Below are 210,142 nucleotides of genomic sequence, written 5' to 3' on the forward strand. Positions count from 1 at the left end.
ACGAAAGGTCTTGGGGGAAAAAATGCGTGCACACAAAATTCCTTACCAATACTTGGTAACATATTTATTGGTCCCATATTACGAACAGCATAATATTCACAACAGTACTTTATCTGAAGCACTAGAGGCGCTCTGTTCCTCGTCCATGCTGTCTATTTTGAACTTGAACTAGCTTTCGAAATCGAACTCGGAGCAGCGGGAAAGGAATTGTCTCTAAACAAGTGTGCGTGAGATTAGGCCCCGCCCTACCCGACAACATTCACAAGTTTAGGCTGCTTAAAACGTTTTTATTGCTGCCAATCAGAATCTCCCTCACAACTACAAATTAAGTACGCTACTTTAATCATTTATATATTTTACTTTATACTCATATTTAATTTGCGGGAGTGCAGCGTATCATCCCTCCCGCCCGCAACCGCAAGTGCACCTCATCATCCCGCCCGCTCCCGCAATGACCTTTAAAAATTTGTCCCGCGCCGCACTGTTTTGCGTCGGGACCCGCGGGAGTGCAGACCTCTAATAGGTACTTCTTTTGTCAGGTGCGTTCAAGTCCTCCTGGGAAGTTCGTATTTATGAGGTGGGAAGGTGTGTTTACAACGGCAGAGCGTTCAAGTAATTTTCATCGGAGTAAGATGGCGGCGTACTTTCTAATTAATTAATTAATTACACAAAAATGCAGCAAGGTTCTTAAACTCTACTTTAGAAAATGAAGAACAAGGAATATGCATCAGGTGCTTTTTAATTCATTTATAACGCCACTGTATACTTTATTGTTACATGTTATTGTTATATTATAATGCTATAGGCCTATATTGTGTAGGCAATTCGCTTACTTTGCTGTAAATAGAAAAGCCTGACAATAAAACTGCTAAATACCTTTAGGCCTAGTATTGTGGTATTCCGCCATGTTGTTCACTGACATGGCCCCAACTCGTAAAGATCGGGGCTTAAAGAAAATCCATAGCTTCCCACTCATATTTATAACATTATGGTGGCGTTAATGTGTGTTCAACTCGTAAAACGATTTTTCCGACCCGACTTGAATGCATACGCACTATCGGCACATCCGGGACCTTAACTGTCAATTTCGTCCCCGCCCCTTTTTAGGGGAAAACAAACTAAACTTCCCATCAGTGTTGCCAACTAAGCAATTTTGTTGCTAGATTTGGCAACTTTTTAGACTACCCTAGCAACTTTTTTTTCAAAAAGCACCTAGCAACAAATTTAGCAATTTTTTTATTTATTTGGCAACTTTTAGTAACTTTTGGAAAGTGACTCTAATCCAAACAACACACGTACAAGCTAGCTAAATAGACTGAGCGGTTCATTCATAATTCCTTAAGATCGCCGTGGAAATCGCTGTGAAAACCGAAAGACAAAATACAACGAGCGCATAGGCGGGGCTAAATTAAGGTCTATATAGACAGGCACAGAGACTGTGTGCGCAGCAGTAGCATGCATTTCACATTTTTGGTAAAATAATTTAAACACATTTCATGTGTAGTTTCACTGGTTAATAAGAAAATAGCCAACATAAAATGTAATTGTTCAATATCAATGCTTTATTTAAAAATAAAAATTGTTTGTATTACTTTTACAAATGCTGTATGTATGTGTATATCAGCTCTCTATATATATATATATATCTTTTACAAACAAATCTAAATTAGCATTTCAAATAATAACTATGTATTACATAATGGCGTAGTTTTGCGTTGCGATTAGGTAATGACGCCGTTTAGCATCTTTTAGCAACAAATCGATCTGCCTTCAGCAACTTTCCCTGAAAATTAGTTGGCAACAGTGCTTCCCATAGACTTCAATACAAAATAACGGAATAAACCAACGTCCGTACACAGCCGGCAGGCGTGAATAACTTAAGAAATCAGTAATATAAAACATGTGAAGTAATTATAGCTATGTCCACATTGCCTGCCATAGAGCGTGAACGATACATCAACAAACTTAATTTGGTCAATTTAAAAACATGTCCCTTATTCATTCTCCCAGAATCAAATTGGTGTAACAACCCCACCCAGTAGGGTTATATATTATAAGATATATTATAATGTTATAAGACATAATACATATACTTAAAGATGTTAACTTTAAAAAACGAAGTAAAATCATTCACTGGCTTACCATGGTTACTCGATGAGGTACGACTACGAGTAAATGTCCGGGTAAGACACCTCTGGCCACTGGGTTGGGTTGTTACACCAATTTGACGCTGGGAGAATGAAGGGACATGTTTTTAAATTGACCAAATTAAGTTGTTGATGCATCTTTCACGCTTAATGTCAGGCAGGGTGGACATATAATTATTTGACATCTTTAATCTTAGTGATTTCTTAAGTTATTAACGCCTGTCGGCTGTGTATACGGACACTGTTTTGTGATGCTATTTTGAATTGAACTCCAGTGTTTCCCCTACCATTGTTTTGGGGGGGCGCCCCGCCCCCCCAAAACGACCCCCCGCCCCCCCTAAAATGCTGACGAAATCCAGTCATAAAAAAGGAATTTAGTGTATAACGCGGAATTTCACGGAATTTGTAAATTTGAGGAAAAAATAGAAAGCAGTTCAGTACACTTGAAATCAAATCGCGATGTAGACTAGTGTGTGTGAATATTAAAACACAAAGACTATTTAAATACGAATCCTGCATGTTCTGTGTGAATGAATGGTGCCGCCGACGCGCAGTTTCATTTACCACACACACACACACACACACACACACTGAAGCACGTATGACGCTTGCGCTATTTTTTGGCCTATATGAAGACACAAACGCATGAACTTCCTCTCCAGGCTCTAGATCCACTCTGAAAGTCCCTTCGTAATAGGGTTGGGAACCGGTAGTGTTTTTGGTTCTGATGCGATGTGTGGACGAAGTGCTGGGAGCTTATCCTTTAATAGCGACGTCTCACCACATAAATATTAAAATTGTAATGAATGCACTGTCCCTCGCGCTATTCGTATAACAAGTTAAAAAAAATTGCGTCAGATATCAACGCAGAGAGAGAGAATAAGACAGTAGAGCTGCACCATTAATCTTTAAACGATCTCGATTCAAACACCCACGCGATCTTATTCCTAAATGAAAAAAACTTCACACCGGGACATTCAAATCTGTTTGCGCTGTCGCTGACATGAAACATCTAACGTTAGCTTTACTTTCTGTCTTTTCAACAACACAGTATCGATATTTCTGTGTTAAAAATATTCAAATGATCACAGAAGTACTGAGATAAAAGTTTATAGTTCGAGAATAAACACTGATGTTAAAACAGTTAATCACCTTTTGAAAGTCGCTTCAAATAACGAAAATTCGCTTCAGAATTTACAAAATGTATATAATGAGCGATTACATCATGAATGCCTTTTTTCAAAACGTGTTTTTGTCTTATCCTGAATCACTACGGTAAGGCTGTAATAAGCGTTTAGACTCAGACTACTTTACACTGGTCGGTTCGGCACTGCTGCGGAGTAGCCCAGTGCCTGCGTGACTCACTCGCGTCATTGACATAAACATAGAGAAGTAGCTCCGGCTACAATGTTCTTCCGCAAGACGCATGCATTTCTGTTTATTAACTGCTAGAGCACTTTAATCCAGTAAGGAAACAAGTGAAGTTTCACAGAAATCAATCATTCAAACCGATTTAAAAAATATTATGTTTCACCTGTCTGGATCTTACATGTGTGTTCAAGCATATTCTACCCCTTCTGAGAGGGTATTCCACTGCTGGATATACAATAAGATATAGGAGAGGTCCCAAATTATCCTTGAGAATGCAACATTTTTTATTTTCCTTCAGAAAAAAATATTGCTAAATAATATGTTGCATTTGTTGACATTGCCAGTCTGTTAAACTCATTTGACAAGTAGGGCCTATCAGAAATAAAACACAAAAAGGATTGTGTATTTTCCCCGTACTACTATTTGTATTAGTTTTAATATTTTTTATTGAATGGGAACCGGAACCGGAATCGTTTGGCGGAACCGGAATCGGAACCGAAAAATTTCTTACGATTCCCAACCATAGACAGTATGTTCCCAACCCTACTTCGTGATCATTTAACCGCTTCATTTGAGAACAACTATCATCATGACATAAACACACAGAAACTCAAAAGGTCTTCACGGCAACCCGTCAAAATAAAAGTTCGGTTTAACTTGACAGAAATATATTACTGTTGTACATTAGAATTTAGATATGTCCCAATGTAATAATACACTAACACTAATCCAAATAAATTATCATCAAAACTGAAATTTTTAAGGAATAATCCATGTTTTAATTTTAACAGTAAAGCTCATTGTGCAGCAAGTTATTTGACAAAAAGTTTATTTAATTTCACATGATTAAAATTGATGATAAATGATAAAATTTTTGTTTTATGTCTTCATTTTATTACCAGAAAAAACACAACACAGAATTAGTGTTAGTGTGAATTAGCGCAGAATTAATTAGTGTGACATTTTTTTTCATATATTTTAAAAAAAAAAGTATTGTTTAATGATTCATAATACATGATTTCAATTAATTAGACATGCTTTTTGATTGCAAAAAAATTACACCACGTATCCGTAACACGCCCGCTCCGCAACACTAGCAGTACACCCCCCCCCCCCCCCCCCCCCTAAAAAAGAATCCTAGGGGAAACACTGAACTCTATGGGAAGTCTTTTTATTTTCCCCCTAAAAGTGGCATGAATATGTTCAGAGACATTCTATGGCGTTGCGCCGGTTGTGGCCTTCTGTAGCCCCGCCCCCTTTCAGCGCTGCACTCGTTGTGTTGTCTTCCGGTTTGTATTTCCACAGCATGAAGGTAAGTTCTTACAGATTTATGAATGATGAAGATTTTAAAATCTTGCCATTCTAATGACATCGCTTCAAACATTACAATTCTCATGATAACTTTCGTTAACTTTAAAAATACGTAAATCCACTTCACCAGCTAATAAGCCTACTCTTCGACAGTGATGACAGATTGTAAAGATGGCTACGCTTGTTTCTCTGACGCATAAGGTCAATAAAACTGCAACGTCTGATGACCTTAGTGGCCTACAAATACAATACACTATACAATACACCTAACAGACTAACCCAATTCATGACTTTCAGGGGAAAGTCTCCCCGTTCATGACTCACAATTTTTTTTTATTTTTTTTTTTATAAAAGATAAGGGGCTTAGAATTAATACCCTTTGCCCTGCTTTAATGTCTCATATTTTGGGGTTAAGAAGAATCTATGAAACACGTCAGTGGATTGGTGTGTAGGGAGGTGAAACAGCCTCTAGATGGCGCCTGAGATCTCCTGATCTTTCATGCCAAACTCATATTGAAGTAGGCCTATGCGAGATCATGAGAGTTTGTTATCCTGTTCTCTAACTCACACAATCACCTTCATATAAATGAAGAACTGCTAATACTTCCAATTTTTTTGTTTTAAAGCACACTGAACTTGGCTGGATGTTACAAAATGGTTTCACATAGTCCCAGTACATGCACTGAAGTGATGTAAGCATTGGAGATTTTGTCCTTCTGAAGGGTCCCAACATTTGATCAGAGGTGCAAGAACTCGCAACAGCACAATACTGTAGTTTTAAATCAGAATTGATGATTTGAGCAGGAAAAACTAGTAAATAGATCCACTGTGTGTTCTTGAAGTTTTGTGTATTTTCTGCAGCAGTAAAAAAAACCTTGTGGGAGTTTCCGTCGACAGACTAACTGAGTTCTGATTAGATTAAAGATTAGGAAAAATAACTGGGACAGGAAGAGACCACCGCAAACTTCTGTGTGTCGTATTAAGGCTTTGAGGCAATCTGTGCAGATTGTGTGGTCAAGTGAATTGGGAAAACCTGAACATAGTTTTACAATATTATAACAAAATGATTCATGGCATATTTATGAGAATTGCTGCCTTACAGTGTCATGCAGGAATACAGTAAATAACATATTCTGAGTTTTCGTTTCAGAATTAATGACAAATAGTGTCCAGGATGACGAAGATTTATGAAAAATAAAGATTAAAACTTGATTTTTTTTATATTTAGAAAAGAAATATCTAAGATATAATGTCAAGAGGTGGACTCATAAAGTAAAAAATTATACCTTGAATACAGTAACATCTTAATCGACAGTTTCAAAGACATTTTCTGTTTATGATTTGTTTTCCTGACAATGTTATAGGAATACATAAAGGAAAACATGATATTTGTTCAAATAATTGGCTTTTGAAAATAAACCATTGTCATAAACAAATCAAAATAAAATGTTTTTTAAACAAGTTGCTGTCTTTGAGGGATAGTCTTGAATTTCTGATTTTTAATTCTTAATTAGGTAACACTTTACAATAAGGTTTCATTAGTTAAAGGTGGGGTATGTGATGTCATTGGAAAACGACCGGCATATTTTAGGCTTGTTCGACTTCATGCAGCTCTGCGCAGACCGATCGGTGGCTGACTTGAAGCAGTGCATGCCGGTTAGAAATTTTTTCCGACTTGATTTTTTTTTTTTTTTTATTAACTTCAATTTCAGAAAAGGGTACAAATCACAAATAAGTAATCAACATATACATATCAATATACAAAAATACAACACATAAAAAGAATACAATACAATTTTGCCAGGGGAAGCTTACGGACCATTACAAAGAGAAAGAAGACCATATGTTGACACTTTTAATTGCCTTTTTGTTGTTGGAACCAGAAATCAGATTAATATAATGTGCAACTTCGTGGAGAAACAGTACAAAATTAGGGGTTTTAGCGCTAAATTTGGACTTATGAATGTGAAATTTTGCCAAAAGAATTAATAAATTTATAATGAAGTACCTCTTATCTTTAGTTTGACTTTCATAAAAGCAAAACACAACATTCTTCCATAATAAGGCAAAGTCTTTATAAATATGGTCAATTATGAATCTGCTGAAATTTTGCCAAAATGTTCTGGTGTGTGAGCAATACCAAAAGAGATGCAAAACAGTTTCTGGGTGATCTTCACAAAAAGAACATTTTGTATTGATGTCTCTTTTAAATTTAACCATGTAATGATTAGCAGGGTAATATTTGTGAATTATTCTGAAAGATACTTCTTTTTTTGTCCGACTTGATGCAGCGCGACGCCACATGACTGTGACGTATGCCACATGACTGTGACGTATGCCACGTATGCCATTAAAGTAGCGCGAGAGCGATTCGAGAGCAGCCGCAGGATTCAGCCAGCGCAGAATCTTTTTTTTATTTTAAAAAGGGAGAAAAAATCATGAGGGTAAGACATCTTATATATCAATTAGTGTACACAAATCAAAGACATTACAATTTGAAATAGTTTTAATAGCTTTCTTATTTACTGAGGATGAAATAGTGTTCCAGCGCAGTTTCTCAAGAGAAGCTGCATGAGCTCTGATGACGACACAACTGTTCCACGATTGGCCGGATTCACCGCATGACAACGATCACATGTGTTTCGTGTTTATTCTCACACCTTTAGTTCCACTAAAACTCACAAATCATTTTTTATAACTATTTTCATGCAGTCACGATGTTATATTGTGTCTTGTTTATCAAAATAAAACTGATTAAAAACGTCGATTCCACTTCATTGATAGTAACTTTATTCTTGTTCAAACAGAAGCTGTATAAAGCAGTACATAATGTATTGAATGGAAATGTCTCTGAAACATCTGTGTATTTTGCAAATATTGCATTTATTTCACTTCAGCTTTGGTAAAGTACTGTATGCAAACACCACGTGAGCGGTCACACTACGAAAACCAGAAAGTGTCCGACTTCACGTCTCCGTTTGCAGCTCTTCTCCGCCTGCACGCGGCAACTCTCCCCGATCGGTTACATCCAGCCGCAGCCGATGTCCAACACACCTTCCGAAAATACACAATTAAAATGGTCCTACCTTCTTTCCTCCAACGGTGGCTCTGACTCCACCTATTTCGAAGAACATGGACGCGCAATCATGCACGAGCGAAAACTCAGATGCGCGAGAGATTGTAATGACGATTTACTACTAATCATGGAACCGGCTTAACTGACGAGATGCGCATGCGTCACGAGCTTTGAGTATGCGCACGAAGGGGGTCACGCGCGCTGGGGGAGGGGGTGCGGTACGACCGTTTGATTGACGAACTTACTGTCCAATGATTCCAGGTGGTCTTGGAAATGATTGGCTGGAGTTTTTCGAGTCCTGCCCGTTCCACGGATGATTAAATTGCTTAATTTTCATTTCAGTGCTTCTAAATCAGTGGCTGTAAGTGGGTTAGGAATTGGATTTCAAGTTATTTTGAAAAAATGGAGAATCACATACCCCACCTTTAACAACATGAACTAAGAATGAACAATACTTCTACAGCATTTATTAATCTTAGTTCATATTAATTTCAACATTTACTAATACATTATAAAAATCAAAGGTTGTATTTGTTAACATTAGTTAATCTAACATGAACAAACTATGAACAGCTGTATTTTTATTAACTAATATTAACAAAGATTAATAAATAATGTAAAATGTATTGTTAGTTCATGTTAGTTAATACATTAAACAATGTTAACTAATGAACCTTATTGTAAAGTATAACCCTTAATTCAGACACTTTAAGCACCACGATAAATACTGTACGTGAATTTCAATTCTGAAAATGAAAAATTGTTCATAGAAAAGGATTTGTACATTTAATCTATTTTCGGACACTGATAGATCTGGGCGAAGCTGAATTGACTCGTGTGAATCAAGGTGTGCTCTTCTTCTCTTGCTCTCTTCCTACTGGGAAACTTTCCAGTGACGTGATGATGATGACGCTTCAACGAGGGAAAGCTTTAAGGGCACAGATGGAAAATTATGAATCTCAACAAAAAAAAATCCCAGGACATTTACATAATTAAAAACTAGTATGAAACCTCTGTGAAAGGTGAAGTCAGACTAACATTATATCATTAAACAAATTGTTACACTTTGTTTCGAAGGTCCCCTTTAACACATTCTGTTGACTAGAAGTAGTTTCAACTATCGACTAACTCTCATTAGTATTATTGTTAGGGTTAATAAGTTAACATGTAGTTGCAAAGTTACTTATAGTCAGTAGAATATCTGTTAGAGAGCATCACAATAAAGTGCAAAAAGATATTAATAAATCAAAATATAGATTAGAAGATTTCAACATCAAAAATGTAAAGTTATTTAGTCATTCACGTTTAAAAGGCCCCAGTTGTTCTGCTATTTTCTACAGTAATTTCTCTTTAAATCAAGAGAAACATTATCTTTTCAATGCTTTTCCCATACATGCATCATATGTGGTGTCCATGCAAATCAATGGTGGTAAACTAACGCAATAACCGTTATTCTTCAGTTTCCTTTGGAGGGATTTCTGTATATTTCTCATTGGGTCACAGCATGTGCAATTCACACACTTAGTTCCCTTTAAAGTCGGCATGAACCAGAATCCACGACTTGTCTTCTCTATTGTGACGCGTATATCTGAGTGAAACAGCTTCTCGAAGGAGGAAAACCCTCAGGAATTGATTGGATCGCTGTCGTTTGCTGTTTGCTGCTATTGTTTCATGTGAGTGAGAGGTTCTTTAAAAATAATCATTTACACGGGATACATAATTTATAATAAATACTGCAATATTCTATGAAATAATATGCATGTTGATTCAGATTTCATGGTAACTTTAAAAGAACTAAAGCCGGGGTTTGAGGCACCGCAGGGTGTCGGGTCTTTAAAAATGTATTTCTACTTAGTTTCATATGTTCTTTTATTCATCACATAGTTGATTTGTGTAGTGTAGCCTTAAGAAATAGAAATCTACAGTATCTCTGTGTGGCACAGTGAATTCAGGGATTTAAAGTATTGAGTAAAGAATGCATACTCAATATAAAGTAAAGTAAAGAATGTCAAAGGATTTAAAGTATTGAGAAAGTAGGTCAGCACAAGATTAGCATAATATAAAGATGTTTGTTCATGTTATTAATCAAAGGTGTTAGTCAGTGTTACCGAGACATTTTGAATGTATTGAATATAAAGAATGAATGACCCTGGCAAGAAATGAAATGTCAGTCACTCTTTATTACACAATTTTTGATGGGAACTTCTGATCAAGTTCTCTTGAATGACATGCCCTCTAAACTTTACACCCACATCATCATCATGCACTATATTAATCTTTATGATTCGCCTAGCAAATTCTGCCTCGTCATTCTGCAAAACGGACGTCGTTTGTGTCTATCATAAAGTGTGAATTTTTGTTGTTGTTTTTTTAAACACAGATTATAAGCTAGCGGTCTTTATTCATCCTATATACATGTTTACCGTGGTACAGGTACTCAAACTCTTCAAGAACGAGTTCAAGTTTGTTATAGGTACACCAAGATTTTAGAGTAAACAATTGAAATGTGAATATTTGTATAATAGCCGCATTACATTCTCTTTCTAAGAGCACCTTCCAGTTTCACAGCCTTGCGCTTTGTAATATTGCACTAAACTGTCAATCTTTCCAGCTCACAGAAATATGCTCTGAAAGCGTTTCACTTACACGTTTCCATTAAGTTATGAAAACATTACTTCTGAATGTTCTATGAGTTTGCAAAATGTACAGTTTTTTTTCTTGGTTATGCAAAAGTTAAGGAAAAATTCCAGTTTATCATTCTTCAAACATCATTGGAATGTTACTTTAGAATGTTCCCTGAACATTCTGAAACAAGTAGTAGCCTAACATTTAAAAAGGAACGTACTAAAACATTTAAGAAAAAAATTGTAACACTTTACAATAAGGTTAACGTTAGTTAATTATATGAACTAACAATGAGCAATACATTTGTTATAGCATTTATTAATCTTTGTTAATGTTTGCTAATAAAAATACAGCTGTTCAGTGTTTGTTCATGTTAGTTGACAGTGCATTAACTAATGCTAACAAATACAACCTTTGATTTTAATAACGTATTAGTAAATGTTGAAAATAATATGAACTAAAATGAATGAATGCTGAAGAAGTATATCAATCTTAGTTCACGTTAACTAAGGTAGTTAACTAATGAATAACATTTTTGTGCTAACGTTTTGAGAACATTATTAACGATCAGAACTATGAACAAAAATTCAAGTAATGTTTCTAGAAGAAAGTTGATCATAACTTTGAGAGAATATTATTTCTGAAAATCTTCCCTATTGTCTGGGTTACTGTCAACCCTGTTACCTTTCTGAAGTCATGACATAATGTGGATGGCACAATGCCATAAATGAACACAAACATTATAGGCTACTTGTTTGGGTAGCACTTTATTTTGCTGTGTCCTTATTACATATGTTACATGTACTTACCATAGTAATAACAGTAAATTATGCATAATTACATGCTACTAACCCTCAACCAAATTCTAATCCTACCCAAACCCTATAGAAAGTAGGCTACACATAGTTGCTTAATATTACTGAAATATATAATTACACTGTAACAATGACACCTTAAAATAGCGTAACCCTTGTTTGGTTGAATTAATTTAAAAGTCACATTCAAATAAAAAATTCACGCAGAATAACACTTGTGTTAACCTATAAAGAGTCATATGACTAAAAATTCCTTTCTTGTAATGCACATTCATTCTTTACATTAAATGGAACTAGAACATACATGCGAGTAAAATGCACAGACTGGGACTTCCAGTGTTGTTATGTTTCCATATCTCACATAACTGCCAGCTATGGGTGTGGCGAATCAAACGTCGAGCTTTACGTCATCGACTCGCCCGTAACGTAAGCGTTCAGCGTCACTCGCGCACTGACTCCCCCTAGCGGACAACTCGAAGAGAAAACGCTTATAATGGGTTGTGAAAGTGGAAAGTACCTTATGGAAATCCCCTACTGGCTTTTATGTACTGGTATCAATCGGGGTATCTGAACTAGAACGTAGACTTTGCCGTGTTTTTGGACGCGTCTCAAGCGAGCAGTGAAATCCAGTGGATCTCTTAAAGCGCCATGGACTATTAAAGTGGACTGAGTGAAGTAACAGCAGAGCCAGAGCATCTTATGGGCTTTGTCGGTGGATACCGACATATTGAACAGGTAAGAGTTGTCCGATTCATCGCTGCCCGTTCCCTCGCCTCTCCAATGTCGCGTTTAGACTCTTTCCTAAAGCAAGCGAGCTTGATTTCTCCCATATTGTCTCACGCTCAAACGCCAGGCTGTCTTGTACGGACGGATACAGTCTTGAACACCACGGATTTTGACAGCCATTGTTTGCGAAGACGTCACTTATCAGCGATTAAGAACGTTTAACGGAGAAAACGTTCTATTGTTGCCATGGGGACATATAGCTTCCGTTCGAGTGTTACAGTGTTCCATTGTCTAACGGCTTCTGTCAAGGCAATTACGTAATTCGAGCGTCAGCAACTGATGATATAGGCTAATATATTCGCGTCGGTCTCTATTGTCCCCGTTGTGCTTTGTGTTTAATAAAACCGTGGATGTCGCTTTCCTCACGATTAATTCGCGAGAGGTATTTAAGGGAACTGTCTGAGTAAGTTGGCCCTAAAGAACCCGGCAGCAGAGACAAATAAATGGTGCCCTTGCAGTCAATGGCATTTTTGTCTCAACCCATCTATTATCGCCTGTTCTGATAGTTTTGGAAAATTGATTGTGGGGGCGGACTTATAAATATCTTCGCCTTTCACTCATCTGACCTCAAGAGCCCTTTACCATGAGACTGGAATACACCATTAGCTTTCAGGGGCCATCATCAGTCTTTCAGTTCTTCACCTTTTAGGGTGGAGGGAAATGAGGGGAAATTCTTGTTTGCTGCACATGGTCGTGGGTTGAGCGCTCCTGACAATGCTGTTGTTGTTTCATGTCTTCTTTCACAGTGATAGATTGGTTCCCCACTACAGATCACCATGTCTCAGGGCCAGAACTTCCTGCCCAAGTTCCTGTTCGTGAGTAACCTCCTGAAGGCCGTGAAAATCAGAGAGCGGGTTCCCAATGACGTGGTCAAGCCTTCGTCCAGCAGCGGCCTGATCCATCACCTGCGCAGTATGCATCGCTACACCCTGGAGATGATCCGCATGAGCCAGTTCCCGCAGGCCTTCCGCGAGGTCATCCAGGCGGCCATCTTGGACAGGGCCATGCAATGCTCTCTGGAACAGGAGAAGAGGTTGAACTGGTGCCGTGAGGTCAAGAAGCTGGTGCCGCTGAGAACCAACGGTAACTATGCTGTGATTTTATCAGCTTGAGCGCTAGTCACGTTTCCTTCCAATGAAACGGCGACATTAAAGTTACTTTTAAACCATTTGTATCGGTTTAGTTAATTAAACGTCAATGGTCCTATACTCTATGTAAATGCTCTATCATTCACTTCTTCTTGGGAAATGCTCAGTGTTGGGTATGTTACTCTAAAAAGTAATTAATTACTAGCTACCAATGCCAATCTTTAGTTACTGTACTAAAAAGTAGTGCATTACTTATCACTAATTACTTTCTAAATCCCAAATCAAGCTATCAACAACACACGGATAGACATGAAACTGCTTAAATTCTATAAAATAAATAATATAAAATTGCACAAAGTATTCAAAGGGATAAGGTTACATTAAAAACATATATTTTAAATCCACTTTTGTTTTAAATATAATAGTAAAAAAAAATAAAGAGTAATTCCTTACTTTACTTTTTCAAGGGAAAAGTAATACAATTAACAGTAATTAATTACTTAGTAATACATTACACCCAAAACAGGAAATGCTTCATAATATGGATGTTTTAAATAGTAATAGGCTGATATATATCGGCCAGACCAAATAATTAATCACTATTTATTTTCCTATTTTTTTGTCTGATAATCATATCTTCTTGGTCAGTTAACAAAAGTGGGTGACGCTTTTAATTTTACCGAGTCATTGTTACATGTTACATGCAGTTATTGTAATAGTAATAACTATAAATTATGCATAATTACATGCAACTAACCTTAGACCTAAATATAGTAAGTACAAGTAGCTAATTAATATTACTCGGTATTTAAATGTATAATTACAGCGTAACAAAGAAAACCTTAAAATAAAGTGTAACCCAAAAGTGATACTTCTCTTATAGTGTAAAAACTATTAAATTTATCACAGTGATTTTATATGCATCTCAAGTGCTGTTGTTATCAGAATTATAACATCTAAAGATATCGCATCTGCCATTAAAAAAGCTATATCATTAGAACACTTAAAAAAAAGCCAGTGCTTCATGGCAGACGGGAAAATCCTGCACTGTCTGTCACACGGATGTTTTTCCCCTCAGTTTGCTCTGAGGGGCCGTGCCGTGATGCTGGGCTCCAGCGAGTGTGTGTGTGTGTGTGTGTGTGTGACTGGTGTTTGGGTCAGGTCGCTCTGCTCTTCTCTTATGAGTAATGCTGCGAGGGAAACTTCTCTGTACTTGCCATTGTTGCTCCATTGTACAGTCACTATTTACAGTAACTGAAATTAGGTAAACAGAGACTACACACATCTCATGTACTCATTACGTTCATTACCATTACCATCAGTTTCATTATTTTATGCAGTTGTGATAGTAGATGTCATTTTGCCATGTCTGGTTCCTGATAGCTCATCGTTTATGTGTTCTGGTAAATTTCTTGCATTTAAAAAAAAAAATTCTGTACAGCACATATTTTTCCTCATAACGAAACTGGAATTTTCTGTTTTAAATCACACGGGATTATGAAATCGCTAGACTGGAACATGTTGTTTAAAACGGATTGCACTGATAAGACCCGTAATAGAATATAGTCTAGAGAGGAACTGGAATAAATGTAATGCTCAAATGTAACACCGCTAATAACGTAATACACAATGCAGCAGAAATGGCCATTTTAGGTGTGCTAGGCGTATGTTTCCTTCAAAACGTCTATCTGCATTTGTCTTCATTTTCTGTCCTGATGTGTTAGGAATATTTAAAAAAGCCCTTCCGCATGAGTAGAACAACTCCCTAGTTCCTGCATGAACGGTAGATTTTAGTCTGCTGTTGTATTTTACTGATTTATAAAGTGCGTCTTTGGGATTTCAAGTTTAGTCAAATAGTTTGATCAATAGTCTGGTGCTATTAAAGCAGAGGATATGTCTAAAGTTTGAGGTTGTATTTTGTACATTTACATGTATGCATTTATCCAAAGCAACTTACATTGCATTATTATTATTATTATTATTATTAGTTTTTGCATTCCTTAGGAATTGAATCATGACCTTGGCACCATTGCTGTACTGTTTGAGCTACAGGAATAAATTGTATTGATTACCATTAGTGTATATATATATATATATATATTATTTATTTATTTACTGTTAAACCCCATTGCAGTTATACAACATGAGTAACGAATGGACTAATTGATATTGATAATGAATGACTGCTGACAAGACAAAGATGTCTGAGGCAAAATTACAAAGCTTTAGTTTAAATAGTTTATGTGTACAATAATTACTCTGCCTCTGCTTGTGCATCTGATCGTATGACAGTAAAATCGGAGAATTGGACAATGTTATCATATTTACACAGTGCTTCAATCGTTTTCTTGAGGCCACACACTTCTCCTGTGACTATTATTGCTGAACGTGTTGAAAAGGATGTGGTTGTATAGCAGATGCTGTTTGTATCCAGGTTTTGTGTGTTCATTTTCTGTTCTTCATTGTGGGGTTGCTGTTTTGAATATGTAACTTCCCAAGTTACAAGTTTCACATAATTTACAGTAAACTGTTTAAATACAGTCAAGCTGAAAAATATGGTAAGCTACACTGCAAACTACTAACAAAAAGTAGCTAACTATGAAAGTATTTGAGGAGGGAATATCTTTATGTAACTCTAATGAATCAAACTTGAACAGAACACAATTTAACCAAAACGGTGATGAGCAGAAACATTACATTCAATAAGAAAAAAAGTTAATGGTTTATTGAGACCGAATGTGCAAGGACAAATTGGTAAATCTTCCATGATAGAAAGGCCAAGTTAATTAAAAACCGCAACTTGTTAAAGTCCCACTGTAGTCAGTAATTGTATCCCTAAAAACTCATCTTTGATCACTAAAATGACATAGGCCTATTTAAATGTTTTTCCTTGGATCCACTCGTTGACGATCACACGTTGATCTGATTGGTTACAAGGTAGTTTGTGACGTCAGAAACACCAGCGATTTCAAACCGTGTTTTTGAGACTGTCTTTGTTTCACTGCAGTTTTAAGCAGAAAATACTCAGCAATGCTGTCGACTTATGAATTTACACATGGTTTGTGTTAAAGCATATTAAAAACACCACATAAACAACATTAAAAGCTTGATTTTCACCACAGGGGAACTTTAACAATTTGTTACTGGAAAAACTCATTATTTTGAAAAGTGCTTCTGGAAAATGTGGTTAAGTTAGTTGTTGTTATAAGTTAGCAATACTATTTTCAGATAGTTGGAGTGTATTTTTTAATGGTGTAGTGTTATCAATTCAGATCAATTTCTTATGTTAATGAAAGTATGATTTAGAGATGATGTAGAATTTGTCGTTTTCTGTACCTAGTGTTGAAGGTCTACGGAAACTTACTCTTGTGTAACAAAAAAGAAAACACAGTACAAATAGTTTCCATATAAACCATAGACCAGTTAAAACCTCCCTCGACTTACTTTAGGAACATTTGGTCTTTTGTGTTGATAGCAGGTACAGACAAAAACCATGGCGTTGGACAATAGCACAAGTTAAAAGAACAGGAACTAGATCATATGTTCAGACTTCCCTTATCGGCCCTAGAGATGGCATGGGCACGGCACAGGCATTCCTGTACAACATCGGCCCTCCTCTCTGGAAAGTCCAGATGCTTTATATCATGGCTCTGGTGTCAAGAGGAGTCAAGGGAAAGAAAAAGTTGAAGTGAAGTCCTTACGGCGCTTAATCAGAGAATCACATACTAGGGAAATTCCTCACAGTTGTTTCACACAAGCTCGCGCGCACATGCAAATGCGAACGAATGCATTTGAGCACACATGTTGCACAACATCAGAAAGAACACATAGCCTAATCTAGGCCATGTACAAAGTTCTGCAGAGCATGCTTGTTTTTTTAGTGTTCAAGTTACTGAATGGTTAGGTTACAGTAAAGTTATTCATTTACAAAAGTAGCCTATATAAAGAGTTTTGTGACTGCAGAAAGTTCCCTATAGGTTGCCCGACATGGTCAAACTGCTGTTGGGTTTTATGAAGAGCTGATTTAATCGCTTTTGCAGAGATAAGGTCACATGTTCTGTTTTTAAATGCACACAGTTTGGATGAAACCGATATCTTTAAACTGCTTCAACAACTCTTGTGGAAATCCCCTGAATTGCTTTTATCTCATCCTTAATCTTGCGTCTTGACAAATCCAGCTGAACTAACCTTTAGGTGTAAAAGATATTGCTGTCAGTGTATGCAACAACAAAGCAAAGATTGTGTATATATATTTTTTTTTTAAATTGTAGCTATGTAACGCATGCCAACCGGTTGCTAAGGCTCTCTATGTTATGACAGTCTTGATGATTGTGAAAGTCCAAACGGGAACTGCAAGTTCCAAAGCCTTTTTGTTGATGCATGAATACCTCCTTTATGAACTTTTATGACCTGGTTTTTTTTTTTTTTTTTTTTTTTTTAAGTAAAGCCTGTCTGCAAACGTGATTATGTATGTGGAAGGTGACGCTATCCTTCAGGACATCCAATGTACAGTCAAACCAAAATTTATTCAGACAACTTCAAAATTTCTCACATTATCACAGTTTATTCGCTATAGTTTAGAAAATGGTAATAAAATACGACAAGAACTCAGTTGATATTTCACTGGTTTTGTCCGTCCTTCTGTTAGACTGTCTCTCAAATGAATTACGTTGAATATCTGTCAGCTGTTAAATTTAACTACACAATTAGATAATACCAAATTAGCTCAACCCATGCTTCATGTTGTTCAGACTGTGGTGTAAAAAGATCGCATTAGCAATTAAAGAAAAAACACTTCAGCAAAACATGATCAGCTCAAAGTGTCTGAATAATTTTTGGTCCCATATTTGTATAAATTTTACTGGTAGTCACTGTATGAAGAACTTTTGGTTATAATATGTCACAGTTTACTGTATTTTGCTCTCCTCACTTACATAAATGAACTATAGTGTCCTGCACCCACTAGTAAAAGAATATCAAAATGTATATCTGGTGTCTGAATAACTTTTGGTTTTCCTGTATAAAGGCAGACCTGCATGCTGCCATGTTTGCAGAAACTGAATGCCGATTTGTGATTAATTCCTCTGGAGCCTCAGGATAATAATGTCCTGATGGCACCACAAGAACATGCAAACAATAGACGTCATTCCACCGTCTCGGTTAACTATAAACCCAATATAGTCTGACTATGAGGAACCAACTTCTAGCCAAAATGACCTTGAATTTGGTTACATGTCGGTTTTGCCAAAATAACTTGCAAGATGTATGATATTCAAAGTAAACCGTGATTTGGTTTCATTTCCTCACTCATTTAATTTCTCTGTTATCTAATTGATGGTTGAGACCATTTTTTAGTAAATTTTTACTCACAGAGAGCCCAAATTTTGCCTTGTTTTAGCCTAGACATGAGGGCTGTGTTTGGACGGCTATTAGACGTCTTTTAAATGCAAAATTGCTTGCTGGGTTGTGACTGTCCAGAGATATAATCTGTGTTTGTGTGGTTTGGTTTAGGTGATGGGAACTGCCTGCTTCACGCAGCCTCTCAGTATCTTCTAGGGGTTCAGGACACAGACCTGGTGCTCAGAAAGGCTCTTTACGCAGTACTGAAGGAAACAGACACTAGTAACTTTAGGACACGCTTTCAAACAGAGCTTCTGCACTCGCAGGAGTTCACCCAGACTGGCCTGAGATACAGCACTTTGGTAAGCACTTCCACCTTCACTACGAACATGCAAAATTCTCCAAAACAGCCAGGCAAAAAAATCATAACATTGTCCTTTGGATTTGGACTCATGGATTTGGACTCATGGATATTTGCAATTTGTTTTGTTTCTCAGAACTGGGAGGAGGAATGGGTTAAGATTGTAGAAATGGCTTCTCCAGTGTCCAGCAGTAATGGCCTACAGTTTGACTCTTTAGAGGATATTCACATATTTGTGCTTACAAATATTCTACGGAGGCCAATTATTGTTATTGCAGGTACGTATCCGTAATACAGGAGCATTTCAATAGATTTGCACAAACACAAGTGCATCAACATGACCATAATATATGACTGATTTTAATTATTTTTTCTCAACAGACCAAGTACTTAGAAGTATGAAATCTGGTTCCTCTTTTTCACCCCTTAATGTGGGGGGGATATACCTGCCTTTGCATTGGCCTCCAGGAGAATGCTACAAATATCCCATAGTGCTTGGATATGACTCCCAGCACTTTGCACCCCTGATCACAATCAAAGATAGTGGCCCAGGTACGTCCCTAGACATTGCACTACTCTTGTTGCCTGAAAAAGTTTACGTTTTGTTCAAATTTTTTACTTAATCGTAATGGTAGAAAACTTGGTAAAGGTTTTGGCACTTGTTATGTGAACACACACACACAAAAAATCATGGACATGATTCGAAAAGGTTAAATGGTCCTGTAAAAAATAGTCACACTTGTGCTCCTCGCGGTCAAAAATGACAAACGAATGGGAGACAAATTGTATCTAGTGAAAACATTTGGTATTGCAGCCAAACAAATCTCACTGAAAGCTCATTTTTTTTGAGATATCAAGCTCAAATTTGGAACACAACTTGTTTAAATTAATGGCTTTGATTTTCTTGCAGTTCTAAGTAAAGTGTAATTTTGTTCATGTAAAAATTGAAAATAGTATTTTTGTGCAGTTTTCATAACTACACATAAAATTCTGTTCCTTTTTTAAACTTTTTTCACTTCAGCGATAATCTGCCAAGTGTCGTCTTTAAAAAGAGGTCAAACTTAAGTCTGTGCTCTAAAGCATTCAAGATTTACGACAGTTTAAGTTGGAAATGTAATTTTCAGGTCTTTGCTCAAAAAGTGTATAAATGGATTATAAATACTGCGTAAATATAATTTACTATTAAAAACATCCCCTAAAAATACAAAATATTAAATAAAAAACATTATCAAACTAAAACTAACTAATTGACGGGAATTTTTGATCAACCGTTGCTCTTAGTCGACCCAGTGTGTTTGAAGATTTGCTGTTTCTGACCCATTCAGAGATCCGTGCGGTGCCGTTAAAAAACCCGACACGGGGAGGCTTTGAGGAGCTTCGGTTGCACTTCCTGACAGAAAAGGAGCAGCAACAGAAGGAGAAGTTGCTAAAAGACTACCTAATGCTTATAGAAATCCCTGTCATTGGCCTGGGCTACGATCCCACACAGATTATCACTGCGGCCAGGTATGAGCTAAATACACTCTTTGTTGAAGTCTTGCTGTATGTTCCTCAGTGTAACCTCTAAAAAATGATGGCGCTTTGTCGTGTACCTTTTTGTATAACGGTTTTCTCCAGAGCGGCTATTAATGAACTAAATTAATACATTTTTTACAACAACAAAAAGAGACCTTACTTAATTTGGACTATGATGCTATTTTCTTCTAGAAACAAACTTTGTTGCGTTATTTTCCTGTTACCACTATGAAGCTGTTTTTAAACAATCTGTATCGTAAAAAGTGGTTTATAAATAAAGGTGACTTGACTTGACTTTAAAAAAAATCTTGAATCCATCCTCTATTAGACTTGATGAAGGCAACCTACCTGAGGATATGAACCTGATGGAGGACTACCTACAACTGGTAAACCATGAATATAAGCGCTGGCAAGAGGATAAGGAGTCATCATGGGCCCCCCAATCCCAGCGTCCCCCTCCCTTCTCAGTCTCCCAACTCTCTCTCATCGAGATCCGCTGCGCCACACCCCGATGCACCTTCTACGTCTCGGTGGACACTCAACCGCACTGTCACGAGTGCTTCGAGAAGCGGCAGGCGGGTCGGAAACCAGAGGCCATTTCCAGCTCAAATCAATCGTCATCCTCGGACCCGGAGAGCCGAGGGAGACTGGAGCGCTCAGCCCTCCCCAGCCCTCGTTCTGCTCCCCCTACGGCCCCAAGTCTAAGCCTTTACAGTGAGACTCATGCCATGAAGTGCAAGACCCCCGGATGCTTGTTCACACTCAGTGTGGAGCACGACGGGTTGTGTGAACGCTGCTTTACGGCGAGGCAAAACCGGCCCGCTGCCAACAGAGCGTCTCACGGATGGTGCCACGGTCAGTGGGCGCAAGGCGGCCGGGAACGAGAGAAGGAAACGGAGAGGGAAAGAGAACGAGAGCGAGAAAGGGACACAGAGAGATGCGTTATGTGTCGACAGGAGGTTTTTAGGATATTCAATGGTCTTTGCCCGCCCTGCATGCAGAGGACTGCTGTTTCCGAGAGAGGAGATGCCCAGCAAGAGGAGCCTTCAACTGAGGCCTCGGTGTGGGCAATGCATCGGGAGACCGAGCGCACGGGCACCACCGGACACACCTGGAAAACGCCGGCCGCCCGACCGTGTAAACGCTCCGGTTGCCAGTTCTTCGGGACGGCCGAGAAGCTTGGATTCTGCACTATATGTTATCTAGACTACCAGACAAATCACCGTAAGTGCAACTATTCACACTAAATTCTTGTAGTATCTCTCTGATGAACAAGGAAATATCATCTCTCAACTATAATCAGGGTTTGAAATTAACTTTTTCACTCACCGGCTAATTTGGTTACAACATTTTTATGTGACCTACAATGCCACATTTTTCTAAATGTCATAACCATTTGTTAACACACAAGTATTCATTACTTCAGTAAGCTCATTGTTTCTGCCTTAAATTATTACATTGTTTAAATTAATACATTTTTAGCTAACTGTGATTTGTATTTCTGTATGTACATTTCTGAAATACATAACTTAAGACACGTTAAATTGTAAACGATGTGTATTGTGAAAATAGCTCTACAAATAAATGTGAATCGAATTGAAATGTGAATTTCCGGCCATTCAGAACTTCTACTAGCCAAAAAAAAGAACAAATGTTCCAGATGAACTACGTCACAGCTTATATATATTCTGCGCAATACGCTGTATTTAAAATATCATGACGACTCACGAGTCGAGTATTTGCGCTAAATCTGAACAAATTTTGCCTACATGAACTTCCCCAGCAAAGTGAGTAAACATAATAAGTAACACGCTAAATTAGCTAGTGATTTGACAGCGTTACCCGCCACAGTTGATTATTACCCGCGGGTTGGCGGGTGTGAATTTTAAACCCTGATTATAAAGTCTCCACTTCCTTTTGGGTTCAGGAAGCAATTCATAGACATTGTGACGTCGACCACAAGAGCAAACGTGTGATTTTTGTCTGCACAGAGGCCACCCCTGCTATTGTCCAGCCCAGGCACACGTCCGAGGCGGGTTTCCAGAACTGTCCACGGTGCCGAGGTCAGGGATGCGGTGCCGAGGGAAAGGCCATGCTGGAGGGTTACTGCAACAAGTGCTTCGTGAAGGAGCAAAGCGCTAGACTCAACCAAGCTGCTAGCAGGGGCTCGAACTCCCCACCTCTTGTCACGGTAAGTGTCCTTATTTGCTGTTGTGGGGGAAGTTTGGTTCTGCTTAAGTGTTGAAGAACCGATAAAGCAACGAGCTGTGTTGTTTCTGTCCAGCGGGCCTCGAAACCACGTCCACCGCCAGCGCTCACCCAGGCTCAGTGTCGGCGCAGCGGTTGTAAGAACCTGTCCCCTGGTTGCACGGACCTGTGCCCGGACTGCATCAGCCGAGGCCAGCGAGAGGGTCGGCGTGCCCAGGCGCCCAAAGAGAAAAGCAAACAGCGCTGCAAGACGCAGGGCTGCGATCACTACGCCAATCAAGAGAAACAAGGCTACTGTAACGAATGTGACCACTTCAAGCAGATTTACCGAGGCTGACTAAACAGTTCAATGTCAAAAAGGGCCTCGTTCATCGTGCATTCTTGTGCATGCTGGCGAACACTCTTACACAAGGAACTTTGTGCCCAAAATCCTCCACCTGTCTTGGGCAGGGCCTAAAAAGCCCGGTGGTGCTGTAGAATTGGTGATTACCTCTCAACTGAAGTTTTGGTCATTTGTATCATGTGTGTGTATAGGACTTACGTGAGATGCTAGCATACAGAAACTTATGATACACAGTGACGTCTAGACACACACCTGTGGCGTCTGCTGTTTATATTGAACAGGGTAATTAATTGCAAACTTTCTTGAAAAATTGACGTGAGCATGTATAAGAATTGATCAGTTTAGAAACAAATTTGACCAAAGTTAATTTACTGAAAAGTGTCTAAGCCAATGTGCATCGCCACTGTGGACTGCAGAAAGCCAACAGGCCTTTTGGAAGTACAGGAATGAGACGTACAACAGGGTATGCAGAGACCACCGAAGGACAGCATTTGATAGTTTATTCATAAAATGTAGGTTAAGTGCCAATGAGAGCTCGCTAAGCAGAGTTCGAATTTCATTTCCTGCTGCACCATTTGATGTCTGCAAGCAGTATGAATCTGTTGCCTTTGAGAATGTTTTTGTTTACCATTGATCACTTTTTCGCAAGTTCTTCTTGCTCTTGAAACTATTTTTCACTTTTGCTTGCCTTGCTAAACTTCATATGACTTGGTCTGTTCTATTGAATGGATATGTTCATTTTTCTGTGGCTGAAAAATTCCTTAAGTGCAATGAAAACCAGATACTTGACACCTCCCCGATGAATAGAGCTGATGAAATTACAATAAGCTGAAGGGAATTGCCTTGCCAAAATAAGGACGTAAAAAAAACTTTAAGATGTCTGAAATCCCCGTTGGGATTAACAGCTAGGCGAAAACGAAACGAATCAGTCCAAACATAAACGAACCCAGGTAGGAAACGTCCGCTCCTAGATCTGTGAACTCCCTGTTTCTTGCTGTTCTTGCCCAGCCACATTCTTTTGGTTGCACTACTCTCCTTTAAACACACAATGCCTCAGTCTATTCTTTGCATATGTTTAGTATGCACAAACTGACATTCTCTATTTGAATATTTCCGAAATATCTGCAAAGACGTAAAGAGAAAAGATAGAGTTAGCTTCTGTGGCATCATTTATAAAGAAATAACTGTCCGTGTTAAACATTCCCATCTTTAAAGTCTAATATTGTGCAACCACATTTAGCTTTGTCTACTTGAGAATTAGTTTAATGTGGGCCTATACAGAAATGTGCTTTGGATAAATGATACACAGAAAATTTGCAGTCGAATCGTAAAAATTAAAGAGTGTCTACTCTTCAACTACTGGATCTGTTCAGTCAGTTCAGATCATCACAAACTTGCACAATACTTATTAATAAGCTGCTCTGGAATTAGGAATGGTACTCCTGACTTACTAGTGACATTCCAGTTATAGACCTAGACGAATATAGATGAAAAGATAGAAATTTTGTGCAACCTTTCATAGAGTATTGTATGAAAAGCCTTGTTTTTTGGTTTGTTTTGGTATTTATTCACAGCAAATATTATCTGTAATGTGTTTCAAGAATTATTTATATGTGGTCCTGGAATAAATTATTTTTAATAGAAAAACAAAAACCAGTTTCCTGTGTCTGTGTACTTTAATCTGCTTTTTTAGAGTTTGAAATACATGTTAAAACAAGAAGCACTATAAAGTGATTATTAAGCAGTGCATCAGTGTGTGACACACAACTGTATTGTATATTAATAAAGTAACATTGTTTTTGGTATTGTTAGCAAAACAACGTTACCATGCCAATGTCTTCCACTAAACAACTAGTCAGGAAACTGTGGTTGGCTGATTTCATGATGACCGCTACAGGCAGCACTATGAACAAGTGGATGATCGCAGTGCCAGATGAACAGGTTGAAATAATACACCAACAAAGTCACATAATGGCATGGGCTGAGCTGTGAGGATTACTGGCCAAAGAAAACAAACTTTGGCAGCTATCCAGAAATCATAGAACCATGTTACACAACTACTGTCCTCTTTCATTTCTCCACAATCACCTGAAAAAGTACTCAAGGCTGCTCAGGAAAAACTGCAGAATTGACCTTGTGAAAGCAGCCAAAGAGATTCCCAGGTGGAGGCAGTGCAGATGTCAGCCAAGAAAACCACTTAGAATGCAAAAAATCGAGTGACAATTGAGATCTCTACATAAGGGCTGCTGTCAACATCCAAAATATCAAAGTATAGGAAGGGAATGATTTCTAACAGGAGATATAGGGTGCTTCTCAATACTCAAATTGATGCTTCCTCGTTTCCTCGCTCCTCTGTCCTCCATCCTATGACCCGGAAACTGAACGAATTCAGCCATCTTTGAGGACATCTCAATTCTCTGATTGCACCACGAGGAACAAGGAGGATGCATAGGTGTATCCAATAGGGAAGTCTTTCTTGTCGAGAAATCTGACTGTCACATCTGTCACAATAATTTTAATTTTAATTTTACTTTTTCAGCTTAAATAAACCAAATATGACACATATATCAGCAGTCTATCTTGCTTTATATTTATTAATTTCTTAAATAACCACACTCTAACAACTTGAGGGCAGCTAATGATGCTTTGAAATGACACTCGAGTGATCAAGGATATTCCAATATACAATTAAGTTTTCCTTCCATTCCTCCGTCCTCATTTTCTTTCCTTGCAGCCTTCCCTTGCATCCTACAGGGGGTGAAGCTGAGAAGCGAGGACAGGAAACGAGAATGCACAAAGAATAAGAACTGAGACACACCCATAGCTCTGGCCCTGGTAATGGTGTGACCAACTGCAAGGGTTGAAACCGTGGTCCAAACCCAAAGCTGCAGCTGAGTCTGGGTGCCAAACACAACCACCCGAGTCTGAAACACAAGGTTATCCCTGAGGGAAAGCTCCCTTGGAAGTACTGCCAGAGGGTTCAGGAGTACAGAGAACTGTGGCTTTCCTGGCTGATCATTCGAGGATCCTCAAGGAGCACCTTCTTCTTGCACATGAAGGTTCTATGTAATGTCAAAGACTATAGAATAACAAAAGGTGTGTCACTCTTATTGTTTTGAATGGGGAAAAGTGCAAAGCTCAATATGGCAGAATAAGTCCCGCCTTCTAAATAAGTCATCACGTCACTGCAGCCGCTAGAAGCACCGGTTCCTATAGAAACAATCAGACGCACGCTTTCACTGCGCATTAGCTTGATCCAGCCTAAAAAAAATATTTTCTGTCATGATTCGAGCATTTAGAAACAAAATTTATGAGACATTTGTTGTCAGATTTCATTGGTGATTTCAAATATGAAATTTAATCATAAGTTTGGCAAATAGTTTTGGAGAATTTGATGTTTCCCAATTCAAAGAGATGGAAGCTGCACTTGCATGCCTGAGAGGCGTTTCAAAGATGGCCGCCGAGTGAAATGACTTGTCTTAAAGGGACTTTGGTAATGTTCCCCGCAATGGAGGCATCCACGCAAATAACCGCCACCTGATTGTATGAACCCAGAGGTACCATTCTCAACCAGTCATGGTATACACTAGGGTAAGAATCCTTCTTATGTAAGAAACCTAAGGTTCTTTGTGCCAACTTTATGGTTCAGGTGGAAAACTGTCAAGGTGTGTCAGACCTTGTTCATGGTAGTCTGCTAGGACTTGACTGAAAAGCATTGTTTGTAGTCCTGCCATTATTTCCGTGACTTTCCGTTACTCGGTCCCACTTGAACCGCAGTGGGAAGTGAACTCTAACAAGGACGCTAAAGATTGCACCAGCTAACCTCTGATGCTAGCATGCCTTTTGAGACCAGGGGAGTGAGGTTTACAAGCACAGCTCTGACCTTTGACCATTACACTCACACCCCTAAATGTCATTCCCATCCGGGTCACGGCACCAAATGTAACCAGTCCTACTTGACCCGCTCTACATGGGATTCGTACTGGGTGAAGACGGGCGCGCTAACAATGCTAGCATGCCTCTTGAGACCAGGGGAGTGAGGTTTACACGCACAGCTCTTACTTGCCTTCATCCGTTACACTCACCCCCCTAAACCTCACTCCCATCCGGGTCACGGCACCAAATGTGTGTTACTTGACCCGCTCCAAACAGGATTCGAAACGGGCGAGGCAGGCGCGGTTACAATGCTAGCGTTTTAACAATGCTAGCGGTTACAACGCTACACTTCTGATACACACTCTAAGAGGTTGACCAATCAGAGCAGACTGTGTTTTTCGGAAAGGTGGGCTTTAAAGAGACATGAACTAAACAGAGGGTGAAAGAGATGATGCAGTATGTACAGTATGAAAAAAATAATGTTTCCTGAACTATATATCATGTACATGTATTCTAGCAGACCCCAAAAGTAATATTATGAACTTGTAAATGAGCTTGGGTACTTTAAGTATAGCAGTGACTGGTGGGTAAATTTCACTTTCTACTTCCTGTGAAGTCATGTATCGATGTTCCCTTATTCCCTATGCCTTTTGCACTGAACATGTATGATTCCTTTAGATTGGAATCTCACTTCAGATGGTGAAATACCCTATGAAGTCCACTACAACCACAATATATAAATACTATAACAGGCTTCAGCTATCATAAAACAAAAAAAAATTCCACTAGTCTGTAACTCTGCGTCTTACCATCAAGAGGAACGAAACAGAAACATACGCTTATTTCCAAACTATTCTGATGCCAAGTGAGAATGATTTTAAAAAAAGAATGGCTGAAGCGTTGTGTGATTAAATAAGTCTCCATTTTGTGCTTCAACACTCAGTGTTGAGTTCATCATAAAAATCATATATTTTAGTACCTCTGCATTGATGGTATCATTTTTGACTGACTCTAAATATAGAGGCTGGTAAAACCTTGCATAAACCCAGGGTGAATTTTGTGCCATTAAACCGTGCTATTCCGTCACAGGAAGTTTTGTGGTTGTGGGTTACAACATCACTATCTTTGTCTTTTTTGACTGCTTAAAACTTTATTGCTCTTTCTAATAATGTGAGTCTGAAAGTCAACTTGCAGTCGTTTCAGTGGCCAACACTCAAATAGCTCGAGAAGTAGGCAACCCCCAAACCCCCTCACGAACTCTAGTGACTCACAGCTGGAAGGAAAGAGTGTATGAGAGAGGGAGGGGACATTTTGTGTGGGGAAGAGGTGACATTTCAGTGATGCGGGGGGAAGGGACCGCTTAAGTGTGGGCGGAAAGTTAACGCACAACCTGTAGTGTGGCTCTCTGAAAATAGCATGCATGCAAAGTGTCACGCTTGTAATAAAAAGTGCAGCCTACACATGCTGATTCTTTCATAACTTGAGCATTTTTGATACCGTGCAGTTCCAGGGCACTAAATGTTTCGGTCAGAAGAACATAAAATATTGTGATAGTGTCAGGGTTCTGTCACTTCTGTCTAGTCTATTTCTTGGTTTTGTGACAGAGCCCTGGCATTCCTGTTTTGTCTTGTCTGTGCCTTGTTTCATGTGCGTTCATGTCTCATTTTGTGTTAGCACATGGCTTGTGATTTGTTTTACTGGCCATGTGTTTGTGTTCAAGTCATGTTTGGTGTGAGCACATGGCTTGTCATGTGTTTCCTTGTGCCATGTGCTCTCCAGTCAATTGTCTAGCCCCTCCCATCTTGTTACCTGATTGTTGGTTCATTTGCCCCACCTGTCCTCCCTTGTTACCTGCTTTGTTTGCTTCCTATTTATTCTCCTTGTGTTTGCAGTCCTGTGCTGTTTCATTGTCGTATATATGTCTCATCTACATCGTGTGTTTCCCTCAAGTCAAGTCAAGTCAAGTCAAGTCAAGTCAAGTCAAGTCATCTCCCTCGGGGTATTTTATTTTTATTTTTTTATTATTAATAAAAGCTATTTCTTCTGCGTCTGAGTCCTGGCCTCATCTCCTCTACCCCAAACCCTGACAGATGCATTCGACAACAAAAGTCAGTATAGTTCTTGCCCTAAACCGAGAGTTGTTCTTGTTGTCCTAAACCGAGAGTTGTTCTTGTCCTAAACCGAGAGTTGTTCTTGTCCTAAACCGAGAGTTGTTCTTGTCCTAAACCGAGAGTTGTTCTTGTCCTAAACCGAGAGTTGTTATTGTTAGCTAAAACAAAAACTAAAAACATTTAAAACCTTCGTAGCTTAAAATATTTTTTTTTTTAAAACACCAATTTTTAAACATTTTTAAATTTGAAAACAGATTATAGCCTAAGTTAGAGCTGTACAATTAGGCTAATTGCTCAAACATGGCGATCAAGATTCAAAACCCCACGCGATCTCATTAATCCTTTGATTACGATCACAGCGAACCTGTTTTGGCTCTGCCGCTGATCCAGAGAGAGCAGTTGTCATGTCTAGGCATGAAAAGACACAATATTGCTAGTTCTGTGTTTCAAATCTCATATCATCACATAAATCCCGGGATAAAAGTTTAGGTTACACTTAACTTGGTTACACTTTTTTTTTTTAAATGTCATTGTTACAGTGTAATTAAGTACTGAGTAATATTAAGCAACTACATGTACTTATAGGGTTTGGGTAGGCAATGCATACAATTATGCATAATTTACTGTTATTACTATGGTAAGTACATGTAACATATGTAACAAGGACACTGTAAAATAAAGTATAACGAAAGTTTATAATATATATATAATATATACACTGATGTAAATACATGGTTTATATCCGTGTATAATATATACACGGATATAAACACTGATGTGAGGTTTTATAAGCACATTGTGCAGTCGGTTGTTTTTATCTGTGATGAAAACGCAATTAAACATGTCAAAATTGTGCAGATATAATATTTGGCCAGGCTGTCAAAAACAAGAGAGAACCAACAAAATATTAATAACTGATTATGCTGTAGTCAATGTTTGCTTTTTCCTTTGAGCTTTTTGGGGGGGTTTTTCACCTAAAAAATGTACATAGTAAAATAAAAGCTGTGGATAGTTTTCCTTTTTTGCCAAATAATTTTGTCAGATAAATACATTAACCCAGCTTAGTGATTTGTTCTTCTCTCATAACGAAAATATTTCAAAAATATAACATATTTTCACCATATTTTGATGGTTTAATCAAATTTGTTGGGTCATTAAAAACAAATTTCCCCTTCGGACATCACTTTTGGTCACTACTGTACAACAGACATATATACGATACTAATCATTCCCATAACTGTTGAATTGTGAATCTTAAGTGTGTTTGAGTAAGTGATAAAGAAACTGAACACAGAAAATCACCACGCAAGGAAAGAAAAAAAAAGGGAAAATTAAACAAAAACCAGGATGCTGGTGGATCCTACAGTATATTTTCTCATCTACTCATCTAACTAGCAGGAATGGAGAGGGAATTCCAAGTCTGTTCATTTATAATGGTGTAAATTTGACTCGATCTCATGAGTCATTTTTGTAGAACAGGAAAAGTTCCAAGATGATCTGTCACCTCGGGTGCATTCCAGGAAAGTTTCCTGAAGGCTGAAGCTCAAGGCCGTCAAAATGACAGAAAATCTACACCTGTTTTTTGTTATTGTTGTTACAAACTATTTTTACGTGTTATTTTAATACTCCACAGTAAACAATAATACTAATTTATCAATTTACTATGATATAATATACATACCTAAACACACACACACACACACACACACACATATATATATTTAATATATATATATACATACATGTGCTGGTCTTATAATTAGAATATCATCAAAAAGTTGATTTATTTCAGTAATTCCATTCAAAAAGTGAAATTTGGATATTATATTCATTCATTACACACAGACTGATATATTTCAAGTGTTCATTCCTTTTAATTTTGATGATTATAACTGACAACTAATGAAAACCCCAAAATCAGTATCTCAGAAAATTAGAATATTGTGAAAAGGTTCAATATTGAAGACACCTGGTGCCACACTCTAATCAGCTAATTAACTCAAAAATCCTGCAAAGGCCTTTAAATGGCCTCTCTCTAGTTCTGTAGGCTACACAATCATGGGGAAAACTGCTGACTTGACAGCTATCCATAAGACGACCATTGAAATCTTGCACAAGGAGGGCAAGACACAAAAGGTAATTGCTAAAGAGGCTGGCTGTTCACAGAGCTCTGTGTCCAAGCACATTAATAGAGAGGCGAAGGGAAGGAAAAGATGTGGTAGAAAAAAAGTGTACAATCAATAGGGATAACCGCACCTGGGCTCTCATAATACCTGAGCAGTGCAACAGACGGATCGACATGCCACGCCGCATTGCTGCAGTAATTCAGGCAAAAGGAGCCCCAACTAAGTATTGAGTGCCTTACATGCTCATACTTTTCATTTTCATACTTTTCAGTTGGCCAACATTTCTAAAAATCCTTTTTTTGTATTGGTCTTCAGTAATATTCTAATTTTCAGAGATACTGAATTTGGGATTTTCATTAGTTGTCAGTTTTAATCATCACAATTAAATGAAATAAACATTTGAAATATATCAGTCTTTGTGTAATGAATGAATATAATATCCAAGTTTCACTTTTTGATTGGAATTACTGAAATAAATCAACTTTTTGATGATATTCTAATTATATGACCAGCACCTGTATATATAAGTCATTGGTCTCTTTTGAGTAAAAAGCTTTGGTCTAGTAGTGTGATGTCAAATTCCGCAAACAAAACCGAAAGTTTCTCACGTGTTTAGCGGCCAAGAGCCTGATACTGGGAATAGGTGTGATTTGCATGATCACGTCATGTCGTGAGGCCTTTAGTGCCCTCAGTTCATGCGCTGACTCATTCTCTACCAGCAATCTATAGGATAGATCCCGTAAATTTCATCATCGTTGAGTAGTGATTTTAGCAGCCCCACAGGGGTTGCCCCCAAAACTACAGGCTTGAGTCGGAGTCGAGTCAGTTAAAGCATCGAGCTGAAGTGGGGGTGTGGACTCGAAGAAGCTATAGGAAACATTCAAGGGGAAATCACTTCTCAGGTGTTTTCTTTTTCTTTTGTAACTTTTCAGTAAGTTACTGTTTTGACTCATGATTCAAAAACCCACCACCCAACACGCTAAAAGGCTAGACAATGTTCAAAAGGCATAAATGGTAAAAATGCTTTGATTTCATAACAGGGGTGTGGATGGAATTACCTGGATGACAAAATTCTAAACATTCAAAACATTGTTTCATTGCATGGAATTGATACATATTGTGGAATGTGGCTCACTAGAACCTTTTAACCTGCTGTAACTCAAAATACAAACCTATTTTACTGGAATGGTTGTAAAATGATCATGCTCTGTTTGGAATAGGAGATCTCCAGACCCTTCAGTATAGCTCAGAAGATCATAAACGTCATTCATCACTCATTAGGGGTATGATTAGGTCAGAGCAACATATTACAAGAGTTTTAAAGCAAGATATTTTTAACACATACAGAAATTGGGTTAAAATTAAATGATCATTTATGAATGACATATCTCAAGCTCACTTAATTAATTTAGCCTATCTAAAATCTTTTTAAAATTCAGCTTCTCGATGTCGCTGTGGAGAGACAGGATGTGGCATAACGAGTTTGTTCTTCCTTTATCGCAGTGTGAAGAAGAGCTAAGATACACTCCAAGAGTGTGACCGGCCGATCTCACACTCATTTCCTCTGTGTTGGCAAAAGTCGTTTAATTCATTTTCCATTGACATTCATATCCTGTACTTTAAAAACACAGCAGTTTGCGTAAGTAAAGGGAAAATAAAAGAGGAGTGATGTTTGCTAGTCAACAGGTATAAAGAGGTGAGGTGACATCATTCATGGACAATAATCCAGACACAAAGAAAGATCTATGCAGATGTTTGTATATGATATGCTGCCATCTAGTGGTATTATGATAGATGTGTGCATAATACAGCTCAGTAAACTTTTTAAGTCTTAAGTCGTGTCTAACTCTAAAGAATGTAAAACTTCCATAATTTTGTCTTTTATTCTTAGAAATAGGAATAAGTCTCATGCATGAATGTTAATACATCTTTAAGGCATGATCCCCGGAGGTCGTAGCATTACACGGAGAGAGACTGAATGTGTTGGAACCAAGTAATGACGACATTGGAGTTGTTGACATTTCGTAGTGCATTTCCCCTCCTTTTATCTTTCTTTTTTACCTTTTCTTCACGTGTGGGGATTTTGAAGTCATGTAGGCTAATCTTTCAGGTGTCATCATTACTCCAGCAGGAGACGTCGAGTGACTGTTTTTATAAAGAATCATTTTCATTCAAACAAAAACAGCCTAACAATGAATCTGACTTTAAACACGAATGTTTTTTTTATTTACTTTAACCTCCTCAGACCTGGTGTCCACATACGTTGACATCACATTTTTGGTTGTGTGCAGCATAATACTTAATTCTGTGTAACTGGAACATGTTTTTCACAAACGAGGACACTTACACTGCCATCCTGTGGCGTCAGAAGATAATTTTTTTTAACATAAATAATTTAAAGATGGCGGTGAACACAGGTCACATGTCACGCAGCCACACCAGACCAAAACGTTCACAAGGTAAAAAATCTAATAACATTTCATCGTTGATTCTTGTTAAGTTATGCATAATAGTGTTGTATCATTAAAATGGCATGCACTTTTGACAAACTTTTGTAACAATAAAGATTTACTATGCTGCTAAAGTTGATGTCCACATATGTGGACAATGGGACTTAACTTCGTTGAAACTGTATAAGATGTTAGCAAAAAATGAAAATTTGTAGTTGTATTGAGCTTCGTGACGCACACTGGCTCACTCACTCGAGCGCACACACACGCACACCCAACGGGGCTTCAGTCACGTTCGCGCGCGCGCACACACACACACACACTCTCTCGCTCGCTCGCGATCACTTACACACACACACGCACTTGCTCACTCACTCGCGATCGCTTACACACACACACGCACTTGCTCACTCACTCGCGCACACACACACACACACACACACACACACACACACACGTGCTCTGTTACACAGGTTCAAACCTCCAGGGCCTCAATGGCTGAGACCCAGGCGAGAGTGCACTCTGGCTGGGGAGTGAGTTCAATCTCCACCGTGGTGGATCTCTGAAAAACATGAAAACATTGAGCGCGGCACACACACACACACACACACACACACACACACACACACACACACACACACACACATTCTCTCTCTCTTGCTCACTCGCTCGCGATCGCACACACACACTTGCTCACTCCATTCAGAGCTCAGAGCTCCATGCTACTCAGACCTCCCTGGCCAGCCAGGGAGGGTGGCCCGTACTGGGCCAGAGTCAGATTCGCCAGCCACCCCTGGAGCTCCGTCTGTAGCAAAGACGGTCCTAAAACGGACCTTCGGGATTTTGTAGAGGAGGTGGAGCAGCCTTCCTGGGAACGAATCAAGCGCAAATGCTCATGGCGGGTTTGACTCCGGAGTCAAGCTTTTAAAAATTACAAAGTCCAAAAAGTTGCGGTGGTCTCAAAGTTCGAGGGCCTTCAAGGCATTGACGCAAGCCTGAGAGAGTACAATCTGGCTGGTCTCCACCGTGGTGGAGCTCTGAAAATCAGAAAACCTCCAGGAAAAGACGGGCTGATTTTTCTGAAAAGAGCATCCCAGTCATGGCGCACCTCTCCTGGGCACGAATAAAGCCCATGGTGGGTTCAGGGGCAACAGTTACACAGTCTTTCCCACCGGTTAAGTGTGATCCACTGTTCCCACATATAAAAAGAACATTCCTAGTTTGGAGAAGCAGAAGTTTTGGAGTGTTACAAAAAAGAAAGCAAAATTTAAATTTTTTTGGGATATGTTTTTTATTTGGATATTATATATTATTATGGATATTATATTTTATTATTATATTTATTTTGTTTTTCCATATCAATGTTCAGAAGTTATACATGCAAAAATAACAACGAAAAATGTTCAGGCACAGTTCTCAGGCACAAAATAAAAGATGCACTTTGTTACACAATGGTGTCTTGATTTTTTTCTGTGAATACAGACCCAGTGTCCACATATTTGGACATCATTTTTTTCAAAAAGTGCTTCATGTTCAAAGATAATATCTGGTTATTATATCTATATGGTCCCCCCCCCCCCCCAAAAAAATCCGTGAAATTCCCTAAAATATCAGTGACACCATTAATCTGGTTGACGAGTGGTTATTCTCTCTAATAAAGTAAGGTTTTTTTTTATTATAACACCCTCACCGACACTCTCTCCATAAATATATCGTTATCAACACCTGCTATAATTATTTTAGTAGCACCATACCAGTAGATCAATGTAATAAAAACAAATATAGGCTACAATATAATGAAGGGCATGCATTTCATTAAAGCATTTTATTATATATTTGTAAAAATAGTTCACTAGCTCAAAGCACATTCATTTATATTCAGTATAGGTAAGATGGCCCAAATAAATGTACAAATATTTCAATTTATTTCCTATAATAACACATTGGCTGATCGATCATCATTCTGCATATAATAAACCGATATCTAAAAACAATTTTAAAGTAAATACACATTGTGCTTAAGGGGGGCATTTTCCCCCATGTTACCCTATACAATATATATATAAATATATATATATATATTGTTGTCCATTAGCAGGGCTTTTCAAACTTGGGTCTTCTAGAGCGGTTCTCAAACAACTTTTCAACATGTTTAAAAAATTATTTAAAATAAAAGTAAGACTAAAAAAGAGCTTCTTTAAAAAAAAAAAAAAATGATTAATTCACCCCCACACTTCTGAATTGTAAAATGTGATTATCTTTATTTTTAATTGGGTATAATCATTAGTAGAACTAATAATGTATTTATGTATATCCAAAATAATATATATTGAATTGACATCGAAGTCAAATCGCAAGCTTATAATTCGAATCATGAAGTTTGTGTTATTCCTACAATAAGCTGAACTGAAATTTGGCAGGCAGAATGTGAAGTCTGTGTGTGAGCTTGAGGAATGTGAACAGGAGACACGCATGGTGTCAGTTTGTTCTCTTTCTTTTGTTGTTGTGTCCTCAGTTAACCGGTCTACAGTTGACTTCAGGACTCCATGTGCCAGATGGTGCACTGTTTAGACAGTGACAGAGAAGTGAACAGACCGGGTGTGTCTCTTTCTGACTCATCTTCAGCAGAAAACACACTCCTTTGTCACTTTTAAGTTGTATTTACACTGTACTTTTGGCGTACTGTAAAGAACATTTCCAACTAATCAGAAATGAAGGTTATTGCTGCAAGCAACAGGGATTCATTTACACTAAAGGTGAAACAATAACCAGATTTGTCTGCTTATAGTATCCCAGTGGCAGGATTGATAACCCTATCCCAAATGATCCTCAAAACATGACACTCCTATACCTAAATATATATATATATATACACTTAGATAGACAAGAACAGCTTGTGATTTGTCTTGTTGTCTTTAGTTGTTTGATTAAAGTTATAGAGATGGCAGCAGGAATATTAGGCTGCCGATTAGGCTAACTATATTTGTAATGTAATTTTATTTATAAAGTGCAGTGTTATTTTACATTTGTTTAGTTTCTGAAATCTACTGAAAATCTTAAAACACTGTTTATTTAAATCGTATCTTTGTTCAGTTGTATCTATTTGTACAATTGCTAATTTGTTTGTTCTTTTTGATTACTGAATGTTTACTTGTCTTTAATAATGCTTGAAATGTATAGTTGTGTTTGCTATGGTATTTTAAATCCTTGTGTAAGTGTTCTTTAGCCTGATTATTTTTGTTCAAGGTATTCAGCTACAATGAAATGTTTTGCAAAAAGACTTGTGAATGATATATACATACATACACCCCCCCCCCCCCCCCCCCTCCTCCTTATTTGTGTCGAATATTCAGATTAGTTAAAATTCAAAGATACCCAACACTGGCTGCATAAACAGGCAGAACTAACTTTCATTTCTTTAAAAACATTTGATTGTCTTAATAATAATAATCCCTTTTATTGAAGATTAGTTTACAATTCATATCACAAACAACCACAAATGACAAAGTGAAAAATCTGAATCTAATAAAACACTTAAAAAACTACAATGTTGCATAGTTTACCAGCAAAGTATATTTTTTTATCTATTGATTTTCTTTTCTGCATACACACCAAGCTGAGTTAATTGAATTGAACAAGGCATAAACGCAGCAAGATCTACACAAATTCAAAGCAAAGCAAAGCATCAGGTTTCTGTTTATCCACTTGCTTACCTATTGTGCTGTAAAAATATCTGAAACTCTCCAAATACACTTTGACCAGCCAAACACAAAACACACATTCTTAGCTGACAGTAAGAGCACTTTAGGGAAGGCCGACATGGAATGACACATTAATAAACAAGTACAGGTGCATCGTAAAAATGCTTACTTAATGTTGATATGTAGAGATGTTCAAGAAATATACAAATCCATTACAGTTTTCATTTTACAGTGTAAAATTCAATAGAAATCAACCTACTTTCAATTACCTTCTCAGCTGTATTAATTTTATTACGTCTATAATTACAATGAATGACAATGTGATGGACAATGTAACTTTCTAAAATGTATAGAGAAAAGGTGTAGTTTCATGACCAATCTGTGCTGAATGACATTAAAAACAAAGCATCAAAACCCAATCGGTTAGTGAATGAATATGAATATGAAAATGAAAATAAAAGGTAATTGCATTAACCTGGAAGGTTAGTTTGGAGAAACGACCACAGTTTGGCTGCACATCACAGCCCTTATCAAAGTCAGAACTGTCCTAGGGTTGCTTTGGGGAAATGACAATGCTTTCGGAGATCTGTGAGCATTGAGCTTTAGTCTTGGGTGACTTAACATTGTCCTTTATGAGAGGTTTGGGGCTTTCAGGCAGAGTTGTAGATGTAATTTGGCTTCGTCATCCCGGCAAGCTCGTCTTCGTAGCGAGGAAGGCAGCAGAAGATGATCCCGCACCCGAGCATCACGATTGTAGCGCCCCAGCCAAAACCGTACGCCCACGTGTAGTTATAATAACCTTCATAGATCAGCTCGTTGAACATGATGGGGTAGATGATCAGAGCGATTATCTGCACGATTACTGTAAGGAGAGAAAGCATTGTCACTCAAATGCACTGCACAATTTTTAGACAAAAAAAATCTAAGTTCAGTTAAAGCGACCTAAAAAGTATGTGGACACTTAAGTCATACCATTTAAAAATGTTTAAATGTCATTATTTTTTGGGATGCACCAACATGAAAATTTTGTCCTGTACAGATAATTCTTTATATTTGAAAGCCGATATCGGATATATTGGTCAATATACATCTAATTTCAAATTTTTATATAATTTTTGATAGCCTTATTACAAAAACAAAAGTCGCACTATTAAAAGCCATGTTCCAAACAAACAATTATAATGATATATATATGCAGGCTATATGACAGACTTGTACTGCACATCTTGCACTTTACTGTATTTTCATTTTTTTTTAAGTGATTCCAATCATATTTCAAGAAATTCAAAACCATCATGGTGAACAGTGCACATCTGAAGGACATAATCCATCATTTATCAGCTTTAATATTTTCTTATCGGGCCGATAACGATAACATTAAAAATGAACATATATCGGCCGATACCGATATGGTGGCCGATATATCGTGCATCCCTAATTATTTGACTAAATACTAAAGCAGGTGGCATTTATTTGAAAGACGGACAGTACAAGCACACTTTTAGGCTTCAAATGATAAAACCTTGGTGTTTACAACCGTGACAATGAGCGCTTATCAGGATCAACCAAACGCTGGGTGTTCAAAAGTATGTGAAGTTCGTGGCACCATTTTTGCAGTAAACTTGCACAACGTTCTTGAAAGAATCATTTATTATTCAAGCACGCCGGTCTGTTATTGTGGGGACACCAACTTTATATTTTCACACCTGAACATGACGCGGAAACAAAACAAACTGCGACTGGTTGCTTTACATGTTAGTCAAACGTCTTCTTGGCCAATGAAAGCTGCGATGGAGTCCAGACCTTCTGCCATTAGTCTGAAGATCTGGATATATGAGACTAAACATTAACAGAAGACTACTGTTCATTTGATGAACTACACCTGTGGTTCCTCTGCTACGACACCTGTGTGTGACCTTGAGGGAACTGTTACAACCCCAAATTTAAAATCAAGGTGTGTATATTGATTGAACGGATTGACCCGTTGGTTAGATTGATCGGGTGTGTATCATTTATCGACTGGTAAGAACAGAAATAAGCTTGTCTGATTTACAGGCATTTAATATTCATAATTCAAGCATAGAACAGTTTGAGGAATGCAGGAAAGATGAGCTGATCGCCAGTCATGATCCAGGGGCCGTTTACACGACACTGTTTTCAGCTAAAAGCAGAAAACGTTGTGCGTTTTGGCCGTTCATTTAAAAGGCAATGCTGTTTTGGGGGCCTAAAAATGGTTACAAAGTGCACGTTTTTGAAAACAATATCATTATCCTCTATGTGTAAACTACAAAAATGGGAATTTGTGAAAACTAAGACATCATGCGCATGCATGTGACGTGTTCAGTCTATAGGAGCGTAGCGTTCCTTTTAAAAAGTGACATCGCCATCTACTGGCCTGACAGCAGAGTACAGCGCTTTTAGTCGTTTCGCGGATCCGTGTGAACGAGGATCGTTTCGACAATATTGTTGTCTGTACAACTGAAAAAAATGGCTAAATGCTCCAACAGGTTCTTGATATATATGCAATCTGTTCCTGCCCATAAACATGTTTAATCAGTAGCTTAAAGCACAACTCAATGAACCCATCATCAATGGGAAGGACGGGCGTAACTGAGTGTTGCAGAGACATGCGAGTGAAGCCAAGCCCTGTTTGGGTGTGTGGAAACTTTCACACAGGGCTGTGTCTGACGCTTCAAGCCACAAACCTGTAATCTAATCTAAAACTCAGAAATGAACTATTGCTCAAACAGCCAGTTCACACACGTTTCATTGTAAACGTTTAGTATCATTGAGATACTAATATATGTTTTTAATCAATATTTTCACAACAGCTATTATTTTTATATTTCCGTTTTAACGGTAATTTAAAGTTTTGATCATTTTGTTGTCTGTTTTTGTAATTTGTATTAGTTTCTGGGTTTTATTTTTAGTTTTTTTAGTACATCAACATAAATTACTTGAAAATGAGAAATGTTGCCTTGGCTTAGTTGAAATAAAATAAGTTATTAAATATTAAGTTCTCAGTTGACATCAAGTCAAAATAAAATAAGTTATTAAATATTAAGTTCTCAGTTGACATCAAGTTAAAATAAAATAAGTTATTAAATATTAAGTTCTCAGTTGACATCAATTTAAAATAAAATAAGTTATTAAATATTAAGTTTTCAGTTGACATCAAGTTAAAATAAAATAAGTTATTAAATATTAAGTTCTCAGTTGACATCAAGTTAGAGGGTTTTTTATGGTTTAGGTTTTAGTTAACTATTATAGTTTACTTGTTCATCTGAACAAGTGAACAAGTGTATAGTATGGGCGAGAGCGAGAGCCTGGTTTGTGATGGCAACACACTGACACTCGATCCCATGGCAACCGCAAAACAAAAGTCACGTAGTAGAGGGCGGAAAGACCGAAAACACCAATCCTTTACAAAGCAATGGTGTGTCTTTAAACTCTCCTCCCCTTAATGACGAGTTCTTACTTGTCTCAACTTATTTGGGATGATTTCTGCTCTGTATTGTTTTAAATTCTGACCTAAAGTAAACTCAGTATAGCAGAACCTGTAATGCTTTCGGTAAGTAACTTTGCAACTACATGTCAACTAACTCTCATTAGAGTATCAGTAGACTGTTTGGGTTAGCATGTAGTTGCAAAGTTAGTTATAGTCAGTAGATCTAGTAGATGTCTGTTATTGAGCATCAAAATAAAGAGTTAGCAGATATTAAGCAGAGAGTCTACTAATACTCTAATGACTGCTAGTTGACATGTAGTTGCAAAGTTACTTGAAGTTAGGAGACTGTCTAAAGTGGACTATCGAAATAAAGTGTTACAGACATTTCTCTGGTCCAGGTTATAATAGTATAAAATAAAATGCGAAAACAAAAATGTAAAATTAAGGCAACTTTTCTCATTTTCATTTAGTTTATCTTGAACTAAAAATAACTAAAAATAAGACGGAAAATAAAAATGAATTAAAAACTACATGGGTGTATTTAAAAAAATTAAAAATGGCAGAAACAGAAATGCAAACAACAATTTTAAATGAAACATCTAACTATTAATAAAAACTGTAGTAGTATCTCAAACACTGTTGCGTTCAGTTTTATACCGCCCAGCCCTACATCCACGTATTATCTTTGATCTTTAATATCTACAAACCATTCAATTCATCACAGACAAAGTGAAGGAAATGATCCTCCTGTTGAATTTCCTGGGAAAGAGACTCAAAACCCACATGGACTGGAGACGTGGAAAAAACAACTCATATTATGTCGAGTTTTGGCCGATATGAAGGTGTCTTCAGCCCTTATTCCTTGATTTCCAACAGACTAAATAGCAAAGAAAGTCTCTTACCAGCCAAAATAATCAGGCCTCCAATGACAAGCAGCAGGTCGATTCTGAGGCTACAGCAGAGAGCCACGACTGAGATGAAGAAGGCGATGATGAGGATGATGAGGCCTATGATCATCAGCGCAGCGACCGCCTGAGCCCATGCTGGAGGGACAACCACAACAACACTTTATTCAAATTCAAAATTGCTATATTGGCATGACTGCAAATAATACAAAATTGCCAAAGCTTGGAAAACATAATAATATTAATAATAATAGAAGAATAAAATATTATAACTTCACATAAATTTAAATAAACAGTGTAACAAATTAGAACATGTGTGAACTTTATGACAAGCTGCTTATTGGTTTCATTACGTTCACACTATTGGAAAACTGTACAAATGAAACAGCACAAAACCTATTAGCAGGCTAGGAGCTGGTTTTAACATTTTTAAAAACAAATTATACAAAGGCATCATGTGTTAAATGAGACATTGTTAATCTAAACAACTAAACAAAAGGAGAAACTCCTGTGTACCTCATCACTTTCTTTCAATTAATCAACATGAGGAAGTTTAAAGAAAACACACGAGGCGATGTTCAGTGCTAGGTTTAAAGTGGATGGTTACACATTAACAGACATACAGCAATGCTTAACTAGTTTCACTCTGAATCAGTTTCAGGACTTGTAGAGACAGCGCTTCACGCTCAATAGAGGAATGTGTTTTTGCTCCACGAATTCTGAGAATACAGTCACACCCCAGGAGGACGGGTGTGGTCGAGTTTGAGAAAAATTATGATTGATGCGACTTGTGTATTGTGGTCTGACTCCATATCTAGTCAACTCATCACTCTCTTTCATGACACTTGCATGACTTGAGCTTAAATAAATATGAAGTGCTAACCTACGAAGTGGATTAGTGCATCACAACATATAATATTCTCCATCTATGAATAATTTAGACGCATTGTTGTTCATGAAAAGGGTTGTGGCATGATATACCTACATCAAAATGCTCCATAAACAGTAATGGAGAGTCAGTTTATTGTCAGGCCTTAGTTTAGACATGCTATATTGGTAAAATAATGAAAATAACAAAAAAGTGGCAGGTTTTGCCTGGAGGTTTAAGCTGTCAACTTTCTCTTCTGATTTATTTAACTGGTTCAACTGGTTAAATGTGGCTCCATTTGCAAACTTTCTGAAGGTTACATTAATTATTTCCATTTGCCCAGAGAATAAAAAAATTATAAATGTTAATATTTTATAGGCTTTTATTTGTGATCAACTTAACTTATAAGAACGTTCCAGCCCAGCTAACAAATATAAATGTTCTAACAACGCTGTGCGAAAGATTCACATTAAGCTATGAAAACGTTTCATTTCTGAATGTTCAATGAACATTCAAAACATCCAGTGAAATGTTTTAAAAACTTTTTTCTTGGTTATGCAAACATTACAATGATAGTTCGGCCAAAAACTAAAACTCTGTCATCATTTACACACGCTTTAGTTGCCCCAAACCTGTATGAATTTCTTTCTTCAGCTGAACACTAAAGATATTTTTTAAAGTAAGGGAAACAAAACATTTGATGGGCCCCATTAACTTCCAACAGTATGGAGGAAAACAATAATATCAACCCATCAACTGTCTGGTTAGCGACATTCTTTCAAAATATCTTCACACAGAAATTCACACAGAACAACTAGAGCGTGAGTAAGCGATGACAGAATTTACATTTTTGGGTGAACTGTCCCTTTAAGGGAACATTCCATTTTATCACTCCGCAAACATTATGGAACGTTACATTCGATTGTTCTCTGAACGTTCTAAAACTAGTGAAATTTAAAAAAAAATGACAGACGAACGTCCAACTAAAAAAAAAACGTTCCACGAACGACATAAAATGTTTTAGTGCTAACGTTTTGAGAACATTATTAAAGGCCAGATAACTTTAAACACAAATTCTATTAAGTTACCGTAACTGGGAGAACATTCGTTCATAACTTTGAGAGAAAAGCTTTTGCACCGGTTTCATTTTATGGTGAACGCTTTTATTTGAACTGCACGTAAATGTCTAAAACTTGTTTAAACATCGATTAGAGGGACTTTAACTCAATACTTACAGAACTCCATGAGAGATTTACAGTCCCACTGGTCATTGCGGCCTCGACACTGGGTCCACATGCTGGCGTAGTGTGTTTTTGCGTCCTCGTCCTCGATCCATCCAGACGTCGCCGCGATGGCGATAATGTCGAAAATGATCGCAAACGCAAGAAGGATTGGCAGGATCCACCTGCATCTTGGATACTCGATTCCGCAACGAAACATTTTAGATAGCAGTGCTGTTTTGTGTCTCCTAACCGAATGTGAAGAAGCTCTCTGAAGGTTTTCGTGCCACTCTTTATCTGAAACTTTCCCTGAGCTCCACCCTAGTGAAACCTGATCTGGAGAGGCTTGACCTGTTTCAATGGATCCTCTCAGGGGTTGGCCTCAACGCACTGAAATGACACACACACGCAAAAACACACGCACACACACACGCACTACATCTGTCATGTTCTCTTTTTTAACATTGTAGGATTTCACTTTTTAATTGACAGTAAAGTTTTATAATACCTTAAAAGTTGTGCAGTTATTAAATAGCATCTCCATAGTGAATGAGCTCAGCTGTGCTGTATAGGCCTATATTAGCTAAGATTATTCTGAATTCACTCAGTAATTCACCTTTACAATGTCTTTTAACTATTTATAACATTAACAAATAATTAGAGCTAAAATCAATCCTAAATAACATCTATTGACATGTGACATCCCTGCATTTTACCATATTGGCCTATTTGTTGCCACAATGTAAAAATGAATTGTTTTTTTGTTGTTGTTTTTTACTGTAATGTGTTTAAATGACCTAATTTGCTTTTATTTTACAGTAAACCTCTTTAAAATGCAGTATTTTTAATGTAGAGAATACTGGGGTCTGTTTTATTGTTCTTTCTTTCCTTTTTTTAAGAAAGCAACGCTGTAAAGACCTTAATTACTCTTGCATGCAGGTTCTTAAGATATTAAGATTAATTTCTTCCCATGCGTTCTGGGATGATTTTCCATGTTTTTTTCTCTCTCTCACAAACTTCCCAACAGCTCAAACTCAGATCTAATTAAGTTTAATGTCACTTGACATGTTCTTCTATTGAATATGATTTTCATTTCATCATGATTTATGCAATCTTTTTGGAAGCTATCAAAAAGCCAGGTTTCAGTCATCATTAGAACAGAACACATTTTACACATAATGAGAAAACAAGCTTGGTCCATTAATCATGAAGGTCCAGACTTTAAAGCTCTTGATTCTACATTGTACTCGCACTTTTAAATATGTAGTTCTTGTAATTGTGGCAGTTGTTAAAGCTGTCAATCACAGGTGTTAATATAATGGTTCCTCAGTATTGCCAATGTATATCGTTTTCTATGGTTCTATACAACCTATAGTTTCTATAGCAGCAGCCTAGAAACTACATACTGTAGTACATGTGTTATTACAATAATATGTGATAAAATCTTGAAATGGCGGTCAAAAAGCCTTAATGTATGTGTGTGCACGTCAGTGTCAGTTTTAGATGATAGACGCTCGTTATAGCGTTGTATGCTGGCGAAATGCTATAGAATTAAAAAATGGGTTGCACATTTTTTCATTAGCAAATCTGATCACACCTTTGTTGCACGCTGGTGTTTCACGCACCGGGCTGCATTGATAGTTGTGTGTTTCTCATGAGGTCTGTCCACTTTGCTTTTGTCTCACAAGATATAGCTTTGCTGTCACAGTAAAAATGTAAATGTAATAATAGTTATTTTGAACATTATTAATAATTAGCATTTTAATACTATAGGTTTGTATAGCTATGTAATACATGTTAAAGCATAAACACATCAGAACACCAAAGGAAATTACGAGATCAGAAAACTTAATTGAAGGAAAGGTCATTAAATGGGTTAGGGTTGTTCATCTCTGAATAACCGTAAATTAATCTCTCGTTCAGGATGGCATTCTATTACATTAGTCATCAGTTTATGTCTGTAGTTATATTCTAAAATAAAGATGTTTAGTATTAACCTTTAAAAAAAACTATGTGATATTACTTTCCAGTTACTATCAGGAATAATTAACATATAGAAAGACAATATGTTCTTTCATTTTCAAACGATTCAGTCTCTGCAATTAAATAATCAATATTCAGTCAACCTCTATATTATAATCCGTCATATATTATTCAAATTCTGTACTGATATTTGCCCCTTTGTAACTTAATAACTTTTAAAAATAAAGGTTCTTTATTGGCATTGATGGTTCCATATAGAACCTTTAACATCCATAGAACCTTCCACACCTTCTTCTTTTAAGAAAAAAAAAACGCTAATTTAGAAGAACTGGTGGTTTCACATTATTTAGATGGTCCCTTTAACACATTCTGTTGACTGTTACTTATAGTCAGTAGAATATCTGTTGTTGAGCGTCAAAATAAAGTGTTAGCAGATATTAAGCAGAATCTACTAATACTCTATAACAGGGGTTCCCAAACTTTTCCATTCCAGGACCCACCTAGACAAGAATAATCTATCTCAAGACCCACCATAATAATTTAAAGCATGAATGTGGAGTGGGGTGGGAGGCGTTTAGAGCAGTTTTTTCCTTGTCATAGTATAAAAGACATATAAGTTTAATTGCAATACAAACTTATGGTACATTATCAAAAAAATGTAGAATTAAAATAGCAGCCTAATGGCTGTTGAAATAAAGTGAAGAATACTGAGTAGTTCTTGTCTGCTGCCTCAACTAATTTACCCAGACACAGAACAAATTTAATGAAATTAAAGATTAAGTAACCTTAATCTTAACCAAAGGTTTGATATAACAACAAATAATTTTAATTTTCTATATTATTTTATTTGACAGTAGGCCCATGACCTAGAATTTCAATACTTATATTTATACTGCAAGTGTTATTAAACTCATCACGTTGTTCAGCGCAGAAAACACTTTCGTCCTCGTGTGTGTACATGTGAAATACGATTTACATAAATATTTCCCTTTTGTTGGTAGGTATGGTAGGGAATGCAAACAACGCACTCTTACGAAGACCATATCTCTGAAAGACAACAGCGCTGTGTTGAACAGACGATGCGTTTTCCAAAAGCATGAATGCCTAAGTAGATCGTACCATTGCCACCAATGGTCTCTACAATCAACTTAGCTCACGATGATTTTGGGAAACGTAGCCCAGACCTGAATCAGCCTTTCGTGACATTTGAATTATCCGGTGCAAAGCGATCTCATGAAGAATGCAGAGCAGTGATTGGAGTAAACGATGTGTGTGTGTGTGTGTGTGTGTGTGTGGGTGTGTGTGTGTGTCTGTGTGTGTGTGTATGTGTGTTTGTGTCGGTGTGTCATTCATGAAACGTAAATTTTGCTGTGCTAACACAAAAACCTTAAATTCTCGGGACAGCAGCATGTGTCCAAATTTTAATCTTAACCGTTCGATTTAATCAGAAATGATCTTAAAACAGGGCTTTACTTGTAAAACGCCGAACTTACCCTTTAAATGCTCAAACTCTTTAAAGCACGATTGATTCTGATTGGCTGTCAATGTTTTTATCATTCATCAGATGGAAAAAATCGTTCTGAAAGTGATTCAACGATTTCTCTGTGCCGTTATCGTTATAGTTGTGGTGTGAACTGTTATTCTTTTATATATAGAACGATAATTACTATAGCCTATCTTTATGGTTATAGTTAACGGGCCTTTGATTCAGCTCTCCCTAAAATATACAGTCTGTGTAAAGACAGATTAACTGTGTGAATGAACAAACGTGACTGGCTTGTAAAACATTCTAACTATACAATCTTGCACATGCTTTCTTTTCTGAGACATTTACTATTGTGTAATAGGCTTAATTTGGTGATTTTTGCAGTGTGTGCATGAATCAAAGGGTGCGATTAAGTCCTGTAATCAGAATAATTCGATGGAAACCATAGGTCCGCCCTTCTCATACACCCCTGGAGAAAAGACAGCGCAGTCTGATTCCAGTGAATCATAAGTGACGAGTTTACGGGTGCATTGGAGGGTGTGGCTTTTCTCATTGCCAGCTGATGACAAACGGCTCTAGAGACATCAGCTAATTGACAGACTGTATGTTCAAGTGACTCAGGAAACATTAGCATTTGACAAACACACTCCTTGGACAGACCGGTTCTGAACGAGCACATGTGCCTGCGGGCAGGGCCGACCCGAGCGTGAGGCGGGGCCGGTGTGTGAGAGAAGCCCGTCTCCTCTCCTCCAGGTGTCCATCACACCCAATGCTGAACTACACTACATGTGCACATGACGAAATATGCTTGTTTTCATCTGTATTTACATTTATTCATTTAGCAGACGCTTTAATTTATCCAAAGCGACTTACAAATGAGAACAATAGAAGCAGTTAAACTAACAGTAGGACAACAATACGCAAGTGCTATAACCCCTCTCAGTTTAACTTTAGTGCATTTTTTTAATAGAATATAAGAGAAGAGAAGAGAAAGTGAAGAGAAAGTGTTAGTACTACTGAATCAAGTGCTGCCGAAAAAACAACATTTACCGTCGCCCACTGTGACGTTGTTGAACCAGGGAATCCGTGTGTCCACCACGACAAATGAGCCTCTTTGACTTTGTATGGGTGTTGTTTTCTTGGTGCCGACACGTAATTTTAATGCATTACGTGCCACCACCACGTAAAAAGGGGTTAAGGGGTCGTGTTCATTTCACGTATTTCTGTGAGATCAGCTTGCGAAAAAAGATACTTCTTTAGCAGTTTCTTGAAAGTGGCTACTGACTCAGAAGCTCTGGTTGAGTTGGGCAGATCATTCCACCAACAGGGAACAGTCATGGTAAAGGTCCGAGAAAGAGATTTTGTGCCTCTTTGAGATGGTACCACAAGACGACATTCGCTAGCAGAGCGCAAGTTTCTGGATGGCACGTAAGTCTGAAGTAATGAGTTTAGGTAAGAGGGAGCAGTGCGTGTTTTACCATTCGTTGTAAAACTGTGGACCTATATTTCCAACGTCTCACAACCGGACATTCTTCCAAAAACTACGATAAAAACCTGTTGGAAAGCTTATTTTGTAGCGATTTTTGCGTGAGCATATCAGTGAACACCCCAGACCACTCGGTGAGTTTCACGTCTTTGTAAACTAAAGCACGTGCTTTAGAAAGCACGTTTCAGCATAATAGGGTAAGTGCCGTCTAGTAGGAGTTGTTGGTAGGTCACGAGTCACTAATGACCTCCCAGCAAGCAATTTTGCATTTAAAAGACGCAGGAAGAACGCAGAACATTTTGGGAGAAAACGCAAAAGCATGGACATAATTTTCCCTCCCATCTCATATTTTTTTCCATTATACCATATCCCTTGTGTTTTGTGATTGGTTTTATATTTTTCCCCTCAGAAATGTGGAGAAATCTTGTTTGATCTTTTCATTTATGTCAGACTATAGGCTAATAATAAAAGGGCAAGTTAAAGTCGTTACAATGGAGATCTTTTAACTCTGGATAATATAAATAAAGATTTTATGATTATTTGGATTACTGGATTAATTACCTTGGATTAATGATTGTAATGTTAAAAGGGTTAATTCACCAAACATGAAAATACTGTCAGTAATCACTCTCCCTCATGTCGTACCAAACCCGTAAGACTTTCGTTCATTTCCTGAACACAAATGAAGATCTTTTTAATGAAATCTGAGAGATTTCTATCCCTCCATTGACAGCTATGCTACTAACATGTTGATACAAAAAAAAGTTAATAAAGAGATCATAAAACGAATCCATATGAATTGAGTGGTTTAGTCCAAATGTTCTGAAGAGACTCGATCGCTTTATATGATGAACACATTGAATTTAGGCTTTTATTCACATATAAACATTCATCAACTCACACATCTGTTGTGGTAAATGGAAGCTCAAGCATGTTTGCTTGATGTGCAAGAACCAATGAGGTTCATTCTCGTGTTACGCAGCACGTTTTTCGTTTCAGCAAGAACCAATAAGGTTAATTCTCGTGTTACGCAGCACATTTGATCTTCAGCAAGAACCAATGAGGTTCATTCTCGTGTTACGCAGCACATTTGATCTTCAGCAAGAACCAATGATGTTCATTCTCGTGTTACGCAGCACGTTTGAGCTTCAGCAAGAACCAATGAGGTTCATTCTCATGTTACGCAGCACATTTGAGCTTCAGCAAGAACCAATAAAGTTCATTCTCATGTTACGCAGCACGTTTGAGCTTCAGCAAGAACCAATAAAGTTCATTCTCATGTTACGCAGCACGTTTGAGCTTCAGCAAGAACCAATAAAGTTCATTCTCGTATTACGCAGCACGTTTGAGCTTCAGCAAGAACCAATGAGGTTCATTCTCATGTTACGCAGCACGTTTGAGCTTCAGCAAGAACCAATAAAGTTCATTCTCATGTTACGCAGCACGTTTGAGCTTCAGCAAGAACCAATAAAGTTCATTCTCATGTTACGCAGCACGTTTGAGCTTCAGCAAGAACCAATGAGGTTCATTCTCGTGTTACGCAGCACATTTGATCTTCAGCAAGAACCAATGAGGTTCATTCTCATGTTACGCAGCACATTTGATCTTCAGCAAGAACCAATGAGGTTCATTCTCGTGTTACGCAGCACATTTGATCTTCAGCAAGAACCAATGAGGTTCATTCTCGTGTTACGCAGCACGTTTGAGCTTCAGCAAGAACCAATGATGTTCATTCTCGTGTTACGCAGCACGTTTGAGCTTCAGCAAGAACCAATGAGGTTCATTCTCATGTTACGCAGCACGTTTGAGCTTCAGCAAGAACCAATAAAGTTCATTCTCATGTTACGCAGCACGTTTGAGCTTCAGCAAGAACCAATGAGGTTCATTCTCGTGTTACGCAGCACATTTGATCTTCAGCAAGAACCAATGAGGTTCATTCTCATGTTACGCAGCACATTTGATCTTCAGCAAGAACCAATGAGGTTCATTCTCGTGTTACGCAGCACATTTGATCTTCAGCAAGAACCAATGAGGTTCATTCTCGTGTTACGCAGCACGTTTGAGCTTCAGCAAGAACCAATGAGGTTCATTCTCGTGTTACGCAGCACGTTTGAGCTTCAGCAAGAACCAATAAAGTTCATTCTCATGTTACGCAGCACGTTTGAGCTTCAGCAAGAACCAATAAAGTTCATTCTCGTGTTACGCAGCACGTTTGAGCTTCAGCAAGAACCAATGAGGTTCATTCTCGTGTTACGCAGCACGTTTGAGCTTCAGCAAGAACCAATGAGGTTCATTCTCATGTTACGCAGCACATTTGATCTTCAGCAAGAACCAATGAGGTTCATTCTCGTGTTACGCAGCACATTTGAGCTTCAGCAAGAACCAATAAAGTTCATTCTCGTGTTACGCAGCACGTTTGAGCTTCAGCAAGAACCAATAAAGTTCATTCTCGTGTTACGCAGCACGTTTGAGCTTCAGCAAGAACCAATGAGGTTCATTCTCGTGTTACGCAGCACATTTGATCTTCAGCAAGAACCAATGAGGTTCATTCTCGTGTTACGCAGCACATTTGATCTTCAGCAAGAACCAATGAGGTTCATTCTCGTGTTACGCAGCACGTTTGAGCTTCAGCAAGAACCAATGAGGTTCATTCTCATGTTACGCAGCACATTTGATCTTCAGCAAGAACCAATGAGGTTCATTCTCGTGTTACGCAGCACATTTGATCTTCAGCAAGAACCAATGAGGTTCATTCTCGTGTTACGCAGCACGTTTGAGCTTCAGCAAGAACCAATGAGGTTCATTCTCATGTTACGCAGCACGTTTGAGCTTCAGCAAGAACCAATAAAGTTCATTCTCGTGTTACACAGCACGTTTCAGCTTCTGCAAGAACCAATGAGGTTCATTCTCGTGTTACGCAGCACGTTTTTCGTTTCAGCAAGAACCAATGAGGTTAATTCTCGTGTTACGCAGCACATTTGATCTTCAGCAAGAACCAATGAGGTTCATTCTCGTGTTACGCAGCACATTTGATCTTCAGCAAGAACCAATGAGGTTCATTCTCGTATTACGCAGCACGTTTGAGCTTCAGCAAGAACCAATGAGGTTCATTCTCGTGTTACGCAGCACGTTTGAGCTTCAGCAAGAACCAATAAAGTTCATTCTCGTGTTACACAGCACGTTTGTGTCACCAGAGATTGAAGCAGACGAGGTAGTAGGATCCATTTTCAGATTGACTTTATTTACACAGCTCAAACTGCACAGAAACAGGAAAAGGAAACCCAGCAAACAACATTAAGGACCCACAAAGGCTGAACTAGAAACACAAGCTTAAATACAAGGGTAAACGAGCTAACAAGATAACAAGAGGGTGTGGCTAATAGGAAACACCTGTGACAGACTAATAAACATAAAGGGGAGCTGCTAAACACGAAACAAGACAGAAACACAGAGTAGACTTGTGACATGCATGAAACACGACAGAAACACAGACTAGACTGTGACAAACATGAAACCAGACAGAAACACAGACTAGACTGTGACAAAAATGAAACCAGACAGAAACACAGACTAGCCTTGTGACATAACCTCCCCCTTAAAGAGCGGATCCCAGACGCTCTTCAGAATATAGTCCAGGGGTCTGCGTGAAGTTGGCCCCCCACTAAACACAAAATTTCATCAAAATAGGCTCAATCGTTTGTGCTCCGTTTGTGCTGTAAAAAGTTTTGTTTGTGCTGCTTCGGTTTTTTAGATATTAAAAATATATATTTTTAGGTCATTCTGAGGTCACTCAGCCCCCCACATGCTCCAAATTCACCCAAAATAGTCTCGTTCGTTTGTGCTGTAAAAAGTTTATTTTGTGCTATGTCGGGTTTTAAAATATTAATCATTGAAGGTTAGGTTGATGACGTCACTCAGCCCCCCCCCCCACCCAACACAAAATGTCATCTAAATAGGCTCAATCGTTTGTGCTGCTTTGTGCTGTAAAAAGTTTTGTTTGTGCTGCTTCGGTTTTTTAGATATTAAAAAAATATTTTTAGGTCATTCTGAGGTCACTCAGCCCCCCACATGCTCCAAATTCACCCAAAATAGTCTTGTTCGTTTGTGCTGTTTTGTGCTGTAAAAAGTTTATTTTGTGCTACGTCGGGTTTTAAAATATTAATCATTGAAGGTTAGGTCGATGACGTCACTCAGCCCCCCCACATGCTCCAATTTCACCCAAAATAGTCTCGTTCGTTTGTGCTTCGTTTGTGCTGGTAAAAGGTTAGTTTGTGCTGCGTCGGGTTTTAAAGTCGGCATGAAATCAAATTTGAAAGTCTTCTTTTTATATGTAATATTGTAGTCTTTATTATAAATGATTTATCTGTGCACTTTATTATTATTTTTTAATTCATGAACCCTTATAATCTTTAATCAAATACATTACCCTTCCCTCCCCCCTCAAAACGACCTCTCTTCTCTTTCGGTCACGAGGCATGGCGAAAGGGTGCGGCCCGAGCCGATGAGGGGGCGGCTATCGGTGCACCGCCTCTCAGAGAACCTGTCAGTCATCGCAGCCAGCAACTAGATTTAGATAAGATATATAGCCTACCATTCGGACACATCGAGATGCTCTCGAGGCTGAACTTGACTGATGACGTCATCAACATAACATTTAATGGTTAATATTTTAAAACCCGGCACAGCACAAAATGTACTTTTTAAGGCACAAAACAGCACAAACGAAGCACAAACGATTGCGTCTACTTTGGGTGAATTTGGAGCATGTGGGGGGCTGGTGACGTCATCGTCTATAATTCAATGTCTGATATTTTAAAACCGGACGCAGCACAAACAAACCTTTTACCGGCACAAACCAGCACAAACGAACGAGACTATTTTGGGTGAAATTGGATCACGTGGGGGGCTGAGTGACCTCAGAATGACCTAAAAATATTCTTTTAATATCTAAAAAACCGAAGCAGCACAAACAAAACTTTTTACAGCACAAACCAGCACACGGACCACAAACGATTGAGCCTATTCTGATGACATTTTGCGTTGTGTGGGGGGCCAACTTCACTCAGGTAGTCCAGGGTGGTGGTGAAAGGGAGGCGTTCTTGGGGATGTGGGAGGGCCAGGTCAATGGAGCGAACTGTGCGGGCGGCCAGGGCGGAGCATGCCGTATATGCGACCAGGGCGGACCAGCCAGCTCAGGGACAGACTCGAGTTCGCCCTCCTGGGCAGCCCTGGCGTGCTTCTGGACCAACTCGGGAGCGCCCACTGCGGCATGCTCAGGAACAGCCTCCTCCGCAGGGGGTTCAGGAACAGCCTCCTCCGCAGTGGGTTCAGGAACAGCCTCCTCCGCAGCGGGTTCAGGAACAGCCTCCTCCGCAGCGAGCTCAGGGACAGCTTCCTCCGCAGCGGGCTCAGGGACAGCTTCCTCCGCAGCGGGCTCAGGGACAGCTTCATGGACAGCTTCCTCCGCAGCGGGTTCAGGGACAGCTTCAGGGACAGCTTCCTCCGCAGCGGGTTAAGGGACAGCTTCAGGGACAGCTTCCTCCGCAGCGGGTTCAGGGACAGCGTCAGGGACAGCTTCCTCCGCAGCGGGCTCAGGGACAGCTTCCTCCGCAGCGAGCTCAGGGACAGCTTCAGGGACAGCTTCCTCCCCAGCGGGCTCAGGGACAGCTTCCTCCGCAGCGGGCTCAGGGACAGCTTCAGGGACAGCTTCCTCCGCAGCGGGCTCAGGGACAGCTTCAGGTACAGCTTCCTCCGCAGCGGGCTCAGGGACAGCTTCCTCCGCAGCGGGCTCAGGGACAGCTTCCTCCGCAGCGGGCTCAGGGACAGCTTCCTCCGCAGCGGGCTCAGGGACAGCTTTCTCCGCAGCGAGCTCAGGGACAGCTTCAGGGACAGCTTCCTCGACAGCGGGCTCAGGGACAGCTTCCTCCGCAGCGGGCTCAGGGACAGCTTCCTCCGCAGCGGGCTCAGGGACAGCTTCAGGGACAGCTTCCTCCGCAGTGGGCTCAGGGACAGCTTCCTCCGCAGCGGGCTCAGGGACAGCTTCAGGGACAGCTTCCTCCCCAGCGGGCTCAGGGACAGCTTCAGGGACAGCTTCCTCCGCAGCGGGCTCAGGGACAGTTTCAGGGACAGCTTCCCCCGCAGCGGGCTCAGGGACAGCTTCAGGGACAGCTTCCTGCCCAGCGGGCTCAGGAACAGCTTCAGGGACAGCTTCCCCCGCAGCGGGCTCAGGGACAGCTTCAGGGACAGCTTCAGGGACAGCTTCCTCCACAGCGGGCTCAGGGACAGCTTCCTCCGCAGCGGGCTCAGGGACAGCTTCCTCCGCAGCGGGCTCAGGGACATTTTCAGGGACAGCTTCCTCCGCAGCGGGCTTAGGGACAGCTTCAGGGACAGCTTCCTCCGCAGCGGGCTCAGGGACAGCTTCCTCCGCAGCGGGCTAAGGGACAGCTTCAGGGACAGCTTCCTCCGCAGCGGGCTCAGGGACAGCTTCAGGGGCAGCTTCCTCCGCAGCGGGCTCAGGGACAGCTTCCTCCGCAGCGGGGTCAGGGACAGCTTCCTCCGCAGCGAGCTCAGGGACAGCTTCAGGGACAGCTTCCTCCCCAGTGGGCTCAGGGACAGCTTCAGGGACAGCTTCCTCCGCAGCCGGCTCAGGGACAGCTTCAGGGACAGCTTCCTCCGCAGCGAGCTCAGGGACAGCTTCAGGGACAGCTTCCTCCCCAGTGGGCTCAGGGACAGCTTCAGGGACAGCTTCCTCAGCAGCGGGCTCAGGGACAGCTTCAGGGACAGCTTCCTCCGCAGCGGGCTCAGGGACAGCTTCCTCCGCAGCGGGCTCAGGGACAGCTTCCTCCGCAGCGGGCTCAGGGACAGCTTCCTCCGCAGCGGGCTCAGGGACAGCTTCAGGGACAGCTTCCTCGACAGCGGGCTCAGGGACAGCTTCCTCCGCAGCGGGCTCAGGGACAGCTTCCTCCGCAGCGGGCTCAGGGACAGCTTCAGGGACAGCTTCCTCCGCAGTGGGCTCAGGGACAGCTTCCTCCGCAGCGGGCTCAGGGACAGCTTCAGGGACAGCTTCCTCCCCAGCGGGCTCAGGGACAGCTTCAGGGACAGCTTCCTCCGCAGCGGGCTAAGGGACAGTTTCAGGGACAGCTTCCCCCGCAGCGGGCTCAGGGACAGCTTCAGGGACAGCTTCCTGCCCAGCGGGCTCAGGAACAGCTTCAGGGACAGCTTCCCCCGCAGCGGGCTCAGGGACAGCTTCAGGGACAGCTTCAGGGACAGCTTCAGGGACAGCTTCAGGGACAGCTTCCTCCACAGCGGGCTCAGGGACAGCTTCCTCCGCAGCGGGCTCTGGGACAGCTTCAGGGACAGCTTCCTCCGCAGCGGGCTTAGGGACAGCTTCAGGGACAGCTTCCTCTGCAGCGGGCTCAGGGACAGCTTCCTCTGCAGCGGGCTCAGGGACAGCTTCCTCCGCAGCGGGCTAAGGGACAGCTTCAGGGACAGCTTCCTCCGCAGCGGGCTCAGGGACAGCTTCAGGGACAGCTTCCTCCGCAGCGGGCTCAGGGACAGCTTCCTCCACAGCGGGGTCAGGGACAGCTTCCTCCGCAGCGAGCTCAGGGACAGCTTCAGGGACAGCTTCCTCCCCAGTGGGCTCAGGGACAGCTTCAGGGACAGCTTCCTCCGCAGCAGGCTCAGGGACAGCTTCAGGGACAGCTTCCTCCTCAGTGGGCTCAGGGACAGCTTCCTCCTCATGGAGCTCAGGGACAGCTTGAGGGAAAGCTTCCTCCCCAGCAGGCTCAGGGACAGCTTCCTCCGCAGCAGGCTCAGGGACAGCTTCAGGGACAGCTTCCTCCCCAGCGGGCTCAGGGACAGCTTCAGGGACAGCTTCCTCCCCAGTGGGCTCAGGGACAGCTTCAGGGACAGCTTCCCCCGCAGCGGGCTCAGGGACAGCTTCAGGGACAGCTTCCTGCCCAGCGGGCTCAGGAACAGCTTCAGGGACAGCTTCCCCCGCAGCGGGCTCAGGGACAGCTTCAGGGACAGCTTCAGGGACAGCTTCAGGGACAGCTTCAGGGACAGCTTCCTCCACAGCGGGCTCAGGGACAGCTTCCTCCGCAGCGGGCTCTGGGACAGCTTCAGGGACAGCTTCCTCCGCAGCGGGCTTAGGGACAGCTTCAGGGACAGCTTCCTCTGCAGCGGGCTCAGGGACAGCTTCCTCTGCAGCGGGCTCAGGGACAGCTTCCTCCGCAGCGGGCTAAGGGACAGCTTCAGGGACAGCTTCCTCCGCAGCGGGCTCAGGGACAGCTTCAGGGACAGCTTCCTCCGCAGCGGGCTCAGGGACAGCTTCCTCCACAGCGGGGTCAGGGACAGCTTCCTCCGCAGCGAGCTCAGGGACAGCTTCAGGGACAGCTTCCTCCCCAGTGGGCTCAGGGACAGCTTCAGGGACAGCTTCCTCCGCAGCAGGCTCAGGGACAGCTTCAGGGACAGCTTCCTCCTCAGTGGGCTCAGGGACAGCTTCCTCCTCATGGAGCTCAGGGACAGCTTGAGGGAAAGCTTCCTCCCCAGCAGGCTCAGGGACAGCTTCCTCCGCAGCAGGCTCAGGGACAGCTTCAGGGACAGCTTCCTCCCCAGCGGGCTCAGGGACAGCTTCAGGGACAGCTTCCTCCGCAGCGGGCTCAGGGACAGCTTCAGGGACAGCTTCCTCCGCAGCGGGCTCAGGGACAGCTTCCGGGACAGCTTCCTCCACAGTGGGCTCAGGGACAGCTTCCTCTGCAGCGGGCTCAGGGACAGCTTCAGGGACAGCTTCCTCCCCAGCGGGCTCAGGGACAGCTTCAGGGACAGCTTCCTCCGCAGCGGGCTCAGGGACAGCTTCCTCCGCAGCGGGCTCAGGGACAGCTTCCTCCGCAGCAGGCTAAGGGACAGCTTCCTCCGCAGAGGGCTTAGGGACAGCTTCAGGGACAGCTTCCTCCACAGCGGGCTCAGGGACAGCTTCCTCCGCAGCGGGCTCAGGGAAAGCTTCCGGGACAGCTTCCTCCGCAGCGGGCTCAGGGACAGCTTCAGGGACAGCTTCCTCCGCAGCTGGCTTAGGGACAGCTTCCTCCGCAGCGGGGTCAGGGACAGCTTCAGGGACAGCTTCTTCCGCAGCGAGCTCAGGGACAGCTTCAGGGACAGCTTCCTCCGCAGCGGGCTCAGGGACAGCTTCAGGGACAGATTCAGGGACGGCTTCAGGGACAGCTTCTTCCGCAGCGGGCTCAGGGACAGCTTCAGGGACAGCTTCCTCCGCAGTGGGCTCAGGGACAGCTTCCTCTGCAGCGGGCTCAGGGACAGCTTCAGGGACAGCTTCCTCCCCAGCGGGCTCAGGGACAGCTTCAGGGACAGCTTCCTCCGCAGCGGGCTCAGGGACAGCTTCAGGGACAGCTTCCCCCGCAGCGGGCTCAGGGATAGCTTCAGGGACAATTTCCTCCCCAGCGGGCTCAGGGACAGCTTCAGGGACAGCTTCAGGGACAGCTTCCTCCACAGCGGGCTCAGGGACAGCGTCAGGGACAGCTTCCTCCGCAGCGGGCTCAGGGACAGCTTCCTCCGCAGCGGGCTCAGGGACAGCTTCCTCCGCAGCGGGCTCAGGGACAGCTTCAGGGACAGCTTCCTCCGCAGAGGGCTTAGGGACAGCTTCAGGGACAGCTTCAGGGACAATTTCAGGGACAGCTTCCTCCGCAGCGGGCTCAGGGACAGTTTCCTCCGCAGCGGGCTCAGGGACAGCTTCCGGGACAGCTTCCTCCGCAGCGGGCTCAGGGACAGCTTCCTCCACAGCGGGGTCAGGGACAGCTTCAGGGACAGCTTCCTCCGCAGCGAGCTCAGGGACAGCTTCAGGGACAGCTTCCTCCGCAGCGGGCTAAGGGACAGCTTCAGGGACAGATTCAGGGACAGCTTCAGGGACAGCTTCCTCCGCAGCGGGCTAAGGGACAGCTTCAGGGACAGATTCAGGGACAGCTTCAGGGACAGCTTCCTCCGCAGCGGGCTCAGGGACAGCTTCCTCCGCAGCGAGCTCAGGGACAGCTTCAGCTTCCTCCGCAGCGGGCTCAGGGACAGCTTCAGGGACAGCTTCCTCCGCAGCGGGCTCAGGGACAGCTTTCTCCGCAGCGGGGTCAGGGGCAGCTTCAGGTACAGCTTCCTCCGCAGCGAGCTCAGGGACAGCTTCCTCCGCAGCGAGCTCAGGGAAAAAGACTGAACAAGACACACAGGCTGAGGCCCCGTTTACACAAAGGGAAAACGCAGATATTTCCCTGCAGTTTGGCCTCTCATTTACACGAACACCCCGTTTTTATCACAGAAAACGATTGTTTCTAAAAACACCGGCCAAAGTGGAGGTTTCTGAAAACGCCGGTTATGTGTTGCCGTGTCAAATGGGAGAAACGGGGTTTTAGGTTCTCTCTTGTCGATTCTGAGGATTCTGATTGGCTTGCATGGGTTTATCCTTCTCCCTACACTGCCGCCCATAGATTTGGCATAGTTATGATGGCGCTCGCGGCGTATTTATGCGGGTTGTGTGAACGATGTTGTTATTGAAAACGGGGGGGGGGGGGGGGGGGATATTCATTTTTCTAAATACCCGGCTATGTGTAAACGTAGCCTTAAATACAAGGGTAAACGAGCTAACAAGATAACAAGAGGGTGTGGCTAATAGGAAACACCTGTGACAGACTAATAAACATAACAGGGAGCTGCTAAACAGGAACATTTTTTCTCGCGCGTCCAAAAAAACAAAAAGCTATTTGCTTGATCTTCTGTGTTATGTTCGCTGATCAATGTTTATGTGAATAAAAGACTAAATTCACTCTGTTTATCGTATGAAGCAATCAAGTCTCTTCAGAAAATTTGGACTAAACCGCTCAATTCATATGGATTCGTTTTATGATCTCTTTCAACTTTTTGAAGCATCTAAGTGATAGTTGTGTAGTTGTCAATGGAGGGACAGAAATCTCTCAGATTTGATCAAAAAGATCTTCATTTGTTTTCTGAAGTTTAAACGAAAGCCTCACGGGTTTGGATCGACATGAGGGTGAGTAAATGACGACAGAACATTAATTGTTTGAGTGAACTTTATGCCTTTCATCATCTTCCATACATAATATTGTCACAAGATTGAGGGAATCCAGAGAAATCTCAATCTGTGTTGGGCAAGGCAGTAGACCTCTGTTGAAGATGCGTGACCTTTGAGCTCTCAGATGGCATTGCACAAGATCCCATCATGCTACTCCGTCAAATACAGCCACATGTGGTCAGGAGTAATTTGGAAAACTGTTTTCACTGAACACAGTATGACTCTGCATTAGAAATGCCACTTGAATCTCTGTTACGCAAAGGAGAAAGCTTTACATCAGTTCTATGTGGAGATGCTGGCGAGTTCTCTGGGCCTGAGCTCATCTCAGATGGTCTAGAAGAAAGTGGAAATGTGTGCTGTGGTCAGATGAGTCCATGTTTCAGCTTGTTTTTGGGAGAAAATGGACATTGAGTTCTCAGTCCCAAAGACGAAAGGGACCAACCAGACTTTCACCAGCGACAGATGCAAAAGCAAACATCTGTGCTGGTATTGAGGTGCATCATTGCAAACGGTTTGGGTAACTTGCATTATTGTGAAGGTACCATGGACATGGAGGCATATATTTGGATTGTACAGAGACATAAACTGCCATCAAGATGACATCTTTCCTGGGAAGCAAGACAATGCCAGGCCTCATTCTGCACATGCTAAAACTGAGTGGTTTCTAGACACTCTGCACCATAGAAGAGATGTTCCTGCCTGTTTACTGCAGTCCAGATATGTCTCTTATGGAAAATGTATGACCCATCATGAAAAGGAGAATCAGGCAACGATGACCACAGACTGTTGAGCGGCTGTCTTGTATCAGACAAGATTGGGCAAATATTCCACTAGCAAAACTCCAACAATTAGTATCCTCAACTCCCAAATGATTAAAAAGTGTAATTAAAAGGAAAGGTGAAGTGACACAGTGGTAAACATGTCTCTGTCCCAACTTTTTTGGGGTGTGTTGCAGCCATCAAAATCAAAATTTGTTCATATTTACAAAATACAATTATGTTGGTCAGTGAAAACATTGGAAAACTTTTCTTTGTACTTTTGTCAGTTAATTTTTTTTAAATAGAATTAACAAATCACAGATTCTTGATTTTAATGCATTTTAAAAAATGTCCCACCTTTTTCTGATTTGGGGTTGTAGTATTTTCATATTTTGTATAATTTTATTCTTAGAATTTGTACTACTATGTTTCTTGTTATATTTATATTTATATATGTGCACTGGAAGCTTCAGTACCAAGGACAATTCCTTGTGTGTGCAAGCAACTTGGCAATAAAGCTCTTTCTGATTCTGATAAAGGGTGCATATTTTTACCTTTTAAAAGGATACCGGCCCTGTGGCAGCTTTTGTACCTTTCTTTTTGAGAGTGTAAAAGATACAATTATATTTAGGTACAGTTTTTAATTTCGTTGTAATGTTTGCTTTGTTATTTAAGAAACAAAACACCTCATATGCAGTAGAACCTGCTTCTTTGTGCCGGTTTATATGAGTCATTCCTGTATATGAGTCATTCCACAAAACCGGTACGATTTAGACTTACACATTTTTTATTTTTTAACAACATGTATTTCTTTTCTGAACACCCCACAACATTAATGACATATTTAACTTCCAGAAAAACATATTTTCCCACCTCAGACATTAAATACTTTTTATTATTGGTAATTATTTTAAGATATGGGCGCTATTAGTCTTCAACCCCGTTATGGACAATATGGGAACTCTCTGAATATAATTATAAAATATATTTGTAATGAAATCAACATTTTCCTATTAGTCAGATGTCCCTCACACTAATTCAGTAATTGCAAATGTAAAATGTACACATCATTTCACACTTATGCTATACTAAAGCCTGAAATGGGCACTTTTTGTGACAGCAACCTCATCATTTTTGATCAAAGATGTGGCTTAACTTCAGAATTTGAATTAAAATCAGTATTCTTATGATTGCTCTGAACATTTTAAACTGAGTTCAACAAACAATAATTTACTTTTTCATAAACGTAAAAAAAAATCATAAAAATGTAGGTGGGACAGGGTTGAGACTAGGGTAACAGGGTTGAAGATGGTAACCGGGTTGAAGAAACAAATACAGCTTAACATATGAGTAGTTGTTTTTTTTACTCAAATTCACTGTAAGATTTTCTATAAGCACTGTATTTTATTATGTTACCAAGAAAAACAACAGATATTGCAATTGCAACTCAGTTTTATTAACCGGACTGAAGGAAAAACAACAATAACGTAGTATACATTAGAACATTATAAAATGACTGAATAGGTCATCAAAATAAAACCTATAACTTGTTTGCTTTTTTGATGTATGTGTGGGTGTGGGTGTGTGTGTGTGTGTGAGTGAGCGTGTTTGTGTGTGTGTTTTTTTTTACATGTGCGCATGCTTCGTGGCAAAGAAGTAACGCGGTTGAGTGTGACGGGGTTGTGATTTTTTGCTAAAAATGGCCACTGCTCTACATGTAGTGAATAACAGGAGAGCACATGGAATGCATGATATTAAGAAATCATGTATGCTTTTGAAATAACAAAGATCATTTTCACAAGTAATAGAATTCTATCTTTATTTGATGTAACGGGGTTGAGTCGTTGAGCTTGACAACCACAATATCACAATTCTAAATAAGTTATAGTTATAGTTATAAAAGTAGTTGGTAACTTGCCTGTGTCTGCACACAATGTTGTTCAGAAGACTTCTATGATGTCTCTTCCTGTTGTTGATGTCACATAAGGATCTGTTCATTATTTTTATGGGGGGAGAATGATGTGTGTAACTGGGTTGAGGGATTACTGAGGTATGGAACTAAATAATGTGATTTAAATGAATAATCATGAATTTATTTAAATAAATAAAAAACATTACCAGCAAAAAAGCACAGATAGATATTCATGGGAATGGAAAAATGTATGGACTTTTTTCTAATTTTATTATTCATATTCCAAGTACACTTTCATAGAAGGCCATGAGGGACATGACAAAATAGGTGGTGTCAACTGGAAAAACAAGATAATTTCTAATATAAAGATAAAATGTTTGTCATTATTTTTAAACTATATTAAGAGGAGACATTTCAATTGATACAAAAAGCTTTTAATAATAGATTTTGGGGACCCATTAGGTTAAATACACTTAAAAAGGTCAGAGGGACTCAAATCGTACCGGTTTCGTGGAATGACTCATTTACTCTATTTAATTAGTCTATAGCTATAAGTGGTTCTCTGTTTAGGGATTTTCCTTCACTGGGAATTCTCTAAATATACTGATATAAGCCCTATTAGTTACAATAGTTTTAATTATTGACTTTGTGAATATTGATATGTGTCTTTTGTTAGTTAATAATAACCCCGTTCACACCAACCAGTCCAGTTACTAGCCTAGGCCTACTTTTCTTGTCCCTTTGAACTTGAGCGCAATGAAAGACAGTGGGAACTTGTTTTACGTATTAACATATAACGTTAGGTTATAAACAACCGACTAAACATTTATAGTGAAAACATTTGGCATATGCTTCAATTTACACAACAGCGCCTGTAATCGAGACTAGCAGCAGACGGCGCTAGCTCTCTTGTGACTTCAAACTCTGTGACGTAAGCGCACAGGAAACAAGGACCTGTCAACTTCCGGTGGCCATATTGCGGTGATACAGCGAGTTTTGTGAGGGAGCTTCATCATGATTTCTTCTCAAGCTTATGGTGATAATGGAAAGATGAAGGATTATCACTACTCTGGTCCAGTGGAGCATAAATTCTCTCCTTATGCTTTCAACGGAGGGTAAGAAGGATTTTCTGTCTTGTCTTCATCTTCCTTACATGACGAACATGACAGTTCACTTCGTGCAGAAATCCTCTTACAAACTCTTTAAAAGTCTATTTACTGATTCCTGCTTCTGTTATTTTATCCATATATAAGCTTGGCCTTCTATAGTTAAATTCAGTCGTAATGGTAAATAATAAGTTGTTATGGAGGGAGTGCTTTTTTACTTTCACTATCATAACTGCAGCCTTTGACGGACAATAAAGGCAACTGATTTACACTTTCTCAAAGTCAAAAATATAAGTCAAAACTGCTGATATCTGCACTAATAATACGATATATATATTTCATGGTGTAGTGAAATTGCTGCCTAATTTCTGCAGATTAATTTCAGTGGCGAAATAAGAATTATTATTATGGGATATATACACACTCCCACATACAGATAGTGTTGGATACGTTTCTCTAAAAACCTAATTAATTAACTTTAGTATTAGCTACTTATCAACAGTGTAAGTAACAGTGTTCTAATTACTCTTTCTAAAATGTATCTATTGCATAAAACATCCCATATCAACCTCGACCAAATGAACAATTCAAGGATAGACATGAAACTGCAGCACTTTTAAATCTTTCAGATAAATAATATAAAATTGTATAAATTATTCTTGAACAGACCAAAGTATTTTAAAGGGATAGTTCATTCAAAAATTAATATTCTGTCATCATTTACTCAACCTTATGTCGATCCAAACCCGTAAGTCTTTCATTCATCTTTGAAACACAGATGAAGATCTTGTTAATGAAATCTGAGAGATTTCTGTCCCTCCATTGACACTCCGACTACGTCTACGCTTTAAGAAGATGACATAGGCTAATTTTCTTTTTTGGGTGAACTAACCCTTTAAAGGAAGAAAGTTAGTACATTAAAACACATTTTTTTCATCATCACAACATGATCAGATTTGAAAGTTTCATGTTAAATCCCCTATTGCTTTATAGAAAACGGTTCTATAGTCTATTTAGTATTTAGTGCAATTACATCAGAAGTAATTGAAATTAAATTACATTACTTTATCAAATGAAAAGTAACTAAACAACACACACACACACACACACACACACACACACACACACACACACACACACATATATATATATATATGCTTGTTCATTATATAAATTCTGAACAAAAAAAAGTTATGGACTGCATCTTTTATATATATATATATATATATATATATATATATATATATATATATATATATAATTATTATATTATTGTGTGTGAGTGTATATATATATATATATATATATATATATATAAAAGCTGCAGTCCATAACTTTTTTTTTCCCCCAGAATTTATATAATGAACAAGTACATCATGAATCCATTTTCCAAACCATTTTTTTGCTGTATCCTAAATCACTAAGGTACACCTATAAGTTATAGGCTATAACTATAATAAGTGTTTATTGGGATTATTTTAGACTGGTTTGGGTCGCACCGCTGCCCAGTGCCTGCGTGACTCGTCATAGACAGAGAGAAGGAGCTCCTCGAACAGTGTTCCTCCGCAAGACTCGTGCAGTTTTGTTTATTAACCGCTAGATCATCAAAAGTTACGGACTGCAGCTTTAAAGGGATACTTCCCCCAAAAATAAAAAATAGCCCATGATTTACTCATACTGAAGCCATCCTAGGTGTATATGACATTCTTATATTAATAAATGTCCTGGCTCTTCCAAGCTTTATAATGGCAGTGAATGGGTGTCTGTCTTTGGAAGTCCATCAAAGCGCATCGATCTGTGATAAAAGTGTTCGAAACGGCTCTGGCGGGTTAATAAAGGCCTTCTGAAGTGAAGCGATGCGTTCGTGTAAGAAAAATATCCATATTTAAGACTTTATCGACTAAAATAACTACCGTATTTTCCGGACTATAAGTCGCACTTTTTTTCATACCTTGGCTGGTCCTGCGACTTATAGTCAGGTGCGACTTATATATCAAAATTACCAAGATTTACTCGTCACAGGATCGCTGACGGCCCCAGATTATTATTTGCGAGTTTTTGATGTATTTGTGGTATGACGTGAATGCATCATTTGCCGAAATTGGGGGTGACATTACCATCTACAGCCACGAGAGAGCGCTCTATGCGCTCTAGACTACAGCTACACACTACACTTCAGTGATGTGGAATAAGATCGCGGGAGCTTGGTGAAATTGCTTTACCGATAACTGTTGGACTCGCTGTCTTATGTTTTTTTATTTTATTTTATCCTATTCAGCCTCTCAGGTATGTACTTTATGCTATTGTGTAGCTAACTGTTGATGTGTTACGTTAACAACATACCGGACACATATTCAGCCTGTTGTTCTTTGTGCTATTGTGTGTAGCTGAATAACTTAAATGCCTTCTGTTTTAATGAATTAAAGTCTGTTTAAATAACTTTTTCTTGGTCTTGGATTTTGTTAAATAAATTTCTAAATAAATGCGACTTATAGTCCAGTGCGACTTATATATGTTTTTTTCCTCGTCATGACGCATTTTTGGGCTGATGAGACTTATACTCCGGAGCGACTTATAGTCCGGAAAATACGGTAGCTTCCGGCAGACGGCCGTACGCAAGTCGACTCACACCAAAAGAGTAACACTTAAACTTGACGCACGACGTAATGACGGCAATTGACGATACAGTTTTAAAGCAGCACAATGCAGGAATTCCTTTTTTGTCAAACAGCGACCCCTAGAGTCGCTGTAGAGTACTTGTATTTAACGTTACTGTCGTAACTCACGCAGAGCGTGACAGTCTATGATCTGCACTCACGGCCTCTCCACTTTATAATAATAAAGTAGCCTACCGCGTTAGGCTTACCTGAGCCTAAATACCAGATGACATCAATAAAGTTACATCATGTACGTCGCATTATTTCATAACAATGTCCGTTATTATGATGTTGTTAGACATGATTATTGCAATTTATCATAATAGTTTGCAAATTGCACACATTTACACTATTTACAACGTGTAGGCTTATTTATGTCCTGATAATTGTGAGATATTGACAACTGTTCTCATGATAATCGCAGGAATCAACTTTAACAGTGAAAGCCTGACTGAGTGGGACTCTTGTCCGGTTCCTCGCGCTGTCAGATGCTCGTTACCTTTTTCTAGACTCTTCCGACCGCGATTTCTTCGTTTTTTTCTCCATTCTGACAACGCAGGTCCGATGTGTACTCGTGTCTGACTCCTCGCTCGGTCAGTCTGCCGTTTCCTCTTTCTCTGTTCCTCCGACAATGCTTTCCTAGCTTTCTGCTTCTTATTTGCCGGTTTAGCCATGACGATAGTAGTTCTTATAGCTAGCCGGATCTGGATAGGGGCGTGTATGCGTGTAATGTGTGCAGTGGCGTAAAGCAATTCGTTACATCGCGAGAGCTGAAATCACGGGATACTTCCGGCGGTCCGCCGGCCCAAAGTTGCAAGTACGTTTTTTCCACTCTCAGGCACCAGACGGGGGCGAGACGACCACCATTCAACCCGAAAAGAGTCATATAACCATACCAATAACTCTGAAGCTGTTCAGTTAAGCTAAAAAAACTGCATAGTGCTGCTTTAAATATGGATATTTTTCTGTACCTGTCTTTCCTCCTTACTATAAATGTTTAAAAGCTGTATGTTTCATGAATCTCTGCTCAGGACTGTGCTGGCGGTGGCTGGTGAAGACTTCGCTCTCGTGGCGTCAGACACGCGTTTGAGTGAGGGATACAGCATCCACAGCAGAGACTCCCCCAAATGCTACAAACTGTGAGTTATCACACCAATCATTCACACTTAATAAAATCTATATTAGCTTTTTGGTCATATTTAATGTATATATAATCTGGCACTTTAATTAAAGGTAATCGAGGAATGACGAATGCCATGTGGATACATCTGTAAACATCACATATTTGTATCAGTGTTTTGAATCTATTCTTTCAAATGTTTGGGACTGAGTTAATAAAGCATTTTAATAAATTTTTAATTTTAATAAAGCATCAAAATACAAATCAGCATTAAGTGTTGAACTAGTGGCAGTGATTGATTACACTTCCTTTAGGAAGCAAATATTGTAATAGTGAATATTCCTTTATCGTCACTGTCGTGCGGAAAACTCGCATCCCCAAAAATGCTACTTTTCAGGAAATATAAAAAAATATAAAAAAACGCTATTTATACAATAATTAAATACTGCATTGTGGCTTTATATGTGGTCAGACACTTGCATGTGGCATTATATTATGATCGATTTACCAAATCACTTCATTCATGGTAGAGGTGGGCGGAGCTATGAGGTTTGACTGACAGTTTGAGGATCCAATGGAGTTTTGAGGTTTAGTCATAAGCTCTTTTTAATTCTTTTCATTGGTTAAATATTTGCAAAACCCACAGACAGACTTAAAGGATGACCATTAGTAATGATTTATGCCTGACAGCGACAATATGTGATTGACTTCCAGTGCTTTGATTGAACTGTAACTGTATGGAGAATTTCAAGATAAAGATCAGATCTCTCGTTCATTCCCATACAGGACAGACACTACAGTGATTGGCTGCAGTGGTTTCCATGGCGACTGCTTGACGCTAACCAAAATCATTGAGGCGAGACTGAAGGTGCGTCTGACAAACACAACGTAGAAAGGAAAATGTCATCGTATCTTCTGGTCAGATCATGTTCAGTCAGCACTAACAGTATGCCACAGAAATGAATATGTTTTTATGTTTCTTTCCCTTATAGATGTACAAGCACTCCAATAATAAGGGCATGACCAGTGGAGCCATCGCAGCCATGCTGTCCACCATCCTGTACGGCAGGCGCTTCTTCCCTTACTACGTGTACAACATCATCGGGGGTCTCGATGAGGAGGGTGAGTGTGTGTGTGTGTGTGTGTGTGTGTGTGTGTGTGTGTGTGTGAGGCATGCCTGTACCAATTTGTCTTTCTCAGGCTCCGAAATGTGAGATTGAGTTTATTATACACTCTTTTATTGGGAACACTTTACAATAAGGTTCATTAGGTAACAACAATACTTCGACAGCATTTATTAATCTTAGTTAATATTAATTTCAACATTTACTAATACGTTATTAAAATCAAAGGTTGTATTTGTTAGCATTAGTTAATGCACTGTGAACTAACATGAACAAAACAATGAACAGCTGTATTTTTATTAACTAACATTAACAAATACAGTAACAAATGTATTGCTCATTATTAGTTCATGTTAGTTTATACATTAACTAATGTTAACTAATGAAACTTATTGTAAAGTGTTACTGTTTTTTTAAGGCAAGACACCTCAGGTGAATAGGGTAAAAAATGTATTAATAGATATCACCATAATATCTTATTCCTAAAGATTTCTAAACCGAAATCTGTGTATTGGATAAAGCCAGGATCAATTTGATTTAGTTCCAGTTAAAGGTTTTTATCTTATTTTTCAGAAAGTGCTGTCAACAGCCAGAAAACAAATACATTTTCACCATGTTTTTAGGAGTAAAATGTTCTATGAATCAGGTGAATGATATATGAATGAACCTCCAGAATACAGAGAGGAATAAAACTGTGAAGTTTAGTGTGTGTAAGTGCCGCTAAAGTGGAGATTTCTGACTCAAACTCACCGCCTTTAGAAATATGTACTGACATTGAAATTTACAAATAGATAGTGCAATAAAAAATATTACATAAAAGTGTATTTTGGATGTTTTACTTCCACTAGTCTGAAACATCACGTTATGAAAAGTCAAATTAAGCCAAAATCACAAAATTGGCCAGTGCATGAAAACCAACGCTTTGGCCTGAATAAACTGGATTGTCTTTCAATAGCCAGTCTGTTTTTTTCATTCCAGGTCGAGGTGCCGTTTATAGTTTTGATCCAGTTGGTTCTTACCAGAGAGACTCTTATAAAGCAGGAGGATCAGCGAGTGCGATGCTGCAGCCTCTTCTGGACAACCAGGTACGAGCGTTCAGGGAACGTTAGTTGAGTTTCCGTCCAGCTTATCTTCACAGAAAGAGAGGTGGGCCATGGAAATGAAGCAAGTACAGTGATGTGAATAAGTTAGCACACCCATGCTAAAGTTGACTAAAAAGAGGAATAAAAAATCATCTTTTGGAAATTGATCTTAATGCCTTAATTAGAAAAATGAGGAAAAATCCAACCTTTAAGGACACCAATTTTCTTTGTGAATGAATAATGTATCGTAAATAAATAAATGTTCTTCCTTAAAATACAGGTTGCGTAAGTCAGGACACCCCTATGTTAAATTCCCATAGAGTCAGGCAGATTTTTATTTTTAAAGGCCAGTTATTTCATGGATCCGGGATAATATGCATCCTGATAAAGTTCCCTTGGACTTTGGGGTTAAAATATCCCACATCATCACATTCCCTTCACCATACCTAGAGATCGGCATGGTGTTATTTCAGTTTGGCCAAAAGCTGGCATGATTTGCAGCATTGAGAGATGATCTTATGGAAAGTTCCCTATGCCGATATCTAGGTAAGGTGAAGGGAGAATCGATAAAATCGCTCAGCCTTAGGTGCTATAGGCTACGCCTGGTTTTATCTGTGTTTACCATGATCTAAATGCATGATACTGGATGACCAATGGTTAATTTTAATAACATTCAAACAGTCAGAATATTAGATTTTACCAAATAAAATTGAGGTGATTCAATTTTTTTTAACAGATGTTAGTTTTTTTAATGAACATAAATTTAACCTAGTAAATCTGCATCCAAACTCAAGCTAATACTACCGTCAACTCACTGTCAAATATGCGTTTCGAGACAAAACATGTAATATTAATATTGCAGCCCGCACTGCAGACTGTGCTGAAGATACGTGCCATCAAAGTCAGGCAACACAAACCTGTTTCAAGACTTGAAACAATATCCACCATTAGCACATGCAGAAACTAAGAAATTAATTTGTCTACTAAGATTATTTTGTTGAGGAAAAAATACGAATGTTTGAATGTTCAACCTGAGATTTGTGAAATGTTCTCCTGTTTGGCAAGTGTTTGTCATGATATGTTCTGACAACAAAGAGTAGTTTAAAACCACAATTAATGCTCTGGTTTCTACAACTTTCACTTAGGAGCAAAAATCTGCCTTTAAACTTGAAATAAATAAAAATTTGATCGTAATTATCGTGATCATTTTTTTTGGCCATATCGCCCAGCCCTAGTTATTCTTATAGCTCCATACCTGTATCTGTTATTCAATGGGGAAGTGTCAATAATAAATAATCTTACAACACCTAAATAGGTCATATCAAAAATCAAAGGAAAGAAATTCTAATTTTCCTCCCTTCAGTAAATAATTGTATCCCTTAAAACTCATCTTTGATCATCAAAATAACATATTTAAACAGGGTTTCCAACCCTCACGCATTTGGCGCGAGACACACACTTTCAGTCTCTGTCTCACACTCTCATTCACGCCAAATCGCCAACCCTGCTTTTGATATGAAACAAAGTCTCAGCTTTCAAATTTTGTACGTTTTAATATGAAATTCAAACAATAAATACCGTTTTGGCGCACTTGATGTGGCATAACAGATCGCTGTAGTGCCTCATTTAAGCCCAAGCCATTGAAAAGCAGTGAGCCTCATGCTTTGATCACATGGTTCATGAAGCTCTCATTAGTTCCAAACAAACCAGCGCTGTCAATATCTTTGAATAGCTTGAAGCAGGATACAGGTATTTGCAGAATTTTGGTAAGCATTACTGCATAGTGTGCATTGATTATAACGTCAAAGACATTAACAGTATCATTTTATTCTGGAGACTGATGGAGAGGCAATGTTAATGTTTTTCTTGAATAACTTCCTTACTTATTGGTCACACTCATACTCATGATCATACACATGAACTTTTTTTAATTAAAGAAATGTTTTACATTTTATTTCAATATTTATTTAATATTTTGAGGATATCTTTTGGTACTATATACTATTTGTGCAACAATGATGGTCCATTAATGACAATTAAAAAATATTTTTTTCTAATATTTTTTATTATTTATATTACAATTAGTGGTGTATTTAAGGTTAAAATGGAGAAAATGGTTTTAAATTAGGTAAATTAAAGTCATTTTGTGGCCAGAAAAATACCAATTTGCATTTGTAATGTCATGGTTTAGCCACTAGGTGCCTGTATGGCTCTTTAATAAATATACATGCATCTACTTGTCTAGTTGCTCAGAGTATTGCAGGTCACAAATGCTTGATTATCTTTAGGTTTTGCATTTGAATACATATTTAGACATGATCAAACACTAGATTTTTCAAATGATACATTAAAAAAGTTAATAACTTGCATCCTATTATATTTTAAAGATAATCTTAAGCACACACAAGTGAATATTAATGAATCCAAGAAAATACTGAATTTAACTAAAGAACAGTAGAATATAGTGCTAAAAAGGCAAACTGCATTCAACAAATTTTTTTTCCATATATATACAGTAGGCTATATACATGTGAATCGAGTGAATCAAGATCGAAAGATCGATCAAGCACAGAATGGGGAGGGAACAGCAAGACGATGACAACTCAGCGTTTTTTTTCAATAAAAACATGTCTGTAGAGTGTCCATATATACCTTCTACCCTCATGTTTGTCTTGCACAAACGGCAATAGTCGCTGAACATCGTCGTGTACACATAAATCTCTGACCCATCGTCTTCTTCCTCGTCTAATTTCTGTCGCTCTACATACGTCATCTGGTATAATTATTTGATAGACATTCGTAGCACCCAATAAACGGCTCTGGGCATTCGTAGACCACGCCTCGAATACGAGAGAATGAACATGTGGTTTCCAGACCCCCCCCAAAAAAAAAAACTCACTCCAATTTTTGAACTTAAAAGTTGTCAACCCTCATTTAAACTTAAACTTTTCCCCTAAAAAAAATAATAATTTCCTTATACCTCAATATAGCTTCAATGTAACTACAGCCATGAATATGCAAATTAGCCCCGCCTCCACTCAATCGCATCAGCTCGAACGATCTGATCCATTCGCTCAACTGCAGGAAACACCACAGAAAGACAAGTGGAAGAGTGAATTATACAGGCTCGTCTACAGGTCCATGTATCAGAATGGTAATGTGATTTTTGTATCCATCTCTACAACGTCAGACATATGACTGTAATTAATATGATTAGCTTTTGGTTTGACTAATTATCAAACGGCTAATAATGTGTTGCTAATGTTACACACCATGTTCCCGTTCGCATCTCAGAGTCAGACAGCTGACTTTAGAAATCAGCGTCCACAGAAACGCTTTTAACCTCATCGAGGGTTTAGTCAGTGGAGAAAAGCCCCGCCCACACCTTGATGGGATTGGTTACATGTTTGTGATGGTATGTAACCGGGGCAATTTCAAACAGACTGTCTGCACTCCAGTTTTAAGGAGAAAATATCTAGGCATCTATCTAGGTGAACCGAACGCGAACAATGGTGTAATGATTCAGCTCGACTCCCAAGACAAGACGATGCTCACCCGACTGGCCAATAGGAACGTTCCAATAGGAGAAAAGGTGGCCCCGCCCATGACACAATTTTCACCGCTAAAGCAAAATCCTGACACGAGAGCAAAAAATTGCATCGAGAGCAAAGAAAAGCGTTTTGAGAGAAACAATTTTTTTTCTTAGAGAAAATAATTTCACACTGATAGCAAAAATATATATTTGTGATTTTTTTTTCCAAGTATTTCGAGAGAGATTTTTTTTCTCAGAAATAATTTTAAAAAATTCAAATTTATATTTTTTTTATGTTCTATGAGAAAATACTTGCTCTCAAAACATTTTTTAGTCTCAAATATAATTTTTTGCTATTGGTATGAAAACTTTTTCTCAGATCATTTATTTTCTCGCATGTAATAAAGACACATTTCTACCTCCATAAAGGTGGGGCTAATTTGCATATTCATAAAAGGGTGTAAAGTAACATTCAAGTTATTTTGAGGCATGAATTATTTGAAATAAAATGAAGATCGTTTTCAGGACAATTCAGCATTTTTGCGTTTTCGTGGAATATTGAAATTGCATTTGTTTATATATCATGTCAGTATTTGGAAATTGTGTTTATTTGTCATGAACACTTTCCCGTTCCTTCTTGAAGGCTTAAACTATTTGCTCTTGCGCTCAGATCGGCTTCAAGAACATGGAGAATGTGGAGCAGCTCCCGCTGAGCCAGGAGAAGGCCGTCCAGCTGGTGAAGGACGTCTTCATCTCGGCCGCTGAGAGGGACGTCTACACGGGAGATGCTCTCAAGATCTGCATCATCACCAAGGAAGGCATTCGAGAAGAGATCGTGCCACTCAGGAAAGACTGAGACGCCAAAATTAGCCTGTTTTTCTTTTTCTCCTGTTGCATCCTTCAAATCTGCTGTTCTTTTTATATTCCTTCTCAAGAATAAATGCGTTAACAGTATCACTATTGTCTGTTTTTTCTTTTAATTCAGTGTTTTGTCTGTTTCAGAACTGCATTTATGGGAAATTCATGTTTGCATATATAGATAGTGCGCTGACCCACAGGAATGAACAACTGATTTCCATCTGTGCTTGTTTGTTTTTATGTTGAATTGATATTCAGCTGATATTTTAAGTCACTACTTAAACCTCATTATTTTACTCTCTGTTCTCACATCCATCCTGTGCTTTTTGCCATTGTATTATTTTTATGCTTTAAGATCACATAAACATTAGTTTTCAAGAAAGATATTGATTTAAACTCTTTAAGGAATTCAAAAAATTCTATTGCATGCAAGACCCTTTTATGGTGTAATAGATGTAAGTTTTAATAAGCTTTGTGATAGTGTAATGATACTTCATGGTTCTGTTGTGTCTTTGTAATTATCTTGCAAAAAAAAAAAAAGAGTAATGAACATCGATTGAGCTGAATTTATTTATTATCTTTTACCCAGTTTACAGATAAATGCATTATTTTGTTATTTATGAGTTCATTTTATTATTTTAAAAGACTGAACACTGAAGTATAGAAGCTTGTTTACGCCACGGAATAAGACAATTTAGAAGATTATTGTGACTTAATATCATGCAATTCTGACTTTATAACTCACAATTGCGAGTTTATATCTTACAATTTTTTAAAATTTTATTATGCAGTGGCGGAAACGAGCGTCCACACGAAGTGTCTCCAGCTGAAAAATATAGATTTGATCTGTCAGGGAAGAGAAAGATTCATGACCAGAATAAAGTGTTTAGAGAGGAGCATTTTAGTGACATCAGCCAAACAGAAAACACTGAGGAAAGACTGCGGAAACCTTCTTTCATCAAATTAAGACCAGGAATGTGTAATAAGAAAAGAAGTGTTTTTGATTTCAATTTGACTTCAGGTACTATGCAACATAGTTAAGATATGTAAATGAGAAACAAGCAGAACACAACGTATCTGATTTATTCGGGTGTTCCAGTTGTCAGTAGACATGTTCCCTCACTGAAATCCACACAAACAAAGTGAACATTCATCACAGGTGAACTGAAACTTCTTAAAGACAATCTATATATGGTATTTTTATCTTTACAATAAGAGCGTGACACTATCCATGAGAACAAAACATAATGCTTTGAGCCGCAGTTAAGACTAAAAATGTCACACGATTCTTGTACATTCATCAGAAAGAGCCAGTGCTGGAAGCGGTAGGTCAAAGGTCGGCTTTCGTCATGCATCGATGGGCTCGTCCTACAGTGGACGCTCTGAAAAGGCTGTGAAGCTCTTGACTCGTGCAAAAAACAGAGGCGTGTACATTTTGTCCACATCAAACGCAGTGACGACAGTCTCTCCAGTGGATCTGAGGGAGGAAAACCAGGTTATCGAGGGAATAATCACTGACTGTTCTGGATAGCAATCTTCTTCTTTTTAATGATTCGTACTTGATTGATTTTCTTATTTTCAAACAAAAAATTATATAAAAAAAATCATGTACTTGACACATAACAAAACCACTAAATCAAAAACGTACATAAAACAAAACAGTCAATAATTTGTAACAATATGAATAATGAATGAATGAGTAAAATAGTATGAAGTAAAAAAAACAACAAAGATGAAAAAAAATGTGGATGCAATCTTCTTAAAGTCAACAGGACCAGCAGGACACGACTGTTATGGGCCCAAAGACTAGACAGCACCAGCTCGTGTCACATGACCCGTCACATGACCCACGACACGGACAAAATTCTGACATACTATATCCAAAATGTTGCCTCTCTGAAATTGCCTACCCTTCCTTTAATCGAATTTTAATTATTTATTTTAATCAAACTTTTATTTATTTTAATTAATTTATTTACTTTTTTTTTTTCGTCACTGTTTTTCTCTAGACTTTTCCACTTTTGCCCCTATCGGCCCCCTGGGTGTCCCAGGACCCCTGCACTAATGCTTCATCATGGGTCTCAAGTCGCCTACTTATACTACGCCCTAAAAGTATGTACTCTTTTTGTGAAGAAAAAGTAGATACTTTTGAGTGTGTAGCAGAAGAGTAGATGAGCTTTGGGACCAACTATCCGGTCATACACCTGCGTCTTTAACGGTTGCTCTCAGTCTCATCCCGTCACGTAAACTGACCTGTCAATCATCTCAATCAACAATCAATCAATCATCTTGTCAAAGTTAAAATCCTGATCCAAATGGATCTTCATAAAAGTCCACGTTGTTATTGCAGATGAAATACAACACGGATAACATTAAATCATTTTTCTTTTATCATGTTAAACTTTGATTAGTCACTCAAACCTTTATCTAAACCTCTCACCTTTGCTGGCACATATCCGCCATGTTTTGTAGTTTTTTTAACACTTTTTACTCATGTTTGTAGTTCTTCCTCCAAATTGCAATGGATTGTGGGTAATATTAGCTGTTATAGTGAGCACTTTGAAAATCCACTGGAAATACTAGACCATCCGGGGAGTTCTGGCACACTCTTTTCAGCATACTATGCTATGGGACACACTTATTTCAATCTCACACACTGTTTAGGGTGGATAGTATGGACAGTGAGACGCAGGGCACGACACCTGTAGGTGATGTGGCAGGAATGGTGGATCCACACCAGCTTGTTGAAGCGCTGACGCCCCCCAGAGGACAGTTGCAGTCCCACATGAAACGAGCGCTCGGCTTCGGGAACTGGGTTCCGCCTGCAGAACCGGCTCCTCTGGTACTCGGACACCTTCTGCTGAGAAATCACAATATATTCAGTTTATAAAACGGTTCGTTCCAGTCCTTGATTCTGATTGGCCTGATAGCTGAATGCTCAATTCTGATAGCTGTGTTTTATTAACGATAAAAAACGGCTGTGACAGTTTCACCCAATGGTTCTGTGTATCACTACACAACACCCCTAGCAACGTAAACATATTCTTCTCATTGATATTGTTCATAGAAGCTTATAGAGTATTGTGAGAGATCGAGTAAGTAAGTCTACCTGCATTTACAGTAAATATAGCATTTTCCTTCAGGTCAGTCCTATATTCGTAATAAAAAATCAGTTTGAATGTCCGCTGCGATATCTAGTCTTTTTAACCGCTAAAGGGTTTTCCCGTGTCCTTGTCATTTATAAGTTGCGTCTTGCTCCTCCGAGTCCTTTCGATATAAAAGTCTTCTCTACTGACTGACTGATGGTCTCATATTGTCAAAACTGAAATTTCCTGGCTTTTTTCATTATAACAGAGGTCTAGGCTCTATTATACTACCATACAAGTTTCAGAACAGTCGTTCAGTAGCTGCGCCTTTTCACGAGCCGTTGTGACTTCGGTATAAATGTGATGTCAGATCTACTCAGTCTCCGCCTTCAGTCTCCACCCCCACCAATGGTGGGTCACTCAGAAAACAACAGGCCAATCAGAAGAGAGGCTCATGAATATTAAGTAGACAGGCCAAAATCGAGCTGTTCTTGGCAGAGCTCCAGAGAAAGGAGCTGTAAACATATATTGAGATGGTTTTAGGTACTTATACTGCAAATATATATTCTTAATGACATCAAAACCTAAAGTAAAACTTCAGAAAGTTGTACAAAGAGGCTAAGTAAAGAATAAATCATGGCCGAAGGGGTTACGTCGCTTCGCTTTGTACCTAACAACGCCCTTCAGCCGTGATTTATTCACGATACAGCACAGCCTCGAAGACCTTATTGCTTACGTATAGCGCTTTTCACAATATACATCGTCTCAAAGCAGCTTTACAGAAAATGCATGAGTCCACATTACAATTTAGAGTGATCTGTTATCAGAGGTGACTGTCTAATGTATTTCAGAAATGTACATATACAAATCACAGTTAGCGAAAAATGTAATAATTTAAGGCAGAAATAATGAGCAAATTGAAGTAATGAATACTTGTATGTTAACAAATGATTATGACATTTAGAAATCAGTCGGATTATTGCTGGTAAAACCGCAAACAAATAGAACAGCGCTGTTAAATGACAAACCAACCTCTTCTTTTCTCTTGGAGACGACAACATAAACTTTGGTTTGATTGTCTGTATCCTGGGACAGCCGATAATGGCCAAGCATGATGGAGTCCATCCTGTGGGAATCCAAGCATTTTAACCGTCACGTCACATGGACTAGAAATGTGCAGTTCAGATGTGTGTTATTCATGCGCATGACACGCACCTGGAGTTCTTGCTGCGCAGCCTTGGGACAACGACCAAAGGGTCCTCGGGGGTGGTCAACATCATCGCCTGACCGTCAGGGAAGAAGCGCAGGTACCTGGAAGATCAGGCCTCGTCAAAGCCTCATAACACTGAACACAACTGAACACTCAAGAGATACTGCACCCAGAACTGAAAAAATCTGTCATTTACTTCCAAACCGGCATGACATCCATTCTTCTGTGGAACATCAAAAGATGATATTTTGAGAAATGTCTCAGTGTCTCTCTCCCCTCCCCCCATACAAGGCAATCAATGGGCTCTAAAACTGTTTGGTTCCTGTGATGGATTTTTAATAGAGAAGATAGTAAACTGTCTTTTATAACTAACCGTGTTTCTGACTCTAAAACACTGCCTTTAGATTAACTAACCTTATGATGAACTTTTACCTGACTTCCCCTTTGGGTCTAATATTATGACTAACTCTTACCTGACTTTTCCTTTTAGCCATCCTAACCCTGAGTGTAAAAATAACAAATATGGGAAATGAAACTAGATAGAGGTTTAAACATGAAACCTTTTGGTTACCTGATAACAAGAGGGCTTGTCTATGAAGAACCAATCAAATTGTAGGGAAATTATGCAATGTTTCATGTCATTTTGCCATTCTCTTATTCTATAAAAACTATTGTATTCGTGTTTACTGGTGGGATTCTCAATGGAATTTGTCTGAGATCCTCCGGACGTGATTAAAGCTTCTTCTTGGGAGAGATTCTCTGAGAACTGCTCGAGTACTCTCCCGGCCGTGATTAAAGCATTTAAAGGACATTTGCTGAAGTCTGTCTGTTTGTGGAACAAGTTATTTAGCGAAACACTAAAGACCTTACTACCAAGTGATAGTGTGCGATAGGGGACGAGACGTCGTTCGAGTCTATGTGAGACTCTCAGGCGGGGTTAGATTGTTGTATTTAGCGAACACTAGAGACTTTACTACCAAGTGATAGTGTTCGATAGGTTCAGGTGTCAAGGACACTCGGTTCAAGTCAGGTGCGTAGGGGAAAAATCTACCACATTCCCAACATTTGTGTCACCAGAAGAAATGCAGAAATGCGCCATAGTCAAATCTGTCCCGCCACAGTTTCATAATGAACTGAAAACATTTAGAAAATTTCTCATAATAGCATAAACCTTGCATTTTGTGCCAGTCAAACTAAAATCGCGATATGGTTTAGTGTGCTCATCAAATTGCAAAAGGTTGCGATTTAATTAAATAAGTATTTAGCTTTCTAAACTTTCACAGTCGCATAATTTCGAACATTTCTGTGGACAGATGAGTACATATAGATTTGTAATGAGATGCATTTGTAAACCTGTCTTCACAGCAACTTATAAAGGTAATATCTGAACAAGCATAACAGGGGTACTTTAAGTTTGCTTTCAAAGCGCACCACATTATTGCATTTAACTTAAAAGGGGACCCAAGTCCACCACTCATAGTCTCAGAAAATCCTGTGGGGAAACCAGACTGTAAAAATATATGGACGCAGTGGCCGTGACGTCACCCATTGGTTCCTGAAGAGCATTTTTGAAGCCATAATTGGGCGGAGCCGGCCATCGCCATCTTGGCAGCGCGTCACTCCCGGGTAACCAAAAATGCACAGAATGTCGGGATTATCTGAGGTGACGTGACGCTGACAGACAGCAGACGGCAATCCAGCGGCAATCCACCTGTCACTCAAGTGGCCACACCCTTAATTATGCAGAACTTTAAGGATTCATTGAATTTAAACGGATGAGCTATAAAAATATTCACCCACCTCACAGTTGTCACGAAGGGCAAAATTAGCTATATAGGCCAAAACCACTTTTTGTACCAGGCTGTAAACCTAATATATTTCTGCTGTAAAGTTGGGTATTTTAACATGGGGTTTATGGGACTGACTCTCTTTAGCAGGCCGTCTCTAGTGGCCAGTCGATGAATTGCAGTTTAAGTCACTTTCGTGTCGGATACAAGAGAGAGGTTGCCGCTCGGGGGAAACACTGTAAATACATTCAGGTTTGAATGTACATGAGGGTGAGTAAATGCTGACAGATCTGTCATTTTCGAGAGGAGTATCCCATTAAAGCCCAGATCTCACCTGTAATACTCCACCTGGTGCCAAGCCCTGTAGAAGCCATCCAGAGACTCCTCCCCCTGGCGGATGTATGATGTTTTACTGATGTAAACACCTGGACGAACCACGGACGCTTATTAAACACTGTACGTGCAGCACATATTTAAAATAATTCAGACACCAGATATAATTTTTTTACTAGAGTGTGCAGGACACTATAGTTCATTTATGTAAGTGAGGAGAGCAAAATGAAGTAAACTGTGACATATTATACTAAAAATTCTTCATACAGCGACTACCAGTAACATTAATAAAAATGTGGGACCAAAAATTATTCAGACACTTTGACCTGATCATGTTTTGCTGAAGTGTTTTTTCTTTAATTGCTAATGCGACCTTTTTACACCACAGACTGAACAACATGAAGCATTGCTTGGTGATTGGTTGAGCTAAACTGGTATTATCTAATTGTGTAGTTAAATTTAACAGCTGACAGATATTCAACATAATTAATGTAAGAGACTCTAACAGAATGATGGACAAAACCAGTGAAATATCAACTGATCTGATAACTGAGTTCTTGTCAATATTTTATTACCATTTTGTAAACTATAGCGAATAAACTGTGATAATGTTGAGGATGTCTGAATTAATGTTGGTTTGACTGTACATAAACGCACACGTTTACCATCAAAGCGCACACGTGGCCTCTCCAAAAACATCTCTCTCCAGGATGAAAACGGCAGCATTTTGGTGCAGCTTCGCCCCCACACTCTCAAACAGGCAGAGCGCCAAATCTCAGGGTCCCTGTAGCAACACACACACACACACACACACACAATTCAATGGCAAACCAATAATTTTTTTCTGTTATGACTCTAAGCTGGTTTCCTCAGATGTTTGGTGAGTCTGTGAGCCCACCTTGCACAGATATAGAAACCCCTGCAAACCAATGAGAGCTGCTCTAAGGCTCGAAGGTCCAGGTCACATGACACCACCCAGCGGAAGATATACATGAGCACCTCGAAGGGCAGAGCTGTGGGCGTGAGAGAGACTGTCAGGGAAACAGGAACGCTCTGTAAAAGCAAACGGAGCAGGTCCAGTGTGAGTACCTGAGATGTGCACCTGTGACGTGTCTGTCTCCGGCTCGCACAGCTTCATGGTGTCGCAGCCCAGCGTCAGCTGCTGCTGGAAGTATGTCAGCAGGTCGTCGATCTCACGATCCTTCTCACTGTCCTCCAAGCTAGAGTGCATGAAGAGGTACTTGTGAAGAATTTTGCATGTAGAAAATGAAGGTAATTTGGTGCATTGTGCCATTATTTTTGTATGACCACAGATCACAATTCCACCAATTTACTGTAATCTAACCCTTATTATTGTAATTGATTTTTTTTTAATGTATTGCAGCAATGAGAATAATCAAGATCAGTCAGAATTACAAGAAAAAAAAAAACCTCATGAAGTACAACATTTGAATGCATTTACGTTCACTGCGATCCGTAGTGCTCAATTACGATTTATTGCTCAGACCTGATTTCTTTTGTATAGCTGTTCACATTGTTTTAAATGTGGCTAAAACCAGATTCCAGTGTGAACAGATCATAGTCCAGAACTGACCCAGATGCGCAAAAGAAAGATGTGTCATATGAAAGTGTAAACAGAAGACAATAAAGTAAGTGATTATGCGTTTATTTTTAGTGTGATCTGCCACAGAAGCCAGCAAATGTATTCAGACAATATAAAAAATAAAGACAAGGATATGAAAAAAATAATTTATGATGTTTTGCTTGTATATAGAGCTGTCACTGTAATACTGATGAGTTCTGACACATCACTGTCCTTTCAAAACTGTCTTGATAACTTCGGGTATGTAAAATCTTTGAAGCGACTCCCATGAGTGCAAAATTGAGATGAACGTTGATCTAGAGTCACATGGCTTCCGATATGACTGTTCAGAACGAGGTCGCATTGCAAAACATCTGATCGGATTCAGGACCACAAATGGAAGTGGCACAAATATAAATAAAACAGATCAGATTCCATGTGGTTTGTCACATGTGAGCAAAAAAAAAGTTCAGATTTGCGCCACATTTCCCTGCAGTCTCCATTTCACAAAATCTAATTTCTTTATGCAATTTTGTGTGTGTGTGTTTCTATACTGCAGATTCATAAATTTATGTTTGGATAAACAGGGTTCCCACACTTCCCGACCAATGAATTTCCATGACCTTTCCAGTCTCCTGTAACTACTGGATGCAGATTGTATTATTATTATTTTGATTCAAACCATTTAACTAACAAATCATTCAGACTGATTTGACCTATTGAAAAAATGATTTGCTCACCATTCAAACTATGCCTTGCATATAACTATGGCTTGCAAGCAAGCTTTACTATACATAAGGTTTACACAAAAGCATTATCTAAATATATATACATATTATAAATATTAAATATTTTACTGCAGAGCATGAGTAGAAAATGCGTATTAACCATAAGAAATTATAGTATTTATTTATTAATTAATAATTTTTTAGTAACACTTTACAATACAATCCCATTAGTTTTCATTGGTTAACGCATTGACTAACAATGAACAATAGATTTGTTTCAGTGTTTATTAAACTTTGTTAATGTTAGTTAATAACTGTTAATTGCTAGTTCATGTCAGTTCAGATCCATCAAATAACATTAACAGATACATCTTACGGTTTCAATAATTTATTAGTAAATGTTGACATTAATGAATGAATGCGGTAGAAGTATTGTTCATTGTTAATTAATGCAGTTAAAAAATATTGACAAATTAAACCTTATTTTTACTGTTACTATAAAATTTTTTTAAAAAATCCATGAATTTTACAAGGCTGGAAAACACTATTTTACAATTGTCCCACTATACATCCAAGTTTTCCATGACCATGAGCATATCATGTGATCCGAGCACTTACTAGCTCCCACTCCGGTCCGGATCAGGAGTTCTGCTGTAGTTGATCCGAAACTCAATGTCCGGGACCAGCAGCATCGCACTCTTATAGTACTTGATGGCTGCAAAACATAAACAGAGGAAACGTTAACCCTTCACTTCTTCATGGAATCCATTTTATAAACGTAATTGTCGAATCTAAATAAATAAATGAATGAAAACCTTCATAAACCGCTCCATTCTGCTCTTCCTCGACTGCCTTCAGGAACAGCTCTCGGGCCTGTGAAAGCACACATTCACAATCAGAGGTAAGGATTTAACTTTACACATCATCACTGTTTCTTCTCATAGCACACAGTATGAATATTCATGAGTTCACACCTTTTCCTCTTTAGCTATTTCTTGTCTCCTCTTCAGCTCAGCAGATTTGTGGAGGCTTCTCCTTCCTCCTGAGCTGGGCTGAAGCTCGGACATCCACTTGGCCCGAAAAGCACTGAGCTCCATCTGAAACATCACACATCAGCTACAGACACACTGAACAGGCACTGAGAGATTAGGCTCATGGGAAATTAAGGTTACCACACCTTCTAAACAAATGAGCTTTCATGGCTTCTTCTGTCATTCATGATTACAGGTTTTTTTCGACAATAAAAAGCCTTTCAAAACACATTTTACTTCCGTGATCAGGCAAGATTACTATGGAAGCTTGTTTCTGCAACAGAAAAAAAAATGAAAATTTTTTGCGCCTGTTATCTCACACTTGCAAGAAAAAAGTCTGAAATGCAAGATGTAAACAACTGCGAGTTCCTATCTCAGAATTGCGAGTCAATATCAGTCAGAATTCAGAATGGCTAGTTATAAACTCGCAATTGCATGATAAAAGTCAGAATTGCGAAATATAAAAAGTTATAAATTCGGAATTGCAAGAAAAAAGGCTGAATTACGAGATATAAATTCACGATTCCGAGAAAAAAGTTAGAATTGCGAGATTTAAACAATTGCGACTTTTTCTCTCAAGTTATACATTTTGAATTGAAAGAAAAAAAGTCTGAATTGCAAGATATAAATGCAGGATTGCGAGAAAAAAGTTAGAATTGCGAGACATAAACAATTGCGAGTTCGTATCTCAGAATTGCGAAATTTGATAAGTAAGAATTAAGAATTGCAAGATTATAAACTCGGAATTGCGAGAAAAAAGTCACAATTGCAAGATATAAAATAGAGCGAGTATTTATTTCAGAATTGCGAACTTAGTCGGAATTCACAATTGCGAGATATAAACTATGAATTGCGAGAAAAATAGTTAGAATAGCGAGATATAAACAATTGCAATTTTTTATCTCACAAGTGCAAGATATAAACTCTGAATTGTGAGAAAAAAAGTCTGAATTGCAATATAAACAATTGCGAGTTATGCCACTCGCAATTCTGAGATAGAAAATCACAACTGTTAATATCTCGCAATTCTGACCTTTTTTTTATTTCGTGGCGGAAACAAGCTTCCACAGATTCCAGAGTGAAACACGATTTTCAATGAGAGAAAAATAATAATAAAAAGTAAAGGGCAGGACTTTTATTTTATTGTTATATCAGGTATCAATCCTTGAATTCCATTGGCTTAAATGATTCACTGATATATTAAATGGTAAAATTAAATGATTGTACTTTGTTTAATGATTAGACATTAAACATGTCTATAAAACGACACAAAACGTTTTGAGATTTGTAGAATTTTTCCAAGTGAAGGCGCAGAATAATCAACAAGAAAAATGTAGGGCAGGACTTGGTTTTAGCCAATCACAACGAAGTATCCCGATGCAGAATGAGGAGAGATTGCTGGAGGGAGGGGGCTAAAAAGTAAGAGGGATTTGTGACATCATCCAAAAAAGGCAATCATTTCAAAGGTGGAGTTAAGTATTGTTTCATTAATTATTATCTTAGGAATAACATGCACCAACGAACTGTGCACAATAAAACCAGGAAACCAGTGTTTTAAGAAAGTAAACAGGGTAAATTTTAGTAACATGCTGACTGATATTTCCAAGTTTTTCAATATTAACCATAATGTAGGAATACTCTTAAAACGAATTCAATTTTAAGTATTTGATGAAAGCAATTTATTACATTAAATAAATGTAATCTGCAACTTTCTTTCATGTCTTAAAAAAAAGAGAGAGATCACTAACTTGAATATTAGTATCCTCTGAATTTTCATCTTCCACTTCTTCAACAGTGCCATCAGTATTTTGGTTGATTTCAGCCTAGAAATAACACATATTCAGCAACTTCAACTAATATATTATGTGAAGCAGGTACAATTTAAAAAGACGTGACGCAGATAAAAAAAAATTCAGCCACGTCCATGTTTGGTGTTAAAAATAAGACTGACCAATCAGAGACTAGTAGAAACTTGACAAGCATTAATCACCAGGATCAACAGATGTGAGAATCTATTGCATTACATTAAAAAAACAGTCGTCTATCAAACTATATTCTTATTCAGTGCATCAACATACAAGTCCAGTTGTTTCGTGATTTGTAGAACTTTGTAAACATGCATGAATAAATTAGACGATGTTTTAAATATATGGACATTGTGCATGATTGTTATTACATGCTATGCGTTTTAAGAATTATTTAAGACTGTCATCCAGTAAAAACAACTCAGATGTGTGTGACAGGACGATAATACGTCACGGCTGCTAACATGCTAATGTTAGCTACTGATTAGCAGTAGCTAATCTTAGAAACACAGCTTTTACTGACCATAACAGGTTATTTTGCGAGCTCTTTTAATGTCGCGTTTAAAGACGTGCTTTCAACGAATATTTTACAGATCACGATCAGAGAAGCGGACGACAGAGCGGGCAAATACGAGAGCTCGCCACACGGCAGCCATCATGACGAGTGAGTTGTGAGTGACAGCGCTCGCGGAGACACTGGAGCTGCGGGTACAAAACAACATCCGGTCTGCGGTTTAAAAATAAAAGTCTACCCTTCTGCCATAAAAAAACACATAAAATCGGCCACGTTGTATTTATTTATTTATTTTTGTCAAATTTAAATAAAATAAAAATCATTAATCTCAAATTATGTTTCATGTGCACAAAATTGACAAAGATCATGAAAAAACATACTTTAAGTTTTACTGTCAAATTTACCCTCTAGACGGAAATATGGAATGGCTCAGACCTCAATCTGTTAATGTTTTGTTTATTAAAGTCAGTATCTGGAACAAGAAAAAAAATGTAGGGCGGGACTTTTGTCCACGGGGAATTGATTGGATGGTTGTGCTGTGCTATTTGTCGATTTCATGTGATTGACAGGTTACCCCGCCCTCATGCCAGTAACCACATCATCAGAGAATTAAAGATTTCGATGCACATGAATTTTAATAAAATAATAATGTGCACGGATAAATCACTTATAACACTTATTGCAACATTACTTTAAAAAACAAGAATGGTCAATTTCAGATTTCATGGTGACTTTAAATTATACGGTTGTTATAAAATAAAATAAAAAGGCATAATCATTAATCAAGCTCCATATAATAAACATAAAACATCTAGTGCAGCATTTTTTCTTCTTCTGGACAGAAATAATAAAGTATACTATGGCGAGATATTACCATTACTATTATTCAGATATTGTTAAATTTGCTTGGGTATTCTTCCAATGGCAAATACTATCTTATATAATCCATATATTAATGCGCCTATATATTAATCAGATAGTGACGCTGCATTATTTCCCTCCACCAACGAAGGCGTGGCTTATGAATATTAATTACCAATCCTTCGTCATAGTAGCTTTAGTACCTTAATACGCGGACGGGAAGTAGCTGGACACCCACCTTACAAATCAGATGCTTTCTCTTGAATGCAGTTAAACCATTTAATTTGGTCGAAACAACATTTTCTTTATAGTTTTTGTGTCCCTAAACACCAGCGGCTTCCACGCATATAGTAACAACTGACGTGCAGTGTGACGTATCACTGTTGTTAAAGTGAATCATCTTTACTGTAGGGATGCTGAGCTTTAGGCAGGAGGCCTGAAACCATCGTTTCTACAGCATATCATTTATCCATCATCCTCCCGGCGCGATGGAGGAGATTCTTCGCAAGCTTCAGAAGGACGCGTCGGGCAGCAAACATAAAGCGATGCGGGACGCGTGCGGCGTCGCGCGCGGTAAGATGCACCTGAGTCTGTGAGCGATTATTACATGCGGGTTCAGAACAGATGGACGCGCGTTCAGCTTATTACAAATATTGTTTTAGAACAACATCATACAGTCAGAGCGAAAGTGTGCCCGGCTTTCACGGATGTTTATTTACTGCAACTGAATCCTCATAACAGCTGTTACAGGATGTCTTGTCAAATTGCACTTTTTTTTATTTAGAACAGCATGAAGAATGGGATGAAAACATGCGAATTGAAATAAAATGAAATAGTTTAATTTCCAGTGGGCACTCATGCAACGAGCCTATATAGGCATGCGACCTGTGTGCATTTAAATCATGTTTATGTGAATATTATAGTGTTGAATGGTTTGGCTTCAAACCTCGTTATTTTTAAAATGCATGCAGTCAAAAATGTAAAAAGTCCCATGTTAATAGTATGTTGTTGGACATGCACTATGAGTACTTTGGAATACCATGCAAATTCAGTAGAACGTGTTAATATGAATAGTGAATAGTGTATGTTGATAAAATGAAATTAGGATTTTTGTTTTAACCATAATTGAGGCATGGTAAAGCCACACTACTTTTAAATGTCGGTCTGTAAAGAAGCTTCTATGTTTTAATGGTTAATTTAATCTTTTAATGGCTACTTTATTTTTTTTTTAGCTGGTAATTAAGATATTATAGTTTTTTTGGTACATACACCCTTTGCTTTAGTATGATCCAGAAATTAATAAAATAACAGCAACATCATTACCATTTTTATTATTATTATTAGAATATTTAATGAAAATAACAGAAATTTAATTGTATTATTAATAATAAATTATAGCAAATATTCAAATTTATTGTAATCTTTAAAATAATAAACATTTAAAGTGTTGTAGATGTGAACCTATAGGCTCGTCCTAAGTTATTCTGTGTTCTTGTGATGTGTTTAACTAATAGGCTGTTTAGTAGATGGGCAAAGTCAGTAGTTGAAGATGATCTGGAGATTTATGCACTTAATTGACCTTTCAGTGTTTCAGCATTGTGTATCACACACTGTCAGTCATGCTGTGCCAACAAATGAGGGGCTAATTTTACAGGATCGATGAATAGCTCAGATGACAGCAAGGCCTGGTTTGGGATTTTATCATGAGTAATTTTATTTCACAATAACAAAATATTTCTCAATATAGTTATTTTTGCTTTAAATAAGGGGTTTATATCATCAAATATTTGATACCATTGAAAATTCTTGTCACCAATTTCAGTATCACAAGTAAACTGATACAAGCCTATATAAAATATTTTCATCACTTGAAATGAGAAATAGCGACTAGCCTACATAAATTGTATAAGGTAATCAAATGTATAAAAAACACTGCATAATCTTCACTGTGTAAATGATGTCTTATTAAAGTGAGACAAAGGTGATTCAGTCAAGAGCACTGAGAGATTTTCTCTGTTTTGTTGTTTGATTAACATTAATGACTCAGACGGCAGCAGGTTTATTAGGCTGCTGTCACTTTAAGACTGAATGCACTGATCCAATATACTGTTACACATGCGTTTCCTTTCCCTACTGTTTACCTTCACTTAAGACATAAATTACTGTTTACGAGGATAATTGCAAAGATGGGCATTTTGACACATTATTATGTGTATTTAAGTGGTCAACAAATTTCTAACGGCTAATAGAGTCTATCGGTGTATATATCGTCCCCCCCCCCCACACTTTAAATAGTTAGTAATGATGGGGGTTCAAAGAATGTTTATTCATATTGAAATTGTTAATTTGTTTTCTAATTTTATATACTTTCCCCCTAATTTTCCTTGCGGTTGTACAGAGACTCTTCAAGCTCAGAAAGGATCAGTTAAAATACCACCATCTAAACTCAGGCAAGTGTTTTGATTCCATATACCATATTTGTAATTGTCAGCATCTGTATTTTCTCAGATATACTTTCAAGGTCAAGGTTACTTTGTTGTCCCCGAGGGGCAATTATTTGTACAGCCAGCAGATAAACACAAGGCACAACACACAACACTACCACAAAGTATAAAACGCACATAATCTCCAAAAATACATAGAAAAAGTTAGTTATTTAGTACATTAAAACAGTCATGGCAATTTGTTTAATATCGATATCGAAGTCGGGATAAGAGAGTTTCTGTATCTATTTGACCTGCATCTGGGCATGGAGTACCTACGGCCTGAAGGGAGTAGCTTAAACTGGCAGGACAAAGGATGACTGGGGTCAGCTGCAATAGCTATAGCCTTCTTGGCCACTCTGTTGGAATAGATGTGGGAGAGGGAGGGGGGGGGGGGGGGGGGGGAGTTAATACCCGCAATCTTGCTACATGTTCTAACTATGCTCTCAAGTCGGGTTTTGTTCTTTGTAGACAAGGAACCAAACCAACAGATAAAACAAAAAGATAAAACATTTTCATCAGAGTGGAGTCAATGTTAAAATTCTTCAATCTACGGTATAAAAACACATGCGCTGCTGGGCTTTAGCACAAACAGCATCAGTGTGAGAATCAAAACATAGCTTACTGTCAATTGTTGTGCCAAGGTACTTGTATTCTTGTACTAACTCAATAGGTTGGCCATCAATGATGGTGAGGGGGAGAAATGGGCTCTGGTTCCTAAAATCAATAATTAGTTCTTTCGTTTTGGACACATTTATGTTTAAAAAGGAACACTTACACCACTCGTTAAAATCCTTCACTATTGGTCCATGATCAATCACATTTTCATTTAAAAGAGACACAATGACAGAATCATCTGCAAATCTTAAAATCTGTCTATCATCATAGTGTGAACGGCATTCATTTGTGTATAATAGAAAAAGAAGAGGAGAGAGGACACATCCTTGGGGGGAGCCAGTAGAAGATAAAGGTTTACCAGATAAACTTTTATCTTCTATATATACCTTTCTCACATAATCTTTATGATCCACACATAGTCCATAAAAGACAATGCACATTTATTAGGTTTTGCATTACATTCCCTGTTTTTAAATCTGTGCACTGTGAAAAGGCATTGCAAAAGTTCCTCAAAAGAAAACGTAAATTTGATCACAAATCGCTGCATTGGCTACCTGTGCATATTAGAATTGAGTTTAAAGTTCTTTTCTTTGTTTTTAAATTTCTGATTTAAGATTTAAAAACAGAATTTAAAACAGATTTCTGATTCTGACAAGCTATTTCTGAGCTACTCTGTCCATACAATCCCACACGAAACCTGAGGTCTGGTGATAAGAGACTTTTGTCTGTCCTTAGATCACGGTTAAGGCATAGAGGAGATCGAGTCTTGGCCACTGCCGGCTTTCCGGTTTACATCCGATCGGCACAGTCTTTAACTGTTTTTAAATCTTCTTTTAAAACCTACTTTTTTTCTTTAGCTCTTAATTCATTGTGAGCTTCTGTCATGAATGTGTGGTTTGCCCTTGTTTTGTTCAGCACTTTGGTCAGCCATGTTTGCTGTTTTTAAATGTGCTATATAAATAAGAACAAACTTGAAACTTGAAACATTGATAAAGTATTAAAATTACCAAATGCATAAGAATTGGGATTGCTTTCTTTTTTAGCTTCTTCTATTTTTATACATACAGCAGATGCTTTAATTCAAGTGTCTAACCAATGATCTCAGAATCATCAGAGGCTGACAGTGACTCTAGAAACTGCTTTACTCTTCATGAGTTTTATCTTTCATGTTCTGCGTTGTTAATTGTGAGCTGTGTCTGTGCAGAGAGAAGTGTTTATTCCCTCTTCGGTTGGCACTGGAGTCTAAAAACACTAAACTGGCTCAGACTGCCCTCACTGGGATGCAGGTGTGTGCATTACTCAACAACACTTCATGTTTTATAGACGTACGGATTTATTTAGGTACACTAAGATAAAGCAGTGCACAATATATTTGCTCTCTGATTTATTTAATGGTATTTGCTAAGCCAATGTTAGACTGAGTCATAACTCATTTTTTGATGTTTGTACTATGAACATGAATAGACCATATCTTTGGACGAGAATATACAGAATTTATGGTAAAAACAGAAGTTTTACAGATTGAACTTAAATTTATAGTAAAAAAAACAAAACAAGAATCTATATTTCATTAAAGGTGCAGTAAGCGATTTCTGAAAAACACTGTTGATATTTGAAATCAACCTAAACAACACCCCTCCCTTCATTGCTCCGCCCCCAAAATGCATGAACACGCAATGCAAGAGTGGATGTCTGTTTACCATAGGTGAAGCGAAGCAAAATAATGCTTTGTAAAAATAAGGCGAAGATGACGAACGAACGACAAGGAAGATTTTTTTTTTTTTTTAAATAGAGTACACAAGAGTAGAAACAAGCAAGAGTTCGTTGTTAGGCTCCAGGCAAACAACGGCACTCAAAACTGTCCTGTTATTATAGATAACATTACAGTAACAGCATATCTTGGTTCTGTGAGACGGCAAAAACTGTTACTCAAGTATGGAGCAGAAACAACACAAATTTGCTGACACAAATTGGCTCTCTCTCTCCTCCCACATCATGAGTGGCACGCCCCTACTGCTGATTGGCTCTCTCTCTCCTCCCACATCATGAGTGGCACGCCCCTACTGCTGATTGGCTCTCTCTCTCCTCCCACGTTATGAGTGACAAACCCCCTACTGCTGATTGGCTCTCTCTCTCTCCTCCCACATCATGAGTGGCACGCCCCTACTGCTGATTGGCTCTCTCTCTCCTCCCACGTTATGAGTGACACACCCCCTACTAATGATTGGCTCTCTCTCTCTCCTCCCACATCATGAGTGGACACACCCCCTTAATGCTGATTGTCTCTCTCTACCCCCACATTATGTGTGACCCCCCTCCTTCCTATTGCTGATTGGCTCTCTCTCTCTCTCTCTCCTCCCAAGTTATGAGTGACACACCCCCTACTGCTGATTGGCTCTCTCTCTCTCTCCTCCCACGTTATGAGTGACACACCCCCTACTGATGATTGGCTCTCTCTCTCTCTCCTCCCACATTATGTGTGACACACCCCCTACTGATGATTGGCTCTCTCTCCTCCCACATTATGTGTGACACACCCCCTACTGATGATTGGCTCTCTCTCTCTCTCTCTCTCTCTCTCCTCCCACGTTATGAGTGACACACCCCCTACTGCTGATTGGCTCTCTACCCCGACATCATGAGTGGACATGCCCCCTACTGCTGATTGGCTCTCTACCCCAACATCATGAGTGGACATGCCCCCTACTGCTGATTGGCTCTCTACCCCGACATCATGAGTGGACATGCCCCCTACTGCTGATTGGCTCTCTCTACCCCCACATCATGAGTGGACACGCCCCCTACTGCTCGATCTGATCCACCCTCAACAGTGTTTCTCCAAAATTACTTGCTGCACCTTAACTTAAATAATGTTAAAGGGACAGTTATCCCACAAATGAAAATTCTGTCGTCATTTACTCACCCTCATGTTGGTCCAAACCTGAATGAGTTTCTTTCTTCTGCTGAACACAAAAGAAGATGTTTTGAAGATTGTTGGTATCAAGATAGTTGATGGACCCCATTCACTTCGATAGTATTTTTTTCCTAAAAAAATCAAGATTGCAATCTTTTAATGATTAATCGTGCAGCTCTGTATATATGCACTGACAACCACCTTTTGTCCCCTATACACCAATGTTTTTTAGTGTGTAGTAGAGTAAGTGAACTTACCGTTAACCAATTATAAGGTTTTTACATTTTTACAGGTTTAAAAACTATGATAAATTTTACAGTTAATGCCTAGCAATGTGGTGGCAAGTTTTGCATGCAACCACTCACATCCTATATGCGCCAGAGAAACAAGGGCGCCGCCATCTTTGAAATATTGTCTTTGAACTTCCGTTTTTGCAGTCGCTCTGTATATTTCTATGGCATTGCTGTCCAGGACTAATTCGCTTTTGAAGTGGATTTACTTAATGTAAAGTTAACGAAAGTTATCATGAGGATTGTAACGTTTAAAGCAGACGTCTTAACAAATGTCAGTAGACAGGAAAGATTTTAAAACAAGCCGTTCATTTATAAATACGCAAGATCACTGTAAAAATACAGACCGGAAGACAAAAGAAATCGAGCACAGCGCTGAAAAGGGGCGTGGCTACATAAGGTCTATACGTTTATAATTCAGCTTACAGACATGGCAAAATGACCAGTGTTCGTTTTTTTTTATTTTTTATGTTGGCTCAGTCTTGCTTGTGTCTCTGTTGACAGAAGATCCTGTGTGGGGATTGCTTTGCTGCTGTGGAGAGCGAGGCACCCGAGAAGCAGCTTTTGAGTCAGATCCTGGAGGCCATCAGGGTGACGCCCGCCTTACATGAAGACCTGCAGGTGGAGGTCATGAAGGTGTGTGTTTCTCCGCTCCTTCACCAGCATCAGTGTGTGTGTGTGTGATTTGCAGCGTTGGGCATGTTTCCTTAAAAAAAAGTAATTTGTTAAAGTTACTAGTTACTTCTCACAAATAGTAATTGAGTTACATCATTATAAAAGTGTCAGGGATTATACTAAATATCAGGGAGAGTAACTATTGTGTTCCTTTAAAAAAAAAAAAAAAGGTCAAATAACTTGGATGCCCCCATTATTAAAAAAAAATGTTAAATAGAATACACTAAATAGAATAAATTATTATTATAAAACATTGTACACGAATCTACACTATTTTAATGTTGCTGTGGGACTATGTGAGAGATGCCTATTAAATTCAAAATATTATTGTAAATATTGTAATTACTATAGTGCAAAAATAAAACACAATAGATGGTTTAGAACTTTTAATAATTATTGCACAGACCAAAACTGGCCAACAAATAAGTCTAAAATTATGAACTATTATAAGACAGACACCCATTCACTCTCATTATCAAGCTTGGAAGAGCCAGGACATTTTTTTTATATAACTCTGATTGTATTCGTCTGAAAGAATAAAGTCATATACATCTAGGATGGTTTCAGGGTGAGGAAATTTTCATTTTTGGGTTCAGTGAGCTCAATTATTGTAACGCCACATTTTATTGTCAGTAACGGTAACGGCGTTGTAACGGGGGAAACAGTAATTCGTTTGATTACTCGTTACTGAAAAAAAAACAGTTAGTAACGCCGTTTATTTATAATGCCGTTTATTCCCATCACTGGTGATTTGGTCTGTGGAGAAAAGACTTTACCAAAATTGAGCTGTGGGAAAAACATTGCTTTGCTTCTGTCAGGCTTAATGAATTCAGTGTCAGCTCTGCACCTGTCGTGTAACTGGACAGATTTGCAGCATTACTGGCACACACACACACACTGCGTTTCTCATCTCCTGTTTCTAATACTGAAGTGTGGAATCATTGAACTGCTGTTATATTAAACAGCTAATGTTTTAAGTTCTCTGTGTTGTAGGTGCTGCTTTGTGTCACCTACTCCTCTACTTTTGAGATCAATGGACACAACATGTTGAGAATCGCTGAGGTGAGACATGCTTTATTAACGTTTGACTGACAGAATGAGACAGCGAATTGCAAATTGCTAATCTGACGTGAATCATTGAAGTTCTTTAAAGGCCGCTGCGGCCGCTGTGAAGATGTGAAGCTTTAATGAGGACGATACAGCAGATTGTCTACTCTTACACTTATATAGTGGCGTTCCACAAATCTCTTACATGCAATCCCTGAGAATGTGATGGCCTTCTATTGCCTTCATTTGACTTTTCTGTTCTCTGCTGAGATTTTTTTCTGTTATTTTAGGACCATAAAGAACCATATATATTGTATTATTTCAACATTTTCCTAGCAATTAGGCACATTGCCACTATTTTTCATTGCGATAATGCAAAAAAAAAAAAGTGATTACTTTAATTAGAAAAAACAACAACAACAATCTTATATTATTTATAATATATAAAATAATGTATTTATGCATCATGACAGTATTTATTGTACCACCTTTTTTGCTGATTTAAAGGGATAGTTGACCCAAAAATTATAGTTTTTACATCATTTATTCACCCTCATTCACCTTACATTCTCTCGTGCACCACAAAATAAGTTATTTTGAAATATGTCTCAGTGTTCTTTGTCCATAAAATGAAAGTCAATGGGGTCCAATGTCATTTTGACCCCACTGACTTTCATTGTATGGACATAAACATTTGAAATATTATTCAACATTTTTTGTGTGTGTATTTTGTCATACAGGTTTGTGAATAAATGACGACAGAACTTTTATTTTTTAATTACTTTTGAAGAACCTATTTTCTTTGTTTCCCTGAGAGTCAAAATAAGCTGAAAAAATGTGAGAATAAATTAAGCTGAGTCTGACCCGTCTGGTATCTGATTATGATTATGATTATCTCATTATGAAATCTGAATCACGGCTTTAAATCTTTGTGGCACTTCAGTGCACAGAGGTGAAGTATCTCTTTAATAGTGAAAACTGTTTCTACACCAATTTTGTTTCATTGTATAAAAAGATCACAGTCTCTTTGTCACATTTCTAACCTCATCATGCTGTGAGTGCACTTGTTGCTTCACAGCACGGTTTTTTCCCCACTAATTGTAATTTTAAGGGACATTTTAGAAATGAACCAAGCATGCAGATTTTATTTATTATGCTAATTTTAGTTGCATGAAAACTATCAGACAGTTGCATGCTAAGTGATGGGATCTCACACTGCTTGTCTGTGCAGACTGGTGTGTAACTGTATTATCTTGCCCCTGGCTGGCCATAAACGGCTCATAAAAGCACATCATCATGTGTAAATGTGTCTGGCAGTGGCAGACTGCTCTTATTTCACACAGGACTGTTGAGGAGCCCCGGGGAACAGCGAGGCTTGTGCAGTCATACAGCAGACCTGTGGTGTGTTTGAACACTGCATTTGATAACAGAATATCAAAGCATGTGTGTTAATTTTAATCCTCAGCTAGCTGTGCAATAAACGATTTTAATGCATGATGATAGTGCATTTAAATCATTGAATGCACAGCTAGCCGTGGATTATGCTGCTTATACCATGGTCATTTGCCAGAATTTAAGAAGGTAAAGCTGTTGTGACTGGAAGGGTTAAAATGGCAGTTATTTTCATGTCGCATATTGAGAAAATGTCAATGATTGTCAGAAGTACAAATACAACCGCCGTTTTTAAATCCTATCCAATGGTTAAAGGACAGGAGTAAACACAGTCACTAGTGGTTTGTGACGCTGTCAATCAAAATGTGAAGCGGTGATTCGTTCATGATTTCTGTCAGAAAAAAAAGGATAATTCGGTACATTAAATTTTAAATTGAACAGAATTTATCAACTTGTTGCTGCTGTGGTTGTTTTAATTCACATCCTTTCAAAAAAAATATGAAGGTTTTTGGTTTAATATATTCTTAATATAAAAGACTGTCAATGATCTAAATTCATATATTTTATTTGTTCATTATTTATTTTGTGTCAGTTGTGTTCACTTGTGTCGAGTCAGTTCACTAGTGTAACAGCGTAAGCTTCTGTTGTTGTACGTCACACGCATCACACACATGACCAGCGTCGGCCAATAGTGAGCCTACGTGTGACGTACTACAACAGAAGCCTACGCTATATCACTAGTGAACTGACTCGAGGCCCACAGAGAAGGAAATGAATAGTTGAAATAAAGTCGTTATTTTTGTTTGTTTTTGCGCTCAAAAAGTATTCTCGTCGCTTGATAAACTTAAGAATCAGCCACTGTAGTCACTTGGACTATTTTAACGATGTCTTTAATAACTTTTCGTTTCAATCCCTGAAGAAGCCTATGGAGGAGTGATCCAGCTCTCAGATTTCATCAAAAATATCTTAATTTGTGTTCGGAAGATGAACGAAGGTCTTACGGGGTTGGAACAACATGAGGGAGAGTAAATACTGACAGAATTTACATTTTTGGGTGAACTATCCCTTTAATATAGAACAGTGATTAAACTGACTGAAACTAACTGTGCATTCAACAGGTTTTTTTTATTGCACATATTCCAGCCAATCAGAATCGAGTATTCAGACAGACCATGGTATATAAAGAATAACATGAGATTACAACATAATAACACAATTGTAGGTAGTTTGTAAGGTATAAACAATAAAACCAAAGATATAACTACTGATCAAAGTAAAGAAAAATGCTATTTGTATTATTTATGCCAAACGTTAAAGGGTTAGTTCACCCAAAAATGAAAATTAAGTCATTAATTACTCACCCCCATGCTGTACCAACCCCGTAAGACCTTCGTTCATCTTCGGAACACAAATGAAGATATTTTTGATTAAATCTGAGAGGTGGATCACTGCTACATAGGCTGCCAGAGGGAATGAAACTTGACGGCCCAGAAAGTCATTAAAGAAAATGTTTAAATATTCCATGTGCCTACAGTGGCTCAACTATAAGTTTATCAAGCGACGAGACTACTTTTTTCCCGAAAAAAAAACATAAATAACGACTTTATTCGACCATTCCTTTTCTTCCTTGTGGGCCGGAGACGAGAGTTCAAGAGATTTTCACGACGCATGCGCGAGAACTGAGAAGAGGACGTTCTTCTTCTAATACTTCTTGTTCAGTTCTCGCGCATGCGTCGTGAAAATCTCTTGAACTCTCGTCTCCGGCCCACAAGGAAGAAAAGGAATGGTCGAATAAAGTCGTTATTTATGTTTTTTTTTCGGGAAAAAAGTAGTCTCGTCGCTTGATAAACTTATAGTTGAGCCACTGTAGGCACATGGAATATTTAAACATTTTCTTCAATGACTTTCTGGGCCGTCAAGTTTCATTCCCTCTGGCAGCCTATGTAGCAGTGATCCACCTCTCAGATTTAATCAAAAATATCTTCATTTGTGTTCCGAAGATGAACGAAGGTCTTACGGGGTTGGTACAGCATGGGGGTGAGTAATTAATGACTTAATTTTCATTTTTGGGTGAACTAACCCTTTAATGCCAAACATGTCCATAGTTAATGTGATAAACTACTCCTGTGGAACATCAACTAAAAAACACCATGACACCATTTGATTCATTGTCATCGCAAAATTGCTTAGAAATATGACATTAGTTGTGAGAAAAGGTCTAGGTGCATTTTTTTGATGGCACTTAGTTTGATATATTCTATTAGACTTGCAGACGTTTGTGTCCGAGTGTCCAAATATTATTTTGGGGCCACTAAATTAGTTGATTATTACCTATTCTTTTGACTGAGCGTTTTGATTATATATAAGGCATTTGTTTTTTAGTGACTGAGACACGTTGAAGGCCTTTCTCCTGACATCTCACTTCCATCATGAAACTAATGTTCCAACAGTGTGTCATTGGTTGCCATGGTTACAGGTAATAGTGGTCGCGGATGCCACGTCTTAGATCCTTTTTCCGTGACCAGGCGAGCCACACAACGGCAGATGCTCAGCTCAGTCTTCCTGTTTGCTTAATGGAAGATTCCATTTCAGAGTCGCTTTGTTGATCAGGATTAACAGAGACCTTTCCACATCATAAACACACGCTTGCAGCTGGGTTATTTTATTTTGTCGAGCAATCAATCAAAACCATGACATTCAATCAAAAATTGATCTTAAAAATCTATCTATCTATCTATCTATCTATCTATCTATCTATCTATCTATCTATCTATCTATCTATCTATCTATCTATCTATCTATCTATCTATCTATCTATCTATCTATCTATCTATCTATCTATCTATCTATCTATCTATCTATCTATCTATCTATCTATCTATCTATCTATCTATCTATCTATCTATCTATCTATCTATCTATCTATCTATCTATCTATCTATCTATCTATCTATCTATCTATCTTTCTTTCTTTCTTTCTTTCTTTCTTTCTTTCTTTCTTTCTTTCTTTCTTTCTTTCTTTCTTTCTTTCTTTCTTTCTTTCTTTCTTTCTTTCTTTCTTTCTTTCTTTCTTTCTTTCTTTCTTTCTTTCTTTCTTTCTTTCTTTCTTTCTTTCTTTCTTTCTTTCTTTCTTTCTTTCTTTCTTTCTTTCTTTCTTTCTTTCTTTCTTTCTTTCTTTCTTTCTTTCTTTCTTTCTTTCTTTCTTTCTTTCTTTCTTTCTTTCTTTCTTTCTTTCTTTCTTTCTTTCTTTCTTTCTTTCTTTCTTTCTTTCTTTCTTTCTTTCTTTCTTTCTTTCTTTCTTTCTTTCTTTCTTTCTTTCTTTCTTTCTTTCTTTCTTTCTTTCTTTCTTTCTTTCTTTCTTTCTTTCTTTCTTTCTTTCTTTCTTTCTTTCTTTCTTTCTTTCTTTCTTTCTTTCTTTCTTTCTTTCTTTCTTTCTTTCTTTCTTTCTTTCTTTCTTTCTTTCTTTCTTTCTTTCTTTCTTTTTCTTTCAGTACCCTTGGTTCTGAATTTTTCCTTTCTATTTCTTAAATTCAAGAAAATTCACCCTATCTAAATGTATTTCTAAATGCATGTTATAGAACTTCTTGTGAACAATTCATTTATCGAACGAATCGTTTTATTAAAAAAAAAAAAAAAACAATTGACCTATAAAAACCACCTCTTTCTCTCCCAAATTCCATTTTTTTCTATTAAAAGTTTTCTGGATTCCTATTTAATGGTTCAAATAAATTATAGTAAAAATTAAACGTAAATTTTAGGTGCCTGAAAAATTTTGTTTTCCATTCTCCTTTTCCTGAATTCTGTTTTAGTGGGTTAATTACATTTTGATAAAAAAACAATCATGTCTAATCAATTGAATAATATCGTAAATATTTTTACAATAATAAGGCCCTACATTTTTTATGATTTTTTATTTTTTTTGAAATTCTGTGTTGTACGTTTTTTATTTGTTCTGGGTTTATGTACGAATACAAATGTAAAACATTAACAATTTAATAAGTACTTTAAAATGTAATCAAATGAAAATGAACAAATTATATTTTTGGCAAACACATGCTGCACTACAAAGGTTTACTGTTAAAATTAATACATGGAAGGAAAATATAGTTTTAATAATGTTATTATTATTATTATTACTTTGAGAAGTAATATTTCACTGTACAATAGTAATATATGTCTGTCAGTTTCTTTTATTTTGATGGGTTGTAGTGAAGAGCATTTTCTGTGTGTATCTGGAGATTGTTTTCTCAAACGGACAATGACTCTCAGAGTGGCTCCGGAGCTGAAGTTCATGTGTTCCTGTCCTCATCCAGTGTGTGTTTGTGTGTTTGTGTGTTTGTGTGTGTGTGTGTGTGTGTGTGTGTTTGTTTGTGTGTTTGTGTGTGTGTGTGTGTGTGTGTGTGTGTGTGTGTGTGTGTGTGTGTGTGTGTGTGTGTGTGTGTGTGTGTGTGTGTGTGTGTGAGATATAGCAAGTGCCAAGTTCTTGGTTAAAAATGACTGAAGAGCACCAGAGGGATAATCACATTTGACGTGCAAAATATCTGTAGTGGTTTTAAACGGGAATGATGGTTCCTTTCATTGCCACAGCGGAACAGAGGCAGTTTGTCATGGTGGATATTAGAAGTTGCTCAATCTCTGTTGCATCTTTCTGTGTCTCCAGGTGTGTGTCGAGACGTACATATCAAGTTGTCATCAACGCAGTATCAACACAGCGGTCAGGGCCACTCTCAGCCAGATCCTCGGAGACCTCGCCCTACAACTACGCCACAGACAAGAAAACACAGTGAGTCACGTTTCACAGAGCTTTATCAATCACAAGCACATATCTATAATCTCTTATTACTCCATATGCTTGTGTGATTGGTCAGTGGTGGCATTCTGTAGTCAAATATTTTGGTAACACTTTACAATAAGTTCTCATTCGTTAACATTACAAACATGAACTTACAGTGAGCGATATACTGTATATATGTTAATCTTTGTTAATGTTGTTAATAAAACTTCTCAGGTAATGCATGTAACCGTGGTTCCCTGAGGATAGGGATACTGGTGTCTGAAGCATGTGTATAAACCATAGACTGTAAAAAAATAAGCCCAAAGTGGGCGGAGCCAGCCGTCGCCATCTTAGCAGCGCGTCACTCCCGGATAACCGAAAATGGAGTTAAAAAAGAGGCGGATTATCTGAGGTGACGTGACGCTGACAGACAGCAGACAATCGACTAGTAGTGACATCAGCGGCAATTCACCCGTCACTCAAGTGGCCACACCCTTAATTATGCAGAACTTTAAGGCTTAATAGAATTTAAACGGATGAGTTATAAAAATATTCACCCACCTCACAGTTGTCACGAAGGGCAAAATTAGCTATATAGGCCAAAACACCTTTTTGTACCAGGCTGTAAAAAAAAATTGTTCTGCTGTATAGTTGGGCATTTTAACAAGAGGAGTCTATGGGATTGACTCTCTTTTGCAGGCTGTCTCTAGTGGCCAGTTGATGAATTGCAGTTGTGACGGGTCTCCGGTTGTTCCCGCTGTTATCGACCGGTGGGTGTGGCTGGGAGACTCATCAAGGGAATGATGTACACCTGTGTAGGGTCATGAGTGATGTGCACCTGTATATAAGCTTAGCCTTTGAGAATGTTGAGCTGCTTCGGAGAGCTTCAGAGTTGTGAGATTTGTTTGCGCCCGTACATTTTTTTGTTTGGTTTCTGTTTGGTTGATTTATGTTTTCCTTTGCTACTTTGAGGTTGGCTCTGTCGGACATTTTGACATCGTTTGTCAGACAGAAATGGTAGTTATTTTGTAATCGATTTCCTGTTTTATAATTTTTTTCTATTTATGTTAATAAATATTGGTTACAACATGACCAACTTAACCATGTCCTCCTCCACTCATTTGTCACGGCTTTGAGCCGGTCGTGGCAAATATGGGGGCTCGTCCGGGATTTGATCTCGGGACCTCTCACACCCCAAGCGAGAATCATACCCCTAGACCAGGTTGCTGAAAAGTCACTACCGTGTTGGATACAAGAGAGAGACCAGAAGGCTGCCGCTCTGTTTAGACTCATGTTTCAGACACCAGTCATGCCGGAGTCATTCCCCATAGCACCCTCTAGGGGATGCAGTGCGAGTTACCTTTCGAAAGGGAAATACATTTGTTCAGTGTTTGTTCATGTGAGTTGACAGTGCATTAACTAATTATCAATCACAAAAATTGATTTAAAAAGTGTATTCGTAAATGTTAAAATTAACATTTAAGATATAAAATGCTGTAGAAGTAGAAGATTTGTTCATTTTTAGTTCATGTTAACAAAGGAAACCTTGCTGTAAAATGTTATCAATTTAAATTTTTTGTATAATGACCATCGTCTTGAACAATCATAGCTGAACTCAAATCAAGATTTATTTTTTGTTAAGTAGCCATGTAATAAGCTACTCTAATTTTTCATTTTTAGATTTCTCGAACATTTCTAGAATGTTAAGGACGATTTGATGTTTTGAAATTGGCATTTTTTAATGAGTCTGGTTGGATTTTTACAGGATTTTGATGGCGAGGAACGTTGCATACCTGTGCACCATTGCAAAGGTACACGTAATGAATAAGCCATGAACACATGCTTTCACTTGCCAAGTTTTCAACATGGCTCATCCGTCAAACCATCCGTTTAAAAATTTTCATGTTGCTGATAAACCACAACCATTTTCATTGCTCAACCTTTACTGATGATAACAGCTGCCAGTTAAAGTGTCACAGCTCTGTTCTGGTGTCTACATACAAAGGTTTTTCCTTTTTTACAAGTCATAGTCCTCATGAGTGTGTTGCTAAGATAATAACAGTTATCGAATGAACAAAAATACATCACAGGCACAGATATTGAGGTAATTAGACGATTTTTAACTTGATTAAACTGTTGTTATTGATACTTTTCAATATGTAATGATACAAGCAGCACATTGACTACTCTTAAATATATCCAAGTTTCATCTCTATAGTATTGTCCCTTGAGAAGATATACTAAAGTATTTGATGACATGTGAGGGGTGTACTCGCTTTCGTGAGATGCTGTATAAGAGCCATTTTAGTTTATTCCACCATGTTGAATGTAATATTATTATTATTATTGTTATTTTATTATTTATTTTAAACTGAGACTTGTATTGTCTTCCCTGTGAGGAATGCATGCAATGTTTTCTTAGAACTGGGCCAAATTAAAGGTGCAGTAAGCGATTTCTGTTGGGTTAAGGTTATATTGTTGTTGTTGCTATTTGAAATCATCAAAACAAACACGCCCCTTCCCATTATGAGTGGACACACCCCTATATTCATAGCTCCGCCCCATGTAACTCCCCCATTATGAGTGGACACACCCCAATATTCATAGCTCCGCCCCATGTAACCCCCCCATTATGAGTGGACACACCCCTATATTCATAGCTCCGCCCCATGTAACTCCCCCATTATGAGCGGACACACCCCTATATTCATAGCTCCGCCCCATGTAACTCCCCCATTATGAGTGGACACACCCCTATATTCATAGCTCCGCCCAATGTAACTCCCCCATTATGAGTGGACACACCCCTATCTTCATAGCTCCGCCCCCAGGTAACTCCCCCATTATGAGTGGACACACCCCTATCTTCATAGCTCCGCCCCCAGGAAACTCCCCCATTATGAGTGGACACACCGCTTACTGCTGATTGGCTACAAGTGTGTTTTAGTGCCAGGTCTGATCCACTTTCAACAGTGTGTCAGAAATCGCTTACTGCACCTTTAAGGTATCTTAGAAGACAGTGTACACTTATGTAGTCGGAAGTGTGCTGAAATACAAAGACAAAATGCAGTAGCTACACATTTTATCATGATTTGAATTTGGAGTCTTTTAGGCCATTATGTCCTATAAATGACGGGTTTGGCCATGAAGAATAGATGCCTTAAATTATTGTTTAGATTACTGCTCATTAGGTACAGATCTATAATGTTTTACGTAGGGCTGGGCGATAACACGGTATCGGTATTTATCGACGGTACACCATTGTCGGTAACCATATAAAAATGTTTCAATATAGTGCTCTATTTTCATTAAAATGCACGCGCATCGCCTGTAGATCCTTAGGACTTAAAGTTAAAGATGGTGCGACCACCACAACTTTGCCCAACATCAAATGGCAAACGTAATGAAAGCGGAGGGAAAACTGAGCAATTGGTAGTACCCAGAGTGCAGTCTGGACGATGGGGCGACGCGTGTCGCTCCGCTCCCCCCCAATTTAATTGGTTTATAATACAGCAATCTCATTGGTGTAGGTCGATTCAGGTCTGAGCATGCGCATTCCTTTATGTACGATTTTAGGAATGATTCGGTCGTATTGAAGAAATATTAAATGCAAACTTTAATCGTATCTTATCTTGGTAATGCACACATTTACATTGTGTTACATTTTATTTAAGTTCAAGAGTTTCCTTAACACTTACTTTTTAATCTTAATATAAGACATAAAGAAGATATTTTTGTTTAATTTTATTTAGTTTTTGACTGATAAACTAATATAATTTGTTGTTTGCCTTAATAATGTGGATAAATAAATACAAACAGTGGTTTAAATTCAAACTTTTCTACTTGTCTTTAAAAAAAAAAAACTTTATAAAAAATGTCAATAATTATTGATACCGAACGATATGAAACATTATATCGTGACAATTTTTTTAGCTATATCCCACAGCCCTAGTTTAACGTACATAGTTTGATCTATAATTAATATTCATAAAGTTTTTTGGAGTGCAGAAAGAAAAGGAAGATATAATTGGTTAACCTGTTATATTTTTTAATTGCTTACAGTTTTTATGTGGCAATTATTAGTTAGTTATGTAAATGTTTATGTATGTTTTCAGATGTCTCTCCTACTACTGATGCACTGTATGAAGATGTTGTGATGGTGCTCACTGCTTTCTGTGACAAACTGGAGTCTGTCTCAAAGTAAGCTTTACATGTTATTAACTTGTTGTAGTCATTATTAGTAGACTAGTATTGGTAACTATTATTAGAGGTGTTTGTTTAGATGTGAATCACTTTTACTATAGAGCTGAGCAAAATCTTAACACTAAGAATTAAACTTCTAAACGTGTGTCTAGTTAAGGAGAGGAGTGCTAATACTTTTCTAATCTGTTTTATGATTTTTGCCTGATGAAGAATAAAAGGGCATAAAAATCTCATTGACTTGCATTGAAGGCGGAGCATAAGCCATATCTACGGACCAGGGCTAGTACATGTATATAAATATTAGGGCCCGGATTTGCTTGATTTCTTTTCACTTCTAAGCAGTATTGACCGTTAAAAATTCAGTTACACAAACTCACAATTCAGCTTTTTTATTTAAACTGTTAATATATTCAGCAAAGCACATTCAAAATTCTCCAAAATTCAGCCAAACCTTCAACAAATCTCTGGCCAAAAATAACAGTAACATGAAGGTAACAGTTACAAGGTAGGATTGATGAATATTAAATTAAAGATTAAATGCAGACATGCTGCAGGGAGACAGAAACATTGAAACAACGATATGTGCCTGACAGAAAGCCAACACAATTACATTAAAACCACTTTTCCTAAAGTAAAAAATTCTTTATAACTACTTGCATACATCATTTATTCTTTCAAGCAGACATATTTATTTGTATGAATTAAATATAATTAATCCTTAAAGCTATTAACAAACAGTGAATGCTTCTCTCTTTTTCTTTTGTTGCTTGACCAATATTAAGGACACGGACCGCATTACGTTTATTACCCACTGTCACTTTAAGACGTCGGATCATGTCCAATGACATGCGGATCCGATACACTCACAACTGTTTAAGACATAACCGGCATAGTTTACGTGAATACTCTCCAAAACGGACATTTAGACATAATGTTGTGTGTATTTGTCTTTTTAGACACGAAAGAGAGCTCAATTCAGTACTCGCGCGCTGTAGGTCTATTGTGCATGGCTGCACGCTTCGGGCTGGGTGTGTGCGCACAGAAATCCGTACCGAATAGTGCTCTTTTTTGCATCATCACTCTTATTCAGATCGCCTGCTCTACTCATTCTCCCAGACGTTTACATTTTTTAACGTTTTATGAGACCGCTGGTTAGATCAGCACGTTACAGTATACAAATGGAACGTGAGGTCGTATGGTTACTATGCAACATGTTTATCAATGCCATTTGGCCACGGTTTAGGTAGAGACCTTTCTACATTTGTTGTTTTAAACTGAAAAATGAGAAGGAAGTAAAAAAAAAAGTTTATTTAATATGTCAACAAAATGTATGCAAATTCCGTTTTCATGTGTAAATTCCGTGATTCCGTCCGCGTTTTCCGCATCACGGAAATCATAGGGCCCTAAAATATTTATAATATAGCCAATGCTGGCTTTGAGCAAAGACTCAAAAATGTCATACTCTGTGTCAGAATATGCCTACTTCCTTACTATATAGTCGGTGAAAGTAATATGTCTGAATTTGACAGTTAAAAGTAGGCGAACGAAACCAACATGTTGGATGTAGTACACCCAGATTTCATTTATATTACATACATTCATACTATATAGAAATGCACTTTTTTAAATGGTAATAATGATATTTTTTCCTCATCTAATGTTGTACCTACTAGGACAGTATGCGATTTTGTATGTGTGCTAGTGTTTCATCAATGTGAGTAGAGAAATGTGTGTTGTTCTTCTTCAGTGAGAACCAGCTGCTGCAGTTATTGTACCTGGAGTGTATTCTGTCTATGCTGAGCAGCTGTCCTCCCACAATGCACCTGCATCGTAATTTCACTGACCTCGTCTGGTGAGACTTGTTTAAATCAAGCACTTTATCTAGTCCAACATAGCTTACGCATAAATACTACTTTTTTATTTTAAATATTTTATTAATTGCATTAAATTAACATCGATTGACAGCCCTCATAATCATACATTTTACCATACGATTGCAAGTGTGAATAGATGACTTTTTAATGTGTATGTTTTAATCTTACACTGTAATTGAAAAAAAAAAAAAAATTAATTAACTAACATTAATTCATTAAATTTTCAACTATCTGTACAGTATGTAAGTATTAAGGTCTGCATGAAAGGAAAGTTATGACGTATATAAGAAAGAAACGGCTTCTGGAATGAGAAAAAATGTGGGCGGGGCTTGATTTTGTCTGTGGGGAATTGATTGGATGGTTGTGGTTTGCTATTGGTGGATCTCATGTGAGTGACAGGTCATCATTAGAGAACAGAGATGTCTCTTCAAGAGGGAGGGGAATTTATTCTGATTAAAAATTATGAGGCTCATGAATTTTAAAAAAATGAATGTGCACTGATAAATCATAAATGCTAACATAATCCATAGTTTTTTTTTAGAATTGCCTATTTTGATTTCATGGTGACTTTAGTCAGCTAAACAATTATGTTCTAAAAGTATTCTCCACCATAATTTAATGGGAACCATGGTATTAGCAGGGTATATCCAAAAAATGGTATCGATATACAATACCCAATGTACTATATCCAATAAACACGTCTATTTTTTTTTGTAAACGTATAATCTCAATTTGTGTTACTTTGGTCTTACAAATTGATTATTATGATTCTGAGAGGAACATGGTGCAATTATACATCATCGGTGTGTCCTGTCTGTACACAGGAAGCAGTTGTGTCCAACTCTGGTGGTGATTATGGGAAACCCAGCGAGTGATAAGAGCATCACGTCCGCCCACGGTGGGCAATCTCAGGACTCCGACGCGGCCCCGGGGACCGGGGTCTCGGATCAGGGCCGGGGTTCTGGCTGCTCGTCGAGCGCTCCCGGCATGATCGGGCCAGTCGTTCGCACCATCTGTTATGTGGCCGCGGAGTTAGTCCGTCTGGTGGGCTGTATCGAGTCCATGAAGCCGGTTTTGCAGTCCCTGTACCACCGTATTCTGCTCTACCCCCCACCCCAGCACAGAGTGGAGGCCATTAAGATTATGAAGGAGGTGAGATCTTCACAAATACTAGAAAAATTTGAATATCGTGCAACAGTTCATGTATTTCAGCAATTCAAATTTAAAGGTGAAACTAATATATTTAGTATATACAACTATATACATATGCATGATTATACTTTTCAGAGGGGTGACATTTACATTTACATTTACATTTATTCATTTAGCTGACGCTTTTATCCAAAGCGACTTACAATTGCTATATATGTCAGAGGTCGCACGCCTCTGGAGCAACTAGGGGTTAAGTGTCTTGCTCAGGGACACATTGGTGTCTCACAGTGGATTTGAACCCGGGTCTCTCACACCAAAGGCATGTGTCTTATCCACTGCGCCATCACCACCCCCCACATTTCTGTATTTAAAATCCTTTTTTTTATTGATTTCATGTATTTTTTGTAGATCATGTAGATTTTGTATTTGGGGTTTTCATAAGCTGTAAGCCATAATCATCCAAGTTATAACTTTTGCACGATATTCTAATTTTTCGAGTTTCACCTGTAAGACTGTGACACACCAAACTGACAACAAAAGAACTAGCTTCATGTCACCAGTGTATGGGCCACAAATACCAATTTTCCACCAAAAAAGAACTGGTTCGGAACTGGTGCTGGTTCAAAGTTGTTTCAACTTGCGGACCTTCTCAGAACCTGTTTGTATTTCCACTGACTAGAGAGCCCAGCGAATGACGTTGTTACGTCACTGTGTACGACGCGATACGTCTTAGCTTTCCCTGAAACGCTTGCGACAACTTTAAGCATAACAATTACAATGGTGGACTACATCGTCTTTCTGCAAATGTTTCTCCTGGCTTTTCGATCCTATATTGGGGTCAGACTATCTTTCTACTAGCACTGTGTTTTTAGCAATGGTGGTCACAACCTTTCCCGTCGTGTTGTTGGTCACCCCGCCCCCAGCCCCCGACGTAAGCATGACGTGGTAAAAGAATGGTTCTCTGGTTCTAGTCCAGCAAAGAGTTGGTGCCGCTTTGGAACCAATTTTCCTGGGTGAGAACCGGTTCTTTGCCTGTCAAAACACAAAGAACTGGTTCGCGAGTATGCACCGGCTCCGAACCGGCTCTCAAAATGCTTTGGTGGAAAAGGGGTAAAAGTTGCACTTGAACACACTGAAAACACTGCATTCGACTTCTAACCAGTGTTGCCAGACGTACAATAATTATCATATTTGTACGATCATTTTGGTTCCACTTTATTTCAATAGTCCACTTTAGACATTCTACTGACTATAAGTAACTTTGCAATTAAATGTCAACTAACTCTCATTAGACTATTAGTAGGCTGTAGTAGACTGTTATGAGTACGTGTTAGGGTTCGGGTTAGTAGAATAAGTTGACTTGTAGTTGGCCAAGTTACTTATTGTCAGAATAATGTCTGTTACGGGAGCATAAAAATAAAGAGTAAGTAGATATTAATCAGAAAGTCTTCTAATACTCTAATGACAGTTTGTTAGTACTTATAGTTAGTAGAATGTCTAAAGTGGACTATCGAAATAAAGTGTTACCATCATTTTTACCTCTGTACTATGTACGATCGTGAATAAAATCCCATAATGTATGATAATTTCAGAATTTTGAGACACTTCAAACTTTGGTCGTTGTAATCATAGGGCTTCAATGCTCATTGATGTAGCTGTGGATTCTGCGTCTGTCATCATGATTGAGAGGAGAATGTGAACGTGGTGTTTCGCATGTCTTCCATCTCATCTCACGTTACGTCTACTCGGCCAATCATCGTGGAGAATGACTGTCTCTCAAGTTAATGTTCCTTTATCATAATAAACATGTAATCTCTGTATGTTTTGCAAGAAAAAAAAAGTTAACATCCCTGCCTTGGCGGTCAGGGTTTTGGTAGGTGGAAGTAGCGAGGACTCAAGTGCAGGACAATGGGTTTTTATTAAGTATAACATTAAAACAAAAACTACCCTGTGGGGGAAAACAAGACGGGCAGCAAGACTTTACAGACTGGACTTGGCAGGAACAAGAAACATGTGTGATGGCAATTTCAAAACACTGCTTCAATGAGCTTCGAAGCCTTTACGAATCTTTTGTTCCGAATCAATGGTTCGGAGCGTGTATCAAACTGCCAGAGTCACGTGATTTCAGTAAACGAGGCTTCATTACGTCATAACTGTTTCAAAACTTTCAAAATTAAAAACAAAATTTCAAAAGGTTCACCGCTGGAGGCGATGATCTCTGTCAACCCATGAATCATGAGGAGTCACTGAGAACCAATGAACAAGTGTGTGTGGGTTTTACCTGATCCCTGATCAGTTTTATACATTTGTAGACGTTTTAATTAGACATTAGTATAATAAAAATGAGGTAGATAATAGTCTTATTGGCCTGTTTAGCTGAGCCATTCATAGGACAAACAAAACAAACCCTAACAATTGATAAAAGAACACGTTTACACATGATAATCTTATTAGATGATTAGATTATTGCATTTGAAAGATTTTACTTTCAGTAAAAGAATTATTGCAATAGATTGTAAAAGGTGTTTTTATGGATGTTTGGCCTGGGTTTTTGTTGAATTTACACTGTTCTGACCACTAGGGGTCACCGTGGAGACGGTGTCGGATTGTTTCGAAGCCTCGGCACAATATGGCACATTTGATTCAACTGTTTCAGTGTTTCACAAAGCCTCGATCTGCCCACCGCTACATGAGGGTACCTTAGACAAAGAACCAGCACAGGACCTCTTCTTCTTCTTCTTCTTTAGAGTTTATCGGCAGCTTGCATCCGTTAGCGTTGCACTACCGCCATCTTCCGGCTTTATTTCCTGTCATGTCCAGTTACATCATATTCTTCTCATCAGTCCTGTTCTTGATAAAAATAATAAAATATTTCCTCTTTGTTCATTCTCCACCCTTTCCAGTATTTCCTTCATTCCGGTCCCTATTGCTCCAACTTTTCCTAACTCTTCCATCATATTTTTCCTCTGTTCTTTATATTGTCTGCAACTCAACAACACATGCTCTATAGTTTCTGCAACCTGTCAACAACCACAAAAACCAATTGGGTGCTTCCCTATAATGTGTAGTGTGCTATTCAAATTACTGTGACCTATCCTTAATCTGGTCATAACTACTTCTTTTCTATTCCCTCCCCTATTCTTCACAGCCCCAACTTTACTTTGAATAACATATAAATGTCTCCCTTTAGTTTCCATATCCCACTGATGTTGCCATTCTCTAATGGCTTCTTTCCATATTATATACTCTTTCCTTCAGACTTTGACAACTTAATATTTTATTCAATATTCTCTTTCTTAACAGGTTGTTTGGCTAACTTGTCAACTCTCTCATTACCCACAATGCCAATATGAGCAGGAATCCAAGTCAATTGAATCTCACAGCATTTTCCCCTTATTCTTGTGATTATTATAAGTAATATTGAATACAGTAAATCCTGATGACTATTAGATATACCAGTCATGAGACTGTATAAAGCTGACACTGAATCACTTCCAATTAAAGCTATTTTAATTTTGTTTTCCTCAATCCAATCTAGTGCCATCTTAATGGCGTATAATTCAACTGCATACACACTCAGATCATTTGTGGTTCGTCTGCTTATCTCACCTCTTTGGTTGAAAATGTAAACTGCAGATCCAGTCTTTCCTTTTTCTGGATCCTTTGATCCGTCTGTATAAATCTGAATATACTCTTTATATTTAAAGTAACACCAGGTAACTTTTGCTCTCGGGGTCCCCCTACAGTTGGGAAACAGTATTGTCCTCTACTACTGTCGTAAACTCTGTCATCGTGCATTTGTTGACAACCATGATAGCCCTGAACACTGTAGGAGGAGGTCACATGCAGGTGTTCTGCTTGCATCGCGTGTGAAATGTCTTCATCCCAGGTACAGTGGCATATATTTCAGCATGTCATATGAAATGTCATGGGTTTTATTTTTTTTCTAACGACAAATGATCGCGATGATCACGTTTACAAGCCAGTGTCATTATAGTAGCCCAGTCTATTGGTTACCGTTTTACTGAATCTATATGATACTTCAATGCAATGTTTGAGTGGTAGATAATAACCATATATCGTCAATATTATAATATCAAGCTACCATAAATAAATCTGCAAATTTTACAAATCGATTTGCATTATAGCTTGAGGCAAGACAAATAATCATTACCTGATTCATGAAGATAAACGGAGGACAAGATAGCTTCCGTAACATAGTCAGGCAGACAAAAAAACACCCCAGACTACGGGGTGTCATTGGTTGTTGCGTTAAATGTTACCCAGATACAATAGTGCTATTTTCTGATTCGCTAACAACACCAGACGAACAACACCAGAGGAGACGCGCTTGAATTCATGCCTGTTCCACAGTGAGAGCGGCGCGGCCAGAGTTTTGGGTGCTGCGGCATATTAAATATATTACAAATAGTTTTTCAGCGTGAGAAATACAATGTGTGGCGGGAGAGCGTGACAAAAGACTGAAATGAGTGACTGTCACGCTCAATGCGTGACACTTGACAGCCCTGCGATTTTAAGGAAGTGGGGGTGGTGGTGGAAGTGACGTATATGCCGTAAAGCAGTCGAGTTTTGTAGTTCTCTTTGTTCGCCGGTTACTACCCGAAACCCGAAGTTTAAAAGTACGATTAAAAACGCTACAGACCCCGTCAGGCTATGGCAGAGGTGTCATTCAAACTATTGTAAGTCGATGTACCATCACAAGAGACTTGGAAATATATTATGAAGGTTGAAAAGTTACCTGGTGTTACTTTAAAATCTATATTTCTATAAAATTCCGCTACCAGATCTGTACTATTACTTACTGTTTTAATTCGAAGTAATTTAAAATCAACTTCCATGGTTTCTAGCTTCCATACCGGTGTATCAGGCCATATTATAGTTGGGCAGAATTCCTTTTCATACACTCCCAATTCTCTAGCCGCCTCATCTCCGACCCACCCAAAACTGAACTTTTGTGCTCTCTCCCTTTCCCAATTATCTTGTAATATTATTTTAGTTGGATGAATATCTCCATGCCCTTTTAGATTTACCCAATAATTTACAAGCAATTGTTTACGTTGGATGTTCAATGGCATTTCACCCGCTTCCACCTGTAGAGCACACACTGCTGATGTTTTAACTGCCCCTAGACATAATCTCAGTGCTTTAGCCTGTATTACATCAAGCCTCTTAAGTACAGATTTGGCTGCTGATCCATATGCCACACTTCCATAATCCATCCTTGATCTTATTAGACTTACATCTCATTAAATTTATTACTTTTTTACATTTGTCTTCTACATTTCTAATATGCTCTACCCAAGTTAACCTTGTGTCAAAGTGTACTCCTAAAAAACGGAATGTTTTAACTCTCTAAATTACTTCCATATAGTTTTATATTAATATTTTACTTGATTTCTTCCCTGTAAAAAACATCACTTTAGTTTTCTCTATAGAAAATTTAACACCCCACTTTATTCCCCACTTCTCAACCTGCTGTATCCCTTCTTGTATTTTTTTAACTACATGTTCTGTATTTCTTCCTTTTTTCCATATTGCTCATCATCCGCAAAAAGTGATCTTCCCATACCTATTGGTATATTCACATATATATCATTAATCATTACTGAAAATAATGTGGGACTTACAACACTCCCCTGAGGAGTTCCGTTTTCTATAACATGTTCACTTGATAAGTCTGCCCCTATTTTAACCTGAATTGTTCTTCCTTCCAGGAAATCGTTTATCCAGTTAAGAAAATTTCCTCTAATTCCCATATTATACAATTTAATCATTAGTCCCTCTCTCCATAGCATATCATATGCTTTTTCTACATCGAAAAATACTGCCACTACTGTCTCTTTATTTACTTGTGCTTTTCTTGTGTTATCTTCCGAACACAATACTGCATCCATAGTATTCCTACCTCTTCTAAACCCACTTTGACATTCAACCACCATACCTCTTTTTTCCATAATATACATTAACCTCTCATTTATCATTCTTTCCATTAATTTACAGACATGAGATGTCAGAGCAATAAGTCTATAACTTGTAGGTTTACTAGCTTCTTTCGCAGGTTTTCTTTATCGGCACAATAATTGCCTCCTTCCAGCTCTTTGGTAGTTTCCCTTCCTCCCACACTTTATTGTACAACATCAACAACTTATTCTTCCCCTCCTCACTTAACTGTTTCAACATCCTATAACAAATATCATCTTTTCCCTGTGCAGTCTTCCCAGTTTCGGCCATTGCTCTCTTTAATTCTCCCATGTTAAATAGTACATTTTGTTCATCCTCCACTTTCCCCATCTTCATAAGTACCTCTACATTTTCTGATTAAGTCTTCTCTCTGCCTCTCTTCCCTTCTTCAGATAAATTATTAGAGCTGTGCACATTGACAAATGTATTTGCTAACATTTCAGCCTTTTCCTTATTTGTCACTGCAATTTCATTTCCACTACTCAAAACTGGGTAACTCCGTTCTCTCCTTTCACCACCCATCTTTTTAATCATTGTCCAAACCTCTCCAATCTGAGTTGAATTCCCAATTGAGCTACAATAATTCCTCCAATATGTTCTTTTTGCCTGTCTAATTGTTTTCCTTACTATTGCCTGAGCATATTTATATTGAACCATGTGCATAAAGTTATGAGTTCTTTTCATTATTTTAAGTTCTTTGTTCCTATTTCTGACTGCTTCTTCACATTCCTCATCCCACCATGGTACGATTTTCCTCTTTACCTTACCTTTACTTTTTGGAATAGACTCCATTGCCGCTGTTATTATGCCTTTCTTTATTTTATTTTCCCGTGTCTCTATATCATCATTATACTCAATCTGGCGCAAACATCTATCACTTTCTTTCTGAAAATGTTCCCAATTAGCCTTCTCAAATATCCATCTTCCTCCTCTTCCTTCTATACTTTGAGATAATGAAATATTAGTTTTACACAATACTGGATAATGATCACTTCCTATTGTCCCAACCTTATAGACACTCCAATTACATATCGCTGCCATACTACTGGACACCAGTGTGAGGTCAAGTACAGATTCCTTCCCAGTACTAACCTCTATCCTTGTTTACTTCCATCATTTAAACATACTAAGTTTTCCTCATCCAATAACTCTTCAATTACTTGTCCATTACTATCCATCTTCTCACTACCCCACAATGCATTATGCGCATTGAAATCCCCACACCATACAATATTATTATTGTCTTGCCCCTCTATTTCCTCAAGATTGTTTATATCTAATTTCCTACACGGATTGTAATAATTTATAACTACTTTTTTTTTCCTTTCACCCCATGTTTCTACCACTACATATTCTTGCTCCTTTCCTATACCTAACACCCTATGCGTAATCCCTTGTCTTATAAATGTTATACATCCCCCCTCCATCCCCATTTTCCCTATCTTGTCTAACTGATACGTATCCTTATATATTATAAAGTCCAAATTAGGCTTTAACCAGGATTCCTGAATGCATATAACATCTGGCTTTTCTCTTCTACTCCTTATAAATTGCTTGAAATCCTGCCCATTTGCGATCAGGCTTCTTGCATTCCATTGAAGGATTAGCATTACAAAAATTATTAACCTATACATGTTGTCTCTTGACTCGACTGTACACTGAGTTCATCCCTCACTTCTTCCCATTTTAATCCTGCCATATCTAAGTGATGTATTGCTGCTTTAACAATAATCTGGATTCTTTCAGTTTTAGACCTGACTTCAGCTGTAGCATTTATCACCCCTGCTATGAATGTTACTATTTTCTTCTTCTCTTCCCATTTTTCCTTCTTTTCTTGGTGATCTTCCCTGCTCACCCTTTTTATACTTTCTCCACACTGATTCTTCTTTTCCTGCTCTGTTCTCTTAACAGCCTCAACATAAGAAAAGTTTTCTTTTGATTTTATCTGTTGTACTTTAACTACTTTTTTCATCACTTCACATCCCCAAAATGCCACACTATGATTCCCTCCACAGTTACAACACTTTGGTCTTCTTCCCCACTCTTTCCATATTCATGATCACCACTACACCTAGCACACCTCCTCTTTCCTTTACATACATTAGCCATATGTCCAAATTCCTGGCAATTATAACATCTCATTGGCTTATGTACATACTCTCTTATGCTGTATCTCATAAATCCATAATATACCTCTTTTGTTTCAAACTCAACCAAATACAGATTCTGTTTCTACTTTCTCCACTCCCCGTGTCATTCTTACTACACTTTTAACTGACCTATTCATCATTCTCAAGTTCTCCACCAACTCTTTCATATTTACAGTAAGTGGAATTCCATATATCACTTCCTTACCTCCGCCATTTATTTTCTCCCCCACTCTTACTACTTTTACTATTTTTATTTTTCCAACACAACTCATCTTCTTTGGTTTTTCCATATGTACTTCATTATTACATCCTACCAGTAGATTTCCATCTCCCAAAATTCTTGCATACTTCACTTCTCCTACCTTTTCTCTTATTATTTTAGTTAACTTAAGTGGATCCATTTTTTAACTCCTCCTTCTCCCTCAAATCGTACCACTACATTAAACAATTTTATTTTAGGTTCCTTCCCTTCATCTTCTTCACTTTCTGTCCCATTTGAACTAACACAACCTTTTTTCTTTCTTTTACGACAAGCCTCCTTCTTATCCCTACGCATTCTCCCTACATCCTCCCATCACTACCATTCCCCTCTGCTTCACTGTAATCCATACCATCCACCTGTCTCCCTGCCATCCCTAGCAAGATTATTGGTTTAATGATCAACCAGAAGCTGTGAGACAGCACCGCTACCGGACCTATACAGGCCATCGGCCGATGCTATCCCACACCACTTCCTAATCGACTCACCAACCAACAAGGTCGCACTTCGTTTTCCACCCAGTGCAAAATTTTTATTCCTCAGGTCTTAGATCCAGAATCAAGCCTTGCCAGAATCCTCCAGCGTGAGCCCGCCATTATGGCGATTCCAGCGCGATGTGAACAGAAGTTGAGCGGCCTCCCCAGCACAGGACTGAAAACACAAGGAGAATAGATAGGGAAGCAAACAAAAGAGGGTAACGAGGGAGGACAGGTGGTGCAAATTAATCAATAATCAGGTAACAAGTTGGGGGGGGGGGGGGGGGGGGGGGGCTAGACAATGGACAGGAGACCACATGGCACAAGGAAACATACATGACAAGCCATGTGCTCACACCAATCATGACTAAAACGCAAGCACATGGCCTGTAAAACCAATCACCAGCCATGTGCTCACAAAAAAAGAGACATGAACACGCAGCCAATGAGAATACTCGTAAGCCAAGTGTTCACACAAAACATGAAAGCATGCAGCCAGTGATAAACAAGCTGAATGCAACACAGCACAAGACAAAACATGACATGAAACTACATGAAGCAAGGCACACAGACAAGACAAAACAGGAGTGTCAGGGCGCTGTCACAAAAACAAGAAATAGACTAAACAGAAGTGACAGAACCCTGACAGCGGCGCTTAGCTCAGTCGTTTCCGAGCTGAGGTCAATAGTTTAGCAATAAAGTCATTTGCAGGTCGTGTCAAAAAGTTGTTGGTCTAGGTAAATAGCTGTATTCTGTAGGTTTGCCTCGTGTACAATAATTTTCTTCCAAATACTATAATTTTGAGCTTCTGGTATGATACTGGTACGACATTTCCAATCTGGCAACACTGCTTCCAACTAGCACGCCTGCATGAGAGGAAATAACTGTCTATATACTAGCAGGTGGCAGTAGTCTAAAGTCGTCATTCAAAAAGAAAAACGTAATTAGGACTGCGGATGTACAAGCCATAAACAAAGCTGCACTCTGCACTTGCTTACCATTTTGAATATGAATCATGTTGATCAGTTGGTCTTTCTAAATTCCAGATGGCCATGTCGTCATAAAAACATTTGCATATTGAGACTCTTAGGAAAGATAAAGATGTAAAATTGGAAGAGCCTTCTGTATTTTTCCTCTTGACTTTGTCATGTGCTCTCTTTCATCAATTGGTTGGGCTTGGGTTAAAAAATCCATCCCGCACAGACCTCATGATGAAATGGTGCTTTCTTTGTTTTTCTCTTCTGTTTGGCTTAAAACAATGTTTTCGTATTCATCCAGATTGAAATGTTGACTACAAATACAGAGATTTGTCCGATTTTCCGTAACGCGTTTTCTCCATATTTACAATTCTTTGCAGCCTTTAGCCACTGCCTAACGTGCTGGATCCATCACTGGAAAATGAGAATAACTCACTCCACCTAAATGTTTAGTCTTTGGATTCTTGCACTCTGGAACAATACAAGTCTAAAAGTTTGCTAAGAAGTATTTCCTACTAAAGCAAAGGGGTATTTGACTCTGGTAAGCATATCCATAGCAGACTAGGACCGGCCTTTTCCTCTTTTGTAAAGTCATAAAAATGCTGTTGTGGATTTTCTGTTGTAGTTTCCCTTCACGACTAGAAAAGTATAGCAAACTATGATGACTCTAGCTTCTAAGACCCCCTGACATGTGAAAGACATTACAAAAGCATCTTGTTTTATGCCCCAGATATTTATATGTATCTTTAGCGCTTGAGTACTGAGGTTGTGTGTCTTAATAAGCATTCTGTTGTTCCTCTCGCCCCTGCAGATTGTGGGAAGCCCCCAGCGCTTGTTTGACCTGGCTGGTCCATGCGTCATTGAACCTGAGACAAGAAAGAGGTCTTTCTCAAAAAGGAAGTCACATCTTGATCTTCTCAAACTGTAAGATATTTTGTTTCTAATTAGTTCTAAGATTAATGTACATCACTTTTCAGACTAGACAAACACGAAACGCCAACAGGATCCGACCAAACCAGATGAACATGTCTGTTGCCGTTGACTGGTGTTTGTCAATGAAGTGTAGTTGGCCTTAAAAGTGTATCTTAAGCCAAGTTAAGTCAAGTCACCTTTATTTATATAGTGCTTTATACAATACAGATTGTTTCAAAGCAGCTTCACATTAACAAACAGGAAAATAACAGAATCAATGATGCAAACTTCATCAAATATGTGACAAATTCAAATTCTGCTCTATAGCAGCTGTAAAAAAACAATAGTGTGATTATTAATTAGATCATGTCAGGAGGTCTCTACAGAACTCTACAGAAGACAAGTGTTGTTATTCAGCTTGAGTCAGTTGAGTGATGATTCATTTCAATAACGGTGTCGATGCAAAATTTGTCAGTTATGAAAAAGTCAATTCAGTTATAAAGCAGCTGTACAAAAGACATATCCAGCTCAATTTTTCTCATCTGATAGTGCCTGGGCAGTAAAATTGATAACAGTACTGAATGTCAAGTGTCTTTTAAACCCCAACTAAGCAAGGTCTTTATCTTAAGTCTGTGGGCCACAGTTCCTTAAAGCCCCCCTCTGGTGAAAATAAATTAAGTACAATCTATATATTTTATTTGGAATACATACAAATGTAATTTACGTATTTTAGTTTGTCAAGAGATTTAAAGCAGCGTTTTTGTGCGAACGTGCTCTAGTACGTAAGAAGGAGCCTATGATTGAATCTGGAAATAAATCAAACTAACTGAGAAAAATGAGAAATAGTCCTCAGATGCCATGTCTGTAATTTATAGCAAAACATCTAGCATTAATTTGATCTCAAACAGATTCATTAAAAGAAGTTATTACTCCACCAAGTTCGTGACATCATTAACCAACATGGTTGAACGACCGATTAGCGACAGTACAGTTTAGAAAAACAGTCGTGACTAACAAGTTGATTTCTTCAACAATGCATCGTACTATGATAGTTTAGTAGAGAGTTACGTCGTTGTACGGGGAACACACCCCAGGTCAACGTGTGATCATCAACGAGTGGATCTCTGAGCTGGTGTGAGTGAGTGGAGGCGGGGCTAATTTGCATATCGATAGAACCGCATATACTAAACGAGGCAAGGGTGTAGAGTTACATTCAAGTTATTTGAACGAGAAAAAAACTTAAATATGTCATTTTGGTGATCAAATATCAGTTTTAACGGATGAAATTATTGACTACAGGGGCACTTTAAGTAATTTTTACCAATGAATGCCACCATCTTTCCCATTTTCTCAGGGTAATGGATGGTATAACAGAAGCATGCATGAAGGGGGGAATCGAGGCGTGCTACTCCTCCGTCTCCTGCGCTTGTGCACTATTGGGTGCTTTAGATGAGCTCAGTCAAGGGCGTGGCCTGCAGCAAGACCAGTCTCGAATGCTGCTGCGCCGATTGGATGATCTGAAGGAAGGGGCGGAGTCAATGCGTGAGCCTGTAGAACTCAACGAAGCTGATTTCCGCTGGCAGCGGCGCGTGCTTTCGGCTGAGAACGCCGCCTGGGAGACCAGCATCACTGAACGAAGCCCTGACATCAGCATCAGTGTCACGACTGACACGGGCCAGACCACTTTAGAGGGGGAGATTGGTCAGACCACTCTGGAAGGGGAAATGGGCCATACCACTCCAGAGGATTTTGGGGAAGGACAACGCCTACCATCGCCGTCTACCGATGGGGCCGCAACGGGAACTCGCCCGGATCTGCCTGAATGTGTACGAGACAGTGGCGTCCCAGAAGCCCCGTCCAGTACGGCCCCTCCCGATGTAGTGCAGCGCAGTCATGGCTTGGCCTACCCTGACATCACCAACTTTCTATCTGTGGAGTCTCGGACACGCTCGCACGGCTCACGGTACAGTGAAAGTAACTTCAGTGCGGATGAGCAGGAGCTGTCGCGCTATGAGTTTGATTCGTGTGACCAGTACTCAATGGCTGCAGAAAAGGACTCGGGACGCTCCGATGTCTCAGACATGGGGTCTGATAATTGCTCTCTGGCTGACGAGGAGCAGACGCCGCGGGAGTGTCCCGGGCACCGTACGCTACGCACGGCTGCTCTGTCCCTGAAACTGCTGAAGAACCAGGAAGCAGATCAACAGAGCGCCCGGCTCTTTGTGCAGTCTCTGGCTTCACTTCTGCCTCGCCTGCTGGGACTGCACAGCACCACCGATGTAGACGTGTCCCTCCAGAACTTCTCTACCACCTTCTGTTCGGGTTTGCAAGCAGGTAACATGCCGAATGTTGTGTACAATAATTAAAGGGGAACTTGGCAACTCTAGCCATTTCTTTGCAGATTTTCACTTTTGCTGTCGCACGTTTTCTCGACGAGCTCCCCCTGCAGCTGTGAGGCGTATATTTCACAACACTGTCGTAAAAAAACTCACTTGCGGCCCCTCCTCCCCCTTTCTACCGCTGCTCATGTGCATTTGTTATTATCGGAGCCGGCCAACTTTATCGTGTGGAGTATGTCTACCGAGGTGTGTAATACATCACACACATTGAGGGCGGTGTGTGAGTTTTTGTCGAAATGCCGTAAAGCAGTTCGTGTTTCTCGCTCGTTCTCGCTTCTCACGAGACTTCCTATTTCCAACTTACCGGGACGTTATTCCCCATGTTGCAAGGTTGGTTTTCCGCCTAGGAATGTTTGGGGGAGCGGGGAAAGTCACCATTTTCACCGGAACAGGTTATTAAACCATCCAAATGATTTCTAAACGGTTTTATTAAGTTGAAACAGTTGCCAAGTTCCCCTTTAACTGATAGCCCGTTTATAGACTACTTGCCTATATCAAGCGTAGCGTCAGTTCTGGCAGGTCACGTTAGTCAAGCTCGCAAAAGTGACTCTCAGTTGAACCACGTCTACCTATATGAATACGACGCCTATCACAGCAATCATATATAAGCTCCTTCAGTATTATCAACAGCTATGGCGTTTCTCAAGAGCTAATTACCCTCCTCCCTCCCCAGCTCCACCTCTCTCAGTCAGGATTTGGCCTTCTGATTCCCCTTTGAATCAGACTAAATTCTCTAATTATGTTGCACATTAAAATCTTGTATTAATGATATCTGCAATACATTCTTGTTGGTTCTGTTTTGTTTACCCTAAGAGGGGTTATTGCTCTTATCCATGCTAGACTGCATGGATGCACAGGGAGTTCTTGCCCAGAACAGAATCACACCGCCAATCAAAAGTGTATGCTAGATGTCAATCATATTTGACGATAGTGGTCCTGACAGAAATCACATTTTTTTAGGGCAGAGGTGTCCAGTCCTGCTCCTGGAAGGCCACTATCAGGAGAGTTTAGGGTGGCTTGACTTTAGCTGTGACTGGTTTTAACCACTCAGCGAGTTCAATATAAGTCTATACTATTTAAATACTGTGATAGATTTTCCCCTACACCCCTGACTTAAGTTTACCAGACGAATCTCCAGACGATACCCTAGCGTCTACAGTCGACACTTGCAAAATTATTCTCAGGTAAATTTACCACTGACCGCATTGGTTGACGCCTAAGAGTAGCTATTCTTACTGCATAAAATAAAATGCCTAAGAATTATAGTTACGTGACCACAATCTAACCCCGTCTAATAGTCTCACACTGAGTCAAACGACGTCCCGCCCCCTATGAACACTATCACTTGGGCAGAAGGTCTGTAGTGCTCCACTAACCTGCTGTGCAGCAATATCTAGACAGACTCCAGACAATGCTTTTGATATGCTTTAATCACGGCCGGAGGATCTCAGACCAGTTTCAGAGAGAATCCCACCATCAAAAAGAATACAACAGTTTTTATAGAATAGGAGCATAGCAAAGGTGACCTGATTCATTACATAATTTTTCTCCAATATGATTGGTTCTTATTCAGCAACCCTTCCCATATTAGGTAGAAGCTTTACTTTGTTACTCAAAGTCATGAGTTTATAAATTTGGATATCTGTCTAGTTGAATTCCCACTTTTGTTATATTTGGAGATGATTCACGAACACACTGACTGACTTTGACCAAAGTGTTTGGAAACATTATTTTAGGTTTCAAAAGCATAACAAAGTTATTCCTGCAAGAAAAATTAATGTTAGTTATTAGAATTATGATTAGTTTAAAAACAGTTTACTATTTAAAAAAAAAAAAAAAAATCCCATCACAATACCAATTAAGTGGAGTCTATATTTTTATCAGGTTCATTTTAATAAAAATGACACAATATAACATTAAGATTACATGCAAAGCGTTTTTACTGTTATAAAATCACAGATTTGTGAGCATTAGCAGAACTGAAGGTGACAGAATTAACATGAAAACACATGATCATTGTCATTGGTGAATCTGGCCAATCTTGAAACAGCAGCTGTGTCGTCGTCAGAGCTATTATTGACCAATGCCAAAATGGCCAAATATCAGTCGTTTTTTATTCAGCCTGGGTAATTTATGAATGCTGACGTTAGGTGGATTCCCCCTTAAAGGGTTAGTTCACCCAAAAAAGAAAATTCTATCATTATTTATTTACCCTCATGTCGTTCCAAACCCATACGACTTGCTTTATATAAGATATAATATCGAGGTATAATTTAGGCTATTACTCACATAAACATAGATCAACACATACATAGTGCCCATCAAATCTGGTGAACAGAAGCTCAAACATGCTTGGATGGATGTAATATGATGGTAATATGATGTTATTATGTGGTCTTATTCTCCAGGTGGGGTTCATTCTCCAGGTTTCGAGGGCAGTGAAAACCTGAATTGTCAGGCTCTGATGAATGCGGATGGATTGTACCTGGTTTCCTATTATGCTTTACTGCTCAACCTCAAACTGTGCTGCAGTGACTTCTACCGCCGGAAACCCACGTGTGCGCTGGTGTCTTTGGTACTCCTGCAAACCTGCTTTAATTTACCATACATTTGAAATATCTCTGAATTAACAGAAGGCCGGCCCAATTTGATGGTGATGTTGAATAAGCTGTGTGTGTGTGTGTGTGTGTGCGCAGAAGGAGTTTGTGCGTCATATCCAGAGCAGTGGGGTTCTGGTGGTCCTGTCTCAGGCCTGGATCGAGGAGCTCTATAACCAGGTTTTGGAGAGAAACCTGCTGGGAGAGGCGGGATACTGGGGCTCGGCAGAGGAGCAGTCCTTACCTCTCATCACCATGCTCACTGGTAACACTCATTTGTGTGTTATGAACTGTAGAGGTCTCAGATGAGCAATTATTGGTTTAAATCCTTGGTGTGAAGGATTAAATGTATAACATATACAGTCAAACAAAAATGTATTCAGACACTGATTTGCTATGGTTTAGAAAATGGTAATAGACAAGATAGGACAAGAACTCAGAGTTATCAAATCAGTTGATATTTCACTGGTTTTGTCCATCCTTCTGTTAGTCTGTCTCATAAATGAATTATGTTGAATATCTGTCAGCTGTTAAATTGAACTACACAATTAGTAAATACCAATTTAGCTCAAACAATTACCAAGAAATGCTTAATGTTGTCTGTTGTGTAAAAAGTTCGCATTAGCAGTTAAAGAAAAAAACACTGCAGCAAAACATGGTCAGGTCAAAGTGTCTGAATAATTTTTGGTCCCATATTTTTATAAATTTTACTGGTAGTCACTGTATGAAGAATTTTTGTGTATAATATGTCACAGTGTACTTTATTTAGCTATACTCATTTACATAAATTAATTTTAGTGTCCTGCACCCACTAGTAAAAAATATAAGAAATTATATCTGGTGTCTGAATAATTTTTGTTTTGACTGTATATTATATTTATGTATTGTGAATTGTCAGATATTGATGGACTGGGCAGCAGTGCTATTGGTGGTCAGCTGATCAGAAAGGCCTCAACACAGTCGCCCTTTACCTGTGACAAGAATGGCAGTGACAACTTGGTGGCAGGTACTGCGTACATGCATATCCAAACACACCAATAAAGAGGTTTTGGAGGTTTCTATTCTTTGTCAGCTCTCAAAACAAATGCACATGTGTAGTTGATCTGACATTTGATATGATAAACTATTAACTTTTTCTATTTTATTCTTTGCATAATTAAAGGGTTAGTTCACCCCAAAATGAAAATTCTGTCATTAATTATTCATCCTCATGTTGTTCCAAACCTGTAAGACCTTCATTCATCTTCGGAACACAAATTATATTTTTGATGTAATACGAGAGCTTTCTGACCCCCCCATGGACAGCAAGGCAACAACCACTTGCAAGGGCCAGAAAGGTAGTAAAGACATCGTTAAAATAGTCCATGTGACTTTTAGTGCATAAAAAAGTATGCTGTTTATGTTGTATCCACATTGCAGCGCTTCCGGGTTCTAGTCCTAACGCCGAGGCCAATTGGCTGACGCTGTTCATGTGAGCACCATGACACATGCGTGTGATGTTCACAGAGGAGCCAGCCAATAATGAGCCGACGTTCTGACGTAGAAGCCAGAAGCGCTGCACTGTGGATACATCATAAACAGCATAGGAGACAGACAATAAAGTCAGAAAATCCATGTGCCTAGTCATGTTGTGTATTTGAAAAAGAAGAGTGGGCCGAGCACCGAACCCTGAGGTACTCCGGTGGTTAGTCGATGTGACTTAGACACTGAGACACCCTGAAAGATCTACTTATAATGACTAAAACCAGTGCAATCTTTGGATATCCAGTAAAGAGAGGAAGGACTAGCGGATCTGGTGATTTATTTTGTATTAAAGGGGTGGTATAATGCCCTTTTCATAAGATGTTAAATAAGTCTCTGATGTCCCCAGAGTGGTTATGTTTTAGCTCAAAATACCCCACAGATATTTTTATATATCATGTTAAAATTGTCACTTTTTAAAATTGTTAATTTATGTAGCGAATGTGTAGTTATCTTCTAGTCATTGATTAGCATATTCTGTCATGATTATCTATAAATCGTGTTCCGGGGGCGGGGTTTATGTAAATTTTAGGGTTAGCCATGTCACTAACCCGGGAGGAATGTTGTGTAGTCCCTACCAGCCGTTTGTTGTAGTCCTTAAAAAAAATTTTCTGTAAAAGAAAATGTCTCCCTTTGCTTTGAACTTTGAGAGTCGTAACTTTGCAGATGTTTTTTTTATGCTCACACAGCAACATTACACACTAACTAAAGTTAGAAAAATGAAATAATAATCAACCACCCCTTTAAAGGCCATGTTGCAGGTTTAATTTTTCAACGAATTTGTGCAATTTGCTTGTTGGTAATAAACATTTAAACTGTTATCCATTGTATTTTATGTTGTTGGGTATCACAAAACGGAATATAATACGAAAAAAGTAGGTATTTTACAGCGGTTTGCAACGATTCTCCTTTCCCCCACAATGCATTGCATTACGTCACCTTGGGGAGAGAATTTACCAAAGCCCGCTGCCCGCGTTGTTGAGAGCTACGAGTAGTAGACGAGAGTATTCAGATAGCACAGATTATAGATAAATACATAGATATAGAGAGATAGATAGACAAGATATATAGATAGACTAGATATATAGACAGACTAGATATATAGATAGTCAAGTATAGAGAGAGATAGGCAGACAGCATAACGTTAGCAGATATAGCTAACGTTAGCAGCTAGATAGAAATATATAGTAGATTGTAGATTGACAATGGTGAACTACTGTGTTTGTGCTGGGTGCACGCACAATGTTGTGTTTTATTGCGAGTGTACACAAATATTAGTAACACTTTGCAGTTTGAACGATATCCTGTATGAACAAAATGACGATGTTTTTATGTTTCCACTGTCTCGATAGCGCCCGCGCCTCTCTCTCTCACACACACACACACACACACACACACACACACACACACACACACACACACACACACACACACACACACACACACACACACACACACACACACACACACAATACGAATACATGTATAATTCCACCCCTAATAGCTATTTCTAGATTACAAAGACAAACTTTACCAGTACTACGACACTATGACAAAGGTTACCGGTACTTATCTGAACTAACGTCATGATCATATACTGCCACTAGATATAAAGAAAACGTTGTTTTTTCACTCGGTGCTATTCAATGACCGTAAAAAAAATATATGTGTCGTTATTGTGCACTGCTGCTCGTAAGTTAAAACGGCTTGCCATAGCTTGTAGACTAGCTCCAGTGTTCATTTCTGCGTTGCTAAATGATAGCAACTCACCAGGACACTTCACCAACTCTCCACTCATTCTCCTCGGACCATGCATTCAATTGGCTTGGCAATTCTTCATTTGCCCTCTCACGTCTAGCAGGTTCAAAATTATACGGCTGCGGGCCATAATACATGTTAGTTCTTCTTGCCAACTCTTCCTCATCCCAGTCAGTCGCCATAGTTCTAACACTAGGCTGAGGCACCCTTTCCTCCGCTTCTCCCCAACGTGACGTCATCACAGAGTTGCGTAAAAAAAAAAAATTATACCAGAAAGGTAAAAAAATGGTCTTTAAGACCATTTTTGAGACATTTTAAAAATGATACACATATCTTGACTGATTTATGTACCCATTAATCAACAGTGGTGGTTAACCTGCAACATGGCCTTTAAGTCTATGGAAAAGTCAAGCAGAAAGAGTATGCATAATCTTCAGTGACGGATGACAAGGTAGTCTGCACTTGTAGCCACACTAATTGCGATCTCGGATGCTGTTCCCTCTCATATGTAGAGGACAGATGAGAATGTCTTAAAGTTTGTGAGAGTTCGAATCCATGGAGAAATTGTCAAATCACAAGCTTTGACAACACAGGGTCAAGCAGTCATTCCCTCATCATGGCCTCGTTTCTGACAGGTGTGGTATTCGCCCGCTTTATCCTGACCGGCTGCTGGAAAAACCTGATCGACACGCTGTCCATGCCGCTCACAGGGCGCATGGCGGGAAGCTCCAGGGGTCTCGCCTTTATTCTAGGAGCCGAGGGAGTTAAAGAGCAAACTCAGAGGGAGAGAGACACCATCTGCCTTAGCCTGGATGGTCTACGCAAGGCTGCAGCTCTCAGCTGTGCTCTGGGTAACATCACGTTCAGTCATTTTTATTTCTTTTTATACAAGCTTCCACTTCCTTTATATCTCCAGACATACATCTGTAAAAAATATGTAGGTAAAGCACTTTGAAAGACTTGGAGACAGAAATATCTTGTAGTAGATGCTTTGCCTGACTTATGTATTGATTTACTTATTTAATTTTATTTTAAATTTGCCTGTGTGTTTTCTATACTATGTATAGATGAATGTTATTTGTTAAACTCATGTAAATTGTGTGCTGATAATCTTGGCCAGGACGCTCTTGCAAAAGAGATTTTTAATCTCAATGTGCTTTATTTGTTCAAAGGTGCAGTGTGTGATTTTTAGCGGCATCTAGTGGTGAGGTTACGAATTGCAACCAACAAAAGTTACGGTGGCCGACAGGAAAATATGTCATCCTTTGAGACAGCAGAGAGTAGCCAGTTCAGCAATGAGGTTTCTTTACAAGGATAAATTGAGAAATTATGTTTACTTAATTGTTCAGTAAAACTATATGCTATTGCTAGGTCTGGGGCGGTATGGCGGTAAACTGCTTTAAATAGCCAGCCCCCAAATCCCCCCAAATGATATTCTGGGGATACAACATAGCCAATATACTAGGGACTTTAGGCTTTAAATATCTTTGCTGCATTGGATCAGTGTTCTTTCTAGAACAGCCAAGAGCTTTCTAGCCTCGCGACCGCAGCGCCTCGCATTGCTCATAGACCTTAAAACAGTCAGCGCCGCGGATGCGGTTTCGAAAATTGATCAAAAAACGTTGGTGCGGATGGATGGCGGACAGATGATGAGTTTTGTGATGCGGTTGCGAATGAAATAATAATAGCCTATCCGCGCATCTCTAATACGAACAGAATGTTATTATGCGTCATGGAACATTGCGCTCCTCAACTCGCGAAAGGTTGGATTTGCTCCATCTTTTGATGATAAGTTTTGTTTAGAAAACCTTGAATCCATGTAAGCCACAATATCATTAGACATAATCCATGTCATTAGAATCAATGAATTCATGTCATTAGACACAACGTGCACACATGTGCAGGCCAAGGTTTTTTTTCTTTTTTTTCGGTGATGACGGTGACAAGCTCAGACCCGCGGTTGGAGTCACGTGACCACGGTATTGCGTTAATGCGGTAACCGTCCCAGCCCTAGCTATTGCGAATATTATTGTTACTGGTTCATCATTGTGTCAGTGTTTTGTTCACTGAACTAAGCTTGCTTCCTTGCACGAAGAGCAACATTGTAACGAAATGCGTTTGTTCGTTTAGGGCCACTGTAGAAACATGTCGGTGCATTTCAATGTAAGGGAACCCGCGGTGTGTGTAGACAGAAACTGCTCATTCTAAGTTAATACAAATATAACGGTTCATTAAGTAAGGTCTTTGGATCTTCGCATTTCTGTCAGTAGATCCTCAGAAATATTACACATTGCACATTTAAATAAAGGTTATAATAATAATAATTTCTGTTCAGTTATAGTGATCCCATTATAGGACACTAATGGGAATGGTGTGTCTGCTGGCATTAATTCTCTGTCATTTAGGTGTGGCTGCCAACTGTGCCTCCGCTCTTGCCCAGATGGCAGCGGCATCATGTGTTCAGGAGGAGAAAGAGGAGAAGGAACTGGGGGAGACTGGAGATGCCATTGCTCAAGGTACTCGCACACATTTAACATGATCATACTGTATTCAGAGTCATGTGAAGGAATGCTAGGATAACATACTTGTATTTAGTCCATTACTGTGTACCATTTGTTCTTTGACTGATACTGTGCAGCATATGTACAATGTTTTTTGCATAAATGGTTGGGATAAACTGGTGAAATGCTTGCATAGAGCTTCTGGCATTGATGGTGTGGGAAAGGGAACACAATCGTTCTGATCAAAACAAATGTGTATTACTTCCTTACAAGTTCCTTATAATTCTCATAACATTAATATTATAATGAGACTATCTTAAGCCCAACATATTGTAATGTTTACTTGGTAATATTTTACAATAAGGTCTCATTTGTTAACGTTAGTTAAAGGAATAGTTCATTTAAAAAGGAAAATTCTGTCGTCATTTACTCACCCTTAAGACATTCAAACCTGTTTGAATTTCTTTCTTATGCTGAACATAGTTGATGGACCCCATTGACTTCCATAGTAGGAAAACAATACAATGGAAGTCAATGTGGTCCATCAACTGTTTGGTTACCGACATTCTTCAAAATATCTTCTTTTGTGTTCAGCAGAAGAAAGAAACTCATACAGGTTTAAAACAACTTGAGGGTGAGTAAATGATGGCATAATTTTTATTTTTAAATAAACTACTAATTTAAGGCATTAGCTAACATGAGCTATCAATGAACAATATATTTTTATGAGTGAATGCCCTATTGATCATTATTAGTGAGTTATTAATAGCTGAATTAACAGTTATTCATTCAAATATTTAACTTACTAACCTCAGATGATCAGTTCAAACCCTATTGCACTTATGTTTGATCCCCTTATGTTTAATGAGCGTGCATGTGTCTGTTGTAGTTAAGCAGCGTGTTGAACAGAAACTAGAGCAGATGGGCCGCTGTCAGGGCGTGAGGCTCCACACGGCGCATGTGCTCTGCATGGACGCTATACTCAATGTGGGGCTGGAGATGGGCAGCCATAACCATGACTGCTGGCCTCACGTGTTCAGGTAAACACTCACAGATCAGTTCTTTGGGAACCAGGATCTGATCTTACTGTCCAATCTTTAGTAAAGTAATAATATTTATTTTAGGCCTCTCACCAGATGAAAATAATACATCATGATTACTCATGGATTGTTTGCAATTAATTTGACATTTTGAAAATACTCAAATTTGCCTGTAAATATAAACATCTTCCTTTCAAACTGCTGTAATGCATTCAGTTCTTCTTTTAACGAAAGAAAACAGTATATTATAACTACAGTAAATAATTATGTAGCAGCACTACTATGATGGTCTTCTCATTATTGATGTATTTCGCTCATGCTGTTGGTTTTTCTCATAATTAAATGCTATATCACAAAAAGTGTACATGAGATTTTACTTTTAAATCAGTACATTACCGTGAATCAAGTCTAGCTACACTTCAGTGAATTTACTCAAATCATGTTCACTCGCATGCTGTTTGTCATCTCTCAAAATGTTTTAAAAAAATACAGTTTTTTGCAAAAGACTTTGGCACATTAGTATTTTTCACCCCACAAAGTGGTTTTAAGTCAGTTATTTGCATTTTTTGCTGTAGTTTCTCAGTAGGAAATATCAGTTTACATTTCCAAAACATCATTTTTTTTGTAAATGGATATTTCCTACTGAAATACTACAGCAAAAGATATAAATAACAGACTTAACACCATTTCTGTATACAGTATTGTGCAAAAGTCTTAGGCACGATAGTATTTTCGCCCTAAAGAAATGGTATTAAGTCAGTTAGGTTTAGGGTTACTATATATAGGTAAATATTGCTGTTTATTTATATGCATTGTTATATTGGTGCATATGAATTAATGTTTTATAGTACTTTATTTTACTTGCATTAGGTGAGTACTTGCCTTTTTAAAGCATTTTAGAGCAAATGCATGAATGTAGAGTTATTGTATATCAGTGTTAAATTGTTTAAACGTATTTAAAGGTGCATTGTGTAATATTTAGGAGGATTTTTTGACACAAATGCAATATCATATACATAACTATAGTGTATAAAGACCTTATTTAGTGAACCGTTATGTTTTTATTACCTTAGAATGAGCAGTTTCTATCTACACACACCGCGTGTGGCCTTACATCGACATGTTTCTACAGTGGCCCTGAACGGACAAACGCATTTCGTCACTATGTTGTTCTTCGTGTAAAGAAGCAAGCTAAAGTCAGCGAATAAAACACTGACACAATGATGAACAAGTAACAATAATATTCACAATAACATATAGTTTTACTGGATAATTAAGTAAACCTAAATTCTTAATTGATCTTTGTAAAGAAACCCCATTGCTTAACTTGCTACTCTCTGCTGTCTCAGATGACGACATCACTTCCTGTCGGCCACCGTAACTTCTGTTGGTTGCAATTCGCAACCTCACCACTAGATGCGGCTAAAAATTACACAGTGCACCTTTAAATTACATCCAAAATCAAATAACCGGAAACTGAGTTTGTTTTAATATTCCTCAGAGTGATTGAGTATGTTAGTTCACTGGAGCACACACACTTCAGTGACGGCGGCTCGCAGCCTCCGATGGCCATCACACAGGCCGTGGCCGTGGAGCTTGAGCTGGAGCTGAGCGGAGAGGCCAGTCCAGAGCTGGAACTGGGTCTCAGCCATCCCGTTATCCAGCCGCTCTCCATCCAGGAGCTCCTGAGGGAAAGCAGTCGTGGGAAAGCGGCGGACCTGCGGGGGGGCTGTCTGCTCACGGGCACCAGTGTGGCCAAAGCCGTCTGCACTCTCTCCACACAAGCTGACCGGTACCAAACCAACAATCATTCCTCCCCACCTTCATTTTTACACTTGATTTTAAGTTAGGGCTGAACGATTATGGAAAATAATCTAATTGCGATTTTTTTTCACCAATATTGCGATTGCGATTTAATATGCGATTACTTTTTAAGTTCTTTACCTTCTGTATTAGTCGACAAAGACAAGCGATAAATCATTGTACAGTAGGGATGTGAATCTTTAGGCAGCTCATGATCCTATCTACTTTTTTTCTTATTAATTAATCTTAATAACACTTAAAATATGTATTTAATTATAAATATACATGTAAATATACATACTTAAAAAAATATATATATATATATGTAAATATATATACTGTATATATATATATATATATATATATATATATATATATATATAGACACATTTAATTAAAACAATTACATGTTAATAATTTTAAATAGGCTATAAACTAATATAGCTTGAAAATATAAGAGCTAGTAAATAAAGAGGAACGAAAAAAAACATTACAAGCACTAAACAAAGAGTGCTTTCAGTATTTAAAAGTAGGCTGTCTGAACGTTTTCCATTCAAGAGGTGGAGTGATTTTCCCCCTATACGATAAATTGCATTCATACTAATGCACATATCTCTTTTGTAATTGTAAATGTGGTTTGTCTTGTTGGGTTAAGATATAACTGACCGTGTTTACATTAATTTCGCGTCATAAAAGCATTTTGAGATGCAAGTACATTTACCCAAGGAGTCGCTCACAGCCGCATGCACGAGCACTCTTCACAAACCGCGCGTAAGTTTTTTAAAATGAAAGCAGCTTTCTCAGTGATTTTTATATTTTTAATATATAAGCCAACTGCATTCCAAAAGACATAAATAATGCCTTTGTGGAGCATTTGTAAAGAAAATTCCGGTGCCAAGACCGCGCAACTGCAAGAGTAACATCAAAGCGGCAAAACCTGTGCAATGAAGCCCGCGACTCACTGTCCTTGTAATTCGCTTAAACCCCGAACTTTATGAAAGATTATTTTTCGGAAGGTTCAAGCAGTGTCGTGTGTGTGTGTGTGTCTGTGTGAGAGAGAGAAATTAGAAGCAAGCAGAATACGGTTGTTTCTTAAGCACGTGCAGCGTCATCACGCATCTGTGTTTAAAAACTAAGCTCAGACTGGATTCTGAAATTCTCTGAATCGATCCAGAATTGTTGGAGAGAGAATAAATAACACAATATCACATACATTAAAAATAAACAGTTCTTTCCTGTATGCCAGACCTATGCGTAGCATGCCAAGTTGATGCTTGATCTGCAGACTGCTTTTCTCTCGCCACACGTGACCAGTGTAATCGCATCTTTTGCGGTTACAAAATCGTGTTTCATCATATCGCGATATTATCGCAAATGCAATTAATCGTTCAGTCCTACTTTAAGTTAAGCGGAATGTGTTATCAACAAGATGGGATAATGTTAATTATACTGTGTAATCAGAATTAAAGGGATAGTTACCCAAAAATGAAAATTAACCCATGATTTACTCACCCTCAAGTCATCCTAGGTGTACGTATATGACATTCTTCTTTCAGACGAACACAATCAGAGTTATATTAAAAAATGTCCTGGCTCTGGCAGTGAATGGAATCGTTTGGCCGGAACATTTTAATATGGATATTTTTCTTACACAAATACATCGCTTCACTTCAGAAGGCCTTTATTAACCCGTGTAACGAAAACCTGGGTCAGGCTTTGGGGATATGTATTCAAAATTAGTAATTTTTCAATTAATAATCATTCATACGGGTTTTACCCAGGTAATCATACATGTTAAATCTCCCAAAAAGGGATCATATTTCTCTGCATCTGCATTCATATATGTACTTAAGCAATTAACACAAATGATTATAATTAATTGCATATGTAGAATATATTTTACAGACAGGTTAAAATTAGCTCAATTGTATATCAATACTTAATCAAAACGGATTATAATTAAATATTTAATATATCAATTATGCCTATCATAGATCGATCGTCGGGATAATCTTTAAGGGGATTAATTTGTGACTGAATCATCTTTTACTTTTGAGAAGTAAGAGAGAGAGACTGATCTCTATCAGTCATTTAAAAGGGGTGAAGATGTCACACCCTCTTGGGGTTTGTGAGCCAATACGAAGTGGTCCCTTTGGAGGGAGATTTTATGACTCTTTGTGTTCAGACAGCACATTTGAATCTGCTATTTCATTGGGTGTTTTAAGAGAAAGAATCTTCGATTCTTATAATACCCTTGTGTCACAAAGTTAACAAAATGTAATGTAAATTAACAAATGGGGAACGAAGATTGGAATTCATAGAGACCAAATATGATTCGCATATTTGTATGCAAAGTCTAAAACATTAACCCATTAGAGTTTACAAGAAAACAAAGGCCAAAACAACATCCGAGGGAAAATCATGAGATGTGAAAATTAGATACATGTTTATACATTTCTCAAGTGGTTTTATATATATATATATATTTAGGGTGTCACGATTTCGATTTTAACTTGAAATCGATCGAAATTAATTCACAAACTCAAAAATCGAAATAAAAAATGGAATCGTCGATGCTGCCACGCCCCCACGTCGCGCCCGTGATGGAAAGTTCGGATCGTTTTACTGACTCTATTGTTCAATCTCGTTCATCAAAATTAACTAATCTTTTTTCTAGTCATTTCAGGGGCTTTAAATGTTCTACTTTTAACAGGCAAATTCCCCGAACACATCCACCAACGCAATCTTGATCATATTCTGAATTAAGAAATCATTATAATGCAGTCAAAAGTAATTTACAACAGGGAACATTAATACTTGACCTTCCGTGTCTTTTGTTGATTTGTCGCGTGACAGAGGCAATGAACGGATCGTTCATGAACGACTCATCACGGCGCGGGAAAAAAACACACGTGTTGAAAGGCTGTGAGTCCTCTAACTTGGATTCTATGCCTGAGCCCGAACTTGGCCGATATTTCCCGTCACTATCCTCGGGCCGGGCTCTTGATCTATAGACGTGCACTCCCAACGCAATAGAGTGCGGCGCGGGACTAGATCTGATGGCCGAGTGCGAGCGCGGGCGGTAATGCACTCACTCTGTGTGTGCGGGGGAATAAAAAGATTCGCGGGACTCCCGCAAACTAGAAATATCTATGAATAAAACATATACAAACTAATACATTTTTTTCATCTGTTGCAGAAAAGCAACAATAACAACTAAAAAAATAGAAACGATTTACAGGCCAGAGTTTCTATTTATAACATGTTTGCAGCGTTGAGCAATTTAGCCAATCACAGACATATGTGTTGATTTCTTGAACGCAATGACCAATCAGAAGCATTTAAGATAGACTCTCCTCACCGCTCAAAACAGACTAAGTTCAGTGCTGAATTCTGTAAGCTGGCAAATCCTCTAAATAACAAACAAAGTGTAAGCTATATATTATGAAAGATTCATTGTGCAGTCAGCTTCACTGATAATAACAGAGATGTGTGAGGCTGCGATTAACTGATGTCAGCTTTTTAGGAGCAACAGCAACCTGAGCTTTTTGTAAAACAGCTGTTTTACATTGAAATAATATTTCACAATATTACTGAGTTTGTTTTGTATTTTTAATCAAATACGTAAATACAGCCTTGGTGAGCAGAAGAGACTTCTTTTAAAAACATTAAAAATCTTACCGACCCCAAACTTTTGAACGGCAGTGTATATGTACCCATTAGTCCATCACTATTCCTCTCACATGTGTGTTTATTTCCGCAAGTATAACGTGTATGTGTTGTGAATGTCCTGCAGGCTGTTCGAGGATGCCGTCAGTAAACTCAACCTCGTGGGTCTCGTGGGTTTCCTGCATCAGCTCAGAAAAGCTTCACAGTCTCAACTGTTTGATTCGGTCACAGAAACCGGAGACTATTCCTTAGCCATGCCAGGTACACAGAGAATACTGAGTACACTTTCCACCGATAGAATACCATAATTTAGGCTAAATTTGCAATGCATTCACATTCAACTCTTTATTTTTCATTTTATAAATATCATTTTTTTTTTTAAATTTTTTAATGTTTATTGCTATAAAATAATGAAGTCAGAAATATTCAAGGTTTTCAGACCTTGTTCCAGATTTTAGTATCAGAGTTGAACCAAGTTCTAGTCTCATATACAACTAATATAAAATGATTCGAGAACTATTCCGATCACTTAGGCCGGGGACACACTGACTGCGTGGCGTGTCCGTTTTTATTTCGGCTCCCATGTTAACAGGTTAGAGCTTGCAGACTGCGTGCGTGACACACGCGTCTCAGGCCCGAAAACGCATGCATGCTAGAAATATAACCGACGCCTATTTTTCATGTGACACACAAGCGTGTTGGAAGCGTTTCCAGGCAAAATAGAATAGGAATTTTTTTTTGTCATTTTGACACGAATACATATTAATAAATGATACATACATATTTTAAAAAATAAAATAATAATTATTGATTTTCAAATATTGCTCCTGTCAATACAGAACGAAATATTCTGTAGCCTATTTTGCCGTCTATACTGCCGACGCATATTTATATTTATATATTTATTGTGTATATATATATATATATATATATATATATATATATATATATATATATATGAACGGCGCCTATGTCCCGAGATAGCCCTCCCTGTACGTCACCTAGCAGCAGCGCCGCGTCAGACATGTTTCTGGTGTGCAAAGACACAGAAAACGCCACGCAGCCGCCATGAAGCTGACACACAACAGAAACACCACGCTCACGTCACGCAGCCAGTGCGTCGTCGGCCTTAATATTTAGTTTGACCTCCTGGTGACCTCAATGAACCAAATTTTCTGAAGGTTATGCACCTTATTTCACTAACGCTTGAAAAGGCACTACAATATAGATTATTTTTTGGAGTTTTAAAACCCATCGTTTCCTTCACCTCATTGTGTTTTCATCAAAGGGGAGGCGAAGTCAACCCAGGACAAGCGCAGCGCCCTCCACCTGTTCCGGCTGGGAGAGGCCATGCTTCGCATCGTGAAGAGCAAGAGTCGACCTCTGCTGCACATGATGAGGGCCTGGAGTGTGGTGGCGCCACACCTGGTGGAGGTATGAACACAAACAACCCTCATGTGGATTATACATCCTTAGGGCCCTATTTTAAGGATCTAAGCTCATGGTCTAACGCGCACTTAGGGCGAGTCCGAATACACTTTTGCTAGTTTAAGGACGGGAAAAATGGTCGGAGTGCCAGGCACATGGTCTTCTTTTTAAAACAACTCAGGAAATTTAAAGTGTCCAAGGTGGGAATGGTCCACTTCTACAGGCCTTTGATAGAGAGTACACTTACTTTCTCCATCACTGTATGGTGAGGTAACTGCTCAGCAGATGATAAATCTGCTCTGAATATGGTAGTTAGGACCGCGTCAAGAATAGTTGGGCGGGGCCTCCCTAAGATCTGTGACATTTACAACACCCGTCTACTTAAAACTGGACTGAAAATACTTAAAGATTCATTGCACCCCGCTAATTTCCCTTTTCACCCGTCTACCATCAGGCAAAAGGCAAGGAAGTATCAGATCCAGAACCACCCGTTTTTCAAATAGCACTTATCCGCAGGTTGTGAGGTCCCTCAATTCACACCAACAATCCTAATCTGCACTGCTTACACAACTACGTCCTTCTCCTCAGTGTCATTAAATGCACTAGCACTTTGTCTGATTTATTTGATTATCTATTTTTTACTCATTGGTAGCAACCCAAGTATCTGTTTTCTTATTTTTGATTTTCTGTTTTTATTGTTTGTCACGTCTGATGATGTGTTGTCATTTTTGTCCAATACTGTACTGTATTGTCTTGAGTGTGCCAAATCACTAAAATGAATTCCAGGCGAGTTGCGTAGTTTTGGCAAAAAAATAAAGACTTGAACTAAAAGGGTTGTCCCTATTCTCTTAATGAGTAATGGGTGTGTTTTTAGACCAGCAGCCCATGGGCCACAGATGGGCGCAAATGCATTTGCTATTTAAACAACCTGTCGCAGGACGTGAAAATGAAAACTGCCGTCGGGCTGAAACTAGCAAAAGGACACTTGTGTCGCGCAGCGCCGCTCGTATGATAGGGCCCTTAGTGTTGCGATGAAATGGAAGAAGCATCACATCTTTTCGTCTGTATTGTGACGTACATCCGAGTGTACCGAATTATCGAAAAAGAAAAAATGTAAGGCGTGGACTTGGTTCTGTGCATCGGTTGTTGATTGGATGTTGAGTAGTGGGCGTGGCACTCAAAAGTGGATGCAGATGAATGCAAGTTTTAAAGTCGGCATGAAACGGAAGTTGCAAGTCTTTTCCTCTTTAACATACTGTATGTTTGAGTGAAATGACTTCTGGAACAAGAAAACAATTTTTTGACTTGATTTTGTCTGTGGGGAATTGATTGGATGGTTGTGGTTTGCTATTGGAGAATCTCATGTGAGTGACAAGTTGTGAAGAGAAGAGATGTCGCTGCAACAGGGAGGGGAAGTTATTATAATTCAAGATTATAGGCTAAGGCAAAAAAATAAATAAATAATGATGTGCATGGATGAATCATTTATAATAAACACTTCAATATTCCATTGAAAAAACACTTATTGTCCTTTTTGATAAGTTTTTTGAAATTGGGGTTATTCACCGTCTCCCCTACATTTAGATACGTGGGCTAACGCATTTTTGCCTCAGTGCATGCATTGTCTTAGTCTGGCAGCGCCGACGCTGGCTTAGCTTAGCACAATGAATGAAATCCTTTGTTGCCAGATAGCATGTCATGAGTAAAAGTGATAACAATTAAAAAAAAAAAACCTAATTACTTCTTGTGGCCTGATTATTCACAACGAGTACAAATAGCAATGCAGATTAAGACTAGGCGATTTCCTAGGCAGAGATTGACTTTGGACTATATGGGGGGGAAGCACAGGCGAAGCACTGCTACTTCAGGCAACACCTGAAATCCCCCAACTTCCATCAACATACCAGCGTGAATTTTACCTGGCTATTTTTCCTACAGTAGACATAGTGAATGGCGATGAACATGGCAGATTTTTGTGAGAGACGAAGAGGGTGACGTCTCAGACAGTCAAGATCCAGAACCATACCAGACTGAAGCCTTGTTTATAGCAAGCGTGCCGCACAAGCCCTGAAAAGTGAAGCCAAAGCGTCTCGATCGCCCCCCAGTGGCCAGCCCTAGTATAGCTCATAAACCCCGCATCCCCATGTTATTCAACGGGATGTGAGACCAAATAAACAATGAAATTACACTTCACATATCTTTTTTCCAAAGATTGTTTCTGTCATTTACTGTAGTTTTCATCACGCTGATGTAATTACAAGTGTTTGTTTTTAAAATAAGTTTGTTTTTAGTTAGTTATTTGATGCTTTAAAAACGGCGCTGTGGCGTACATGATTGACAGCTGTGATTGACAGGTTCTCTGAGCAAAGTAGTCACTGAAGCAACAACGGACTTTTTTTCGGGATCTTTGGAGGACTGAGGAGATTGGAGCTTTAAATTTAATATCTAAATTTCTATAATTAACTATTTCACACCGTGATAATGGTTTGTTCTGCAGCAGAGACGTGTGCTTACGATTGATTCAGCCAGAGTGAGGGCGGGGCGTTGATTTCGTGGCTTTACTTCCTGCTCACTACTGCGCATGTCTGGTCCCGAAATCGCAACTGCGCAGACTCAAGTCCCAAGATGTCAGCGCCATATCGGGACAATGGTGGCTTCACTTCTCGCCAATGGAAGAGAACGAAGGGGCGTCGTCCATCTTTTTTTACAGTCTATGGTTTATAGTCGACGCTTCCGCAAGAGCGCGAAGGGCGTGCGGCAAAAATTACGTCATTGCGGTGTGGGCGGTTGTGCGCGTTGGGTGAGCAAGACCCCATCTCGTCTGGCGGTGTCTGCACTTTTTGTAACATCGCGCGCGGCGCCGCATCCGAAGATGAACGACTTCGAGCCGAATCTGGCCGAACTGGTACATCTGTACCAGCATGTTTATGATCCTTCTATACACAGAGACATTTGCATTGATGGCCTGCGAAATGATTCTGGGTCAGAGAGAGAAGCGGTAGGATGTGTGTTTGGACGAACGACTGAAAACTCTGAAATTATCGTACATTATGGGATTTTTTTCATTATTGATCGTACATCGTACAGAGGTCAAAATTATCTTACAAATAAGATAATTATCGTACATCTGGCAACACTGTTTAGAGGAGAATTACTCAAGAGTCGCCCCCTGTCGTTTCACAGAATGAAGGCGAGCGCGCCAAGTATAAGGCCGTGTGTCCACCAAAGCGTTTTTAGCCGGCTGAAAACGCTGGAAGCTCTGCTGAAAACGCCTAGCCGTGGGCGCTTGAGAGCGTTTTGGCAGCGCTGCGTTTTTCAGTTGAGACGATTCGTTGCTATGATACAGAATATCCACAGCACAGTTTACTTGTAACTGATTTCGCAGATAATTTTGTTTCATACTAAAAATTTATTTTTCATCCATTTTGTTCGGTTAGCTCTGCTGGTAGACGACGTTGTACAGAAAGAATGTTGTGACAGTTGGTCGTGTGGTATTTGTCCCGCCCCTCCTCCACTGTGATTGGACGGCTGTGTAAAAAGTGACAGTGATGAGCGCAGCGTTTTACCCAAAGTTGAACATTTTTCAACTCTCGGCGACCAGTAAAAAACGCCGGGCGCTCAGCTCTTGAGCGTTAAATACTCGCTCAGCGCCTCGTTACGCTCATGGCGTTTAAAAAACGCGGCGCTCCCATTGAAAACAATTGGAATTTTACGCCAGCTGCGTGAAAAAACGCTTTGGTGGACACACGGCCTAAATGCCTCGTCCGTTTGGAGAGGTGCGCGCGCAGTCAGTGGAGACTCGCGCTCGTGCGGATGCGTCGAGTATAAACAAGGCTTAAGACAATGCATGCACTGAGAAAAAAATGTGTTTGCCCATCTATCTAAATGTAGGGGAGACGGTGAATAACCCCTATTTCAAAAAACAGTGGCTTGTTCCTTTTAAAAAAATGTTAATTATATGTACGGATGAAATGTTCTGAATAAGATCTTTAACATTTCGAAAATAGATAGGGTGAATTTTCATTTTTTTTAAAGTCGATGTTCACACAGAGTGACCAGCTTCATTCTTAATCAGTTTTTCTGTATTTATGCTGACATGAGATGAATAGAGCCGTCTGATTCTGGAAGGAAAAATTCAATTAATTTTCTCCAAAGGGAAATTGATTTGAGCAATAACGTTTAAATCTTTCATAACAGAACAATATATGTATATTCAGAGGCATTGTGTGTAAACATGATTATTATTGTAGTTCCAGACTAAATGTGAGCTTGCACTTACAGTACTCATCACTTGCACAAAAACAGATTCAGTATTCCTCAAAAGAGAAATGCAAACTCGGAATATTATGCAAAACTGCAATAATTAAATGTTAAATAACAGAAATGCACTTTATGTATTTAATCTTACTTTATGGAACAATGTCTTTGCTGCTGACCTTTGATGATCTAATTCAGCTGTACGAATAAGCAAAAATGCCTTTAGTTAAACATCACATTTGTATTGCTTAAAGGTGCATTGTGTAATATTTCTGAGGATCTATTGACAGAAATGCAATATAAGATCCATAACTATGTTTTCAGTGGTGTATAAAGACCTCGCATAATGAACCGTTATGTTTTTATTACCTTAGAATGAGACATTTATATCTCCATAACCACGGGCGACCCCTTCTATGGAGGTCGACATATTGTGTTATCATGTTTCTAGCGAAGCCGACAGCGAACACACAGCGCTACAGAGCGCGTTTCCTCACTACCTTGAAAAAGAAGTTTTCAGTGGTGTATAAAGACCTTACTTAATGAACTGTTATATTTGTATTACCTTAGAATGAGCAGTTTCTGTCTACACACACCGCGGGTTCCCATACATTGAAATGCGCCGACATGTTTCTACAGGAGCCCTAAACGGACAAACGCGTTTCGTTACTATGTTGCTCTTCATGCAAGGAAGCAAGCTTAGTTCAGCGAATAAAACACTGACACAATGATGAACAAGTAACAATAATATTCGCATAGCATATAGTTTTACTGAATAATAAAGTAAACATAATTTCTTAATTTATCCTTGTAAAGAAACCTCATTAGTGAACTGGCTACTCTCTGCTGTCTCAGACGACGACATCACTTCCTGTCGGCCACCGTAACTTTTGTTGGTTGCAATTCGTAACCTCACCACTATATGCCGCTAAAAATCCCACACTGCACCTTTAAGTAAGAGAATGTTAAAATTTCTTCTCCTGCATCCTATTTTTCTGTGATCTAGAATGGCAGAACAGTTGAAAGGTTTGTTTGAGCTGCGCCCTCTACTGTACAGGTGTGAATTTGTATTCACTTATTAATTTCACTTTTGGTGTGAAAGGGCCTTTACATTTGCCAAAAATAGAACTTTTGGAGGTTTTTTTGTTGTAAAAAAAACTAGCAAGTCAAGCCCAGGTTAGAAAAAAATAACCCAAATCCCTTTTCTTTGACTTTTTCCCCTACAGGCGGCCTGTCATAAAGAGCGCCATGTATCCCAGAAGGCGGTTTCCTTCATCCATGATGTTCTGATGGAGGTTTTGATCAGCTGGGCAGAACTGCCACACTTTCATTTTAATGAAGCTCTCTTCAGACCTTTTGAGCACATCATGCAGCTGGAGCTCTGCGACGAAGACGTCCAAGATCAGGTGTGACATTCTGATAAATCACATGACCACGCTGAAGGATGGCTTAAACAAACATCTAGCGTAGCGTCAGTTCTGGCAGGTCACGTTAGTCAAGCTCGAATCGGTGACTCTCAGCTGATCCTCTATAGCAGGGGTAGGCAAGTTCGGTCCTAGAGAGCTGCTGTCCTGCAGAATTTAGTTCCAACCCTAATCAAACACACCTGAACAAGCTAATCAATGTCTTCAGGATTACTAAGGCTTTGGCAGGTGAGGTTTTTTTCAGTGTTTGAGCCAAACTCTGCAGGACAGCGGCTCTCTAGGACCGAACTTGCCTACCCCTACTCTATAGGAATAGACGCCTATCACTGTATTCATATATAAGCTCCTTCAGTATTATCAGCAGCTGTGGCGTTTCTCAGGAGTGAATTACCCTCCTCCCTCCCCAGCTCCACCTCTCTCAGTCACGATTTGGCCTTCTGATTCCCCTCTGAATCAGACTAAACTCTCTAATTATGTTGCACATTAAAATCTTGAATTAATGATATCTGCAATACATTCTTGTTGTTTCTGTTCTGTTTCCCCTAAGAGGGGTTATTGCTCTTATTCATGATAAACTGCATGGATACGCAGGGAGTTCTTGCCCAGAACAGAATCACTCTGCCAATCCAAACTATATGCTAACTGTCAATCATATTTGACCATAGTGTTCCTGACAGAAGTTATATTCATTAATGCCGTTGAATAATTTTGAGACTGCTGAAGTCATTAAAAGTTACATTTTCAGTTGAATTTGTGGAAACCACTTGAAACATTTGTTGTGTTGAGCTATTTCATTTACTTTTGTTTTATTTGTTCATTGCAAACAGCTGAAAGTCTGGAAATGTTGCCAATAAACCTGATTTGCAATGAGTGTTGATTAATTTCGATTACAACTGTTCCAGTCTGATCCCAGTTTGTGTGTTGCTTGGTGACTCAAAGCTTGATGATTTAGCAGAAATATATTTTGAAGAAATATAGGCTAACTGGTGGATTTTGGTCAGTTACTCAATATTAATTACAATTAACTGTTGCATAAAAGCCATATCAGATTTAAAAAATAATCAGCAAAATGCTTGTAAAACTATCTTTTAATGGAGGATAACAAAACAATTAAGTTTTACACAAACAATTTAGTAAACCCTGTAGTGTGTTAATGGGAGCGTCTGTCTGTTATGGCACACAGGTGATAACATCCATTGGAGAGCTGGTGGAGATGTGCTCAGCTCAGATCCAGTCCGGCTGGAGGCCGCTGTTCAGTGCTCTCAGAACCGTGCATGGAAACAAAACGGATATGAAGGATTACCTGATAGGAGAATATTCTATGGGTCTGTGCAGTTTACTTTATTGTTAGTTATTTGTGCAAAGAATTTATTTTTCTCTGATTATGTTTTTTATATGTCCTATATTAATGGAAAACATGCATTATAGGGGTTTTACCTCACTGTGTTCTTGTATGGGGCAAACCCCCTTAACTGTAGCAATTTTATATACCATATATATATATACTTATATATATATATATACACTTTTATATCAATAAGCGTCAATAACAGCATTATGATAAAAGAGTCATCATGCATATTTCTACAGCACATTTAGATGAAAACAACAAACATGCATTTACAAAGGTAGTTCGATAGTTACATTTATTTATAGTATTACTTGAATATACAATTATTTCAAGTAATATTGTTCATTAGCATAACTATAGCCTTTTGATTGCACAGCAAATTTGCGCGTAATAAAGACTTCACGGTTACAGGTGTGTATTTTGCAACGGCTTCTAACGCTGATGCAATAATAGTTTAGGGCGGGGCTGTGTGTTTGTCCAACCAATGAGAGATGGGGAACGTGTTTGAAGCTTGTTTGAAAATTTAAATTTTTGTACAACTTTATTTGGTGCCAACAGTGTAGGAGAAATATGTACAGTTACTTTACTTTTTTTTCATGAAAAAAAAATCCATCTTCTAAACCAATTATTTTCCCAAATACACTGATAAACCTATAACAATGATTAATATTTTACCCAAATACACTGATAAACCTATAACAATGATTAATATTTTACCCAAATACACTGATAAACCTATAACAATGATTAATATTTTACCCAAATACACTGATAAACCTATAACAATGATTAATATTTTACCCAAATACACTAATAAACCTATAACAATGATTAATATTTTACCCAAATACACTGATAAACCTATAACAATGATTAATATTTTAGAGCATACATTCACCATGCTTACATCAGAAAAGTATCTCCGGCTACTGTGGTGTGTGTGTGTGTGTGTGTGTGTGTGTGTGTGGAGTGTGAATAGCGTGCAGCTGAAATTTCATCCATGAATAAATCTGAAATGCATTTCTTTTTCATTCTTTCTATATGCAGGGAAGTCACAGGCGCCTGTGTTTGATGTCTTCGAAGCCTTCATTAACACGGACAACATTCAGGTGTTTGCCAACGCGGCCACTGACTACATCATGTGCCTTATGAAGTTTGTGAAAGGTTTAGGTGAGCTGCTCTTTTAAACCGTGTTTTCTCCTATTGATTACCAGATAATTGTTCACTTTAAATTAGAAATGCACTTTATATTAGATATTGTTCGACTTCGCCTTATATTGATTATTTTACATTTCTGATAACAATATGCTGAACCTATTGTTTTAATTAAATTATAGTTTTAGTCCTTATTTTTGATTGACATATTTGATACTATGACAAAACCATGAAACTTCAAATCTTGTGCATTTCTCATGATGGTTAATGTACATTTTTACAAACAGGCATTAAAAACTGTGATAATGTTTCCTGTTGAACACATAGTGGAGTGATGACAGTGGGTGCTATTCTTAAAGTCCCTGTAAAGGCAATTTAAAAATAAAATTCTAAACACATTATAAATGTTAGAAATCTATCGCTAAAACATATTACAAAGACTGTGAACTGTGTAGTACTGAATTGTGGAGTTAGACCGTTAAACAGTTTTTCACCATTGCTATTTTCCGGATTTTTTGGGCGGGTCTAAAACGGGGCTCGATGACGCACTGGAATGCCTGAGCTCCTGGCCCCGCCCCTACCTTATGACGCACTGGACCCCCTGAGCTCCTGGCCTCGCCCCTACCTTATGACGCACTGGAGTGCCTGAGCTCCTGGCCCCGCCCCTACCTTATGACGCACTGGACCCCCTGAGCTCCTGGCCCCGCCCCTACCTTATGACGCACTGGAGTGCCTGAGCTCCTGGCCCCGCCCTTACCTTATGACGCACTGGAGTGCCTGAGCTCCTGGCCCCGCCCCTACCTTATGACGCACTGGAGTGCCTGAGCTCCTGGCCCCGCCCCTACCTTATGACGCACTGGAGTGCCTGAGCTCCTGGCCCCGCCCCTACCTTATGACGCACTGGAGTGCCTGAGCTCCTGGCCCCGCCCCTACCTTATGACGCACTGGACCCCCTGAGCTCCTGGCCCCGCACCTACCTTATGACGCACTGGAGTGCCTGAGCTCCTGGCCCCGCCCCTACCTTATGACGCACTGGAGTGCCTGAGCTCCTGGCCCCGCCCCTACCTTATGACGCACTGGAGCCCCTGAGCTCCTGGACACGACCCTACTTGATCGCACTGGAGCCCCTGAGGCTGGCTGCTCTACTAACAATATAAATAGTGCACATTCGCATCAGTTTGGTGCTCAATCGCGATTTACTGTCAGTACTATTATTAGTTACTACAGCGTAGAGTTTTCTAGTTAGTGATGTCTTCGTCACGGAAATGCGTAGGCTAGCTACTACCTGGATGCGATCATGTACAAAACAGATCGGTGTCCTTATATAAATTTCCTAAAAACGATCACATCAAGAAGAGTTGGATTTATTTTGTGAAGAGCCAGCTTGATGAAGAGCTGAGGATCACGACCAAAACCCGCCTCTGTAGTGATCATTTTACACGGGATAGTTTTATAAACTTTCGTCGGAGACAACTGGGATTCACTGATAATCCGCTGTTACTGGTGAATGGGGCTGAACCGACTATCTCCCGCCTCGGCCTTCATCCTCCCGTCGCGCCGACAACTGGTGACATCATAGGCAGTGCGTGCCCACCAATGAGTGTAAGTTTGTGTGCTTATGTTATAATTATTATAATTAACCTAATAAGCTGCTAGGAGCATCCATTCCGGCTGTAGCGGGTGACAGTTGAGTGTGGCAAAGGCAGCTTTACCGCGAGTGGGCGTCGTTTCAGCGCAGTCAGCGGACACGCCCCCAGCGTTTGAGAGCAGAGACTACTGCTCATTTTATCAAGATTTTGATAGCTTATTTTATGTACTTGCCGGCTTTTTTTATCATTCAAATTTGGCTGGGTGGCTAATAACACATTTTTCTTCGATATGACAAACTCAGAACACATACAAAATTTTGACTTTACAGGGACTTTAAAGATATTATATATTACAAACCAATAACTGATTTAGTAGAAAAATGGAAAGAAAAGGGAATATGGGAAAAAAAAATTCAAACTGATTATGAGTTTTTGTTTCCGCCACAGAATAAAAAATAAAAAGGTAATTGTGACTTTTAATCTCAGAATTGCATGTTATAAAGTCAGAATTGCGTGGGTATAAACTCGCAATTGTAAGAAAAAAGTTTTTTCTTTATATATCTCACAATTCTGACTTTATATATCTCGCAATTCTGCCTTTATATATCTCGCAATTGTAAAAAAAAGTCAGAATTGCAAGTTTATATCTCGTAATTCTGACTTTATATATCTTGCAATTCTGACTTTATATATCTATCAATTCTGACTTTATATATCTCGCAATTCTGACTTTATATATCTCGCAATTCTGACTTTATATATCTCACAATTCTGACTTTATATATCTCCCAATTCTGACTTTATATATCTCGCAATTGTAAGAAAAAAAGTCAGAATTGCAAGTCTATATCTCGCAATTCTGACTTTATATATCTCGCAATTCTGACTTTATATATCTCGCAATTCTGAGAAATAAAGTCAGAATTGCAAGTTTATATCTCGCAATTCTGACTTTATATATCTCGCAATTCTGAGAAAAAAAGTCAGAATTGCAAGTTTATATCTCACAATTCTGACTTTATATATATCGCAATTCTGACTTTACATATCTCACAATTATGACTTTATATATCTCGCAATTCTGAGAAATAAAGTCAGAATTGCAAGTTTATATCTCGCCATTCTGACTTTATATATCTCGCAATTCTGACTTTATATATTTCGCAATTCTGACTTTATATATCTCGCAATTCTGAGAAAAAAAGTCAGAATTGCAAGTTTATATCTCACAATTATGACTTTATATATCTCGCAATTCTGAGAAATAAAGTCAGAATTGCAAGTTTATATCTCGCAATTCTGACTTTATATATCTCGCAATTCTGAGAAATAAAGTCAGAATTGCAAGTTTATATCTCGCAATTCTGACTTTATATATCTCGCAATTCTGACTTTGTATATCTCACAATTCTGAGAAAAAAAGTCAGAATTGCAAGTTTATATCTCGCAATTCTGACTTTATATATCTCGCAATTCTGAGAAATAAAGTCAGAATTGCAAGTTTATATCTCGCAATTCTGACTTTATATATCTCGCAATTCTGACTTTGTATATCTCACAATTCTGAGAAAAAAAGTCAGAATTGCAAGTTTATATCTCACAATTCTGACTTTATATATCTCACAATTCTGACTTTATATATATCGCAATTCTAACTTTATATATCTCACAATTCTGACTTTATATATCTCGCAATTCTGAGAAATAAAGTCAGAATTGCAAGTTTATATCTCGCAATTCTGACTTTATATATTTCGCAATTCTGACTTTATATATCTCGCAATTCTGAGAAAAAAAGTCAGAATTGCAAGTTTAGATCTCACTATTATGACTTTATATATCTCGCAATTATGACTTTATATATCAGAATTGCGAGATGTAAACTCGCATTTATGAGACAAAAAGTCGCAATTATCTTTCACAATGTTATTCAGTGGTGGAAACAAGCTTCCATACCGTATAGTAAACGTGGCGTGCTGTGTGATCGTCTGCAGGAGAAGTGGACTATAAGGAGATCGGGGACTGTGTTCATGCCAGTGGATACAGCTCCACAGATCTGTGCCTGCCTGCCCTGGACTATTTGAGGAAATGTTCACAGGTGGGAAAGATGAACGCATTTCTGTCCATAAACCATGTACACACTTTCAAACATTTTGGATTGTGGATTTGGGTCAAACAATGATTTTTGCATACAAAAAGAATAAGTAGTTTGGTGTTTTTTATGGATTATTTTGCAGCTGCTTGCCAGAATCTATAAGATGCCGTCCAAGCCTGTTTTTTTGGGAGCGCGTCTGGCCAGTCTCCCGATGAGAGCGCAGGAGAGGTCCGTGAGCAGCGAGGAGGGCATGGACTGCGTTTTAGCAGAGTTTGACGACGATACAGGTCATTTATTATTTAATTTTTGAGGTATCATTCATATCAAGATGAAACAAATGATACGGGTTGAGTTGCAGTATATGGTAGGGGTGTAACAACATATCGTTTCACAATATATCGCAATACAAAAATGCAACAATATATATTGTGGATAGTTCACTCAAAATAAAAATGACTGTGTGAGAAAAATGTCATGTTTACAGAGTTTTAAAGTCAGTACTATATATAATTCCGAATTATGAGTAGACTTGGCGTGTCATACCACTGTTATGCGGATGACACCCAACTTTACATACCCATAACACATAACGATAACACTACATGTAAGAGACTACAAGACTGTCTCCATGAACTCAAGATCTGGCTCACTAACAACTTTATGCTGCTTAATGAAGAGAAAACACAAATCATCCAATTTGGCCCCAGTGAGCTCTCTGAGAGATATTGCACTGACCTCGATACCCTCACACCAAACCTTACTTCCGAAGTTAAAAACTTAGGATTTTATCTAGATAGTAGTCTTAAGCTAAACAAGCAAATTAATGCCACAGTCAGAGACAGTTTTTATCATTTACGCCGGTTGGCTAAAGTCAAGCCATTTTTAAATAGGAATAGTTTTGAAACGATTATTCACGCTTTTATTTCAACACGTATCGACTACTGCAATTCATTAAATGTTGGGTTACCTCTCGCTTCTATTTCACGTCTTCAGATGGTCCAAAACGCGGCTGCCCGTCTGCTCACTGGCAGCCGAAAACGAGATCATATCACTCCAATTCTTCGTTCTTTGCACTGGCTACCAGTCCGATTTAGAATCGATTTCAAAATTGTATTATTTGTTTATAAATCGCTTTGCAACCAGGCCCCCAAATACCTCTCGGATTTAATTACTGCTCATAATCCATCCAGATCTCTCAGATCAAGAGACCAACATCTCTTGGCTGTCCCACGATCCCGTTTAAAACGTAGAGGTGATCGTGCTTTTGCAGTAGCCGGCCCCAAGCTGTGGAACACCCTACCATTATATATAAAATCAGCTTCCACAGTAGCTGAATTCAAATCGCTACTGAAAACTCATCTTTTCTCCAGTGCGTTCAGTGTACCATAACGTCCCGGGTTAGGTATGTAACCCTAGTTCCCCGAAGGGACGGACGCTGCGTGAAATCGCAGTGGGAACGCCCTCAGCGTGACGCGTCTGAAGCATGAATGAAATCAGTCAATGGAGAGAATGAGCGTACGGCGAGTGACGTCATCGACCAGGAAGCTATAAATATCCCCTGAGTACACAATACGCCAGCTTAAAAGTTACTGAAGCAGCGACCCAAGGGGATGCCGAGAGTATGGCAGGACACGCAGCGTCCGTCCCTTCGGGGAACTAGGGTTACATACGTAACCCGGGACGTTCCCCTTCAGGGACTACCGCTGCGTGAAATCGCAGTGGGAACGCAATACCCACATCCCCATACGACCAAATCCCCGTCGTGTGTCATTAGGAGACACAAACCGACGAGAGAACCTGAGCCCCGGGAGTGGAGCTAAGATCGAGGGAATAAAATCTAACGAAAGTGTGCGGTGAGGACCAGCCTGCCGCATCACAAACGTCCTGAAGAGAAGCTCCTGAAAGAAGAGCTATAGAAGCAGCCATACTCCGGGTGGAATGAGCCCTTACAGCCAAAGGTGAAGGCTGATGGGCCGAACCATAAGCAAGTGGGATGGCCTCGACCACCCACTTGCTCATCCTTTTTCTAGATGCAGGACACCCTTTCTTAGGTGACCCAACCAGACGAACAGTTGTTCCGATCTCCTCCACAGGGCAGCTCTGTGGACGTAAGCATCAAAACCCAAACTGGGCACAGCAAATTAATTTTCCCTGGTCTGACGTCAGAAAAGGCGGAGGACAGAAAACCTGCAGAACTATAGGCCTAACTGTGGGACAGTTGGAACCTTAGGAACATAACCTGGTCTCGGAAAGAGAAAGGCCTTAACCAACCAGGAGCAAATTCCAGGCACGAGGGAGCCACCGAAAGTGCTTGAATATCTCCAATTCTTTTTAGAGATGAGATAGCGAGAAGAAGGATAGTCTTTAGAGTAAGAAACTTTTCCGAAACTTCCTCGATGGGCTCGAAAGGAGCAAGGGAGAGACCTTCTAAGATGATGGCCAGATCCCAAGCTGGTACCCTCGTGCGAACTGCAGGCCTCAGCCTCAAGGTGACACGAAGGAAACGAGACATAAGTGGGTGTTTCCCGAGGGAACCTCCACTTGAAGGGGTGTGGTAAGCAGCTAAGGCCGCCACATACACCTTCAGTGTGGAGTGGGATAACCCTGTGGAGAGACGGTCCTGCAGGAAATCCAGGACTGTACCAACCGGGCAGTTAACTGGGTCCTGCTGGCGCTCTCCACACCAAGAGGTGAAAAGTTTCCACCTCGCGGCATATAACTTCCTCGTGGAGGGAGCTCTGGATCGGAGGATGGTCTCAACGACCTCAGCCGAGAGACCAGAATCTATGAGCTGGGCCCCCTCAGAGGCCAAGCCCACAGCCTCCATAGCTCTAGACGGGGGTGAAGGGTCGACCCACTCGCCTGAGAGAGCAGATCTCTCCTGATCGGAATCTCTAGGGGAGAGCCGTTGAGGAGAGACACTAGGTCCGCAAACCATACCCGGGCCGACCAGAACGGGGCTATTAGCAGGAGACTGAGCACGTCCCGGCGAACCCTCTCCAGAACTCCTGGGAGCAGAGTGATCGGGGGAAAAGCGTACAAGCGTGACCTCGGCCACGGATGTACCATCGCGTCCAACCCCAGCGGGGCTGGATGGCTGAGAGAGAACCACAGCGGGCAGTGTGATGTTTCTCGAGAAGCAAATAGATCTACCTCGGCAAGACCGAAATGTTTCCATAGGAGTTCCACCACCTCGGGGTGAAGACTCCATTCCCCGGGCCTCGGCCCCTGTCTTGACAGGATGTCTGCCCCCTGATTTAAATACCCCGGGAGATAAAAGCTCTCAGAGAAAGAATTTTCCCCTGGGACCATAGAGGGATCTGACGTGCCAGTTTGTAAAGCGGGCGAGAACGCAAACCCCCCTGATGGTTGATATAAGAAACCACCGATGTGTTGTCTGTCTGGACAAGAACATGGTGGCCCCTTAGGTCTGGGAGGAAGTGTTTCAGAGCCTGAAACACCGCCAACATCTCTAGGCAGTTTAAGTGCCACAGACGATGATGGTCCTCCCACAGACCCTGAGCCGGGTGACCATCCATGATCGCCCCCCAACCCGTGAGAGAGGCATCTGTCATTAGCATAACGCGACGACAAGGAGCTCCTAACACAGGGCCTTGGGACAGAAACCAAGAATCTTTCCACATGATCAGGGCGTGATGACACCGTCGCAAACTCACGATCATGCGAAGCGGATTTCCCCTCGGGGAGAATCCCTTGGTCCTGAGCCATCACTGTAACAGTCTCATGTGCAAGAGGCCAAGAGGTATCACGTTGGACGCAGCTGCCATGAGACCTAACAGTCTCTGGAACTGTTTTACAGTGGATGACTGGCCTAGCTTGACCTGATCTACTGCAGCGAGAATCAAAGCAATACGAGCAGGTGACAATCGTGCCTGCATCGTCGTTGAATCCCACACTACACCTAGAAAAGTGGTTCTCTGTAATGGAGAAAGAACACTCTTTTTGGCGTTGAGCCTCAGCCCCAGTCACTTGATATGAGCAAGAACGACATCTCGGTGCCGAACCGCCTGTTGTTCCGATTGAGCTAGAATCAAGCAATCGTCTATATAGTACAGAAAGCGGATGCCCTGTAACCTCAGCGGGGCTATAGCAGCATCCGTACACTTCGTGAATGTTCGGGGTAACAGTGCTAGGCCGAACGGAAGAACCCGATATTGGTACGCTTCGCCCCCGAAAGCGAACCTCAGGAACTTCCTGTGTTGAGGGAGGATAGATACATGGAAGTAAACGTCCTTTAGATCTATCATGACAAACCAGTCCTCGGATCTGATTTGAACATCCCCAGTGACAGACACAGCGCCCTGTAACGTACTGGCAGGGAACAGCTGGTCTGGGCACTCCACAACCCTCCTCGGAGGGGGCGAGCGTCCCTCGGGAAATCGCTCGTCGAGTCTCTCTACGCCCTGTGAAGGCAGGGATAGTAGAGCAGACCCCTGAGGGCATCGGAAAAGACAGGGCACCGTGTTCTTGTGCAGTGAACTCAGGTCTTTCACGATAGGGACCACCCTCAGAGTCCTGACGTTCAGCACGTCAGGATTTTTTTTTTTTCGATGAAGTAGTATCCTAACTCCCTGCTGGGTGGGGGACCCATTCCGCCAGGAACTCTACTAAGGGAACCAGCCTCTCGAGGCTGGCCTCCGGATGAACATCCCGAGTGACAGACACAGCGCCCTGTAACATACTGGCAGGAAACAGCTGGTCTGAGCACTCCACAACCCTCCTTGGAGGGGGCGAGCGTCCCTCGGGAAATCGCTCGCCGAGTCTCTCTACGCCCTGTATAGGCAGGGTTAGTAGAACAGACCCCTGAGGGCATCGAGAAAGACAGGGCACCGTGTTTTTGTGCGGTGAACTCAAGTTTTTCCCGATGGGGACCACCCTCAGAGTCCTGACGTTCAGCCCGTCAGGACTTTTTCGACGCGGCCTTTCTGGCGACAATGACTGTCCTCAGATCAGTCCTGCCCCGAGAAGGCCGCGCCGGAGAGCGCCCCGCCTCGTCCCTCCAGTTTCTCTGCAGGGGGGCACGAGACGTGACACTCCGCTTCTGCTGTGCTCTTTTGGAAGACGAACTCGACGAAAGACTTTGCTCTGGTTGAACATTCTGCGTGACAGACACAGTGCCCTGTAACGGCGCACCGGCAGGGAACGACTGGTCTGAACACACTAGAGCCCTCCTTAGAGGCGGCGAGCGTCCCTCGGGAAAGCACTCGCCAGACCCTTCTACGCCCTGTTTCGGCAGGGTTAGTAGGACGGGCCCCTGAGGGCGCCGGGAGAGACAGGGCACCCTTAAGGGAGGTGAACGCAAGTCTCTCTCGGCGGGGACCCCCCTCAGATTTCCTTTGAGCAGGTTGGCCAGAAAAGCCTGCATAAAAGTCATCGTATGCAAACATGCAGCCGCCTGCCCAGCCACCGAGTAAGCCTTCCCCACCAGCACAGAGGTATATATATTTATTTATTTATTTATTTTTTGGTGGAAGAGCCGGTGCTTTAAGTGAAGACGATGAAGCAGGAGAGAGATAGCTCGCGAGCGTCTCCTCCGCCTACAGTATCGTCACATAACCAGCAGATTTAGCACCAACAATGTTACCATAAGCATTGGACTGATTTGTGTAAATTCTGCTTAAAACCGGTCTAACCCAGGTCTTTGAAACCTCAGTATGAAGATCTGGGAAGAACGGTAAGCACCGGCTAGAAGGATGAGGTCGTGCAGACAGAAATCTATCATCTAGATTGCTTTTAATTCTAGAAACCTGTCTATCAGCTGGCCACTCGATACTGTTTTTTTTTTTTTTTTTAGCTTTTCAACAGCCCGAGATAATACATCCATCAAACCTTCTTCATTTGCAGTATAATGTGTCTCTGATGCAAAACTTTCGACATCCAGCTCCTCAGAACTGGAAAATCTCAATTCAACATCATCATGTGCCTCCACCCGGGCAGAAGTAACCGCCGCAGCGCGTGCTTCCAGAGCCGGGTGAGAGGCACTAGATCTCGTCGGAGATAGCTGAGATAGGGCGGAGCCCGTCTCAACGTCGCCAGCGAGATCCATCTGCGAGCCCCAAGACAAGCGCCGCCGCTCTGCCTCATCAGAAACGGGACCCGAGCCTCGGGGAGCTCGCAGCAAATCACTCTCCTCGAAGAGCGATCGCCGCGAGCGCAGAGTTCTCAAGGGAAAACGCTCGCAATGCTGACGATCGACTCCCTCGAGAGCCGACTGGGCATTGCTGCACTCCCAAACAAGCCACACTTAGCTGGTATGAATCCCCACCCGTGATGTACCGAGTACAGGGGGGAACACACTTCTTATACTGCTCGCTCATATTGGTTTTTTTATATAAAATATATATAGTGAAAACTCCTGACAAAACAGACAAACACAATCGACAGACTCAGACACACACAGAGCTGCTGAAGTAACTAAAAGCTGGCGTATTGTGTACTCAGGGGATATTTATAGCTTCCTGGTCGATGACGTCACTCGCCGTACGCTCATTCTCTCCATTGACTGATTTCATTCATGCTTCAGACGCGTCACGCTGAGGGCGTTCCCACTGCGATTTCACGCAGCGGTAGTCCCTGAAGGGGAACTTGTATGGTTCTTAATTAATTACTTTTATTTATTTTGTTTATTTGTATTTGTTACTTTGTCTTGTCTAGTTCCTTCTCTACTGTACAGCACTTTGGCCAACCAAGGTTGATTTTAAATGTGCTTTATAAATAAAAATGATTTGATTTGATTTGAATGTTGAATATAATGTATAATAATGCAATGGGGGAATATTTGTGGGTCCTGATAATGCCAAATGTCTTGTTACCAGTAAAAAGTGGCCTACATTATTTTAATTATATCTAGTCAGTGATCTGATCAGTGATTATTTTCGTCTAAAATAATTCTGTGTTTTCAGCTTCAGAATCATGAATATTTTTATTTTGGTGTCTCTATTGTCATGTGCTTTGGTTTTCCGGCACCAAGTCCAAGCAAATTCATTTACACACACAATTTAATACCAAATTTATCATTTTAATAAACTTTTTTACCCATTTTACAATTGCAAGTATCGCAATAATATCATATCGTGAGTTCAGTATCGTGATATGTATCGAATCGTGACATTAGGGTATCGTTACACCCCTAGTATATGGTGAAGTGTAGGTTTAGGAATTTAAATAAACAATAAGTTAACATTGTGAGTTACATTTAAGACACAATATTGTTTGTTTTTGTTGTATTTCGCCAACGAACATTTCAGAATGAAACCACAGCAGAACCAAGTGTCCAAACAATACACAGCGGTGATACGTTACCGAATGAATCCGTATTCTTAATGAATCAATTTAATTAAGGATTCAATAAAATGACCTGCTCACTTGCTATAATTTCATATTTAAATTTTGTATTAAAAAACAACCTCATAGCATTATTTATGTAATTGTAAATATATTAATGCCACTTCTGATGCTAATCTGTGTTAGTCAATTATTCCTTACTTGTTAACATGAACTAAGAATGAACAATACTTCTTTTATTAATCTTAGTTCATGTTAATTTGAACATGAACTAATACATTATTAAAATCATGTAAAATCATTATTAAAATCATGATCCAGGTGGTGTGTGTGGAGGACTGATCCAGGTGGTGTGTGTCTGTGTGTGTGTCTGTGTGTGTGTGTGTGTGCAGGTCTGATCCAGGTGTTGTGTGTGCAGGTCTGATCCAGGTGGTGTGTGTGTGTGTGTGTGTCTGTGCAGGACTGATCCAGTTGTTGTGTGTGTGTGTGTGTGTGCAGGACTGATCCAGGTGGTGTGTGTGTGTGTGTGCAGGACTGATCCAGGTGGTGTGTGTGTGTGTGTGTGCAAGACTGATCCAGGTGTTGTGTGTGTGTGTGTGTGTGTGTGTGTGTGTGTGTGTGTGTGTGTGTGTGTGTGTGTGTGTGTGTGTGTGTGTGTGTGTGCAGGACTGATCCAGGTGGTGTGTGTGTGTGCAGGACTGATCCAGGTGGTGTGCGTGTGTGCAGGACTGATCCAGGTGTTGTGTGTGTGTGTGTGTGTGTGTGTGTGTGTGTGTGTGTGTGTGTGTGTGTGTGTGTGTGTGTGTGTGTGTGTGTGTGTGTGTGTGTGTGTGTGTGTGTATGTGTGTGTGTGTGTGTGTGTGTGCAAGACTGATCCAGGTGGCGTGTGTGTGTGCAGGACTGATCCAGGTTTTGTGTGTGTGTGTGTGTTCAGGACTGATCCAGGTGTGGATCCTCCTGTTGGAGCAGCTGACTGCAGCCGTGTCGAACTGTCCTCGACAGCATCAGCCACCGACACTCGAGCTGCTGTTTGAGCTCCTGCGGGAGGTCACCCAGACACCAGGTAACTCATTGTCTACAAATTACGACCAGAAATGGATAAATATAAAGCCTGCTGTTTAAAACAAGTAAAGAACCAGTGTATGAGAATGGTTATTATGCTCAAACAGCATGAAACTGTATGTTCGCCAAAAAATCAAACCAATTGCATGCCAAAAAATCGATCCCGTTTTGAAGCTTGTGACATATAAACGCGCACATCAACCCGATCACATGCTTAGTGTTCGTGTAAACACTACATTCGGATTCAAGTCCAATTGAAACAGAAGTTGTGCATGTAACCGTAGCCGGTGTGCTGTTCCTCTTGCTCCTCCACAGGGCCTGGCTTTGCCATCTTTTCCGTCATCCAGCTGCTTCTCCCGGTCATGTCTCTGTGGCTCCAGCGGAGTCACGGTGAGCACTCGTACTGGGACATCGCTGCGGCCAACTTCAAGCACGCCATCGGACTGTCCTGTGAACTGGTGGTGGAACACATCCACAGCTTCATACATTCAGGTACAACTCTCAAATCAATCATAGTTTTGATAGATGCGGATTGTAATCAAGCTTAAGACAATTGCGGTGACATACAGGAGTCGTACAGTAAGCCCACGTGAGTCTAATATATTGATGCTCAAACAAAGCTCTCGACGCACTGATTGGACACATTTCAGTACATTCACGTCGTTTCCACACACATTCAGGATAATGTACTTATCTGTCATGTGTATATTGCTGAGTTTAGTAATTCTGAATGGATCCGTGTACTGTAGGTTTATGCAGTCGGGTCAAGGCGTTCGTTTTAGGTTTTTATTTTTTAGGCGCCTCCATGTGGTCCTGTTCGGTATGTTCTTGATTTTTCTAAAATTTAAACAAGCTTTTTGCTATTGCACAGTAAGTGTGCGATTAATCATGATTAAAAATGTAATCTAATGACAGCCCTAGTTTTTAAAGAGTTGTATTTCAATGCACGTAAACGCCTCGGTTACGACTGTAACCTCGGTTCCTTGAAGAGGGAACGAGACGTTGCGTCGATTGAAGCTAAGGGAACGCTTTGCGTGATTATGTATTGAAGCACATGTAAAATCAGTCCAATGGCGTGGCGGGACGTCAGAAGCGGGTGACGCCATGAACCAGGAAGAGCCAGGATGGTGAATGCGCAGTGGATAAGACACATGCCTTTGGTGTGAGAGACCCGGGCTCGAATCCACTGTGAGACACCAATGTGTCCCTGAGCAAGACACTTAACCCCTAGTTGCTCCAGAGGCGTGCGACCTCTGAAATATAGCAATTGTAAGTCGCTTTGGATAAAAGCGTCAGCTAAATGAACTAAATGTAAATGTATAAAGCCGGTTCAAAACCCAGCCGCGACAGCTTCACAGGGTCTGAACAAGTCGCCTACAGGCACGCAGGAGATATGGCAGGTGACGCAACGTCTCGTTCCCTCTTCAGGGAACCGAGGTTACAGTCGTAACCGAGGAGGAGGACAGAAGGCCTGCTGCACTAAAGGCCGGAGCACATTCCTTCGGTTTTAATTAAATTACATTGGTTACCCATACGATACAGAATTCAATACAAAGCTTTGTTGTATGTTTTTATGTCTTTGCATGGCCTAGCACCTGAGTATGTTACTGATTTAATCAGCCGCTGTCAATCAAGTAGATCTCTGCGCTCTAATGATCAAATGCTTCTCATGGTTCCGCGATCCCGTTTAAAATGTAAAGGTGATCGGGCATTCTCTGTTGCAGCTCCTAGGCTCTGGAATGACCTTCCTCTGTCAGTAAAAACTTGTCCTTCATTGAGTGCGCTTAAAACTTACTTGTTCTCTTTAGCATTCGACAATGCTTTGTAAGTTTTTATGTCACATGTTTGCATTGTTTTTATGTCTTTGTTTTTACTTTTTTCTTTTATACCTTCTGTACAGCACTTTGGTTCCACTTGTGGTTTTGAAAGTGCTCTATAAATAAAGTTGAGTTGAGTTAAAGATCGGGCCACATTAGTGGGGACCTTAGGAACACAACCGTGTCTAAGATGAAGAAACGCTTTAACCATGCCAGGTGCAAATTCCAAGCACGAGGGTGCAACCGACAGAGCCTGAAGATCTCCTACTAAGAGAATAAATAGCGAGGAGGAACAGAGTTTTTAAAGTAATAAAACTAGCTGGAACCTCCTCCAGGGGCTCGAAGGGAGCCTGGGAAAGGCCATGGAGGACAATAGCCAGGTCCCAAGTCGGTACCCTAGTGCGTACAGCAGGCCTCAGCCTCAACGTGCCACGTAGAAAACGAGATACCAGAGGGTCTTTACCCACAGACATTTTAACCAAAGGAATGTGGTAAGCACCTATGGCCGCCACATAGACCTTCAGAGTGGACGGGGATAGACCTGCAGTGAACCGATCCTGCAGAAACTCCAGCACTGTACCAACCGGGCAGTTAACTGGGTTCAGCTGACGGTCACTGCACCATGAAGTGAAAACCTTCCACTTCAAGGCATAAAGTTTCCTTGTGGAGGGAGCTCTGGATTGTAGAATGGTCTCCACAACCTCGGTTGAGAGAGCTGACCCTATGAGCTGGGCCCCCTCAGAGGCCAAGCCTACAGGTTCCACAATTCGGGACGAGGGTGAAATATTGAGCCCTCTGCTTGAGACAGTAGGTCCCTCCTGACGGGAAGCTCCATAGGAGGCCCGTTAGGAGAGACACTATATCTGCAAACCACACTCTGCCCGGCCACCGCGGGGCTATAAGAAGCAGGCGCAGATGGTCCCTGCGAACTCTCTCCAGAACTCCCGGGAGCAGAGCAATCGGGGGAAAAGCATACAAACGCAGCCTCGGCCACGTCTGTACCATCGCATCCAGTCCGAGAGGAGCTGGATGCGTGAGGGAGAACCAGAGTGGACAGTGAGACGTCTCTCGAGAAGCAAACAGATCCACTTGAGCCTGGCCGAACTCCCTCCATATCAGCTCCACCACCTCGGGGTGGAGCCTCCATTCCCTGGGCCTCGGCCCCTGTCTCGACGGGATGTCTGCTCCTATGTTCTGGGCCCCGGGATATAAGCTGCTCTGAGTGAAAGCAGCTTGCCCTGAGACCACAAGAGGATTTAGTGCGCCAGTTTGCACAGCGGACGTGAACGCAAACCCCCTTAATGATTTATATAGGGGACCACCGATGTATTGTCTGTGTGGATTACCACATGGTGGCCCCTGAGTTCTGGGAGGAAATACTTTAGAGCTAGAAAAACGGCCATCATCTCTAGGTGATTGATATGCCAGGAGAGGTGATGGTCCCCCCACAGACCCTGAGCCGAGCGTCCCGCTAGGATCGCTCCCCAGCCCGTGAGGGAGCCACCTGTCGTTAGCATCCTGCGACGACAAGAAGCTCCCAACACGGGTCCCTGGGACAGGAACCAAGGTTTCTTCCACATAACCAGGGCACGTAGGCATTGCCGCGTAACCTTGATCATGCGAAAGGGGTTGCCCCTCGGGGAAAACCCTTTGGTCCTGAGCCACCACTGCAAGGGTCTCATGTGCAGCAGGCCAACAGTTATCACGTTGGACGCCGCTGCCATCAGACCCAACAGTCTCTGAAACTGTTTCACACTGAGTGACTGGCCTAGCTTTATCCTTTTTACGTCTGACAGAATGGTCTCTATGTGTGCCGGAGACAGACGCGCCCGCATAGACATAGAATCCCAAACTACCCCCAGATAAGTGGTCCTCTGTAGTGGAGAAAGTACACTCTTCTTGGCGTTGAGCCGTTACCCCAGCTCTTTTATGTGGGCGAGGACGACATCTCGATGCCGGACCGCCAACTGGTGCGAATGAGCTAAAATAAACCAATCGTCGATGTAGTTCATGATGCAAATACCCTGTATGCGTAATCGCGCTAGAGCTGCATCTACGCATTTCGTGAAAGTGCACATTTTTAATTTTAGTTGCATGACTGACTCGTTCAGAACTCTTAGATCCAAAATGGGACGCAACTCCCCATCCTTCTTCGGAACGATGAAATATCGGCTGTAAAACCCGGTGTCCCTGCTGGAGGGAGGTACATATTCTACGGCCCCTTTCTCCAACAGGTTTTTCACTTCTTGTTCCATTACCAGAACCTGCTCGGGGTCCACCACAGTGGGTAGGACCCCCATAAACCTGGGCGGGCGAGACCCAAACTGAATTTGATAACCCTTTTCTATGGTCTGCAGGACCCAACGAGAAATATTTGGCAGTAGCTTCCACGCTGTCAAAAATTCTACTAGAGGTACCAGCTTCTCGAGACTGGTTTCTGGATTTAGTTGTTGTTGAGCACTCAGCTCGTCGCCCTGTAGCGGCGAACCAGCAGGGAACGACTGAACTGACTGCTCTAGAACCCTCCTCGGGTCGGGGGCGGGCATCCCAAGACCACTACGTTTCCGGGTGGACCCTGAGATATGTGCTCGCCGTAGACCGCTGCGCCCTGTAACACACAAGGTGACAGGGTTGGCATAACGGTCCCCCGAGGGCACCGAAGGGAGGCGGGCACCGTATAGTGAGGTTGATGTTTGGGGCTGCTCCCACTCAATCAGCCCCAGAGACATGAATCCGACGGGGGAGGAGTTTTTGAAATGCAGCCGCCTGTTTAGCTGATTCCTGAAACCTCTCTAGACGACCGAATTCACTGAGTCGCCGAAGAGGCCAGTAGTCGAGCGCGTGCTTTCGAACCCTGATACAGCGCACTGGATCTGTCAGGTGAGGGCAGAGATAAGGCAGAGCCCGTCTCTAACCCCGCTGACAGATCCATTTGCGATCCCCAAGACTGAAGCCTTCGCTGTGCCTCAGCAGCAGCGGGACCTGAGCCCTGGGGAACGCGAGCCTGGGCGTCCTCGCAAAAGAACACCAGGCGGGATCGGAGCGTCCGCAATGGAAGCACATCACAGTGCTCACAGCTAGCGCCCTCGAGCGCTGACCGTGCACGTTCCTTTCCCAAACAAACAACACAAAGAACTTGTGTGTCCCCATTCGTTAAATAACGCGAGCAGGGGTGCACACACATTCTGAACTGCTGCTTGCTCGCCATAATGATATATATAGTTTCAGTTTCACATATAGCGCTTGTGAAGACACAAAAGCTGTCGCGGCTGGGTTTTGAACCGGCTTTATACTTCCTGGTTCACGCCATTGGACTGATTTTACATGTGCTTCAAAACATCATCACGCACAGCGTTCTCTTAGCGTCAATCGACGCAACGCGAGTTCCCTTGAAAGGGAACTAATGACCTGTTATGCCTGATTCAGAATACATGATTTTTTTTGGTCTGTTACGGTAGTCACTGTGTCAGATTACGTGATTTTGAGTCCTAAAATCTTGTGTTGTGGACAAGAAACATGTCAGACTACACGTTACTTTCCGACCAGTGATCGTGTGCCGTCTCACGCACACACATTCACTCGCACACATATATACACGCACGCACACACACACATTCACTCGCACACATATATACACACGCAGGCACTCACATGCACACGCACACACACATTCACTCGCACACATATATACACACGCACACACACATTCACTCGCATGCACACACGCTCTCACTCACTCACATACACACGCACACTCAATCTCGCTCACTCACTCACTCGTGCACACACACTCTCGTCACTCGCATCACACACACACACACACACACACACGCTCACACTCACTCACACACACACACACACACACACACACACTCTCGTTACTCACTCGTGCACACACACACTCGCTCTTGCACACACACACTCTCATTCGCTCACGTACACACACTCACTCTCGCTTACTCGCGCATACACACACTCACTCACTCGCACACAAACACTCCCTCTCTCTCTCGCTCACTCACTAACTCGCACAAACACAGTCACTCGCTCACACACACACACACACACACACACTCTCGCTCACTCACTCACGCACTCTCTCCTACTCGTTTACACTGACTCTGGCTCACTCACTTGCGCACACACACACACACACACTAGGGGGTTAATAACACTGCAAAAATAATCAAATAGGCTTTATTTCTGTCAGGAACACTATCGTCAAATACAATTGACAATTATAGTTTGGATTGGCGGTATCGCTCTGTTCTGGGCAAGAACTCCCTGCGCATCCATGCAGTCTAGCATGAATAAGAGCAATAACCCTCCTTAGGGTAAACGGAACAGAACCAACAATAATCTATTGCAGATAACATTAATTCAAAATTTTAAAGTTCAAGATAATTGGAGAATTATTTCGATATTCGAGGGGAATCAGAAGGCCAAATCGTGACTGAGAGAGGTGGAGCTGGGGAGGGAGGAGGGTAATTCACTCCTGAGAAACGTCACAGCTGCTGATAATACTGAAGGAGCTTATATATGAATACAGTGATAGGCGTTTATTCCTATAGAGGATCAGCTGAGAGTCACTGAAGCGAGCTTGACTAACGTGACCTGCCAGAACTGTCTTGATTTGCTTAACACAAAACCAGGGTTATTTAACGTTATTTTAAACTAAAAATAAAATAAACAGTAAATAGACTAAAATAAAATGATTTGTAAAACAGGCGTTTGCTCTTGACAGGTTTCATGAGATTCAGCCTACTAAGACCTGGTGTGTGCAATATGTGCCATGATATTTAATACAGAAATGTGCAGGAGTTTTAAGTTGGTGACGACTTGAAAGTGTGAAAATGAGTTCTGTGTGTATAACTATAACTTGTATGACTTAATTTTTTTGTAGATATTGGCTATGAGAATCTGATTAACCTGATGCTGAAAGATCTCTTCAAACTGCTGGTGTCCTGTGTGGCAGAACCAGCCGAGACCATCTCCAGAGTGGGCTGCTCCTGTATTAGGTGTGTGTGTGTGTGTGTGTGTGTGTGTGTGTGTGTGTGTGTGTGTGTGTGTGTGTGTGTGTGTGTGTGTGTGTGTGTGTGTGTGTGTGTGTCAAGGTTATAATCGTTAACGAAAACGAACGAAAAAACGAAAACTAGGTGGGAAAAAACATTGTCGTTAACTGAAATAAAAATAAAAACGAGGCATTACAAAAAACGATAACTAACTAAAACTATAATGTGTGTTTGGCAAAACTAACTAAAATAAAATAAAATTATAGAGTAAATGTCCTTAGTTTTCGTCTTTGTAAATGTCTTGGGCCGCCGCACAGGCCGCCACATATTGCGTTTCGTTATTCATTTTTAAAAAACGCAGCGTATTCGTTCAGCTGCATTTCCTTTCCCTGCTCTCTCTCTCTCACATACACGCGCGCGCACGCACACACACACGCACAGATATGGCAAGCCAAGAGGGTCAGAATTACGCTATAGATTAATCGCGTTTACAGCCAAACGCCGTCTAATACGGCGTTTTAAACCGTATTTCGCGCGTTTTTTACGCCGTTGTAATTACAAACGCCGTAAATAACGCGCGAAATATGTCAATGACACCGTATTCCACGGCGTTTTAGTGTGCATGGAAAGCGCCGCTTTTTACGCTGTTCATCTCGCCATATGACGGCGTAAAAAACGCCGTTTTGGTTGAACAGAGCGCGCGTTATTTTACGGCGTTTTGCTAATAGTATAATGAGCCACGCCCACTGTTTTACACAGCCAGTGAGTTTGAACTGTTCTCTCCCAATCAATGATGAACTGAGTCAGACCAGACCAATTCAGCACGGATCATTATAGCCAAGGATCATTCGAATCTGTGAATGGTTTATTATTTTTTGTGTATAGCCTACCTACACTTACTATAAAAACAAAACATTGCTTGTATAATGAAGAAAACAAACAGCTTTCCTTTCCGTGAACTTGCTTCTCAAAAGCGATCCTTTTCACCATGAACCGAAATAAATTTCGTGTATAGATAGGCTATTTATTCCTTTTATATGATTTTATCCTGTTTTTTTCTTGTTCACAGAAGTGCTACAGGTGCATACGATGATGATTCTGTTCTTTATGCAGCTATTTGTGCATGCAGGCTAAAACTAAACCCCTGGAAAAAATGTTTGTGTGTTTTTAATGGGTCACAGACACTTGTAAATTTTAATTTAACATAATCTTGTCGGTTAATGAATGGAGATGATCGCGTCGGTTGAAGGTCGCAGGGAAAAAAACCCTAAATGAATCCAATTTGTTGATAAAAATGAACATTTTAAAATTTTCGTTTAGTTTAAGTTTTTCAACTAATACTTATATTTTCCTTTATTTCCGATTTATGTCGATTAGCATAAATGTTTTTAATAGTTTTAGTTTTAGTTAACTAACCCTGAACATCCACAGATCTGTAGCCTAAATTTTGCTCTTTTAAGACACTAATATTTACAAATATATATATGTTTGTCATAAAATAATTTATCAATGTATTATTTTTATAGGCTATAACCTAACCTTTTACAGTTTTGGATAAAATAGGCCTACATTTTTTGCATAATTTTTGCTTAAAAAATAAAGCATTCATAAATTATTTTATGATAAACATATTACTGTCTTAAGTGAACTCGTTTATAGTTATACACTCAAATAATAATAATAACAATAATAATAATCATTATTATTATTACATTTTAGGCTACATATTTAGAAGACACTTTTGTCCAAAACTTACAAAAAAGGAACAAAGCAATTCGTCAAATGTCCGTCATAATAGAGTCACAGTCAGTCAGTCAGTTAGTCAGTCAGTCACAATGTCAGTCTAATAATTTATTAATTAGACAATAATAATAAAGGGCTAGTATTATCACAAATAACCACAAGATTTTGACGCTCATCATTCATATTAAATCGTCTATTCCAACATATTCCACCATTGTGGAGCGCGCTTACTGCATGACATGGAGGCGCCGGCGACTTGCATCACTTGCATTTTCCTATCAACAGTGGAAACAACTTAAAATACTCCCTAATTTCTGGTCATACAGAAAAGAAAAATACATCATTCGCAACTAATTCTATTTGTGTAAACTCACAATAACAAGAAAACGATGTGCTTTTGTAAAATAACTTGCATGCTCTCCGTGAACTGGAGCGCGTCTCAAATGAACTGAAAAACAGCGTAAACTAGCCTCACAGCTTGAAATGTCCACTTTTAAACGAACGAATTAGAATCGAAAGCAAATACCGTCTGATTATGTAATCCGTATGAAAGGTGCATTTCTCTCTAAAGGCACATCCCCTTTATAGCGGAGATGGAGATATGTTAGCTGCCTGATTTAGTTTATTAATAAACAATTAAAATGCCTCGTTGTTTGTTCAGACACATTTATTATCAATAGCCTACTTTTGCCGGTGCTTTGTGGCAAGATTTATGCATGCGCTTTAGTATGGGAGGCTATATTCCTCCATGCATCCAGTATTTAAGAAGAAATTAATATAAACGTGCGATTAGTCAACTAATTACTTAAATGAATGACTATAGTCGACTAGAAAAATCTTTAGTCTATGGCAACTCTAATCAATAAGAAAAAAAGAAGTGTGAAGTCCGCACACTGAAAAAGCTGCTCCAAAGAATTTATTAGCAAGGCAACGTTTCGACCATCAGGTCTTCATCAGGCACAATAATTACTGTAGAGTAAGTTTAGCTTTAAATAGACACAGGTGATCATCATTAATTAAAATCACCTTGATTATGCACACATAAGGGATCAAATGACAGACAAATACAAAGCACGTGACCATACCCATACATGTATACATATACAAATACATATACATGCATATACATATAAACAAATATACATAAACACATATACATAATAATAATAATACTATAAAAAAGGCTTGATATCAAACTCCTCATTCAACCCTAATGGTGACAGAGTGCTTAAGGTATAAATCCAAAAGCATTCCCTCTGTAATAATTTTTTCTCATAATCTCCTCCTCTTGAGGGTTTTGTTACTTTTTCTATGCCAATATACTGCAAGGCGCTGACATTATGACCTACTTTTCTAAAATGAGCCGCTATAGGGCTGCGCATATCACCAGTCCTAATGGTACTGCGATGTTCACTAATACGGGTACGCAATTGTCTAATGTTTTTCCCACGTATGCAAGACCGCAAGGACACCGAATTAGATAAATCACACAAGTGGAAGAACAAGTAATAGTACCACGTATCGGAATATCATGACCAGTACGTGGATGACTAAAATTCTTACATTTGTGTGTAAAAGCACACTGGGCGCAATTACCACACCTGTAATTCCCTGGGGGAAGAGTTGGAATACCATGTTTCGTGCGTGAAGGATATTCAGATTTCACAAGCAAGTCACGAAGATTATTTTGGCGTTTAAAGACTAGTTTTGGACCATTTTTAAAGACACCTGATAATTTAGGATCACTTGAAATGATATGCCAATGTTTATTTAAAATGCTACGAAACTCCGCACCCAAAGCATTGAGAACTTGCGTATTCTTATCGCGTTTTTTTCGCAAACACTGCATTTGAGAGGTCTCATTGATTTTCTTTTTGGCATTTTCGATCCATTCTGTACGGTAACCACGATTCAAGAATCTTTTAGTTAAAACATTGGATTGGTGAGTATATGATTCATCCGTGCTACAGATTCTACGCACACGCTTAAATTGACTGATAGGTAAACTCTTAATTAAAGGCCTAGGATGGAAACTATCGCCTCTTAAAATAGTGTTGCGATCCGTTGATTTTCGGTATAGATCGGTATGGAGTTTCCCGTCATTTATATATACTCGAACATCAAGGAAACTAATGCTTACTGGATCGCATTCCATAGTGAAATTCACATGCTTAGTCCTTGAGTTAAGATAATTCAAAAACATCAACATCTCTGCAGGTGTAGCCTTAGTGATCATAAAAATGTCATCAATGTGCCGCTTGTAAAGCAAAATCTTAGGAACATTAGAAACATTTTTATGATCACTAAGGCTACACCTGCAGAGATGTTGATGTTTTTGAATTATCTTAACTCAAGGACTAAGCATGTGAATTTCACTATGGAATGCGATCCAGTAAGCATTAGTTTCCTTGATGTTCGAGTATATATAAATGACGGGAAACTCCATACCGATCTATACCGAAAATCAACGGATCGCAACACTATTTTAAGAGGCGATAGTTTCCATCCTAGACCTTTAATTAAGAGTTTACCTATCAGTCAATTTAAGCGTGTGCGTAGAATCTGTAGCACGGATGAATCATATACTCACCAATCCAATGTTTTAACTAAAAGATTCTTGAATCGTGGTTACCGTACAGAATGGATCGAAAATGCCAAAAAGAAAATCAATGAGACCTCTCAAATGCAGTGTTTGCGAAAAAAACGCGATAAGAATACGCAAGTTCTCAATGCTTTGGGTGCGGAGTTTCGTAGCATTTTAAATAAACATTGGCATATCATTTCAAGTGATCCTAAATTATCAGGTGTCTTTAAAAATGGTCCAAAACTAGTCTTTAAACGCCAAAATAATCTTCGTGACTTGCTTGTGAAATCTGAATATCCTTCACGCACGAAACATGGTATTCCAACTCTTCCCCCAGGGAATTACAGGTGTGGTAATTGCGGCCAGTGTGCTTTTACACACAAATGTAAGAATTTTAGTCATCCACGTACTGGTCATGATATTCCGATACGTGGTACTATTACTTGTTCTTCCACTTATGTGATTTATCTAATTCGGTGTCCTTGCGGTCTTGCATACGTGGGAAAAACATTTAGACAATTGCGTACGGGTATTAGTGAACATCGCAGTACCATTAGGACTGGTGATATGCGCAGCCCTATAGCGGCTCATTTTAGAAAAGTAGGTCATAATGTCAGCGCCTTGCAGTATATTGGCATAGAAAAAGTAACAAAACCCTCAAGAGGAGGAGATTATGAGAAAAAATTATTACAGAGGGAATGCTTTTGGATTTATACCTTAAGCACTCTGTCACCATTAGGGTTGAATGAGGAGTTTGATATCAAGCCTTTTTTATAGTATTATTATTATTATGTATATGTGTTTATGTATATTTGTTTATATGTATATGCATGTATATGTATTTGTATATGTATATATGTATGGGTATGGTCACGTGCTTTGTATTTGTCACGTATCTGTCATTTGATCCCTTATGTGTGCATAATCAAGGTGATTTTAATTAATGATGATCACCTGTGTCTATTTAAAGCTAAACTTACTCTACAGTAATTATTGTGCCTGATGAAGACCTGATGGTCGAAACGTTGCCTTGCTAATAAATTCTTTGGAGCAGCTTTTTCAGTGTGCGGACTTCACACTTCTTTTTTTCATTTGTATTACTCAGTTGTCCTGCACCTGCGCCCAATTCTGGGTGTTTGGGATGTGCACACCAGTTGTGTAATTTAACTCTAATCAATAAACAATTTAGTTGACATTATTTACTTAGTAGCCCAATTAGTATCCAGCTCTTAACATTAAAAGTTGTAATTACAACGGCGTAAAAAACGCGCGAAATACGGTTTAAAACGCCGTATTAGACGGCGTTTGGCTGTAAACGCGATTAATCTATAGCGTAATTCTGACTCTCTTGGCTTGCCATACACAGACCCTCCCCTCCGTGCACACCGCGTCTTCATGTAAACGAGTGTTCGTTGAAAGCAAGTTCGCGAAAGGTTGGTAGGCTATCTCGTGAACACCTTTACACAATCACACATTAAAAAGTAGTATAACAAATATTTTAAATTCTGAATACAGAATAATTTTGTCAGTGTGTTAATGTCGACCCGAGAAGCGATTGCGGCTTCTTTAGAAAGTTTGAGGTAAAATGCAGTTGGGTTGTCGATGTCAAAACACGATATAAGCTGTGATTCAAATATTAGCTAAAGTTAAATAATGTTATGTAATTTTTTTACTCTAACACTGAATGTTTGCTGCTTCAATCCAGATGAGTATTGTATAGGGTAAATTTAGTAGGGGTGTGAAAATTGTACCGCTGTGGGATTTGTATAGGTTGTGCATTTTGTATAGAAGATGTGTAACGTAGATTTTTTGTACGGCGTGTGGATTTTGTAGAGGTAAAGAGATTGAGCTCCTAGCAATGTCTTGTGTGGCTCATAAATGTGTTGATACATGCCGTTCATGTGTGTCTTCTTTAGTCTGTTGGCTATTTAGGTTTTTTCCTGGCACACGTCACTTACACATTTTGCACTTACTGCGGAGTGTTGTGTAGACTATTTACAAATTTGTGCTCATATGTGACCCTGGATCACAAAACCAGTCTAAAGTAGCACGGGTATATTTGTGGGAATAGCCAACAATAAATTGTATGGGTCAAAATTATCAATTTTTCTTTTATGCCAAAAATCATTAGGATATTAAGTAAAGATCATGTTCCATGAAGATATTTTGTAAATTTCCTACCGTAAATGTATAAAACATTTATTTTTGTGAGTGAATGCAGCACAATCGCAAACATAAATGGACAACTTTAAAGAGTAACTAAACTCTAAAACAACTTTTTTTAGTTACTTATCTGCAAGAATGGAGCTTCATAAATGCTGTTCATTGATTCGAGTACATTTTTTGACATTTGGGTATAAAGTGTTTTAATTTTCAAATATATGGTGTAAAAACGTCTGAGTGCTGCCCTCTTCAGGTTAAACGGAAAGCTCCTGCAGTAGGGGTACTCTGTGACGTAGGGTACTCTATGACGTCACTCGGTCACGCCCTTGGTGCGAGTTCACCACGCTCTTGGCAGCCCCTGGTATAAAAGCATCTGTTTCCGTCAAAACTACTGTAGCGAGTCAGGAGTTGGAATTAGGAGTATTGAAAACGGATATATATATATATATTAGCATATAGTTAGCATAGCATTTATATAGTTATTTAGATTATTTCATGTAGCCTAAGTAGTTAATCTCGGCTATCGCTCCAGTGTGCAACCTGCATTTTACGTGGGATTGCTTCTCCAACGCAATGGAGGTGGAAATGGGCTTCTCCACACAGCTCGCGCTGCCAAACGCTGCTGTTCCTGCATGAACTCCACCACCGCAGCGGCGTCATGATGTGAGTGAGCATATGTTTTTAATCACAATTTATGTTCCTTCTTATTAGGCTAAAGTTAATTAATCCTCTGGTGTCGACAAACGCGCCGGCGCGATTTGCTGATTATTTTTTTCACATAGCAGCAAAATATAATGAACGTAATAGTAATAATAATCCTGGAAAAAATTACCTCAAAATGACTGAATATAAGAATAATCGGATGCCGATCGCGATGCGGGAGTTAAGACCGCAGTTTGAGCTGGTGTCCACAGACAATTCACCCTCCTCCACTTCAGGTGAAGGTGGGGGAGAAAAGTTCTCGACTTCAAATGACCGCTCTGTTGCAAAGCTACTTGCGTCACTCCATTTTAGCTAGTTTGACAGCAGCTGTCACTGCGGGTCTCAGGTGCAGCCCCCCCGCTCAGCCCCGCCCTCGATTCGTCCCCTCTATCTCCGCTGGGGTCTGCCCACTTTTCCAGCATTTTTCAAATATTGCCAGTGGGTGGAGTCAGGCTTTGACCAGGGTTTTAGTTACCCTTTAAAGGCGATTTTCTCAATGTTTCGATTTTTTGCACCCTCAGATTCCAGATTTTCAAATGTTGCATCTCAGCCAAATATTGTCCTATCCTAACAAACCATACATCAATTGAAAGCTTATTTATTCAGATTTCATGTGATGTATAAATCTCAATTTAAAAAAAAATGACCCATATGACTGGTTTTATCATCAAGGGTCACATATGTACATTTTATGTAGCTACTGGTGTTATTGTTGAATACATATTTCTAAAATTGTATGATGTTTTTGTTGAGTTATTATTACACAATACTTTTTTCTTGAATCTTGCCCCTGACAAATAACCAAAATTACAAAAAAAGACTAAAACTAACACTAAAACTAATAAAAACTAAACTAAAACTAAGCATTTTCAAAAAATAAAAACTAAACTAAACTAGCAAACCCACTTTAAAAACTAATTAAAACTAAACTGAATTTGAAAACAAAAAGTCAAAACGAAATAAAAATAAAAACTAATGAAAAATGCAAAACTATAATAACCTTGGTGTGTGTGTGTGTGTGTGTATGTGTGTGTGTGTGTGTGTGTTTGAGTGTGTTTGAGAGTGTGTGAGAGTGTGAGTGAGTGTGAAAACATATTGAACTGCCTACATACGCAGCATCGTAGGCATGCTCCTAACGCGAAGGATGTTCGAAAAGATAGACAACATGATTATTCTTTTGGACAAATTGTAAGGCAGCATCTTAAAAAACCTTTCAAGCTCAGTGAGAAATCCATCCAAGCATCAGTAGTTTAATGTCAAACTAATCAAATCACTCTACCGTGTGACAATCAAAGGCTTGAAGTGACGCAGCAAAATATGATCAGACTAGTTAATTGTGTTTTAGTTTATTATTAGTTTATGTCTCCAGTAAAGTATCACTGGATATAATGGGTTGTGATGTGTTCCAGGTATGTTCTGGTGAGCGCAGGGCCTGTCTTCACGGAGGAGATGTGGAGGTTAGCATGCTGTGCCCTGCAGGACGCCTTCTCTGCTACCCTGGAGCCTGTGAAGGTGACGCTCATAATCGGGGCTGGGGAAAGTTACTTTAAAAGTAATGCATTACAATATTGCGTTACTCCCCCCAAAAAGTAACTAATTGTGTTACTTTTTATGAAAAGTAATGCGTTACTTTACTTTTGCGTTTCTTTTCTCACCTGGGCTGGGCTTGCTTGTTTTTTTTTTTAATAACATCAAAAAAAGTTGCATTTTTGGTGAATGTTAAGGCCCTTTCACACCAATAGTGAAGTGAATAAGCCTCAGGCTGATGAAAATGCATAATCACTCCTGTACAGTAGAGGGCGCCGCTCAAACCGTTCAGCCGTACTGTTCTCGATTAAAGAACAATAGGATACAGGAGAAGAAAGTTCAACACTCTTTATTAATAGATCGTCATTAATAGATTTACTCCTAAATTAATTATGGCAATGTTTACTTTATGGCGTTTATATTGAAATAGGTCGTAAGAGTGAATTTCTTAGTCTTTCATTGCTTTCACTGCACACCAAAATACCAATAATAATCAGAGGAAAAAAGCCTAAAATACACCATGACTCTTATTTTGAAATATGCATAAGAGACTTCTTTTAAAAACATTATCTTACCGATCCAAAACTTTTGACTCGTAGTGCATATGAATATTATTTGGCACTGTGAACACAGCAATGCCGCTGTAACTCGGTTTGCATCACGTTCTTCACACACGTTCATGAGTTCATTCATGATGTTGTGTGAATAACACACACACGTCATCCGTGTACGTCCGAGCTCATGCGCACTGTGGTCAGAGCGGTAATAATGCGATTAAGGTGTTTAATGCCTGTTTATTGCGATTAAAATCAGCGTACACCACATATCTTAATGCGATTTATGGTTAGTAAGATTATGAGCTTAATGTCCGTTTGATTGAAGTATTGTGTTTTCATGAGGTTTAATCACATTATTGCCAAAATCCCATTATAATCGCATTATGAGTGTGCCTGTAAGCCTTTTATTAGGAAGGAACAATCCATTTTTCATTACACTCTTACAACGTTGCCCCGTGCCTAACAACGCTACGGTGTTCACTGATATATTGTGCATGGCTAGTAGAACTAGCTTTTAATGCTAACCACTGACCAGTTCATCTTTCATGATTGTTCATGACATTAAAAGTGAGAATCAAGAATGGTCCGTAGGCGATAAACAAAAGAGTTGAGCTTTCTACATCTAGACTTTGTGAGGTTCACACAAGCTGTTTATAAGCCGATGAAAGTGAAATGCTTGTCAGACAGGCATGAGAACTAACGTCATGGAAAGATTTAGGAAAATCGCATTCCTGCTACATCGGTTTGAACATGAAAATTCATTGTCACTGTGTATTTAAACACATGCTCTGCAAAACATTGTTTACTACAATAGATTGAAGCGTAATGCTCAGGAAGTCTTTGGCCACATGTGTTTTTCTCGACTCATATTCAGGGTGTAATCTTCTTTGAGGATTAGTGTTGAGCTATTTTCTGGAAAGAAGTAAAATGGTGCTACTGTCAGGAACTTAAATACACGTGTAAACTTAATGCTTTCTGATAATAACAAAATCACGAGACTTTAGATTGCAATTATCTTAATGTAGTATTTCTTATTTGGCAATCAAGTTTCCTAAAGGCTGTGCCAGTAAGCCATTGTTTTGCCTCCAAAACAACACTGCCTCCCTCAACCAATGGAAGATGGACCGGGACAATCTGTTTATCTCAAGTTTTTTTTTGTCATTTGGTGCTGCAGATGGCAGAAAAAATATTGACCTTTTAAGCAGTAAAAATGCTCATAGACAGAGGGGATTGATTCATTTCCACGAATGTTCATTCAAACATTGGGAATCTACTTGGCTACAGTGGCTTTGTGGTTGAAATGATGGATAAATAAAATCGGCTTTTAAGCCACATCAAAACTAATACATTTACATTGAATATTATCAAAAGGCTGAACATTATTGGGGTATTTATTTAAGCTATATCATCCAACCTAAGACTAGAGATGCCGTGCACTAGTGAATCTGGTGTACAGAATCAAAGGTTTTCCTTGTATGATTTCACTAAGACATTCACTTACACACACACACACACACACACACACACACACACACACACACACACACACACACACACACACACACACACACACACACACACACAGAGAGATCCTGCATACATGCTGATGCTCTTTTGCGGTTATAAAGCTGCTGCTATAAGAAATCTTGATATAGGTCAAGCACAGAGTACTGACAGATGCAAGAGCTTTATTCATACAAGCACTTAAAGAGCTTGTTCTGTACAACGTTTTTAATGGGGAGAGGATTAATTTGTCACGTGCATATAAACCAGTGCAAGTTTCATCCAAATGTGGGGTAAGAAACTAGAATACATTTATTTAAATCTAATTATTTTTAATATAAAATATACAGTGGTGCCCTAACGTGATGCCTAGAGGAGATATTTGTTTTTAATGACCGTACAAGTTTGATTAAACCATTAAAATATGAGGAAAATATTTTATATTTGTTTTAATATTTTCAGTATGAGGGAAGACCAAACCCCAAGCTTGGTTAAGGTATTTATCTGGCAAAATTCTTTGGCAAAAACTAGCCTAGTCATACACAATCAATTATTCATATTATATTGGTTTTCTCTTGTTTTTGCATGTGTTCATAATTTCTTTGTATGACAGCCTGGCCAAAAATTATGTCTGCACAATTTGGCGAGATTGATTGCTTTATCACAAATAAAACAATCGACTTCAAGCTCAACTACGTTTATAATATGTTTAAATCTTCAACCATTTCTTATTAATATTTGAATTAAGCGTGATGTCAATTTTCCTAAGCTGGGACATCATACATTGAGTGTGTGTGTGTATATATGTATGGATGGATGGATAGATAGATATACAGTGTGTGTGTGTTTATATAAATATATATATATATATATATATATATATATATATATATATATATATATATGGATGAATGGATAGATATATAGATATACAGTGTGTGTGTATATATACACTCACCTAAAGGATTATTAGGAACACCATGCTAATACTGTGTTTGACCCCCTTTTGCCTTCAGAACTGCCTTAATTCTACGTGGCATTGATTCAACAAGGTGCTGAAAGCATTCTTTAGAAATGTTGGCCCATATTGATAGGATAGCATCTTGCAGTTGATGGAGATTTGTGGGATGCACATCCAGGGCACGAAGCTCCCGTTCCACCACATCCCAAAAAACCTCTATTGGGTTGAGATCTTGTGACTGTGGGGGCCATTTTAGTACAGTGAACTCATTGTCATGTTCAAGAAACTAATTTGAAATGATTTGAGCTTTGTGACATGGTGCATTATCCTGCTGGAAGTAGTCATCAGAGGATGGGTACATGGTGGCCATAAAGGGATGGACATGGTCAGAAACAATGCTCAGGTAGGCTGTGGCATTTAAACGATGCCCAATTGGCACTAAGTGGCCTAAAGTGTGCCAAGAAAACATCCCCCACACCATTACACCATCACCACCAGCCTGCACAGTGGTAACAAGGCATGATGGATTCATGTTCTCATTCTGTTTACGCCAAAGTCTGACTCTACCATCTGAATGTCTCAACAGAAATCGAGACTCATCAGACCAGACAACATTTTTCCAGTCTTCAACTGTCCAATTTTGGTGAGCTCTTGCCAATTGTAGCCTCTTTTTCCTATTTGTAGTGGAGATGAGTGGTACCGGTGGGGTCTTCTGCTGTTTTAGCCCATCCGCCTCAAGGTTGTGCGTGTTGTGGTTTCAAAAATTGTTTGCTGCATACCTCAGTTGTAACGAGTGGTTATTTCAGTCAAAGTTGCTCTTCTATCAGCTTGAATCAGTCGGCGCATTCTCCTCTGACCTCTAGCATCAAGGCATTTTCGCCCACAGGACTGCCGCATACTGGATGTTTTTCCCTTTTCACACCATTCTTTGTAAACCCTAGGAATGGTTGTGCGTGAAAATCCCAGTAACTGAGCAGATTGTGAAATACTCAGACCGGCCCGTCTGGCACCAACAACCATGCCACGCTCAAAATTGCTTAAATCCCCTTTCTTTCCCAATCTTGACATTCAGTTTGGAGTTCAGGAGATTGTCTTGACCAGGACCACACGCCTAAATGCATTGAAGCAACTGCCATGTCATTGGTTGATTAGATAAATGCATTAATGAGAAATTGAACAGGTGTTTCTAATAATCCTTTAGGTGAGTGTGTGTGTATATATATATATATATTAGTGCTGTCAAACGATTAAAATATTTAATCGCAATGAATCGCATTAATGTCATAGTTAACTCGCAATTAATCGCACATTTTTATCTATTCTAAATGTCCCTCGATTTCTTTTTGTCCCATTATTTTTTCTCATTTTAATGCTCTTATCAACATGGAAAAGTGGATCGGCAGTAAGTTTGTTCTTAGTTGTGGTATCTATGTGCAGTGCTTCTGTCTGAAGTCATCCATTGTCGTCTGTCTTTGACGAGGGGGGCATCAGCTGTGTGCTTGGCCATCAAGTGGCATTACAGACTGGATGTGCTGCGCGCAGGGCTCTCAAGTGTCTCGCATTGAGCGTGACAGTCATTCATTTCGGTCTTTTGTCAAGCACTCCCGCCACACATTGTATTTCTCCCGCAGAAAAACTATTTATTATATATTTAATATGCCGCAGCGCCCAAAATTTCTCTGACCGCGCAGCACTCACTATGGAACCGGCAGGAATCAAGCGCGTCTCCTCTAGTGTTGTTAGTCGAGCTACACAATAGCCAATCAGAAAATAGCACTATTGTATCTGTGTAAGATTTAACGCAACAACCAATGAAAAGATTTTTTAATTGTCATGAAACAACCCACTCAACCCAACGTAACGTTAGCCTACTACTCTTTGGCCGGCTCAGGCTCGCAAGCCCAAACAAGTGTATGCGACGTGCCTGTTGTTTTGTTCCCGATCTAGCTAGATCCGGTGTGGTGTTGTAGTTTTTCTAACCTTACTAGTTGTATTTATTATGTCTATGGTTGCAACAGCATGTGAAAAAAAATGACAAAGTTTGCTAGGCCAAAAAGTACGTTAATTTTAAAAAATTTACGCCATTAAAATGGGTTTTATAACGTTAATAACGCGTTTAACTGAAATCACTAATATATATATATATATATATATATCTTCTCTCTGGCAGAATCTGCTGGCTTGTTTCCGGAGCGGTTCGGACAGTTTCACTGGAGACGCGTGTGAAGTGAAAGTCGCGGCCCCGTCACACTCTCCTTCAGCAGAGGCCGAGTACATGAGGATCCGGGCCATGGCTCAACAGGTACACCTGCACACCGGCACACCTGCACACCTACACACCTGCACAACTGCACACCTACACACCTGCACACCGGCATACCTACACACCTGCACACCTACACACCTGCACACCTCCACACCTGCGTGCCTACACACCTGCACACCGGCACACCGGCATACATACACACCTGCACACCTACACACCTGCACACCTACACACCTGCACACCTACACACCTGCACACCGGCACACCGGCATACCTACACACCTGTACACCTACACACCGGCACACCTGCACACCTACACACCTACACACCTGCAAACCTGCACACCTACACACCTGCACACCTACACACCTGCATACCTACACACCTGCATACCTACACACCTGCACACCTACACACCTGCACACTGGCACACCTGCACACCTACACACCTGCATACCTACACACCTACACACCGGCACACCTACACACCTGCACACCTGCACACCTACACACCTGCATACCTACACACCTGCACACCGGCATACCTACACACCTGTACACCTACACACCGGCATACCTACACACCTGCACACCTACACACCTGCACACCTACACACCTGCATACCTACACACCGGCATACCTACACACCTGCACACTGGCACACCTGTACACCTACACACCGGCATACCTACTGACCTGCACACCTACACACCTGCACACCTGCACACCTACACACCTGCATACCTACACACCTGCACACCTGCATACCTACACACCTGCACACCTACACACCTGCACACCTACACACCTGCACACTGGCACACCTACACACCTGCATACCTACACAGCTGCACACCTGCATACCTACACACCTGCACACCTACACACCTGAACACTGGCACACTGGCACACCTACACACCTGCACACCTGCATACCTACACACCTGCACACTGGCACACCTACACACCTGCACACCTGCATACCTCCCTCACCTCATTTCATGACTAATAATTACTGACCAAGGCATACGCAGAATAAAGGGGCGGGGCCTGGTTGAGTTAGTTAGTAGTGTGTTAAACTAGCGGTTATGGTAAGGGGCGGGACTTTTCCCAAACACACTCGAAGCACTCGACTAATCACAACACACTGATCCAGCGACCAATCAGAGCACAGTCTGCTTTTCAGAAGGAGGGGCTGCATAGAGACAGGAAGTAAATAGACTGTTACTGACAGACTGGGAAGAGAGGAGCTGCAACAAAGGAGAATATGGGAAAAATAATCAACATTCAAGCAGGAAAACCTGTTCTAGTAGAGCCCAAAATACAACATCTACACCTTGTAAAAGGGCATAATATGGGTCTTTAATAAACAGCTTCTTGGCTCTTTTTGTGTATAATTTGTTGTTTATAACGGTTGGATTAATTTTCTTCTTCCAGGTCTTCATGCTAGATACGCAGTGCTCACCTAAAACTCCCAGCAGCAAGGAAGGGTTTGAGCATGCTCAGTCCTGTGTTCTGATTATTGAGCTTCCAGCTGATCAGCAATCCAACGGTCAAGCACAGAAGAGGTGAGAGGATGGACATTTAAACTCAGACTGCAGATATTTATTATTTTAATAACACTGTATATTTAATGACTTGATACAGAACTGCAAGCGAGGGGATGCATCGCTCCCAATATTCAGTTTAGTTGTTGATCAATATTGGTTTCAATGACTGATACGTAAACTGCCACTCATCCATAGACCTGATATTAAAGAACCACTTTTTATAACTTATAATCCAAAATGTTAAGTAAAATAAAGTATTGTTAAATTACAGATTAAAACTGAAATGTTGTTTTAATCATACAGTAACCTGTGCTTGTGTGTTTTCTTCTCTTTCACATGCTGTGCTTGACACAGAAAAATTGGGTAAGGCCACTGCAAACAAAACCTGCGTGCCTGACTGTTCTTCCATACTTTTTAAAGTCCCCCTGTAGTCAATAATTGTATCCCTTAAAACTCATCTTTGATCACCAAAATGACATATTTAAATGTTTTTTCCTCAAAAAAAATTCTTCTTGCCTTAAAATATCTTGAATGTAACTCAACACCCTTTCCTCATTTAGTATATGCGGTTCTATGAATATGCAAATGAGCCCCGCCTCCACTCACTCACTCAGCTCAGAGATCCACTCGTTGATGATCACACGTTGATCTGATTGGTTACAAGGTAGTTTGTGACGTCAGAAACACCAGCGATTTCAAAGCATGTTTTTGAGACGGTCTTTGGTTCACTGCAGTTTTAAGGAGAAAATACTCAGCAATGTCGACTTATGAATTTACACATGGTTTGTCTTAAAGCATATTAAAACACAACATAGACATTTAAACAACATTAAAAGCTTATTTTCACCACAGGGGGACTTTAAAGTACCGGTAATGTTTTTATCACCTACAAAACAGGGTTATACACTGCATGAAACTGCATTTGTTTAGATTTTTTGTATAACAATTAGGGATGCACCAATATGAAAATTTTGCCGATACCACTAATAAAATTGTTTTTTTTTTTTTGGTACGGTTCGCTTTCACACTGCTCTTTTTGCAAGTGAACCAAAATTTGTAAACAAAACCACACGTGTGCTAAGATCGTCCATTCATTGGACAAGGATTCTCAAGTAGGGTAATCAGGAAGTGCAAAAAAGGCTCAGCATGGAGATATTTCATACTGCAATATTTGTTCTTTTACTAATTTTGTGTTATTCTGTACAAAACGCTATATGAAGAAACTAATGAGTATCATATGATACAATGTCATCTATACGATGTTGTAATTCGGATTTTGAGAAGATGACGATGTGCTGCAAGACGGTTCCGGCGGAGAGAACATGCTCTCATGTGCGCCTACCATGGCATGCTGACAGTGGCACTGTGCACGACTCATTTTATCAAATGTAGTAGGCTACAACAGATCACTTTCCCATAACGCAACTCCGACTACGGAAGCCTGTTAACTCAAAGGCGCAGTGCTTTCTTGCAATTGGGTCGGTTCATGTTCACACCGTAAACGAACCGTACCAGAGTTCGTTTGGAACCGTACCGAGACCACCTCTTCAGCTGGGTCTCGGTTCGGTTGTTTGGTCCGCACCCGAGTTCGATTGCTGTATTCACACCTGCCCAAAAGGTCCGCACCAAGGGGGGAAACGAACTAGAGTTCGATTCAATCGAACCAAACAAGGCAGGTGTGAATACACCCTTAGATTTCAAATCCAAAGCCTGATTACAAAAGTCTCACCATTAAAAGCCATGTTCTCATTATTTTTTTATGTAGCCTATGACCTTAATTGCATTTCCTTTTATGAAGTGATTCCAATCATATTTCAAGCAATTAAAAAAAAATTTGCTTAAATATATCAGCCAAATTTTCTTATCGGGCCGATAACAATAACATTAAAAATGAACAGCTGATACCGATATATCGTGCATCCCTAATACCAAAGTATACAGGGCATGGAATTGAAACAAAGAAATATCATTGTAGGACATCGGTCTTTCATACGTACTACTTCTCGTGCTTGTAAATTAAATTCTAATCCTAAATGATCCGTTTAAAGAGAACCGAATGAATGTTTCTGTGCAGGATTCCCTTCAGGACTCTGGTGGTGAGTTTGCTGTCCCATCAGGTGCTCCTGCAGAACCTGTATGATATCCTCTTGGAAGAGTTTGTGAAAGGCTCTGGGATCTCTGAGGGCCAGGCCAGGGTCCCGGCAGTGTCGGGGCCCCAAGGCGCAGGCTTTCTCCGCTACATCTCCATGCAGAACCTGGCCATCATCTTCGACCTGCTGCTGGACTCGTACCGTACAGCGCGGGAGTTCGACACGCGTCCCGGCCTCAAGTATCTGCTCATGAAAGTGTCAGGGGTGTGTGGAGCTGCGAACTTATACCGCCAGTCTGCCATGAGCTTCAATATCTACTTTCAGGTACATTTACATTAATAAGACAGTTTTTGTTTGTTTAAAAGCAGAGTGTCTGTTCATTATTTTGATATATTGCATGTTCAGATATTCATGCAGAAATGTTTGAGCAGCAATTTGCAAATCAGCATATTGTAATGATTTCTGAAGGAAATTAGCAAAAATCTAACCTTTCATTGAAGTAAAAGAATAAATCACATTATGAAGTAAATGCTTTTCTCCAAAACACGCTGGCCATAATTATTGGCTCCCTGTTATTAAATAATCCCTGTTGCTTTTTGAAACCTCCTTTTGCCAAGATATCAGCTCTGAGTTTTCTCCTATAATGCCGGATGAGTTTGGAGAACACCTGACAGGAGATCAGAGACCATTCCTCCATACAGAATCTCTCCAGATCCTGCAGATTCACAAGTTCCTGTTGGTGTTTCTTCTGTTCAGTTCAGCACACTCATCTTCTATAGGGTTCAGTTTAGGGGACTGGGACGGTCATGGCAGAAGCTTCATTTTGTGCTCAGTTACCCCTTTTTGTGTTGATTTTGATGTTTGTTTGGGACTGTTGTCCTGATGGAAGATCGAACCACGGCCCATTATAAGATTTCTAGCAGAGACAGTCAGGTTTTGATTTTTTGATGTCCAAGACCTCCAGCAAAAAAATAGGCCCACAACATATAAGATCCAGCAGTATATTTAACCGTAGGCACGGGGTACTTTTTATCCCTGTTTGCACCGAACACATTTGGTGGGTTTGCTGCCAAAAAGCCTTTTTTAGTTTCATCTGACCACAGAATCCGGTCCCTTTTAAAGATCCAGTCGTGTCTGACAACTGAATATGCTGGAGTTTGTTTTTGGAGGAGCGAGGAGGATATTTCTTGAAACCCTTCCAAACAACATGTGGTGATGTAGGGGTTGTTTGAATCTTCTTATTTATTTTATTTTTTTTTGTAAGCTTCTGACCCCCAAAACTCAAGTAATCTCTGCAATTCTCCATCTGTGATCCTTGGAGAGTCTTTGGCCACTCAAACTTTCCTCTTCATCTTGATATATAGACAATATAGACACACGTCCTCTTCCTGGCAGATTCATAACATCTTTAGTTGATTGGAACTTCTTAGTTATTGCCCTGATGGTTAAAATGGGGATTTTCAATTCTTTAGCTATTTTCTCACACTTTCTATTTTGTGATGCTCAACATTCTTTTGATGCACATCAGAACTATATTCTTTGGTTTTACTCATTGTGATGATGAATAAGGGAATTTGGCCTTTGTGTTTCGTCATATTTAAACTCCTGTGAAACAAGAAGTCATAGCTAGACAGTTTCATGTTCCTAAGTCACCCTGGTGTGCTAAAAAAAAAAAAATACAGTAATTGGGAATATACTTCAGAGATATTTTATTATATTATTTATTTCATAATGTGATTACCCCCCGCCCCCCCCACTTTCAATTCTTTTACTTCAATGAAAAGTTAGATTTTTTTAAAAATTTGAATGAAAGATCAAAAGGATAAACAATGCAGATTTATTTTTTACAGCCATTTTTGATCATATTTACCAGGGGTGCCATTAATTCTGACCACAACTGTATATTAAAAATAGTATATATGTATAAATGAGCAAAAGTTGTTAATTTCTGATACTAATGAATTTCAAAAATGAATTTTAAAAGCATTTTGCTGCTGCTGTTCTGACACACTCTAGATGTGTGAAACCATACTGTGTTCATTTGTGTTTTTTAAGCGTAAAAATTCAAAATTTCAAATGATTTAACTGGTGAATATCTTTGTGCATCATCTCAATATGCGTTCCTGTTCGGTGTTCAGGCTTTGCTGTGTGCAATGCTGACGAACCAGGAGAACATGACGGTGGAGCAGGTGAAGAAGATCCTGAGTGAAGAAGAGGAGGGCGGCTCAGACTCGTCCCAGCAGTGCTCCTCCGAGGATGAAGATATCTTCGAGGAGATGGCCCAGGTGAGTCCTCCTCGTGCGCGTGAGAAGCGTCAGTGGCACGCTCGTGTCCCGTCTCTGAGCACACAGCCCTCCAGCAGCGCAGACTGGGCCTGGCTGGTCAAACGTCTGCACAAACTCTGCATGGACTCGTGCAACAACTACATCCAGATGCACCTGGACCTGGAGAGCAGTTTAGGGGAACAACCCACACACCGGGCCGACCCACTCTTTTTCTTACCGCTTTTACATTCGGAGACCTCCACGCCCTCGACCGGGGGCCCGTCGGGTCACGGGACGCCGTCAGAAGACAGCGTCCGCCTTCACCTTGACGAAACGCCCTCGGATGAGACGCACAGTCCCGGTGGAACGAGTGCAAATGTCCCCCAGCTGAGAGGAGACCGGAGAGACGGAGCCCGTAAGAAGGAGTGGTGGGAGAGTGCCGGAAACAAGCTGTACACCATCGCCACCGACAAAACCATCAGTAAACTCATGATCGAGTACAAGAAACGCAAGCAGCAGCAGCAGCACAATCACACTGTGTTCCCCAAAGATCCCAAAGCAGGAGAGAAGAGGGGCGAGGCGGGGACCCCGCGCGGGCCGGACCCCCCGGGACCCGCGGGACCCCCGAGGCCTCAGCAGCTGGTGGAGCAGGGGCCGATGCGACACTCCTTCAGCGCGGGGCCCGAGCTCCTGAGGCAAGAGAAGAGGACCCGATCGGGCTCCACGGCCAGCTCACACAACATCTCCTTCAGAGACTCTGAGGCACAGATACAGGTGAGGCGGGACGGGTATCACATGAGCGACCGTCACTCGCATGAATCAGTTTAAAATCATGAACGATGCATTTACCAAAGTTGACATAGTCCTCGTTTACACCGTCAGTGAAATGTGACCCAATTCCGATGTATTGCTCGTATGTGACACAGATTTATGACCGTGTAAACAGGATAAAAACGCATGCATTCGGATATTTCAAGATCGGTTTTCAGGCCTCGTTCATAAGTGGAAATAAATCAGATATGTGCTAATGCAAATATCAAGTAAACAGGCAGATCGGATTGTCTGAGGCATTAGGCTACGTCTCCGCGGTTTAATGACGAGAGCAAATGCAAAGGTGTCGTCGTAGGAGAGGAATGTGGACAAACGTTGACACGACGTATCAAAGGTTGGCTTGATCATCCTAAAATTGTGGACGCTCTGCTCCTCGTTAAAGCCCGCCACACTATGCTCCCACAAGTCCTGAGATCTCTCTCGCACACAATAACTCAAATGAAGTTACCATCAAGTTTAACCTAATTTTGTATTTTTAGCTAAGCAGAATCATGAATATTTCTATTCTGGTGTCACCATTGACCTGATCATTCCTGATATAACACCAATGTAGCATTTGAATGAAACGTCCTTTTTATTAACTGTTTATCATGTGTCTTAGAAGTAATCATATTTTAAGCCAATATTTTGGCTTTATTTAAAGTATCGTGAGAGTATAATATCATATCGTGATATAGTATCATGTATCGAACCGAATCGTGACACACCTACTATTTTTTTAACATTAAAACAATTTTGCTACATATTTTGTTTGGTTGTATTTCCTTAGAAAGGTATTAAACCGATTGTGACATTAATAGAAGAATGTAGAGTCAAATTACCGAACTTTCAGCAAAAGTAATTGCGTTTTTTTCTGGAATTGCAGATTTCTTGTATGGGACTGATATTCTTTTATGCATATTTTATGTTATGTCGATTTTCCTGCCCAGGCCTGGACCAACATGGTCCTCACGATCCTGAATCAGATCCAGGTGTTGCCGGACCCCACGTTCATGGCCCTCCAGCCAGCCGTGTTCCCCTGCATCAGTCAGCTGACCTGTCATGTGACCGACCTCAGAGTGAGGCAGGCGGTGCGCGAGTGGCTCGGGCGAGTGGGGCGCGTTTATGACATCATCCTGTGATGCTTTACTCTTCGCTCATATATTCTGTGACGTCTAACTTTGCTAACTATTTTTACTGTGGTACACAGTGATCTCTGTGTAATACAAAACCCTTCTGCGAATGTTCTTCAATATCCATGCTGTTATATTCAGAATCTATATTTTTATTTATTTATATCTCTGAATGTGTATTGGCTTTAAATGTGTTATGTTGTTTTCCAGGGTGTTTTTCTCTCATCTAACCCTTTAAAACTTACACTTTAAACATTTCAAGCAGTTAAAGTCATTGCACAGTGAAAAGTGGACCTTAATGCACTTTCGTTAATGCTTTGATTAATATATCTAAAGCATGAACTTGTGCTTTGCTAAATGCAGTTTTATGTTAGTATTATAACAACATAGTTCATGTACATATTATACAATGCCTTAAAATAGAAATAATCAGAGGAATTAGCTTAAGTTAGGTATTTAATTCTGAACAAAAACACTGTACAAGACATTATGTCCTTTTGTAGAATCAGCTATAGTTTAAAATCAGTATCCGGGATGTGTTGGCTTCATCTCGGTTTGTTTGTGTCTGTAAATCTGGAAGCATTGGAGTCGCGTTCAACCTTCACAATAAAGTTGTTTAATATCTAATATCCAACGTCCATCCAGTCAGGCAGAAAGTGTGTGCCATAGATCCCACTACCCACAATCCAACGGGAATCTATGGTTTTAAACATCAGATACTAGTTTTAGAGTTCACCAAACAAACACTACATCTGACTAAACTTGAATAAAGCAGTGAGAAATAAAATCTACAATAAGTGTAGTTTTTATAGCTGCACCGTATGTTGTCTTAAAAACATAAAAGCCACTTGTAGACGCTATTATCGCAAACAGTTGAGGGATCTTTTAACTGGAGACTATTTACAATCTATTTATTAAAACTGGATGTGTTTGCACTTTTAGATGCATACAATTTTAACGCTTTATCCCAAATATATTTTATTCCTTGATCTAGAACTGCAGTTGTTTGAATATTCAGTTTTGTCTTCAATCATCTGCATGTATTATTTATATGTTGATTTTTATGTGTGTGTGAATTATTAAGAGAAATTTGCTCAACACTTATGACAAGCTACAAAGAAATGGTATGTTATTTGAAAAAAGGCTTCTGTGCTGTATACTTCATTATGTGCAATGTGAACTATGAAAATCTGGACCCATATACAGATATTCTTTACATGTATCCACTGCACACAGCCTATGTTGCATAATCTTAGTGAGAATGTGTAATCTTTTGCTCTATTTGCTCATATTTGGTTGTGTTTATGGACACTGCTTGGCATAAACAACAGGGGGAGATTAAACATGATGTTGAAAGGGACCAAAGACAAATTTATGTGACAAATGTATATTCAATATGAAAATTTTCAATTCTGAAAAGCTATTATGTACTTTCTTTTTAGCAAAACAAAGTTTTTTTTTCTTCAGTTGAAAGCCTTATTTGTCCAGAGTCCATGTTTTCATTTTTCGTAGATTCTTTTTTTCCTCTTCTTTTTCTTTTCTTCTTTTTCTTTCTTTTTCTAGGTACACACCTACACACATTACAAATGTATAATCTACATTTGTCGGTTTTGTGTCGGTTTTGTAAGTAGTCGACAGCACAAAAGTTCTGTTTGAGCAGATTGTGAATATGTTCCGACAGTGTTTTGTCTGGACAGAAATAAGGACTTTATGGATATTTTTAGAGGATGTTTTGTGTAAACGATTGGTTTGAGACTAAACTTTCAGTGCTTGGTCTAAATCCATAGGAAAACACTATGGATTATGTTGTGCAGACTTAAGCTAAACATAAAAATACAAGCCAAAACAGATTTCTGTGTAATACTCAAAACATGTCTTAATTTCAAAATGCCACTCCATTCCTAGTGCACTAACATTAATCATCCCATAATGTACCACGCATATATATATATTATTTTACATACGATGGCGAGGGTATGTTAGTGTGGGTTTGGAGGAAGTGCGCTCAGTACTTGTTTACTACACGCTGTTTATTATCAAACTTCTATCAATCAACTGCAGTACATGTGCATTACGCTGAATGTGTTCTGAAGTGTTTATTGGACGATCATTTATGTTGTAAGTGTTGTAGAATAAACAAGCAGAGTTACAAACCGTGTGTGTGTGTGTGTTTTATTATTGGCAAGACTGACTGGCCAGTTTAATCTGTTTAATATTACTATTAAATCACATATGCACATACAAAGCAAACTGATTTGCAAATTTTGTATGTATGCAAATTTTATAATATCCAAGGCACATACTTCTAGTAATTGTGCAGTTAATTATCAAATTGTATTTTCAGAAAGTTTTGGAATATTTTTCCTTTCCCCAAATTTGTCACTACCGAAAAACACAATAATAGATGATTGAATAAGGCTTATATTGACCTATTAATATTTTGTTTATATCTACCTTGTAAATATATTTTTTGCTATTTTTAAAAAAAGTTTAAAAAAAAACAATTACAATTTTAACAATATTTCAAGTGTAATTTATAAGAGTTGTTGTATTTTGAATCCAATCTTTCTTTGTAAAAAGGCATTAAGTTAATCATTCTTATTTCAAAGTTAAGGATTCATTAGTTTGAATATACATTGCACCAAACACTATAATAACATCTTAGTTGATAAATCAATATACTTTATTTTAGGCAAAACATGCATGTTTCGGTCATGACGGCAGATTTTCGGTAGTGACAGTAACGTATTGGTACACTCTCAGAAAAAAGGTACAAAAGCTGTCACTGTGGCTGCACCTTTTCAAAAGGTACACCTTTGTACCTAAAGAGTGCATATTGGTCCCTCAAAGGTACATATTGGTACCAAAAGTGTATATATTAGTACCTAAATGGTACATATTAGAACACTTTTGAAGGGTTCTGTCCCAGAGTTTTCTGAGAGTACAGCGACCACATTACTGAATTTGAACTCGCATACACACTACTAAAACATACTAAGATACTAATGATTATTATTATTATTTCCCCCAAATAAATGATTATGTGTTCCCTTTTGTCACTACCAAAACAATAATGACATGTTTCGGTCATGACTGTCCGGTAGTGACAATTTTAGATACTTTTGAGCCTAACTCAAAGAGGTTACACATAATTTTAAGGTGTCATTGATACAGTGTAGGTTATTATAAAATTAAGTACTGAGTAACATTAAGCAACTACATGTACTTACTATAGGGTTAGGGTAGAATTAGGATTTGGTTGAGGGTTCGTTGCATGTAATTATGCATAATTTACTGTTATTACTATAGTAATTACATGTAACATAATGTAACAAGAACTCTGTAAAATAAAGTGTTACCCTCAAAGATGCTAATAAGCACATGGTTACCTAGCACAGTTCTGACCAGCTATACACACACAAAAACTACATTTTATCGAATAACATTAAAAAAAACATGATTTCACAACCGAAACTTTACCACATGTTTCGGTAGTGACAATTTTGGATACTTTTGAGCCTAGTTCAAAGATGAGATCCAGCACATGGTTAACTAGCACAGTTCTGGAGCTGTACACACATAAAAACTAAATTTCACACCCAAAAGAGTTTGCTTAATTGCAGAAAAAAGGTGTTTGGTAGTGACGTTCCTTAAAGTTACACACAGATTTTCAGACTTTTGAACACATTTCCCTCAAAATGATGGTAGCCATCTACAATGAGAGAGAGGCACAGGAATAATAACCCTTTGAAAATATCTGATGTTTGCATTGATTTCTCATAAAATGTGGTATGATCTTAATTTACATCCCAAAAAACTGTTACATTCTTGTGTTTTTCTGATAATTAGACTTCCGCATTTCTAGAGGTCTTTAACTGTTATCCTGAGATCTCTTTCAGGATTGTCTTCAAGTGATCCTTGCAGGAGATCATGGAGAGAGAAGCAACTGTCCAGCATTTTCTACTCTTGGATTGATGAACACCAAGGTCTTTAGCAATGCTTTTGCAGCTTATCTAGCTGCAAGCTAGCAGCTTATCTTTGTGCATCTTCATAGTGCACTTTTAAGGTCCCGTGAAAGCTTTTGGGATACCAAATGTTCTTGAGAAGAACATATTTGTCAGTAACCGGTTTTTGTGCCTTTATTGAAATGACAGGGAGGAATAAAAATGAGAAAAATAGAGAATTTGTGTGTAATTACTTCAGTCAGATTGTGTTTGTCTATAATTTTGACTTAAATGAATAAGTAATCAATGCATAAATCCATATATATTTTCAGAGGGCTCACAAACTTGCCACTTTAAATATCAGCCCATTGTTATAGCAAATGGACGTAATGCACGTATATGATAATGTGTGTTTCACATTATGAACTTCAGTTTGATTTTTTGTTAAAGAAAGTCAGTGGTTGGAAAAATAGTGCAAGTTAGGTCCATTCCCAAAGCCATGGGATTGGGCCCGGATGCCCTCACAGCTGTGTAATATAGGCCAGTTGTGTTAAGAATGATTGGATGCTCCGGGACAAACTCTTGATCCCTGCTTGTGTCGAGCTGCTTCTAGACGGGCACAGGGTATAAGCCATTAATGCTATAGATGATGCAGCTGTGTATTATCAGCACTCACACAGAGCAAAGATGCGTGTGCTTCTGAACAGCAGCTGGATTCAGTTCGGCCCGGCGGGACGGGGCTCGTACGACTGGGTCGCCGGCGCATCCGCTCCGCCATCAACTGAGGACCGTCTCAAGGTAAACTCTTTCCTTTGCCAAGCCTCTTTTCACAGGCTTACAACTGGCCTTGATTTTGTAATGTTGAATTTTTCTGATGAGTGTTTTTGATGTGATTTCGCTCTTTATGATTTGTTTTGCGGTCTTGTTTTTTTTAGATATTTATCCTATTGTACAGCACAATGGCCAATTACTCTTGCTTTTATTGTGCTATATAAATAGAAGTTGATTGATTGATTAGAGACTAATCAGATGAGGTAAATAGTGCACTCATTCCTCCAGCTTATCGCATCTCTACATGACTGCTTTCATTCGGAAGTTACACCATGATCATTCACGGCTCATATCGTAATCTGTCCTCGTCTGATACTATCAATATAAGCAGTGATACGGTGTAAGACTCTGGCAGAACCTAATTTCTGGCAAGTGCAACATGTTTCGACATCTTTGTTGATTCTGAAACAACAATCAACCAATCAGATTTGAAGGACAAGTTTACAGTTTATGTCAGGCTTAGGCTTCCAGGGTTAGGTGTTTCTACATCCGTGTTCTTCATCTACTGTTTCCCTCTGATTTTAGGAATAACTTAGGGTGTGGTTAGGTTTAGGAGTAGCCTAAGGATACACTGTAAAAAATTATCGGGATTTTAACGGTAAAAGAAAATGCTAAAAAGTTTCCTCACTATATACGGTAAAATAACTGTGATAGATCTAATGGTACATTTAATGTCATTTTACTGTAAAATACCGTTAAATTTACAGTTTTTGAAGGTGAAAAAGAAAACTTGTATAATTTACAGTGAAAAACCGTAAATTGACATTCCCACAATTCCCTGCGTGACACTTCACATTTGAAGTATTTTCGTTGAAATAACTGCTTCTTCATCGTTTTCTTGGTTTTTTTCTAATCAGTTATGTACATTAGGATTTTATGTTACATTTAATGTTGTTAAATTAATGTTTATTGCATTTTTAAAATTTCATGTGTGTTACCAATGTTTGTGCGAATGAAACTGTGCAGCTTTTATATAACAGTATTAACTTTCTTGTGGAAGAGCTGCTTGTGATGAGCTTTGTTTGATCATGTGACTCTCATCACTGCTGTGATGATTGTTGGTTGTCAGCGTATTACAATGTTACAAAACAGAAATTAATAATTCAATAGGTCTGTAAATTAACATTATATCAGATAATGAAATATGGATTATTACTGTAAATTTTAAGTCTGTAAAACAAATAAAGCTGCTATCGTATTTTTGACGGTAAAGTTCTGGCAACCACAGCTGCCGTTTTTTTACCGTAAAAATTATGTTTTATTTTTTACAGTGTATGGTCAATAAAAGTTTCGGACAGGAATGTTGTTCCTGGAATATCATGGAACAAAATATGTCTAACTCGGCAATATCAGTCTCAGTGCTGTTGAACTGTCGAATGCTGCTGGTTCAATCAGATCCAATATTTGAACTAATGTTTTTTAATAATAATATAATATGTATAATGTAATATCTGAGCAATATCACACAAGCAGGAATACATAGTGAATAATTGATAATGAGCTGTTGCAGAAAAATAATGCAGAACTGAGGTGGTAATGCAAAGCAACTGGACCGACTGGAGTAAATTAATCCATTTATATTATTGTTGCCATTTTACATTTACATGCTGCGTTCACATCATGCTGTAATTACCGTAATTTTGGGGTGACAACAAGTGACGTTCGACTCAGAGCTGTTCACGTCCTCAGACTCATAATTATGTGCTTTAATAGCAACACTATCAACTTATGAATCTGCAGCGGTCGGGTGAAGTTGGCGCTCTCAGAAAATTCCCAGTTCACAAGTTGTTATTACAAGCTCAATGAGGACGCGAGCGCTTTTTACAAGTTGGAATGTCAACGTAATTACGACAAGACGTGAACGCACCTACATTTCCAAATTTAGCAGATGATTGATGATGTTATCACAAGAGAGAAACAAAAGCAGTTTGTCAAGGAATTGCTTTTATTCAACGTCACCTTCGCCAAGCTTTTTCAGTCTTTATTTAAAAAACAAGGTTGAATGAAAGTTTGCAAGAGCGCGATTATAAACACAGTAAGACTGTGAAATTGGACTAGTTAGTCCCTGTCCCAAATGGCCCTCACGATCTTCGTCCACCTCCACAATGGTTTCATAGGGGCACTGGAACAATCATTAATAAAACGCATTAAACTTTAGTTTACAAAGGCGTGAAACTCGCCGAGTGGTCTGGGGTGTTGGCCAGTAGCCCAGTTGATGGCGATAATGCACCTTTGCCAATGGTTGGAGAGCATAGCCTACCATACCGCAACTGCATAACTACAGAAAGAATACAAACAACCCCATTTCCGTTTCCTGCGGTGGAGTAATACCGTACCTCACAGAACACCCACACGTCAATGGAGTTCGACAAAAACTACAATAAAACCTGTTGGAAAGCATCTTTTGCAGCAATTTTTGTGTGAGCATATCATTGAACACCCCAGACCACTCTGTGAGTTTCACGTCTTTGTAAACTAAAGTTTAATGCGTCTATGAATGATTGTTCCAGTGCCCCTATGAAACCATTGTGGAGGTGGGGGGTGCTAACACAGAAACCTAAAATTCTCGGGACAGCAGCATGTGTCCAAATTTCAATCTTAACCGTTCTATTTCATCAGAAACGATCTTAAAACAGGGCTTTAAGTGTAAAATACCGAACTTGTCCTTTAAACAAATCACAAGGGGGTATTACTGATGTATTTTATGCAGTAGAGTAAAATGTGAAGAAAAAAAAAACTATTGACTTCAGCGTGATGGAACTGGAAGTGCTAAAGCTCATTTCTGGTGGTTGGCCTACAAAATACATCATCTCTGCAGCACAACCTTGCTGTGATGTCATGTGAGTGACAGGTTGCCCCGCCCTCGTCATCAGAGAAGAGAATGCTGAGATGCTGCAACAGTTGTTCTGATTCAAGATTACAATTAATTATATTAAACACTGCAATATTCCCCCCCCCCCCCCCCCTTTTAAATATAATTGTCAGTTTTGATTTCAAGCTGACTTTAAGGAACAAAGAATATGACCCTGTGATGATGATGTGATTTCTTACGTGTCTGTTGTCATGTGTTGCCAGGGTTACTGGAACGAACTGACTTCACACAAGGCCGAGGAGAGAGCGGAGGTGACGCTCTATGTTGCCATAACAACGGGCTCGTTGCTCTTCCTCATGGGATTTGTCTTTTTCGTTTACAAAAGATGTTTCAGGGTCAAAGAAGAGAACACGACAAAAGTAATAACACTGGATGGCACCGCTGAGTTTCTGTCCACTTTGGAGGAAGGAGACCGCACTGAAGACGGGAATGACGGGGTTTTTCTGATGGTTTATCTACCGGCTCCATACGAGAAAACGCTGACGAAGATCGCGCGCGCCGCCAGCACTTCCAGCTCTCACAATGAACTGGAGATTGAGGAATTAATCACAGAAAACTCCAGTGATCAAGAGTGATCATTCAAAGATCATATTTCACCTCCAATGTAAAGCATATCCATCCAAACAATGCATTAACACTAACGAAGGGACATGGAACATTTTTAATGTAGGCCTAGTTACCATAGTGCTATCTAATAGGCGACCATGACTTTACCATGGTACCACCAATGCAGTTTTTGTATGGAAGTAGTGCCAGCTTTGTTTTTGAATATTTATGATCTATAAAACTACAAAATATTTATTAATCGTAATAGCAAGTCGTGAAACCGCAACAAAAGGATTTGCATTTTACCATGATGCAGTGATTTTGAATTCTTAGTACTATTGTATATAATAAAGAATAGTGTGTAAAATATAGTCTTAGTCTTTTCTGTATATGCAATGAATAATTCACTAACACTATATCAATGTACCATAGTGCTATAATATCTATGACTTTACCATGGTACCAACACAGCAGTTTTTGTAAGGAAGTAGTGCCGGCTTTGTTTTTCAATATTTATGATCTATGAAACTACAAAATATTTATTCATCGAAATGGAATACAAAAGGATTTGCTTTTGTTTCTCCAAACTTTACTATAATGCAGTGATTTTGAATTCTAGTATTGTATATAATAAAGTACAGTGTATAAAAATATAGGCCGTGGTTTTTTGTGCGCAATGTGTTAAATGGTTTTAATAGTTTTGCAATTTTTTTAAAGAAATGTTCAATAACGGAGATGTTATTAACAGTGACACATAAAAACATTTTTTTTTCTTATCTCTGGTTAATATCAGCTCTTTCACCACATTATGTGATTTCTGCAAGCAAAGTGAAATAAAATTAAATTGCATAACCATGCAAATTGGTTTGAGAAACTGAATCACTGAACTGAGGATTTTGAGTATTCGTCTAGGAATTCTCTGAACAGGGAAAACTCAATCATCTTTGTATCACATTGTTAAAAAGCACACGTCTTTACATTGTTAACCACGTCAAATTCCACCTTCTTTTAAGATCATATAAGATAAATGTGATCCGACTCCTGTTTTAATGAAATGCTGCATAACACATATTAGAAATGTCTACAGTACATAAGACACACTATTTACACCATATTCACTGCATACAAAAAGTAGCCATTAGTCACTGTGCAACGGTGACTTTAAACTGTTAAAAAGATGTAAGGAAGAAGGGATTGCAATTGCAATCATCATGCAATTAGTATCGGTATGCGAGTCAATGGGGGACTTTCATATTTAGTTCTTTATAATAATTAAAAAGACTTAAGTTTGAATGATGTTTGTACTTTAAAAGGGCTAAACGAACGGTCTTAGGGTGTCTTAAGAAAGCAGAAGCTATGCAGACTGGCCCCCTACAGATAACTTTTCTATGCGCCATTTTTTTGCATTTACTTTTAACCAGTTTGTATCAAGGGAAGTTTTATTGAAGTATAATGTCAGATGCCCTCAACTTTATTTGGTTGCCAAAAATCCTCATTTCGAACACAATATCCATTTGGTCATTTCTACCTAACAAACTTTTGTGAAATTCTTGCTTGAAAAATGGGATTGTTATATATTTTTTTTAATCTTATGTCACATCTGCAGCCCCTTTAGTAAGACTCAATTATATACAATTACCCCTTCATCAGCCTCAAACCAGTGTTTTTGAATGACATACAGTGCCATCATAACTAGACTAAATGTAGACCTATAACACAGACAGAAGAAAAGTATGTTGCATTGCTGTGGACTATACATGTTACTCCTTAAACAGCGTTTATTTTAAAAGTCATGCTTAGGTTTAACAAAACAAAATCAATGTCTTTTCAAATGCCCTCTAGCTGGAGCCTGCTTTAATAACACCTCATGCAGCGACATCATTCATTCCCGTGAGGTACAGCGCCACCGTGTGTTTCAACGCGGAACTGCAGATGTTAAAACCCATGCTGATCATCAGGGAAAGCATATGGCTATTATTCACTGTGTTCTCCTTTTATTCTGTATTTTTACTTCAAATCAGAGCACGGGGAAATTTTTTTAATTACCATAAAGTACTTCTTGTTGTTGCAAATTAACAAATAGATCTTTGAATTTGCTTCTATGCGTTTATGAGACATTCTGCCTACAACACATTCTTAAAATAAATATAAGAAGCATTTGTTTAACTTTAAAACATTTTTATTATAAACATTTGGCATATTTTATTATGCAATAAATAAAGTGGCGTTCACATTAAAGGCATCAGACAAGGAACTTCTACTAATCTTCTTGTTTTTTCCGTGTGGGATCCAATTTTGTGCCTTCATAAATGACTTTATTCTTCATGCCGTCCTGAATGATTCTCTGCTGAACACGCAGCTTGGCATTATTATATCTGCAGTAGAACCTGTCAAAAAAACATGAGATAAACAGCTTTTTTTTTACATTTTACAAGACTATTCGTTATAATTTACCCCATTCTAATGCACATTTTCATAATGGACAAAAAAAAAAGTATTTTTGATTTTACTTGATTGGTAATATGTTGATTAAAATATATATGCTTCTTACTGTAAAGTAAAAAACCTGTAATGTTACAGTATTAAGACCCTAATTATAGTTTCAATGCCTGTTTTTGAGACGCGCACCATGAGCCCAGAGTCGTAAGCATGAATCCTGCGACACCCACATCAAATGACCTCTTTACTCGACCTGTGAACGACAAGTTGAGCAATACATTAAAGACATAAAACAGATACATTATCAACAATCCTGAAGATCAACAGAATCATGCTTACTTGTAGCCAGAAAGTGCAGCAGTCCTGTCACCAGTGAAGCCCCGGCTCCGTGTAGAAGAGATTCCCGAGCACACGGCGTATTCTGGATGTCAAGGATCCCCAGCACCTTCAGGCCCTGCGTGTGGTATAATGTTAGGGTCCAATTAATGGCTGAACACTCATTTATTTGTATAAAATGCCACTGATTACAGAAATACAGTGTGTATCTTTGCTACTCATTGCATTACACTGATTTAAAAATCCGGTTCAGTGAATAAATATTAATAAACTCAAAACTTAGACTAAACAGCATGTTTATATGAGCATCTCTAGACCATTACAATAAAGTACAGTGAAAATACCATGTTATAGTTTCAGATAGCAATGCCATGGTACTTTTTTTTCTTTCTTTTTTTCTAGAAAACAAGGTGAACGTAACCATAACAATGTAGGCTCAAAGGCATAAGGTTCAATGTCCTGCATCCATTCACTAACCTCGGTTTTAGTACAAATAAAATACATAAAACATGGTTATTGTAGTTAAACCATGGTAACCACACATTAACCACGGGTTTGCTACACTAACCATAGTTTAACCATGGTATTTATAGTAAAACAACTGGAATTGGTTATACAAATTGTCAAGGGTAAATGTGACCGTGTCTTATAAACACCAGCGTAATAACTTACAAAAAATCTTGAATAAAATTTCACTCACTTCGCTCTTACCGCCCTCCTCAGTCATTTTCGAGATGAATTTTCAACACAATCATTCAACCAAGTTCATCTACGTTATGAAATGTTTACCTAATACTTTTGCGGTGCGCCGAAAAAACCTTCCTGATGGAACACTTTAGCTGGCGATAGTTGGTTCCGGTGTTTAGAGGCGTTATAGTATTACAGTAGTGTAGTAATTGGCAAAATGTCAAATAAGTTACTAGTGTAAAATAAAATAAAATTCAATTTCCGGTGTTTTATATATTGAAAAAAATAGGTTGCTGAATGCACAACAGAGAAAATGACCTATAGATTTGCTTTTTCTGAAAGAAATCTTAGGCAGTAAACAAGTTTCTGATAAGTTTTAGTTTTAGTTTTTGATCCTATAGGCTAAATTAGATGCTTCATCCCCTTTAAATGTTGTTGTCAAATGACAATCTCTGCCATGTGGTACAAAACAACACATAACAAGAGTTTATTTTAGACAATACGAATTTATTGTTTGGAGTATCAGAAGGAATTCAATTTTCCCTGGGCCTGAAAGTTACTATCTACTACAGTAGCAGCTGGGCTGCCAACTATCATGTTCACTGTCCTCACGCAGTAAAAAAATACATCGCAGAGCAAAGGAACAAAGTCTTTAAAATGATGTGCATTTTAATATGAAATTCAAACAATGAATTTGCGCTCTTTAATGTGTCATCGTGAGAGATCGCGGATGCACGTGAACCGATCATCTTTATAGCACAAAATAAACACGAATGAACAATGGGAGGTATGTTGAAAAATACAGTACAACTTACCGAAATGTAGCCTGTAATCGCACAATCTGCATTTCAACCACAAAAAGATGTCAATAAAACAGCTTGTAGGCTAAACAATGTCATGTAATGTTACATAAAATTACCTCATACCATTCAATGACCATTCACTTGATAGTTAGCTAGAAAAATGAACTCTACAGACAATAATTTTGCAAAAAAAATATGCACTAGGCTATTACATATTAATTATATTTGTTACTCTTATTAAAAAGATATTATTATAAAAAAATAATTATATACAAATATATTCATTTTAACTTTACTATTACAGTAATGTACTACCTGCTGCAGGGTTCCCTGTTTACAGCATTATTTGAGAGGTTTTTTTTTTTACCTATAGAGAAAAATTAACGTTACTGTACCTGATATATACATATCCAAATGAATCGATTTCGGATCAAACTGAATCTACAATTCAAATCCTAATAAACACACAAAGCTCTTTCCACAAAGATCCTTTCATCAAACATTATGGATTTTTTTTTTTTTTTTTTGGTGTGAACAACAAAATCTAAAGAACCTTTTTCCAATATAGAACCTATTAGAATAAAAAAAGGTTCCAAAGATTCTTCATGGAACCAATGCCAATAAAGAACCTTTTTATTTTTAAAAGTGGATATAGTCAAATAGAGTGGTGTTTGAGTGTTTCCTGCCTTGCGAACACAGTGAAATCCGAGAGCAGGGATTCAGACCTTGATCATTTCCTGACCCTGGACCTGTGTTTAACATAGAGGCCATGGAATCGAATTTAGCTCCACGGAAATGATTTTAGATGAGATATGAAACTGTCCAAAGTGACACTGAATGCACAGCAGGTGTTTTCTATCTTTTATCTTCGTTCTGACCTGACAAATTTAAATAGTTGTGGAAACACATAATCCACTTGAGATCAGTGTGATTAATTTAAGGTCAGATTTGAGTTTAATTGTCGATCACTTGGTTTCAGTGTCCTATATAAATCTAGCCAGATGCTCTGAACACACGTCTCTTACGACAGCCTGCTGAGCAACACTGACACCTCTCAAGTAAGTCTAATACATTTTTAATACAGTAATGAATGTTTCAAAGGCGCTTGAATGAAATTGCTTTCCTTGCTTTCCTTCCACAGGATGTTAGTCGTTCGAAACAACATCCTCCTTCTCTTATTCCATTTAGTTGTTCTATTAGTCGTTGCTCAAAGCTCTTTTCTTCCACCATGCGAGCCAATTAATGAGACTGTGTCTGTGGAGAAAGAGGGCTGTCCGAAATGCCTGGTGTTTCAGACCTCCATCTGCAGTGGCCACTGCCTAACAAAGGTGCTCACCTCTGTTTAATTCGCATGGCAACCATTTTTAGCAACAGTCATTTGCATTAATATTTATATACAAGTTTTTGATCGGTAAGATTTTTTATATTTTTAAAAGAAGTCTCTTCTGTTCACCAAGGCTGCATTTATTTGATAAAACAACAAGAACAACAACAACAACAACAACAACAACAGTAATATTGTGAAATATTATGACAATTTAAAATAACTGTTTACTATGTGAATAGCCTATATATATATATATATATATATATATATATATATATATATATATATATATATAAAAATCCAGGATATTCTTTGATGAATAGAAAGTTAAAAAGAACAGCATTTATTTTAAATAGAATCTTTAGTAGCCTAACATTAGAAATATCTTTACTGTAACTTTTGATCAATTGAATTAATCCTTGGTGAATAAAAGTATTGATTTATAAAAAATAAAATAAAAAAAAATATTCTTACTGACCCCAAAGTTTTGAATGGTAGGTTTACTACTGTTAATTTTTCTTGAGCTTCAAATAATCATATTAGAGTTATTTCTGAAGGATCATGTGACTATAAAGACTGGAGTAATTTATGCTGAAAAAAATGGTGAAAATTCAGATTTCAGATTTAGTGAAGGCCAATTTATTGCTGTGATCAAAGCTGAATTTTCAGCATCATTACTCCAGTCTTCAGTGTCACAACATCCTTTTTTTGCATTTTTAATCAAATAAATGCAGCCTTGGTGAGCAGAAAAGACTTCTTTTAAAAACATAAAAAATCTTACCGATCATAAACTTTTGAACGGCAGTGTACAAGCATCAATATTTCCAGTGGTGAAGTACTATACAACAGTGTATTACCTTGTTTTTAGGAGCCTGTATACAAGAGCCCGTTCTCCACGGTCTACCAACACGTGTGCACTTACCGGGACGTCCGCTACGAGACGGTGCGGCTGCCGGACTGCCCCCCCGGGGTGGACCCGCACATCACCTACCCGGTGGCCCTGAGCTGCGACTGCAGTCTCTGCACCATGGACACCTCGGACTGCACCATCGAGAGCCTGCAACCCGACTTCTGCATGTCTCAGAGAGAGGACTTCCCTGCGTACTAGCCTCCTATCCTTCTGTCCCACCGACCACAGGATACCACACTCACACTCCAAACCAGACACATGTTGTGGAGATGTATTCAAAAGTACATAGGCTACTTCATAGGTTAGCCTACTTCAATATTATTTGGAAGCTTGTTTCCGCCACAGAATAAAAAATAAAAAAGTTTAATTTACACTTTTTTCCCTCAGAATTGCAAGACTTTTTATCTCAGAGTTGTGTGTTATTTCTGTCATAATTGTGAGATAGTCGTAAACTCGAAATTGCGAGTTAACTTGAGAGAAAAAAAAACTTGAATATCTCGCAATTCTGACCTTTTTCTTTTCTTCAGAATTGCATGTTGATATCTCGCAATTCCTACTTTATAACTCGCAATTGGGACTTGAAAAAGCGTGTTAAAAAGTTAGAATTGTGAGATAAACGTGATAAACTCGTAATTCTGACTTTATAACACGCAACTGCGACTTTATTTCACGCAATTCTGATTTTAGATCTCGCAATTCTGTGAAATAAAGTCAAAATTGCGAGATGTAAACTTGCAATTGTGAGATAAAAAGTCGCAATTATCTTTTAAAAATGTGTATTCTATTCTTTTATTTTCTTTATTTTTGGCGGAAACAAGCTAATATTCTATGCTCAAGTCAAACCAATTTTATTCTGTGTACAATCTAAAGGAGCAGTTGGCATGGATATTGAAACTAAAAAGGTTGTACGTTATCATTGTAAAATCATCAGCCAATGACCAGAGAGAAGAACAAAAGTTGGATTTAAATGACACACATGTAGGCTACAATAGAAAATCCTGCAAATGAACCATTGACTGAAGTTAATCAAATTGATAATTAACTAAACTGTTAAATTAATTGACTACAGTATGTCTCCACCATGATGAATTACAATAAATCTGCACCCCCTTTGCACTTGAAATATAAATAGATACAACATAAATTAAATTAAATTCTTATGAATATGCTGGCAAAAGGCATTGCTCTCCATTGAAGGCCATTCAGAAGTGAACGTATATTTTGCAAGCACATAGTACTCTATAACACAGATTGTTTTATACCAGTATTTAATTTATTTTTGAGAGCATGAAATTAACTTATCTTTTTCATCACCCGTGAGACACTTTAAATAAAAGTGTCTGCTAATCGAATGCATGTAATTAATCAAATATTAGATCTTGTACTGATTTCCCACAAGCACACCAGATATGATCACCATGAAAAGAGCAAAATGATGCTAGGAGAATCTGTAGCTCAACGTAAACGAGACAAACAGTGAAGACTTTTGGACTACGGCAATAATGTTTTAAAGCCAGAAGATGGCAGGAAAGATCAATTTTGGGAAATTTGGGAAATGAAAAGTAAACGCGCCCTTTCACACTAATGTGTGCAGTCATTCAAGAGTTAACAGTGTTTGCCTTGTGCTATTCAATAAAATCTTGATACAGTAATTATGTTGTGATTGCATGACAAGTTAAAGGTACGGAAGCACAACGGCTCTGTTTCAAAACTGAAACCTTATCAGTGACTGATTTGGAATTGTAGAACACAAGAGAATAGCATTTGGTGTATATTACCAAGCTAACGTGATATTATAAACAAAAAATAAGTACACTAAAAACAGGTTCATTTTGAATTAGACTGAGTATTGAATTGTTATTGATAATTTTCAGTACTGAATGAATTCTATAAGCAATATTCCTCATTGCAATGCATTGAAGTAATGATATGACACAAATTATTTTCTATAAAAAGGAATCATTTCATGTTGCTTTTTGTCAGACTTTCTTAAAGTCCCCCAATTATGCATTTTCAGACATCACATTTGTAGTCTGTAATAAAGCTGTTTGTGAATGTAAAAGGTCGGCAAAGGCCAGAGTACAGATAAAAGGAGTTATTGTCTCCCAAAAGAAAAAGTGATCCTGAACTGCCTGAAATGAGTCGTCAGTAATTCAGTAAGTCTCACTTCCTTCCTCATACCTTTGTAACAATGTAACAAATTTGCATAATGCCAATATGTGGTCTTTAATTAAATCCACCTTGATGCACTTTCAAAGGATGAGATTAATATGGTAAATCCGACACCAGCGTTACTGTTCGTATCACTGTGCAACCCGATCGCATGTAGCCTGGGAAAACCCAGACGAACTTCCGGCAAATTTAGATTTGCTCTGCAAGTTAGTCTGGCGAAGAGCCCATTCAAGCTCATTTCCAATCTTTCCAAATCGAGGCACCAATCACAAACGTTGAGGCGGGTTTTACAAGATGACGATCGATCTGATTGATTTGAAGATCTATGCAATTGCTTACAGAGGCATTTGAGCGACGTCCATTGGTGCTGTATAACATAGTTTCCCTTTGGAAATGAGCTGTGAATGAACCTTCCCCCGACCCTAACTCAGTTACGAGTGAGAAGGGTCTGGTTTTAACCAGGCTAGATCTCACGGCAATTCGTACGAATTTTACGAGGTGGCTAATTCGTACGAATTTGCACGATTTTTGCTAAATCGTACATATTTTACGAATGACCTACCCCTGACCCCGGCCCTAAACCTAACCTTCACGTAGTAAGGTCGTACGAATTAGCCACCTTTTAATCACTCGTACAAATTCGTAAGAATTGGTCGTGAGACAGGGTTGCACTGTGTATCAAGTGCTGAGGAAAGTTGCTGAAGTTTCAATTATGGGACATTTGGTTGCTGACATGCGCTGTAAGCGGTCGACCAATCAAAACACACTGGGCCTTCTGACCAATCAGAGCAGAGTCGGCTCTCGGAAAGGAGGAGTTTAGAGATCGAAAGAGCTGATGCTGTAATGTACTGTATATGATGAGAAAATGTAAGGGTTTTTTGACATTAGATACATGTAAACCTATTGTAGGAAAATTAGTAATAAAATTAGGAACCTTTAAAATAGCATAGGTATTTAAGTAGCTGGATGTTGCTGTTTACATGTATATAAGAATGAAGAGAGAGATTTAGCCAATGAAACTGCAGCACTGTCAAGCTGACTCTTATTGCAGAGCTGTTTTCTAGCCTTTATAATACATGTGTTACCTGTTAATTACAAATATTGTGTGCTTCACAAATGAGCTTATAATGAATCAATTTGGGAACATGAGGGAAATTACTTTAATATTATAACAAATGCTTTCTGTATTATTCACTAATCATTACTCAGGGGTAAAACATCTATAATTCTGTTTCTCTCCTTCTCATATCCTCTGCATATCCTATTCCCAACACAGGCTTGTATGAAATAACCTCCCATGAGCCAATGCATCTTTGAATTTCACTGAAGCATTAACATTTACTGCACCGTCCACATTCAAGCTTACAGCTTTATGAGTCATACATAATATCTACTTGATTTAAAGGAATTCAGCCAAAAAAGTTCATAATGCACTCAATCCTTATTGAGTTATTTTATCCCTGTATTATTTACAGTATTTCATGATATGAAAATAAGATGTCAGAATGTCTGTGCTTTCTGGACTTTCTGTACAAGGAAAGTGGTAGATTCTCGAATGTCAGACCGGATTGCTTTCGTAGTGTAAACACTGCGTTCAACAGCCAGAAAAGACCATCAAAAGTCCGTCTACTGAACTAAATGCTTAAACATTATGGGAAGAGACAGCATTTACACTTTGTCGGCTAAAGACCCAAGTTTGGTTTGAAGATGAAAAATGTTCTCTCAGCAATCCTGTTTTCTAACACCTGGTATTAAAGGGGTGGTAAAACACGATTTCACTTTTCTAACTTTAGCTAGTGTGAAATGTTTCTGTTTGAGCACAAACAACATCTGCAAAGTTACAATGCTGAAAGTTCAAAGCAAAGGGAGATATTTGCTTTTAAAGAAAAGGACTACAGGAAACGGCTGGTAGGGACTACACGACATTCCTCCCGGGTTAGTGACATCACAAACCCTAAAATGTACATAAACCCCGCCCCCGGGACACGCAGCCCATGTTGAGAAGAGGAAAAGTTGTTGTATAGGAGTACATTTGTGAGTCAGCTCAAACTTTAGCATCCTTCTTTTCACATGCAATAAAAAGTCACTCTGTGTGCATCTCACAACAGTTCCTATACGAGCGATTTATAGATTATCATGACAGAATATGCTAATTGAAGATAGTTAACTCCACATCAGCAACATAAATTCATCAACTAACCATTCAGAGACGTCCTATTGCATTCTACATGTTGTCACTTCTTGAGTCTCTCCATCTTTGTCTGACTCTGTTTTAACATTAAAGGCAGAACAGTTTCTGTCATTTTAGTGTGTCTGCGTGAGGTAATCGCAGCTGCTAACACACAAGAGCTCTTGAAACCCCGCCCATGAGGCAGCTCATTTGCATTTAAAGGGCCAGGCGCATATTTTGTGCTAAAACTTCACACACACACTCTGGGGTAATCAGAGATTTATTTTACATCTTGTGAAAAGGGCATTTTACCACCCCTTTAAGATGCGTTTTGGTGTATCGGATCACAAGTGGACGACTCTAAATACAGGTGTAAACGGGGTCTAAAATGCTTTGAGCTTGTCCACTTTCAATCACTTCCAGAGGTAGTCGAAAACACATTTGACCGGATTGCTTTTGTAAACGCTCATGTGGTCAAATGCGTTTTAACAGCCACAAAAGACCATCTTCTCTGCGTCTACTGAACTGATGCGTAAACATTATGGGAAGCGCGCTAGCAAGACGGGATTTAAACTTTATCGGCTGAAGACCCAAGTTTGGTTTGAAGATGAAAAACACACCAAGCACAATGTTCTCTCAGCATTCCTGATTTCTAACACACACTCACAGCGTTCGGCTGGTCTTCGGCCGTCAGAGCAGAAACTAAAGCTGATGCTCTGTGTGTTTTTCTGTAGTCTCTGTGCGCGTTCATATGCAAATAACGCATGCTTAATTTGTCCATTACTTCGAAAGATCTGAAAACCCCCATACATTTACCCGCCAAAAAAAAAATCAAGACAGAAGTGGTTTAAAGTGGACAAAAAAAAAAGTCTTTTAATCCAATCGACCAAAACGCATCTTAAAATCAGGTGTAAACAGGGCCTTACAGTTACAGTCACCACCCTGTGGTGGAAATCCAGCTTTTAATATTCTTTATATGTCAATCTGGTGTTTTTAATATGCTTTAAGACAAAACATGTGTAAATTCATAAGTCGTCAACATTGCTGAGTATTTTCTCCTTAAAACTGCAGTGAACCAAAGACAGTCTCAAAAACACGGTTTGAAATCGCTGGTGTTTCTGACGTCACAAACTACCTTGTAACCAATCAGATCAACGTGTGATCGTCAACGAGTGGATCTCTGAGCTGAGTGAGTGAGTGGAGGCGGGGCTCATTTGCATATTCATAGAACCGCACATACTAAATGAGGCAAGGGTGTCGAGTTACATTCAAGCTATTTTAAGGCATGAAGACAAAGATTTTTATTTTAAAATGTCATTTTGGTGATAAAAAAATTGTTTTTAAGTGATAAAATTATTGACTACAGGGCGACTTTAATCCTCACTGTGGAGGAAGCGCTTGTTTTAAGTGTCCTGCTAGACATTGGAGATCCTTTGTGGATGGCTTTAAATCAGAGGCTATTTCTAGCAGTCTAAAAACAGTGAATGACTTCATCTGCGGATACAGTGTGGGTAAGAGCGAGCTAATCTGAGGTGAGTAGGTGTCGGAGTCGGGAGAAGGATGTTCAGGAACTAACGCTTGTGTGAATATCTCAAATTTCACATTCATTGCTTTTCAGATGGGAATATCAGAATGCCATCAAGGCAGCACATAAAGTGCACGATCTATATATAAAATTCATGAATAATATAACTGATATAATGGCTGCTATAATCAACATTTAGAAGTGTAAACAAGGTTAAGCCCTTCCAAACCAAAGGCACATCCATTCATTACAGCGGTCGATATAGCTACTTTGTTGGTCATCTAAAAGGATTTAAATGTTGATGAAAGCAAATAATTTTCAAATAAAAACATATATTAAGCCACATAAAAACACTATACAAACTCAAATGCTTGGCCAACACATCGTAATTGTGGTGTTGAATGAGCTTTCTTATGTTTCTCTTCTCTAAATAACCTTAATATGTTTGTACTGTTAAACCAAACGTGTTAATATTCTGACTTAATAAACGAAGCTAGCTATAAAATTATCAAGAGTACCTTATTTTCTCTTGCACGAATATGACAGTAGTTGACTGGAAGATAAAAAAATGCCCATATAAAATATTTTTTCAGTGAATATCTGCTTTAGCACACCTCTTGTTGCAATTCTAAAGATGAAAAAATGTACCTTCCTTAAAAAAGTCACAAATTGTGATTTTCATAACACAATGATCACAAAATCTTTTGTATTATTTGTTGCTCATACTTGTATGTAGGATGTTTCGTGCCTTACAATGAATAACTAGCTATCCCACACAACATATCTATCTATCTATTATTTTTTTTATTTACTCTGTATATCACTAACGTAAACTAAAGCCAAGAAATAAATAAAGTGATGGACATTGCAAGATATTAAAGAAGGGTTCTCTGGTTAACCTACTCGTTTAAGATCTGTGCTGCTAAACACGAAGATTCAGGTAAAAAGTCACAAAAACAGTGTAAACCGTATTGTTATTGGCCACACAAACCTGTTCTATTAGTATTGTGAATAAAAGTGTTTCCAAATGGCAACAATCTATCTTGAAATAGAAAATGATTATTTTAGTATGTCTGTTTCTTCACTTGTACTATTACTAACTAAACTGTAGCCATTCTTTGAGATATTTTTTTCTTGTACTTTAATTTGTTATGTAAGTGTTGACCCATTCCTTATTAGCGAGGCTCTTAAAAACCGGCAGATAGCGAGAGTTTGTACATTAAATCTGAAAGGAGACAGAAAATGGGTCCAGGAGAGTGAAATGTGAGAATCTGAGGATGAGGAAGTAAAACGCAGCTGACATTAACCATCACCAATTAAAAATATGTAGGACATAAAATTATGCATGAAGCTGATCACATTTTAACATGTATTTTACTAGCACTGAAAATCGCTTGATGAAATCTTTGCTATAGAACTTCCCTGAGAAGTTGGTTGTATTTTGTGGCGAAACAGGAAGGAGACAGGCACTCTTGCCTAAAATATTCATGAGGTTTTGTGAAGTGGGAACAAAGCTGTGCCGTTGCCTGCAGGTGTAAATCTCAGATCTGCTGGGCTTTTAGATCATTGTCTCCACACAGTAGTTCCTGTACTTTCTTCTCTCACTGATAGACAACATGAAGAAATGGACAGGGATGTGCAGCCTCCTGCATCTGTTACACTGGCCATTAGCAAACAGCATTGATTCAAAACTGTATAAATATATATATTGTTTAATTTCCTGTGTTAATTTCCATTTGAATGTTTTTTTGAGTTTCTTGTTGAGGTCTTTGTTATCCGTTGTAGTGTTTAGCTATTTGTTTCGAGTATTTAATTGTAGGTTCTTGTCTTGATGTTGTGTTACCATTACGTGTTGCATTTCAATTTGTGTAGATTTCATCTTATATTTATATGTAATTACGCCAGAGTTTTTGGTTACATTAAATAAAGTCATGAAATACTGTATATCCACACCTCAACTTCTCTCTCTACACCCACCAGCCGTCACAGTGCAGATATAAGTGCTATCCAAAATAATTACTGTAAATAAATGTTGTTATTACACTGTAGTTATGTAATTTAAGCATTGAAACATTATTTTTTTGCGGTATTTATATGCACGGCACTAAAATGGTGCACATGGTGGTAAATCACAAAGTGTATTTTGAAGTATTCAAATGAAAAGGAAGGTTCTCTGCGCTTCTGCAATCCACAACGATCCGGTGCAACCAGGGCTGGACAAAACAAGGTAGAAAAAGGACTCTGATGAAGATGTAACTTTACAGCGAAACGTTAGTCATTGTTTTACCCCATCAAATAAATGTATAATTGAGAAGACATCTGTGCTGCACCGGCGATCCTTTTTTCTATATTTTGAAGTACTATACCTTGGAGATAATGCATGACATGGAAATCCTTTATATTGGATTTCCATCTGTTACATCACATTGTACCGTAGTACTGTCACGGGTTGTGTGGTAATAACAAACGCACGGCGAAGAAGATGAAGAATAACAGTCAACACAACGCAAACATCGACGAGACCCAACAATTAAACTTTATTAACACAACAAAAAAATCAAATGAACAGCCATGACAACAAATGAACTAAGGTGGGAACGGTGAAAACACAAAGAAAAAACAAGTACTACCATTTTTGGATGAATTTTAGCATTAGTTTTGCTAAAGAAAAAAATACTAAAATCTACTCTATAATATTTGGGTATACACCTAATTATACAAATAAATACTGAAATATTTGTTGCTAACATAAACTTACTATTGTGTTAGGGTTTGATTTAATTATTATTACTCAGTACTTACAGTAAATATAGTTCAACTGTAATACGGACACCTTAAAATAAAGTATACCCTAATTAGGTTACACTTTATTTTAAGGTGTCATTGTTACAGTATAATTATATATTTAAGTAATGAGTAATATTATTTAACAACTTAACTGTACTTACT

At 39.3% G+C, this 210,142-nt stretch overlaps 8 protein-coding genes across 10 annotated transcripts; 5 read left to right on the top strand and 3 right to left on the bottom strand.

Annotated features, from left to right (window-relative positions):
- The first annotated feature begins 11,787 nt into the window (after positions 1 to 11,787).
- tnfaip3 (tumor necrosis factor, alpha-induced protein 3) lies at positions 11,788 to 24,639 on the top strand. The gene is made up of 9 exons (XM_077224073.1): positions 11,788 to 12,080; positions 12,878 to 13,214; positions 18,731 to 18,921; positions 19,057 to 19,198; positions 19,302 to 19,472; positions 20,246 to 20,426; positions 20,764 to 21,659; positions 22,427 to 22,626; positions 22,720 to 24,639. Exons 2-9 carry the CDS (start codon positions 12,908 to 12,910, stop codon positions 22,978 to 22,980), a joined length of 2,349 nt encoding a protein of 782 aa, XP_077080188.1. The 5' UTR covers positions 11,788 to 12,080; positions 12,878 to 12,907; the 3' UTR covers positions 22,981 to 24,639.
- Positions 24,640 to 36,981: 12,342 nt separating this feature from the next.
- On the bottom strand, positions 36,982 to 48,273 carry perp (p53 apoptosis effector related to pmp22). Its single transcript, XM_077224138.1, has 4 exons — positions 48,211 to 48,273; positions 43,707 to 44,081; positions 41,601 to 41,741; positions 36,982 to 38,112 (listed from the first exon to the last, which is right to left on the bottom strand). Exons 2-4 carry the CDS (start codon positions 43,909 to 43,911, stop codon positions 37,901 to 37,903), a joined length of 558 nt encoding a protein of 185 aa, XP_077080253.1. The 5' UTR covers positions 43,912 to 44,081; positions 48,211 to 48,273; the 3' UTR covers positions 36,982 to 37,900.
- Positions 48,274 to 63,325: 15,052 nt separating this feature from the next.
- psmb1 (proteasome 20S subunit beta 1) lies at positions 63,326 to 73,974 on the top strand. Its single transcript, XM_077224125.1, has 6 exons — positions 63,326 to 63,514; positions 67,194 to 67,301; positions 68,069 to 68,150; positions 68,275 to 68,404; positions 69,385 to 69,491; positions 73,691 to 73,974. The coding sequence occupies exons 1-6, from the start codon at positions 63,414 to 63,416 to the stop codon at positions 73,874 to 73,876; spliced, it is 714 nt and encodes a 237-aa protein (XP_077080240.1). The 5' UTR covers positions 63,326 to 63,413; the 3' UTR covers positions 73,877 to 73,974.
- Positions 73,975 to 74,434: 460 nt separating this feature from the next.
- Positions 74,435 to 86,169, bottom strand: fbxo9 (F-box protein 9). Of its 2 annotated transcripts, none has more exons than XM_077224091.1 (13): positions 85,964 to 86,169; positions 85,384 to 85,458; positions 83,579 to 83,701; positions 83,420 to 83,477; positions 83,223 to 83,319; positions 81,384 to 81,514; positions 81,193 to 81,307; positions 80,960 to 81,078; positions 80,296 to 80,386; positions 78,180 to 78,275; positions 77,997 to 78,090; positions 76,581 to 76,735; positions 74,435 to 75,355 (listed from the first exon to the last, which is right to left on the bottom strand). In XM_077224091.1, exons 1-13 carry the CDS (start codon positions 85,964 to 85,966, stop codon positions 75,247 to 75,249), a joined length of 1,266 nt encoding a protein of 421 aa, XP_077080206.1. In that variant the 5' UTR covers positions 85,967 to 86,169; the 3' UTR covers positions 74,435 to 75,246. The 2 variants fall into 2 exon arrangements, with proteins under 2 accessions (XP_077080206.1, XP_077080201.1); XM_077224086.1 differs by having other exon boundaries at positions 76,581 to 76,738.
- On the top strand, positions 85,270 to 188,784 carry arfgef3 (ARFGEF family member 3). 2 transcript variants are annotated; one of them, XM_077224061.1, is made up of 35 exons: positions 85,270 to 87,388; positions 89,214 to 89,269; positions 91,125 to 91,202; positions 93,625 to 93,756; positions 94,789 to 94,857; positions 100,895 to 101,017; positions 102,774 to 102,819; positions 105,124 to 105,208; positions 106,959 to 107,063; positions 107,910 to 108,237; positions 118,893 to 119,005; positions 120,348 to 121,327; positions 123,801 to 123,967; positions 124,089 to 124,254; positions 124,888 to 124,995; positions 127,904 to 128,119; positions 129,674 to 129,784; positions 130,659 to 130,809; positions 132,311 to 132,601; positions 136,409 to 136,542; positions 137,570 to 137,715; positions 143,193 to 143,372; positions 144,574 to 144,715; positions 145,789 to 145,911; positions 149,480 to 149,583; positions 149,723 to 149,867; positions 157,820 to 157,948; positions 158,263 to 158,439; positions 164,668 to 164,782; positions 173,378 to 173,480; positions 178,687 to 178,818; positions 180,222 to 180,352; positions 182,409 to 182,748; positions 184,563 to 185,462; positions 186,449 to 188,784. In XM_077224061.1, exons 1-35 carry the CDS (start codon positions 87,304 to 87,306, stop codon positions 186,638 to 186,640), a joined length of 6,603 nt encoding a protein of 2,200 aa, XP_077080176.1. In that variant the 5' UTR covers positions 85,270 to 87,303; the 3' UTR covers positions 186,641 to 188,784. The 2 variants fall into 2 exon arrangements, with proteins under 2 accessions (XP_077080176.1, XP_077080167.1); XM_077224052.1 differs by having other exon boundaries at positions 89,214 to 89,265; positions 91,121 to 91,202.
- A 2,468-nt stretch (positions 188,785 to 191,252) lies between these two features.
- On the top strand, positions 191,253 to 195,104 carry smim28 (small integral membrane protein 28). Its single transcript, XM_077223903.1, has 2 exons — positions 191,253 to 191,373; positions 194,482 to 195,104. Exons 1-2 carry the CDS (start codon positions 191,263 to 191,265, stop codon positions 194,851 to 194,853), a joined length of 483 nt encoding a protein of 160 aa, XP_077080018.1. The 5' UTR covers positions 191,253 to 191,262; the 3' UTR covers positions 194,854 to 195,104.
- Positions 195,105 to 196,981: 1,877 nt separating this feature from the next.
- cox20 (cytochrome c oxidase assembly factor COX20) lies at positions 196,982 to 198,440 on the bottom strand. The gene is made up of 4 exons (XM_077223920.1): positions 198,300 to 198,440; positions 197,603 to 197,717; positions 197,453 to 197,516; positions 196,982 to 197,211 (listed from the first exon to the last, which is right to left on the bottom strand). The coding sequence occupies exons 1-4, from the start codon at positions 198,324 to 198,326 to the stop codon at positions 197,085 to 197,087; spliced, it is 333 nt and encodes a 110-aa protein (XP_077080035.1). The 5' UTR covers positions 198,327 to 198,440; the 3' UTR covers positions 196,982 to 197,084.
- Positions 198,441 to 200,231: 1,791 nt separating this feature from the next.
- Positions 200,232 to 201,524, top strand: lhb (luteinizing hormone subunit beta). The gene is made up of 2 exons (XM_077223913.1): positions 200,232 to 200,417; positions 201,285 to 201,524. Exons 1-2 carry the CDS (start codon positions 200,232 to 200,234, stop codon positions 201,522 to 201,524), a joined length of 426 nt encoding a protein of 141 aa, XP_077080028.1.
- The last annotated feature ends 8,618 nt before the right edge of the window (positions 201,525 to 210,142 follow it).

The sequence above is a fragment of the Siphateles boraxobius genome, unplaced genomic scaffold (assembly GCF_051911475.1).
Source record: "Siphateles boraxobius isolate OS27281-9 unplaced genomic scaffold, OSU_SipBor_1 122, whole genome shotgun sequence".
NCBI lineage: Eukaryota > Metazoa > Chordata > Actinopteri > Cypriniformes > Leuciscidae > Siphateles > Siphateles boraxobius.

Bases quoted from the DNA above. Each gene is read 5' to 3' on its own strand.
- cox20 (XM_077223920.1), bottom strand. From the start codon at position 198,326: ATGACTGAGGAGGGCGGTAAGAGCGAA. The intron at 197,718-198,299 runs GTGAGTGAAATT...TACCACACGCAG, and splicing joins AGGAGGGCGGTAAGAGCGAA to GGCCTGAAGGTGCTGGGGAT. The intron at 197,517-197,602 runs GTAAGCATGATT...TGTCGTTCACAG, and splicing joins GCTGCACTTTCTGGCTACAA to GTCGAGTAAAGAGGTCATTT.
- fbxo9 (XM_077224086.1), bottom strand. The intron at 83,320-83,419 runs GTTTTCATTCAT...TATGTTTTGCAG, and splicing joins GAATGGAGCGGTTTATGAAG to CCATCAAGTACTATAAGAGT. The intron at 76,739-77,996 runs GTTGGTTTGTCA...GTGATTTCTCAG, and splicing joins TCTCCAAGAGAAAAGAAGAG to CAGAAGGTGTCCGAGTACCA.
- arfgef3 (XM_077224061.1), top strand. From the start codon at position 87,304: ATGGAGGAGATTCTTCGCAAGCTTCAGAAGGACGCGTCGGGCAGCAAA. The intron at 128,120-129,673 runs GTAACATCACGT...TCTGTCATTTAG, and splicing joins AGCTCTCAGCTGTGCTCTGG to GTGTGGCTGCCAACTGTGCC. The intron at 185,463-186,448 runs GTGAGGCGGGAC...TTTCCTGCCCAG, and splicing joins ACTCTGAGGCACAGATACAG to GCCTGGACCAACATGGTCCT.
- lhb (XM_077223913.1), top strand. From the start codon at position 200,232: ATGTTAGTCGTTCGAAACAACATCCTCCTTCTCTTATTCCATTTAGTT. The intron at 200,418-201,284 runs GTGCTCACCTCT...CCTTGTTTTTAG, and splicing joins GTGGCCACTGCCTAACAAAG to GAGCCTGTATACAAGAGCCC.
- psmb1 (XM_077224125.1), top strand. From the start codon at position 63,414: ATGATTTCTTCTCAAGCTTATGGTGATAATGGAAAGATGAAGGATTAT. The intron at 68,405-69,384 runs GTGAGTGTGTGT...TTTTCATTCCAG, and splicing joins CGGGGGTCTCGATGAGGAGG to GTCGAGGTGCCGTTTATAGT. The intron at 69,492-73,690 runs GTACGAGCGTTC...TCTTGCGCTCAG, and splicing joins AGCCTCTTCTGGACAACCAG to ATCGGCTTCAAGAACATGGA.
- perp (XM_077224138.1), bottom strand. From the start codon at position 43,911: ATGTTTCGTTGCGGAATCGAGTATCCAAGATGCAGGTGGATCCTGCCA. The intron at 41,742-43,706 runs GTAAGTATTGAG...TTGTCCCTCCAG, and splicing joins TAAATCTCTCATGGAGTTCT to CATGGGCTCAGGCGGTCGCT. The intron at 38,113-41,600 runs GTAAGAGACTTT...CTCTCCTTACAG, and splicing joins AGGCCTGATTATTTTGGCTG to TAATCGTGCAGATAATCGCT.
- tnfaip3 (XM_077224073.1), top strand. From the start codon at position 12,908: ATGTCTCAGGGCCAGAACTTCCTGCCCAAGTTCCTGTTCGTGAGTAAC. The intron at 13,215-18,730 runs GTAACTATGCTG...GGTTTGGTTTAG, and splicing joins GGTGCCGCTGAGAACCAACG to GTGATGGGAACTGCCTGCTT. The intron at 22,627-22,719 runs GTAAGTGTCCTT...GTTTCTGTCCAG, and splicing joins ACTCCCCACCTCTTGTCACG to CGGGCCTCGAAACCACGTCC.
- smim28 (XM_077223903.1), top strand. From the start codon at position 191,263: ATGCGTGTGCTTCTGAACAGCAGCTGGATTCAGTTCGGCCCGGCGGGA. The intron at 191,374-194,481 runs GTAAACTCTTTC...ATGTGTTGCCAG, and splicing joins CAACTGAGGACCGTCTCAAG to GGTTACTGGAACGAACTGAC.